At 42.1% G+C, this 239,128-nt stretch overlaps 5 protein-coding genes across 20 annotated transcripts; 3 read left to right on the top strand and 2 right to left on the bottom strand.

Moving 5' to 3' along the window:
• The first annotated feature begins 10,057 nt into the window (after window positions 1-10,057).
• On the top strand, window positions 10,058-30,896 carry rpn2 (ribophorin II). Of its 4 annotated transcripts, none has more exons than XM_069179371.1 (18): window positions 10,058-10,157; window positions 10,734-10,918; window positions 11,189-11,284; window positions 11,642-11,817; window positions 12,819-12,894; window positions 14,279-14,413; window positions 15,470-15,646; window positions 16,779-16,897; window positions 18,376-18,481; window positions 21,893-21,984; window positions 22,207-22,321; window positions 22,557-22,751; window positions 24,064-24,150; window positions 24,781-24,876; window positions 25,430-25,505; window positions 27,432-27,561; window positions 28,489-28,582; window positions 29,803-30,896. In XM_069179371.1, the coding sequence occupies exons 1-17, from the start codon at window positions 10,145-10,147 to the stop codon at window positions 28,538-28,540; spliced, it is 1,926 nt and encodes a 641-aa protein (XP_069035472.1). In that variant the 5' UTR covers window positions 10,058-10,144; the 3' UTR covers window positions 28,541-28,582; window positions 29,803-30,896. The 4 variants fall into 4 exon arrangements, with proteins under 4 accessions (XP_069035472.1, XP_069035470.1, XP_069035473.1 ...); XM_069179369.1 differs by having other exon boundaries at window positions 10,059-10,157; window positions 11,186-11,284; XM_069179370.1 differs by lacking the exon at window positions 10,058-10,157 and adding an exon at window positions 10,187-10,315 and having other exon boundaries at window positions 11,186-11,284.
• A 212-nt stretch (window positions 30,897-31,108) lies between these two features.
• Window positions 31,109-38,828, bottom strand: ghrh (growth hormone releasing hormone). Of its 3 annotated transcripts, none has more exons than XM_069179374.1 (7): window positions 38,781-38,828; window positions 36,413-36,747; window positions 35,440-35,573; window positions 32,358-32,465; window positions 32,063-32,162; window positions 31,864-31,986; window positions 31,109-31,382 (listed from the first exon to the last, which is right to left on the bottom strand). In XM_069179374.1, the coding sequence occupies exons 3-7, from the start codon at window positions 35,520-35,522 to the stop codon at window positions 31,308-31,310; spliced, it is 489 nt and encodes a 162-aa protein (XP_069035475.1). In that variant the 5' UTR covers window positions 35,523-35,573; window positions 36,413-36,747; window positions 38,781-38,828; the 3' UTR covers window positions 31,109-31,307. The 3 variants fall into 3 exon arrangements, with proteins under 3 accessions (XP_069035475.1, XP_015220195.1, XP_069035474.1); XM_015364709.2 differs by having other exon boundaries at window positions 32,063-32,167; window positions 35,440-35,533; XM_069179373.1 differs by having other exon boundaries at window positions 35,440-35,533.
• A 58-nt stretch (window positions 38,829-38,886) lies between these two features.
• On the top strand, window positions 38,887-51,124 carry cdk5rap1 (CDK5 regulatory subunit associated protein 1). Of its 7 annotated transcripts, none has more exons than XM_015364705.2 (13): window positions 38,887-39,762; window positions 40,276-40,379; window positions 40,947-40,981; window positions 41,205-41,305; window positions 42,071-42,281; window positions 43,267-43,387; window positions 44,390-44,620; window positions 45,776-45,873; window positions 46,735-46,790; window positions 47,493-47,623; window positions 48,515-48,664; window positions 49,887-49,955; window positions 50,757-50,928. In XM_015364705.2, exons 1-13 carry the CDS (start codon window positions 39,474-39,476, stop codon window positions 50,838-50,840), a joined length of 1,680 nt encoding a protein of 559 aa, XP_015220191.2. In that variant the 5' UTR covers window positions 38,887-39,473; the 3' UTR covers window positions 50,841-50,928. The 7 variants fall into 7 exon arrangements, with proteins under 7 accessions (XP_015220191.2, XP_006639507.3, XP_069035545.1 ...); XM_006639444.3 differs by having other exon boundaries at window positions 49,815-49,955; XM_069179444.1 differs by lacking the exon at window positions 47,493-47,623 and having other exon boundaries at window positions 50,757-51,124.
• A 4,159-nt stretch (window positions 51,125-55,283) lies between these two features.
• Window positions 55,284-83,740, bottom strand: LOC102686441 (bactericidal permeability-increasing protein). 4 transcript variants are annotated; one of them, XM_069179420.1, is made up of 17 exons: window positions 74,020-74,165; window positions 73,136-73,336; window positions 71,145-71,262; window positions 68,888-69,002; window positions 68,362-68,493; window positions 66,824-66,979; window positions 65,703-65,766; window positions 65,391-65,451; window positions 65,009-65,100; window positions 64,161-64,337; window positions 61,842-61,901; window positions 61,277-61,444; window positions 60,451-60,518; window positions 59,951-59,993; window positions 56,941-57,004; window positions 56,362-56,438; window positions 55,284-55,433 (listed from the first exon to the last, which is right to left on the bottom strand). In XM_069179420.1, the coding sequence occupies exons 3-17, from the start codon at window positions 71,245-71,247 to the stop codon at window positions 55,392-55,394; spliced, it is 1,422 nt and encodes a 473-aa protein (XP_069035521.1). In that variant the 5' UTR covers window positions 71,248-71,262; window positions 73,136-73,336; window positions 74,020-74,165; the 3' UTR covers window positions 55,284-55,391. The 4 variants fall into 4 exon arrangements, with proteins under 4 accessions (XP_069035521.1, XP_069035522.1, XP_015220187.2 ...); XM_069179421.1 differs by having other exon boundaries at window positions 73,136-73,274; XM_015364701.2 differs by lacking the exons at window positions 73,136-73,336; window positions 74,020-74,165 and adding an exon at window positions 83,648-83,740.
• Window positions 83,741-84,938: 1,198 nt separating this feature from the next.
• Window positions 84,939-230,401, top strand: prex1 (phosphatidylinositol-3,4,5-trisphosphate-dependent Rac exchange factor 1). Of its 2 annotated transcripts, none has more exons than XM_069179353.1 (40): window positions 84,939-85,612; window positions 122,355-122,420; window positions 131,884-132,006; window positions 139,486-139,590; window positions 142,071-142,172; window positions 144,515-144,676; window positions 149,504-149,637; window positions 150,379-150,494; window positions 153,922-154,071; window positions 161,377-161,524; window positions 171,281-171,381; window positions 174,058-174,161; window positions 175,448-175,497; window positions 177,391-177,466; window positions 179,377-179,449; window positions 181,349-181,491; window positions 188,554-188,646; window positions 192,456-192,604; window positions 194,421-194,506; window positions 198,548-198,687; window positions 199,446-199,563; window positions 201,664-201,845; window positions 202,384-202,545; window positions 204,121-204,331; window positions 206,627-206,909; window positions 207,289-207,495; window positions 211,631-211,719; window positions 212,969-213,051; window positions 213,622-213,712; window positions 213,991-214,119; window positions 214,547-214,588; window positions 216,300-216,517; window positions 217,744-217,846; window positions 219,568-219,711; window positions 220,286-220,400; window positions 220,622-220,688; window positions 221,442-221,620; window positions 222,183-222,285; window positions 224,537-224,604; window positions 225,573-230,401. In XM_069179353.1, the coding sequence occupies exons 1-40, from the start codon at window positions 85,472-85,474 to the stop codon at window positions 225,613-225,615; spliced, it is 4,899 nt and encodes a 1,632-aa protein (XP_069035454.1). In that variant the 5' UTR covers window positions 84,939-85,471; the 3' UTR covers window positions 225,616-230,401. The 2 variants fall into 2 exon arrangements, with proteins under 2 accessions (XP_069035454.1, XP_069035453.1); XM_069179352.1 differs by having other exon boundaries at window positions 150,376-150,494.
• The last annotated feature ends 8,727 nt before the right edge of the window (window positions 230,402-239,128 follow it).

Raw genomic sequence — 239,128 nt, 5'->3', positions numbered from 1 at the left:
TTGATTTCTGCAGTTCTGCTACCTGTGTGAAATTTGCATGTTCTCCCTGTGTTTATAATGGTTTCCTCTGGGTGTTCGGTCTTCCTACACAGTCCAAAGTCATGCTGGTGGCTTAATTGGCTCCCTGGATAGGGTCTGAGTTACAAGACCCTGAATCGGATAAGTGGCTATTGAAAGTAATGTGATGAAATACTGACAAATATAAACCAGGCTACATGGATTGATCTTTTTTTAAAAAAATGGAATTAGCCTTGTATTGATTTAGCTAAATTATTAAAAGCATGTCATTAAGAAGAGAGTTTGCTCCTATACAAAGGCTGTAGACATGTCTTTAGTCTAATGAATTGTACAATTTGCAGTCCTTGATTTCTGGAGTGCTGCAGAATGAAACGATTTTTAGTCTTCTTCCAATCACTGCCCTCTGCTGGTAGATAAACTACATGAACATGCTGACTGTTCATCAGCTTTTAAATCGTCTCCTTGTATTCTAGTTTTATATATATAATTTAATAATTTGAATATTGAAATAACATTTGAAAATATCTGTAAAACGTATGACAAACTTACATTTAAGAATCATGCAAACAACCTCCATCCTGGAACAGAATACTGTAGATTTGAAGACGTTCAAGAAGGGAGCTGCGTCAGCATGCGTAGGCTGCAAAGGAACAAGTAAAGATGTATTGCATGCTGAAAGAAAAGAGGCACAAAGGTTTGGCTGTGGAGCCTTCTTCAGGTGTGCGTTTTTAGGTGTGATGGAGAGAGGAAAAACAGCTCCTGAAAAAGGATCCATTTTGGTTGCAGAAACTCTCTCTGTGATCTTCCCATTATAGTCTAAAACTGTGTTCTTCACACTGTCAGGCTTCAGTTTCATTCAGTGGTGTCCCAGGCAGTTCAGTCAGATCCTTCTCCCCACTGTAAGAAGACCTCTGTGAGCAGCAGCCTGGCTGGGAGTTCTTTCAGTTGGGACACCACGTGCTCTGAAGCTCCTGACATTGTGAGTCTTGGTTCCCTTCAACAGTACAGGAGTGTCAGATAGAGACTTGTCCAAGTTCAGAGCCTCCTCATGCATTGGGCAATTCTTCACACTAGCAGAGTGTGACTCTGAAAAGACTTCTTGTCCATGCAATGTTTTAGACGCTGAGAACAGAGGGCAATTTCACCCTGCAGGTAGGTTTCTCTAAGCACATATCGTGCAGACAGAGAACTGTGCTCTGAATCCCTCTATGATGTTAAAGATAAAATGCGGTAAAACTTAAATTTTAAGGTAAAGTGTTTTATATCAGAGCAACTTTGTTCTTCCACTGTATCTCCACAGGAATGTGAACTATCCACCTTCCTATACATTCTGTCTTCTTCAAGACTTAGACACTGGTAAGATAAGATCACTTTATTGGCCATATACAATTTCTTGCATTAGGAATTTGTCTTTTCACAAACCCCAGCTTGCTCTCCATGAGGCACACAGGCAGGGAGAGAGAAGCTTGGGGTTAGAGCACAGGGTCAGCCATTTATATGGCATCCCTGGAGCAGTTTGGGTTAAGGGCCTTGCTCAGGGGCCCAACAGAGTAGGATTCCTCTACCAACCAGGGGATTTGAACCAGCAACCTTCCAGCCACAGACCCTTAACCACAGTACCACTGCTCCACCCACTACTGGTCATGTAGTGGATTATATTGTTGAATGGTGTAACAGCTCCTTCTTTCAACTTAATACCTCTAAAACCAAGGACTACTGTTGTAATGGTTGAGAGAGAGATATTGTGCTACACATTAGGAGTGTTGTAAAGAAATTTAAGATATTAAGTGTATCCATAGGAAACATGAAGCTTCCAGATGACAAACAGCGATCAGTGTTGTGGATTTGCTGGGTGGAGTAAAGATGGGTATATGAAGTCTAAGTCTAACTGTCTAAGCAGTTATGCTCTTTAGACCTCAGAGTCTAGGACATTTCATTATTTCATAAGACAAAACATTTTCGCCACACGTATGTACACAAACTAATAGAAAGCATTAGACTGAATTAGACTTGAAAGTTCCGACTAAAAGGTTTGGTATAGACTCGGAGATCTTTCCACAGCCGCGAAGTAAAAGTGCAAAAGATTCCGAATTCAGTTCTGGGAACTGACAAAGGCCCAGGTTCCAAAGAGTGCAAACAAAGTGCAGGTGTGTAGAGAGATACAGCACCAGGTTACTGATGCAGCTAGGCGCTAAACCATCCAGGCTCTTAAAGGCAAGCAAGAGTATTTTGAATTTCATTTTGAAATTCACAAGGAGCCAGTGCAAGAAAGCTAAACGAAGAATCACTTGAAATAAGACTCCAAGAATCTTGAGTATCTGACTAGTTCTCCAGAATCAATCTGACGTGAGTTCTTGCTTGAGTGCAATAATATCCACCTGCTGTACTGTACTCTGATGACTGCAACTTATTGTGGAAGCCCTACAAGTTTTCATTGGCCTCACTCAGAAGGTAAGGCAGCGACTGCCAATCATGAGAGGAAGATCTTTATGAAAGGATGTAGGGGAAAAGAGAGCTCGGAAAGCATTTCTGAGTACATTTTCCTGTTGATGTAGGTGGAGAACTCCCAAGGCAGGCAAAGGATGAGGGTAAGGGTGATCACAGAGAAACTCTGAAAACAAGAAATGTGTCCCCCAGCAGGTAACATCTGGAGGACATGTCAACTGACTTGGAAATCTGCAGCATAAATCTGAGGTTAGAAACATAAAGCATCACAAACACCAGAGGTGTCATGATTATAGTCCCCCCCTCCTTAAGGGTGCTCCAGCCCTTTCACTTGAGACTTATTCTGTGCACCTGATCCCTTTTCCCAGCCCAACTTTAAAAGCCAGGCGCTGACGCTCATCCTGGCTCTGCATCTGGTTTCCGCACCGTGTGAGTCCGGGACCTGGAAGCGCCTGGTCCTGTTAAGGTTTTAACCTCTTTTCCTGTTCCTAGTCCGCCTGTTCCGTCCCGGTTCGTGTTTTTAATTCTTTGTTTGGATGGATCACCTGGCTATGGACTTACTCTTGTGTTTTTGGATTCCCTCTATGGATTACTCTTTTGGATTGTTTGCCTTGGCCACACCTCCCCCGTGCACCAGTGCACTTTGGACACGCCCCCCTGTTTTCAGCCCCGTATTCCTGCATGACGTTTTCCCAGTGTTTCCCACTTCTTCGGATTGTGTCGTCCGCATAGGGTCCGGAAAGAACTGTTCGTTACAAGAGGCAGATGAACTGAACTGTCCAAATAGAAAACTGGACAAAAAAGAAAGGGAACACAAGATTTAAATGATCAAAAATAATGTTTAGAAAGTGCTAAAAGTGGCACCGTCCTTACATTTCCTTCTAAACAAGAACATCCGTCTAAAACATTCTGAACCAAATTACGTCTTATTTTAACCTTGTCTATAACATTAACTTCATTTTCTTTTCAGTTGCTATTCTTAAAGTAATGTCCAGTTAATGTGTAAGTCTTTTTTTTCTGTTTCCTGGGTATGTGAATGTGACAGAGTTGCTAAGCTTCCTATCTTTAAGTTATACAACTTATAGTAGACATCTGTATTACGTTAGTGCATCTTCAAGATTTTTAGAAGAACTGTAGATCTGGAGCCAATAGAAGAAAAGTTAAATGCGGTCATTGTTTTTTTCTTTGAATCCAACATGCATCTAGGAATTACTTGGCATTGATTTAGAGAAAGCTCTTCCCAGTGTCAGATGGCTATAGATATATCCTGACACAACAGGTTACTTTTCTGAGTGGGATAAAGGTCAAACATAAACTTGAAAGGAAGATGCCAAAAATGATTGAGCCACGATTTGCGGACAGATCTGTAATTGCAAAATTTCCAATACAAGAAAAAAGACAGGAAAGGTGTTGATATGGAAACTCATTTAACAGTCACTGCTCATCACGATAATCAGCAGTCAATACTCACAACAGGGGATTGTGGCAGGCTGGCCCAAGAAGAGACTACAATAACAGATGACTTACTAAAGGGCTTTCAGTTCTAATAAAGAGGCTCACTGGGTGTTATTTTGTTAATGAATTTAATTACTGGTGAAGGGGTTGAAAATCACGTTCTCACATGGGTTGAATTAATAGATGTTGCTACGAAAGGGCATGAACAGGCATGTTTTGTGGAAGAACTAGATTGAAAAGTCTATCTGTGAGAAAATTTGGAAGCTGCCTGCACCCTCAAGTGCACTGTTTGGGTGTCCAAGGGTCCCACCCCACTAAATGGGGCTGTATATCAAGTCTCCCAAGAGTGACAAAGGGGAAACCAAAAGCAGTTCCCCTCTTCAGTGAACTAGTCAAGACCCCAAGACCCTCCTGGTGTCCCTGAAAGGGAGTTGCCTTCTGGAGGTAAGATCACAAACGCACAAGTGTCTGGATTCTGGAAAAGTGTCTGGAAAAAGATGTCAACATGTTAAGTGGTTTATGCATAAATCTTGGATGAGCTAAATCACATGACTTTATAATGGATAATGCAGCTACTTTTTTCAAAAATCATGTGACTGGCAGATCTGAGTTACGTTTGGCTTCACACTACGAACAGCGATTGTACTGGGTATGGCTGACACTCCCTCCATTAAAATCTTGACAGAAATTGGAATTGAATAAAAGGGGAACATTTTATAATGTTGACCTCATGAAAAATAATTCTTGATTAGATTTTAGGCCCATGAGCTTTAATAGTGTAGAGACCTTTTCATTGATATGTAATGAAATGTATTGAAATATACAGATAAATCTAATTCTTAGCTAATTCTATATAGTTAAGTTGCCTACAGTTACAAATTGTATAATATTACAATATCAGCTCTATTTGGAACTTGTCACATCTGATGCATAATTAGCTGCACTATTCCATAGGTTCTGAAAATCCGGTTCATCTACCATTTGGTCTTTGGAGCTACTCTAAGTGCATAAATTCCAACGGGCAAACAAAGAGTTAATCTTTCCAATTTACCAAGATCATATTTTGGCTACAACTAAAAAGCAGTTAAATTATTTTAAGCGAAAATTCTTTTACAATTAGAAAAGTCACCGATTAGACATCTTGGGGGGATAAATGAAATGGAAAATGGGAAATTACTAGTATTTTAGGTACTTAATTTCAGAAACCTAACCTTAGGACAGGTCAGAAAAATGTGAGTGAAGTAAATTGGATAAGAAGCTTCAGACATACTTGCATTGCATATTAAAGTGAGTTTTAAATGACTACTTAATTGTAAGCAGTGAAGTTATTTAGATGTAGCACTGATTATTAAGGCAGAATGATTAAGCTTATGAAGAGGAAATTACTTTGGTTTCAATATACTAAGTGTAAAGCAAAGAGAAAATTCAAGGTGTATTTAACACCTGGATCAATTTGTTCTGAAAATGCAAACCTTCTTAAATAACTTAAAACTATAAAAATAGTAAGAACCAATTTTTAGATTGTAAAAACTACAGAACTAATTCTTGCCTAAACTGTTACAAGCACTTCAAGACACCTGACTTTAGAATGGGCTTAATTTACCAAATCTTTCCTTCCTGAATACAGCTGGAAGGTCTTCTCCAGTACCAGGAGATTCTTTCCACTGAATGGCCTGTCTTGCTTGAATGGGACCTGAGCATCATAAGGCTCCAGCACTAAAAGTCTACCAACCCTGCAACTGAATTGTCTCTTCTGTGTGAACGCGCAGGTGGAGTTATCAGTAGCTTAATTGATGTGCTGTTGCTGTCTGCTCTGAAGTGGTGCAATTGGTGCTACTCAAAATGCTTTACAGGTAATAGGGACACCCCTCCACCACCACCACCAGTGTGCAGCCCCACCTGGATGATGCAATAGCACCCATAGTGCACCAGAACTGTCACCACACACCAGCTATCAGTGGTAATGAAGCCAGTTCAGAGATAGGGATTATTAGGAGGTCATGATTGGTAAGGGCAAATGGGAAATTTGGCCAGGACGCCGGGGTTACACCCCTACTCTTTTTGAGAAATGCCCTGGGATTTTTAATGACCACAGAGAGTCAGGACCTCAGTTTTATGTCTCATTCAAAGGACGGCGCCTTTTTACAGTATAGTGTCCCTGTCACTATACTGGGGCATTAGGACCCACACAGACCACAGGGTGAGCGCTCCCTGCTGGCCCCACTAACACCTCTTCCAGCAGCAACCTTAGTTTTTCCCAGGAGTCTCCCATCCAGGTACTGACCAGGCTCACACTGCTGAGCTCCAGTGGGGCTGCCGGCTGTGAGCTGCAGGGTGATACGGCTGCTGGCAAAGTTCCACCATGTGGAAGCCTCCACCTTAGCTCTCTCTCAAGCCAAGCAGGAGATGTGGATGAACTTGAAAAGTGTGGAGACATCTTTTGGGAATGGAAGCAAGCAGCATGAGCTTTATCGTCATGTGTACAGATTGTAGCAATTAAAAGATTGAGGTGATTTAAGAACCATAAGTTACATTTTTAATAAGGAGTCTTTAGAAGAGACCCTCTATTAACCTCTTGGTGCTTGAAGACAGAAATAAAGGTCAGAAGAAAATTAATCTAGAAAAACTCCTTATTCCATGTAAGATCCTCCCCTTATTATCTTATGTCAGCAGCATGGAAATCAGTTCAGGGTTTTCATGTCACATTATATGCAGGGACAATGTTTTAATAAGTGTTTTTCAGAATGGAATGTATGGTACTATACACCTCAAATTGTATCTGTAACTGAACAAGCTGAACAAGCTCATCAGGAGAGCAAGCTCTGTCATTGGGTCTGACCTGGACCCCTTGGAGGTAGTGGTTGAGAGGAGAATGGTGTCCAAACTAGAGGCCATCATGGACAACATCTTCCATCCCCTCTATGACAGGCTTGTAGAAATGAAGAACACGTTCAGCAATAGACTGATTCATCCACGGTGCAACAGGGAGCGCTACAGGAGGTCATTCTTGCCTTCTGCCATAAGACTGTACAACACATCCACCTTGCATCTGGGCAGAGGCAACATTGACAGTGACCTGTTTCTGGACTGAACGCATCTACACATCTACTGCTACATCTGTTCTCTTCTTTTCTTTTCCCGTTTACAACCGTTTTTTGTGCAATATATGCCAGGGACCTGTGCAATACGTTTATATTTATATTTATATCTATATTTATATTCATATGTGTGATACGATTTTTCTGTGTACTGTTCTGTTCTAGTTTGTTCTTTGTGTGTCCGGACTGTGAGTAACTCTTGTAGTCCTCCCCTCACTGTACTGATTGTATTGTATGTATTGTACTATTATTATTATTGTATCATTCGTTACACTGTGGCTGTGTTGTCTGTGTAAAGCTGCTGTTGCACTGCAATTTCCCTCACGGGATCAATAATGTATCTATCTAACTGGTATTAAAGTTTGGTCCCCAGTCCCGGAGGGCCAGTGTGGGTGTAGGTTTTTTGTCACCCTGCAACTCACAACTTGCAGCCAGCTGGAGCTAAGCAGCTGTGACTGTGGTCTGGTCAGTACCTGAATGGGAGACCTGGAAGTGGTGTTAGTGGGGCCAGCAGGGGGCGCTCACCCTGTGGTCTGTGTGGGTCCTAATGACCGAGTATGGTGACGGGGACACTATACTGTAAAAAGGCACCGTCCTTCGCATGAGACGTAAAACCGAAGTCCTAACTCTTTGTAGTCATTAAAAAATCCCAGGGTGTTTCTTGAAAAGAGTAGGGGTGTAACCCTGGCGTTCTGGCCAAATAGATAGATAGATATATACTTTATTGATCCCGTGAGGGAAATTGCAGTGCAACAGCAGCTTTACACAGACAACACAGCCACAGTGTCGTACCACACATATGAAAATAAATATAGATCTAAATATAGATATAAATATAAATGTATTGCACGGGTCCCTGGCATATATTGCACAAAAAACGGTTGTAAATGGGAAAAGAAAAGAAAGAGAACAGATGTGGCAGTAGATGTGTAGATGCGTTCAGTCCAGAAACAGGTCACTGTCAATGTTGCCCCTGCCCAGACGCTAGGTGGATGCGTTGTACAGTCTTATGGCAGAAGGCAAGAATGACCTCCTGTAGCGCTCCCTGTTGCACAGTGGATGAATCAGTCTATTGCTGAACGTGTTCTTCATTTCTACAAGCCTGTCATATAGGGGATGGGAGATGTTGTCCATGATGGCCTCTAGTTTGGACACCATTCTCCTCTCAGCCACTACCTCCAAGGGGTCCAGGTCAGACCCAATGACAGAGCTGGCTCTCCTGATGAGCTTGTTCAGCCTTTTAGAATCCACTGCTCTAATCCCAGGGCCCCAGTATACCACTGCGTAGAAAATGGCGCTCGCTACCACCGACTCATAGAACATATGTAGCATCTTACTACATACATTGAAGGACCTGAGCCTCCTCAAGAAGTAAAGTCGGCTCTGTCCCTTCTTATAGATGGCCTCGATGTTCTTAGACCATTCCAGTCTATTGTCGATGTGCACTCCCAGGTACTTGTACGAGTCCACCATCTCCACGCCACTCCCATGGATGTAGACAGGAGTAGGTTTGACCTTTTTCCTCCTGAAATCTACCACCAGTTCCTTTGTCTTTGTTACATTCAGTTCCAAGAGGTTCACCCCACACCACTCCACAAAGCTGCTGACCAGTCCTCTGTACTCCTCCTCCTGCTCACCCTTGATACATCCCACAATTGCAGAGTCATCTGAGAACTTCTGCAGGTGGCATGACTTTGAGTTGTACTTAAAGTCCGAAGTATAGAGGGTGAAGAGGAATGGAGAAAGAACTGTCCCTTGAGGTGCCCCTGTGTTACTCACTACCTGTTCAGACACACAGTTCTGAAGTCTCACAGACTGTGGTCTGCCTGTCAGGTAGTCAGTGATCCACGAGGTCATGGAGGCATCGACTTGCATATCCTCCAGCTTCCTCCTTAGAAGTAAGGGCTGGATGGTATTCAAGGCACTGGAGAAGTCGCACCCTCCACACCAACACTGGGCTGGTAGGCGAACTGTAGGGTGTCCAGTGATGAGCTGACCAGGGGTCTCAGGTGGGATAAGACCAGCCTCTCCAGTGTCTTCATGACGTGAGAAGTCAGTGCAACTGGTCTGTAGTCGTTGAGGACAGAGGGGCGCCCTTTCTTTGGTACCGGGACCAGGCATGATGTCTTCCAGAGCACCAGGACTCTCTCCAAGCGCAGGCTCAGGTTGAACAGTCAGGTTGAAGTGTGGTGAAGGCTAAATTTCCCATTAGCCTTCACCGCACTTGGCCTTCTTATAATTCCCATCTCTGAACTGGCTTCATCACTCTGTTCTCCTCCCCACTGAGAACTGGTGTGTGGGGAGCGTACTGGTGCACTATAGCTGCCGTCACACCATCCAGGTGGGGCTGCACACTGGTGATGGTGGAGGGAACCCCATTATCTGTAAAAAACTTTGAGTGGAGTGTCCAGAAAAGCGCTATATAAGTGTAAACATTTATTATTATTATAATTATTATTTTAAAGGTCTCTTTGAAGCAGCAGCATCTACAGAGCTATGAAAAGTTGATAATTTGGTCAAATTAAACCACTGACAATTTGATTTTCGTCCTTAAAAGCTGAAATGGACTGAACCCGCAGCTGGATGGGAACAGAATTGCACTCAACTGCACTACAGTAAGGCGGAAGTGCAGCTGGTGGGAGTTGACTGAAAGCGGCGGCGGACCAATCACAAACAGACACACTTCTCTATAGGATCTGCCCGCTTCTCTCCAACGAAAATGCAAAATGTCAACACTTTATCTTTATTCAGTAATCCAGTTTTGTCGAAAATGTCATCGAAGTCAGAAAAACTAATTGTATTCGTTCCGGGTCTTAAAACAGCGTGCAGTCCTATCAATGAATCACACACATACAAATATCGTAGTCAAGACCATTTTAGAAATAGAGTACACGAAAAAGCCATATTATAACATTCTTTGCTATGAGAGGTTCGCAGTTTCCTTAAAACAAGAGCGTGTTTTTAGTTTCAATTCTGAATAATTATATATAGTTATTCGATTATATACAGGGTTTTTGTCGGTACACTCTTTCACCCTTTTGCCCTGTGTCCCCTCCTCAGTGTCGGTGGTACAGTCCGCCAGTCCCGGAAGCAGTCCTGCGGGTTTTGGTGACGCTGCACTCGGCGACATGGCGCAGTCCGGTAAGTGAGCGAGAGAGGTTCTTAACGTGGAAAAAAATAGAATAAAATACAGTGCTAAAGAGCTATCAGTTCAGTGTGTTTATTATTGCCTTTTTGTGCTAGAAAAATCTTCATTCATCGCACTTTGTAATCCGAAAACGACTGCATGGCGCGCACAGGTGGGCACGTCTGCAAAGCGAGCGAGGCGTGTAGCTGTTGTCAAAGTACAGTGAAAACGATGTCCTCTTATAAAATATGGGTATACTTAAAAATGAAATTTTTTATTCTGATGACTAAGTTGCTGAAGCAAAAGGAAAGTCTTGTAAAACCTACTATTTTACAGTACCCTGGTGATCAGTATAGTGTAGTAGGATTTAATATGTGATTGCTTTATTTATTGGTACATTTTGGCAGATGCTTTCCATGTTCCTGTAAGATTACAATAAGGCAGCAGCATTGGTGCTCAGTGTCTGTTAGTGCACAGTGCAGCTCCAGGGCTGTAGGTCGGAGGAGTGTTTGTCCAGTTTTGGGCTGGGGACTCTTTCCGCCTTGCGCAGAGCTGTGATTTGAGGTCTCGTCTTGGTGATTGCTGTGCAGGTTTAATCAGCCTGGTTCTCTTCGCTCTGGTGCTCGGCGCTCAGAGCCTGAGACCCTCCTATCACCTGTCCGCGGGCGATGCGACTCGACTGCAAGCCTTCCTGGACCAGCCCCTGACGGACCTGGAGTCCGCCTACTTCTCCATCGTGGGGCTGCAGAAACTGGGAGCCGGAGTGTCTGATGAGGTGAACGATGTGAAGTCCTTCTCTTGCTGTTGTTTCTGTGCGTGTCCGTTTACTCCTCAGCCCCTGGTGTAGATTGTCTCGGTGCGTGCCCAGATCACTCTGTCTCCTCTGGGTCTGTTGTCTGTATGTCTGCCCCTTCCTCTCGAGAATCCTGTCAAAATCCTGTCTGTGTGTGTGCCCTGTTCTCTATCTGCCCCGGGGGTAGTCCTGTCTGTCTGTGTGTGCCCTGTTGATGTCTAATTTCTGTTCCCGCCCCCCATATCTCAGCAGGGTGCATGCCAGTTCCTGAAGTCCCAGCTTGACCCTACCAGTATCGACTCCCTCTTCTTCGCTGCTGAGGCAAGTCAGGCCCTTTCTGGATGTGAGGTAAGTCAGTCTCCTGTTGTACACCTGGTATTAGTGCTCAGCATTGTTCTAATTCTTTAAACTTCTCAGATAACATTGCTTTCTTATTGTAGCTATCTATATACCGAAGATCTTTGCCATAGTTAGAACAACATAATTTAGATTGCACTCCCATTAAATGTTAAATACAGTATTGAAGCATATGGAATAAAGGAGAAAAATGTGAAATCATGTGCTTTACCTAGTTGGTTTACATGACCTTGAAGTGTTTCTCAATTTTTAATTCAGCTAGTGCATCTAAAATTGTTTAATGGACAACGGATGCTCAGATATGGCTAGGCACAGGGGGTGTTGAAGGTGTCGGTGTGCTCTGCCTAGATCCCGGTGTCCAATGAAACGCGAGACCTCCTCCTGGCAGCGGTGAGCGAGGACTCTTCCGTTGCGCAGATCTACCGCTCGGTGAGCGCCCTGAGCTCGCTGGGCCTGCCCCTCGCCTCACAGGAAGTAATCAGCGCACTGACGGCCCGGATCACCAAGGAGGACAACGTCCTGGCGTATGTCTCCGAGCCCTCCCTGGCCTTAATTCGCCTCAAACAAACCCGGTTGATCGCACGCACGATCGGCGTGCTTCTCTGCACTCTGTATCAGACTCCACTTTTTCCTTATCATTGACTTTGTCTTCGTCATTAATTGCATTCGCTCATCTGTATGCAGGCGGCTTCTTTAAGCTGAACACTGTTAGTCTATGTAGTCATAGGATCCTTTCAAGGTAAAAACAACTGCTTCTTTAATAATAATTGCTTACACTTATATAGCAATTTTCTGGACACTACACTCAAAACGCTTTACAGGTAATGGGGACTCTCCTCCACCACCAACACCAGTGGGCAGCCCCACCTGGACGATGTGACGGCAGTCATAGTGCGCCAGAACGCTCACCACACATCAGCTATCAGTGGGGAGGAGAGCAGAGTAATGAAGCCAATTCATAAATGGGGATTATTAGGAAGCCATGATTGGTAAGGGCCAATGGGAATTTTGGCCAGAACTCCGGGGTTACACCCCTACTCTTTTCACTATACTGGGGCATTAGGACCCACATGGACTGCAGGGTGAGAACCCCTGCTGTCCTCACTAACACCTCTTCCAGTAGCAGAAGCCTTAGTTTTTCCCAGGAGGTCTCCCATCCAGGTACTGACCAGGCTCACACCTGCTTAGCTATAGTGTTATTATTTTGTTATAGGCACAGTACATGCAGATTGTGTCATTCCTTGAAGGTTCTGTACCTGGACACTAGATGGTGCTGAGGGTATAAGTTCAGCAATAAGTGCCTTAAGATAAAATTCAGAATACTCTAAAATTGAAGTGTTGTATTGGAAGTTCATCTAAAATAAGTCTGTCAGTTAAAATGAGAAATATTAAATAAGGTCTTTTCAGTTTTGATTGTGTATGCTATTAAGTCCACTTACCACCTCTAGTGATTTGAGCTTTTAAAGCCATGGCCGTCATGTGATTTGAGGTTGTCTGAGAGCTGTGTCCTCTCTGCCTTGCGCAGGATCACCCTGGCACTGCTGACGGCCTCACGCCTGTCCCAGCAGGCCGAGCTGACTGGCATCCTGGAGGAGATCGAGGTTGGTGGGAGCGGACTGGGGGAGGGTCACCTTTCTGCCACGTGGACCTTATAGAGCACAAGACGGGCAGCTTCAGCCAAGCACTGAAAGGGCTGGGGTTGTCTTTCCTTTTAGCTAGGTTGGCCGTTTCTCAGACAAGCGAACGGCAGCCCTGATCTTTGAGGGCACACAGGTGTCTTGTTTTCTTTTCAACTGTGGTCTGTAGTATATAAAACTGAAGCAAACTGCATGCTTCTGATTTGCCAATAGCTGGTCTGAACAGCTCTTAGCAGGTGGTAAAACTGTCTAGAGTTTTATATTTGAGAAACAACACCCTGCAGTGTGATTGCATCCTATAACTTTGCCTTTCTCTTTACAGGCTGTGAGCTTTAGCAAGTACTCAATCGTGGGTAGTTTTTAACTAATTTACAAAAGCTCTGGAACATAGTTGGTTATGTAATTGTCATATTTCTATGTAATTCAAGTAGGATGCAAAGGAACAAGTAAAGGTTTATTCCATGCTGAAAAGAGAAGAAAGGAAACACAATGTTATTTCTATCTAATATAAGTAACTATTTTTAAGGAGAATTATAGATTCCAGGATCAGAAAGTTTCATTGCACCAGGCAGCAAATACTGTTAAACCTCTCAGTAAAACTGACAGTGATTTTGCTGTTGGGTCTGTTAAATGTCAGTTCACTCTAAATAGTCATTTACAGTGAGAAACATGATTTCAACTTGAAGCAGAGTAGTGGTACTGCTCTCAAATGCAGCAATGCTGCCAATTTACAAATTTGCGCTGACATTTTCTTTTACCATTACATAAATAACATCACATCACTTTATTAGCCACGTACAATTTCTTGCATTAGGAATTTGTCTTTTTCGCATTCCCCAGCTTGCTCTCCATGAGACACACAGATATGGAGAGAAGCTTGGGGTCAGAGCGCAGGGTCAGCCATTGTACAGCGCCCCTGGAGCAGCTGGGGTGAAGGGCTTTGCTCAGGAGCCCAACGGAGTAGGAGTCCTCTGCCAGCCGCGGGATAAAACCTTTCATCCCTGACCAGCATCATTCATAAAACGATTATAATTTCTCATGAAAAATAATCCTAAATCGTGGAAGGGAAGAGCCAAGCTGGCATAAGTGGAGAAGAACTTAAAGAAATCTGTTAGTTTTATAGAGTCGGTGAGGCAGCTGCATGACAGCAAGTGACACAGGGAAAAGACCTTCAGCTGGCAGTTCATTTGGAGAGCAAGCACTGATTAAAAAAGCAGAGCTCTTGCTTTGATTCTTGTTGCATGCAGGCACATTTGTGTAAAATGTGTGCCTGGTTCAGTGTGCACAAGTTAGCCTGGTGTGTTGTGTATGCAAGGGGCCTGACAGTCCTGTCCTGCCCCCCCGACAGGACCTGGCTGCACGGTTGGATGACCTGGGAGGTGTGTACCTGCAGTTTGAGGAGGGGCTGGAGGTCACCGCTCTGTTTGTGACGGCAGCCTACGCCCTCTCTGACCATGTTGGCGTGGAGCCCCCCCTGAAAGAGGTACACTGCTCGCTCTTGTGCCGTGCCGAAGAGAGATGCACACCTGAATAGAACTGGAAATGTGTGGTCAAAGTATTGATTAACACTGGCATAGAGAGTTTGTATTTGTTCGACAGAACTTCCCCAGGCCCAGGAATTCTCCAACGATGGGAATACACTGTTACCATTTTTTAACTGTTGATTTCCTTTGTGTCTATGAGATCCAGCTAATGGAGAGAGCTATGAATCTCTATGAATCTTTGACAGACATGATTAAAAGAGGATGTGACTGGCTTTGTAGTGGGCCAGAGGTCAAATGGCTCCTTTTACGCATTTTCTTAAGCCTGTCTGGGAACACTACTTGATAGTGTAATAATTTCTTACACATATATAGTGCTTTTATGGACACTCCACTCAAAATGCTTTACAGGTAATGGGGACTCCCCTCCACCACCACCATTATGGAGGACAGATTGATGAAGCCAGTTCATAAATGGGGATTATTAGGAGGCCATGATTGGTAAAGGCCAGGGGGAAATTTGGCCGGGACATAGTGGGCTGCTTGTTTGCATGCCCAGGTTTTAGCTGTTTAAAAGAAAATGCAAAATCATGTGAATAGAGTGCACCAAGATTACAATTCCCAGCCTCTCTCACTCTCACTCTCACCTATGATCTGAACCTCACAGTGCCTTCTTCCTTTCTTTCTTACCAAAAACCCAAACACGCATTGAAAATCTACCTCTACCATACATGTCAAAAGCTCACTCCCCATAATTTCTATCCCTTTATTTTATTCTGTTGATGCATATTTTTGCACATAACCTGTTACCTTTTTGTTGTTTTGCACATTGCCTGTTGTTGTTTTTTTGCACATTGCCTGTTATCTCTGTCTTTCTTTGCTACACAATTGTATTGTTGTTGTTTTTTTCTCTCTTTGTACTACTTATGTCCGAGAGCTAGCTAAATAGCATTTCGTTATACCATATACCATGTATATGAGTGTAATGACAATAAACTTGAACAGTGTGCCCAGTGTAGGCAGGTGTTAACCTGTGTGCTGGCTCTGGCCCTCAACAGGATCAGGTCATTCAGCTGGTGAACTCCATCTTCAGTAAGAAGTCCTGGGGCTCGCTGGCCGAGGCCTTCAGTGTGGCCAGCGCGGCCGCTGCCTTCTCCAACAACCGCTACCACGTTCCGGTGATCGTCAGCACGGAGGGCCCAGCCAGCGTCTCCTACAGGCAGCCCGTTCTGCAGGTACCTCCCCCGTGTGCGCAGGCAGCTTCCCTTTCACTCCCTTCAGGACAGCCAACCTTGTCCCTCACTGTCGGCCCCTGGAGTGGTGTCACAGCGCAGTGTGTCCTCGTAGCCACACGTAGGCGTCTTCCTGGAGGTGAAGCCCGAAACAGTGACGCAGCTCAATCTCACCCCTTTGTTGCCTTATTGAATGTGTGACGCCAGCTGGCGTTGATTGTCAGAGCATTGGCGAATTGTCTGTCTCCAGAGGGAAGGGGACAGATTTTCTAAAGGAAAATGTAGTGACAGAAGTTATTGAGGTCCCAAATGTTATAATAATAATACTTGCTTACACTTATATAGCGCTTTTCTGGACACTCCACTCAAAGTGCTTTACAGGTAATGGGGACTCCCCTCCACCACCACCAATGTGCAGCCCCACCTGGATGATGCGATGGCAGCCACAGTGCGCCAGAATGCTCCCCACACACCAGCTATCAGTGGGGAGGAGAGCAGAGTAATGAAGTCAATTCATAGATGGGGATTATTAGGAGGCCAATGGGAAATTTGGCCAGGACGCCGGGGTTACACCCCTACTCTTTACGAGAAATGCCCTTTATTTTTAATGACCACAGAGAGTCAGGACCTCGGTTTTACATCTCATCCGAAGGATGGAGCCTGTTTACAGTATAGTGTCCCCATCACTATACTGGGGCTTTAGTACCCACGTGGACTGCAGGGTGAGCGCCCCCTGCTGGCCCCACTAACACCTCTTCCAGCGGCAACCTTAGATTTTCCCAGGAGGTCTCCCCCATCCAGGTAGTGACCAGGCTCACACTGCTGAGCTCCAGTGGGTTGCCAGTTGTGAGTTGCAGGGTGATATGACTGCTATGTTCTCCACTTGGAAGTGATCCATCATATTGCTAAGTATACCTGCCATGGGTGTAGTCAGTAGATATACATCATAGAAGCCCCTTTAAGACTTTGGAAAGAGATTAATCTGGAATTGCAAGAAAAGTAAGGTTTCAGCAAGAGGGATAAAAAGGAGTGGTTTGGAAGTGCCGCTGCCAGAGCTCCCGTTCACCGTGGGCGGTGGATTTTCTGGCCGCAGCTGTCTGGGCTGCTGCGCTGACGCTCTCTCTGTGCCGCTCAGCTCCAGGTGACCAACGTGCTCTCCCAGCCCCTGAGCTCCGCCGGCGTGCAGCTGGAGTCGGCTCGCTCCGTGTCCACCAAGAGCGTCGTCCTCAGCCAGGCGCCCTTCACGCTCCGAGAGTAGGTGAACACTGCCCATCACTCAGTACCAGGCTCCACTGTGCTAGAACCGGGGGAAGCAGCCTCCTTTGGTCAGTGATGCTCCCGAAGGCCCCTGTAGTGTCCTCGTTTGGGTGTAGTGTGCCCATTCTGAAAAGTGCCATCAGCAGTGGGGCTGAACTTGAACTTGAACTTTATTGCCATATGTAGCCGGTACATATACTGGTACAATGGAATTCTTACTTACAGAAAGTCTCTTAATTGTTAAAGAAGTGCAGACATCAAGACAATGTACAAGTAGAAAGTTTGAATGTAAACAGTGCAGACATGCAAACAATGACTGCAGATGTGCAATAAATAAGTCATAATGAAGCTGTTCTTATTCCATAGCTCTGTGATCACTGAGTGTGTTGTGAGGAAAATATTTTTCTTCGTGCTTTGTGGCAACTTCATATAAACCTTTCTAGATATTTAGCTAGTTTCATTTAATGTCTGTCTTTATAAACCAATATAGCATGCGTGTTTTACTGAGTTTTTTTTAATAAAGTTAATTGTCTTCTGAAACTCTTTAACGTACTGTGGCTGACCGATATCCTTTCCTTCAAGTGTATTACCATGGTGGATTTGGCTTGTCGATGGATGTGTGCAGTTTTCTTGAGGCACAGGAGTAGCAGTGTGGAGTAGTAATAATAATTATAATTGCTTACACTTATATAGCGCTTTTCTGGACACTAGACTCAAAGCGCTTTACACCACCACCAATGTGCAGCATCCACCTGGATGATGCGTCGGCAGCCATAGTGCGCCAGAACGCTCACCACACATCAGCTATCAGTGGGGAGGAGAGCAGAGTAATGAAGCAAATTCATAGATGGGGATTATTAGGAGGCCATGATTGGTAAGGGCAAATGGGAAATTTGGCCAGGACGCCGGGGTTACACCCCTAGTCTTTTCGAGAAACGCCCTGGGATTTTTAATGACCACAGAGAGTCAGGACCTCGGTTTTCCGTCTCATCCGAAGGACGGTGCCTGTTTACACCTCTTCCGGCAGCAACCGTAGTTTTTCCCAGGAGGTCTCCCCCATCCAGGTACTTACCAGGCTCACACCTGCTTAGCTTCAGTGGGTTGCCAGTTGTGAGTTGCAGGGTGATATGGCTGCTGACTGTTAAAGTAGTAGCAGGCTGTCAGGATTAGCAGGCTAGGGTTTTGGACTTGTAACTGAAAGGTTACGGGTTAAAATCCCAGATGAGACACTGCTGTTATTTCCCTGAGCTAGTTGCCTTACACAAATTACTCCAGTAATTAATCTGTTGTAGAAAAGGGCGCAAATGTAAGTTATTTTGGATAAAAGTGTAAGCCAAATAAGTAAAATGAATAGTGGAGTAGGGCCTTAAAAGTTAAATAAGCTACAGGTTGTATGAGGAAGAGCTTTTACGGTCTGTTTCTGGCCAGCAGCTGTGGTGAAGATGACTCTTTTTACCTTTCTTTCTCTGTTCCAGTGAGCGGTTTGAGCTGAACTTCATGGACAGCCAGCCTGCCAGTGGCTACTACGAGTTTGCTGTAGCTGTGACTGGAGACAGCCGCTTTGTAGCCAACCATGTGGAGGTGAGCCTGGGTTTGCAGTCTGCCTGCGAGTGCACACCAAAACCTTTACTGATCCCGCACAGAGGGGGAGTCTTGTGCTTGTGCTTGGTGTGGCACTGTGCGTGTCGACTCTATTTTCATAGTCTCATTCTGGAATAGACGAAGAATGTAACTGTCAGCTATTGAAAAAGAATTCAAAATTCACAAGGTGAATTTGAAATGCAGCGTTATGAAGTTCAAAGTGATCCACACTGGTATTTGGAACATGCTCTATGTGTTGCTTGTGTGATTCAGCTACACATGAAAAGAAACTGGGTGTTGGATGTGGGTTTTTACATCTTCATCTAGGAGCAATTGTGGTGAAACAATGCCCAATGACAGCCAGGATAAAAAAGGGTGAAATTATATCCAGGGAAGTTATGTTTAAGCTTTACAATGCTCTCGTGTGATAAATTATGTTCCAATTTAGTCCCGAGACCAGAGAAGAGCAGCGAGCGATTCCTGGTTCTAGGTCATAATCAGACACAGACAGTTTAAGGGCGATAAACATCTTAGATCCAAAATAAAGGAGATTAAGAGATTTAGTCCAGGTATGTAAAAAATTAAGGGTTATAGAAAAGATTAACCTGGGGCTATTTCGTATTCAATATTGGAACAAAGGTCACAGCTGGAAATTAAAAGGGCATTCATTTTGGACGGAGAGTAGGAAACTCTTCTTTGCACAAAGAGTTGTGGGTATCTGGAACTGGCATCCTAGTTTGGTAGCTCAAACTGGGGGTACTTGTAAGAGACAACTAGGTGAAATTTTAGTTTCTCTTAACTACTGATTTGCCCAGCAAGCATTATCAAGGAGTATAGACTGAATGTCGTCCTCTAGTTTGTGGACTTTCTCGTGCCGGCTGTGTATCACTCAGACAGCACTTGCGAGGTTTGGAGAAATGACTGCGTTTGCTCGATTACAGAAGGATCCGTACTTTCGGGGTTCTAAGGGATTTGCTTTGGGGAGTGACTTGAATTTGCGTTTGACCCGCAGTGTCCTGTGTTGAGATGCTGCTGGCGTGTAATTGCAGATCTCAGGCTCTTTAGCTGAGGGGTGAAGTGAAGTAATTACTCTGCTTCGCTGTTTGGTAGGTTAATGGACTTAGACTCCGGGGGGAAATGACTGTTTGACTGTGTTAAAAATAAAAAGCAGCTGAAGTGATTCATTGTATGAATTTTGTGTGGGAGGGGGGTTAGAAATAAACTGGAGGGCTGCCGCACGGTTTGAATCCTGACAGGATGAGAGGTGAACTTTCTCCCCACTCAACCTCCAATGTCAGATCTGGCTCATTAGATCTTGCGGTTAATGGTGACGGCTCTCTTGCGGGCTGTGTGTTAGGACTCTCAAATGGCCTCAGACCAATTATTGTTACGGGTGGAGCAGAATTTTAAAGCCTGTAAATGGCAAGTCCGACAACTTAATGACTTTCTCCTTCTTTCCTTTTCCTCCCTCGCTTTCCCCTGTCTTTGTATCTTCTCCTCTTGCTCTTTTTCCTCGTCTCCTTCCGAGTTGAACTGGCTTACTGTTCAGCTGCTGTCACTGTTGGTGCGCAGATGCGGGATGTTTGTGCTGTGCTCTGAGGAGTAGTCACGGTAACACTGGATACTTATGTTCTCTGTGGTGGAGCAGTTTTGCTTGGCGAAGATTGAGCTTTAGCCTGTCGGCAGCCCATTCTGATCCAGGTTTGCTCGCTGCGGCCGGGCTTAGTGACGGTGAAGGCGAGTGACAGACCTGAGCCTGTCAGGTGGAGGTGAGAAGCGATGGGCACTGTGGGCTGGTTTTGGAAATTTCCATCCTGGTGGGTGAGGTGTGAGATCAGCTGCTGCTGTCTGAGCAGGCTGTCACTGTACAGGGGGTTGGTACTTATCTCATGAGAAACATGGGATTAGTGCTGATCCTTTGTTTTCAGTTTGAGCCCACTGAGAGCTGCTACAGTACTTTCTGTGGTACCCTGGGAAGATCTGCTAACTACAGCTGTCTCAATGCCTTTTTTCAGCTTGTCTGCCAATACAAAGAAGCCAAGACCTCAGAATTAAAAGCAGAATTAAATGTGTAGGTCTAATCCTGGGGAATGGTACCCTGCAAACTTCGTCTTGCACTAGTAGGGTTACAACAGTTTGTCATTGTGCTGGAATACAAGTGCTGGTTTTGCACACACTGTTAAGTCATAAGTCAGTATTCATGAGCACAGCTACAATTTTGTAGAGGAAGGCCAAATGTTAAAAAATTAACATTTATCATGTAAATGTTTTTGTATGTCAAGTACAGTCTGCTTTAGGAACTAAAGCTAAATAGACCTAAACACTTAAATAGCTAATCGTATTGTACTAGACATAAAAATGTGATGTGGCATTTAGCACTTAAGATCTCAAATCTTGAGCGTGAGCCAGTAATTTCACACACTGGCCAGATGCATGTCTATCAGAGGTGTCAGTCTAACTAAGACATCCATGGGAGTCCACTGAGAGCTGCTATAGGACACCCAAATTATACACATTTACAAAGATTGTGTACAAACCCTAATGTTTTGAGATAAACAAAAGTGCAATTTGATAAGTACTAGTTTTCTTGAAACTGTACATTATAGACGCAGTAGCTGATGAGCTTCTATTTAAGCAGCATCAAGACTTGAATATACAGGGCACACACATGCGCATGGAGCAATGCTTCCATATTGATTTCTTCATTGATTTTGTGAAAGAACACCTTGGAGCTGGATCTGTACAATTTGCTTGCTTCTCTTTTTCTGAAATTCGGGAAACAAGGAAGTTAGTTGCATCTGGGAATATCATAATCTGTCCTGACTTTTAACTCACTAAAACACAAACTATATAGGTCAAAATAATACACTAGCTATTCGAATATTTAAAAGAATATTGATAAAATCAATAGACAACCTGAAGTACTGTGATACATACAGAACGCCCTACTGAACTGATGTTCCGACACTCTGTAGCACTCTGTAGCACTCTGTACAAAGCTTTGTGTCATCACATGAGCACAATTGTCTTCTGAAAACAATATAAGATATTCTGTCCCTAGTTTCTGGCAATGAGTTGTTGATGAGCTTTGCTAATGGTGATGACTTCCTCTAAACACGTGAAAATGGGTGAAAAAGACAGCTTGTTGCAAAGAAAAGTGCTGCAGTTAATCAGTCGTGGAGAAGTGATTTGAAGATATTTTTTCCAATCGAAAAATAAAAGTTCAGTGTCAACTTTGTTCACTTTTTGTGAAAGCTTACCACTGGGGCGTATGTTGGAAGAGCGCAACACTTCTTTTTAACACAGGAACCAGGCACAGCTGGCCTTTGAGCTTCTGAAGCGTGATGCTACAAAAGGCTTAAAGCTGACTATCAGCAGTTATGTACTGACGGCTTTATTTCTGTTCTCCAGCTGAAGGTCAAAGTCTCCACTGAGGTGGGCATAACCAATATGGATCTGTCGGTGGTGGACAAGGACCAGAGCATTGGACCAAAGACAACCAGGTCAGCCGACGAGCAGTGTCACGCTGTGTGCAAAAGCTGTTCCCTTCAGTTATTGTCAGCAGTTAACTTACATCCTTTCCGGGATACTCATACTTGTCTGGTAGAGGGAGGACCGTTTTGGGGAGTTTAGATTCCCATGAGTGGTAAATGGAGTTCGATTATGCACAATGTGAACGAGCTGGTCTCTGGCCAGATACTCAAAATCTGGTATCTTTTCCCCAGGGTGGAGTATCCCTCAAAGGCGAAGGGCGCTTTCACTGCAGACAGCCACCAGAACTTTGCGCTGTCCTTCCAGCTCGTGGATGTTAACACCGGTGTGGAGCTGACCCCTCACCAGGTACAGGACATTCATGGGGATCATAGGCCATAATTTACACAGCCTTTTGAAGACGCAGCTCATTGAAGTTATATTGGAGTTGCTTTTCCACTTGACAATTCAACTCAGTCTGTAGGCATACGGGATGTGGGATTGAACTGTTTGTGGTGCATGTGTGACAGTCCTGGCCTTGGTGCTGTGCACACCACTCCTTGCTTCAATGTCCTGTATCTGCTGTTGGCTTTCTCCACTGTAGACCTTTGTGCGGCTCCATAACCAGAAAACGGGCCAGGAGGTGGTGTTTGTTGCTGAGCCTGACAGCAAGAATGTGTACAAGTTCGAGCTGGACACGGCTGAGAGGAAGTCTGAGTTTGACTCCATATCCGGCACCTATGCGCTGTACCTGATTGTGGGTGATGCCACCCTGGAGAACCCAGTCCTCTGGCATGTGGTAAGTTCACTGATGCGTTCAGGTTCCTATCCCCAAAGCTACTCAAAGCTGCTCATCTTTCTCTGTTCACATTGCACTTGTGAACTTTATTTTTAATGATTTTGATACATATTTCAGTAGGTTTTGATGAAAATGACTGTTTTATGTGAACAGTGTTTCATTAACTTTAAAGTTTCACCAGTCCAGTGGAATAAAGACCTATCTGCAGGAGCAGCCCTCTAGAGCTCATTTGTTTTTTAGTAGGTAATTCATCTGGGAATACCATCCAGCTGTTTTTTTTAGACTAGTCTGTTTCACTTTCAGGAGTGTCCTGAAAACGTGAATCTGTTGGGTAGAAAGCTCTTTATAAATTATTTTAGGAAATGCTAGAATCAAATGATGTTATAAAAAAAGAATGAGAGATTCCCATTGAAGCGCCATGATCTTTTCATCTGCAATAAAGAGAGCCAGGCAGTCCTAAAAAGAATACCGTCTAACACTCTTGTCTAAACTAAACGCACCGGAGAAGAATCTGGTCTCCAAAGCTAAAGTGTCTGTTGGGCAGAGCCAGCAGACTAGCCTATGAGCTGAGGAGCATGAATACAGCTTGTGTGAACAACGTCATTTAATATTCACACTTTCTAGTTACACAGGATATCAGCTTGGACGGAACAGGGTATTGTTTATCATGGAAATGTAGAATAAACAATATTAGTTTGTAAAGAAAATACTCAACATTTATTTCATATACTGCCCAAAGAATTGTGCAGCAGAAGTTTTTCTAGAGGTGAATACTTTTACAGTTCCCATTGTTTTTAAACCTGCTTCTTCCTTCTCACGGCACTGGATTTTTTAAACATTCTTTTTTTTTAAAAAGCACATTATTTGTCAGGTCAGCTGTCACTTTAAATGAAATGAACTTAGAGAGTTTAGGCCAGTGAGATCTTACTTCCCAGTGATGTGATGTCTATGATATATAATGCATATAATGAGATATATTGCTATAAATACAGTAGAACAGAAGGTTTAAATCATAAATATTCTGTAGTCTTTTCTGTTTCTGTTGTTAACCTAAAGCTAAGTCTAGTTTTGAAACCAGTTGCTGAATAGTTGACATTGACTGCCCACACTTACACACCAGTCTGAGCTCCTGGCTGCTGTATTGAATGCAATTGCAGTGCAGGCTAATAGCAGGTTAGTCAAATTCATCCACCATCCGTCTTTGTAAAAGGATTTGTTTAAGCTATAAAAGGGTTCTGTGATGGGAATCAAGACTTGACTCTGGCAGTTGTACATCGTGACCTGATTGCTCTGCCTGCCTCTGGCTACCTAGGCTGACGTTGTGCTGAAGTTCCTGGATGAAGAGGCTCCCTCTGTAATCCAGTCCAAAAACCTCTACACTCCCAAACCAGAGATTAAGGTAAGAACGTTCCCAAGCCCTCTGCAGCCTCGACAGGGCCACATCTCATTCCTGAGCTTTTACCACATACAGCTACATACGTGCAGAATGAATTAGTCCAAGGGTTTTTCCAGCAATAAGATATTTGAGAGGTTTTGCTCCTAAAAACCTCGGAGCGAAGCGGTGGCTCTGTGACTAAGGATCTGTGCCTGTGGCTGGAAGGTTGCTGGTTCAAATCCAGCGGCTGGCAGAGGAATCCTACTCCATTGGGCCCCTGAGCAAGGTCCTTAACCCCAGCTGCTCCAGGGGTGCCGTATAAATGCCTGACCTGCGCTCTGACCCCAAGCTGGGGTATGCGAAAAGACAATGTTTGTTTTATATTGTTCCTAAAGTCTTGGGGAACAACACCTTCACATCGATCAGATATTATATGAGAAGCAGAGCTGTGAGGCTGCTCTTGTGCTCTCGGCTGATTGCTTTGTGCTGAGCTGAGCAGCACAGGCACCACGTTCTGCTGGGCATGGGAGGCTGTTAGAGGCACAAGGCGTTTGGAGTGAGAGGTGAAACAAACTTACTAGAGATCTGAAGGCCAGCTTTTTTCAAATTTGAGCCTCGAATACTGAACTTTGCGTCGACACTTCTGTTTTTCAGCATTTGTTTCGGGAGCCAGAGAAGAAGCCACCGACTGTTGTATCCAACGCCTTCACAGCCCTGGTCCTCTCGCCACTCCTTCTGCTCCTCATCCTGGTGAGTACCGGTCTGTAGAGAGCTTGAGAGCTCCAGCGCTCTGCTCCCTTTTCTGCACTTTCTGAGCTGGACTCTCCATTCAAGATGCAGCTGTTACAGTCATCGGTGTGAATGGCCGGCTGGTTGCAGCCTTAAAATCCTTGTTTAAAGTTTAAAAGCAAGAAGTTTAAAATACACTCTTTGAGTCTGTTGCAGGAAAATGGCGAAAAGTTGAAATGTGAATCATTTAGTTTAAAAAAAAAACTTGTCAAATTTAGTCTTTTCCCATATTTCAAGGGTTCAGTTTACTTCACAGATGCCGGGTTGGTAGAATGATTCACACATCATGTGGCTTTAGTGAAAGCCTGTTTTTTTTTTTTTTCCCCTGTGCAATTTATTTTTCTGAGTTTAATGGATCTCTAACAGCAGCCAAGTGAGTTCTTCTTCTGCCCCGTGGATGGAGTGTGAGTGAAATGTAATCTGAACAGGGCCCCTGGGAGGAGAGCATGAAGCCGGGGACGCGGCCCGTGTGAGCAGGGTAGCAAATTGTCTGCTTCTCTTCCCCCTGTTCTAGTGGTTCAAGCTTGGGGCGAACATTTCGAACCTCAGCTTCTCCCCCAGCTGCATCCTGTTCCACCTGGGACACGCCGGTGAGTGCTGCCGCGGGGCTGTGGCGTTCACGCTGAAAGGGCTGGGAACTTAAATGCAGAAGCTGTGTAAGAGTCAGCTCCACTAGTTTCCATTAAGGCACATTTCTGGTTTTTATTCTGATACTTAAACAACTTGTTTACATTCTTTCCCACGGTGCCTTTAATATAATGAATCCGAACCAGATACGTCAAGTCTTCTGGCCATTCCTGCATTCTTATTAACGTCTTCAAGTTAGTTCCCTATGTGTTCAAAGGCCTCCTGAATACTGATGTACATTTTGAACTTGTTTTGGCTTTGGTTAAGACAAACCCACTTTCACGAGAGCTGCAATCTGTTATTGCTCATGATCTTTTGATTTTGTGTTTTTTGGAATTATTTCTTGTCACTGACAGAACACGTGAAATATTTGTTTTTGTAATGACTTCTTTCCCTCTTGATTAAGTGAAAGGATGAAAGACTGGGAATAAAATGTTATGGCAACTAAGATACAGATCAGAGTTACCCAGGAGGTTGCGAGGAATAGATTGTTACTATGTTAGTATTTGTTCAGCACCAATAGATAGCTCTGTAGTGAGCTGAACATCACTGCAAGGTAGGAGATCCACCCTCGTAAATAAAAGCACTTCTACATATGTAGAAACAGCTTAGAATGCAGTCCTAAAAACCGTCTGCTTCACTTGTTCATTTATTCATTGCAGCTTTTGTCTGTCCCAGTGTGAGCTAGTAATTAAAGGTAACACATTCACATTCCCATCGCTCACTGATAAATGCTCACACAGAGTAATTACGTATAAACAATCACCGTCAGGCATTCAAATTAATCTCGTTCGTGTTTTATAAGATATCATTTAGTAACTTATTCTTGAATCAAATCGTACTGTGCAAGAGTTTAGTAATAACCTTTTTTTACCTCTTTTCATGAATAATTCACCTCTTGACTGTATGTCATAACAAACCACAGTCCAGCTCACAAAATTGCTCATGCAGAAACATGTCTTTGTGGAAAACTAACAATATTGAAAAGCGTTTATAGAACTGGAGAATGACTGGATTGTGTTGCTCTTCAGGGTACTGTGATAGTAAAGATTCGATGAAGAGGCCTGTAGCAGTGTTGTTGCAGACAGAGTGAAAATAACTGAACCTTAAAAATATTTATTTATTTTACTTACTAATTACTTGATCCTTTTCTGTTACTTTTGTAGTGCAGTACTTTAGGTCACAGCTTGAACATCACATCCTGTTAGTTCTCCTGTTGATACTGGATTTTTTGTTGTAGTATTTATTTTGTCTGTGTGTGAAATAGTACAATAGTAGTGGTGAAAAATGCAGAAATACAGAATCAGACTTAACAGAAATGTGGAATGAGTGAATCAGTCTGTTATGTTTTGTTTGAGTTTGAAACAAGGACTGTAGTAAGTGTCCTCTGATACCTATATCATAGGGTATGCTTATACCAGAATTTGATACAATAAATACACTTTAAGTGGAAAACTAAATGTGACGTATAAGGGAATATCTTCATATTACATATTACACTTTCCACAAACTGAAAATTGATGAGGTAACTTCATCTAAACTCCTCTTTGTTTAAATGTGGGATTATGTACTTAGACATTTCCCTCAAGTATATTACATTCATAAGAATTTGTGTTTGTAACACTGAAAAGGTGGGATCATGAATCTGGATTTAGCCTTCATCCACGAAGCTTATAACGCAAGCCTGTCCTTGTGTCACATTCGGATACGCTGTAGCAGTGGACCCAAGTATTAGAAGTCTTATTACAGGGATGTCGTTAATTTATTTTCTCGATAAATTGTTTCAGCTTCAGTTACAGCAACAGCAAAAGATAAGTCTTGCAGAGGAAACAGATTACTCTCTGTGTAAGTGCCGATCTTGACTATGAAGGGCGCTCTGTGTGTTTCAGCCATGCTGGGCCTGATGTACGTCTACTGGACTCAGCTCAACATGTTCCAGACTCTGAAGTACCTGGCGGTCCTTGGCAGCCTCACCTTCCTGGCTGGCAACCGGATGTTGGCACAGAAGGCCGTGAAGAGGTGAGTTATGAGCCTGCTGTTGCTCACCATGATGTGCTGCCATTTTCCTCGCTGTTGTCACTGTCGCCTTTCTTACGGCAAGGATTTTCTTTTGTGGGCGTCCTTCTCCTAATGAGACGAATGAACTACAAAAAGAGGGATTTCATGCTTCGATGATAATTGCATCAGAGGTGTGTGCTGAGAGATGCTTGGAGGCTGTGTGTAGGAGGGTGTTAAGTTTTTTTTTTTTAATGTGACATTGTGCCATAAGGAGCTTGGAATCCAGCCACAGGCTCCTTTCCAAGCTACAGCCTTGGACAGCACTTCTTGAGAACTACCACGTGACCTGGTCCTCATGGCTTCAGATCAGTTGGCTTCTTTGCCTTTGCCTCGCTGACGCATCCGTCTGTGCCAAACAGTGGCAGTTATCCTGACGGGGGGGGTCTTGAAGCAGGTAAGGTGAGGCTGCACGTCTTCCAGGGAGAGGCGCAACGCCGTGCACCTCTGCCATCCTTGAGCCCCTGAGTACGGCCAGCTGAGACGCCACAGTTCACCGCTGCAGCAGAGAACAGCGGAGAAGGAAGAAGTTGCAGTTAAATCGTTTCTTCGTTGCCTTACTGAAGCCTCTCGTACAGAGGCTTGCTGTAGAGAATGTACTTGAGGGTGCAGGATATCACCCTTTCTTTTAGTAGACTTGCTTCTCTGAACAGCATTAGTCAGGATTGTATTCTTTAGGTTATTTTGAATGCATTCCCTGATATAAGCAGCAACGTAACCTGAAAAAACAGGGATCCATTTCTGTGGGGGGATTCTGCATTTGTGGGGGACACTGGTTGGCTTTGATTTTGTCAGTCTGTTTCCCCAGCATTTCTCCTTCCTCTAGTGCTATGCTCTCCTTAACCCTTTTTGCCTGCCTGTCTCTCTCTTCTTTCTCTCCTCCTCTTTCAGGATTGCTGCAGAGCAGAGTAGTAGATTGGCAAAGTATAGGAGCCTGCGGTAACAAGGCCATTGCTAATAACAAAGTGCAGTCTTCCAGGCTGAAGTAAGGGCTGACTTTGCCATCGGTGCATCATCACGCCCCGTCCTCTGCATTCCGCATGGCTTGCTCTGTGTGCTCCTCCAAACTCCTGCAAACCAACAGCATAGCTCACGGCACAGATCTGCCTCATACCACCTCATTGCCAGCTCAGTCTCACACATCCTCAGCTCTCCCACCTTTCCCTTTCATCATGCTTTCCTCCTGTTCTTCTGCCGAGAGACCCAGTGAACAATTTCTAATGCACACACATGCTGTCGTCTTTTCTGTTATAAATTGGTAAACCTGCTCGTACTTGGTCTAGAGAAACATGAGCTCTGAAATGATCTAGTCACTTGTGTCCAAGGGTTGAATTTTATGGAAACTGAATTTTACAGTTTATAGGATAGACTCTTAGGTTTACTGTACTAGTCTCAGGTTTGCCAGCTGTTATTGAAACTACATTAAATATCAGTTACAGCTGAGAAACAGTGAATAAATGTACAGGGCTGTGTGCAATCTGTAAATAACTTGGTTATTATAACTGTTTCTAACCCAGCTGCCATCCTGCCTGCCTGCCAGTGTTTCCTGTCTGTCCATACAATGTTGTCGTGATATTAACTTGTCAGATTGCATTGCTGAATGTTTTACCCGAAGGGATCCTACTCAGGGTTTATAAACAACCTGGAAACCTACAAACTTAATTTTAAGGCATAACGCAAAACTCATAGATTTCTATGACAAAATACTCATGACTGTATCAGGTCACTGCCTACACAATCTGTATTCAGTATTAATAACACTATAAACTCTCTTTAATATACTACGTTTTGATGCTACTTTCTTCAGACTTCATTTTACGTAGTGCCTTTCAAGACAACTTGGAAATAAAGCAAAACCCTCGTGAAACTTTACAGGAGCTGGGGATGAGACAGTAGAGATGACGAGTTTAAACAGTGTCACAATCCACTGAAAAAATTTGAAAAGCTCCAGAGGAGAATTCCTGCAAGGTTGTGGGATTGCGTTCTCAACAGTTTGTGCTTTCCAGTCTCTGGTGTGTATAAGGGTTCAAGAGTGCATGAGCAAAGATCACTCTGCCAGTGCTTTACTTTTAGAAAAAGAGCTGCGGACGTTCATGTGCACTCTGGTGTTGTAGACAGGACAAGCATGCAGAAAGCGCACCTGGGCAAACTAAGACTTCAGCAATATGTGAGTTTGAGAAATGTCTTTTTTTTTTTTTCTTGCAGAACCGGGAATCTACAATAACACAAGCTTGAAGACTGAAGATTTTTTTTTGTTTCAAAAACTACAAAAAAGAGAGAAATGATTTTGCTGTTCAAGTTTCTGTGGGACTGTTATTTTTTGCAGATTGGAGATGATGAGGGAGTACTTGACTACGTTATGGTGTGGGAGTGGGTTTAGAGTTTGGATCATCTGCAGCTCTGCTGTGTGGGGTTAGTAGCTCTGCACAAGATGGAGTCAAGGTAGACAAGTACCCCATCTGTCCAAATTGTCCTCTATTATTGCTGTTTTATAATGCCACCCCCTCTTATTGCCAGATTCAATCCCTGTCCACACCTTGGTGCTGTACAGAAGGAGATGTGTACTTGAGAGATGACCATTGGAATGGTTTTTGTTTCTTTTGTACTTTTTGTACTGTAGAGATCACAGGTGAGCACCAAGGTACTCCAGATGTTTCTTTGGGCTAAAACATCTGAACTTTGTTAATCGGCCAGTTTTCATTCTGCAGTGCAACATGGTATTTTGGAGTCCAGACAGTACGGACTGCAGATTCAAGGTAAAATATGTATTTGCTCATACCACGATTGTAAGCGTCGTGAAGAACTTTGGACCTCTTTGAGGTACTTCAGTATACTTTGCATTTCACAAGTCACACTGTTGTTTAACTTGTAACACCTATGTAATAATGTTTTAGGGTTTGAAGTCAGGTTTTCTGAGCGATTTGTTTCGTGCCATTAATACATTCCTTTTGTACACATGTTGCTCACCTGTGTCAGCATTTGCATCACCTTTTCTGCTGCAGTCGTACACTGTGTCATCGCTAAACGTTCACTTATGGATTGCACATGTGGTCACCGTGGACAGTGACTGGGGAGGCTGGTTGATGTATTTTTTTCTTGATGTTAAGCAACAGTGGGCCATGTGTGACAGGTGTGCCGAGCAGCTCGAAGGTGTGGGTGTGATGTGCTGAATGGCCTTCTCCGGCCCCCTCGAACCTCAAGCCTGCTAGGAACAAGACAGCACGGGGCTGAGACACTTGATCTCAGCCAGTGGAGATTTTTGTACTTAAGAGGGAATAAAAAAACCAACGGGGGTACAATTCTTTTGAGTTTTGTTTCAAACATTACAATAGCCATATTCCTCTTGTTTACTGCTTGTTTACAGTCACCGGTGAATGTGCATTGCAGACCTGTGGTCCACTTTATCTTCTTACGTCTCACTGATACTTCGGTACCTGTCCTGTTACATTTGACAAGCGACTTGGAGGCTACAGAGTTCATGGTTAAAAAGTGTGCAAACAGAATATGCTTTGTCAAAAGTTTATTTACAACATAATGTATGAGGCTTTATTTTCAGGGTAACAGAAGGGATTTTGAATCACTATGGCGTGCTCCTCTTGGCAGTTGAGTAAATTTCATTTAACGTTTGTGAAGCATACTGTCTCTCTAAGCTGAGTGAAGGCAGGTTGTTCCCAAATGCGATGCTGCTTTTTAATTTTCTGTTGAGTGATTTAAAAACGAAGGAGCTGCTGTGTGGTCCTGACAGGTCTTCTTGGTGTCCTCAGTGCCCCGTCCGGCCATGAATTCTGCAGAGACATACAGTGTCAGCATTGCTCTTCGACAGAGAGTGGCTTGCTATCTGGGGACGGAGACGTGTCTGTCATTGATTTCTTTGTTTCAAACATCCTTCGAAACCTGCATTGATTTTAAATTGTGGAAGCAAAATCCTTGACTCATCTTTCAGGAAATCAGGTTTGATTGAGGCTTCAACATTGACAGCAGCAACACCTATTTCAGGCAGAATAAAAAGGTTCTGTTAAAGTGACCTTACAACTGGTAAGGCTGAAACTGCCCTTTTTAATAAGGGGATGGTCTGGGGGGGAAAAAATCCATTTATAAAAGCTTTCACAGAAGTTGAGGAAATCAAAGTACCTATGGAAATCTAGTTTTCCTGAATTACTACATCGATCGATTAAAACATCTCTCACGGTTATAAAATGTAAAGCATACACAGAATATGAAATTGGGTCTGATTGATCTCTAGAACAGTCGAAGTGGAGATGTTACCTGGGGCCGACCACACCCAGCTGCCTCCTGTAGTGTTGAATGGCAGTAAGGTCCTGCTGGTAGGTGTCTGTAAAAACGCTCGTCTGCCGTTTGGCTGCGTTCTCCACCTCTGCTCCCCACTGGCTTCGAACACAAGCGAGACACCCATGTGAGCCATTTATCGGAAAAGTCCAAACGAGGCGCATTATTTCACACTTACCTCAGCCGTTTTCCCATGATGGTCTGAAGAAACCTCCTGGCAGATAACTGTCCCAAAACTTTCCTGTAGCTGTTTGTGAAAATGGCATCCGCGTGCCTCCCTGTTCTGAGACAGACAGACAGAGTGCCGCAGATGTTAATGTGCTTCAAGCTGAAGCTCAGTTGCAGCCAGTATACACATTGAGCCTCCAATTACAGTTTTCCCACATTCAGTATAACAATCTATTTCTGTTAACCAGTTACAAGTTGGTTTCGCATGCTTTGTCATGCAGGATAAGGCTCAGGAGTCTGCTGACCGCTTTTCTGCGCCATCCCTCTGCTGGGCAGTGCCAGTGGGCAGCCGGCTGCCGTTTTCACCAGAGGAGCTCGTCGGGATGGAAGAGCTGGTGCTCTTCTGGCCAAATCTGAAACAGACACCAAATGTGCGCAATTGTCATTCTTTCAGGTTATGTTACGTCACAAATCTAATAAGGACAAGTTTAAGGATTTAAAGGGGAACTGCAACGCTATTTTTCTATTTCGGCATTGAGTGCATTTCAAACCACAATGAAACTAAAATGTAAACAGTAACGTGTAACAAACCCCCAATTTAAATCACAACAGACTAAATTTCCTGGCATGCGCATGTGAACTTCTGGGGAGGTGATGAGGCCCTATTACATTGTAAACACACTTGTGAATATGTCTCTGTTAATCCAATAGAAAGATTGCTCTCGACTTTGTGATGGTTTTGCTGACAAATACTCCTTTAAAACTAGAAAATACTACTGAATTGGCTTCCGTTTTCCTCCCCACTGATACCTGGTATGTGGTGAGTGTACTGGCGTCACATCATCCAGGTGTGGCTGCACACTGGAGGTGGTGGAGGGGAGTCCCCGCTACCTGTAAAGTGCTTGAGTGGACTATCCAGAAACACGATGTATAAGTGTAAGGAATTATTACTATTTGTTAACTCTGCATGCAGATCAGGTTCAAACATTTCTGTGCTGAAATGTCTGCTGCACAACCTGTACTCATTGGCTCATACATCATGTTATATGGACCACTTCATGTTGCAATGCGGACGGACTCTCACCTGGGGCGAGACCAGCGGTTTCTCAAAATTCTCGATTTTCTGCTTCATTAGGAATTAGGATTTAATACTGATTTAATAACCAATCTAAAAAAATTGGAACTGTTAGGGGTTAAGGAATGTTAAGGATTTAAAGATGGGTATTACAACTTGGTTCACAACGCAGAAGGACAGGTGCTGTGACCTTCTGGCACTTTCTCTGCAGCTGAACTGATCAAATCCAAAACGCTGTAGTCTGTGGTCTCCGTCAGTGCAAAATGGCTGAACTGTACTACTGCCACCCAAGCTAATGAACGTAAGCAACCAACTGGTTGAAACTGCTCAAATTTACATGGATTAACTATAGTAGTTCCCTTATCTGCTCAACAGAGGAGATGCTCCTGTGCCCTTGAGCTTCTATTGCTGTACACCTCGGAACAACAGAGTGCTGTTGACCTTGATGAAGCCTCTTCACAAAATAACACACAAAGCTACGCTTATGCTGACGTGGCTAGAAAATGGCTCTCAAAAGTTGGAACAACTGGACAATGGAAACAGTTCACACCCCGGTGAACAAAGAGACAATAGACATAGTTTATATCCGGGCAGCATTAGCATCACAAAACGCGAGAGCTACCGCCGACATACTGAGTAAAGCCCAGCATTCGTCCAGTGATGACTCGGTACTCTTGTGAGATGACACCTTTGTCTCTCATGCACCTGGTACTTGTTGCCATGTCTGTCAGAGTGCTCTTAGAACAATTTAGGCTTCAAGGCTTTTCTATAATATTAAATGGAAAAGGACAGTTGTTGCAGTTATTGTTGCTAACCAGAATTCATCATAGCCTAGTAACGAAACAAGTAATAGGTTTATTCCATGCTGGAAAAAAGAAAGAAAACACAACATTTCGGCCTTGGAGCCTTCTTCAGGTGTGCAGAAGGCTCCACAGCCGAAACATTGTGTTTTCTTTCTTTTTTTCAGTATGGAATAAACCTATTACTTGTTCCTTTGCAGCCTACGCATGCTGACGCAGCTACCCACCTGAACTACTATAGCCTAGTAACACTGCACTGAAATACATCTAGGAGATCCATTTGTGTCTCGTCTTCATAAAAGTAACTTTAAATTTACATTCCAAGAAACATGTGCAATATAATCAAGATTAGATGTGAAAACCAGATTGGAACACATTTTCTCTAAATACTGATGCAGACCTGCTCCAACTAGTGCACTGCATAAAGCCCAGAATTATGGTTTGGACCATAAAATAGCCTTAAGGGCAATTTACGTTTTTCAATAAAGTAGCAAAACTAGCATCAGAGCAATCACCTACAGCTTTCTTATTAAGAAGCTCCACTTTCGATTAGTGAGAGAAGGCTGTAATTGCAGTCACAGGCTGAGTAGAGGAGCAGGGGAAACGTTTTCTAACTACTCATCCCTCTCCTGAGGATTCCCAACCACACAAAGGTTTCACTTCAGCTGCCTTTTTCAGTTAAAAGATATCTGTGGAGTAGGAGGGAGGTCACAGAAAATGTTACTGATCCTATTTTAGGAAAAAATGTATCGGGGGGAATGTAAACCCAACAGGACTTTCTAATGGAAAGCAAGTGTAATTACTTGCTAGAACGGAGTAAACTATTAACCATTTCACAGAATATCGCTTACTGCCCACTACCAGTCAGTCCCTGAACTGGATTGCAAAATGTATTCATAAATTATATCTCAAAGGTCTGAATCTCTGTTTTCGCCTTCTTTATTGATCATCCATCCAGAAAGTCCTGGCTTTATCCAATTCTGGGTTGTGGAGGAGCCAGAGCCTGTCCCAGCATGCAATTTGTGCAATGTGGGTTATAGGAAGTCATTTCAGTGCAGGGCGCACACAGACACAGACTGCACTCACCCTGGGACTATTCTCAGAATCCTGTTAGCCTATTAGTAAGTCTTTGGCCTGTGGGAGGAAACCCATGTGATCATGGGAGAACACACCAACTCCAAGCAGATAGCACCCCAGGAATTGGACCCAGGGCCCCAATCATGAGAGGTAGCTGTGCTCACCACTGTGCCACCATGCGTTGGTCTTCCTTTATTAAACATCAAAAAAGTAAAATATTAAATTATGAAGTGTCATCCAACAGAACAGTTGGAATTTTGACTGCAGTACTGTCCTATTGAACTAGTATTGGCTTATTTCATGCCTACCCTACACTAATTAACCTCAGATCAATACATTGCATTGTGTATTTGGACAGTGCAGCACTTTCCCAAACATTTTCATGGCTCACACACAAGCACACGATACCCCACCCCACTGTCACTCAGGACTGACCTCAGGCCAGGATACAGGCAGGAAGAACCAGCTGCTTGCATGGCCAGGCAGCAGAGTACCAGCAGTGTGCTTCTCTCCACCATCGTGGGCTCTTCTGTGGAGAACACAGAGGAGCACAGGCACCTGACGTGACACTGAAACAAAGGTCAGAAAAGACTCGAGTCCTGCCTGTGCTGCTCAGAGTCAGAACTCCAAATGTGGAACAGGTTTCTTTCTTTCTTGGTTGTTTTTGTCTTGGATCATTGAAGCAAATTAGAATTTTGGGGATTGAAGTATTGAGCATTATTAAGGTGTTGTACATCTAGCAAATAGGACAAATTTGCTCACTCTTTCTACAGTTGCTACCTTTGGTTTCTGCGCTAAAAAAACAGTAAATGGATCATTAAGGTAAATGTGTCTTGCCTGTGTATACTGATCTCCCCTGTTTGCACAGATGAATAAGAGTCTTACTCTTTAAAGCTCATTTAAAGTTACAGCACGTAGTGCAAAATGCACATTACAATAAAGTATAACAAATTCAGCTTTTGATCTTTAAATATTTTACATACTGTTAGATAGAGACCCTGACAGATCTACCAGTTAGCTTTCTGTCAACAGGTGAAGACAGATTGAGTCAGAGCATTATTCTTTCCACAAAAAAGACTGCGAGCCTGACAGTATGATGAGAAAATGGACTTTTAAGTGAGATTTTTTGCATTTTGATCCATATTTACCCTTTCAAGACAAATAAAAACGAACAGCTAGCTTCTTTGAAATCTTTTTTTTTTTACAGAAGAGCAGAAACACTGATGCGAAACTGAATCATAATTTCCATTATATATCAAACGTATCAAGTATATATTCCGTACTTTTCAGCAATATACAAATCCTGAATTACGAGAAAAAGAGGAATAGATTTAGCCAAAATAACTGGGACTGCAAACAAAGAATCAACATGAAAACACATTTAAAATCTGTTTCTGATGTTACATACCGTGGTAGAAGTTGATGTAGTGAACTGCTCTCAGCTTGCTCTGTGCTGTCCCGTGTTGAGGAAAGATCACTCTGTTGCACTTTGTGATGTGAAGCTTCTTTTCATCCTCTCCAGCCTCCGAGCCAGGAGGGGCTCAAGGTAACACTGACAGTGGTCTGAGTTTGGGACTGGAGCTCCAGCTGCATTTAACTGGAGGGATCTGACATCTCCCTCTCCACTGCCTTTTTACACCATCCAGTGAAGACACAGCAGGGTGACATCACAGCTACCTTATTCATTCCATTACCGGTACCCTCCCACCGTGGAGAACTTCTGAACCCATGTCATACTCATAGCTGGGAGATGTTAAGAAAGAACATAGTGCATTTACATGATGCAATACATTACAAGTTCCTTTTTTTCTGACATACATTATTGGGTTTCATCGGTAAAGGATTCCAATAAAAAAACAATTTAAGAATACAATAATATTTACAAAAAAAGGAAGATATTTTCAGCTCAGTGAGCCTGGTCAGTACCTGGATGGAGACCTCCTGGGAAAAAACTAAGGCTGCTGCCGGGAGAGGCGTTAGTGGGGCCAGTAGGTGGCGCTCACCCTGTGGTCCATGTGGGTCCTAATGCCCCAGTAATGTGACGGGGACACTATACTGTAAACAAGCACCATCCTGTGGATGAGACGTAAAACCGAGATCCTGACTCTCTGTGGTCATTAAAAATCCCAGGGCGTCTCTCGAAAAGAGTAGGGGTGTAACCTCGGCTGTCCTAGCCAAATTTTCCATTGGCCTTTACCAATCATGGCCTCCTAATAATCCCCATCTATGAACTGGCTTCATCACTCTGTTCTCCTCCCTACTAATAGCTGGTGTGTGGTGAGAGTACTGGCACATTATGGCTGCCGTCACATCATCCAGGTGGATGCTGCACAGTGGTGGAGGGAAGTCCCCATTACCTGTAAAGCACTTTGAGTGGAGTGTCCAGAAAAACGCTATAGAGGAATTCATCTTATCTAGCCTGCTTAGCAGTTAATTACTTTTTGATCCAAGGATCTTGTCCAGCCATTTCTTGAAGGTATCAGCTTCAACAACATGACTTGCCGACTGCCATTATTCTTGTGTAAAGATGTGTCTCTTCCTCTCAGTTTTAAATACGCTTCCACGTAGTTTTTACTTCTTTTCACTATCTTATGGTGTTTCACTGTTTATTCTGAGGAACTTCAGCTGAATCATGTTGCCTCTGTTCACTGTGACCACAACTGTAAACAAAATTCTAAAATGAGGTCTTGCTAGTATATTATACAATTTCAACATGACATTCAACAATTCGGACTTTATATTCTAACATTTTGTTTGCTTTTTTTATTGCTTCTCTGTATTATCTAGAATATGCAGATAATGTGTCAACATAAACACTTTTTCATAAGTAGCCTCATTGTCGACTATTTCACAGAGAGTCCTCTCACATTTGTTAATATTTTATTCCAGTTTTGCAAGCACTGAATATTTAACAATGTATGTTTTATTTGCCATGGTAAAATGAAGCTGACATTGCCTTGGTGGTGTCGTTTTGTTTGGATATATGTCGAATTGGCCTGGAAGATTCATTTCCAGTGAACAACATTCTATTTAAAAAGCACCTTGTCATGTATTGCATTTCAAAAGCACTAACTGAACATTACATTAGAACACAGATTCCAAACAAAACTCAACTCAAAAGGTAGAAAAAATTCAAACAATAAGTTTTCTAAGCTTAAGCAAAAAAAGTGGAGTTTCAAATATTTCTACACTCAAGAGTTTTATATGGACATAAACCTACTCAACGTATTGCTTATATGGTCACAGAAGTCTCAGTTCATGATCTGGTTTGAGGCACGCACAGCCCGTCCATGTAGTGCAAGAACAGGGAGTATCACGTTTGAAAAGGCCCCTTAAATACTCGGGAGCAGGTTTTCATAATGCTTTGCAGGTTAACAATAAGATATTAAGTCCTGCACATTAAAAGTACAATCTTGAAAAATAGGTCGTATTTTATAGTACAGTAAATCAGTGCAGAGATTACAACACAGGAGTAAGAATGACAAACTGATCTAGGGCACATGCTATTTATACCATCAGACAATCCTAGAGGGGGGAAAAAAGGTATGCACAAGTTATTTGTCAAACCAAGCATATAGCTGGAGCAGTATTGTTTCAATAAAAAAGGGACCTAACTGGATTCCAAATATGAAGATTAAAGCTTAAAACAGGAAAGTTATTCTTCTTGGTAAAACAAAATCAATTACAATTTGATACTGAACAAAAATATTCACTTTTATGTTTGAAATGGAGTGTTTAAAAGGACAACAGTAAGGTAACTTAAGAGTGTACAATACCTAGCCTCGCACCACCGAGCGCTTCACCGGAACGTTGTGCGAGGGGGGGCAGTTACAGACAGGCACCTAAAATCATCGCTATTGTTTCCGCGGGGACTTCTGAAGAGTCGGACTTGTTCTTCAGAGTTAGCCAATGTGGGGAAGAAGGGTGTTTGTGATTAACTAAATAAACCGAGGCAATGTTATCACTAGAAGAAGACTTACCATTAGTTTGTGTTTAGCTTTAAGAATAAAAATATGCCGTTTGTGACCTGCAATGACTGACGATCTTGTAACCTTTGGATTAAAGAATATGTTAACTGTCTTATAATTTAGCTGCAGCTGAACGACGTATTATCATAATGATAAGACACCATTAATGTAATGTGTTGGTGATAGTCATTGATTGAAGAAAAATGTCTAAACGTTTTTGATTGAATTGTACTATTAAACTTTTTTTTCTGGGTACTGAAAAATACTACACCTTAGAATATCCAACAGATACTGAAAGAGTACTGTATAGAGAACGAATACTGAAAGAGTAAATCTTCGTTTACACTTGGTACCCAATACTGTAGCGGGGTATTTTATTTGTAGTGTGATGGTACTGGCAGTGCCTCGTTTTAATTTTTCATGTCGCTGAGCATGTTACTTTTGTCAAAAAAACGAGAAGGTTTTTTGGGGGGGGCATTATCCTGTCTTGAACAGTAAGACATGACCATTATCGCTTTTTTAAGACCGCTGTTGCTCCGGGGGCATCGCCGCCTTGCAGAACTGCCCCCCCAGCACAACTATTGTATAAAAACCCCCCTCTCAGTTACGGTAGAAGGACAGGACACCAGTGCCCGGGAATTTAGAAACAGATTGGCGACCGGTCCTGGATTTCCTGATTTCCTGAAACGTGCCTCTGCTGAGAAGAAGGATCCCCAGCTCCCGCAGGCAGATGTGGAGGACACGCACAGTTATTTTCCTGAAGCCTCTCTCAGTGGGGATGGCAGGAAAGGTGAGTGTCTTGACGACAAAGCAAGAAGGGCAAGTTTATGGAATGCAATTCCAGCCTCAACGTAAAAGAGGAATCGCAGAGTTCTGGGATTTTAATTTTACTTCTGTGATATTTCCACTTTGATCTGCTTCTCCAAAACGGAAACGTTTGTGTCATTCACAATAGGAGTGTTGCATTTTATTCACGTTCTCTTTGTCTTTTAAGTCCTTTTTACAATGCAAGTCTGAATGTAATATCTTTTGAGCAGGGAGCCGCATCAGCCAGCGCAGGCCCCAAAGGAATAGGTGAAGGTTTACTCCATTGTGAAAGGCAAAGAATAAAAACACAATTTCTTGGCTGTTCGAGAGAGGAAAAACTGAAGTATTTTTCCAAAATTCCCCCCCCAAAATTTTTCCTCTCTCGCTCACACCTGTAATTATTGTAATTTCTATGAGTGTCTTAGTTCTGTTCATTTTTCCCCTGCCTGCTTTCTGGTCTGTCATTCCATTCGTCCTGACTGATGGGCTTTCCCAGTTTACTTCGAGACCTACGGTTGTCAGATGAATGTCAGCGACACTGAGATTGCCTGGTCCATTCTGCAGCGAAGAGGGTATCTACGCACCAAAGACCCGTCTCAGGTAAATGCTGTAGCGTGGCTGTCATACCTGGATAACATCTCTGTTGGGTCGATATCAAATCAGTTTCGTCACAAAATAGATTCCTACTTCCAGATAGAATCCAACAGAGAGTCCTCAGTCTCCAGCCTGCAGTAAACTGGTGTGGTACCATCTCTTGGCTGCAGTGACTGTGGACATTCCTCTCCACTGCATCTTGACCACTCATGCAAGATTAGAAGGGGGCTCATGCCTGTTTGTCATGTATCTGATTTACCTCCACAGGTGTGCGGGGATAAAGGAGAATGAGATCAAAGAAATTGTTTTAGGCACAAATGCCAAGGATCAGGGAACACAAGGAATTTTATGTATGAAACGTGGAATTCCCTGATTCTGACATCATGGGATTACTGTAAACTCCCTAATGTTGTTGTCCCTTCTCCTTATTTACTGCATAGGAAAACTGGTGTAATGTAAGGTATTGTAAAGCCGTAATACTCATGGGATCGCATTAAAAAACCTTTCTTTCTGTAGGTTTACTTTAAACCTCCGATTCTTTTGGCTTTTTCTAATAACCTTGTTCTTTTACAGGCTGATGTGATCTTACTCGTCACATGCTCTGTCAGGTACTGTGAAGACATTTGCCTTTAGAATTTATACAATATATTGGTTGAAATGAATAAGACTGGATCTGGATCCCAATTTTTCACAGGATTGTAATCGGTATATTAAATTCCTACAGTTGTAGCCCTGCTTGTTTTTATGTCTGGATTTAAAGTTTCAGAATGCGCTTGCCAGTGTGTTTCAGCCCCAGTGAAGTTCTCTGTGGTCCCTGCTTGGTGTTTTCAGGGAAAAAGCTGAACAGACCATCTGGAACAAACTGAGGCAGCTCGCCACTCTCAAACAGAAGCGACCCAAAACACAAAGTCCTCTCAAACTTGGTGTTTTAGGTGAGTGGCTGTTACACCTGTAAGAGCGAGAGCTACGATACTTTTGTGCATATTACAGGCTACAGCGTTTACCTTTTAAACCAAATACGAGGGTTGCAATAGTCACTAGAGCCTGGTGCAGATTGGGTGACCCAGCCTTAACACATGCATTGGTACACTGACACATCTGCTCCTTATCCTGTATCATACAGACTCTATGTGAGGCAATCTTCTATTTCTAAACTAGAACTTCTGTACATTCAAGGATTGCTTTCTTACATTCGCTTGCAGATCGACCTGAACTTTCCTCTAATCCTGCAGACGATGCAGTGATTCCCACATTAGTTGTAGGCTTCCCCCCACCCCCCTAAAAAATGTCATGAAATCTTGAGTGGTATCCATCATCCATTATGACAGTGAAAAATGAGTTGAAATTTCAGAATGTCCTTAAAGTTGTCCTCCCAAATCTGTTTTGACAAAATGTTGGAGGGCTCACCTTGAATTGCTTGTCTGAGGTTCTTGACTGAACTGCTGACTGAATGTTGCTTTTATTTACTGGGCAGGGCTGAGAGCTCTCAGAAATAAGCCACCCAAGGTGGTTTTAGATCAGTCCTGAGACTCTTGAAGCTTTTCAAGCTCTGATTTGCAGCTGTTTGTCCCCCTCTGTCCAAGATTCCTCCTGCGTTGTGTAATCCGTCTGGGGGGCGACTTTCTGAAACCCTCCCCGTGCTGTCTCCCCACTTGTGCGGGGTGTCACTCATGGTGGGAGGGGCTGTCTGTGCCCAGGGTGCATGGCGGAGAGGCTGAAGACGGAGCTGCTGGAGCGCGAGAAGCTCGTGGATGTCCTGGCGGGGCCTGATGCCTACCGCGACCTGCCCCGCCTGCTGTCCGTGGCCCACGGCGGCCTGCGGGCCAGCAACGTCCTCCTGTCGCTGGAAGAGACCTACGCTGACGTCATGCCTGTCCACCGCACCCCCCAGGGTCACAGCGCCTTTGTGTGAGTCGGGCAGCACCGGCAGCCATGCCTGTGTCTGAGCTCCACTTAAACCGCTCGTGTTTTCCTTCTGTGGGAGACACTAGGCGCTCTGCAATGTTGTCTGCTTTGAATTGGAATACTTGTCTACTTATAATAATTGTACTACTGTACTGTAGGTTATCCTAATGGAATTTATATACTGTAATCCTTATACTTATATAGCGCTTTTCTGGACACTCCATTCAAAACACTTAACAGGTAACGGGGATCCCACTCCACCACCTCCAGTGTGCAGCCCCACCTAGATGATGAGCCATAGTGCACCAGTATGCTCGCCACACACCAGCTATTAGTGGGGAGGAGAGCAGAGTGATGAGGCCAGTTCAGAGATGGGGATTATTAGGAGGCCATGATTGGTAAAGGCCAGGTGGAAATTTGGCCAGGATGCCGGGGTTACACCCCTGTTTTTTTTGAGAAACATCCTGGAATTTTTAATAACCACAGAGAGTCAGGACCTCAGTTTTACATCTCATCCAAAGGAGAGCGCCTTTTTACAGTATAGTTCCCCCTTCCCTATACTGGAGCATAAGGACCCACATGGACCACAGGGTGAGCGCCCCCTGCTGGTCTCACTAACACCTCTTCCAGCAGCAACCTTCGTTTTTCCCAGGAGGTCTCCCCCATCCAGGTACTGACCAGGATCACACCTGCTGAGCTTCAGTGGGGCTGCCAGTTGTGAGTTGCAGGCTGCTGGCCTACAGGTTGTGAGTGGAATTCTAAATAAAAAGTCTGAGGATACATAATGTAGGTTTACTTTTCAGATATTTTTAGTGTATCTGTTTTCCAAGTGTCATCCAAATAATGACCTAAATTCAGCTTTGAACAGAGATGAAGGGTGTTTCTTTTCTGCGACAAACCCTGGTCTCCAGTGAGAAGGAAGTGCTCGCTGTGGGGGGAGACTGGTTCTTCCCGTTAATCCCAGCGGCTCGTGTCTTTCTTCCCCCAGCTCCGTCATGCGCGGCTGTGACAACATGTGCAGCTACTGCATCGTCCCTTTCACGCGGGGCCGGGAGAGGAGCCGGCCCATCGCCTCCATCCTGGAGGAGGTGCGGCTGCTCTTGGACCAGGTGAGCTCCGGTGGCGCTGCCCGGGGCCGGGGGGGGGGGGCGGTCTAAGCGCTTTGGGTGCTGTGCCCGTCGGGCAGGGATGTGATCAGACACTGCGCTGTTGGCAGGACAGCCTTCTGCAGCCAGAGGGCGCTCCTTCTCTGTCCTGTCCCTAGTTTCCGGTCTGCTGTCCTTCCTGTCCCTCTCTTTCCCTTGGGCTATATATTTCCGGGTCTTGCACTCTGTCCTCGCTCAGCATTGAGGTTCGGATGTCCTGAGACCCGCCTAGCACCAGGGCGCCCCACGTCCGCTCCCTGAGGGCATAGGTTTCTATACGGCATTCCTGAACTCTTTGCACTAATGAGCCCGGGCCTTTTTCCCGTCTCGCCGCTACTCATATGGGTCTGTTTCCGCTCTCCTGCTCCCCACGGTTAGTCCCTTTGGACGTCTGTGACAGTAGGAAGCCTGAGTGCTGGACAATCCTGCGATCAGTTTGTGAGCCAGTGGCCTTGCACAGGACCTGGACCAGAAGCCCTGCACTGGATGACGGACCTATAGCCACCTCCGAGGCCTCCTCTAGTTTCTCTCAGTCCTGGGGTGTTCCTGCAATTCGCGTTTGTTCGGTGTCGGGTCGTTTTAATCTCGGTCTTATTTCCAAAACGTTATGAAGGACAGTTTTTATTCTGCATTGAGAAGCCTGGTGCTTCTTTGTGCTTCGTCTGACATTTCTGGCAATGCTGATAATGTGTGGTAGTGATGTGGAGAATAAGAATAGAAAGAAAAACTGTGATTTGCATGATTTTACATGGTGTTATGTTGTGAAACGTGGCTATAAGAAAGCCGTTTGCCTTGATAATCAAAGAGGGGGTGTTTTGAGAACTAAGCAAATGTAGATTTGTTTTGCGTCGTATGGAATGCATTCAGACTCCGCTCTGTAGTTCTGCACGTTGTCCGGTGGACGATCTTTAGTTCTTCAGCAGGAGAAGGTCCCGCCGTGCCCTGACTGGCTCTGTGCTCTCCCAGGGGGTGAGGGAGGTGACTCTGCTCGGCCAGAACGTGAACAGCTACAGGGACACGTCGGTGCAGCAGCTCAGCGGCGTCGAGCCCACGAGGCGGAGCCGCGGTTTCAGCGCGCTGTACCGGGACAGGCAGGGGGGCCTGCGCTTCGCCGACCTGCTGGACAGGGTCTCCCTGGTGGACCCCGAGATGAGGGTCCGCTTCACCTCCCCGCACCCCAAGGACTTTCCTGACGAGGTGCAGAATCACTTTGCACTGCCGCACAGAGCAGAGCTGATATCGTATAATATATATAATAAATATATATAATATAATATAGATATATATTATAATCATGTTTAGTGGTTTACCACTATTTAACCAAGAATACCCATTGGAGTGCAGAGCAGCTCTCTGCATAATTAGCATTTAACATCACTTTATTAGCCCTGTACAATTTCTTGCATTAGGAATTCGTCTTTTTGCAGACCCCAGCTTGCTCTCCATGAGACACACAGAGAGGGAGAGAAGCTTGGGGTCAGAGCGCAGGGGCAGCCAATTATACAGCACCCCTGGAGCAGCTGGGGTGAAGGGCCTTGCTCAGGGGCCCAACAGAGTAGGATTCTTCAGCCGGCCGCGGGATATGAACCAGCAACCTTCCAGCCACAGGTGCAGATCCTTAGCCACAGAGCCACCGCTCCACCTAATATATATAAGCATAATAAGTATATATATATAGGGCACACTGCAATTAGACCTGTTGTAAAAGCACAAAAATGAACAGAAATCGAGCCAAAGGATTTACTGCTTCACTACAGCATTCTTTGCTTTGTTAATACAGTTTCTGATCCATTTCCAATCTCAATAGGTTTAGTATCTTCTTGTTTGTTAATTTTTGTTAAAAAACATTGCATCAGTTCACACATGATGAAACGCCAGTTCATCATGTGTGAACTGGCGTTTCAAAAGAAAGTGCATAGTGACACCCAGTGGGGACCTCCAGTTATCTGTACCGATTATAGCATTTTGGACTTACAAGCACAGGAGCAGGCTAAGTGTCTCTGAATCAGCGTTGTTAATGCCACATTATCAGAGACATGCACTTGTTCTTTTTTGATACATTCTAGAGGCCATGAAAAGACACAGGATGTGCTGTATTATTCCTGTAAGATTGAGTTTTTTTCACAGGTCAGTCGTAGGTAAACCCTGCATTTAACAAGTATTAATTTAATTGCGTACTTAGAGCAATCAGAGATGCATTCATATTTTAATTTACTTGTCCTTTAGCAGCTGGCATTTCTAAATCATTTTGTTTCGCCGTTGGATATTCACTGACAAAGTGGGTCAGGCATAGGTGATCTCGATCACAGATACAGGTCAGCCTGATGTGCGGGTCGTCATGCTGTCCTGCAGGTCCTCCAGCTCATCCAGGAGAGGGGCAACATCTGCAAGCAGATCCACCTGCCAGCCCAGAGTGGCAGCAGCAGAGTCCTGCAGGCCATGCGGCGAGGGTGAGAGGCGAGCCGTGTGCCTTTAGAGCAGCGCACTGAGGAAGGGGAAGAGCAGGTGACATGAAGAGCCACACACAGGGCAGCAGGCTCAGGGCATGAGGGCCATAGTATCTGCTGCTTTTTGTCAAACTCTGAGCCCTTTGTTGCATTACAGGGCTGGGCTGAAATATCTCTTATACTAGGTATTGGGGTGTGGGTATTTGTAAGAGACTTATAAAACCTTGAGGAGTCCCACTGTGAGGAGTGTGAGTAATAATAATAATAATAATAATAATAATAATAGCTTACACTTATATAGTGCTTTTCTCGACACTCCATTCAAAGTGCTTTACAGGTTATGGGGATCCCCTCCACCACCACCAGTGTGCAGCATCCACCTGGATGATGCTCCAGTATGCTCACCACACACCAGCTATCAGTGGGGAGGAGAACAGTGTGATGAAGCCAGTTCAGAGATGGGGATTATTAGGAGGCTGTGATTGGTAAAGGCCTTTGAAGTTTGGCCAGGACCCAGGGGAGTAAGGAGCTGGGAAATATATTATTAGCAAAAATTTCTTGCAGTAGTAAAGGAAATGTTCGATAATAGGAACTGAAACCAGTTATACCCTCCTCCAAAATTGCGCAGCAGCTGGCTTAATCTGTAACTTGTCAAATTTTCACCACCGAGTTCCTGTTTAACTTGTGCTGAAATACTTGAACTTTATGCTCACTTTCATTTCATTTGTGATCACGTTTGTAGTGCACAGTCTGAGCTGGGTCGGCTTCTAGTGACTTTAGTTTTCTGCCCTGTCAGGCTCTGCTCATTCAGCCAACTATTAAGGTGGGTTGTCCAGTTTGTGTGTTTCTGTTTTCCATTTACAGCTACACCAGAGAGGCGTATCTGGAGCTGGTGGCTCACATACGTGGAATAATTCCAGGTATGAATCTCAGGTACTGCTGGCTTTTCACGTGCCCCAAGCTCAAGCCCGTGATCATAGAGCTCAGCCCACATTTGGGTCTACCTTTACTGTTTAAGCCACTTGGAACGCTCCAGCTCAGGTATTTGGACTCTCACAAAGCATGCGAGTTGTAACCACAGTTCGGATAATTGCAAATATACTGTATAGCACCAGTTAATAAAAAGAGGGATGTAGTTGGACCAGGAAACTGAAAGACCAACTAGTCTTACTTTTAGTTTAGTATTATCATTTCCAACTGCAGGATACTTACATGATGATATTTGTTTTTAAACAGCCAAAGTTTGTTTAGAAAGATCTTGATATCATCATGTGCAGACAAGGTCAAGGCGTGAAATCTCTTCAGTCTAGAACGAAGGAGATGGAGAGCCAGGAGATCAAAGTGTATTTATTTAGGCTGGAGAGGCGGAAAAGCTTCTTCATGCGTAGAATTGTGGGTGTCTGGGATAGGCTATCCAGACAGGTGGCTGATACTGAGACTCTGAGCTCTTTCAAGAAACAGCCAGACACTTTGATACTAAATTACCAAATGAGACTGAATGGCGTCTTTTTGTTGGCCCTCTGCTGTTGGGATGAAAGGTGGTGATATACTGTAGGTGAGGGGGTTGGTCCTGGAACTGTCTCGGTTGCCCCAGTGTTGAGCTCATCCCTGCGGTGTTTCAGAGGTGAGTCTGAGCAGCGACTTCATTGCTGGATTCTGCGGGGAGACTGAGGAAGATCACCAGCAGACCGTGTCCCTCCTGCGAGACGTGCGGTACAATATGGGTTTCCTCTTTGCCTACAGCATGAGACAGGTGAGAGCTGGGGCCTTCTGTCAGTGAGGCTTCTTTCTGGCCCAGCTACCATACAGAGACACACTGCACATAAAGGACCTTTCGCTGTGTGTCAGCACATGCTGTAGAGCATGGCTAAAGGGGACAGAATGGCTTTCTCTCGTTTGTGAACTTTCTCAGGTTTGTCAGTGCAGGAACTTCGGCAAGTTTATATTTTGTACTCTAAATCAAGAAATCCTAAGTTGCTTACGAAGTCCAGTACTTAATAGGTAACTTCCAGGAGGTTTAGTAACCCAAAGTAGTTAATAGCTTAAACTTAACCCCATTATTGGGTCAGTTAGGGGTTCAGTTTTGTTACAGGACACAGTTGGGCTGAAATACTAGCAGGTGTGGGGGGTCCCCAGGCCCAGAGTGTGGTGGGAACCCCTACTCCAGTGCCAAGTGATGTCCTGGATGTTGTAGCTTAAAGTTATTTTATTAATTCAGTTTTTTGCTTCCTTTTACTTCATTACTCTTTGTTTTGAGGTTAAATGGGTTGTCATTTTACATCTAATTTAAACCTGAAAGTCTGTGGATGTTAGACCTTGAATTTTAAAATCAAGCTCAAAGGCAGTGTCTTCCTCTGTACCTAAACATACTCCACTGTGACCCTCTGCTTAGCAGATACTGTCCCATCTAGATGTCAGAAGACACGGTAACAAATTTGTTTCCGAGTTGTTTTTATAATCTCGCTGGTACACCTGTCCCTTTCACTTTTCACTTCTCCTGATAAAGAGCTGCATTTCTTCGGATCGTGGCCGGTACGTCGGCAGTAAAGGGTTTGATTGGTACTTCCAATGGTCTGAACAGGTCTCCATAGGCACAGGCTGGTGTTAATACACGACTGTCGGCTGCTTCCTGTCTCTCTTGCAGAAAACCCATGCCTCCCGTCGGCTCCAGGACGACGTCCCATTGGAGGTAAAACAGCGCCGCCTAGAGGAGCTTATCACAGTATTCAGGGAGGAGGCCTCAAAAGTGAATGCTGGACTCATCGGGAGCGCACAGCTCGTCCTGGTGGAAGGGGTGGGTACTGCAGGCATCTCACTCATGGCTCCACATGTACGGCTATAATAATAATAATAATAATTGCTTACACTTATATAGCGCTTTTCTGGACACTCCACTCAAAGCGCTTTACAGGTAACGGGGACTCTCCTCCACCACCACCAGTGTGCAGCCCCACCTGGATGATGCAACGGCAGCCATAGTGCGCCAGAACGCTCCCCACACATCAGCTACTGGTGGGGAGGAGAGCAGAGTAATGAAGCCAATTCATAGATGGGGATTATTAGGAGGCCATGATTGGTAAGGACCAATGGGAAATTTGGCCAGGACGCCGGGGTTACACCCCTACTCTTTTCGAGAAATGCCCTGGGATTTTTAATGACCACAGAGAGTCAGGACCTCGGTTTTACATCTCATCCGAAGGACGGCGCCTGTTTACAGTATAGTGTTCCCGTCACTATACATATATATATTAGGAACCTAATATATATATTAGGACCCACATGGACCACAGGGTGAGCACCCCCTGCTGGCCCCACTAACACCTCTTCCAGCAGCAACCTTAGTTTTTCCCAGGAGGTCTCCCATCCAGGTACTTACCAGGCTCACACCTGCTTAGCTTCAGTGGGTTGCCAGTTGTGAGTTGCAGGGTGATATGGCTGTGTAAATAAAACAGTATTTATAAAACAGTGATGGACCAGTTGAGGATCTGTGCCTTTTCCATGGCAGCCTAGGATTCCTCTTGTCCTTAATTTTCCGTCAGTCATGACTGTCGTTTGCAGACTAATTGGGCACAAGTTTTCAAGTGATACACTTTAGATTGGTGCTACAAAACAGACTGGTTTTTCTAAACGAATATCAATCTTTTGTGTTTTTGAGGTTTGGATGAAAAGGAGAAACATGTTTTCTTAATCTGAGAAACTACAATTGTTGGCAAACCTAACTGCCCAGTGCTGAAAGTGTAAATACATAAGAACTCCCGCTGCCCTTTGCAACATAATATCTGGTCTGAAAAACACAATAAGTACATTTGACACTGAGATCCTGCTTGATCCTCTCTAACGTGTAGAATAGTTGGACTTTTCTCTGCTGGTAGACATGAGGCAGGTGTTAAGAAAGATCTAGCGTGTGTTGCCACGCCAGGGGCTTGACGGCTGTGTGCCTGCAGGAGAGTAAGAGGTCTGCGACAGAGCTGTGTGGGCGGAATGAGGGCAATCTGAAGGTGATTTTCCCTCGGCAGGAAGTTCCCACAAACCCCTCCTCCACCTGCACTGCAGCCATCAGTCCAGGAGACTATGTGCTAGTCAAGGTACAGTACTGCGTGTTCATTTCTAGCAGCATGCATGACCTGCTTCAGCCATTCTGTATACAAGACTTTTCAAGTTACCTTTATCATACATGTAGATATGATTGTATGCATTTTAATCTATTATCCTAGTAATAATCATAATTATTTGCATGTATGTAGTACTTCCCATCCCAAAGAATTTCGAATTACATGATGGAGGAGATCCATATCACTGCCTCTATATGGGTGATGCACAGCAGTTATTCTGTACCAGCAGCCCCACCACATGTCAGATAATCTGTGGAATTGAAGATTTGCTTCACTTGAATTGTTGCAGATTAATTCAGGGGCATCTTCGAGGAGACAAAGTGGAATTTAGCCAAGACATCTAGCTAACGCCACATCTCCTACTCTTACGGACAGTGCACTGGAAACTTTAATGAGATAATGGCATTAATAGTTGATAAGGCATTTGGTTTGGGGTCGCAGTGTCCCCTGTTACTGCACAAAAATGCTGGTCCAGCTGAAGAGTGCCACCTACTGATCCAGCAGCGCCGCTGACAGCAGCCGCCTGGTTTTCATTAGAAGACTCGGTTTCTATTCATAAGCAGGTCCAGTCATGCTGAATATCGGAAAACTGATGAGGACATCCTTTCAACTGTAGGATTACCAATTCTGAATGTCATCACTAAAAATTCCTTTTCCAAGTACTTTCTGGTTTTACTTACATTTTTAAACATCCCTGAATTGTGCCTCAATTGTTTCCATAAATTCCCATTATATGGTTTCACACAGTCTAATTGACATTATTTTTTTCTTCAGATTACATCTGCGAGCTCCCAGAGCCTGAGAGGCATTCCTCTGTGCCACTCCACTCTGAGCTCCACAGGGACTGCTGTGCATTAAGTCTGTGGAATACAGCTGTGTGCCGACCAGGAGCAGGGAGTCTCTCGCACAGCTGTGTGCCGACCAGGAGCAGGGAGTCTCTCGCACAGCTGTGTGCCGACCAGGAGCAGGGAGTCTCTCGCACAGCTGTGTGCCGACCAGGAGCAGGGAGTCTCTCGCACAGCTGTGTGCCGACCAGGAGCAGGGACATTCCCACACAGCTTATTTTCTGTCCCATCTTTCTTATTATTTGTAAAATAAACAGTTTTATTTAAATGTGAATAAAATTGCTGTTTTATCTAAAATCTTAAGTGTCAGTATTAATATGCAAAGTTTTATTAATTATTTTCTAATTGTAGTTAGGATCTATGTTGGATACGAAAGTCGGGATGAAATAAAGTAATGAGTTTTTGGAAGAATGCAAAAGAGAGCACTACATTCCATCAGATTCACATTTTTATTCTTCCTTTGCATGTCTGAAGGATATTACTTCATCTACTGCAATAATAGGTTTAGTGCATTGCAAATATCATTATATTAATGTTCCAAAAATGCAACTTTGTGCTTTTAATTCACAAATTTTCAGTTTTGTGTTAATTCTTAAGGATTTACAGGCCATTTCCACTGAAATGCAAGGTTGTTTGGTAAATCTATGTTAATGATCTATCTAAACATTAATGATAGCAGTTCATCCAAATAATAAGAGAACACTGAGTCCTTAAAATGTGTTGATTATTATTTCTGATACAACTTACTTTCTTTAATTCCCAGTAGAGATGAAAACAAAAGCCTCTTTGTGTTAATTGAAACACTATTAACTAGATAGAAATTAACACACGTGCTGCAATGATCAACCCCACTGTGATTTCATCAGTGTGTGGTAAGGAGAGTGCTACTACATAATCACTAAAAACAATTGTTTAAAGAATTTTTAACACAAATACATTTAAACAGATGCAATTCAAATTGATACTAAGTCTGATTTATAGTCTGACAACACGGTGATCCACTGAGATCAAACTGTATAGTGAACATTTGTCCCAACTGGTACATAACACTACAGTATAAATCATACAATACACGTAATTCTTAACTATTTTTCATCAAATAGACATAAAACAAAAAACTGTTGGTAAGAATTTGAGCACTTGCAAGGAGTACACTGACTGAAGTACTCATTTTAGATTATTGTTAAAGATCATTTTAGGTTTTCCCTGAGGAGCTTCATTCTAAACTTTACTGTTGCAAAAAAAACCCAACTTTATAGTGATTTTTTAGTGTTTAATCAGTATACTTGCGCTTGATTTATTGTGACACAGTGAGGGGAACCAATAGAGCAGGTATATTCCTAGCAGACCGCTAAGAAAAAATGGTGATGAGAACGGTGGGGAAACTACAAGATCCAGAATCCTCAGCTATCAGAAGAGGAAATGAGTTCCAGGTGGACCAATGAGCACCATTATAAAAGTCCACCACGCAGAGGCTAAGGACAGACTTGTGCATAACAACAGAAGAAGTGGGGGGGACTGTGAAAGCTGAAGTGGTGAGGTCATAATTATGTTTTTTGGGAGCTTAACCTGTAGTTTCCTCACTGGGAAAGACAATGACTTTAACAAGTTTTTTTTTTCCTGAAACTAGACTCTTTTATCCTAGATGGGAATTCTTCCTTTAGCTTTCTCTGAAGGGAGCAAGGCTGTTCTTTTACTGTTTTAGCCTGTCTTTGTACTCCAACTAAAAGTACTGGAGACATCCATTTTTTCCACATCAGTCTGGTTTTGGAATTCTTGTGTTTAGGTGGGGTGTATATAACAGGACATCTCCCATGCACTGAGTGGACGAGTGTGGCCCATTTGGTGGTGGATGCAGTTAGATTCAGCATTGGGGAAAACAATCCAAAGTCTCTTGTTCTGGACAGTTGGGATTTGCAACAACCTTCTGTTTCATGCCCAGCCAGTTTTTGAAGATGGAAGGTGGGAGCATACCTATGGATTTTTGATTGGGTTGCAAAGAGGGTGAAATAGCTGTTATTTGGTTGCTGGCTGATTAAATCGGTCTCAATCCCTTGCTTGTAATGTAACCTCAATCACACCTATGTTTGATGATAGACCTCTAAAAATCAGGTGAGTGCTTAATCGCTATTGTATCTTGTATGTTTTCCCTACTGGCATTCAGTGGACCAAACTAATTTGCTGATTCTGCTTGGTCTTCATAGTCTTGCTTTTCTAATGGATTAAGCTCCTTTTTCAACTACTCTTGACACCTTAGCTCAGTAGTTTCCCAATCCTGGTCCCAGTGACCCATTATACCGGTTGGTTTTTGATTGCTAGTTTTTTTTTATAACTGAATAGTTTAAAACATATTTTTCATAGTAAATTAGTCACTTTGTCAGGTTGTGCAATCTTCAGATTACATTGTTTTTGGCTGAATTATTTTAATACAAATCCTGAAGCTCACCCTTTACCAAACGGGTGTTCTCATGGACAAGGTGTGAAGCCAGAAAAGCACATTATGCAATCTAAAGAACATGAGTGATTACAAACGAAAGGAGAACCTCTGTCATATATTGTCCACCTAGTATATAGTAGCTAATTAAACCCATGGTCACATCTTAAGCAAGGTCTCGGATTCAGTAACATGGTTGGGCAACTTGCTCTGTATTCCCAGAAAGCTTTTTGTGCAGGTAAGTGCCTTCTGTCCTCTTTTTTTTTTTCCTCAAATGTTTAAACACACAGTTCTTTAAACAGTATTGCCTATTGTTACTGGTTCTGCCTTACAAACTGAAATAAAGCTTGCTTCCTTTTTTGCAGAAGTGGTCCCAAAACCCAAATCCAGTCAGGAGCATGTTGCTCACAGGCGCAGTCCTGAATCTTCCACGGAGCTCTTCACCAGTCACAGTTAGAGATCACCTTAAAAGGAGGTAAGAGACCCTGGGCTGCCAGACCTGGCTTACTGATGAGTTCAGCAACGAATGGTACATTCACATCAGGTGTGAAAAAATGGGTATCCATCTTGACACTCACTACACTCAGTAGTGCAGTTAGTCCTGCAAATGTCAAATCTTGATGTTATTTTTGGGGGGATATACAGTATACTCAGAGTAAATCAATTAAACACATTGGGTCATGATTTGGTGGAGTTTCTCCAGGATTCTATGTGCTAAAAGGTGTCTTCAAGTTTTTGAATGATGCTATACAAAATATTCTGTGAGGCATGCTCATGTTAAACCCAGGTAATGCTCCATAGTCTTATGAGCTGTTACATCTGGTATGCAGATTTGTATAACCAGAAGGTTTACACTCTCCAGAACAAAGCTTTTAAGCACTTTACATTTCTTTTCATGTATAATATCAGGGTCTACTAATTCTGGTAGTAAAATTACTTTTCATTTGGTTTGATCTCATGAACCTGATTACATAGTTTGGTGCTCTATACTTATACAATCAGCTTTTAAAATACTGATTTAGAGGATCCTATACTTGCTTCCTTCGCTGGCTAAAATGAAGGCACTCCTAGCCTTAAATGCTATAAATGCTTGATTCTCAGATTCTTGCTGCATTAAAGGCTCTTCTCTCTCTGATCTTTGCTTCTTAAGTGATTTGTAGCCTTGAAAACCCTTGTTCATTTAGCAACCATAGCAACAAACCAGATGGCAAGTGTTCAGGTGTTACAAAAGTAAAGAAAATAAGGAAGTCGTTCACCTGCCTCTAAAAGATGTAGCAGTAGAAAGCACTGAAAAAGGAGAGTTGTTGAAAGAGCTTTGGATTGGCTTGACCTTAACTGTGAAAACTGTGTCAAGGTTGGATTAAATTGGCTCAGCTGTAAAAAATATTTGAAAAGGGTTTTGAATACTCAGGTCAGGCCGCTGTTTTGTTGACTTGGGGGGGGGGGGGGGGGGCATTTGTGTCACAGATGTAATGATTTAGAGTGGCGCAGTGGTGAGGTCCAAACTCATACTGGTAGGTTAATAGGCCTCTGAGATCACTGGCCCCGGTATGAGTGTGTGTGTTTGTGTCCGCGAGTGCCCTGCGATGAACTGGTGCCCTATCCAGGGTGTACCCTGCCTTGTGGGACTGGCATGTGTGAATTGGATAAAAAAAGTTAGAAAATAGATGGAGGAAGTGGTCAGTCTGTCCCAGCGCACCTGACGAGTATGACACTGCTAGGCCACCAGCTCTTTGAAGACCAACTGTTCCAAAGGAAAGTTCCAGATGCTCCGGTCACCTTGGACTACAGCCTGTGTTGATGTGGCATTACACAAACAAATCGGACATTCTGGTTGTAAAAAAGTTTTTTTTTTATTTATTTATAAACCCTTAGATGAATCTGTAATTGTTAGTGAGTCCATTCCCCAGACAAGTAAGCACTTTGGCTCATCACTATGCATTATTTGATTAGTTATACAATCAACCACCAGATTTGTCACCTCTCAGTTCTGATACTTGCAGTAACAGGAAGTCATATGAGTTCTCATTATTTTTTTTTAATCGGTAAAAAATTATTAATCTTTCAGCAAGGCCGTGCGCGAGGAGGGCTGGCAGCGGGTAGCGGATCAGAGGTATAACGCCGTTGTACTCAGGGGGAGAACTGGACGTCTGTGCCAATCAGCAGGTAGTCCTGGAGGAGAAAGCAGGAAATACAGACACTGAGGGATCTGTCAGGCTCACAACCCTTTAGACAGCTGGCTTTGACAAAGTGAATTCGTGAATAATCTAGTCTGCCTCTGCTCCAGTCAGGAGGTGTATGGTGAACTGGCATGTTCTGCCGTTTTCTAAGCTGTTCAGTCAAAATGAGCAGTGACCCCCTACAAAAAAACTTCCTCAAACAGCTGATATCTCAATTGATCGTTCTGTGGCAGGTCCTCTAAGGAGCTGTTGTGTACATGAGAAACATTGGCTGACAGAAACAAAAAAGTGCCCTCCTGGAACCATTGATGGTGATTCTAGGTCATTTACATGATCATTTATGGTTTATGCATGTGACTGACCCTGGGTATTAGCTCTTCTTTAATTTGTGAAGCCCTTTAAAATGAGCTGCAGAAGAGTGGCTACATTCTTACAAGTTAGTGCGCAGGTTTCACCGCTTCTCAATTTTTCACATTTCCAGAAAATATTCCCCCCCCCCTACAGTCCTTCTTTTATAGCAACTGTTGCATGAAAGAGTATTACAAGGTCATAATCAGAGTGTCTGTCACATGACTGTCATTCCAGTAAATGTCTCTGACAGTGGCAACTGGAGGTGAAGAACAAGAATGGATTTAGGTGTGGATGTTCAGTAATCAGTTATCAAATACCTTACGCCTACTCAGAAATGAGCTACATCACCATGAGAATAAAAAAAGCATAGAAAAATAAATTGAAGAACTAGGCTTCAAGAATTAGTTATCAGAAATGTGCAACATCAGCATGAGATTGAAAGATAAGCAAAGAAAAAGTAATTAATTGAAGAACAAGACACCACTACCAACTTTAATATGCAAAAGAGCACATAGTGCAATATACTTAAACCTATTTATACAGACTGAGATCCAAAAAAGGGATTTTACCTTTTGGATTTGTAGCTGAGTGTTCACAAGATTCATCTTCTCAATGGTTGGAAGAGGAAAGCCTTGTTGCAGAAGCTCTGTGGAGACAAAGTTTAATTTTGGACCTGATTGGCGAAAGACAATGCTAGTATGCTGTCAGGTTGGAAACAACAGATCAGTATCTTGTCAGTGCTCAATCAAATGCACCAGACTGTCCTAGGGAGAACAATCTAAGTAGATTTAATTAAAAATTAGCTGCACTTCAATAAGATTAGTTTCATGACATTCAAAGTAAGATTTTTTTAAATATGATTCACCTAATAAAAGAATGTGAAAATACCACCAAAAATTAATAAAAATTGACTAATATACTTAGTCTTTTGCAAATCAAAATAAAATGGGAAAATTCTTATTCCACCTGAATGAAATTAAATTTTTAATCTGAAGTACCTTTGTCCTCATTATTTTGTATGTTTAGGAAAATAGAATAGAAGCAGCTGGCAAGAAACATTCAATGAAGCACAATACAGAATTGGATATTTAATTTCAATTTTGGTTACAGAACAAGAGAAAGGAGAACAGCAGACCTAGTGCTCTTACCGTTCACTTTAGGCAAAACAGCCACTTTCAAAACCAGCTGAAAAATGTTACTGAGAGATTGGACCTGAGAAATGATTGAATGGACATGATCAGTTCAGCATAGCAAAATAATCCATTAAGAACACCTCCGAGTGCAACAATCACTGATAAAGAGTACACAGTGTGACTGTTCCAAATATCGTGTGACTTTAAACTGTAAAAAAAAAAACAACTCGTCAAAGACATTGTCTTGGCAAGTCAATCGAATTCTATACAATATGTACCCCCCTCTCCCCAAAATTATATCACCAAAACTTAAGGATTCATAGCAACTAAATACAGAAAGCAATAAAACAGCACTGAAATGGAACAAGATGTATAAAGTCTATACAAAAGTTATATCATAATGTATAATATTTTCTGTCTTATTCTTATATTCCTTTTTGATCATTTCTTTCTACAGTTCAACCTATATTCACTTCATAGAAATTCTGTACCTGAGAGTTCAGTAGAAAGACCAAATCCAATTTTACCAAGAGTCACTGGCTCACGAGGATGCAAATAAAAACCTAGAGACCCTGGTTATTGACTCGGCAGAATTTATTTGATTCTCCTTCTCGGATCGCAACGTCTTAATTAAACCGGTCAAGTGGAGAAGAGGTCAGTCCTGCTGTGTTTTCCTGCTGTCAATCGGGTGCCTTGAGAACTGCAGGAAAACTGCACTCGTGAACCCCGATCACATTCCACTGATATCGGCCCTCTCTTCCCCACTGCCGTGGGCTTCGAGTGGGGGGTTCTGATTTCTCCCTCCGTACAGCCATCTGCAGACTCCTGATCCAAGTGCAGTATAGACAGACCTCTGTCTTTGGCACTGGAGTCTGTAAACATTTAATTAACAAATAGCCTTCGGTACATAGCTGTCGGGTTTCGCAGAATAATGCAGAGGATTTCTTCACTGGTCACTTTAACATTGTTGTAACAGATTCTGCATTCACGCACTTATTTCTGATGAGGTTATGCCCGCCTCTCAGTTATTGCCGAAATGTTAAAAAACGGCAGTTGTTTGTTTCTCTGCAAAAAGTGAATTTAGGACAAACCCGGGTCTGGTTGGTAATTAACCGAAGTCGGGTTGGGTCCAGCAGGTCACTAAAGAGACCCCATTCTGCCTATCAGTGGCCACAAACATGCACTGCAGATTTCTACACTGAGACACATAAGTCTGAGCATCATAAGTCGATGAGCCTGTACTACAAAATCCTCAACACCCATCTGCCGAAACTCTGTCAGTTCCGTGTCACGGGTTTCAAATGTGGCTTTCAATCTCTGAACACGGATGGTGTCATCTTTTGAGAAATCTTTAAGATGCTGGAAAAAAAATGGAACATTGAGTGTCAGTGTTCCAAAAACAAATGACAGGTTTTCCAAAAAATGCCTTCAGTGTTTCAAAATAGGTTGGGCCTGCACCCTGCAGATGGACGTTTTGTTTGTTTATGATGCAGTGTTAGTTAGAATCATTAGTTGGACAACCAACTTGTCATCATCCAGTCCTGGGTAGTTTTGACCTTTTTCTGACAAGAAGATCTTAAGTGCATCAAATCTGTGCACAGAGCATGCCAACACCTTTCCACGAGTGAGCCAGCAAACGTAGCTGTGAAGTGGAATGTGCTCATACTGTGTTCACTGTCCTCATTCGGAATCTCTTCAAGCAGAGCTTGAAACTGCCTGTGCATTAAGATCCATCAATGACAAAGTTCACCATCTTCACCACTGAGGTCATCGCATTAAGCTCAGTGTTAAGAATCTGGGCACAAAGATTCTCTTGGTGATTACTGCAATGGAAATTTACTGTTGGGTGGCCAATTTGATCATCAGTAATCTTGATACATTTTACAACCGTAGCAAGGAACAATTGATTGTCAGTTTTCCCAATATCAATTCTTTTTTTCCTTAAAATGAGGAAATGAATGTCTCAATTACTGTAGATTTTCCCCTGTTGTTGTGCAGTGCTTGGGTTTTAGGCAGTATATCTCTTCTCCAACTTTGAGTCCCAGTATCTGGTCATTATGATCCACACACTCAACAAGTGAAACACTAAATACTATTACATCTTGTAACGTATGTCTGCTGTTTGCTTGTTTTCTGTTGTTTTGCTTATATGCCTCTCCTCTGATCTGGCAAACGCAGGTTCTTTAAGTCTTTCTTCATGGAGAAGATCGACCAACACCTCTTTTATATACTCCCTATCTATGAATGGCTTTCCACGATTTGCAACACGTTGTGCAATTTTGTAGCTTCCCTCTATGGCCTGACATTTGCTGACACGACATGATCAAAAAGTAGAAGCACAAGTAAAGTTCCTGACTTCCTTTAAATACTTCACTATGGCCCGTTTCCCTGACTCAGCTTTGTCCACTTCGTCCTTGAATAGATTTTTCAAGCTTTGTCTCAAAATGCTGTTGAACATGCGTTTGACAACTCTCTCACAACACGGAGCACCACCAGCACTGTCTTGATGTTGAACAAAAGTGTTTTATTCTTTCCAAGATGGCTGAAAGGAGCAAACATCTAATTTTGCTTTGCTAGGGACTAGCAAAATTCCTTGTCCAAAATATTTACCCCTGCACTTTCCTTTTCCTTTCTCCTTTTCACCATGTTTTCTCCCAGATGCTTCTCTCACTGAAAGTAATGTAATAAATCTACCAGTCTCTCCATACCAAAGAGCATTCTTTGGGTAGCATAGTTTAGACATTGACAAGTCATGCGTAGTTTCTATATATTTTTTTCCAGCTTAGTTTCTTCGACTGCAATGTGGGTGCCACTCCGAATCAGTTTATGTGCCATACCTGGCATGAGTGCTGTGCATTGCCAACTCCTTTTATATTTATTTTGTAAAAAATGCCTTTTAAAATAAATGCCAACGGGAAATGCTGTTCTGACTCCTGCAGCCTTACAGATACAACATGTATTTTACACCATTTCTATAGTGATCTACTGTCTTACTTTGACCAGAACATGTAAATAAGTGTCTTACCTGAAATGGACCCACGTAGCTTGTGACCAAGGACAGCTTAAAACTGCAGGAAATGATGGTAGTTTGTTATAATTCATTGTCTTTCACATCAATGTGATATCTAATAATTTCTCTTTATTTAATTCAGGGTCACTGGGGATCTGGAATCTATCCCAGCAAGCAACAGGCACAAGGCAGTAGACACCCTGAGCAGCACATCTGTCCATCACCGGGCAGACACACACAGATTCGCACACTCGCACAAGGGCCGATTTTCCCAGAAGGCAGTTAACCTACCAGTATGTCTTTGTATGTGGGAGGAAACCAGAGCAACCTGAGCAAATCCATGTGCACATGGAGAGAACATATAAACTCCACACAGACAGCACCCAAGGTCATGCTAACCACACAGGCACCATGCCACCCTGATATCTAATCAGTCTTTCTGTTTTCTCTGAAGCCTATTATTTATTTTATATGATATTTGTATGCTTATACGAAGCAAAAGCAAGGCTGCTTACCTGTTAAGAGACAGCGAACCGGCCACTTTTACCCCAGAAACATAGACGTTTCCACTCACACTGGCATCCTGAAAGCAAGACCAGCATTAGTTCCCAGATGAAATACCAGACCCACTCGGATACAGAGCTTGAACTAGTTTACAAGTCGCCCCACTACGAAATTTCCTTTAGAGCCTACATCAGGCAAAGGACAAGCTGATATATAATTATAATAATTATTATAATTGCTTACACTTATATAGCGCTTATCTGGACACTCAAAGTGCTTTACAGGTAATGGGGACTCCACTCCACCACCACACATGTGCAGCCCCCTCCTGGATGATGCAGCCATAGTGCGCCAGAACGCTCACCACGCATCAGCTATCAGTGGGGAGGAGAGCAGAGTAATGAAGCCAATTCAGAGATGGGGATTATTAGGAGGCCATGATTGGTAAGGGACAATGGGAAATTTGGCCAGGACGCCCGGGTTACACCCCTACTCTTTTCAAGAAATGCCCTGGGATTTTTAACCCAGACCACAGAGAGTCAGGACCTCAGTTTTACGTCTCATCTGAAGGACGGCGCCTGTTACAGTATAGTGTCCCCGTCACTACACTGGGGCATTAGGACCCACACTGACTGCAGGGTGAGCGCCCCCTGCTGGCCCCACTAACACTTCTTCCAGCAGCAACCTTAGTTTTTCCCAGGAGGTCTCCCATCCAAGTATTGACCAGGCTCACACCTGCTTAGGTTCAGTGGGTTGTCAATGAAAAGTTTGGTGAATCAGGTCTTTGAGCTCAGTGCCTGTATAAGTCAAGAGTGACAGCTGTGAAAATGGACTCACCACACTGAGGATGAAGAGAGGCGTGAGAGTGGAGTTGGGCTGGATGGCGTATGCGGTGATGCTGCCGACGGCCTGCAGTGTCATGTTGTTGGTCTGGAAGGTGACAAATGGCTGCTTGGTGGACTTTACCAGCAGCTCTATCTGTAGGCCAGAGTAGCGCTTGGCAATCTGAAAGTCAGAGGGAGTTACAGATCCCAGTGCTTAAAGAAACTGAATAGAAACATTCTGTGGTGGATTGGTAGATCCATAAGCTTTTAGCTAATGCCTGTAAAAAAAATTGCACTTTACAGACCTGTATTTAGAAAAAGAGCAACAACAGCTGTTAATGTGTAGCTGATAAAATAACATATTGTAAGAACGTTAAAGCAAAGCTGATCATGCAGTATTATCAATGTATTAGAGGTTTCTGTTTCACTACCGTGCATCTGTATTTAAGATGATTTCATTTTTTGTAGACATTAAAGTCCCTTTAATTATCTTGACACCAACCATCCACTGTACACGAAAATTAAAAACTGTACTGAAGTGCTGTGAACTGTTGGAAGATAAAGAGAAACTGGACAACCTCAGGAATGAAGGCCCCAAAGGTTTTGGTGTTCAGTCTCAGGGGTGAGGATTTTGGAATCTGTGAATAAAACAAAGTTAGTTCGTTTTCTTAATCAGTTATCAATTAACAGAAGGGAGTCCTATTTTCTAAGAAATCATAGATGTTTACAGTAATGTAAAGTATGGAAAAATTTAAAGGTTTAAGTGTTTTTAATGAAAACAGTGAAGTGAGTTAAGAATAGGTGCAACAATGGTGGAACATACAAATATTAAACAAAAAAACGACAAATATGCAAGTCATCTACACAAATTCAGTATCCTCGAACAAACTCACTTGGAAAACTCACTTATATGCACTTCCTTACTGACCCCTTTTCTGTTCCTTCACACACATACCTATGTTTTTTATCAAAACCCGTTTAACTAATTATTTAAAATTAAACATTGACTTAAGTGCTAAGTGCAGAGTTCTGTACTGATGTTTGTGAGGATTGACGACAACCCAGTCACTTTCACCCCTTCCTCACCTTATTTCTTTGAAAGCTACATATATATAGTACAGAAAATCCTCCTTTTGCATTTCATCTCGCATTTCTCTCCTGCACCCCATCTCCACCTTTAGAGATACCCCTTAGTTGACTTCTCAGTCTGAATGGACTCTGGACATGGCCCCTAGCTGAGCAGGACAAATCTCACTATCCCTGAGCGCTCAGTATACATCTAATACTTGGGTGTTGTAATTCCTTTTTAATTTGCTGCTTACTAATGTTTTATAAAGGCTACAGACGCTGGAGGAAATAATTTAACTCAACTTACTGCACATTTACGACCATATTCACAAACTCAAATTCAATCAGTTCTAGAAAATGGCAAACAACTATGAAGATTTCCAAGCGTGGTAGTGTCTCAGAGAGCATGTGGCAGATAAATAGCGAAAGTGGGCTCGGGTGCCAAACCAATTTCATTGGAAATGCAGACAAATTTGATTGAATCCACTGGCCATTTGCCTGTTTTCTCCTAGATCGATAGAGTTTGCAGCTGTAATCTATCTGTGAGTGTCAGTCGGAAATTAGAATAGTCTACTTGTTTTATGCGAAGGGGGCATCTTTGTGTGTTGATTCAGAGGCCTGAAGTGTGTGATATAAATAAAACGTGGACATATTCTTTCAGATTTCACCTAGTTCAATGTTGAAATGTATTTGTTGAAATTATTGAAAGGCTGAATGCTTTGTTTCACCCACTCTACCACTCTGAGCAGTTCCTATGCCTGGTGTTAGCAATCAGATTGCATGATGTGTGGTATGGAAAATCAACACTGGTGTTGTTGCTTACAGCTGGAGAGTGAGCTAATATACAGAAAGCGGGGGAAGATTTTTAGGCACTGTAGGTACAATGTTTCCTATAACATGCAGGTGTGGTGTTCACAAATGTTTATGGAAAATGTAGGTCGTATCTGAAGAGGAAAATGTACTCTTTAGCTTTGCTGCAAACTCCACCCCTGATGCAGAGTAGAGTGGCACATTATAGGGATTGATCACTCCTGTCAGAATAATATTTTATATGAATCATCAGTTAAATCATGTCCTAAAGCAAATGGAATTTGTTCCGGTTGAGCAAATCAAGTTACTTCAGGATCTGTTGGGATGATCGATTGAAGTTGGTAACCATTGTGGAACAGACTTTTGAACAACAGCTAGATCACAGGACCAAACAGAAGCATGACAAAAGAATGCGATATCTTTGGTGGCCTCATCCTGACAGCCGTCATTACCCTGCAAAATTTCCCAGAGTAGTTTAGGGTATTTCTCCTGAACATTTAATTTTCATACCAAAGCAACTTTGTTTAATATACTCCATACGTGTTTTGATTATTTTTCCTATTATTTGTATGGATCTTGGGCCATATGCTGGCACAGTGGTTAGCACTGCTGCCTCTCAGAGACCCTCAATTCAATTCTGGACTGGGGTACTATCTGTGTGGAGTTTGTATGGTCTCTCTGCATTCACATGGGTTTCCTCCAGGTGCTCCAGTTTCCTCCCACAGTCCAAAGACATACTGGTAGGTTAATTGTCTTCTGGGAAAACCAACCCTGGTGTGAGTGTGTGTCTGCCCTGAGATGGACTGTCGTCCTGTCCAGGGTGTATCCTGCCTTGTGCCTGTTGGTTGCTGGGATAGGCTCCAGCACCCCTGTGACCCTGTGTGGGATGAAGCCGTTAAAAAAAATGGAGGGATGTACTGTTCTTTGTCACACGTTACTGTGCTTTTACCCAGTGAGGTAGGGACTACGGTTAGCTGAGGTTTGTGCTGTTTCAATGTTTGCGAAGGCGGGAGACAGACCATGTCGTCCGTGACGTTGATGCTGAGCACACCCGTCGTGCTGTAGACGAAGCCAGCGCTGTTGGGCGTGAACTGGGACACTCCAAAGTACAGCATGCTGTTGGCCTGGGCGGGCAGGGAGAAGCCCGGAGCAGGAAAAGGAGGCTCCTGGTGTTTCCCAATATTATAGAACTCACCCTGCAGAGGGAGGCCGAAAAGGAGAGCTCGTGTTAATTTTAGCTTTCCAACTACAGAGTTATATATCCCTTTGAAATATTTGTCTCTGAAGACTTCACCATGTTGGCTGAAGAGATGATGCTGCATTCATTTTAGGGCAACCATAAACTTTTATTACACTTGCTTTCACACAAATCAATATATTTTTAAAAAAGTGTATCACCTGAGTAGCCAATTAGCTATAGATTAAGGTCTAGGGTGTAGAAGAGAGTTTCAAAGTCTCAGAAGAGTTTGGTAATGGTTGCCAAGCTTTAAAAGATGTTATGTTGGACCCTCTAAGTGTGTATCTAAATTTCTTCAGCTTAAGAAACTGCATCACATTTCTGATCCCTTGAACAAACTATGTTGGGTCAGTTTCCTTCCAATTGAAGAGGGTCCATGCAAAGGCGGGTTGTAAAAGCTTGGCTGTCAGATTGTATTTTTGAGATAGTGAGGGTCTCAGGTGGCACAACACTGCACCAACTATTTATATCTTTTATATTGTTAATGTGTATTATACGTAATTTAAGCATCACATATTCTTGTTGGCTTAAAAATACTTATCAAAAAGGTTTAGATAGCCACAAGGTTGATATTAATATGGTACATTAAGTATGTAGTATGTATACAGCTTTAACATCTGTCTTGCTTACCTTTAAGTTCAGATCAATATAGTCTTTCGTTATAACAGGGGATGAGACCATGGAGTATTCAATCTCGGCATACTGATCCACCTTGGCCAACACTGGAAGATGTATGGACAGTAAACCCACTAATTACACCATATAACTGTATATGAGACAGCAAACATTTACGTCTGTGGGACATTAATGATTGTGAATATTTATTGTATCAGTCTAGCTTTATATTCCACACTGGCCAGAAAAATACACAGTTTTGAAAAGGAGTGGGATATGAATGCTTTCTTATTAAATTCAAGCAAAAACTTTTATAAGAGTAAAGTTCTCTTATAACAATGCACTGAGGCATTGTTCCAGGAGAGTATGTGTGAGGTGATCTTCAATGCCTGCCTACCATTCAGAGTTTTCAGGTGAGGATTAATCCCAGCTATGGCATCAGTAACCAAGGGACAGAGCTGAAATGACACCATGAAGCTGGAGGTTAGTGAATGTCATAGGGACTACACAGAGGAAAGCTCTCTCACTGACTGTTCGTTAACATCTTTACACATCTGCTTGATCCAAACCTCTCATGCTGCCCTAGTTCAAAGCTACCGACTATATGCAGTCTTATTGATTGCCCTGAGTGCTCCATCACACCTGTGACAGCTCGTAGTGCTGGATGGAAATGCATATCTAATGGTTTCGTGTCTGTTGCAATACTCACTTTATCCTGAAGAGCATTTCGCAGGGCTTTGTCGATAAACGAACTGAAAAGGTTGTAGAGCCAGCTTTAAAGACAAAGTAGAAGATGTTGTTAATGTTGTTAAACAGATTGTGCTGAAATCTTAAGATGTTTTGCTGTTGTTGTATCGCTAGTCATTTATAATCTGCTTCACATTCACTGGTTAGTTGGTCTTAAGGGGGACCTGCAATGCTATTTTCATATTTCGGGGTTAGAAGAATCAGCATTGATGAGTGCACTTCAAATGGCAATGAAAGTTGTACACAGTAACTTGTAAAACCTCCAATTTACTTCACAAAATAGATTACATTTCCAGGTATGTGCAGCGCCATGTTGTGCGATTCAGAATGAGGCAATAAAACGTCCAGAAATGTGTGCAGCCCTATTACACTGTAAACAAACAAGCTTGTGAACACATTTCTTTTAATCCAATAGAAATATTGATTTAGATTTAGAGATGGTTTTGCCGACAAAAACTACTTACTTGTTAACCCTACATGCAGATCACATTGGAACATTTATGTGCTGAAATATCTGCTGCACAACCTGTACTTATTCGCTCGTACGTCACGTTACAGTCTTATGAGTTGGTCTGATATTATCCTTATCCTTCTTCCTCTGTCAGAAGACTTAGCCAGTTGTATTTACAGCATTTACCCCAGCATGCCTATGTGTTGTAACCTTCGAGTACCAATGCAGTTTCTCTCTGGCATAAGAGACAATGGTTGGTCAACTTGTAGATTAGCATCGTGGCAGTTTACTGGGCTGTAATCACCCCAAGACCAGCTTGGAGGGTGAGGACTAGTTAAACTACCTCTGTAGCAACAACAGTCTAATTAACATGTCCTGAGAATGAGTTTTGCCACAACAACGTAAGTTATTGACTTGTAGTATGTAAAAGCAATGAAACAGATAAAGACCAAGAAAAGAAATGGTTAAAATGATGGAAAAGACAACTTTCAAGCCTGGGATTTCTCCAATTGAATGGACTGAGCTAGTCTGTCTCTAAACGTTGTGTTAATTGTATGCGCTTTGGCAAGCCTGAAATTCTTCAGTTGTGCCAAATGAAGCCCCTTGAACGGACAGGCCCCTGAGGGAATTACCTGGCTCCTCCGTGAAACTTGATTTTGGCACTCCCTACACTGGCAGAGCAGCTGGTGCAGCTCACTGTGGGCCGGCCAGTCTCATCGCTGCCTACTGCCATGACGGCGGAGATTGTCAGCTCGCTCACCGACAGGTCGAAGGAGCCGTGGTCCTTTCTGTGTGGCCAGAGAGCAAACACCTGAGACATGTCCCTTGGAGCATCACGCTGCTCTCAGAGACACTCGTGTCCAATATCAAAAGTGGGCCTGAAACAGTTCTGCTTGTGTGTTAATTTAGTGTATTTGGGGGAGTTTTCACTCATATCAGTGGTGGAATTAATTTAGTGTATTTGGTGAAATATTTACTCATATCTGTGGTGGAGCACTTCTACAATAATAATTCTCAATATTTTATGAAACAAATACAAATATTCCATGGAGAAAACAAATGTTATTGATATAAACAGTATATAATCACTCTATCAATAATTCAGATAAAAACTTAATACTGCAGCTGACTAGACTATAGTAGTTCTTTATCCTACTCTGCTCTTTAGTATGCATTATTATATCATTATTAAATCAATTATTTTACCCCTGATTCAGAGTATAGTGGCACATTATGCAGACTACTTTAGAAGTGCTATGAATTATTATATTTGTAGATGATCTTCTTAAGTGACTTGTCCCATGCAACTTCTGGTCATCTGGTATTTTGGGACTTGGTGTAAGAATATATCATTATACCCATTATTTGATTATTTTTAAGACAAATCTTCCAGATCTAATCATGTAATCATAATAGCATTTACAGAACAAAGCAACTCTTGTCATTTGTAATTAATCTCATTCCAGAAAACACAGGGGTCACATTTCCCTTCATCTCTAACACGTCAATCAAATACTTTTTTCAAACTGACCATATGTGATGGTGCACTACAGAGCATGTAGGTTTCATTGCGGATCGCAAAGACACATCTCCCTTGTCTTTTGACCTTTCATTATTTTAACCAGCAGGCAATTTGTGCCAAAGGAACTGGAATTTGACATGTAATGATACCTGTCATTAGAATTGTTAATTTAAGTTCCGGTCACTGAAGGTTCAAGATAATTCAGGATGAACTGTCATCTGAGGGCTATGATTTCTGTTGCACACTGAAGTTCAAACGGATAAACAAAGGAGGAATCCTGTGTTGATTTATTTCATTTTGTCAGAAATCAAAGATTTAATGGAATCAAGAAATGAGGATACCACGTATTTGACTGATGTTGCTTGTTTTTTTTCCTGGATTGAGTGCTTTTAACAGACGCTATTAAATTCCCTTAACTGTGAATTGCAACTTAAAGAAGGGATAATCACTGATATAATCACTGCAGCAAAAGTTTTAAAGTCCAACTTTGATTTTAAAAGTACTACAAAAAGGAGGAAAGAGTAGTGCTAAGACAGTGTTGTCTCTTGTAAAACTGTAATTAGATTGTGCTCGTAGTTATGGAAACCAAATTATGCAACATGTTGTTTATTTAAAAGATTAATCCCAGACCTGGAATGTTAAACCTACATGAACTTTAAGTATTTCACTCTCCAGTTCCCATCGATGCTGATGTAGGCATTGCCAATGGACAGGCTGAGCCCACTGCCTGGTGCCAACACAAGCGATGACTGAGGTAGGCCAAGACTCACTACTTGCATCCTGGAAGTACAAGAAAATCAACTGTGAGGTAAAAGCAAGCAATACTTCTCTGGGCCAAGTAAACTTCACTTTTCCCACATTGAGTATTACTTTAGAATAAACTCTAACAACTTTAGACTTCTGGATGATTGTGTTGGATTGGGTTTGGGGACGTCATTTCTTATAGATGGTCACTTTTCCACTACTTCAAATATCAGGACCAAAGGGTTTCCTTTCAACTTGAACATCCGGCAAAACGTAGCACTTGACAAAAAAAAATATAGTAGGTGCATTTCAAGAAACTTACACACAGAAATGTTCCCTCACGCTTTGGAATTAATTAATATAAGACACTGACTGAAAGCGTAGTCAGCTTTTCTGTCTCCCGGAATTGAAATCAGAGCCTGACACTCACCCTGACAGACTGTACTCTACACTGCCAACTGGTGACACTGACTCCTTCCCTGATATGTCAGGAATATGAACAGATTTCAATTTCTGCTGCAGGACTGCTATTCCAATCTGACGGCCTGAGGAGAGAACAGGTGTTTAGTGTGGAGACAGTTTGGAGAATATTGGATATATAGAGTACCGTACAGTACGTGCTCTTCGGAAGGGCTGTCGTAATATCGGCCTTCCACAAGAGGCTGTCAAAAGGACTTCATTATTTGTAAATAGACTCATCGGGTGTCAATTAATTCATTAATTGAACTAATTGAGCCAAGTTAAAACACTACATTTACACTACATTTAGAATTCTAAGTGATGATGTAATGGATTGAGTGGAAAGGTCATATAAGGGTATAAAATAGGAAGGGAAAGAAGCCGAAGTTGTGCTTAAACAGGATGGACGCAAGTAACTGTTTTTTCTCCATTTTTGTTCTGAAAAGGATTTTTTGAGGTGCTTTCCTTTTGAAGAGAGATTGTGGGCCTTTGTGGGACAGATTGATTTTATCGTTTTCCTCAGTTATTATATTAGTGAGGATTCTTTTGCATTTTCTCTTTCCAAGAGAGCATCCCCTGGCAAGTCCTGACAGGACTTATCGTTGGGAGAGTGTTATTTAAGCCAAGAGCTCACTTATTGAAAGATTCCAGATATACCCACTCCCCTTGGGATATCACAACATATATTCAAATTGTTTGTTCTAGACTGAAGAGAATTATTTCCTTTGACCTATCTGTAAATAACAGTTCCCCCAAACTGGGAATAACGATATATTTATATTTTTCTTATTTGAAGTTTACTTCTGTCTATTTACTTAGACAATGCTTTTCTTTCAATGTTATGGTCACCAAAATTAAACAGTATTCTACATGAGATCTTACCAATGCATTCTAAAACTTATTCAACATTCTTGCTATACAGCATATCCAAGCGTTACTTTATTGCTTCTTCATCTTATCTCTTATCTTATTATTTTGGGGAGAACATAAACAGAAACATCCAGATACCATTCATGCATATCTTCCTGCAGCTCAGAATCACCCAGGCGTTTCAGCTAAAATCTAAAAATACGTTTTTTGGCATAATGTGTTTCCCCCCATGAGGAAAAGTCTCAAGAGACTGAAGACACGTGTATATGTTTTATGACAGTTATAGAGTTCAAATGTTATGATGGTTCTGGAATCTAGAGAATCTGTGTGTGAGGGTTAATGCTCTGAACTGCTCTGTGATATTACTGAGGGTGTGTGAGACCACAACCATCTTAAAGAGGTGACAAAGCAAATTCCACAGAAAACTGGTGATGGGTTATTAATTTTTCAAAATGAATAAAGGATTCAAGGAAAAACATGAATATTTTTCACTATAATTCTCCCCTTTTGAGTAAATGTGAGAGAATTTTAAGTTTTTCGACATTTTATCCACCAGGGAATGCAATTTAACATTTATTAGTGTGACATCTATCTATCTATACAAATTCCAAAGATAATTTGAGTTGGTTTCATTTGAAATTCCGTTCGATGATGTATACTGGAAAGCAGGAAAGATCCCACTCTTTGACCGCTTTTTTCTGTGAGAGTTCAATGAAATCTTCCAAAGATATTAATGGAATCCCTATTGGTCAGAAAAAAATAACATTTCATCAACATATGAAGACATCTTGAGAAGTCTCTTCCTTCGTTTAAACTAATTTTTGATGGCAGGTAAAGGGGAAAGAGAACGTCTTCACTCTGTCCTCCTCCCCACTGAGAGCTGGTGTGTGGGGAGCGTACTGGCGCATCATCCAGTTGGGGGCTACACAGTGGTGGTAATGGAAGGGGGTGAGCGCTTTGAGTGAAGTGTTCAGAAAAGAGGCATATAAGTGGAGGGAAATCTACTCAGATTCAATACTCAGATGTTTCAGATGTTCAGAACAAACAGAGATATTTAATTAAAAGGCTGTTCCAAGGAGATAAATTTGGAAGTAAAAGGCATACTCCACACTCACATATACTGTACTTTCCTTAAAATCACAGTGCAGAAAGTGACTGGGGGGCATGTCTAATTTCCCCCAGAGTGAGAGTGATTTTATTTTTGAAAAAATGATGACAGACAGCCCATTGCTACTAACAATTTGACTCAGACATGGGCTTCAGTTCATGGCCAGTTCTAAATTATACATGAGCTTGTGTCGCTGTTCTGGGCTTGACATTTCCCGGCTGGCGGGCAAGTTGTAGAGCTGTACACCTACCATATTCCAGTCCCTTCTGTGTGAGTCTCACAGTGATGCCTGGGTTTGTGCACAGGGACAAAGGGCTGAGGACGAGAAGATGAAGCAGCCACAACACAGCCATAGTGTCTTCAGCAGCCTGGAAGACGAAAGCAGGCCACACGAGTTACGCTGCAGGACACATCAATTATTATAATAACTACAAATAATTAATATCTTTCCTGAACAATCTTTTAGTCTGAGATACAATGAAGGATCAAGCACTATTACATTCTTTGTCCACTTCTGAGAGTAATAAACTATTTTTATTCACATTTTATGTAGGTAAAGACAAAGAAAGCATCCTCCACACACAATATATTAGTACACACTGAAGTTTTGACATGTAAAATAATGGACTGGTTAAAATAATTGATTTTACTTCATATGGAATTCAGAAATTTGAGAAAGATGCTCCTCTAAAAATCCATTAAAAACTGAAGAAGTGGTCTGTATTATCACACATTCAGCTCAATAGTTTTAGAATGCAAATATTCCACTTTTCATAACACCCCAGTAAAAGACTCACACAAATGTTTGCATCTGTAACGAAGACACATCTTTTTTATGAGATTCTCTTTTACTGACCTTTCTTTTTATCCAGAAAAAAATCTTATACTGACAAAGGGACTGTTTCAATTTCATGTATAACCTGAGCTGCGTTTTGAAGTTATGAAATAATAACAGGTACAGGCAGGTACAGAGAGATTAGGCGTTAAAGTGGTGAATGTAAAAAATATTTGAGACTCCTCTGAAAAGAACCTTGGGCTACAATACAAAAACAATATTATGTAATGGGGTAGGAAGTTACACTTATGAAATAATAATAACAAATCAGTATTTGATGTCAGTCCCTGACAACAGCTTGTTATGAGAGTAAATTATATGGACTAATAATAATTAACCCTATCTTTTCAGATCCCCTTACATCTGAGATGATATCTATGAGCTCTCTGATTATTATTATTATTATTATTATTATTATTATTATTATTATTATTATTATTATTTTGTGTTCTATTTATCCTGACCTGTGGCCCACGTTGTTATGTGTCCTATCCCCATTGTCATCTCACAGGGTAGGGTGTTTTGGTGGAAAGTGCAAATATTTGCATACCACAAACAACTGGAATTTACTGAAATACAGCAACTGAAATTTCAACACCACAACCCAGAGTGCAAAATAGCTCACCGAAAAAACTCTAGAAAAGGTTTTTTTGGTGTATTTTGTTTCTTTCTTGGGTTCATTTTTTCGCTCTAAAAACTTCTTTGCTTTGATCTACTTACTTTGTGTGGCAAAATAAGACCTTTGAGAACTTGTAGGTTTTGAGAAGGTCGTATTAAATGCTATTCCCCCAGATCCCTAAACATCCATTCTGTGTATGTATATGAAGATTTATTTTGCTGTCATTTATTCATAGAGCTAAATTGTTCATCACTGCTCCTAGAAAAGGTTTCTGGGGTTCAGTTAATTAATAGCTGTGGCCTCGTTAACAATTCATTCAGTTACATTTATAGCTTCTCCCATGGCCTGTGACTCTGAGCCATGACTGTGCCTGAAGCTTGAACTGAAGAGCAGTACATGACACAGGCCTCACCCCCTGTTTCTGAGTCACAACATGCTGCTTCAGTGAGCACTGGTAAAGAGCACAAAAAAGGCAGTGGAGAACACTTCCTTTTCACAGGAACAACCGGGTGAAAATTCACATTAAATGCTAAAAAACCCAAGGGAAATAGATTTAAAACCAGTGAAAGGACGGTGTCTCTCCTCTTTGGAAAATGATAATACTGCCATGTGAGATATTATAAATAAGAGGCTTTGGGTGTTTTATATTAGATTATTTTGTGCAAAAGGGTACAACATTCAGCACGAAAATGAAGCGTGTGACGTTACTCATTAAGGAAAAATGTGTACACGACACTTCAGTTCAGTCTACAGTCACCCTCCGGCCAATAGTGCTTCCTTCTTTTACCTGCTGTACAATCTGTTCTTGAGCAATAACCAACAAATAGGAAGTCAAACTGTTCCATACACCACATCTATTTGAATTTGGGGAGGTTGGGGTTGATTGCAGTTCTCCTCTCTGTTACCGACTTCTTCCCCCACAGCACCTGCAACAGCCCGTAACCCACTCTTCACTTGCTGTAACACAGGCCCCTGACAAACACAGAAACTGGGGAACAGTGGGAGGAGTCATGTGATGTTTTCTTGCATGGAAGACAGTGGCCTGTGTTGCTAAATGACTTGAATCTCTGTTTGCCAATCAGCATTGAAACTCCAAGAACCTCAAGTTAAAGGAAGTTCAAGCAATGTAGGATTTGTTAAAAGCACTCATCCAGAAAATGAATTTGGTTTTATTATGAATGCATTAATGTCCCTAAATAAAGACAAGGTATGATGGTATAAGGCATAAAGCTACAAGACATAAAGCTGTAACTAGATCAATTTATCAAAAAAGCTCAACATAAATCCAATTACTACACTAGATTCAGGTATTGCAAAGTATGCATGATTAATTCTCACTGTTTTGCACATAGGTAACCGCAACCTCGACTGTCAAACTGGAGTAGAAAATACATTTTGCATATTAAAACAAAATACAAAAATTAACAAGCAGCTAAGGTGAAACAAAGTGGAATAAAGCACAAAAATGCTTTCACCAAATAATCGCAAGGCACTTCCTTGTCATAACAGCTTCGGAAAACTAAAAGCGACTGATCTGTAAAGAAGATCTGAACTGTAACCAGCCTTTAGACTCTCCAGCTACAGCTGTTCCCTGTATCTGTGTCTCTCTGATCGCCACCCGAGCCCTCGCTCAGGTTCTTTTAAGACAGAACAGGCATTTTCTCCAGTTACCTTGTTCGGTTCTGTCAGTGCAGGGCTTCTCCTTCCTCTTGCAGAGGCAAATCAACCACTTGTTCCAGGGGAGTGAAATGTGGTGAGAGAGACAGGCTGCCTTTAACATACTGTTCTGAACCAGGAAGAGGGCAGCTCTGTAGTGAATTGTCACTAAACCACATTCCAGCTGTGCACGTTTGCTTCCCGAGAGCCAGGAACACTCGTGCTTGTAGATATCGAAAGCATTTACGCAGTGCTATTAAAGACAGTTCCAGATCTGTCATAAAATACATTTTTATTACTGTACACAGGATTGCACATGAATTAAAGAAAGCTTGGAGAGGTGTCGGCCATTATGACTCTGTCATGGCACCTGACCAAGAAAGGAACTAAGCCTAGTGGGTCGATGCCCGGCAGCTGTCTGGAATTTCCAGCTCAATGTGATCAATTAATTTACTAAATTGATCAAACTCACTCCTTACAAGTCAGTGTTTAAGGGTGAACTAGAAGACCTGCAGGTTTGTGGCTCTCCAGGCCCAAGGTTGGTCACCCCTGTGAAATACCTGTTACCCATCCCATTCCAGCTCAGATGAATCCACGTCAGATGACTCTACTTACTTCTGTTCACTGTCCCAGAGGGGAAATGTGCTTTGCAGGCAAGTAAAAGAAATAACACACTACACAACATGAGCCCCTTTACAAATAAGAGACATGAACGTAGGATGAGAAAGAAAAAATATAAATAAAGTAAAACATACAATCTATTGTCTACAATAAGCGACTTAATAAGATATGGTAGCATTTTGTCCTCACACACAATAGCTAGAACAGCTTGACAGAAAAGCAAAAGATTGAAGTAGGGAGCTATGTCAGCATGCATAGGCTGCAAAGGAGCAAGTAAAGGTTTATTCCACGCTGAAAAGAGAAGAAAAGAAACACAGCTGAAGAAGGCTCCACAGGCAGAGGTTGTTTCTTTTTTTCATTTTTCAGCGTGGAATAAACCTTTACTTGTTCCAGAAAAGCAGCAATATACTCTAACTCCTATGACAGAATGTTGGGCAGGATTGTAGAGGGAATCCACTATATTTCTGGCCAAGAGATTTGAGAAGCCTCTATCTACTAAAGTTTGTAGTTTCCTCTGCCCTGCTTCCAGGAGAAAACTGCAGCTCCAGGTAGACAGGAAGAAGGGGAATTAACTTGTTTCCAGTGAGATGAGGCTCAGCTGTTCGTGATTAGTTGACCTCTCAAGGTATAAAAGGGCATGGCAAGCACAGCTCCTGTTGTTCCATTGAAGGGTCTGTAAGATACTGAAGTCTTGTCTTCTGTATAGGAAAAATGAGAGAAGTCTCCTTGGGAATGCTATGGTGTACTGTGGTCGTTAATAAAAGATGAGACAGCAAAGGCTGAATTCAAGCTATTCGATAGCCTGAGAGTGTGTATGTGTAGGTAGGGTAGAGATGGTACATACTAAATCAGTCAGAGCTTTGCACATATGGAGGGCAGCATAAAGAGATGATTGGAAACAGACTACTTACTGTCTACAAAACTCCAAATGCCTGGCTAAGACATTTTATTTTAGCTAGACAGAGAAACAATCAGCCAACAACCACCCAGAAATGTTACAAGAAGATTTCCAAGAGGACTGCAGTTACTCCAACATGGATGCTGTGAGACCCAGCACAATGAAAGAGACCGTCTCTGAGGTGTGGTAAGTCCTCAGACTTCACATATACAGCGATGCAAAACATGGCCTGTAATGAAAGCAGTGGGAAAGGACACTGTGAAAGTGTGCCAGACTGATAATGCAGTGGGTGAAATTCAAGTGAGATCAAGCTGTCACTAAGAAACTGATATATTCCTGAGACCCATAACTATTAATGAGTTGGTTGAGAATACTGTCTCCTGGAAGACCACATTGAAACACCAGAAAAAGACAGACTTTTCTGCACCAGGTCAGATGTGGCTTCTCCAGTCCACAAGGGAGAACTATTGACAGAGACACTCACCTAAATACCTGCAGGACTTTAAGGTGGGAGCAGCAAATTAACAGAGTGAGGTCATTAGGGTAAAATGAACCTCCACACCCACTCAAAGGTTTGGGTGGTCTACATCATCCTTCTATAGTTAAAAATAATTTTCTTTGTTCAGCTTTGGGAACTAAGTCAACAGTTACCATACTATTAAGATGCTGATTTGTGGGGGAAAAATCTATTCAGAAAATGTAGTGCTAGTTATAAATGTAGAGTGCCATCTAGTGGTGAGGAGTGCTGGTGGTTAATAAACATTGAAAGAGTCTTCCACCACTTAAAAGGATCTGCAGCAATGGAAGATACTGTATGTGCTCAGAATGTCCACAGGCTTTTATTTAAAAAGGGCCTTTCCAAACCCAAGGATGGTGTGCATAGTGATACAGGGGAAAAAGAAAAACATAACAAAAGTAAATGTAACGAGCACATACAGAGTAAACTAATGCAATGAGACATAGGCTCTCGTAAAAAGATAAGTGTTAAGTCTAGATCAGAAGAGAGAATTTGTCTCTGAGGAAGGACATTCCCTAACAATGGAGCAGTGATGGAAAAGACCAAGATTTAGTCCCGGGTACAGTGTGGAAAGGACCAGCCTCAACTCAAAGGAGCCTATGGGAAGGATTGTTAACATGAAGGAGTCCAGAGATGAAAGGTGTAGCCAAATTTAGAGCCTTAAAAGTCAGTATCAAGATCTTATATTGAATGTGACTTCATGGGCAGGCGACAAAGAGAATATAAGTCTAGGAGTGATACTGCCAGGATCTAGTGTGAACTACAGTCTAGCAGCAGAGATTCGGACATATTGCAGCTTATTAGCTGCATACAGTAGAGCTACATGTCCCTCACCGGGGGTCACCTAATTCTTTTACTGGAGCGGTGCCTAATCATTCCACTAAAATAATTTTGCAGTGCTACACCTGTTCCTCAAGGCATGTTTGCAATTGTTACCTGAGCTTCATCTTGAGAGAACTTGCATAAAGATATAATGTTAACTCTGTCAAACTAGTTGATACATTAGTAATATTAAATGTCTCTTGGAAAGGTGGCTATCACTCTAAATGACAAGAAGCCAGTTTTTCATAGTCTGTGACTAGCCTTTGCCTCAATCGCAATGAAATTCTACTTCAGCGCATCCAAAGTTGTGCTACACCATAATATCGAATTATATTTATGGAATGCTGTATAGCCAGGCACCACAGTGACACAGTGGTTAACTTTTTTCCCTTCCAGGGCTGGGACCCTGGGTTCAGTTCCTGGGCTGCTGTCTGTGTGGAGTTTGTATGTTCTCCCCATGTTCACATGGGTTTTCCTTTGTTGGTAGGTTAATTGGCTTAAGGCAAACTGGCCCTGGTGCGAGTGTGTCCACGCCTGTCCCTGCAATGGAGTGGCGTATTGCCCAGGGTGTATCCTGCCTCATGCCCATTGCCCGATAGGGTAGGCTTAAGCTTTCCTGTCACACTGTATTGGATACAGCAGTTTGGAAATGGATGGATGGAACATTGTACAACTGTATGTCTTCTACAGATGGAGAGTCTAACTGTAATAAACCAAAGTCATTTATCTAAAGGCCATCTCTCCCCTCTTCTTTTGCACAGCACACAGCAGTTATTCAACAGCTAGCAGAGCTTGTTTCTAATTTGCTTCAAAACTGGTGCTGCACAACCCTATTCCAGGTCTTGGGCGGCTACATGATTGATTTCAGAGTTGATACTGCTCTGCTTTTCCCTGCAACAGGTTTTGGTGATTTAGAAGATAAGCAATCTAGAGCTAACACATACGCTCAGCGGATGTGTTTCCTCTGACATGCTTCATTCTTTTCATTGTATTGATTTGAAGACTAAAAGTAAGAATTTCTCCTCACACTCCTCTTCACAGGACATCTTCACAGTTATCATGGGCGTTGGAGGAGTTTGTGTAGCCTTTTCAATGGCTTTCTGCAGCCTTTCAAAAAAGAGAAACTGGCAGGTGTTTCACAAAATCATGTGACGAACTTTCTCGCTTGTGGTTTTTGTTTTCACAACCAGACTGCTGTCTCACTTTGACACTGACCTCAGCTGGCATTTGAAATGTCAAAACCAATCATTTAAGGACGGAGAGACTCATTTCTTGACTCATGTATTCTTCTGGCTGCTTTCCTATTTCCAAAATACAACCCAAGCATGGGTGGGTGTTTTTCACCTACAAAAATATAAAACAGACAGGCTCCAGAGGGGCACTAGGAAATCTGATTTAATAAGTACTTATAATGAATGAGAAATTGGGAAGTTTACCCATCCCTAAACACTGGAATAGAAGAAATTCTATGATCTATTCTATGTCTTCCTGAAGCCCTTCTGTTGATTCATGAAAGGTCAAAATTAAGGGCTACCTCACAGGCTCCCCCAAGACAAAAGCTCTCACACCTCCGATCATACATTGTGGAGGAGAATCATGAAGTGCCATTAATCTGAACGATTTGGCCTGTGAATACGGCCCAGCTGGCTTCTCTCCTGCTTTTAGTGTTAAATTAATATTTAGGTAGTCAGGATCTCCAGCCTAGGCTCAAAGCACTTACACATTAAAACAGGTATAAACAGTGGTAAATCTCAAAACATGAGCCAAGGAAAAGTATATTGTTGGTGTTGAGGACGTTAATATTATTGAAACGTGCTTGGACAGTTGGCTGCAACACGTGATTGTTGTGGTCAATCCATAACTCAATTGGCTGTAATTGTTTTGAAGTATAACATTACTTCATAATCTGCGACACCATTTGGTATAAAGCGGTTTGGCAAATGACATAACACGAATGATATTACTTCATAATGCAGTGTGACAGAAACCACCTGTCAGTGAGTCCAAGAGTGCTGTCAAAAGGGGGCAAAAAATAAAAGTCAGACAATGAAAGGTGCAAAAATATAAAGATACTAAAAGTTCTCCGGTGGAAGAAATACAAAGAAAACATTCAACCAAAAAGTATTTCTCAAAAAGAATACTCTACTAGCAGCTTCAATAATTAGGCCTACATCCAACCTGTGAAACAGCACAAGGATATGTACTGTACAACAAAGACCAGACTTCACCATGGTGCTACACCATTACTGGCGGGTTAAATAGACTTTATGTCCACATCCCTCCTGATAGACAGGCGAGCCTCCATTTCAACCAGAGGTGAGTCAGGAATCCAGAACAAGTAAGGCAATAAAATAAACTAACAATTGTTTACAGTAATAAGAAGAATACAATAATGGTATAAGTCAAGTGTTCTCAAAACATAAAAATAAAGGGTGAGTCCATCTCAGAGGTCATGTAATGAGTGTGCAATAGCCTCTTGGTCACAGGAAGTATGGTATGGTGTAAAACGCCAATGCGATTTCCTGCATTAAAAGATTTGTTTTTGGAATTATTTCTTCCTTTCACCATCACCTTTCACTAACTTGCTGTGTCGGTGGTTTTCTAACTCAGGAGATGCCCTTAAACTGAAACGCAGCCAAACTGCCTGCCTGCCCGCGCTGTCACTGGGGAACTACCTGCCAAGCTGAAACGCCAGGGTTATTTTGTGAATGAAGAAGACAAAAACAGGGAACTCGCGAAAGACTGGACAAACAGAAGTTGCACGTTCTTTCCTGTTAGTTGGTCAATCTTGGTGCTACGAAACCTTTTCAGCACTTTTTTTACTTTTCTCTTCACGGAAAGGTTTCCGATGCTAGGGCAGAATCATTCTGTTGCAAAAGCTGTTCTGTCAGCTGATGACATGTTACCGCTCACTCTACAAATTGCTTGACATGCACGCCATGTGGGTTAACTCTCAACTGAAGTCGCCGTTCTTCGGGCTACATTTTCACTTTTTTCGGTATTGAACAGATGAGAAGTTAGATCAGTCCGTCTCAAGCAGACTTTCAGAACACTCAATTCAGCATCGCCTTTAGTCATCTGTGGAACCAGACTGGGTTTTTTTTCTCCAGCTCAGCCCAAAAGGGCCTCGCCTGTTTCATGTTGAAACGCGGTGAAATGTTTGCTTTTTAAGGCAGAGGAGCTGTTAGAAGTCTGGCACTTGGGCTGAGGCAAAGTTTCAGTTGACAAGAGCGCGTTAAAACGTTCTTGTGCCTCATTCACCCCGATGAACAACAGGATGTCGTCTGTAAGAAATACGTTAAGGGCAGGGCTACACGCTGAATGATAATGCTCACTGAGGTGTGAGAGATACACAGTGCTCTGCAGTGTTATATACAGCAGGACCCTTGAAATCATATAAAACAGTGGGACTGATGCTCTACTCTGTGGTTACCCATTATATGTGAACTATGATTTAATCAAAAATAATTTTATATTTATAAAGCACTGTATTATTTATAGTAAAACATATAATATCCTCAACCTCCTGAGAAAGACAATCCAGGACTTCTTTTCCTCAAAGATGTTTCAATGTTCTGAAACTCTGGCTAGGACCAGACTCTAGAATATCTACAGGGTTAGATTTGACAACACATGTTGTGTAAAATAACTGTCTATGATACTGTACAGGTTCAAGCCTTGAACTTCTTTGTGTTTATTTATAAATCTGTGATTTTACATATTGTTAGATGTGGGTGGAATGTTTTAAAGCAGTGATTCTCAAAGCAGTAGACACGGGTATACTCCAGAACCAGGATTTTTATCCCAGTTAAGCCTTTAACTTTAACTGATCTGCTTGCTTGTTTAAGCATTATTTCTGCACTCAGGGCTTGCTGAGTAACTGCTGTCTTTTCTGATTTTATGCTGCAGCCCAATTCTAAATCACAAGCTAAATGGTTTTAATTTTTCTATCAGAGAGTTTTTTTTTAATTTGCTTTAAGCTCCTATAAAAACATAAACATATTACCTCCCTACTAGTGAGCGGGTTTGAGGACTGCCCTCACAGCACAGTGGCACATGGTTAGCACTGTTTTCAAATCCAGACTTGGGGTGCTGTCTGTGTGGAGCTTGCATGTTCCCTCATGTGTGTGCATGGATTTCGAGGTGCTCTGGTCTCCTCCCTCAATCCAGAGACATACTGCAATATTAATCGGATTCTGGGAAAATTGGCCCTGGTGTGACAGTCCCTGTTTCCTGTCCGGGGTGTAACCCCGGGTTGTACCCCACCAGCAGCCATATCACCCTGCAACTCACAACTGGCAGCCCACTGAAGCTCAGCAGGTGTGAGCCTGGTCAGTACCTGGATGGGAGACCTCCTGGGAAAAACTACGGTTGCTGCTGGAAGAGGTGTTAGTGGGGCCAGCAGGGGGCGCTCACCCTGCGGTCTATGTGGGTCCTAATGCCCCAGTATAGTGACGGGGACACTATACTGAAAACAGTGCCGTCCTTTGGATGAGACGTAAAACCGAGCTCCTGACTCTCTGTGTTCATTAAAAATCCCAGGGCATTTCTTGAAAAGAGTAGGGGTGTAACCCCGGCGTCCTGGCCAAATTTCCCATCGGCCTTTATCAATCATGGCCTCCTAATAATCCCCATCTATGATTTGGCTACATTACTCTCTGCTCTCCTCCCCACTGAGAGCTGATGTGTGATGAGTGTTCTGGTGCACTATGGCTGCTGTCGCATCATCCAGGTGGGGCTGCACACTGGTGGTGGTGGAGGGGAGTCCCCATTACCTGTAAAGTGCTTTGAGTGGAGTGTCCAGAAAAGCGCTATATAAGTGTAAGCAATTATTATAATTATTATTAATTGTCAGGATAGAATTGATGAAACAGTTAGAAAATGGCTGGACCGACATAAGAAAGGTTATAAATGAGTGGAATGTAATTTGTCTGGTTGTAAGAAGCTCAGTGCTCTGGGGTTCTAATCCAAATGCTGCTTGAAAAAAGTCAGGATATCATCTTCCACAACATGACTGGATAGCTTGTTCACTCACAGGCCTGTGTTTGAAAAATGATTGTTTTAAATACTCTTCCAAATACTTTCCACTTCTGGACTGTTACATTGTTGGTTCTGAAATTCAGTAGTGTGACCTTCATTGCTTTTTAATTGAGTTGAATAAACCTTTATTGCCCCAAAGGGAATTTGTCTTACACATCAAGAGCTCGTAACATATATGACAATAATACAATACACACTCAATGTAACAACATTGCTCAGTCTGAACTCAATCCAGCACCATAAGATTCAGAACAGACAATTAGCTGATAAAGTGCCTAAAACAATATTATTTTGATAATGTGAATGAGGTCTCCTCATCGTCTTCTCAATTCAACCCCCAAAACATTTCGTTCTTTTATCCTGTCAATGTATCCTGTAGAACAGTAGTCTTGCCTGAGCAGATTCCAGAACAGCAATCTGTTTTTTAAAAAGTTGACCACAATTGTACACAGATACTAAATCAAGTTGAACTAGTGTTTTTTTTTGTTTTACACATCATACCTTGATTTCAAGTCTGCATTTTAACTATATATCCTAACATCTCCACTACTACTGTAACAAGCTTGTTCAATAAAGCCTCCCATCTCTGGCCAACCTGGCTGTCCCCTTGAAACTCACTGCCCTTTGATACTCCTAGTTAAGTTGTAATTACAGTTTCCACCTTTCTATATAGAATAGGAGTCTGACTTATTTGGCTGTAATTTCAGTTTTCTCACTTTTTTTAGAGATGGGAGTTACATTATCATAATTAGCCTAGAGTGACTGTTGGAAGAATTTAGATGAACTATGGACATTTCTTTTTTCTTTAAGCTCGAATAATAGAGAACACCAGCAAGCCTTGAAGATTTAAGTGTTTTCTTTTATCGGTAACATTTCTACCTAGACTATGCTAATACTCTAATCGTGAACATTGTCCTTGTCCATCTCGACACAAGTTGTCAGGTTTCCCGAGCCGAACAAAACTTGTATCTTTCTCTTCATCTTCTCCTTTAACTGTGCTCAAGCCGTTTTGTACTTTGAGTAGATCCTGTTTGTTTCAAATCTTTACATTTTCTAAAGCGTCTCCTCCTATATCTTTAATTGGTTTATTGAAAACCTTTTCGGCCACTATTCTCTATCCTTAACGTAGCTTCAAGCGGAATATCTTGACTCAGTCTTTATTGCTTCCAAATCTCTCCCATATCCATTGACCTCTTTTCGAACATCTTATTCCTTTCGAACCTGTGTCCCTAAAAGCGTAGACCATTATTTTGAACGTTGTAGATGTTAAAAAACTTGAGGAATAACAGCACACTAGGATTAGAAGTGTATGATGTTTGATTATTTCGCTATAGTGAGATTTGTCTTAACCCTCCGAGCCGGGGGACGTATTAGACCCCAATACAGACTGAGGAGTGGCCGAGGCGTATTTGCAAAGGTATGGGGTGGGTGAGGGATGTGAGAGACGAAATGCAAAGAGAACGCGATTTATCCAGCTTTGAGAAGAGACGGCAGGAATGATTCTGATTAGGAACAGCAGCGACACAAGTGACTTGGTTGTCATTCCTTAATAACTTCACTTCTATATTACGGTCTTTGACTTCTAGTGTTTCATGACCATCCCCCTATGTTTGCGCTCAATACTTTCCCTTTCTGTTGCAGTGTGTTGAAAACGTTCTAATTATGCAATTGCTCTGAGGGTGTAAAGGACATAGGAAGCGAGAGGCGCTGTAAACGCAACCGTTTCTGTTGGTTCATTTACTCACTTGCTTTTTCAACGTCTCATTATAAGTTGTCGTTGCTGCCGAACTCCGTAAATGTTCCGAAGAGCTGTTTTAATCACTAATGCTGCGGGGCCATTTCCGTTTGTTTCCGCGTTTAGCCAGCAGGGGTCAGTGAATCTCTGTTATGCGCGTCAGGATGTTTCTGCCGGCGAGGAATGTGAGCTCACGTTTGTAAATACTCGGATGCCTGAAACACGGTAAAGCGTACAAGTTTAGTCATCCGAGTTTCTGTACAGTTGTGTACCACTACAATGAAAAAACATGAGCTATTAATGATTTATTTTTCATTCTGAAGGATAATTAGTTTAATCTAAACAGGTTTCTAGTTTATTAATTCATAACACAAACCCAGGCATCAGTGAAGTCCGGTTTTACGGAAATCCAGTTGGGAATTATCCTCAAAAGGTACCATTTGCAATACGAGAAGTCAGGAATACTGCTTTATTAAACGAAAAACAAAATTATATATAAACGGAAGCGTTTAAAATATTAGAATCGGGGGTATAGTTAAGAAAATACAATAATAAGATTCCAAATTTTCAACACTAATTGTAATTAACATAGGGAAGGGCTAAGTGTGTATGCTCGACCATTTTCGGCACTGCTTTGTGTACGGAGGTAGAAGACACCAGAGGCATGTAGTTTTCCGTCTCTCTTGTCTTTCCTTACAACAGGGTAACCTGAGAGCAACATGTTTGTTGTGCTTTGCAGGCAATAATAGCTGTCCCGTGTTCTGCCACAAACTTGTTACTGCGGCTGCTGGACAGAAAGAAAAATGAGTAAACGTATTTCTTCATCAGTTCGGAGAAACAGCCGTCCTGTAAACAAAATGCATGTACGTGAATTACCCTGAATAACACCGCCGTTCATGGTACTTGAATATTGTGAATCTTGAGCTGGCGGGTGCAATTTATGTGTATATTCAAGGGACGATCAATAAATATGAAAGTAACTAAATGTGCGTATATTTAATATTATTAATATGTTCTGCTCAATAATTGACCAGTCGTCGTTCCTCTGTTAAAATCTGTCATATTTAGTTTTTTTAGACTCGATATTGATGTATCGTTTTGGGTAATTAAATTTCCAAAGAATGTTTTTTGCCCATGCGGTTTCACTATATGACAAGTCCTGTAAAAGGAAAAATCATCGCAAAACAGCGCAATCAACATATGAATAACGCTTACTGGAAGGAGGGGGAGTTTTGAGATGATGCCTTGCGCACTTAGGTACGGTCGGAGTGTTGTATGGGTGCATTTCGAGATTGCTGCTGACTGCGAGAGGAGCTCTGAGCATCCAGCACTGAGCTGACTCTACTGACTGAACACTTTTTTCAAGTTAAAGCTACAAGCTGCAACCTTGGTCCTCCAATTCTCGGACCTCCCATGTGTCTACCTGCCATTCTGGAATGAAACACAAGTCCTGTCCATTTAAAAGGGGCTCCTTTTCTACCGCAGAACAACTTTTTGAGCTGGGAACTTTAGGGTACCTCAGTGTGGTCTGGGGGCATCAAACAGCGCACGCCGCTGGCACTTGCTGTTAATGGAAAATGGTTCCTGCGATGGTATAACCGCGCAGGTTGCCAAGTGGTGGCTTGTCTTGCTGTTTTATTTAGTAGACAAGAAGTTTATGAGCCATTCCCTCAGTAAACCAATACCGCTGCCTACAGAAAGGACCACACGGTAAAGCTGTGATGCTTTAGCGGAACACGCTGGTGAAATACCGTCTATATGCGGATTTTTGTGGAGTGAACCTCACATTTTAAAGGCTTGAATCTATATCCGACATTACAGGAATTAAAAGAAAATGGATGCGGAGGGGCATTCGGAGAACAATTTACCGACCAACAAGGATTCGGACCGTCAGCTCCGATTAAGACTGTGCGTTTTAAATGAGATTTTGAACACCGAGAGGGACTACGTCAGGACATTGCTTTTTCTGCAATCTGTAAGTTTTTTTGTTGTTGTTTATTTCTTTCCGTATGTGGTTGTGAAATTCACTCGCAGCTTAAGACCAGAAGGATGCCAACTTTGTTACACAGTAGAATTTGCACATTGTATCAATGACGTATTTTTCCAATAGTTTACATTACCAGCCCCACTAGTCTGTGTTTGAATTTGGTTACATCGTTGCATTGCAAAGGCATAAAACAATTGTTGTCGACACTATCAAAGAATTTAAGATTTTCTGAAATCGAGACAAGCCATTAAAACGACAAGTCTCTGTGCATTGCATGCTTGGTATAAAGTAGTCCGGGAAAAAAAAAAACTTGTTTCCTCGTTTTAAATTCATGCTCTCTCAAATGAGGTTTGCAGTGGAAATAGTGGGGGAAAATACGGTAAAGTGGTGTGAATACAACCGTTTGTGCCTTCTGTAAAGGTGTCAGGCTGCTGGGAGCTGTCCCCCACTCTCCTCACACTGTCTAGTGAAAATGATCGGTATCTCCTTGTTTCTGAATCTGAAATCTGTGCTCTTCAATTGACATCAAGTGGCTCTTCCTACCCATTGCAACTGAAAAATTGTAGAAATGTATATAATAGTATAGAATAACTTGCAACTTGTTAAAGTAAGCAGGAGGTATCGGCTTTGCCAAAACAAACTGATTTTTGTATTTTTGGGTATTACTCAGGTATGTCTCATAAGGGACCTTATGAATACCTTTTTAATAAGCATCTCCCCGTTTATTTGAATCCAAATACAACTCCTCTTAAGAAGGACTCCTCAGACATCGGTTGATGTGCGCATGAAGTGCGTTGAGACTTTTGTACTTGGGTACATTGTTACTGCCTCTGCAGGCGGTCCGCATCTCAGGGCTAGCGGTGATACACCGCTTTTGTGTGCAGAAGACCACTTCTATGCTAATTACTTGTCCTCGTGCTCCTATGATGAATGTGCGATTGTGTTTTATTGCCCATGGGGGTAAATCATGGGCAGGAAGGGGGTTGATAAAGATTGTTCATTCCTTTCCAACGGCGGGCACGGTGACGACAAGAATCCCGTCTGTTCTTTTATCTGTTACCCAAGCCATAGGTGGCCGAACCACTCATTCTTTGACGAAGATACCGTTCTAAGTAGCTGATTACATTTAAGCCCCTAAAAAGTGGGAGAGTCGTTTATTTTCACACGTGTGTGTGCAGACGGACAATCGGGAGAGAAAGTGAAGGTTGTACTGTCTTTCCAACATTGCTAAGCACGGACACGGTGTTAAAGAACGGTATTTATATAGAGAATTCTGTTTGCTAGTATATGCACGCTCTTTTTTTCTTAAGAGAGTAGAAGAAATGTTAAAACACGTGGTCTATATCTCACTCATCGATATCCATGCTGCATTTGTCCAAAGATTTGAAAGCGTATAAAAAACAGGACCTGGATGACATTAATGACTTGGGTAGTGATTTAAGAACAGTGTAGAACTATAGCTACAGCAAAAAACAACAACTTCATATTGAAAACGTATAGAAAACAGTCCTTGTCATTCTTACTTTAAAGCAGCGTTTAAAGAGAGGAAGTGCACGATCAGACGGTAGCTGTATAAACAGAGCCTAGGCTGTACTGTCATTTACAGAAAGCGATGAAAGGAAGTTGGAAAATCAATCTAATTTTCCTGCGAGAGACAGGGTATTAAATCCCGTGGACTCCTCCAGTCGCTCACGTTCCTCATCTTCAGCTGCATCAATAAAATTCATTTTTTGTTACCCAATAAATATCATAGTCAGTCAGAGGGGCTTTCTTTAGCAGAAAAAAAGAACTGACAAGCTAATACAGAACGAGAGAGTTGATTAGAGACTGAAAGTGGTAAACGGGGAGTTCAATGTGTTCCAGAATGACTCTGATTGACTGAAATGCAGAGCACATCAGAAGGTGGGTAATATGCATGCCGTAGTAATTGTCAGATTTTGAGGTCTGCTCCCTGCACAACAGTTAACTGAAAACGATCCGTCTGTGCCTCTGCAGACAAACAATAGCCAGGGGGTATTGATAACGAGGTGTCTACAGTCTCCTATTGTGTCTCCCGGCCAAGGAGAGCTGTGCAAAAACTGCTCAATCTCAGTGTTTCCAGGGAGGTGCTGTTCCTCTCTTAATAATCCCCTCCCCCATGACATCACAAGGAATCCCTTAATTCAATCCACATTCCCCGAGGAGCCAGCCAGCCAGCGAGGAGAGAAGCAGCAGGACACAGCTGCCCTGGTCCATCATTAACCCCTTCACTGCTGGGCGGTTTTTCCCGCTGTCTTTCTTTTGCCCCTGTTTTTGAGAGCCGTGAGTGTCTGTCAGCTTTGTACAAGTTTGAAGAAAGCAGTTGACCCTTTTTGAAGTGGTGTCTTCCGGGGCACCACGAAAAATGTCCCGTTATTAGCGATTTTCTTTTTCCCCTTTCGTATTTTTTCGTAAGATTTAAAAGCAAAAGGGAATGTCTTATCGATTAACAGTGATGCCAACACACGTCATAATTTTATACAGTGACATTTAGTGAGGAAGACGAGACACCTTTTTACACATACAGTAAGAACTGGGAGGGAACGTTTTATACAGTGACATTTAGTGAGGAAGACGAGACACCTATTTTACACATACAGTAAGAACTGGGAGGGAAAGTTTTCTTTCTGCTCTGTTGAATCTGTTGGATTCTGTGATTTTGATGTAGATTAATTTAGAGTACAGGCTACCGGTACCAGTCATGAAATCTGCAGCTGGTCTTGTTCAGGACATAATGTATACATCTTAAATAGCTAACTGCGGAAGTGCGTTTATTACCGAGAAGAGGAGGCATGCCTTTACCCGAAGAGTTGTAGGAGAATGGAACAAGCTTCCAAGCCATGTTTTTGTGTCAGATACCCTGGCTTCTTTCAAGAAGTAGTTGGATCAGATCCTTGGGTCAATCTAAGTGCTTTGAGAAGCCACCTTTAAAGGTGCTTTATAAAATAAAGCTTTATTATTAACTGCCAAATGGGGTTTAATGGCCTCTTTCAGGTTTGTAACCTTTCTTATGCTCCAACTGACGCAAATTATTTCAGCGCCAGGTGTCACTGACTTGTATCATTTTTCAGATTGCACTTTCTTTTTCTTTCACGTTCTTAATACGAACAATCTTTCCTGCCGCAATCCAGTTGCTGAGGGTGTGGTCTCAGTGAAAGCTTTGTCATTAAAGGGCTCATTTGGTTTAGATAAGGCGTCTGGCTGGAGGCTAGAAAGTAAGCCATATGGTTTGGGTAAAGATAGCCCTGTGTATCCACACATCACAGAAGGAGAGGTAGTGGGGAGGAGGGAGGCAGGGGCCAGGTTGCTGGGGGAATTGAATCAGTCCTTGTAAAGTGTGACATCTTTTCCTCATCAACAGCTCCTTTTGTTTGTCCTGCTGCTGCTCCGGGGTGTAGAAACATGCTCCCATGCAGAGCAGGTAAACAGGCCAGAGATCACCGCAATGTCCTCCTTGACTTCTATTGATTGTTCTGGAGAGAGATGGCCCATTCACCCAGCTGGGAGCTCTAAACACACTCCCAGGTACACAAAGGCTCCCCATACATATTTGAAAAAGCCTATACAGTTGTTCAGACGTTTGTGGAGGTGAAGGCAATGGAATTGCGAAGTGCTAAAATGGTTTAGATGTGTCGATGGAATTTCTTCTACAGTCTCTTTTGAGCCCCATGCTTTGTTTCTCAGAAGCTGGGCTCCCTGTTTTGATTTTGAAGACTGGACATCATTGATGGCCAAAGAGCCCCACTATTGTACTCATGATGAAGTGCAGATTGCCGAGTGTGAGGGGGAGGGACGGGGGACTCTTGAATCCTGAAAGGAATTTCTTTTTTTTAAAACCAAAAACACTGACTTTAAAGTACGGAAGATGACACCTAATATTGGTGTCTTTGTGCAGGAAAAAAAAAATATGAGGCTTTGAAATAGGGGGAAATCGTTGCTATTTTACACTAGGCTGGCATACGGGTGCGAATAAGACATTAAAACTGTCCCAAAAAATGTGGGCTCCTGTAGCAGCCAAGATTGTGGTCTGACCCGTGTATTCCAAAAACATTTCAAAATCTTATAACCCGCTGCACTGATTGAATTGAAGATGAGAAGATTTCATTGACAACCACAGCTTTCTAAAATTGTCACATAAAAAAAGCTACAACAGTAGAATTTACTCCTGCAACAGCTCATATACCATTTTGAGAAATGCAGCCCTTCACATACCAATTGACTTCTCTATAACGTCTTGGTAAATTCCAGACTTTACGGCCACGATTCGTCTCAGGACGAATGTGTACAAGAAAGGGGTTCCCGCACAACTTTATTTCTGCTTTGGCAAGTATCCTATCTAGTGAGCATATTGCTAATACCTGATGCATTGCCGTGCCAACTAGCTGCATGATCGCCATTTCGTTTTCACAATTCACTTTGTCTGTATTGGGCTCTGCTACACTGAGCTGCGAGAATGGAGCTGTAATTCTTATGTGCACCTTAAAAGGTGCTTTGATACTATTCTCACCCACAGCAGGTCTACAGCAGTCTGTGGCCTCTTAAACTCTTGCTTAAGTACTGATTGGGCAGTTAATTCCAAACCTGGTAGGTCTCCTTCTCATTTTGTCTGGTTTAGTCACAGCTCACCCACTGCTAAAGTAGGCGGATAAGGACTTGGTTTCCTTATTGATTGCAGTTTTATAGTTGATCTTTTTAGCATGGGTGGTCCATATATTGTGCAGCAGTTTGTAAGGTGAATACCAGCTGACTGGAAGGGTTAATTAAATTACTCGCTGGGGTGAATTGCGCTAACATCGCAGAGTGATTTAAAAGCTGAACCCCACAGTGTGCTCCAAACCTCATGAACTGGTTTGTCTGTCCTTGCCCTTGAAAATGTATTGCTTCTGTCATCAGAGTGTATTTGGAATAAGAGGTGGGTGACCTTGTGTGTGTAAATCTGTTTCCATGTCAAGAGATACAGCTGACTATCCACGTGTGCCCCTGTTTGGTGTGACATAGCAGATTGTCCCATCGCCACGTAAACTGTGAAGGTTGTGAAAGTTGTTCTTTCTATACCTACCAATTCCAAAGTCGCCAGCTCATGTTCCATTGTATAAACCAAAGAAATCCCTGGTCATAGAAAACAACCATACAAGGACATGTTATACGTTAAAGTTTTGATTGATTCTGGAGGCCAATGAGCTGATTCTTAGAGGCTGCAGAGAGGAGTACTGGCTATAGCCCTGGGCTTGTAACTTGGAGGTTGCTGGCCTAAATCATGGGTAGGTACTGCTGACCAAGAATCTTCACGAATCTTCACTCAGACTGCTCCAGCAAGCTACTCAGTGTGTTTACAAATGTAGGTCACTGTGGACAAAATAATGAATCAAATTAACAAGAAGTTTTGACAGCTTGCAAATACGGAGTTGGAGTTTTCAGTTCTGCCTTGAAGGTTGCTTTTTCTGCCTGTGATTCACCTGAGGCAATCTGATCATTTCTGGCAGGTACACGGTGCCTGTGCGGTGAATTTTGCATCAATTCAAAAACAGATTTTCTTCTGCAGCTTATCTCATTTTCACTTGACTTCTTGTTTAAAACCTAGCCAGTGCCTAAATGCCATATATCTATTTTAAAAGGCATTGCAGAGTTGTTGTTGTTTTTTTTTTTCATTCATGTGCGGACAATTTGAATTAGGAAAATAAGTCAAATGTATAGGTCCTGTCTAATCTGTCCATACAGTTGAGCTTTAATGTGGGCTGTCAGTGAACGGACCTCTGTCAATGTCTTCGCCTAACCCTTATCCCTTGGTTGACTAGCAGTGGTGATGCTTCTATCAGGGCTAGTGAAGGAAGTTGACCTAAGAGTTACAGATAAGCTGTAGTTCAAAAATAATGAATGGAAATTGTGACTCCTTTCCTAAAAGCATTCATTTAACACCCAAAAACCTAAGTGAGAATCAGTGAGCTTTAGTAGTTTTGTCAGCTCTGAGCTAATTCTTTGGACAGTACATTGCTAGGTTGCTCTGGTCCACTCTAAGACAACAAGCATTTTTTGTTTGTCTTTGAGGTGTTTTTCTTGTCTTTCATGTACATGGTTTATTCATTACTTAGAGGGGTTTGTAATTGTCTCCAAATCGATGGATTTGGATGATCAGAAGCTGCAGGGCCCAAATGAACTACTGTGGCCCATTAGAAACAGCTGGAAATCCCTTCCATGTTTCTGTAAAACAGCATAATCACCACCATTCTTTGACTGGGTGCCGAAGCGTATAATTAGCCCTCCGTGAAAATGATTCCTTTTGGGGTGAAATGCAGGCCCACCATTCAGAATGTCAGGAATGGTGCAAAAGCCCACTTGTCACTTGCTGTAGGTTTTTGGTTTTGAAATCCGTTCTTCTGAATCAGACACTTGACAAGTTTCAAGTTTGCGTGCTGTCTGATATGGTCAGGTTTGGTTTCCCTTATTTAAATGCTTGATTAGCCGTGCAAATTTGAATTGTGTTAGCCTGTTGCATTTCGGTATTTTGCCGCTGCGCTAAAATCGGATTTTCAGGAAAGAAAACACATGGCAACAGAATTACACAATTTCAGTGTTTTCCATCACTTTAGATCTATGGGGACCCAAGCTGCAGCTTTCCAAGGTTTTAGGCAGCTGCATCTGTAACTGGATCAATCAAATATGTCCCATTTCTCCAGGATGGGTTTCTGCTTCGTCTTATCTGCCGTGAAAGCTTCGGAAATGCTTCTTTCCAGGGGTGCCAGCTGCTGTGGCCTCCAGGGACACAGCTGTACTCCTGAGGAAAGCTGTGCAAACGGGCGGGTCAAACTGCTGAGAGGAGCAAATGGACAAGAGAAGTCTGATTGAGTTTCTTGCTAACTGCCAACCCCCCCCCATGCTGGGGTATAAGTGGCCTGAGGCAACTTCCCCTGTACATTGGCATTCAATTTTATTGTCTAGGTTTATAAATAGCTTGGGCTTTGCTAACTGCGTCACACTCCCAGACTCAATTTAACACTCAGTGCTTCCTTCCCCAATAATGAACTGGCATGTCATTACCAATAATTCAATTACCCTGAGCGTAACAGTTAAAATGACTGATTGCGCTGGCCACCAGGAGAATCAACAGATCTGTGCTTGTTGGCTGTTAATTAATAACATGGTAAATGCGTATAGGAGATATCCCTACTCACACAGCCTTTAGTCAGGATTCCATAGTTGGGACAATTGTAGGCGAATGGTATTGGCGTCAGTCCTGACTGACTAATATTAGTCTATAGTAGTTCAGGTGGGGAGCTGCGTCAGCATGCGTAGGCTGCAAAGGAACAAGTAATAGGTTTATTCCATGCTGAAAAAAAGGCAGAAGAAGAAAAAAAGGTGAAGAAGGCTTCACGGTCGAAACGTGTTTTCTTTCTCCTTGTTTTCAGCATGGAAAAAAACCTATGACTTGTAATATTAGTCTAGTAACTTATTAGATTGTTCAGTAGAAAAAAAAACCCACTGGTAATTCCTCTTTGAGTTTATAATGTATCTGCGGGTATAGGGAGCCAGCACATCCAATAATGGTGTGGTAGAAGGCTGACAGTGTGCCAGGGATGAGCAGAGACCGTGACAGATGTAAAATGCTGAATTTGTGTGAGTGTGCTGTCAAGACCATGACCTTGTTTTTCCGCTTTAATAAACTGGAAACCACTGGAAAAGTCCTGGGCAATTTTTGTGTACAGCCCTGCTTTTGGAACGTGCAATCTCATATTACAATCGAATGTCAGGGAAAAGGCAAATGTAAAACTTAGGTACCTTCCAAAAGTGCTGAGTTAAACTGAGATTCAGCAGTATCACATGCGATAGACTGGTACTTTCTTTTAACAAGGTGGACAGGGTGGGGTTGATGCTGGCTTCTGTTTGTGCAGTACGCTCTTTGTTCAGTATATAAACCACTATATTTATTTATCATTTTTAAACAGCCAAAAAAGCAATTTTCAGAACAAAGGAGGTCCTGCCCATCTAGCTTATTTTAAGTGAATTGATCCAGGGATCTTGTCCAGCTGTTTCATGAAAGAAGCTAGGTTATTAGCAGGGCTGCATAGCTCGACCCATACTCCCACAACCCTTTGTGTAAAGTCCTGCCTCCTGTTTTCAGTTTGAAATGCAGTTCCCTGTGTACACTGCAGAGGGCTGAAGGCTGATTAAGTTCAAAGGGACTGCACTGGCTTAGAGCTTTCTTCTTTTCCTTCTCTCTCACCTGAGCTGCAGGCGTGTTTTAGACAGCTGTGATGGAACATGGAACCCCTGTTCTGAAGTCCTTTAAGGATGAAATAGAAACCAAAACTTGAGGTTTTTGGTACAAATCGAACAGACAAATAGCTTTGACTGTGAGGATTTTCTTTCTTAAGAACCCTATGAAGACTGACTGACTGCTGGCTGGGTGAGCCTGGGTTCCGGGTGACTTTTGCAGTAAAAATATGCTAATTTGTTCTTACAGGAGAGGAGGAGGCAAAAAGTGACTGACAGACTATCGTGATTCTTTTTGGATGTGCTTTGTCAGAACACTGTACACACTGAGACAACCATCCTCCCTGCAGTGCATGTGGGGGGAGTGGTGGCTCTGTGTCTAAAGATCTGCGCCTGTGGCTGGAAGGCTGCCGGTTCAAATCCCGTGGCCGGCAGAGGAATCCTACTCCGTTGGGCTCCTGAGCAAGGCCCTTAACCCCAGCTGCTCCAGGGGTGCTGTACAATGGCTGACCCTGCCCTCTGACCCCAAGCTTCTCTCCCTGTCTGTGTGTCTCATGGAGAGCAAGCTGGGGTGTGCAAAGATGAATTCCTAATGCAAGAAATTGTATATGGCCAATAAAGTGATCTTAATCTTAATGTGTTCTTGGGTCATATGGAAATTTGTTAGGGTATATCTGCATGGGATTTTTTTTATTCCTGTAATGGCTTTATTATGCTTATAGCATGCATTTACTTCACCTTGCAAATGGATTACCATTATTCCACTTTGATTTATTACAGTGATCTGTTATTTTGCCATGTTTTGCTAAAGCGGACCTTTATAAGATAAAGGGGGGCATTAACATTTGTTCTGCTATGTAGCACATACAGCATTTCTCATCTGACTATGTTAAACTAACCAATCCTTCTATTGATGCTTGGATTGTCTGCCTAAGTTCTGCACTTTACTATAAACAGAGCAGACAAATGTTATAAGCGTTTTGAAAATAAGGGGCATTTATAGACGGATATATGGATATTTAGCAGTTTTTTGGGTTGAAATTAAAGTGTTTATAATGTGCTTCACAGTCCCTGTCCAGCAATCCTTTGATAATAGTGTTACTGAAACAGCACTAAAAGCACCTATAGAGGAAATATCTCTGCTGTGCTATATTTTGGCAGCTTGGTTTTGCAGAAAGCAAGGAATTCCCTAGTCCTGCAAAGGCTGTTTGTAACAGCAGTTGTCAGTTCATGAAGGCAGATGTCAGAATCAGATTTCTTCAGGGTGTGCCATAAAAGTTAAAGGGCGCAAGAGTGAGACTTTTTGATTCTCTTCCCATTTTCAGGGATGGTCTTGTCTCTGGGAAAAGTCAGTGTGAAAAACCAGCAGGAGGCCCAGTCTTCAATCACACACATGGGGCGTCTCTGCAAAACGAGCCACTGGCCCTGGGCCTTAATTATTCTGTAGAGCGTTGTCTTTTTCTACTGATGCAACATAACAATATAATTTATTCAATGGAAAGCTGCTTCATTGTTTTGGAGAGTAACATGGTGAGCTCTTACTGGGTTTTCTCAGTTACACTTTAATCAAGTCCCAGTGATTAAAGTGTAATGCCCCCACTGCAGACAGTCTGGCGTGTGAAGAAAGTCAGTCAGTTTTGACATTTCTTAAAGGTCATTAGGAAGCCAGATCTCATGTCACTCTTTGAGGGGTTCTGCACCAGTATCTGTTCATCTGTGAAAGAATGGGGCTCATTTCATGCTAGTATTAACCGCTTGTGCTGCAGAAAGGATCTTGCTTTTATTCTGCAAAAAAAGAAAAAGAAAATCAAGGGTAAATTCATGTGAAGGACCAGTCAGTGGCTGTCAGTGAGAAATTAGCGACCGCTTGAACTTTGCTGTAATGGAGCTTTAACAGAACAAAAGCGCTCTTTCCAGAGTTGCCTGAACCACTGCTGTGGACTGTTAACAGATAAAATAACCTACAATATGAAGTGACCGTGTTAAGAAGTTAACCCTCTCCCCTGTTTCCCTGTGCAAATTGCTGGAATTATCGCTGTTTGTTGTGGGGATTGCTGGGATGGCTGAAGCATGAGCTAGAACTTCTTCTGTCAAGAGATATAGGACTAATCTGGATGGGTCAAGACCAAATCTGCTTCTGTTCTGTCTGATTCTATATGTTGTCCCTGAAATATAGGCATGGTACTGTTCTTCCTGGGGGCAGCGTAATTTAGTGAGTCTCTGGTTTCATAAGTGAGAGTTGCAGGTTCGAGTCCCTCCTTGCTTGAGACTGTTGCTCCAATCCACTCAGCTCCTTTAATGGAGCCCGGCTTTGCAGGGGGAGGACGTTCTGTGTCCCATCCAGGGGATGGGGAGGGAAGGGAGTGACATACTTAGTGTTACAACCTAACATCTATAGTTAACATTCCAGAAACCAGGATGAGCACCTGTCTGATAAGCTCAGATATGGAATGAACTTGTCATCTGTCCATTTTCCATTTCCTAACCGCTTCTTCCAGTATAGGATTACGGGGGTACCGGAGCCTATCCTGACAAGCACCGGGCGTAAGGTGAGATACATATGCACCCTGGATGGGATGCCAGTCCATGACAGTGCACACGCAAACACGCACACACTCACACCTGGGCCAATTTTCCCAGAAGCCAATTCACCTACCAACATGTCTTTGGACTGTGGGCGGATACCGGTACGCCTAGAGGAAACCCATGCAAACACGGGGAGAACATACAAACTCCACACAGCCAGCGCCCCAGATCTGGAGTTGAACCCAGGGCCCCAGTGCTGCAAAACTGCAATGCTAACCACTGTGACACCATGCTGTCTGAATGATCATTTTTTTCTCAGATCACTGCCTCTCACAGCAGGCTACTACAGAGTTCTTATCAAGTCTGTAGACCGATGGGCCTGGAGCCTGGAGTGTTTCCGAGGCAGGGTTTGGAATGTTGTCTAAATGTCATGAAACTTTGGGGTGCTTCTGTGTGGATGCGATATTCAGCACTCTACTGTACTGAAAATACTTGACAACCATTGTTCTCCACCAAATGGAAAATCACGGAGCATTACTGCTGATAGTTTCTTAGTGCTTGGCTAAACTATGTACGCCTGAGTAACTGCTGCCAGCAGATAATGGCAATAAAACCAAGATCAATAAATAACCTCTTTGGAAGACAATGCATTTTTTCCTCCTAGTGATTTTATGGTTTGAAAAGTAAAAAAACTCTCCGTAGCATGAAGACCTTGCAGTGAATAAAGTCTCTTAGCAGCTCCTCTCCTATACAGAGGTGCAGTGGAAATATTAGTTGCAGAAACCGTGGAGCTGACAAGCGTCAGTCCTTGAACTCTGAATGGTATTTAAAGGGGGTTTTGTGTAGTCTAAATCAGGACACATAATGATACCTTTTGCAATGGCCCAGGCGAGGTGATGGTTTAGGGCTAATTCTGTCCGCAAAACGGAGCGAGTGGAAACTTTGATTAGAAGGAAGCTTCTGTTTTTTTTTCTGTCATATGAAAGACTGGCCTTTCTGCAGTACACTAGTGATTGCAGTTTAAATAGCATTTCAGGACGGGCTGGGTTTACCCCGAGCCTGTGTTTAAGACTTATTATACGCTCCTCAGCATGGCACAAGGGGTGAGCTGGCACGGGCAGGCTGCCTGTAGAGGATGGCACGTTTGGAATTTCTGCCGCTCAGGGTCTGGTTACTCTGTGCTTTTAAAACATTTAGAACCAGCGAAGCAACAACAACAACAAAAAAAGGACCTAGCTTACATTCGAAAGGGGCCGTAAAATGCGAATTGATGGTGTCATCCTTTTCGGTTCATAAAGTACATTTCAAGCCTTTTCATGAGTGTTTATAGATCTCCATAAAAGCATAAGAGCCTCTCATTCAAGGCCGTGGAAGCTCTGCGCCACAGACATCTATCATAATCTGATTACTGGCTTTTATTTTCTGGTGAAGGATTGTATGGTGTTGCCTTCATGTTCCATTAATGACCAGAGGCTCTGAAGCTTGGATGTTGTCCCTGTGGTGGCATGGTCTGAGTGTTCCAGCCCCGTTAGTGAACCTGAATGCACTTTGCGACATTCTGCGAGGGCGTTGGTTTTGGTGAGGCTGCTCTAGATCTTTCTCAGCCTTTCCAACAAGCTCTCTGAGAATTCAAGGGTGAAGATGCTGTAGCCCTGTACCCAGCTGGGTGCTGCGGGGGTCACAGAGGCACAGTGCCAGGGCCTGTTTGCAGAGTAAAGTGATTCGTCTCCGGTTTGCACTTCTCTTGTTGCTGGGGTGTAATCAGTCCAAATCGATTCATTTATGATGAAGAAAATACCCACGTATGCTTAAATCTGTAGTGACCCAATGGCAGGACTATGTTTTCATGACTGCTCAAGCCCTGGCAATGTCAGTATAAATGTCGTCCTGCTGTTTGACTTGCTCGGTACCTCCTGGGACCACGTCCTGCTGCACAGGGAGAGGGGGGTGGGGTGGGATGGACTCTGTATTTATAGCTGAAAGAGCCTTGGGGAAGTGGAAGCAAAAAAGCAGAAACAACCACGCTTGTCTACAGCATATTTTATTTATTTGGTTGTATATGGCCTATTGTTGCATAGTTTTTGTGAAGGTAAATCGTCAAACCTTCAGATGGGCCTTCTTGAGTCAGTGCTGGAGCAGTCCCATGTATAAATTCAGTGCTCTATAAATTAATATAAATGATGTAATATTTAAAAAAAATATCTGTACAATCCAGAAAATAACAGAGATCAATACAATAATTCAAAAGAGGAGTCTTTAACTGGGGAGGGGGCTGATCTTTGTTCACTCAAGAGGTTTCAGTAGTGGAAACTACTCCATAGCTTGTGTGACCGAATCTCAAATCTCGAGGCTCAGTGCGATTGTAAAGAATTGCCTGCTCTTGTAAATTCTGTAGCCATGGTTTGCAAAGATGCAGTGTGGCATTGTGGTGGTGAGCCACACAGATCAGCAAGCTAGGGCACTTCTTCCAGCACCTGCATATAATAACAGAAAGGTGAGAGACTGTCAGAGACTGAAGGGTTGGGATCCTCAGAGAAGATGAGTTTCAAGCCAGTCTAATTGCATGCCTTGAAGCTTATTTAATACCACTGCTGTAGGCAGCGAGATCCGCCATTAATCTTGACTGCATCGCATGTAGGATAGCACAAAAAACAAAACCGCTGGAATATGTTGAGAGTCAGGGGCCGAAAGGGCTGTACGTATTGAGTTTTAAAGAATCTGTACTCACAGCTCTTACCTTATCTTCAGTACTTCTTATTCTGTCATATTACAGTACTTCCCCTATCTGGACGACCTTATTTTACAGCATTAAAGCAAAATTGTAATAGAATTCTGTTTCTGGGCATTAAAGTTGTAAACTGTCAATGCAGGAAGTGTATTTTTAGTAAATGACAGAATCAAGCTGTATTTCAGCGGTTCAGAGCATTTGCGTGCCAAACATATTTGATACTGTGACACCGCAGGGCAAGTGAAACAAGCTCTGATGTCCTAACCTACTAAACCCTTTACTTAAATTCACTTCCATTAACAGATTTGCACAGCATTTGGATTTATTTCATGCATGAAGTGGTCTTATCTGATTTCATGATACGTATATATAAAGCAGACATCAAAATCTTCAAGCATGTGATTTTAGCTGTCCCATGTTACAGAACAGTCAACAACAGCATATGTTATACTATAGGCAGTTCAAATGAAGAAGGTTCAAGACTTGTTTCTTCTTACTGGGCATCACTTAAACCAGTATAAATTCTAGATCGATGTTCCAAGCTTGAGCGATGAATGATGGAAGTGCTGAGATCTTAACATGAGGTGTCACAAAGCTGCACATCCGAGTGTGAATCAATGCTTTGCACTACCAGCACAAATGAAATGCTAATGAGTTCAAGTGAAGTGCAGTGAAGGCCAGGAATATGAACACCTCTCGACTGGTTTCCCCTGGCTTATGCTTCTGTAGAGATTCTTATCTCTCCACCACACAGCACCTACAAATAAAATAGATACTTCGTTGCCATTGGCATAGCTCAGAGAACTGGAAATATATGTAAGTGAAGTCTATGGTTTATGTTCTGATTTAGAATCGGTGCAGCAGTCTTTCGTAGAGCTCAGTATAACTTGAATGGGATTTCAATGAGACTGTCTTTTCATAGCTGGGAACGGTATTTAGAATTTTTAGTATTCAGCTGGGAAGATTAAAACATGCTCCAAGTCTCCATTTGTATGGAGCCCCTTTTAGATATGATGAAGTTAACACATCTCTGTATGTAAATACATGTGTGCTTGTATTTGTGTTTGTCTACGTTGCTGTTTTGGATGTTTTCTCTCTTCAGCTACATGTTACATGCGTGACACGCTGTTCTGTTTTTAAACACCACATTGTGCCTTGCTAGTGGGACAAAGTCGGTCTTATTTTTGTGTTTTTTTGCCTTTTCCATTCATAAACTGGAAATCGGTGACGTTCCAGGTGTAAAAACACAAATTTCTGTGTACGTCTAATGCTCTCTGCTATGTTACTTAACCCCCATCCCTCTCAGAGGCAGCAGCTCTTCAGAAAGCTCTTCTCTTGACTTCTGATCACAGCTGCAGTTAGGTTCCTCACAGGAGAAACGCAGTAGGCCTGTAGAGGCAAGGAGCCTTTTTTTACAGCTCTCCATCTTAAATCTTCCACGATTTATCAGCTTCTTTCTCAGCAGTGAGCATCGAATATCAAAACGAAATCTCAAGATATGTTATAGCTTTTATACTGTGTGACTGTCCTGATCTGAGTCACAGGTCGATAGAATTTGTCAGCTCCGTGAGCAATGTAGCTCTGATTATTGCTCCCACATTGTGATTTAAGGGACACAAAACTATACGTTCTTGTACTTTGCATGTTGTCAGTTGCTACCAAACAGTGTATTTAACTTACAGCTTGTCACTGTATCTTGAAATAAGTTCTTTTTTTACATAGTGCGTAGGCAGTTCAGAGTGCTTTAAATTTCTACTCTTTATCAATGTTGGGAACTTTCCCTTGCTGAACTATTACATTTGGTATTTCAATGTCTGCGAGTTTTCTTGAACTCTGATTCTGATACTGGGGCGTGTGGCAGTGTTGATTTTTTAGACTGAGTGGAACCAATGGTTATCATTGTGATTGGACAATAGAAATCCAATTCCAACAACTCTCGCTTAGCACTTTAAGATAAAGACCATGATGTGGGCATTGAGCAGTTCTCCTCTCAGAAACCTGTCTACTTAGAATTGGTTGCTAATTACCACCCTATCGAATCCACTTCAGAATTAATGATAGCCATCTAGATCCATTTATGTAATCCAGAACTCTTATGACAAGATCATACATTTGAACAAAATGTTTATTAGGCATGTGATAGTGGTCCTGTTCCAAAGGTGTAGGCAGGGCATTTGAAAGCACCAGCCCTTAAAAGAAGCCACATATTGATTTTTGATACTGAGCTAATGTAGAATGCGAGACTTAAAAGTGTCTGTTGGTAAGTATTGTGGAGCCTGAAAATGGATTTATTGCCTGATGTATTATGGCCTGTATCGACTAGAAGGCATCATGCTGACCCAAGTACATTTAAAAAATGCTTGATTTCTGATGGGCAATGCAGGGAAATTAAGCAGTGTTTTTGTCTGAGGGTGGAGAGGGTATATTTTCCCGACTGCGCAAATCCACAGATATGAAAATGTCTTTTTGGTCAATGTGGACAGAATTTACACTTCAAATAATGTTATGTGAAAACCAGGTGTTTCTTGAAGGAAATCCCTTAGCTTCAAACACACAGCTGTATGTTCTGTTACAGACACCTATATTTCTGTGTAGGAGAAATACCTCCTATTTGCAATGACAAGTGCATTTCCTATTAAATTCCAGTGTATTACACTTGTATGAATTTAGCAGACTGACTGAGAAACTGATAATCTGATCCAGCAAAATATCTTAAAGCCTCAAACTAACAAAGGTGACCCGCAACACTTCAATGTGGTCATCTGTTTGACTGGGAGGTAAGTTGAGCAGTGAACATGAGAAGAAATGGGATCTTGATGCAGTAATAGCTGAATTCACCTTTTGAAATACAATAACGCTGTGTGATACAGGTGAATCAGGTTGGCAGTATAGAAAACATTGCATTTAATTTACCGTTGTGTAGCGTTAAAAAAAAAACACTTTCAAGCTGATTTGCTGTTAAATCAATCCTGCTTTCAAGCAGCTGTGGTTTTTATCCCCAAGACACCAGCACAGGTTAATCTGCATCTTTAAAGGCAATTCCAGATTCCCGGACAGTCCATATAACTTCCCTGGTGGCCCAGCCCCGCAGGACTTACTCCAGAAAAAAGTTGAATAGGGCAAAAGGCTTAGTGCGCTCCATACCGATTAGTTCATCTTAGATATCATAATAGCTTTTTGAAGAAGTAGTTTTCTTTTTTTCAACATGAGCTCAGTTCCAGCTTGCCGATGTCTCCCGTTCAGGTGTTGTGTACCTTTCTGCACTTGGTGCGGAGACAGGGCAGTTCCTGCCTAGGTTTTTTGAACATTTTCTGCCCCACTGACCTTGGGAATTATCTGAAGGTGTAAAGCCATATTGTAAGGGGCAGTATGTAGTTTGCAGAGCACGTTTCTTTTTTTAGAGTTGCAGCGTAGTTTGTTCACATGTTAACATTATTTGACCACTTAAAATCCAACAGCAGATTTCCGATTTTCCTATTTCCTCAGGGAGCTCAAGCTAGGAGGCGAGGGTGACGAATGTGCTGTTATTCTCGGTGGAGTGACTAGGCTGAACATTTTCCTTGACCCACAGTCACAGCAGCCTCAAATAAATTACCGCGGTCCGGCTCATTCTATCTCTCCGCTTCCTCGTTTGAAGAACATGTCCAAACGGATTTGTTTCTTTGTCCAAAGTTTTGTTTTGTTTTGTTTTGAATTCCTTAAGACACTGTGCTTAATTTGAGAAAAGTCTGCTTATTTGAAAGAGAAGCAGAAGACCTGAGTGAGGTTCAGCGTATCAGAGGATGAGGGAATAGGATGTAGTTTAAATCTGCTATAATTGTTAATTGCTCAAGTAGGTCAGCTTTAACAGATGCCTTTAACTCCACTGGAGAATAATAACATCATTTTTCTTACTCCATCCTGCTAAAAGAAAGGAGTCGGTTTTCACCTATATGTGCCTTGCCAAGCTGTTAGCCTCTCTTCAAATTTATGTTGCTGCTGGTAATGCTGGGTTTTGAATTTCCTTTATTTCAAGATTGAAATACGAGGCAGGCATGACCCCAGAGCCAAAATAAAACTTAAATGAATTTGTGATGGAACCATGAGCTGTAGTTATCTGCAGTCACGCTGGGTTCCTGACAGCGGTAGACAGAAAGTGTGCTTCGTAACTGCTCCTCAAGCAGCGGTGTTTTGTAAATTGAAAGCTAAACATCACCGTAGCGTGCATGAATCCATGTTTTTATTCTGCCATTGTCCCATTTTGCCACACATATGCACTCAAACACAAAGACAGTGATGTATTGTGAAGAAATCGGATGGCAGGAAGTTGCACGTGGAAATGAATTACTTATCCGTCGAGCATTTCTGACTGTGGACAGACTGTGGTCAGAAACCTTCCAGGGTCAGCAGCGCTGTTATGCAAGTCAGATGTTGGTTTTCTGTCAGTAGGGGAGTTGAACTGGAGCGCGACGGTCAGGCTCTTTGGTGTGTTAGCCAGGGCTCTTGAGAGTTTTCATACCCCATAGCCTTTGAGCTACGGGCAGGTTTCACAATTCAATCCAGATGGCTATCAGAGTCTGTTCCCAGATCTTATCTGCACTGCCACATGCTCCACATGCTCTGTTGTAGTGCCTCTTTCTGAGGAAGATAGAATTTCAAAAGGAGTCTTAGTAATTCAACTCGTAAAGACATATATTTAAAGCAGGTGGGGGGTGACCGTGAATTACTGAGATTAAAAGTTACGGTGGAAAATGTGCCATTCTTTTAAACCAAAGCACTCGTTACTGGGCTAAATATAGCCACCAGCTCCCAAATGATCACAAACTGAAACTTTAAAGAGTACATTTAAATGCGAAGCACATCACCCAGTGTGACATGGAATTTTTCCTCCCCATCCAGTTAAGAAACCTCCTCACCATTCCCTAAAAATGCGTTGTTTTTTTTTTAAATCTGACATTGCTGTATAGGGGATGGTTGACATATTCCATGCAGGGAGTTAGATGCAACAGGCATTTATTGTATGCTCATATTTATATCTATGACTTAATACGCCAGTTCATATATATATATTTATTTAAGCATTAGTGAGGTGACTGTTTTGAAGCCTAGCTAATCTCTAAAGAGATTTAGAAATCAGTGTTTCTCCTTACAAGATTAGATTTTTTTCTTTAAACACCTGCTGTGTACACACAGGAATATGATTGTATCTCCTCTTTCTCTTAGCACGGACTGGATGTGCTTTTATTTTGAATCACTAATGTGGCATGTTAGTGTCGTATTGTCCATCAGGTTACAGAATCAAACACATGACAAGCAACATAGCGCCTTTAAAGTTACCAGGTTCTGCCATTTCTTCACCCAGAACATCTCGTGTGCAGCTCATTTTAGAATAAGGGCATTTAAACTCATATAGAAACCTACAGTGACTTCCTCGTGTATGGTTAGCTGGCCCATGCTTTGAGTAAAATTCATTAAAATAACGTGGATTCATTATTTAGCGGTGTATGTGATAAACATAATTGATCAAAAGTGAATTCCACTCACCAAGTAAATTTGTATTCTTTAATACTCTCTGCCACCTTTTCATTAAATGCAATTATTTTTGCATGATACAAAGTCAGCACTTTCACAAAGGAAGTTCAATTATGTCAAAGGCAAAACAGATTGGTTTGGTCTTCTCAGTGCTGTGGAAGTGTGAAGTGACTAAGGGCTTCAGATTCAGCTCTGGCTGGTAAAACACACAGGGTCAAATTAACCTCAGGCTTTCATTATTTTTTTTTCTTATTTCTCTAAAGATATTAAAAAGAACGGTTCCTCTTAGAGTTACATAACTCGAGGTTTGGGGCATTTGGGTAAAGAAACAGGTCGGCTAAAATAAATGAATAATATCTCAATGCCACGTCCACATAGGTACCTGGCAGTCGGCTTTGGATTAAGATTAACTTCAAGCTAAAATTGAAAATGACCTGTGAAATTCTAGGTTTTGGAACAAAGGCTAAATCCTGTTACCTTCACTGTGAAATCACAATGATTCCCTACCTACATCAAAGATGTGAGGAACTGCACCTCAGAAAAATGAACCCTTTGCCAAAATGTTACTTGAGACTTTGTCTGCTTCTGGAACATTTGAAAGAGAAATCTGTGACTTTGTCCATGACAAGCCAGTTAGGAAGAATTTCTAGCATGGTGTAACAAGGGAATGCTACCGTTTCGCAAATATTACACAACGTTTTCATGAAAATCCCCACTGCCACCATTTTTCTAAAATATTGCAGCAACGTGTTAATCCTGGAAAGTGTTGTGCTGGGGTTTCTATAATTTTACCCGCCTGAACAGGGAGAAGCTGTTGTGGTTTTCAGGTGTCATAAGAAGGGCTACGAGCTGAGCTGGGCTGGCAATTCAGAAGCGAATATTGACTCATTTTATCCGGGGGGGGGAGGAAATATGTTGATCTCAAGAATGAAGGCAGGGGTTGGGTTTTCTTTCTGCTCCTGTGCTCTTGCCCGCTTCGGAGCTCTGTGAACAGCCCCACAATCCCCGTGAGCTCGCAAATTAAAAGCGGAAGTCGGGAGACAAGGGAGAGCCTGAAAGGAGACATTGTTGCAGCTCTAGTGCTTTTGAAGGGGGCTCTTGGTGGAGGGAAAAAAAGGGGGGAAGATCTCAGAGGAAGGGGAAAGAGAAAGAAAGATGCCTGATAGGAGACTGGCTGGCCTGCGGGAAAGAACAAAATACAGGCTGACCCTCCCCAACCCCCTCAGATATTTGCTGCCAGCGAGAGTGGGGGATGGGGGGGGCACTCTGAGGGCGCCCAGGGTCTCGGTCATTCAGGCTCATTGTCGTGCTACTGGGCCTTTGTCTTGCTCCGCTGGGCCCGGCGACAAAGACAGGGCGTTTATTCAATTTCACGCCACGTAGACGAAAAGGGCTCCCTCTCTCACCCTGTGGTAGCCCTTCCTCGCCGAGCCAAACTCTCACCACACAGCATAAAGGGGTTATTGGCTGCGAGTTCCTCTTTTCCTGTTTTTGTTGGAGGTTGAAGCTTTGGGAACTACCACTGACTGTAGGGCTTTAATTTTCCTGGAGGGGGCTGGAGGGGGACTTAGATAAAGCACACTGAGTTTCTTGGCCGTGAAGTCCGAGGTGCAAACATACAGCCTTTCCTCCTAAAGACTCGGTTATTATAGACTCCGCGGAACTGTAGAATCTGGTGGGAACTGCTGCTTATGTGGGGATTGCTATGAAAATTGGGAGAGTAGTCTGGAGATGCAGCACATCTTTATAAACATCCTTTTTCACCATCTTGGCCTCAGGTTCTTGGTTCTCATTCTGCATGTACCAGGATTTGAATTTGTGGCTTCTGTCGAGCACTATCCAGTTGTTCAATGGTCATTCACCCTCTCTCTGTTATGTAATTCTGCACAAGTTATTCATGCTGTAGAGAGCTGGAGTGAGAGTGTGGAAAAGGCAGTGATAACGCAATGGAAATAGGCATGTAGTTTAATAGTGAAAGCTCCGTAACTCAATTCAACCCCGGCCCCCTGAACGTTTTAATAAACTCATTTTCCCCCCTCATTTTAAACAAAGAAACATTATGCTCAATTATGGGAAACCGCTTCATGCTACATGTCCAGAACTCCTCGTGGTGCTTATTTCTAATTTCATAGGTCCGTGTCAGGTCTGTGGGTGTTTTTTTTGTAGCAGTATGGTTTGCATTATGGAGCAAATAACACACTTCGGAGCTAATTGTCAAAGGCTGTATCGCAGAGGAATTGTTTCAGAGCTGTCTGGCTTCCTGGCAGCGTATACGGGTACTGCATTATTAATGTGTATCCAGGAAAGAATGAGATGACAACAATGTTGCAGTTAAATAAGTAACATAAGAAATGTTATCTAGGTTACAAGAGGACCAAGTTGCCCATCTAACCCATTTGTTGGTTAGTAGCTAGTTGATCCAATAGTCTTATCCTGATGTTTCCTGAAAGTAGCCAGAGAACCAGCTTCTGTAAGTTGACTGGGCAGCTTGCTCCACACTCCCCCAATCCTTAGGGTAAAGAAGTACCTGTTCTGTTCTCAGATTTAAAACCGCTCCCAGTGTAACTTCAAACCTTCCTCTTCCCTAATCGTCTGAGGGTCGGAGAAGCCTCGCAACGATTATTGTGTGTTTGCACAGTGTTGTCAAGGAGACCCTTCGATCCAGGTGGCAGGGTTCTCTCTTCTCCCGTTGACAGCAGAGGGTTGTTGAGGGTTGTGATTCATTTACAGGGAATGGAAGCAAGTGGCCGGGGTTCTCCGACCTTGTCCTCTCCGAGGTCAAGATGCACACCCTGGCTTTGATTCCACAGTGTCCGCAAAGATTTTGCCTCCTGTTCTGTACGAATCAGAAGCACAGAGGAAGGAGTCAGCCCTCAGAGAGTGGAGCTGCCAGTGTAACTTGGGAGCTGAGAACAGCTCTTCACTGCTAGCGCTCAAGCCCTTTGAAATGTTGTACATTTGAGTTGCACTTTTACCCTCTTTTGCAGCTGGAGCTCTTTAGCAGAAACATTTGCATGTGATGCAGAAAAGACATCGCTGTTGCTGGCAGCTACTCCGTTTTCAAGAAGTCTGGAAAGACTTGAGAAAAGAACATGCTGATGTGTGGGGTTTCACAGTTTTACTTATTTGCAAGCAGCTAGACGTCTCGCTGATGGACAGATGAAGGCTGCAGTCATTAATGTAGCAAAAATGCCTTTCTCAGGTGAAATGTCTTTTAGGTGCAGGATATTGAAAGACATTTCAAGTTAATAACTCCAGACTTATTTGGAATTAACTTCTGAATTTCCCTGCGACTGTGAATTGAAAGAAGCAGTTAGAAAATGGATGGGTCGATTTAATTATTAAAAATTAATGTTCATTAGTTTGAATATATTATTAAATATACAGTGTTACATTTATGTTGATGCTATAAATATATTCTATACATTATGCAATGTTATGGGTGAGTACATCTAAATCTGAATTATTTGATTGAATATTTTCATTTAAAAAATATTTTTTAAAATTAATAATATTGCCTTTTTTAATTTAGTTCCCTTCCAGGTAAAGGGATTTGAGCAGGCACCTCATAAGAGTCACGATTCATTCGTTTTGATATTAAGCAACTTCTCAGCCTTGAGTAGCTGATACAATTCAAAGTAAGCATCGTACCGAAATTTACTTTTTAATACCATTAGATAGCATTTAATAAAAATGTGAACTATTCAAGAGCTATGAAAGGATTATGGGCTAATGAAGTTAAAGCTTTGGCCTTGTCAGTACTCCATCATTACTGAAAGTGGACTCTTACATCGGCAGATGCAAGACACTAATTCCATTTTTTTGGCTGTTTTTCATTTCCTTTGTGCTCACTCTTACAAAATTGCTATAAACTGCTACAGCAGGAAGTAGATCTGCTGTCACCTGTGTAGGCGAGCTGGTTATATCTGTTTCATCGAGGTTTTTAAATGGAGCGCTTATTAGAATTAACAGATATGGTTTCCTCTGCGTTTCTTGCCCTTTTTGTTTGCATAGTCGCCATCACTCTAAGCAAAAAGAAATGCGTAACACGTTTCCTGAAAATGAAATGAAATAACGGATGAAGGCAGATGTTGCTGGGAAAAAGAAGCAGAATCCAATTTATATCTTTGATGAGACGAAGCAAAGGCGAAGAAACTTCAATGAGAGGCCCTCGTCATGTGTCCCTAAGTTTATAAATTAAACATTTCCAGGCACAGTTTTGCAAACCTCCATTACACTGAGTCTAAGTTCAAGTTGGAGGGGAGGGTGGCGATAATGCGTCTGGAATGAAACTAGGTGGCTGCAGTGAAAAATAAATGCCAGGCTGCTTCTGAAGCAGTCAGCACTCGTGACAAACGGTTTTATTTCTGCGTAAGCAGACTAGTGGCTGACACAGACCTACTGGGCTAAAGGCATGCAAAGGACTGGGGATTTTACATCAGAGGCTGATAACGTTGGCCTGTGAGCAAAGGCATGCCGATCCTTTTGTCTCCATCATTTCAGTTCTGCTTTTCATGGATTCAGTCCCTTTGCTTGCGAGTTTCGTAATGTAACCACACACCAGCATGTGATTGCTGAATGTGCCTTAAACTGTTTTGTTTTTTTTTTTACGTAGGCAGACTTCCTTTTTTTAAAAAAAGAATCTGCTCTGAAGCTATCCAGTCTAAAGTTTTCCCATTGCAATGGCTTCGCGCTGTAAAAACACACTCGTTCGTCAAATTGTAAGAATTCAAGTTGGTACTATTGCTTTGAGGCGTTTGTTCGCAAACAAGGCGAGGTGCATGCTTTATAATAAACCTTGATTTGTATAGATTTTTTACTGCTTTAGTAATTTCAAGGCACTTTCATTTACTGATGGTCAGTTAATTAATAGGTTGAAATAGAGAGAACTTGTTCACTTTCTTCTTTTCTCATTTAGGCTGCCTACTGGACCAGATCACAAAGAACTTCACAATTTATTTATATTTTTCTACTTTAATGTCTAGATTTTCTAACGTTGGTCCAGGGATGCAGTCATATTGCTTAGTTTGAAGACATCTAAATGCTGAGACCTTTAATGTGCTGATCAAAAGATTTGAATGGATTGTATCCTTAATCAGATGAGCACTCAGAAACACTCTGATCAGTGTAATCTCAAGGGCAATCTCGGATTTTCACATTGCTTTCCGGACATAAATGTGATCAATATCATTGCGTGATACTGATTACCTTTTTTGCTTGATTAAGGTTGTGGGTAGTATTTAAACAACTGGCTATTCCAATATACTGAAGATGTTGAGATCTTGTCTTTCTTTTGTGAATCTTGTTTCCAGTTTATGTACTTGTTTGGTCGATTCAAAATAAGACTACTTCATGTTAGTTTTCATATCTACATCTTGACCAAATTGCAAACAGGGACATTTAGTACTCTGTGTGTGGTGATTGCCTGAGCAAATCATGAGGTCTGGGCCTTTTCATTTACAACCAATTCAGCTAGGACCATCATAAACCCTCCATAAACCTTGTGGGGCCCCTGGCAAGTAACAAACTAATTTATACAGTGTGTGAATGGTTTTCAAAATGTATACACAAATGTGTGCTTTTTTTGTCAATACTTAATAGTAAACTTGAAAAGGTTTGGAAATTTGCTATCTACTAAATGGTGCCAACATAAAGTATAACTCCCCCTTTTAAGATTATGATTCTTTTCTGTGTACTGCTCCTCACCAACAATTGTGCAGAGAGCTGCTCTGCACTCCAATGGGTATTCTTGGTTAAATAGTGGTAAACAGAGTCATTTGAACTTCCATTACTTTGACAGTGTGCTTCTGTGAGGCCCTACACAGACTGCATCTAGAGAAAGAAGACAGCCAGGCTACTTAAAATCAGATTCTCAGCATGTGTGGGGTGAGAGTCTGCAATGGGAGTGTTTGATAACGGAGACGGACCAGGAGACCAGCGGAATGAAATATAGACCGGCATGTCTGAAAGCATCTGCATATGGCTCTGATTTTGCAGTGGCTCGGCCCTGCAATGCTTTTGCAGAATTTGGGCCTTGTGTCTTATATCGGCAGCACCCAAAGTGCACAGCAGTAAGGGGTCCTATCTGCAGCTGCTGCATTTCAAAGGGCTTGAAGCCTGTGTTTTCTCCTGAGTGGCAAGAAGTCAGTTTCATCCCTTTTTTGTTTTCTGAGAAAAAAGAGGAATTTCTCTGCACTTCTCTTGCAAGGAGGTCAGTGTGCGAAACCACCTCTCTAGCACACTGACTCGTCACATCTCTTAACTAATGCTTGGCTTTCACAGTGCATGCACACTGACACTCATAGTGCTACCCTTTGCAGGCTATGGCTGTCAGGGTTTGCGGTGTCATCTTGCTAAAAAATTACAGAGCATTTGAATGTGGTAAACCTATCTTATCACAGGTTTGTAATATGGCTACAGTAAGCATCTGCTGTATATTATAAAAAGTAAAGAGAGGAGCACTCCTGCTTTTAAAATAACTCATCCATTATAAGAAAGCCACTTACTCCCGTTAAGGAATAGGGGAACCTGGCACACATTCTGGAGGTACGCAGCACTGGGACTATACCCCAGATGGCATGCCAGTCCATTGCAGGACACACACAAGCACCTTAGAGATGCAGAGAACATGCAGACTCCACATAGAAGGTGTCACAGGTCGGAGTTGAGCCCAGGACCCAAGAGCATGGTGGCAGACGTGCCAACTACACTGCCTCTAAGCTGCTGCCTTTTAAAGCCACCCTTAGACACAACATTGTTCATAACATTTAGGACATTTCTTGAATGAAATAAACACAGGCTGCCTCTTTCACAGTTTGCAGCTGTTTCCTGTTAAAAACGCAGCTTGTGAATATGAAGGCAGTTTCTCTTCCACTCAGAGATTCTAAAATACATCCTGAGAGGCATGCAAATTAAGGAAATTGATTGATCGAATCAACTGAAGTGAAAACATACTTTTTGCTGACCTACACTGAAGAGTTGGTATAGAAAACGGAGAAAAGAAACTCACAGGGCAGAATGGACTTTGTGTTAGTGTAGGGTGGTTTGCTTTCATTTGTTGAGTAACGTTTTGTATTCGGCTTGTGTTTTAGATGTATATGATAAAATATTAACACTTAATGCATCAACGTTAAGGATTTGTTAGTACAAATCAAATACATGTTTTATACGTATTACTACTGAATACTAATATAAACTTAATGTGACTTTATTGACAGTCCATTATATACAAATAAAGTGTTGCTGGCATTTTACAGTTTTTAACTGTCACATCCAATTTCACATTGTTTATCATCTGTGGGATCTCATTCCTGGTCTGTGGCCTTATCCTCCTTCCCATCATTAGTCACACTTATCCATGGACAAGCATGGCTAAGGAGTTTCACACTCTCCAGTGACGGAAGCAGGCTGTCTGTTAATCTGACATGGATTAACTATACAAGGCTCATTTACGCCCCTCAGAGAAGAGTTTCCAGCCTTTAAAGCCCCGCTTACTAATTTGCAGGCTGTAAAAAGGTCAGCTTCATTGTACAGTTTTGTACCTTAGGACATCATTAGTTATTAAGGAAAGATCAGGGGTCGCAGAGAATCATTTTGCGCACCAATAAATTTTATCACCCAAAGGTGGAAAATCTGTCGTGCTTGAAATGCCAGAACTAATGAGGTTAGTGAATTCAGATAAAGACCTTTGAACATGTCACATGAATGTGAGGGTCCCGTGCAAAATGTATATTGATACTGTTTCTTGATTTTTCTGTTAGGAATAGGGATTACACAGTGTTGTTTTTCTGACGTCATGATGCAGTTTTCATTTTTGAGTTTGGTTTAATTTAGCCTTTATCAGGACTCCTCTCTAGCAGAATCTGGAAGCGAAGGCTTGAGAAAGTGAAAATGAAGGACCGAGATCAATTAAGGATTTTCACATCTGTCCCTGTGGTGCTGTAGTGCTTTAGATCCATATCTGACTTGTTAATTGGATTAACTACTGCACATAAATTCATAGTTGACAGCAGGGGGTTCCTGTTACAGTAGTCCAAAGACAACACTCAGTTGAGCATAAGGACAATCTGAGATTTTCACTTTGCTATCTGGTCATAATCGCGTCACTTTGCTCACTACAAGTAAACCACATTGTGTCCACAAAGTTCTGTTTTGCTCCCAGTGTAGCAGACCAGCGAACAAGTGGTTGGGGAGATGTGTGTGGCCCTAATATCCCCCCTGTCACCAGAATTCAAGCCCCGCTTTTCACTTTGAAACCTCTGAACTCTGCCGCAATGCAGAATTGTCTGGAAAGCCAGTGTTTTTACGATCTCTGACCATCCTGGGAACAGTCCCCAGTGCTTCCGAGCCAAAGTCAACAATCACATAGGCTGGATACTTGGAGCAGCCTTTGTGTACATCCTTTGTGGTTAAATTGTTTGGGAAAAAATATTCCTTCAAGGATGAAGTCGGTCGTAGTGTGATAAAATAAGTGTAGATGGGGAGGGAGGACTATTAAAGAAACATTTCTGCATTTGCAATTTTGATTACATGGTGAATGAATTATTTTTATGAACCTGTATTTTGGAAGTGGAAAGGATTAAGTTGTTTTTAAACACTTGTCTTAATATTAGGTTATACCATCAGTCCAAGATTGACTGGGATTCCTCTACCTGTAGTGGACAAATAGCTGAGCCAGGGTGTCCATGTTATCTGACTTGTGGCTTGTGTAAAACTGCAGTGAACCCACTGTTAACACTGGTTGGCTGGGATTTTCTTGGTTTTTCTGTCAAAACAGTGACTCCTGTGACTTCCCAGTCACCAGTTACCTTCAAGTTTGCAGTGACGTCAGTGAGAGACACCCTGCCTGTGTGAACTCTTCCGCGGCTCTTGTAGCTTCTCACACACTGAAGGTGATGGATGGGCAGGTCGAGGCAATTGGAGATTTTACATTGGATGGGCATAAATTAAAAACACTTCATAAAACCAGTCTGTTTGAGGTTGTTTCTCCATTGCATGTTTATTATTTGGAAAACGTAGTTTTGCAAATTTACAGATTTTATGAAGCCGCATTTGTAAAATTAAATAAACCACGAGCACTAAGGTTAGACCTCAAAGACCCTGGTCTTATACATAAGTTCAATTATTTTGTCTTAAATCTTTTCTTTTCCGAACTCGAGCTGACAGGTTCACCGTGAAATCATTGATATGTTGGACGGGCCAGATTTCTTCTTTCCTGAGTAATGTGTACTGTCTACAATTCAGTGACTTGCAGTCGTCTGTGAACGTTTGACCATGAACCTCGCAGTTCTTGCAGCACAACGTCCTGCACTTGGACAATCCTTCCTGTTTCACATCTAAAAAGGCTTCTGAAGGAGCTAGTGCAGAGAAGTGTTGTTCCTCAATGCACGCTTGCTGAATTCTGAACTGCTTGAACATGCACTGGAGTCTCGAGTGCTGTCAGAGTGCAGAAGGAAATGTGGTTCTAAAGCCTGACTGCTTTACAGACAATTTTCACTTCTCTTATTCACAAATCATTCTTCTTTGCAGCTGCTTTAAAAACTGGTAAAATAATTGACTGTTTTGTGAGCTCTTGTGCAGCTCTTACGGTGTAATAAAACATTTTTATTCCTATTTAAAATGATGCCTTAATGCTTTGATAAGTTAGTCAGAGTTCCTTTTAACTTATGCTTTTATACAATTATTGATGAACACAAACTGGTGTATAAATGTATATTCTATAAAAGAAACTGAAGTTAATCTGAATTCTTGAATGCACATGGGTCTGAAGAAAAATGTGATTACCGCAACTCAAGGTAAACTGTACTTGCCAAAATGACCTTCACAGCAGTATATGTATATATTTAGTGATTTTTTTTGTAAATGTTGAGCCATTTCCTAAAACTGGCTATTAATGAGGAAGTAATCCTTTAACAAATAAAGTTCTGGTGCGTTCAATTAACAGCAACTACTAGAAATGCTGAAAAACATTCCTGCATATTAAGATGGGACAATTATACAGCTCTTAAAGCAGAGAGAGATTTAGATGTCCAGTCCTCTGAATTTATTTGAAGACCAGTGTAATTTACACCGGAAAAAAATAAACTAGAGGTATATCAGGTTTTCGGATCTAGGCTGTGCTTCTGCAGTCAAGGTGGAAACACCATAACGCGTTCAAAAGCTTGCCATAAAGGGCTTTTTAATTGAAGACTTTAACCCTTCTTGTGTATAAAGGAGTAAGCTGTTCATTCGGTACAGGGAGTTGCAGAACGGGGTTTGTTTTGGAGTGGTGAACTAATATACTTCAGTGTGGCCCGTTTCCTTCATGCTGTTCACCCACAAGCAATCAGTCATGAGTGATTTATTATCACAGTGGACTACCAGGTGTGTATCAGGTGAAAACACTAGACCTTTACATCACTTATAAAGAACAAATAAAAACTCCCTTATAGGACATTCTTGGCACACTTGCTGCAGTTAGTCTTATATTGCATTGAGAGACTTACAACACATGAGTGGCAGTGGCCTTAAATGTTGCATCACAGAGTGTTGTTTCAGTTCTTAACACATTCTGAGCACAAAATGTATCTGAATCGGACATAATCCACCACAGTCATCACTGAAGCTGAATAATTCCAGTAAAAAATAGAATATATTATTTCGCTTTAACGCAAAGAGCTTGATAATACAAATTCAATACGCTCTTACAAGTAACAATGGAATCTGAAAGAAAACCATTTTGCAGTTCTTAGTTTATCTGATTATTGCCTGATAGAGCAACAACATTTCTTCCACTTTGCTTTATCGTCACAGGTAAAATTCACAAACCATTTTAAAAAGTGATGAGTGACTTAAAACTAAAAACATAAAGAATTATTCTTAATGTTTTTTTGCAGTTGATTACTGAAAACGTACACTTCAGTAAAGTTCAGTTATCTGTAAAATATCTTCAAGCTTGGTTAGAAGTATCAACAATTGTGCTGTTAAATAATTACTTGCAATAATTCACTGGGCCCTCCAGGATTTGGTTAGTATGTTGCTGATTAGAAATTTCTATAAGGGAACCAGGGTTGCTCTGTGCCTCTGTCCTGGGGTGCTATCTATGTGGAGTTTGTATGTTCTGCCTGTATTCTTGTGGGTTTGTCCTTGGAATCAGAAAATGGATGCATAAGGGACCAAGCTGAAGTGAATCAATGTAAATGTAGCGTGCTTTGGAGTCCGTCTTGTATATCTTACAAATAGAGAGTGTGAATGTGAAATCATTCTAGAAGCTGTCTTGCTGTATGTTAGTGTCACTAAAGGGGGCAAACTAGCACCATTTTTTTTTGCCGCTGTTGAAACAATATATTGGATTCTGCCTGGAAAGTACAACGGAACAGTTACCATTGAAGCAAATAAACGACCATCAAGTATTTCTTAATTCTGTGTGCTTGGCTACCTTGGCAGGTGCAGTGTGGGGCTGAGCACTCAGCTGCTTCTCGATGCAAATGAGATTCCGTAGCTGTTGGTGTTAATTGATGAACGGGGCTGTAAATTTGCATTCATAAACGCATGGCTGCAAAGTTCTCCTATTTTTGTTTCCATTGCTTGGTTTATTCAACATGTGATACTATTGAGATACTGCAGAGAGTTGTAGTAGCCAGGCATTGCAGTATATGGAGAGAATGTGCAAATTGCTTTTAATTATTTCCATTTTGTGGCCATGTAGGTTGCATGTTCTATGATTTGTATAACTTACCTAAATATTTTCTTATATTTATCATCTTTTATCGATTTTCCTTGTCTGTTACTGAATGCTTGCACTTTCTAAGCACTGAAAGGTACTTCTGTGTTATCTGTGGAGCTGGTGTTTTTTGTGACTGCGCTGTTACAGTCACCAGTCATTTGTGTCTCCCTAGAGGTAAATTCAGCATACGTTGCTGTGACATTTCTATAATGCATGCGCAGCACGTGCTGTGAGGAAGAAAATAATTTTGAGATATTCTAGAGGAATTTATTTTAGCAAATAATGAATCTAATGAATAGAATGCCATTTACTATTTTCTATTGACCATTTACTCCAATGTTGTCGCTTACCAATGAGAGATTCAATTTTTACCCATCACAGAGCATTCTAAGACTACCAAAGTAAATAACATATTATAAGGATTCGTCTCTCCTGAGAAAGCACTCAATTTATTTAAATAAAAACAAAATCTTCTTTCACAGAAGCTCAGACACTTAACTGGCAAATTGCAAACACAATGATAATGCATGTGCTCCACAAAACACAATTAAAATAGATAATGGGCTGCATTATAATATGGAAAAGGCATGGATGGCATTATATGTTGATGAAACAGTGGCAAGATAGAGAACAAGGATAGAGGAATTCCTGCAGTTATGTGGCGAAGGGAACGACGCAATGTGCTTGCGGGGTTTATGTGCTACAAACACAAAGGGAGGGGCAGCCATGTGACGTTCACTCAGAACCTGAACGAGCAGGAAAGGGAATGGAATTTCAGCTGCTGCCTGCCAGTGCTGTTGGGAACTCCTGTTGATGTCATGATAGAGGAATGAGGCTTTCAGGGCACTCCAACACAATTACCAGCTTTTACTCTTCAATAACCATAAAGCCTGCAAAATATGTGGACTTGCTGACCTTGCCTGCCAGCATTCCTGTGTCACTTGCGGGCTTTGCCGTTTGGCAGCAGTGAGATGGCAATGCAGCTGGAAAAGTTTACACATGTTGGGGAAGGATTCCATGCCACTATACCTGCATCCAGCATTGAGACAATCCAGTATTCTCATGACAGAGGTGATTTTGTAGATCACCCCCTTACCCAAAATGCTAACGAAGGAAGTCGGGCTGTTCTGAAAGAGCTCAGTTAATAAAAAGGGGAGTGAGGTCAGTGTGCACGATCCCCGTTCTACTCACACGGAACCTGCTTGTGTGCTTCAGCCTGGTCAAGGTGTTTAACCAGCCCGATCAGCCAGCCTGACCTTGAGCAAAGCCTCAGTCTTGCTCTTCGTTGACATATTTCTACTTGTCTTCTACACTCAGTGATTCGCAGTGACAGTGTTCGTGCTGCACGGCGGCGGTCAGCTTTAACTGAGATTGAAATATCCTTGAAGAAAAATTCCCCATTGTAATTGTTCACCTGACTGTTGCATTGATTTATGGAATATAACCCCGAACTGAAAATGTTATATCTCAACGTTCTGTGGGTGCATGTTGTATAGCCAGTGCAAGTTTTCGAAACACCCCCCTTTCTAAGCTAGCACTTTCTGTGGGGCCTCACCTTTCAACTAATGAAGTGAGGGAGCATCCTTTTAGCAGAGAAAATGCCCTTTCCCCTGGTTTGACACCCCTCCGCATTTGAAGAGTGTCATTGCTTGTCCCATAAAGCAAACAGCTCAGCCTCCTCTTATCCCAGCAAGCACTGCTGTCTCCTCGCCATACGGGCACGCTTCCAAACCAGTTCGACCAGCGCAACGTCAGTCACGAAGAGCGCCATCCCACCCCTGTGTGTGAAAGTCACGAGTGGGCCACGGGGGATGGCACTGAGTAGCAGCAGCAAAGTCCTTTCCCTCCCTCCCGGAGCTTTGGGAAATGTGGTTTCTGCCTGCAGGTAAAGGTTGCTAGTTTCCACTGACGTAACCCGGTAAAGGTCACACTTGTTTAATGAAAGAAGACTCGATCTGACCCGTGTACTGTCTCCCTCCTCCAGGGAGCATTATTGGCCACCAAGAAGCATGTTCATATTTTTTTAAACACACACTCTGGGGGGGGCCTGGTAAATTTTGTGACTTTGTGGTCTACGTAGTTGTCTTTTGGCAACGGTGATTGTTTGACTTCAGGTTAGTGTTTGGTCTGTGTGTGATGTAGAAATAATAACAACATCATAATCCTTATGATGTTAATAATATTTTAATTATAATATGATTACACTAATAATATAATTAATGATAAAATTCATAATAGTGTTGTCTGAATATTAGCACAGGGGATCAAATGTTTCCCATCCTTCTGGGGGATTCTAATATTCTTCTGCGTGGATAGTGTCTAAAGAACCCCAGGGGTACCCAGAGCTTTGGTGGAGAACTACTGTTATGTAGAGTCTGAGTGCTGTGGAAATGTCTGGGTGACTGAAAGCCCACTTTGTGGGGCCTCACTGACATCTGTCTGACACATTTCCAGTCAGGTGGGGTTTTGCTTGTTTGGTGGTGACTGAGGAATCGAGAGGAATACCCCCCTGCACTGTCTGAGCTGAAGACTTATCTGCTGGTTACTGTATTTTATAAAATGCTATGTGTAGTTATAACAGTATTTTTTTGTAATGTACTTTTAAATCCAGTTAATTATCTTGTATTATCCTCCTATTATTTAGAAGCCCTAAATGCTAAATAGTTCACCCTGGATTATAATGGCAAGCATTATTATTAGTGTCATTAATCTGAGTATTAGAAATACTATTATGCAGCGGACATATGTATGAACTGCTGGTCCTCTTCGGCTGTCACACATTTGGTAGTGTAACGTGTGCGAGGAAGACAATCTGTTAACTCCGCTGTCAGAGGCGAGAGCGCTGTGTGAAACTGATCCCGGAACCCACAACACTGACTGAAGCCTGACAGCCTTTCCCGTTGGCAAATGTAGGCTATATGGATTTAAGTCAATAATGTGTTATTTAAGAAATCTGGTATGAAGGGTGAGGAGCAGGAAATAGGAATTGTTTTTGGCCTGTCCTTAAGATTTCTCGCAAAGAGGGCGTTAAGATTCATTGCGAAAAGAAAAAGTATTCTTTTTGGTGTGACCCAATCTGCTAAACCTTAAAAAAAGGAAAGGATACAAGAATACCTCAAAAGAAAAATGGAGCAAAAAAAAACCCCCGAAAAAATAAAATGTTTGTATTTTCCTCCCAATTCTCAAAATCCCTGAGGTGTGCCTGTCAAGAGCAGGCAGCGTGGAAGAAGATACTTTTTTTCCCTAGCTGTTAGGATGGTGTCAGTCTTTCACGCTGTGCAGCCGGTGGAGCAGCGGGGTTTGGGACTCGGGGAGGGGGTGAAGGAAGAGCTCGGAATCACTAATACTCCTTCAAAGACTGCTGAGGGTGAGACAGGCACTAGCTGGTGACGAGCCCGCCGCCTGCCTTCTGGTCCGCCTCGCCGCTCGCTGTGGCTCCGCCGGCAGACGGGGAGGTGTGAACCTGCGCCCCCGAGCTGGCCAGCGTCACTTCATTAGCGTGCCTGAGGGCGCTGTTTGTTTCTCCGGCGGTGGGGCTCGGGTAACTCATTAGCGAACGGAATCAGATTTTAATTGCGTTTAGCATGTTCACGAGAGTCACATTGACGTGGGGGGATTTCAGTCCCGGTCTCCAACGCGTTTGCATCATTAGGTAGCTGGCGAGTGTTTCTGAACATTTGACGAGGTTGGTCGATTCTGTTTATTTTTTTTTCTTCTGAAAAGTAAAAGGCGAGAACTGGGGAAAAAAAATAATCCTGAACAATCCCCACTGCCCATTCAGGCATGCAAAAAAAAGGTCTGGATGGAAAGGTTTTACTTTAATATTTATAGAATTGATTATTTGCTGGGGTCAACAAACATCTCACTCATCCAAATGACACTTTCCCATTCAACGTTCCCCAAGAAACCACATAAATAATAAAAATTGCCTTCACTTCATCAAACATCCTGGAGTCTCGGCCATTGATTTCTGAATCTGAATTTTGGTGATACAGTTCTGTATGCTGTGTAATGAAATCCAACTCCTGGGGAGCTTCCATTTAAATTGTATTTATATTACTTTCTTAAATACACATAGTCATGAAGACAGTTAATGGATGGTCAAGAATTTAACAAAATACTGCACAGGGACTTTTTTTAATTTGAGAAGGGTTTGTTTTGCTCCGTGCAGCCTGGTGTGCTTTCCGGCATTTTCCTAAAGATAGCTCCGGCCTCTTTAATTCAGGTCCCTTGAATGGCACCAGGAAGCAGGGTGAAATCACAGCTCCACAACCTCTGTAGTCCTGACTCAGACCATTGTGTCTTTCTTCATAGGCCTTGCCACCTCCCGTTGAGCGCAGGCGAGAGAGAGAAAGAACTGGGACACAAGATAGTTCTGTACAGATTTGGTTGTAAAAAAGAGATTTTTAAAGGATATTGTTTGTGTAACTTGTGGCCTTCTGTTAGAACTCCCAGTACTGTGCCTTTTGTACACACAAAGCAGTGGGTTTGTTGGAGTATTATTGGGTTCCTAAACTACGTCTTGTTAGGCTGTGTGTTATGTGCAGGCCAGCAGCTGACTGGTTCCAGAGGGGGAGCAAATATAATCACAGAAGCACTGAGGACCCTGTTCTTCGAAAAGAAGCTTTGATTTTTGCTCCACATCCAATTAATTTGTCAACTCCTCAAAGGGTATTTCACACTACCTTTGATGTCTTCAAATTTTTAAGAGAGAGAGGGGGCCACTGAAGGTCTTCATTAGTCACACATTTTACTATCTCTGCATTAAACGTGTGACTAAACCTCTGCTCTGAGTTTTCTGGCCCAAGCCTCTTGCGCTCCGACTGCAGTTGGTCAAAATAGGGACCTCCGAGATGACGATCTGCAAAACCGTATTGTTTTTCCCATTAAAGTGACAGAACCCCAGGAAGTGGAGCCGAAGCTCAAGACTTTGCTTTTGCTTCTGCTATGCCCCTTCCACCTTGATGAGGTCCAGATGTTATTGTCTTCCTTAATGAGGAGCTGAAACGTCTGCTGGGAGGTTCAGAGGCAGCTATTAGGAGCAGAATAAACAATTACCCCCCACAGCTGTTAAGCTGTTGGCACCTTTTAGACCTTGGATGATAATAGGTTTGAGTTAGTTACAGAAAATGAAGAGGTTAGCTGTTGACAAGAACTTGCATAAAGACGGTTAATGGGAGCAGGGAGTAACAGTTCTCCCATGAGCGTTCTTATTGCTAGCTATCCTTTATGCCTAAAATTTGGAATGTCGTTGTTGTTTAATGAACATGGACTTTGCTGATAATATTAATGTATAAAAGGAAAAAAAGCTATAAAATCACCCTCTCCTCCCAAAAAAGCAATTATCGTGGCTTAAAATAATCTTTTTGATTAAGTGTTTAAGACAGTATTCAGAGCAAAACCATTGTTTCACAGCAATGCTCTCAATACTGTCTTAGATATTTAATCATTGTATAATGCATGAGGCTATTTATAATTAACATCGAGGGATTAGCCCAGAAAGCCAAAGTAAAAGCTTTGTTTTAAATCTCCCTCAGGGTTTTTTCTGTCATTCAAAACCGCGTTCTGAAACTGACCATCTAAAAAGCCCCTGGAAAGACCTGCAGTTTGTCTGCCTTAAAATGTGCAAGTCGTCAGATGTGAAGAGTATTACGAATGTTCCTTGACTGGCATTGAAAATGTGTCATCTGTTAAATGTGTAAAAATACTTTTTGTAGTCTTTTTCCTTTGCTGGAATAAGAATTGTAAAGAGATGTTCGGGAATGAGCAGCAATGTGCTTCCTTTCAAGGCAAATGGCCTTTCAGCACGTCCTGTAGGAATGGCAAGAGCTGAGGGCTGAAACACACATGTGCTCAATGTGCTTGACACATGCAGTTTTCCAGCTGTACAGGTAATGGGGAGAGTCACACATTGTTTCCTTCCACTGTTCTATTGCACTGTGACCTCTAGGATCACCTCTGCGACTGATCCCGAAACAGTACACAAAGCGCTTCCTGCCTGTAATGTAACTTCATCACCTTTTCCTCTTTTTCAGGCCTTTCTGCATAGGATTCAACAGACACCTCATGATCAGCTGTGCTTATCTGAAGAAAATGTTAAGGTAAGAAAAAAATGCTTATATTTACTCTCTTGTTTTATTCCCAGCTTGTAGAAAGTGTAACTTCAGCTTGCACTTAAATAAGAGCATAAAAGAGGCTGCAGGTGAGTTTGTTGAGCCTCACTCTTCTGGCCAGGAGGTTGTTAATGATCCAAGAATCCGTCATCGCTCGAGCAAGGCAGCTCCCAAAACAGGACTCGGCCGTTTCTCTCATCAACACGCAGTCCACAGCTTTAATAGGCATCAACATTCTCAGTTTTGAAATGATCTGTCCTTTATTTACATTGATGCCTCCTTGAGCTCCAGTCTGTGCTGAATTTAAATAACAGGCTGGCGTTGACTTTGTCTGCTCCTCTTAAAGTTTCAGAAACATCAGTCAGATCCAGCTGAATCCTTCAGCAGTTGATGTCTTAGGGCTACCAGCTGAAATTCTGCCGAGATTGTATCACCATAGAATATCTAGGGGAATGCAAGGGAGGTAGGGGAATTGATAAAACTCCAATTATTTTTTTCTGCAAATTTGCACCACAAATTTGTGTAAAGGTGGGGAGAGGGCTAAACATTTCCTTTTGTTCCGGGTGAGTCAGTCACTTTCACTTCTTATAACAGGAGTGTTGAGTGAGTTTGGATTTTCCGAGCAGTTTTTCTTGATGTACATACATTTCTTGATGTGTTCAGGCTTCTAAATACTAAAGAGCAAATTTCAACTGAATGATCAAAGATTATGGAGAACAAGTTGACAAAATCAACCAAAATTGACAAATTGACACCCAAAGAAGGCTCCACAGCCGAAAAGTTGAGTTTCTTTTCTTTTCCGCCTGGAATAAACCTGTACGTGTTCCTTGACAAAATCATTACCTCAAAATGGCAACAGAGTTTTATTTCTCTTTAAAGAATTTCTCTTTAATTGCGTTTATGTGACAATGTTTGTTTGTCTTCTGTCCTGTTTAAATTTGTACTGTATATTGTAGTGGCGAGGCTTAATAATAAGGCAGAATTAAGTGTTTCTGAGCTTTCCCAAATTAGGCCTCATTTCTCTGTTCATCTCTGTGGTGCAGCCACAGAGAAACCATTCATGCAAGGTGATTTAAGGTCCAAGGACAGCTCCCAAAGGGGGATGCATTTAGCTAAGCCTGGCTATCATGATCAATGGTCATCCATTGGTGCCTATCTGTCTAGGGAGTGCGAGTTGGACATCTGGACTGCATTACTAAGTGTCAGGACTAAGTGACTCATATCTCACCTTGATCAACCAATCAGGGACTGGTAGGGCCGAGTAACCCACGTGGGACTCTGATGCCCATGGAACTTTCAGCCAATCAATGAGCTGAAGTTCCTCCAGGTAAAAACAGGCAACACAGAGAGCCTGGGAGATTCAACAAGATTCAGATTCAGATTCAACAAGATTCAACAGGAGAATTCCAGGGCAGGACGGCCCAGGAGCAGAAGGCTCCCAAGGGCAGGACATTCTCACAGCGCGCCTCCTGACCATCCTGAGACTCAGCCTGGACAACCACGGAACGGCCAGTGTGTCCGAGTGCCAGAACTTTCCTTTGTTCTAAGAGTCTAGAGTGGAGGTTGCCAGAGAGTAACCAGCAGCAGGCCTCGTGAACAGGTCGGAACTGTGGACAGCTGATTTGCTATTCAGAACTAGCTCTTCATCATAAACGAACTGGTCCTCTTCCTGACTTGCTGGGACCCACAGTCATCTTTTCTCCTGTGCACAAACTTTGCTAGTTAAAGGCAATACTAACTAGCCGGTCAGTGAGCATCAGCAGCGCACCGTCGCAAGCCGCACAGCACAGCCTGGCACGGAGCCAGAGAGCGCGGATTGGACAGCAACAGCCTGCAACTGTTTCTTTGTGCCCGCAGGAGATCTGAATCCCCAGAGATTGGATGAGTATTCAACTTCAATGCATTACAGCTCGAGAATTCAATTGTTATCCCAACCAGTTGATATCAATTTAATTCCTAAGAGTTATGTACTTGTTTGAGTATCTAATGTAGAAGTTGTAACCAAGTTCACTTTACGAAACGGTCTTAATGAATGATATACTGAACGTATTTCCTCTTGATATGTGTAACACTTTGTAACTGATTGAATATATATCTTTTGTATTCTGATAACCCTCTCGATAAGATCTGTTAGGTTTATATGCATATTCTATGTATTAATAAATGTATCCTCGTGTATTAGTACCTGTGTGTGTGCGTTGTTTGAGTTATATCGCATGGTTGGATTCTAAAGCCATCAAAAGAATCAACTTTGTGATTTACTGCTACAATTAATAATTGTCTCAGTAAATGCCCAAACCCTACAGAACTGGTGCCTTCAGAGAGCCACTATGATTACATATTTGGCGTCCCTGAACCGGTTTTCTCTACATTTATTTTGGCGTCCCTGGCACGGGCGTGGCAAGACTGAAATGAGTCAACCAAGCGGAATAATTCAATATAAAACGCCGCGGGTTTCATACACGACAATACAGTGTGCTGAAAGCAGAAAGAAAAAAAGTTCCCCTTGCTCTTTAAGCAGTGCTTGATTGTTTTGTGATCTTTTGCGATCTACCGGGTTGATTGCATACTTGATCTTGTGGTTTTCTGTGGTAAAACTGTAATTTCGTACTTAAAAGTAATACTCTTTAAGTTTAACGATGGTTGCTAAAAGGTCTGAATTCGAGTCGCTATTAAGCACTCTCTCTAGCAGCGACAAGTCTGACCACGATCTCTTCCATATCTCCGTCAGCGGAGAAGCTAGGAGAATAAATCTCCATTCTCTGAGAGAGCTAGCGAAGGACATAGAGAGATTTGACCCCGCAGTGTCAGAGAATAATATCGAGAGTTATATTCAAGACCTCAGGTATAACCTGCAGTACCTGCCAAACGCCACAGAACAGGAGAAAGTGTTTCTGGTCAGGAAAACTACCAGCAGAGCTGTACATGAGTGGATGGCTAGGCAGATGAAAGAAGTCTGTAATGACTTTGAGCAGCTATGTCAAGCACTTATCGAAGAATACAGTGCGTTTATTGACCCGACTGTCGCGATAGCCGCCGCTCTTAACATTAAGCACGAGAGAGCAGAGTCCCCTCGCAAATATTACGAGAGACTTAGACGAACTTATTTTGGAGGGCGAAATGACGAGGGTTGCGAAGAGAACACACATTTCAAGGGTTTATTCATTGCGAATCTCCACCCATCAGTCAGAAAGATGATCTTAATGCATATAGATGCACAGACCATGAAAATGACTGATATTAAGAGATTCGTGCAGAAAGCCTGGGAGTATGATGTCCAAAGTCGCTCTGAGCAAAAAGCTGTTAAAGCGACTGTGTTCGCCGTCAGAGCCAGCAGGGTTAATTCCCCCCTGCTCGAAGGAGCACAGGCTCCTGAGCTGGCTAAGCCCCGTTCCAAAGCACTCACACAGGACCGCACCCAGCGTCCTAAGTGCCATGAGAACACCTGGGGAGGGAAAGGGCTAGAAAAGGCTGAACAAAAGGATTCAGTAGCCGCCCGTCTGGCCAGGCTTGAACAAGCTTTATTAGGACAGGGACAAGCGCTCCCCAAGGCTGCCGGAAGCGTGAATGAGCTGATACTCTCCACTGGAGGAGGTGGAGACCCGCCCCCTCTCCCTCCCTCAGTCTATCTGATTGAGCGGAAGGGTTCCTGCCTGGATGAATTCAGCCACTCCCAAGTGAGTGCTGACTCCACCCCTGAAGTCACAGAGCAGGCAGTAAAACGCAGAGGAAAAGCAAGAAGCTTTTACCTCAAGGCTGCCATGGGAGATGTCTTACCCAGTGAGACACTGATTGACACTGAGGTTGAAAGGTGTTTGATGTCACACGGCAAGCTCAAACGGGTAGAAAAAGAAAAGGGCATGCGACTCAGAGAGGAACCTTTGGTGGATCACCAGAAAGGCAAAGTGTGGAAAAAGGTCAAGGCTCCTAAGTCTTCTGTACAGAAGGAAAGGGGGGCCAAGAGGCAGACTGTGCTCACACAGAGCCCACCGAACACAGAAGCCCATGCGGAGATTCCTTCTGTTCCCTCTGGACAAGAAATAAAAATATTTCCTTGTTCCCCAGATATACAGGGAAGTCGTGTCCCGGCTGAGGTCACAACAGCCTCCCTGCCACAGGAGCGGTGCTCCGAGCAGCCGCCTGATCCACCAGGTAAAGCACACCCCTTCTACATCCCTAAAGAGGAGCAGATCTCCCCACATGGCGATGAGAAGGAGCTTTCCCTGTGCACCCTGGCACCCAAGAGGGTTCAGGAACACCACCCCGCAGTGGTGGAAGGGATCCAGATGGCAGGAGACCAGGTTGGTGATGTAGCCCTCACCCTTGGCCCTGAGAGGTCCTCTATTAGTGAGGATCTGCTTGAGCAGCTGTCGCAGGGCCACCGCCAGGTGCCCCTGGTGCAACATTCACAGGTTAGACAGGAGGTCCAGCTGGACGCTGAGACTACTGCGCTGTGGACACACCTGATCCCAGATGCCGATTCCCTCTGCTGTGACCCAGGGAACCTGCAGTCAGGTAATATTATTTCTCACAACTACCAGGTAGTGAGTGAGACTGACCTGATTGTTCCTGCCTCAACGGCAGGGTTGCCAACACACCCAGTCCCCAGGAAGGGACAGGGAATGAAAGCCGAGCCAGTTTTCTTACAGCCACCTGCTCAGTCTGTCAGTCTGAGTCTGACCAACACTGGTTCACCCAGACTGGAGCTGGATGGTAAAGTCACCCGCCTGCCAGTGCAGGACATCGCAAAGAGAGGTGTCAGAATCCCCGCCTGCACTGACATGGGCCTGGTGAGTGATAGTGAGTTCAAAGACAGTGAACTAGCTATCCCAGTGCTGGGGCAGCTCCCTGAACCCCTAGCGAGGGAAGGGGGGAGCGAGCAGGTGTCCTACACCCACGCCCAGCGAACGATTGTAAACATGCCAATAGAGGGATTCCTCAATCAGGAAGTGTGCAGGGTGGACCTGAACAGTGAGAATGGGGTAACAATCCCAGATCACTCAGGTGCTCCAGATGACCACTCAGCCGAGGGTCAGGCATGCTCCACCGCTGCACCGCCCCCTGCAGGGTTCCTAGAGCACAGGCATGAACAAATCGAAAAAGCAGATGCCCTGGAAAAGGAGGAGCAGCATCAGCCGCTGCGTCAGATCTCCCCAGATTTCCAGGAGGTTGGTGCCCAAGATGCCACATGGCATACTGAGAAAGACACCATGTACATGCTGCGCCAGCTTAGAAAGGCAACAGTCACTCAGAAGGAGATGACTGGGATCAGCCAGCAGAAAAGACTTTTGGGAGGACTGATTGCTGCCACCACTGTTGTGCATTTGCTATTTCTGGTAGGTTTGTGTGCTACTGGCACTCTCACCCTGACTGCCCCAAGAAGGCAGGGGTCAGAGATGCCAGAGGGTAGTGACAGACTGTATCGACAGCAGCAAAAGTTGGAAAGCTTAGGGAAAACCCTACAGGCAATTTCCTATGCAACAGGGTTAAATCTTATTCCCCAACCAGTGGACATGATTGTTGGTGTTATACAGTGGGTTTATGCTTGTGTGCAACAGGCCAGAATGTTGACACAAGACCTGTTAAGGGAGTTTAGTGCCACTGTAGCCAGTCTAACCACGGCACAAATCCCAACCCACTTGATTCCACTCTTCTCAGTAGAGGAGTATGTGACATTAACCCCATCGCTCATAGCTCACCCAGAAGGCAATCCAAGATTGAATTCGGTTCCAAATCTTGAGATGGGTATGGCTACCAAAGCTATCCATTGGCTGTGTCTAAACGATTCACCAATGAAGGGGGTAAAGCTACTAATGGGCAGAGGGAGGTTAATGAACCCCATGAAGAGCAGGTGGGAAGTAAATGGCTGGTCAGCACACCACATTTAACAGACACTGTGACTTGTGACAGGTATGATACAGCTACCACAATGCAACTACCTAACCAATAGTTTTCCTGTAAGTTCCCGAGGAGGCCATAGTACAGCATGGTAACTTAACACTGTACGGTCTGGAACCAGACAACATAAGACCAAACTTGAGGTCATGGATGCCTTCAGGTGCCACACTATTGAATTGGATAGAAATCCAAGAAACAGTAAGCCCTGAAGAGGTACAGGTAGTTGAGTTTGCTTTAATGGAACAAACCTCCAAATCACCCTAGCAGATACCCAACACAGGTGTTGTGGTTTATCGGGGGGCTGGGAACAGGAACTGGTGTTATTGTAACACTACTGCCAGGTAGCTGGATCATGACTGACAGTGTACTCTGAATGATGTAGTCTCACATCAAGATGTACTCTGGGTAGCATGAATGAGTCAAAGGTAGCATGTCAAAAGAAAGGAAGTGACTTCTCCCCAAATATCTACCACAGAGGTATCAGATATTGACAGTGAACTTCCTGATGTGTAATTCCTAGACTGAGATAGTGTCTCCTACCGTGTTTATACATACTCCAGATGTTATTCATCCTGTTTGTATCCAATGCTGGTTCCGGTATGAATTCTCGAGGAGTAATGTGGACATTTAAGGTTAATGTTCTAATGGCAAGGGACATCACTTAACTCTGTTTTGTTTTGAAGGCAACAACGCCTCAGGACCTCGTGACCTTCAAAAAGGGGGGATATGTAGTGGCGAGGCTTAATAATAAGGCAGAATTAAGTGTTTCTGAGCTTTCCCAAATTAGGCCTCATTTCTCTGTTCATCTCTGTGGTGCAGCCACAGAGAAACCATTCATGCAAGGTGATTTAAGGTCCAAGGACAGCTCCCAAAGGGGGATGCATTTAGCTAAGCCTGGCTATCATGATCAATGGTCATCCATTGGTGCCTATCTGTCTAGGGAGTGCGAGTTGGACATCTGGACTGCATTACTAAGTGTCAGGACTAAGTGACTCATATCTCACCTTGATCAACCAATCAGGGACTGGTAGGGCCGAGTAACCCACGTGGGACTCTGATGCCCATGGAACTTTCAGCCAATCAATGAGCTGAAGTTCCTCCAGGTAAAAACAGGCAACACAGAGAGCCTGGGAGATTCAACAAGATTCAGATTCAGATTCAACAAGATTCAACAGGAGAATTCCAGGGCAGGACGGCCCAGGAGCAGAAGGCTCCCAAGGGCAGGACATTCTCACAGCGCGCCTCCTGACCATCCTGAGACTCAGCCTGGACAACCACGGAACGGCCAGTGTGTCCGAGTGCCAGAACTTTCCTTTGTTCTAAGAGTCTAGAGTGGAGGTTGCCAGAGAGTAACCAGCAGCAGGCCTCGTGAACAGGTCGGAACTGTGGACAGCTGATTTGCTATTCAGAACTAGCTCTTCATCATAAACGAACTGGTCCTCTTCCTGACTTGCTGGGACCCACAGTCATCTTTTCTCCTGTGCACAAACTTTGCTAGTTAAAGGCAATACTAACTAGCCGGTCAGTGAGCATCAGCAGCGCACCGTCGCAAGCCGCACAGCACAGCCTGGCACGGAGCCAGAGAGCGCGGATTGGACAGCAACAGCCTGCAACTGTTTCTTTGTGCCCGCAGGAGATCTGAATCCCCAGAGATTGGATGAGTATTCAACTTCAATGCATTACAGCTCGAGAATTCAATTGTTATCCCAACCAGTTGATATCAATTTAATTCCTAAGAGTTATGTACTTGTTTGAGTATCTAATGTAGAAGTTGTAACCAAGTTCACTTTACGAAACGGTCTTAATGAATGATATACTGAACGTATTTCCTCTTGATATGTGTAACACTTTGTAACTGATTGAATATATATCTTTTGTATTCTGATAACCCTCTCGATAAGATCTGTTAGGTTTATATGCATATTCTATGTATTAATAAATGTATCCTCGTGTATTAGTACCTGTGTGTGTGCGTTGTTTGAGTTATATCGCATGGTTGGATTCTAAAGCCATCAAAAGAATCAACTTTGTGATTTACTGCTACAATTAATAATTGTCTCAGTAAATGCCCAAACCCTACAGAACTGGTGCCTTCAGAGAGCCACTATGATTACATATTTGGCGTCCCTGAACCGGTTTTCTCTACAATATGTTGTATGTATGTCTCATCAGTTGTCTTTTTTGTTGTACAGAAAGCAAATTCCACCAACTATTGTTGTGTGGCAATAAAGAATAATGAATGAAATGGATGAATGAATTTAATGTTTATGGCATGTGCAAGGATTGTCTTATACCAAAACAGAAGCATTCAAATATCTTGGACATCTTCATGGACAGTACACCAAAGGAAAACACACCAGCGTACTGATTTCCAGATTATTGTCTGTAAAAGATAAAGCAGTGTTATATGTTCTAACTCAATCCAGATGGGATGGAATGTTGTCCTAAGTTTTCTGGGCGGAACAGATGACCTCATTGCTGGTTATAATACGTCAGACACAAGATCCTTCAGTTTAGCAGTGCCTACGTATTCTTCTAAAGAGTCATTTGTATCAAAGAGATGAAATAGTGTTTGCATAGTGAACAGCATATTTGTTTTGTATATACAGCTGAGGTTTGGCTGTTCTTTCGCATGTGGAGAAGAACTGTATCATCACAGAATGTTGCAGGCACACACATGTAGAGACAGCCAGTGGCAAGCATTTCATATTAGGCGCTTACAAGATTTGATGTTTTATTTAACCCTAAATCATTGAAACAGTTCACATCTTCATGAATCATACGGTCAATTTGCTTTTCAGCAGGAAGTCAACTTAGCTATAAAATGTATTCTAAACATTGGGCATGAGCTATTAGCTAAATACCACACTGTAGACAACCAGAGAAAAAAGGCACAGCAGAAAAAACATACTGGAGGGCAAATTGTGGCTTGTGTTCAGGTCAGTCGTCTCGTGCCATTAACCACACCGTGCGGCCTTGAAAGACGTAATGTAATTCCAGTTGTGGGGGAATCAAAGCCAGTAGCTGCAGGCTGAAGTAGTCATACCTGCTCATAAACTACAGATTGCTAGATTTTATGTGAGACGTTCGTCTGCTGTATGCTGTTGCTATCCTTGTCAACCGGAAGCACTCTCACATGAGGCCTGACGAGTTTCAGAGGCTAAACTGAGACGGCTTCCCCCCAGTGAAGCAAGCAGAGGTTCTTTTTAAAACTGTACTGCAGTACACTAGAGAGGACACTGATGTACAGTTATGTATGGAGAAAGGGGGACAATACTGCGCAGTTGAAGAGAACTATGGGCTGCCTTTAAACCGCAGCAGCATCAATATTAATGAGATGGTATGGGATTTATGGCACGGTATCTCAGGGAGAGACCAGATGGGGAAACAGTCCAATCATTGTACCATGTTACTGGGAGCTTTGAGCTTTTTTTAAGAAACCGGAAAAGCTGAGTTCCATTGGTGTGAGCTGCCATGAAATGTTTTTTTTTAATGAAAGAAATAGCATCTCACAAGCAGCCTGTTTTTCTCTCTCTCACCCTTATCATACAAGATTCTGTTTTCCAACATCGAGGACATTCTGGAAGTTCACAAAGAGGTCTTGGCAGCCCTGGAGTCCAGTTTACAGCCAGAACCACAGCCACAGCATGAACTGGGCCAAGTTTTCCTCAAGTTTGTGAGTATAACGTCTTCATACAGCCCCTGTGAAAGCAACTTAACCCTTCCCTATACCCTGGGGTGTTTTTCAGCCAAATGTGGGCATACTGTTGATTTCCATAATGCCCCACCCCCCCACTGCCTCCATCACACCCAAAACCCTTGTTAGTTTTACCATGGCAATGTGTGAGCTTCTCCATGCACAACTATCTGCACTGTCATGTGGGAAGAGGGCATCCTCATCGACTGTCAGCACACAACATGACAAGAATAAATCAAAATGCTGAAAACGAACACGACAAGAAGGTTTTCACGAGTGCAAGTCATTTCCTGAAGTGACAAATACTTTTTTCGTTCAGAAGCCAGAATTTTGATTCATCCTAATTTCCTCTCAAACCAGAAATGGCATTTTTCAGTAGCAGTTTTGAGAATGACAGGAATATTTGATCAAATGTGACTTTCTAAAATGCTCTTTCTCAGACAAAAGTCTCTGACAAAAGATAAGAACGGAGTTGTGACTGGTCAGAGTTACGTTCATAATCTCTAACATTTAAGTCGTAAACTGTGGTTTTTGCATCTGTTCAGTCCAGTAAAGGAAGTGGGTTGACATTTAGAAAAACAATAAGGGGGCCATATTCATTAACTGCGAATATCATGGTGTGCTTGGTAATGCCTGCATATTTGAATTGCTAATAAACGTCATTTCACTGTGCAGAAGAAAGAAATGACTATTAGTATTTAAATTCATGGAGATGAAACAGTAAATTAAACAATTATTTTACATTAAAGATTTGCTGGTATGTTGAATGTGTGTAGGCCACTGGTCTAAATATTCACTTAAAATATAATGTCGCAGGTTGCATGATGTTTATAGTGTTGTCCCTTTAAGGCTGATATTTATTTTAGAAGATCTATAGTAAATAATGTGATCGTAATGCTTGGCGTTGCTAGGTGACAAGATTCTAGAAGCAGGAAGAGTTCAGGCTCCAGTTACGTAGGCATAGGAGAGATGGGAGGGAGTGTGGATTTATCTTTGTTTTAATGCAACAAGACACAGTTGAGGGAAAAGTAAAATTCCCTTTTCCCCTCATGTTTTTGGATTTGATTTTACCATAGCCCTAAAAGACAATAATTCCGCATAATTATACATTACATAAAAGACAAGTGGACATCCTAAAATAATACTCACAAAAATGACTGATAATTCAGGATAATTGTTTATTTCCCATCTCCAGCAGTGCCTGGGAGGATTAGGCTGAAAGTGTCCACTGGATTCTTAATCCACTGCACAACCCTGACGTCTGCAGCCAGGGATGGTCTCTGCTTCACTGGACATTGCTGGGATCAGGGTTTTTTTAGTGAGGTGGCCAGTGAGCAAATATAAACCAGCACAAAGGTGCTTGGGAAGGGGGGCGTGTCCTCCATGTGTCTTTCATCTTCATTTCCTATGCTTCTGGTCATGTGAACCGGTGTCTGTCCATGTGAGGGCAGGCTGGGGTGGGTGGCTTTCTACATCTGCCTTCCCACCAGTACTGGCATCCCAATAGCAAAAGGCCCATGATTGTGTCCCAATTTCCAGCACAGGAGCGCCAAGCACAGAGAAGAACAGGCAGGCATTCTGCAGCATGTGTCTTGAGCTCCTGTGAGGGAAAGCTAGCTGGGTTAGTCTGTGAGTGATCTCCAACCATCGGTTTGTCTCAGTGGTGGGACTGATGGTGTCTACGGTGGAGCATGAAAGTTACGGCCTCTTTTTAATGCCCACCAGATTGCAAGCAATGGCTTCCTTTGCAAAACCAGCTCGGCTGGTGTGTTAGCAGGAGAAGTTTAATGAACAAGGGCAAACATAGAGACACAAAGGGCAGTCCAGACAGGATCGCATGAAGACAGACAGATAAGAGGCCCTTGGTTAAAAGGAAGCAAGGTAAATACTTGGTGAAAGAGGAGGATAACTTTTTCACTCTGTCATCTGGCCCTGAAATTGGTATGGGAATCTTTTGCAGATGATCTGCCTACTAATGCCTTACAGATTGAATCTGCAGCTGCTTATACTTAGCAGGCAGAATTCTGCAAACCTCCAATTCTGTGGCCTTTTCATGTATAATGGGGGAACTCCCCCAGTAAAAAGTTTTTCTCACAGTATAATTTTTGAATGCATCACTGTTTCTGGGCACAATTACAAATCATTCAGTTCTGTATTTAAAAATAGCCCCAGGGTTAATGGAATCAGGTGGAAGCTCCATATAAGATAAGATCACTTTATTAGCCATATACAATTTCTTGCATTAGGAGTTTGTCTTTTCACATACCTTAGCTTGCTCTCCATGAAACACACAGGCACACATACAGGGAGAGAGAAGCTTGGGGCCAGCCATTTATACCCTGGACACCCCTGGGCACCCCTGGGCACCCCTGGAGCAGTTAGGGCTAAGGGCCTTGCTCAGGGGCCCAATGGAGTAGGATTCCTCTGCCAGCTGCAGGAATTGAACCGACAACCTTCAACATCCACAGGCTCAGATCCTTAGATCAGTGCCACTGCTCCGTCCCTCATGTGTCACTGGTAGCGTTACTGCTGCTTCTTATCCTGCTAGATAGGTTTTGAAAGAAACCAAAACAGAATTTACTGATTAGTTTGAACTTTTAGTGGCTCAAAGACGAGTCCTTAAAGAACTGATGTCTGTGACCCATATACACATATACTGTATGTCACAGTAAGGTGTTTGTCCATCCATCTTTATCTAATGGAGGATCACAGCGGAGCCGGAGCTTATCCCAATACATTTCAGTAAATTCAGTTCGCACCCTTATAAATACATGTACTTTATTAATGTCTACTTTAAAATCCAATAGAGAATAAAGATTTATACATTTTCTCTCCATTAATTCATACTGGTCAATACATTATGACCAAGTCCATAATCCTTTTGGGTTTCAGAATGTACATACTGTAGTTTTTCAACTGTAGTTGAATTCTGATCTGAGAAGTTGACACATGAGGTTGTTGCTGTTAGAGGAACTGGTGGACCTGCAAATGGTGCCTATAGACCAGAATGTCTAGTCCACCAGCCCAGTATGATGAACAGGGACACTTCTCTGTTGGAGGTGCAGTCCTTTAGCTAAGATGATAAACTTAGCCCATGACTACATGATCATTTATGTCCCTACTGTTCATGAGAGTAGGGAATGTTCCCCACATATCCTGAGATTGTCTGTATTTACCAGTGACAGAAATAGTTGTAAATGTCACACTGAAAGTAGAAAGATGACCACCTCTGGGTGTGTGAAAGAAGCTAAAATGTTCTTTTGTTCTATTTCTCTAGTGTGTAATGAACCTCAACTTGTTCCTTTGCTACTCACATATTGGCCCAGCTCCGCAATCAAACCTCTATGTGTAACAATACTTTGTGGGTTGGCTTCCCACTGTTGTTAACCTTTCTGAATGCCAATATGTATCATTTCACCAGAGAGCTCAGATAAAATGAGAAACAGGCTTGGTGAGGGAGGCTCTGCTCTAGTCTAAAAAATATATGCCTTGTGACTTGTGTGTGCCCCAGTTAAAGCGTATAATGTACATATGCTGGTCAGTTCAGCGCAGTCTAACCCAGACAGTGTGGCATATGGCAGAATAGCTTTGCCATATTGTTCCCTTATTTGTTACACCATGCAGTATTGATTCCACTGGGAGAGCAACAGCAGGGTTTGACTCCCAGGAATCCTGATATGGCGCATTGACCTTGTGATGCAATCCCACTGTTCACAGCGCGCCCCGGTCCGCTCCATAGCCCTGCCTTACTCTCTGTTGATTGGCCCGTCAGCCGACGCCTGTTCTCATATTGTTTGGAGCGGGTCAGTGTCTGATTACATCTTCATCTGCTGGGGAAACAGGATCAGAGGGCTGTCTGGGAACAGTTCCACACTCCAAAGCTATCACAACCTGCAATCTGTGGCCAGGTGCTCCAATCTGAGTGATGACACCCCTTCTGGATTAATTGTATCCGTCTGTTGTCTCTGCCCCTTGACCCATCCTTTGAGAAAATTCCCAGTGGAGCTGATGCTTTATACTTAATTGACTCTTTAATATAATTCCAGAGATGATCTATTTTCTATCAGGAGAAGGAGTCTGGGCTTAATTCACCACATTCCTAATAGAGTGGCCTCCGGTTTCTTTTGTTGTAGACTTAAGTAGCTGCTTATAAATACTTCACACGTTTGTTTGCTTTCTGTCCTCCAACACATCGCGGTCGTTTGCCTTTACTTCGTACGGATTTAAGTTATATGCATCTTTTTTATAAGATAAAATCTAAAGATTTTCTCTTCATCTGACATAGGGGGAAAACATTCATGGACACCAGAGCAATGAAATATGAATTAGTTTCAATTAATGATGTTAGCAGTTGCTGAAAGCTAAAGTCATTATGTTGCTCAGTGATTTGCATTTATTAATTTGGGATTTTAAAAAGGACGAAATATATAAAAAATAGATGTTCTAGTTGAGTTTAGGAATTATATTATGGTGTTTACATAGGGGAAGATGCGTTTACTTGCTTCCTTTGATAATTTTAAGCTGTTGCCATGTACATTTTGCTTTTATTTATGGCTTTTTTTTGTGAAGTTCTAAGTATGATTATTTTTAGAGTTTTACTTGGCTTGTTGAAGAACGTTTCCAACCCCTTAGGATTTTTCAATAATTGCATTCTTTTTCAACTTTCCAAAATGCTACCACTTTTCATGTAAAGACTTGAATGCCCCCAAAGTGAACTTGGTTCGCGTGTTTTAAGGAGACATTACATGCAGAACATTAATATCAGTCCTGTTTGTAAAAATAGCCTGACCTATACCACCAGTCCCAGTAGTATATAGGCTTTATTGTGGAGAATATAAGTATGCTTTTTGTGAGCTACAGTACTACTCCAATTTATTTGAAAATAGCTGCAAAGTATCTGAGTTAAGCAACTCAAGAGCATGTGGAAGCAAACATTTGTTGAAAAGCACAAACACATTCTTTGTGCTATTTTCGGCATAATTTCAAGGTTTCTGTTTCGTCAGTCCTTCAGGACATTTTATAGCAATTTCTCAAAAAAACAAATGCCCCGTTCAGGTGAATTTGTTAAGTTCAGGTTAAAGGGATATCTTGCTGTCAAAACCATGTCTAAAATCTGTGACTTACTTGGGAAACCACACACTGAATTTTGGCTCAATATCCATGCTGTGGCGGCAGATATATTTCAGTCCATCTTTTGACTTGCAATGTCTGTCTGGGTGGATTATGCAAGTAAAGAGCGCCTTTCATCTCAGCCTGAGATTTTTCTCCAAGAAGAAATAAAAAAGCCTTTTCATCTCTTTCCTCAGCCACCTTCATTTCCTGATCTTCTTAGCTTGCCTTTCTTCTGAAACGTAAAGCATAATTTCCTTACCTTTCAAAGGTTACAAAATATGGAAAGTGTGGTTGGAATCACACAGAAGTAGGCAGCTTTGCTAACGTCATATCTCTGTGTTTTAAGTCCTACACTTAGTTTTTCACTGCTGCCCGTTAGTACAACATCTGAAGCCTGAAACTGTTGGTCTTTGTAACAAAGTCACAAGCACTGAAGAGTGCCATTGTCCTAAATAAAATACCTTATATCTTCCCCCACACACAAATGAATGATGTCTAATAAAGACAATCTGCAAACACTGTGGAAATATTCTAACGACCTGCAATTCAAATTGTGCGTTTTCATTACTTTGTATCTCTTAATAAATAGTAAAAATGTAGCAGAAAAAATGTAGCAAAACAGGTCAATACTGAAAATACTGAAAACACTTGATGCAAAAATGTCTTAATTGTGGAAAAGTGATCAATTTTAGTTAAACCAGTCATAACTAAAGGTCATAATAAAACAGCAAAAATGTACGTTTGAATTGACTGTTATGCTAAATCAAGAAGTGTTTTTTACAGAGAGTTTTTTACAAAAATGATTGCGCATGTGTGTGTATATTTAGAGCTGTAATTATCTTAAGTATGATAACTGTTATAGCTGAGATGGTTATTATGGTGGTGTCATACCCTACATTAAGTTATAAAGCTTCATTTTATCATACAGACAGGGCTGGATATATCAGTGTTGGATTCATATGGATCTGCACTTGGGAAAAGTATTTTCTTATCTGTTAATTTAAACAGCTTGATCTGGTGCTCTTTTAATTTTTAATGGACCTTGGTTTAGGACATATGTCAGGACAGATGTTCCAGCAGAAAGATAAAGCAGGAAGTGCTTTATCTTTCACATGTGAAAGCTCTTCCTCGTGAAATGCTTCTTATCCTTGGACAGTGTTTATTACAGAAACACAGAGAAATATTTTGCTATTGTGTGAACGTGAGATAATGGAATATTGCACTGAACCTAATGTAACTGATTCTTTGATACTTTCCAGTGCCAAATGTCTAACGCATTTGATACACTGTAGTGTATCGCGTGATACAGATGAATGGATATTAGTCTATTCAATTATTCTACAGTTTAGTTTGCTAAATATCATTCTGGTAAAATCTGATTCAGAACAGATTCAAACATGTGCTACCTGACATGTATGCTCTGAAACATTTTTAATTTATTATCTCTCTCTTGATGGCTGTTAATTTTCATTTTAGATTAAAATTGCATTCAGAATGTAAAATATAGAATCTTTCAGGAATTAGCAAGGTATAGTTATTGTTTTTTCTTCAGAAAAATGAATTATAGAATTCACACTCCTTGACAACAAATCTGATTTTAAGAGACATTAAATGAGAGCATTTTTTTTGGAAAATACATCAAGCACCGACCATAGCTACTATTTCTTCCAGTCCTGGGATCCGAGGTCACCCATTATCGTTCTTTTCATCACCACTTTACAGTTTACCCATCTTTTTGTTTTCTCTGAACAGCATAATGCCCAGTTATTGTAAAGTGCTTCACAGTGATTCCTTGCATTCATCTCAATAATCTAGTATTGATTGTTCACAGGGTTTAGCTTCACTTTGCTCTAAAGTACGGTCTTGCAGGATTTCAGATCTGTTTTGCCACAATATAAAGTGTGATGGCTCTGTGAGTTGTTCCCTATTTTCAGATGTCCCACAGCAGAATCTTATATATTTCATATCTGTCGAGGGTCCAGAAATCTGATATAATCAATATGTTTCACTTCTGCACTGAGAATCTGTGTCTAACTTTGATTTGGCTACTTCTTCTTCTAAAGAGAGGTCTGTGGTGGAGGTTAATTGGTTTGCAATTAATTCTGAAAACGTGGACTTACCATTTGTGTCCTATAGTCTAATTTAGCCTTTTCTTAAGGAGAAAATACATTTGATAACCCATAACTAGAAGTCCAGTCTATATAAACATCTTTCATCTAATCATGCTATTTATTTGAACTTTGTGTTTAAGCTGTGTTTCTTTAGAGTGGTTTCTTGAGAAGTGACACACAGACTGAAGAGTGTCACAAAGACCTGACAGTGACCTTAATCTCCTTCTTGTTACAGAAAGACCGCTTTTGTGTCTATGAAGAGTACTGCAGTAACCATGAAAAAGCCTTACGGCTCCTAATGGAGCTCAATAAGGTTCCAGAAGTCAGAACCTTCCTGCTGGTAAGTTTTTTTTTTCCATTTCAGTCTTATTTTATTCACTCTTTTTTTCAGTCGACGTTTTCGTTTTGTTTCCCACTGTCATGTTGGGGGAAAAAGCCGATGCACTCTAAGAGACCCAGTTTGGCCGTGATTAGATTATTCAGTTATCGTGCCGGCAGGGGTGAGGGTGGTATTGACTGGGGCGATTTAGCACCTTGAGCTGAAGCTTGGCTGTCTGAATCCTTGGGGTGTGGAAAGAAATCAAGGAAACCCATTCAGTTCTTCACAGCGGAGAGAAATTCTTCACTCCTCAGGCTTTGTTTATTGGTGCTGATCAAATGCAGTAAGCACGTTTCCTCTGTGTCATAGTCTGCGTAACACGGAAGATAACGTGCGCTGGAATATACACAAATTAAGAGCCTTGGATTTTGGTTTAGATGATATGCTTCAAAAATGATGAAACCTGAAAAATAAAGTGGTCCATTCTTTCACATCAACTAGACATCTGCAGTAATAAAACTGAAATCTGGAGAGTGTATGAAGAGGTCCTATGGTCTTTTGAAGGACTTCAGATATTTCTGTAATGGATATTCATGATACCTGGACAGCTTTTCAATAGGTCTGTTCATCATAATAGGCTGTCTTCTTGGGATGTGCCGGGGGCTTCCACAAGTGAAGATTTTGAAATTGGCCTATGTGCACTTCCTGGCAAAATGTTGTGTGAATGAAAAATTGTTCTTCCGTGCTGCTTCTCTGTCTCGACGATCGCAACTTCAGAATTGACATTAACTCTTCCATCAGATGGACATCATTTCATGATTTTCCTTACAATTGAGAGTGGAATATGGCAATGCAGTGCTGAACTAGGTGTTCTTTGATGTGGCTGGATTCTTGCTCAGGAATTATGTGTTCAAGTGGGTGCTTGCTGCTTTTCGGGCAACAACAGCAAGAGACTTGTGAGGTGCAGCTCCTTTTTCGACACCAGGTTTACTGTCTTTGCAGGGTATGGAGGAGTCTAGTGTGTGTGTTGCACATTTCACATTACATCCATGTGAACACTACAAGTGCATCATGGCAAAGTGCTGCAGTAACATGCAGTGTATTTCTAAAAATATTAGAACCCCTTTTTGGTCTCTGTCAGCTGCAATTTGTGGACAACTGCAAAAGTAATATTTTTGTGTCTGTAAAATGTTTGGGTTAATATTGAGATGTTTTCCAGATTGTACCGCTTTGGCAGTTTTACTACCCCAAGTAAAATAAACTCATGCAGATCTTGCAGTACTGAAACCTCAGTACTCGATAGCAATAGCTTTAATTTAGAGGCCTTGCCCAGAACTATAAGGTGTCAGGTATTAAAATACCTGAAATCATTTTGACATTTTCACATGCTGTGGCTCAGTTTTTTTTAAAGAAATTAAAACACTCCAGTCTTTACACTTTCTCTCATTAATGAACGAACACGACAGAACCATTGTCGTAGCTTAAGAGTCCCCAGCCCTGCGTGTTTGGTATTAAAATGCGATGGCTAGTTCATCTTAAATGTGGCAGGAAATGCTATATTAAGCTATCTGCAGCTTCACTTGATGTACTTATGTTTTTGTTCAAAAGGTATATCCAGTTTAGAAAAACAAGAAGTGGTTAAATATTGACCGACATGAATGCCATGTTGAAATTCATGATCTCAAACAGGAAATCCAGAGCTCTGACTTCCATCAGAAGGCTTTAAATGAGCTGACAGACACTATAGGTCTGAATGCAGATATATTTCTCCCTTTTCTGCTACAGCTGTATAACTGCTAGTATTTAGCAGTTAAGATGTGATATTTAATCAGATTTCAATCAAATGAATAATTGTTCTTCAAACCGTTTGGGGGGAAAACAGAAAAACGCTTACAGTTCACTTTTACTTTAGGTACAGTTTATGTTTGCATTGAGGCATTATCTGAACTCAGTCTACAAACATGAAATAAGTAATATCAATGTTTTTTTCAGTGATGTATTACTGATGTAACACATTATGATATATTACTGATGTATTGCATTTCTGGGTGCAATTTGAAGATAAAATTCCAATTTTTTGTGAAGATAGTTCAAGATTGACAAATGCAAGCAAGATGCTGTCTTGCATAATATAAGAGAAAGAAATGAAAAGAGATACTGTGTCCAGATCTTTTCTATGGACATTCAGTTCTACAGAGCCCCCCCTTTCCCTATCAGTCCCATCAGGCAAGATCAGATGTGGATTCCCTACTAGACTGAAGGGCTTTTTGTCCCTCATGTCCTTGACGGCCTCCAACTGTGTGTGTAAACACTAGTTCATTATGGAAATGGTCATCACGCAATGCACTGGCATACACATGTGTGAGATGTGCCTGTCAAAGGAGCTGTCATAAATTACTGAAACAAAAGCAACTCCAGCAGACTGGATTACCCAACCAAGGACGCATCCAAGCTGGACAGTTAAGGCCGTCTGAGGTGCTAAATGTTTTCTTTCTTTCCAGCACTGCATGCTGTTGGGGGGGAAGAAGACGACTGATATCCCACTGGAAGGATACCTGCTGACACCCATCCAGAGAATCTGCAAATACCCTCTCCTGTTGAAGGCAAGGCCATAAGAACACCGGTTACAACGTCTTGCACATTTGGTGGTCACTGGTAGTTTATCAATCCAGCAATCGTTGTACAGGAATTCCAGGGATCTAACTTCAACAACATCCCCATAACCTGTTTCGTAAGGCTTCCTGAGCTCACTACTAAAAACACACCCTCTTCATTTCCGGTCCTAGTTCGTCCTGTGGCTGTTCTTTTGATTGGCTTTGTCTGTAACTTTCAGTTTAAATGCTTTTTATTATGTTGTCCTGTAGTCTCCTATGTTCTAGAGGTAGGAGCTGTCCCTGTCTCTGCTCAGGCTGTCCCACCGTCTGCCTGTTCTTGAGGTTGTCCACTCTCCTGGTTTACCCACCCCACTTAACAAAACCCTGACAGACACTGCGACTGCAATACACAGACCTCCATAGCTGAGTGCCATTGTAAAGACTAAAATTTCCATAAATGTTTGCTCAACAGAAGAATAAAAAGGTGGAAAGTCTGAAGTTTTCCCCTGAGTTGTTCTGTTCTGCAAAAATTCCCAGAAGTTTGCAATTGCGATTTTCACACAAAGAACGAGCTTTGCTCCAGTGACAAGGAGCTGTCTGTATCTTCATTGTCAGAAATGTGCAACATTGCACTGCGTGAAGGTACGTCGCCTTCTTCCTGCCTCTTGAAGTGTATTTAAAAGGGGTTTTCTTTTCTCTGTTCCTTTTTCGTTTTCTGTTTCCCAATCTCTGTGTGGAAGAGACAGCACAATGTTTCAAAGTGAAACCTGAAAACCTGCAAATCTAGTATCTGGTTGTTTTACACCCTGAGCTGGAATTAATTCAGTGGTTAAGATTGTTTTGTCTGCAACAGTGAGGATAACAAACTACAAACACCAGTAGAACTGCTTGTTGCTAATCATCATATTAATCAAAAGCAAACGCCGCGGTTCAGTATAGTGAGGATAAAGATGACTCTGAGAGACTTTCATGTTTACTTAGGCTTGAAACTCAAACATGTTGAGCTGCTAAAGATGAAACCCTCCCATTTGGAAGGCGTTTTTTGGGACAGGACAGGAAGTTGACGTTACACACCGCTGACCGTCCCTGTGCCAGATAGTTAGGTCTGTGACCAGCCATTGTCAACGTCCATTCTTTCCACACACATTTCCAGCTTTATTTATCATAACACAGTAGTGACAGATAAATAAGAGAATAAGAGTCTTCTTTCCGGTTTACATCAGACACCCCATTAATGTTCACAACCCATCTCTAAACCTAACAAGCATTTTAAGATTAAACATAGCAGAAAAAAAGTTATAATTAGGGTTAGCTACCTTCATTCACTGTGAGGCAACACCTGGACTAAGAAAAGCACTGGGACAGCCCAGGAGCTCAGTATTGGAATACTTTTAACCAGATTTAACCAGTCCTTCACCTCGGTTTAAAGTGAAATTCTGACTCAAAAGCTTAGTTTGCATTCAAGTAAAGGCTTTTAGAGGCCTGCGACCTGAGGCCTGAGTTTTAAAAATGTCATCTGTTCCGCTCAATTTTTTGTCTGCCTTGATTATTCCATCTCTCACCTTGACAACACATCCGCGATACTCAAAAGTTTGTTGAAATTTTCTTGTGGTGGACCTCATTTTTTTTTAACTGGTTGCAAAAATGTGAGGACGTTCAAAGTTATCAATACATATTTCTTCAGCGGCTTTGATTTCTCCCTTTTCTTCTTTAATCAAAACACTATTTGTATTCTAAAAACAAACTAGCTTATGTTTCAGTTGCCAAAACTGATAGTCAGAGGTGCAATACAGAAGCCATTTGCTACTCTTCAAGACCTTGACTGTGAGAGAGATATGATTTCAGAATATTATCAAGAAAACTCCGGAAATGGACTAGTATTACGAGGTGTTTTAAGATTTGGCATCACTCACTGTAACATTCCTCAGACTCTTTAAACTTCCTGATCTAAAACAGAAGAAAAGTCCATACAGATCAGAATGGTGTAAGGGCAGACAACAAACTCACTGTCATTGTGTGCCTGTTCTCTTGTATGTTGTCATTCAGAATCTTGGCTTTCCTGTTTGTGTGCCCATGGTTATGGGGATTTCTGGTCTCAGCCTATTGAACTAGATCCCAAACTTTACTGCTGTTTGGATACTTATCCCTGTACTTTGTATTACATGAGTTTTGCCCATCTCTTCCACCCTTTAGTCACAAATCAACTCTTAATATCGTGAACAAGGAGATTTTTGTATAAAACCAGAGTAGGGGGCTTGGGATGGAGGCGTTCAGATGGCCGTTTCGAAACGGACCGCCCCGCTCCAGAGTTCCTCTCAGCCCCCCCTGCGCTTGTCCGCTTGCCCCCTCAGGAGCTGCTGAAGAGGACCCCGAAGAGTCACGCAGATCACCCGGCGGTGGAGCAGGCGCTGCAGGCCATGAAGACGGTCTGCTCTGACATCAACGAGACCAAGAGACAGATGGAAAAGCTGGAAGCTTTGGAGCAGCTCCAGTCGCACATCGAGGGATGGGAGGTGAGTGGTTCATTATTGCCAGTCTGTGACCGTCTTGTGAGATGACACTGCTGTTGTGGTTTTACAGCAAACCTAGACTGCCCCAAAACGTGCTCAGTTCTGTTATGCATCCATGTGGGTCCTCATGCCCCAGTATAGCATTCAGGCGCACTATGGCTGCCGTTGCATCATCCACGTGGATGCTGCACATTGGTTGTGGCAGAGGGGATCCTCATTACCTGAATGCGCTTTGAGTGGAGTGTCCAGAAAAGCGCTATAAAAGTGTAAGCAATTATAATTATTATTATTATGCAGATTAGGGACTCCCAATATTTAGAATGTGTGGATTACATTCATCCTCCCATTTTGTTTTCGAAATTTAAGTTTTTTCTAGTTATAAGAGCAATGCTAGCTTAGCGACTGATACTGATTAAATGTTTTGCTGTCACTAAGATTGTTTAATTGACAGAAGTAATCTTGCTTTTTGAAGGGTGGCAAACAGCATTTAAGGAAGAGAGAGTGCGCTGTTCTGTTGAGACGTTTTTAGCGGACACGTTCGGATGAATAAGGAAATGAAAATGCTTATAAAAAAGGAAGTGTTCTGGTTTTTCACTGCTTATTCATGTGCTGTTGTGTGCTCAGTCCAAGAAATAATGTTGAAAAACATATTAAACCTGACATTCAGGTTTATTGTATCCTAATGTCATTTTTAGGTTTGTTATTTAATGTAAGTAGTTACAACATCATAAATAAGGTAAAAAGCCCTTACAATAAGTCAGTATCAAAACTATTTATATTGTTCTCCATAGTTCTTACCAACACATACAGTATAAATATAACTTGTTATAAATGATTAATTCAAGTAAGTGATTAATGTATTCCGTCTCAAAATGTTATTAGTGGGAAGGAAGTGAGGATTAAAGTCTAATGAGTAAATACTAATGACAAGGACAATGACTGAAATTCCTCTACCTTGTGTAGTTCAATGTCAAAACAGCAAGTACTGGCAGGCAGTGATGTCTGGAGGTATATCCTCTCACACCTTTTGTTAAAAATCTGTGCTGTATACTGTATATTTAAAGTATTCAAGCAGGAAGAGTAAAACAATGTGTGCAATTGCAAAGAGAGCCAGGCATTCCCCTGTCACTCAGGGTAATTCTGCTAGCTACTTCAGGACCCCTGGCTTCATTTTAGAAAGAACAACTGATCGCGATTTAAAGATGATAAAAGTTTGACTTGCAGTATGTGTCATTAAAGGAACTTGGCCTTTTCAAAGTTCAGGCAAAGTTCTCTACCTCTTTTTTTTGCTACATTTAATACACTGGTGGCTATTTCCAGCAGCACATTAAAGACTTAAAATTACAGATGTGTGAAGATGTGTGTAGATTATGCATTTACTTAAAATGATAGCCTGCTCTTTTCTCCTCTAACTACAGCCACTGTTACTCAAGGCTTTACGCCGATATTAGCATTAGCAAAAAAAAAATAAAAACAGCTATTGAACACTTGAGAAATCAGAATAATTTTTATTAACGCGGTATACTGTCATCCCACCACACCGCACCTTGATTATAAAAAAAATGGTCTTGCTATATCTTTCACTTAGCCATCATTGATTTTGTTAAATAATTGGAGAAACTTACGTCAGAAACTGAGAGACAGGAATAAACAAGTGAATTGATTCAAATAATAGGTCACAATATTCCATCTCCCGTTCATTAAAACCACTGATTACGTACGCACGGAAGAGTCTCTCTCACTAATGCAACACAAATGGCCAATTCCAGTTTTGTGCTCCTCTGTAATGAATTGACTTGTTCGGAGACACAAACAGGGAGAAATCATTATTTCTGCATTGATTGACCTGTGCAGTTACATGAGGTATGGGTGCTCTGTAAAAGTGGACAAAAAGTACTGAACAGTTATTAAATTATTGTAATGTAGAGCTCCTTCTGGATGGTGATTAATACAGTTTTATTGGCGAACACTTGGTGCTTATTTGCTCTTTTGAACAAATTCATTCCAAATGGCCGCCAACATCCAGAGTTTCCGTCCCCCAGGAGATAACCGTTTTGAATGGCTTCATTGTCCCCTGCATTGTCCATGAGGACTCATCTCAGCATTTTCAGCCACACTCCATAGATGCCATTTTGCTGAATCTGGGCTCTAAATAATCTGTGCATGTTGAGTGGTCAAGGCTTGAGGCAGGGCAGTTGACTGTTGGAAAATGATCCCAAACATTAATGTAACTTCTGAAAATACGAAAGCAAGCAATTTAAGGATTATCCCACAATCTAATCGCTGGAGTGATTAGATTACTGTCTTTTTCCTCTTGCCAATACCCTATTTAAAGACATATTTTAGCATGATCATTTTTTTTTTGTGTTGGCTAAAGTATTTGAAGAAGCTGCCAGTGTTTGGAGCAAGTTGTGTATTCTCATGTGATATTTTCGCTCTGAAAGCAAGGATTAATCAGAAACGATGGCTGTGCAAAGCACCATGGGTTGGTACAAGTCAGGAAAAACAAGGTGGCACAGGAAAAGAAATTCATGCATAAAGGAACAAGCCAGAGCCTGTGACACTGCCGAAAAACCAAGAAACCTGTGATTGCACTGGGCTGGACATAGTAGGAAGAGCAAATCAGTGTGGATAAGTGGATCAGTGTTGGGCCCAGGAAATTCTGAATGGTAACTCATGGACTCAGACCAGCAGCAAGGCTACTCACAACATTGGATCATGGAGGGAAATTGTCTAAGGGTGTAACAGGGGTGGAAAGAGTAGCAGACCGAACTCTATGGACAGAGTCTGGGTAGGCCAATATCCAGAAGCAGATGGTTCCAGTGCTCTGCTACTGCTGCTGTTAGCTGAACTAAAATATCATGTGTATGAGCTTCTGATACAAGCTCATACATGTGATATTTTAGTTCATTTAGGAAATTGCCTTTCATGGTTTAAGATGGTGTATTATCATTTGTCCCTTTATTGTGTTGTATAAACATTTTCTTTAATGTTGATGTTCCATCTCAAACCTTCTGTGTTTCCCAATACTACTCTTATGCTCATTAATTTAGAAAAATAATGAGTTAAAGATGGGTGTATTTAAGGTGAAGCTTTATGGGCTTGCAGGTTTTCTGCAGTAACACACTTCAGAGGACAGGCAGGCAGTAGGTGAATCCAGAAGTGTGTGGATTTCGGTTTCAGATCTTGGTGTCTTTTTTACAGTATAGTGCCCCCATCACTACACTGGGGCATTAGGACCCACACAGACCACAGGGTGAGCGCCTCCTACTGGTCTCACTAACACCACTTCCAACAGCAAACTTAGTTTTTCCCAGGAGGTTTCTCATCCAGTACTGGCCAGGCTCATAACTGCTGAGCCTCAGTAGTTTGCCAGTTGTGAGTTTCAGAGTGATATAGCTGCTGGCAGATTTCCCAATATGCAATATGAATTATAAATTATGCAGCAGTTTAAAAGGAAACATCTTTTGGAATGGGATCAATGTTTTCTGGAAAATAAATCCCATGCAAAATACTGAATGTTAATAATGCAGAGCTAAAATAGATTGGAGAATACCACTGAATGTGCTTTCACTAAAGACTTTAGATTTTCCTTGTTAAGACAGCCAGGATGTACAGAAAAAAAAAGAATCTGAGACCAGGATAATATAACCCAATAACTGACGCAATTATGTTTTTAATTCGTCTTCAAACCTTGCAGATTGCATGTTTTTTTCTTTTCAGGTTTTATCCGAAACAGATGAACTCAAAGTCAATTAGTTTGTAATGCAGATTTATTACTTTGATATTTAAATAAGGAAATAAATGATGAAGCACATTTTCATTCTGTATAGAATTTATCTTGTTTCTCCAGTTTGGACCAGTTTTCTTTTTATTGAGCTGATACACTGAATTGTCACACGATAATGAAAAGCTTACCTCTCGTATAAAAGTTTAGTATTGCTTTAAGGAAGATGAAAGGAAATAGAATGTCTTTTCAAGTGTCCACGTTAGGAAGGAAGACTCGTTAAAAAAGTTTTCCCTTTTCTTAATATAAATCTGTGTATATATTGGCATTGAAGTGTGACATTGTAGAGCCCTAATGGGTTTTAAAACTTCTCATCTAATCTCCTCCTGAAGTGGGCTGTGAAAAAGCCCGACTGAACCCAATACTTCTGAAAGGTCACAGGGCTGTTCATCTGAAATTGATCCAGCAGCTCTTTTGAAAGCCCTCAGTTTAAGAAAAAAATGAGATGTTTTTGTCTTCCCTGTGTGCTAATTGGGCTGCTGCGTTAGCAATAATAAAAGCCCCTTACGTAAATAAAAATGTTAAAATATCACAGTAATAAGGTCCCGAAAGCAGGGATGTGTATGAGTAAACTGTAAGCATCTTAAATGTATTTTTGTACTCAGATTAAAACACCCCCCACATACACCTCCAAATGTAACTGTAAAGGCTTTGAATCACTGTGCTCATGAGTAATAAGGTCAGAAAGTGCACAGGCTCATGTTGAAGTGTTTTAAGAGGTGCTTCCTAACTTTCTAAACCTGTTTTAAAAGTAAAACTTTTTGGCACGAGCTGAAAAATACATATCAGTCAGAAAAAATCAGAAGCCAGAACAAGCAAAAGGAATACATGTTCACTGACCTCACTGGTTCATTCTCCTTTTTTTAAGCCTTCACAGAGAAGAAGGGAGCCCATATACATTTTGTGATCTGTGCGTCACAGAGCAAGCAAGAACTGCAAAAAAAAAAGCAGTTTCAATCAAGCTGTGAAAAGGCTGAACATATACAGATTCTAACCTAGTAATTTGAGTTTCATTTAGAATATTTATCCCTCTGTTTTTACAGGGCACCAATCTGACTGACATTTGTACAGAGTTGCTTCTCTACGGCAGTTTACTTAAGATATCAGCTGGGAACATCCAAGAGAGAGTCTTCTTCCTGTTTGATAACCTCCTGGTGTACTGCAAGCGGAAATCCAGGTATGCAATTCCTTTTTTTGCCTCACAACTGAAGCACAGGTATCCTTTAAGACACAGGTAACATTTGTGTCACAGCTGCCTGACTCGATGCCAGGACAAAATCCATTAAGAGGTGATACTTGAATGGATTTTCCTGCAATCCCTTCATGTCAGATCTGTGCAGAAGCCATAGGGGTTACCATGCACTTGCTCCTCAGTGTGTGGGAACTGTGTGTGTGTTGGGGCTACAGCAGCATGATAATGGAATAGACTTCCTTCCTCTAAGGGAAACAGATGACAGGTGGAGGCCTGCTCCTTCGAAATGCTCACAAGGCAGCACATGTTAGCTGTAATTCAGAAAGAGCCGCTGCCTTCTGATGGAAATTAATCTCTTCTAACAGAGCAAACTGCAATCAGTGCAGTCAGTGGACCTAAGAAAGGTAGATGTCCTTTATTCATGCAAAATCAACATCCTCCTTGCTTGAAAGAATAATTTGATTTAAGGGCACATTTTTCAGATCCCGATTTAGTTGTTTTGTTGTGTGGGCTAATCAGATGTTTTTTCGTGCAGCTGTATTTGTGCAGCTCTATTGGAAAGCTTTAGTCTAAGTAAAATGAACTAAGCAAATTCAATTTTTCCTCATGCATCACAGCCAATACACAGATTGGCCACCTAGACTGCTTACAGGTGGGGGCTCAGCTAGTGTGCAGGAGGGCCCTGTGTGTGCTCTGGTGCCGATGATCTCTGCTGTTTTTTAGCAGAGTGGCGGGGAAGAAATCTACAAAAAGGACCAAGTCGATCAATGGCCCCCTGTATGTCTTCAGGGGCAGGATCAACACTGAGGTGATGGAGGTGGAGAACGTCGAGGATGGAACAGGTGGGTGTCGGCAGTTAGGAGACATTGCGTGTTATTAAAAAGGGACAAAGTCAAAGCCTCCTACTCTCTCTCCATGTGCCGGGGCTCGTGAGTGGCTGAAGGCTTAATTAAGAAAAAAGATTTACTGTATCTGCACGTGGCGGGTTGTAAGGATGCCAGCATGGAGGATTCTCATTTATTCTGACAAATTAATTGGCTAAAGCCAATGAAAATGGAGATACTTGTGTAGGTTGTGTGTAATACAGGAAATCAGGAACACATTGTATGAATTTGGCAGCACCTGTTGTGCAACCTAATATATAGGTATTGATGATGCTGAAAAAGCAGGTGGAGGTTCCTAGGCTCTGGAGTTGCATCCTTTTTGCCTTTTAATAGTGCGGTATTGTTGCCCAACACTTCTGTTCTTGGTACCCTCATATCTTTAATGAAAACACCAAAGAAACAAGCAGCCTAAGTGACAAAAACAACTTTTTTAGAATTATCTGTACTATTCTTGAGCCCTAGCAGTAATGTATTTTTGCCTGCAAGAATGTGTGAACCATGTGCAGCTGTTTTCTTCTGTTTTGCCTTTGGCACTGCGTGTGTGTGTGTGTGGTGTTAAGCATGTTTTGAGAGGATGTGGTGTCTTCTGCTCTCATCGCCCTGTTTGCTCTGTCACACCAGCCCCAGCACATGGGGGGTAGGTGGGGGGAGGGGCTCAAACCGCAGAGAACAACACCCCAGAAAGCTGGCTGTGTTGCGAAAACAGAGCGATGCGATAAGCCGCTCGTGCTTTTGGGGGGAGCTCATTCTGTCATATGCCACAGATTTGTGATTTCACCTTCAAAACCAGGCTCAGCGTTCGACTACTGTGCCTTGGCTGCCAGCTGCTTTGTGTGCATCTAGATAAACAGTTTTTTTGGTGTTTCCTGAACTCACTTTAAAAACAGAGACGGTAGCTCTGTAACTTGGGTTATGTATAAGTGTAGCTATCAATATTTAGACATAAAACCTTTATCGGTTTTTATATTGTAAAAATACTATATATATATTCGATATAAAAGTGGGTGCTTTACGTCATGGTGAAGGCCTGCACTTTTTCTGATTGTCTGATGCATTTTCACATCTTCCTGATCACCACAGCAGACAGAAGGTTTGTAGTAAAAAAGCTTTTCATTCATTCAAAGTATCATGTCCATCTCAAAATTAGTTTAATTTATTTTTTGCATCTGGAAAGAGCAAGAAAAATAATCTTTCATGGTCATGGCTTAGATGCTGTTACAGAGCTGGCCACTTCTCTGACTTATTTATATAATTATAATAGTACTGGTAAGCGACTATTGGGGTTGAACCTCAGAGGACTTTTGGCTAAACTAGTGTTCAAACACAGGCTTCCCCAGGGACAATTTGACTTTTTCACTGTAGTTCAGTTTTGGCTCTTGGATTCTTACATGTAGCTGAAATGCTACTGTATTCCTGCAGCGTAGTGCGCATATCCATTGTCAGTTGCCATGGATGCTGTGTGGCTTGCTTAGGGAGAATTCCATGGAAATTCGGGAAAAAAAAGAACCTTTGATTAGAGACAATAGCAACATAGTGCAGTGGTCACCTCTGCTTTTCAAGTGCTCATTAGTGTACTTTTGTTCCATTTGAATCTAGCAAGATAGAGACCTAAGTTGCTAAAGAGAAATTTAAAAAACATTGGCATGGGTTAGAAGATGATAAGTGTTGGCTGTAAAGCATATAGACGTATGCATTTCCTTTGTTTGATAGACTACAATATATGCCCATAGTCTGATAATATAAGATTAAGTGTTTGCAATGACAACAAGAAGGGAAAAAAATTACTTTTAAACAGTATTTTTAGACTAGGCTTCAAAGCATGCAACGTGTGACCATGATTGCCAGATTTTATTTTTGATGGTGTTGCAGAGCAGCAAAATGCTCTGTCACCCACAGACATGCAGTGGGAATACATGGTAAACCAGAATCACCTGAGCAAAGGGCTCACAGAGAAGAGCAAGCATTCATAGACTGATGCACATTGAATAGATACTGGAGAGCCAGGCCAAGTTGTATCTTCAGCTTAGGCAGAGGGATTTTGAAATTAGCTTCCCAGGAATCAAGTGTAAAGACTCCAGGACAGGACTTATATGATCACCACAAGAAAAAAACACTTTATAACTTGTGGATATTATGAAGTTCTGGGTAATATTATGAGTATTATGGATTTTAAGATGTTAATGGGGTGTTCCTCATCAACCGTCTCTTGTATTTTCCAGATTTATGGGGTAGTGTTCCCCATAAACAGAATCATCCCTTAGTACTGTTTGAAGTGACCCCAACACTGTTAATCACATGCAATTTTTATGTTGTTGTTTTTGCTTTAACGGTTTTTCTTCCACAATTAATATTATGGTAATTGTTTTGTTATTGTGCATCCAGCAACACTCTACAATTTGCATTAGATATACTGGATGTAAAGACTTTTATAATAACTATATAATATAAAAATATTCTAATCTTCTTCTGGAATGTGAATATTTTTTAAAATATAATTACAAGGTTGCAACTGTGTTGTTCGTAATAAAATAAGAGACTCTTAGGAAACACAGTGGGATTAGGTCAGCTGGTCGAAATATTACTTATTACTCATTTCTATATCGTCTCATATTAATTAAATTAAAACTGTCAGAGTCAAAGGAGAACCCCCCGACCCCTCTCATTGCCAAGTTATTTCAGACAAATGTGATTTATGGGAACCTTTGTGTCCCAAGGGAATTCTGAGCTTGAATTTATTTTATCGTCCTCCCATTACACATGCTCTTCAGAGTCTAATTATTCATGTGATTAAGTTCATCTCGCATTAACACTTGTGTTATATTTAAATATTATTCCCCTGAGGCTCTTCTGAATTTTCCAAATGAACACAATTCGTATTTCTGCACCGCGAGAAACTTCTTTTCAGACTTTGAATGAACACCAAATAACTCTTGTCTTGCTACTTCTTCAGAAAGGTTATTGACCGTGCAAGGCCAGTCGTAACAGGTCATGAACATATGGACGTAGGGCAGTGAATTAAGTAGAGGTGTATCCTATAAGCAGAGACTGGCTTCTGTCTACACTTTTAGATAAGACTGTTACAACTAAATGGAGTTCGTAAATCGCCTGGGATGAAGACAAGCCACAGTTATTCCCAGTCCAGGCTCAGGCTGATGGTTCTTAGTCCTATTCCTGTGTCTGCTGATATTTGTTCCAAATGGGCCCTTAGCCACTAGTGCCTGTAACTGATCTGCATGCACGTTTTCTGCTAGTCCTGGCAGAAAAGGACTGCTCCTACGTCTGGGCCCCATTTCCTCCGACCCTTCGCCACGCTGGAAATGAGCTGTTTGCTCGCAGAATTTCATTCCTTGCCTCTCGTTTGTTTTCGTGTTGTTTATTTTTGCAGCCGACTACCACAGCAATAACTACACGGTGACGAACGGCTGGAAAGTCCACAACACGGCGAAGAACAAGTGGTTCGTCTGCATGGCCAAGAACGCCGAGGAGAAACAGAAATGGCTGGATGCCATCCTGAAGGAGCGAGAGCAGAGAGAGAGTGAGTCGCAGAACCGAATGTTATCTGTTTTGGGTATGGGCTTTGTTTTATGTAGTTGGCCGACCACCTCCCAGTATCTGACTATCTCCAGTGCTCAGCAGATAACCAGAGCAGATGTTTGTGGACCAGGGAGCTAAGATCCTCTCAGTGCCATCCGAGGCTTGTCCAGGAGGAACGTGTGCCATTTGCAACAGGAGGTGGTGTTGTGACAGTAGAATTCATGGCCTTTCTTCAGCCTCCACTGCCTTTCCTCTCTTCCCAGGGTTAATGTTCACGCGCTTCTGGCTAGACATCTGCTGTCTAGCACAGCCTTCTTTCTTTGGGTGATTTTGGCAGCACAGGTCCTAATTAAAACAGGTTTTCTCTGGTGTGCGCCGCTAAAGACCCCTCTATAAACCGAGACTCCCGCCAACCAGCAAGGACCTGGCATCCAGCACTGGCAGTCTGCTTGTAAAAACCCCCTCAAACTAATATGTTAACTTGCCATGGATGAAACACAGGACTTCTGTAAGGGAGTGCAAGTCATTTTGCATCCGATAGAGAAGTCCTTTTTTAATTATCTTGTACCCAGCAGTGGGAATGGGGCACCTTAGTTTAATGGGGAGGCCTTTGGACCTACAATGACAGGTTGTGGGTTCGAGTCCCTGCTGCAGACACTGCTGTTGTAGCTTGAGTGAGGTTCATGACCCTAACTGCTCCAGTCTGCCCCGCTGTGGAAGTGTGGGGGCAATATTGTGTGTGTGTGGGGGGGATCTCTGCATCTCTTTGTGGGTGTCACATGCTCTTTAGTCCACTTACTCCTACGGAAACCAGGTTAGGATCTGGCCTGTCCTGGTACAGCAGATAGAGGTTAGGTCCAGACCAAAGTACCAAATATTGTATTATATAAATATACCCTCACAAATGCTGATTAAGAATAGAAGCCTTGAAACATTTTGACCCATTTGGAAAATTGAGTGACACCCTAAACTGCCTTTTAGGGAATTTGAACAAAGTTATTTTTAGATGGAGTTTGTTTTGTACTTGGGTCACGCAGGGTGTCTGGTCGAAGCCTGTTTCACAGCTGTAGGAAGTATCAATTGTTTTGCTCTTTAGCCACTCAAGGGTGGAGGAAGAACTGAGGACACTTATCAGAGGTCTCGATCTCTGACAGACCTTATTTCCTGAAAACAAATTGTTCACCCCAGTCTTGAAATATAGAAGCAATGGCAGGATGCCTGACAAACCACCACCTATCAAAAGATAACGAATGCTGAGCGTATTCTCTAAATTTCAACCGCAGTCATGGCCGCCAGTCATTTTTACCAGATTTCTAAATATCTGTTAATATTTCGCCACCTGACTTTGACCTCGTCTATTTTCAGTGCTCACAAAGCATAATAAAAAAATCATGGTAACACAGACATTGACCTGTTATAAATTACTGCAGTCCATTATTGATATATTGGTTGATATTCATGTACTTATCTATACATGTATGTACTGTTAACAGGCCAATGTTTTCTAGCCTTAGCCAGTTTTCCTAGCAGTGGAGCTCAGGAACTCAGGAACCAAAGTGGTTTCTTAAGGAATCCCAGCATGATAGCATCCAGTGTGTGCAATACATTTGGGGGACGATTCGGGTGGGGAAGATTAGACAGATTCCTGAATGTGCACTTACTGTTCAGAACAGGAATTCTGGTGTGCCTGTTCTGTTCTTTTCTGCATATTAATTATGAACAGAACAAGGCATGAGGACTTAATGAGCTCAGCGTTTCGCCATGAATTGCCACAGCTAGGCAGCTTCTGAGCCAGAAGAAGCAATATCTTCTGAAATGTGCTGCTTGTTTCATCACACACAGAACCCTATCCAAGCATTCTTTCCTGTCAGTAATAGAGTGCAAAGGGTCACTACAAAATAGCTGGCAGAGTTTAATGCTCTGAGCCATGGTATCAGCTCATTCATATGAGCCCTGAAAAACATATTCTCGGTCCTGTCTCAGAAATTCCAATTGCCTGTCTTCTCAAGCTTTGAGCAATCACCAGAGGCTCTCCAAAGCGTGTGTTGCACAACGCAAAGGCTACTGTGCAAGCAGGGAGATACAGGAGACTGAGGAAAGGAGTAACAAAGTTCAGCACCATGCCTGAAGCGTGTGATTTCTGGGAGCTTCAATACTGACCCCACACTCTGCACCTTCTATTTTCCTCAGCAATAAGACACTTCAGTAGCATTTTTTTTTTCTCAGAACTAGAGCAAGGCGATTTCCTAATCCACCTGGGTAAGGCAGATAGATTTAGATATTATTTTAAAAGCTGCCTTGTTTAAAGGTATGAAATCAGTTCTGGACTTTATCTCCACTTGACTCTTTTTGCTGTTTTCAAAGGAAGTGCTCAGGGCAAGATAAGAATCCCAGGAGTTATTCAAGACATATAACCCAGCACAATGGTCCAGTAGCTGTTGTAAACAAATGTCATAGGGGGTTGAAACTCACTATATTACATTGAAAATACACAGTCATTCTCTTGTAGGCCCCAGTTCTTAAACAGCAGGGACAATACATGGGATGGAAATTGCACATGTGAAGCGTTTATTTGCTTCGTTGTGACATTCCCTTGAAAGGTTCTCTAGGGTCGTCGGTGTTTCCAGTGTCTCAGAGCTGTGCATCTTAAAGAAAAGAGAATGGAGCTAAATATGCTGCTGTCAATCAAATTCCTTGACAATACTTTCTTTGTAAATGAAAGCAGTAAATGTCAAATACAGATTTGGAACTAATACGGGCAGCGAATGGAAGCTTCTTCACTATGAGAGGCTATAGTAGAACGGTAATACTAACTGCACCAGTACTATGGAGTAGTTGCGTTAGTATGTTGTAGGTGTTGTAGTTGATATATTAGTTATGGTAGAAGTAGTCACTGTATTTTCAAAAGTAGTAATCGTTATACGGGTGGTAGCTGCAGGAACACTACAGAACTAACTCAGTGCAGTTGGCCTTATATTTCCAAACAACAGATGCCATAGGAGTCATTTTCTTTTTAGTTAAGTCTACTTAAATCCTATGAGTGGAAACATCATTGATGGATTAATTCATCTGCATTTCTCTTACTCTTCCAGTATTTATGTTTTGTGGGACTTGGAAGATTTTTCTTTGTTTATCTGCATGATACCCATGTGTTGGCTGACTAAGTCACATCATATAAATGTGGTGACAACACAGAATTCTTGTTGCGGGGCAAATATTTAGACTTTTGGGGATGTTGGTGAAACATGCTTCACAATGGACAGAGCAGTGGCACTGTGGCTCAGGATCTGCACCTGTTGGCTGGAAGGTTGGCGGTTCAGATCCCGTGGTCGGCAGAGGAATCCTACTCCGTTGGGCCCCTGAGCAAGGCCCTCAACCCCAGCTGCTCCAGGGGCGCTGTACAATGGCTGATCCTGCGCTCTGACCCCAGGCTTCTTTCTGTGTCTGTGTCTCATGGAGAACAAGCTGGGGTATGCGAAAAGATGAATTCCTAATGCGAGAAATTGTATATGGCTATCTTATCTTACAATGTTGCCTCAACCAAAGTCTTTAATTAATACAGTACTGATATAATATTGAAACTTCTTTTTTTGAAACATCTCGATAAAACATCCCAAAAAACATATCCTAAAAGCAGGAACCCAGATGCCTGTTTGTACCCTGGCTGCAACATCCTGTTAGTGGATGGGCTACAGCCCTTTTCAAGGTTTGACCACTTGAACAAACAGCAAACATTCACGTCATTGTTGATCAATCAGTCAGTCCAGTAATTCAGTTTTAAGTCTCCCGGATCCCGTTTCCCACGTGCTGAAAAACAGCAACCCGGGAGCCGACTGGTGGAGTAATGCAATGATTGTGGGCCTCAAGCTTGTGTCATGTCACAGACCTGGGACTGTAAAAGGACTGATCAGGATTCCCCAAACGATGGCGCACAATTAACAGGCTGGGATTAGTCTCAAACCAACAGTCACCTTGAGGTCTCCTGGGGCTTGCAGGCACTCCTTCTCCGATTTGCTCTGAACCTCTGGTATGGGCCCGTGCTGCCTGTGATGGTTTAAAGGAGCAGTGTCTTAAAGGGGGGCTCCTACATACTTATGCTCCCCTGTGTGGGGTTACTGGGCTGACAAACTGATATGGGGAAGACATGCAGTTGACTATTTTAAATCTAGGAAGTCTAGCAGAATAATTGGATTTGCAAATTAAAAATAAGAATACAAATATATTGCACAACGTGGTTATCATAGATGATATTGTGGGGAAAAGCTATTATTGCACAGGCTCTTGTGGATGGACACACTAGGCTCCAGTGTATAAAAATCGGCTGCTTCGACAGAGGCCGTCAGAATCCAGCAGCTGGCTGGGCTGGGCTGGAACCTGATGAGCTCTCCAAGCAGCTGGGCTTGGCTGCAAGACCTCATTTGGAATCTCTTTTCTTCAAAGCCCCTCTTTGTTCCTTGTGCTCCAGCTGCTGTGTGCCATAATCCGGCCTGCCCTTTTATTATGAAGCAGTTCAGAACCCAGTCCACTCTGCTCGTAACAGTAACACTGCATATTTCCTCTTGGAATGCAAGAGAAAAACAATCCACTGAAATGTAGCTGCTCATTCCACTAGAGTACAGTCTGTACTTTGCAGAAGGGTGAGACAGGCATTTTCTCCTAAACAGAAAGGTTTTAAGATTTACGGTCCTCATGTGATCCAACTTCCTAAATTTATTATGAAGTGCATTAATTGCCAGATTTATAAAAATGGTAATACTCAGTGTTATATTTCTTTATTACATACTGTAGTTCAGAGATTGATTGCTTGATTTATTTTTTTAAGGTTAACTGGATTTATCTTATGACTGAAAATAGTTGCTGTTAATGTAGGTCAGACAATAAGGACTTTCTACTTTCTGAATTAGTAAATCAGCCATGTGCCCAGGAACCAGAACTGACTAGGTGTCCATGTTCTCTGTCATACACACAGATGTATGTAAAATCAAATCACTATTCCTGATAAATATTCACACAACAACAAAAACTTAGGTCATTGGACTGTGTAAATTGTGTACTGATTTGTAACACTTTGGATTAATTGCTCCTAATTACTCATGATTTGCAGTGCACTGAGCTCGTAGGAGCTTTTTACACACAAGACGGATGGAATTCTTACTTCGTAGGGCAGCCTTATTTTATTATTTTCCTGAAGAAAATGTCAGTTTTTCCAACCAGAACAAAAAAGTTTATTTCCCCGGGGCATAATTCTTTTCTTTGTTTAGATTGGCATCAGGCAGGATCACTGTGCTTTTATGCCAGGTTTGGAAGGAGTCATGTGAATCGGTATCAGCTCTGTGCAAGAAGCTAGATTGAAATCTTCCCTCTAATTTGTCTTTCTTTATTCTTTCTCATTGTGCACTGTGACTGCAGGGTTTCCAAAACACCAGTATGCGTGCCAGCTAACAATACTGTAAACACCTTTATAATGCAGTCTTTTTACCATATCTTTTTAAATGTGCTTTGCCAGTCCTTTCTTTCCTTGACCATGTTGAAATAGGCTGGTCTCATCTATGTTTTACTATCTGCTTTAGGCAACTCTTGGTTCATTAACAATTTTCATAAGTAGGCTGTGAAGCAAAGATTTTCAGGGATATCAGTGCTACCTACTGTATCCAGGAATGTAAGCCAAGGAGATAGCTATAAGTTGAAGGCATTTGTAAATATGAAATAGTGAGCAGAATTAAAGTTTTCCTTTCTTTGACCGGATTGAAAAAACATGTCTTTTTCCTCAGGTACCTGCAGGCAGAACACATCTGATGTATAATTTCAAAACAAAGCAGTTACATGAAATCTCAGATTTCAGATGCAAATTCCATCCTCTGCCAGTTACAGCGCAAGGTCAATGCTTACAAAGTGCACCAACCCTGAGAAGACAGACTGACTTTCGAAAGTGTGTCCACTAACCACATCCACCCCTGTGCAGATATCTTCTTAGAAGTCTTCTTTTAATGTAAAACTAAAACATACATCATTAATATACTATGATGTGATAACGGTAATTATCTACATGTATATGTTTGGTAGCATAGTGGCACAATGTCACCACACATCAGCTCTCAGTGGGGAGGAGAACAGAGTGATGAAGCCAATTCATAGATGGGGATTGTTAGGAGGCCAATGGGAAATTTGGCCAGGACACTGAGGTTACATCCCTATTATTTTTGATTGATTGATTTTTGATTATTATGATTTTAAATTATCACAGAGTGTCAGGATCTCTCACCCTGCACTCCAGGTGGGTCCTAATGCCCCAGTATAGTGACCGGGACACTATACTGTAAATTAGTGCCGTCATTCGGATGAGATGTAAAACCGAGGTCCTGACTCTCTGTGGTCATTAAAAATCCCAGGGTGTTTCTCGAAAAGAGTAGGGGTGTAACCCCCGCGTCCTGGCCAAATTTCCCATTGGCCCTTACCAATCATGGCCTCCTAATAATCCCCCTCTATGAATTGGCTACATTACTTTGTTCTCCTCCCCCCCCCTCCCCTCTCTGACGGCAGGCGGAGCAACGCGCCGGTTGGAGTATTCTCGGTCACAATGGCAACGTCAGCTCAAAGATTTGGTTCAAACCACCAAATGGAGACAGGCATGCCGACAAGTGGACCCTGCTGATGCGGGATCAACGCTAGTAAAGAGAGAGAGATTCAGAACCTCGGTTTCACAGCTCATCCAAATTATAGCACATTTTTTTTGATGGGTTAATTGACTTTTAGGATAATTATCCCTGGTGTGAGTGTGTGCATGTTTGTGTCTGTGTCTCTGCCCTGAGATAGACTGGTCCCGTCCAGGGTGTATCCTGCTTCCATTGTTTGCCAGGATAGGCTCTGGTTCCCCTCCGACCCCGAATTAGGAAAAGCTGTTAGAAAATGGATGTCTAGATAATTTTAAGCAATGTGTTTCCGGTGTTACATTACCAACAAGAAAATGAGCATGTTTTTGAAAATCTGTTGGGATAGAAATAATGCAATGGAGAAAAAATGTGTACTGCTGAAATGGGTTTAGTTTATCTCTCTGTTTCCTTGCTGCTTCTTTTGGCCTGTTAACTGCATTCTGAAAGTAAGTATCCAACCGGTAAAACAAGTTAATGAAGTCAATGTGTGGAAAGCAGTGCCATTGCACTCTTTATTCTTAAATGTTTTTGACTGAGTGGTAAATTATTACTACCGTTACACATTATTTGTGCAGGAAAAATGTATCTGCTGTTGCATTCAGAACCCCGGCACCTCAGATCTGCAGTGTGTGATGGTTGTGCTCTGCATTTTGCAGGCCTGAAGTTAGGCATGGAGCGCGATGCCTATGTCATGATCTCCGAGAAGGGGGAGAAGCTCTATCACATGTTGATGACCAAGAGCAAGCACATGATCAAGGACCGGCGCAGGAAACTCAGCATCGTCCCCAAGTGCTTCCTGGGAAAGTAAGTGGACGCGATACGTGAGTTCGGCTCTTGATTCCGATCCGTTGGCGTGCTTGCGCTGTGTGCGCAGGTGGGTCACGAGCTGGGTTCCCTTCCCCACCAGACAGGAACAGAAGGAATGGAAATCTGGGCGCTGGTGGCGTCTGCCCCCTGCCCAGATCCCTTGAGCAAGCATCCGACCTGGAGGGAAATATTTGCTAATTGGTTTTTGTTATCACTTTGCCAGTTTGGAGTGAATGTTTTCCCAATTGTGTATTTTTCTTGATTTCTTGACATTTCGTGAAATGGTGTAAACTACAGTTGTGGTTGTTTCAGATGAACACATCACCATTGAAATGCATTTAGATGCATGTCTCTGGTTTCCACCCCCTTGGCCAAATGGGTCTCCTGTTTGTACCAATGAATCCCCGATTAGGGGTCTGGTCCTCTGATGGAGGAGGGTGGAGGGTGCTGAGATGTGATCACTAGAGTGGAAGGCGAAAATGTATTAACACTGATGCAGCGTCACAGGGACTTTTATTACCCTTGAAGTTCTGTGATGAGCCCCATCTAGTCAAATGTCTCATTTTCACTGAGTCATTTGGTTTTGTGTTTTCCTCTTGTGAGTTCAAGCATTTTCACAGTGACCGGATTGGTGGAGCCTGGAGATCCCTTTCAGTTTAAAGTTAAGCGAAAAAGGATTTGACCTTTATCAAAGTTTTGCAATGACAGGAAGTGGTTTCACGCTGACTGCCAGTGCTCTCGCTTCTGGGTAGTGGGCTGGCACAAGGCAGTGCCCGGAGCTCACAAATTACCATCACAGAGCTGCCCAGAGCCGGTGGCACAGGTGGCAGGGTCTTTAATTCGCAGGGCAGGCGATCTGAGTCATCATATCTCCAGGAAGTGCCAGACCAATCGTTAGAGGATTTTTTAGAAAGATGCAAAGAAGTCTTTTTCTCCTTGGAAAACGTTACTTAGCTGGCCGAAGAAACGATATTAGTGTGAGGCACAATAAGAATCTTACAGTGAAGTGGAGAAATTTAAATCTATATACACGCCTGCTTAAAATAGCTAAATAATTCACTGAAGTAGCCTAATCCTGAGGGGAAACTGACATTTAGAAATATTTCCCTCTGCTGCCTTATTAAGTGGTCTACTCTGTAAGGATTGACTAATTATTAAAAATGAGGCTCTAATTGAGATAGCTCTTGCTGTAAGGAGATTGCAGTAGGATCATATAATATTTAGCCCCTAGGTATCCAGGTTTGTAAGTGTTGTCTTCTGTTAACCATTTCCTTACCTATGATGCTTGTGGTATCCTGACGCAGTTAAATCCACCGGCTATGAATGGTGTTCCCAAGGACCGTGCCAAGCATTGTCCCAGATCCGATCTTACTCGATGAGGCTTGATTAGGAAGACACTGGCCTCAAGCTGTTGGAGTGACATTTCTTTTTCTCCACTCTCACTGCAGTGGGTGAACAATGCTGAGTGTGTGTGAAGGGGTGCTAATGCCCTTTCCATTGTGCACCGGCTTCAGAACTGAACCGAAAAATTCCAGGCTGCAATTAAAACCTGTTTTTGGAGCGGAATGAGTAGGAGACCCAGAAAAGCCCCGTGCTGGGTGATGTGTAAAAGAGAACGATTCCTCAAGAAATGCACTCATTAGTCTTAATGGGCAGTTCATTAAGGATTCTATGAATGCCAGTAGTTTAGAAGGGCTTTCATATGTTTTCATAACACATAACAGAATTAATGTGCACTCTTTAAACCAAGTGAACTGAATTTATGACCGCATATAAAGTATCCCATAGCCTACAGGCAGAGTCCTGTAATGTAATTTCTGTGTTTTATGTAGAACAAATTGTCTTTCTGTTTCTTAATTTGAAAATACATTGTACTGCTTGGTGTTTTGTTTTTGGCTTCGGGCCATTTAATGCGCATTTGAGCTCTCTTGACCAGTTATGACCATTTGTATTCAAATATATATATATATTCCTAAAGATACCTTCTTGAAGAGAGTATTTTCTGTGTTAAGGATTCCCACCCGAAGGACTGATTAGACACAGGAGAGCAGTGTCATGTGTCCCCAGGGGGCTGGGAGAGTTTAGAGAGATGGAGTTTTACAACTCTTCTGACCAGGAGCTCTCTTCCTGTTAAAGCAATCTGATTAGTTTCCTCTCGGCTGGGCTAACAAGGTGAATGAATAAGAGTTACGTAACATCAATTTAAAGACACTGATTTCTAGCCAAGGGTAAGCTACCTAATTAGTTTTATTCCTATTCAGTGCTTTAACACACAAGAGTGCCTTATAGGTTCAGTAACAGATCTCTTTTGTTTTTGATTTGTTGTGCTGATTTGTGGCTTTACCACAGTAAAGCAATAGGATATTTTTTAAATGTTCCCATAGTTTTGGTGAAAATACGCTCTGAATTTACTGTGTTTTTCCATGGTTGTCCTATTCATGCTTTACCAGAATTTCTGGCTGTGCTACACATTATTGCACCTTCGATAAGGTGGTCTGCATTGGGCTAAACTGCATATGTACCACAACAAATTGGGAAAGTTTAATTGAAATAACCTAGTCTTGCTTTGATATGGGTCACTTTCATAAGTGTTAATTTGTCCTCTAAATGTGTTTGCAAAATCCTAGAGTTGATCTTTGTGTTTCTTGTCTCTGTTTTCCATTTTAAAGAAGGATCACACCATCCTACTGCTTACTGATTTTGTGTCCGTTTTCGATGTGGTTTTTGATAAACCTGTCTTGTGTTCATTGATTTAATGATTAAACTAAAACATCTGAATGGCATTTGAAGCTGCTTGCCATAGTTTAAAATCGTTGGACTAGTTTTACTGAGGTCGAGCTTGGATTTCCACAACTACAGCCAGTTTTAAAGTTTGAAAAGCAGGTGAATGTACCCCATTGTTGCACAAGAGTGTGTTTCCTTTACAGAGGGACAGTAAGTAATCAGGCTAAACTACATTGCATTTGAGCTCTGATTGCCAATTCCACTCCATTAAAGGGAAACTGAAGTCCCAATTTATCAGACCAGTTAATGAATCTCTGTTACAGAATTCATTGACTTTATAGAAGAAAATCACAAATGCCAAATTAAGCACATTATCGTGCACTTTGAGAAACTACTGTAAGTTGCATGTTGTCGCAAACTTGCATTTGAGTTCCCACGTATTGCAATGTGAAGCAGCCCTTCCTGCTCACTAGTCACTGTAGTGACTGTAATGTGATGTGCAAGTGAATAAGTATAGGTTGTGCAGCAGACATTTCACTGCATACATTTTCCAATGTGATCTGCGAGCTGACAAGTAGTATTTGTTAGCAAAACCGTCTCGAAATCAAGAGATGTATTCACATGCCTGCCTATAATGTAATAGGGCTGCTTCACTTCCACCAGAACTTTTGTTGCCTTGTTCTGAATTGCAGCTGGAAATGTAATCTATTTTGTGATGTAAATTGGAGGTTTTATAAGTTAATGAGTACATTTTACTTATTTCGCGGTTTGGAATGCACTCATCAATGCCTGTTCTTTCTAACCCCAAAATCTGAAAAAAAGCATTGCGATTTCCCTTCATATTTACAACAGCAGAAAAAAGTCTTTCACAGCAGATATTGGCAATTTGTACTTTTCTTTGGGCATTTCATAAGGTTGGAAGGTTCCTGTGCAATAGAAATGCAAATCCTTCATCTCCATGCAGATCTCTCTCAGGGACTATGTTTTGGATGTACAAGAAACACAGGCTTCTGAAAAGCAATTAGGCACAGAAAAGTTGGTACACAGCCATACCACCTCTGAGTCTGAAGCTTTGTTGGAAGTGAAATCTGGACTCGTTCGTTGCCTCCTTGTTCACGGTTCTGCTGAAAGGATGTTTCCTCTGCTTAGTGCTTGTCTGTCAAGTTTTTCAGCCATATTTCTGTCACATTCTCAAACAGGCTGTGAATGAGCAGCATTATATGGCTGCTTCGTGTACAGTATGATGTACAAGCAAAGAAAACCCCACACTCACCCACATGGGGTTGGAATTGGAATCCTTTCTTAGGATTTTCTTTTTGAACTTAAAAAAGCTGCATAAAAATGACACATTCATTTTATCTGGCTGCTGTGAAGAAGATGGGGACTGTTATCTTGTTCTGACCAGCTCATATCATACAAAGAACCTGAGGCTCGTGTGTTAACGTCAGTGTTGTTAGCTGTCGGTGAGTTTTCTTGTCTGCCTATGTACATCCTGGTAACTGTTTAAAAAGTGGGCAACTCTTCTAAGTAAGAGAAGTAGGAATGCGTCTTCCTTTTACAGCTGTGTTTATTACCAAGTCAGGAACTGGATGCACACAGATCCAGTGTTACCCCCGTGTTCAGCTTTGGTTAGCACGGGTCATTAATTCTGCTATAGAAGTAAGGCCCCAGTGGTTTGTTCTCATTGGCTTCTCATGTGTACATGATTAGCACTGAACTTCCTTTGCAAATGTTTAGTCTGGTCTGCCAAGATGGTACAGCTTGGTGAAGCATACAGTGGTAAAGTCATGCATGGCACAATCAGTGGTGATCTGTTTCATGGCATAACAAAGGCGTGACATGGAATGTCTATAGCCACAGTTTCACTTATAGACCTGCTTTTCACCGGGGTCACAGATAGAGTCCTCTTTGAGGCCCTGTTCCATGTATTTTGTTGAAAAAAATATTGATGACTTGTATAAACAGCAAATTAATTCCTTGATTGGGCCCCTCCTGAGAGGGCTCCAACACAATTACCCAGACATTTACATAATGTGGCTTGGCTGCATGTGTTGTGCAAGTCTTTTCATCTTCTGCCAATGGTAATTAGTACTAATTGTTTTTACCAGTTATGCTCATAATTCATAATAGGAGCCAGATACATACAGGTAATGCTGCACAGCAACATCATGGACAGTAAATAAAAAGGCAAAACATAGTTCCAAATCTTAATCTGGATAAAATACAAGGAAAGGAAAACCAGAAAGATCATAAGGACAAGTCTCTTGCAAACTGTGTGCTTTTTCAAAACATCATTGACATACTCAAAAAATGGTGGTGTTTTTTTTTCTATTTCCTTTTTATTCATAGATTCGAAACTAAATCAAAGCTTTTTGGGGATTTCTATCTATTTTTCTTCTCAAATCAAGAAATGAATTAGCAGGTCTTCCGAGGATGCTGTGCCTGTAGACTGACAATATCATCGTGGTGGCAGCACATGTTTGAAGTGGTTTTTGTTTTTACAAAATCGTACTTCATACTGCATGGAATAATCCGGGCTGCCAACAAGCCCTTAAACCGCTATTACTCGGCCTGTTGGGAATGAGACAGTGAGAAACAGCAGGATGGAAGAAATTCTCTTCTTGCACATGGGATTTTAAACCAGGGGACTTTCAAGACAAAGTATTTGGCAAGTTGCTAATCTCTTAAACAAAATGGAATTGAAAAAAATTCTAAAAATCTCTTGCCCCTCGTGGATTAAACACTTGTGAAATCCTGTGTGTCATGCAGACCCAGCATCTTGTTTTCTGCTGTTTTCATTGTGGCAGTAATGCTGAGGGGGAGTCAGCTCACAGACTGACAATTCAGCATAAATCACAAAGCCACCTTGTTCAGTAGCTGTGAAACTGTCAAGGGGCTTGCTTTTCAAGTCCTCTGTAATTTGTGGAGCTTCTGCTAAGAAGACCTGGGTTTGATTGAAGATTAGATTACAGAACGGTGATAGGAGTAGGGTTAGGGACTGTGTTTTTATGACCGGGGGGAGTATTCATGAATATCTAATTCATGAGAATCTAGACACTTTTTTTATCTGAGCATTTTGTAGATCTGTGGACTTTCCTGTGGCACATGGTGTATCATCAGTTTTATTGTTGGCATGATCCAAATTAGATTTAAGTTTTATAAAATGTTGTGTGACTGTAGCTGTGCTTTACATTAAATATTAAAGACAAGCTGTGTCTAAACTTCTTTCTGTTTACTAATCACACACTATAAACTAGGTTTGTGACAGGGTGACTAGGCTGAAGTGGATCCTTATAGCAGACAAACAGCTCAGGTATCAGGAATGGGATTTGTGACTGACTGGTAACTTGAGGTTTTCATTGAAGTCAAGTACTAAAAACACTGTTACAGCACATCAACATTCAAACATTTTAGAAAGTGAGTGTACATTAAACATTTACTATAAATTTTGGTTATGTGTGTTATGGATGTCTTTCTAGCCGGATCTTATCCCAACAAGGCACAAGGCGGGTTACACCCTGGATGTGATGCCAGTGCCTCACAGGGTGCACATAGACACAGACACAGACACTCACTCACAGCAGGGCCAATTTTCCCAGGTGCCAATTAACCTACCATTACGTCTTTTTCGACTGTGGGAGGACACCGGTGACAAATCTAAATATTCACGTATACAAATAAATGAGCAAGATAAAAATCTGTTTCTGAAACCACTGCAAGTTGTAAAATTAAATCAGAATTTTGAGGTGAATAAGGTAGGTTACTCTTTTCCTCTTTATTAATTTACTTTTGTGCTTCTTTTTGTAGTTTTTGATATGCTTAATGGAATTAGGGGGATCAAAAATCTTGTGCTTTTTAAAATTAAGTTGAAAAAAAACCTAAAATACTGAGCAATCAAAGCAAGTGGGTGTGTGGAAGTTTCATTATGAATTTGTTTTGAAATTGAGGTGATACATTTTGAAAAAATGTGTTTGAAGAAAGGTGTTCTGCTCTGGGTGTGGTGCATGTGCGGGTCTTGACAGCAGTTCCGTTTGTTTTTTCAGTTACTGTTTCTCCTCACTTTGTTTAAAGCACAGCTCTTGCAAATGTACTGTCCGGGAAATCAACCAAAACTGTTTCTTCAGAACATTCTTGTGGGCTCGTCCAGCTGCTGTCATGCAGCTGGGGGGTTTACATGAGCTCTCAGCAGTGCTAATGGGTCAGAGGTGGAAACCATGGGGCTGCCAGCTAGCTCATTTCTAGTGGTCTGGTGGTTCTAGTGAGTCCCTTCAAAAAAATGATTTTCCTCTTCACTCACTCTGCCCTGTCCTGTCCTGAAAGCTGTGTCACCCTGCGCTCGCACTGTCCTGAGAGCTGTGTCACCCTGCACTCACACTGTCCTGAGAGCTGTGTCACCCTGCACTCACACTGTCCTGAGAGCTGTGTCACCCTGCACTCACACTGTCCTGAGAGCTGTGTCGCTGTGCGCTCGAACTGTCCTGTCCTGAGAGCTGTATCACCCTGCGCTCACACTGTCCTGAGAGCTGTGTCACTGTGCGCTCACACTGTCCTGAGAGCTGTGTCACTGTGCGCTCACACTGTCCTGAGAGCTGTGTCGCCCTGCACTCACACTGTCCTGAGAGCTGTGTCACTGTGCGCTCACACTGTCCTGAGAGCTGTGTCACCCTGCGCTCACACTGTCCTGAGAGCTGTGTCACTGTGCACTCACACTGTCCTGAGAGCTGTGTCGCCCTGCACTCACACTGTCCTGAGAGCTGTGTCACTGTGCGCTCACACTGTCCTGAGAGCTGTGTCACCCTGCGCTCACACTGTCCTGAGAGCTGTGTCGCCCTGCACTCACACTGTCCTGAGAGCTGTCACTGTGCGCTCACACTGTCCTGAGAGCTGTCACTGTGCGCTCACACTGTCCTGAGAGCTGTGTCGCCCTGCACTCACACTGTCCTGATAGCTGTGTCACTGTGCACTCACACTGTCCTGAGAGCTGTGTCGCCCTGCGCTCACACTGTCCTGAGAGCTGTGTCACTGTGCCCTCACACTGTCCTGAGAGCTGTGTCACTGTGCACTCACACTGTCCTGATAGCTGTGTCACCCTGCGCTCGCACTGTCCTGAGAGCTGTGTCACTGTGCGCTCACACTGTCCTGAGAGCTGTGTCACTGTGCGCTCACACTGTCCTGAGAGCTGTGTCACTGTGCGCTCACACTGTCCTGAGAGCTGTCACTGTGCGCTCACACTGTCCTGAGAGCTGTGTCACTGTGCGCTCACACTGTCCTGAGAGCTGTGTCACTGTGCGCTCACACTGTCCTGAGAGCTGTGTCACTGTGCGCTCACACTGTCCTGAGAGCTGTCACTGTGCGCTCACACTGTCCTGAGAGCTGTGTCACTGTGCACTCACACTGTCCTGAGAGCTGTGTCGCCCTGCACTCACACTGTCCTGAGAGCTGTGTCACCCTGCGCTCACACTGTCCTGAGAGCTGTGTCACCCTGCGCTCACACTGTCCTGAGAGCTGTGTCACCCTGCGCTCACACTGTCCTGAGAGCTGTGTCACTGTGCCCTCACACTGTCCTGAGAGCTGTGTCACCCTGCGCTCACACTGTCCTGAGAGCTGTGTCACCCTGCGCTCACACTGTCCTGAGAGCTGTGTCACCCTGCGCTCACACTGTCCTGAGAGCTGTGTCACCCTGCGCTCACACTGTCCTGAGAGCTGTGTCACTGTGCACTCACACTGTCCTGAGAGCTGTGTCGCCCTGCACTCACACTGTCCTGAGAGCTGTGTCACTGTGCGCTCACACTGTCCTGAGAGCTGTGTCACCCTGCGCTCACACTGTCCTGAGAGCTGTGTCGCCCTGCACTCACACTGTCCTGAGAGCTGTCACTGTGCGCTCACACTGTCCTGAGAGCTGTCACTGTGCGCTCACACTGTCCTGAGAGCTGTGTCGCCCTGCACTCATACTGTCCTGATAGCTGTGTCACTGTGCACTAACACTGTCCTGAGAGCTGTGTCGCCCTGCGCTCACACTGTCCTGAGAGCTGTGTCACTGTGCCCTCACACTGTCCTGAGAGCTGTGTCACTGTGCACTCACACTGTCCTGATAGCTGTGTCACCCTGCGCTCGCACTGTCCTGAGAGCTGTGTCACTGTGCGCTCACACTGTCCTGAGAGCTGTGTCACTGTGCCCTCACACTGTCCTGAGAGCTGTCACTGTGCGCTCACACTGTCCTGAGAGCTGTGTCACTGTGCGCTCACACTGTCCTGAGAGCTGTGTCACTGTGCGCTCACACTGTCCTGAGAGCTGTGTCACTGTGCGCTCACACTGTCCTGAGAGCTGTCACTGTGCGCTCACACTGTCCTGAGAGCTGTGTCACTGTGCACTCACACTGTCCTGAGAGCTGTGTCGCCCTGCACTCACACTGTCCTGAGAGCTGTGTCACCCTGCGCTCACACTGTCCTGAGAGCTGTGTCACCCTGCACTCACACTGTCCTGAGAGCTGTGTCACCCTGCGCTCACACTGTCCTGGGAGCTGTGTCACTGTGCCCTCACACTGTCCTGAGAGCTGTGTCACTGTGCCCTCACACTGTCCTGAGAGCTGTGTCACCCTGCGCTCACACTGTCCTGAGAGCTGTGTCACCCTGCGCTCACACTGTCCTGAGAGCTGTGTCACCGTGCGCTCACACTGTCCTGAGAGCTGTGTCACCCTGCACTCACACTGTCCTGAGAGCTGTGTCACTGTGCGCTCACACTGTCCTGAGAGCTGTGTCACTGTGCGCTCGAACTGTCCTGTCCTGAGAGCTTTGTCACCCTGCGCTCGCACTGTCCTGAGAGCTGTGTCACTGTGCGCTCACACTGTCCTGAGAGCTGTCACTGTGCGCTCACACTGTCCTGAGAGCTGTCACTGTGCGCTCACACTGTCCTGAGAGCTGTGTCACTGTGCGCTCACACTGTCCTGAGAGCTGTGTCACCCTGCGCTCACACTGTCCTGAGAGCTGTGTCACTGTGCGCTCACAATGCCTTGTTCCATTCCTTTCACAGTGAGTTTGTGTCCTGGCTGATTGAGACCGGAGAGATCAATAAACCAGATGAGGGGGTCAACCTTGGTCAGGCCCTGCTGGAGAATGGCATCATCCATCACGGTGAATGAGCGCAACTTCTTTCTTCTTTATTATTTTATGAGTAGTATTTCATAGTCGACTATCACTTTTCACTGGCGATGTCACGATCCCATCCCCGAGTCATCTAAAAGGATGTTCACTATCGTAAACTTCTCTCTTCTTTCTATTACTTGGGAATTTCCTTTTTCAGACTGCACTGAGTACAGGATAAAAAAACATATCACTTATCAGAACAAACAAAAAAATCAAAGGGTATAAAAAAATTACAAAACACATTTGTAGCAGGTGTGCTGACATTTAATTAAGCAGGCATGACTTCAGTACAATACTGTAGTTGATTAGACTGTCCACAGGGTTGTTCCACAGGTGACCCCTTCCAGAGCCTTGTACTGTGGGCGTCCACTACAAGGAATTATACTTTCAACACAAGCTGTTCTTGCAAGCTACTGTTTTCTCCAATACAAGCTGTGCATCTGTAGAAGGTGCAAGAAGTCACAGCACAGTTCAGCACAGGTTTGAAATGAGTTTGAATTTGTTATGAAAAAGGCTCTTTTCCAGAGAACAGCAAAGAAGGCACACTCAAATGTATTCTCCCTCTGGTGCTCCCAATCCAAGCATTTTTACAGGAAATTTTATGTACAGCACTGAGTACAGCTCTGGTCACCTCTGTTATTACCACGAATGGGTGTTCAGAAGTGACCGTTGCATATGTAGTAGAACTATACAAATTATTTCTACACATGGCACAATGGCTATTTCTGATAAGGTCACTTACTTCTGAAATAGCACATACTCGTCAGGTCAGGCTCTACACATCTGTCACCCATGCTCTGCAGCAGGTTGCAGATGTTGTCTTGTGGGATTCGGTCCCATTCCTCATGTAGAGCCTGGACTAGCACTTGCATATTCACTGGTCCCTTAGCCCCAGAGGCCAGCAGCTACATCACCCTGCAACTCACAACTGGCAACCCACTGACGCTCAGCAGTGTGAACCTGTTCAGTACCTGGATGGGGGACTTCCTGGGAAAGCTAAGGCTGCTGCTGGAAGAGGTGTTAGTGGGGCCAGCAGGGGGCACTCACCCTGCAGTCTGTGTGGGTCCTAATGCCCCAGGATAGCAACAGTGACATTATACTACAAAAAGGACACCTTCCTTCAGACGAGATGTAAAACCGACCTGACTCTCTGTGGTCATTAAAAATCCCAGGGCGTTTCTAGAAAAGAGTAGGGCTGTTTCCCCAGTGTGCTTGCCAAATTTTCCCATTGGCCTTTACCAAATGTGGCTTCCTAATAATCCCCATCTGTAAAATTGGCTTCGTCACTCTGTTCTCCTCCCCACTGAATGCTGGTATGTGGTGAACGTACTGGTGCACTATGGCTGCCGTCGCCAAAGGGAGCCCTTTTACCTGTAAACTGCTTTGATTGTAGTGTCCAGAAAAGCACTATTTACGTATAAGGATATTATTAATATAGAAGTCAATCATAGTCCAAGCTGAGCCCACAAGTCTGTCAGGTGTGGCATTCTTGGCGTAACTATCCCATTCCCATCTCACAAGAAAGCCATTATTACTTGAGTAGCATGGGAACGTGTGCTGTTCTGCTTATATCCTAGCCAGATGAGATCACAGGGAGGGCAGCAAATGAGCTCCTAAGACGTGTTCAGTGTAGCTCCATGCATTCAGGTTGCTATGCAGTTACGAGACACACCTGCCCAGAACATCACACACAAGGCCTACCCATCAATCTATGAATCATGGTTTCCCGTATCATGATGGATGATGTTTGGCCATCACATCATGCTGGTTAGAATTTGCAGGTTGCGAGCACCACAAAATAATGAGTGAGCGCACAAATGTAGTTCTAGTGTTTGCTTGACATTTCATAGCTGAAATTACTTCATGACCTGGGCCCAGTCTGCTCTCGCACTACTGAGGTGATACAGTGCTTGTGCAGCAGTCAGAGTTACTTGAGTGTATCACGGTCAGACATGAATGGTGAATCAATAAAAGTGACACTAGAAACACACTTTCATGGAGCAAAAGTTTTCTTTGAGTTTAAATGACAACACAGACGGCTGCCGCTGTTGAGTTAAAAATGTTGATAAGGAATACGGCGAGCGGTGAGTCCTGAGCTCCAGATTGTCTCTCCTGATGGATGTGCCACCAGTTTTATTTTTGATTGTTGGAAGAAATGAGCTTATAGAGTGAGAGATTTAGACAGCAGATGACCAGCGCAAGATAAGGGAAAACGTAATCTTGTTTAATATGTCACCACGCATTCTTAGACACTGATATTGACCTCTTATCAGTGCTGGCATCATTTATGATTTAGGAGGTGTTTAAGACTTTGGATTCCAGATGATTATATTATATATGCGAGTATATATTATATATAATTATATTAAACCGTGCTGTTCTTGCCAAGTCAGAAACTTTCTAAAATAGTGTTATTCGGCTGTGACAAAAGGAATCTGGTGAGTGTCTCTCTCATCCATTTTCCAGCATGCTGAGTGCGGAGGAATTATTTATTTTCCTTTCCTACTCTCACTTCATCTAATATCCTAAGCCACTCGTTTTTATTGCTTGTAGTCGCATTAAAATAAATATCCACGATGCAGTCGGTGAACATTGTGCTTTTTGATGTTTTGCTCAAGCCTGTTTCTCGCTGAGAATTAATTTCACCTCTCATTGCCTCTGCAGTGTCTGACAAGCATCAGTTCAAGAATGAGCAGGTCCTCTATAGGTTCCGCTATGATGATGGCACCTACAAAGCCAGAAGTGAGATGGAAGACATAGTGTCAAAGGTAACCCCACTTGAGCCGCTTTTAATGAATAACTTTCAGCTAGAGAGTAGAGAAAAAGTGATTCTGTCTGGGCAGTTCCAGTCCTGAAAAAGTCTGTAACAGAGAGTTGACACCATATGTCATCATTGCTATAATAAGTGAATGACATTGTGGATTTTGTGGAGTCATTACATTTCTTTCTGTGAATGAGACTGGCTAAGGCACAATGAGTTATTTGGGCATTAATGTTGCCAATGGGAACCTGCACCTTAGTCTTTTCCTTCAGGATCGGTGGGAGTCTAATTGGTAATTAACGAAGACCCTTAGTTTAGGATCACTCCAAATTACCATGCTCGTTAAAACATTGTTCTTATTGTTTGAAGCAGTGGTACTCTGTCCTGGTCCTGAAGGATCCCTGTAGCTTCTCATTGGTGAGCTCTTCATCATTGAGGGGATGTCAGTTCTCAAGTCCAATTGCCTGAATTCTACCCAGCTGAACCAGGGTACATGTGAAACCCATCCATTGGTTCCATGATAATACTACATAGTACCTTCTACTTAAAAGCTATAACCTGTAACTCTCTATTCATGAGGCATTTGGACTGCTGGGTCAAAATTTCACTTCTGTGTGGAGTTTGCATGTTCTCACCTGGTGGATTTTTTTGGGTTCTCACCCTCCCTCATTCTTGTGTAATGCTGGCTAAGTTAATTGGTGTCTGAGAAGTGTCCCTGTGTAGGTGTGTGTGCACCCTGTGGCGGGCTAGGGTCCTTTCGAAGATGTGCTATTGTCTTGCACCCTGTGCTGCTGAGGATGGGGTTTGAGTTGCTCTTATCCATTCTACAAACAAGCATCTCTTTGATAATGAATGGATTTTTATTGACATTGTGTAATAATGCCTTTTATTAATGATGTAAGCCCTTATGCTTGCCAAAACAGCTAATTTTTTAAAGTCTTTGTCAACATTTGCATCAGTATGTCTTTAGTCCAGAGCTTTCTGCATGACTGTCCCTTAAGCACATTCATTCTGCTTAACAGTCTGAATAATATAATATGGATAATGAGAAGTAAAGGTGTCATTAGGCCTGGACCATTAAAATAATCCTTTGCTTTTAAAATTGCCACTCAGAATCCCTGGACCTCTATTAGATGTAAAATTATTACACCTGGCTAATTTAGAATGTTTCTGGCATGAAAAAGAGGATTTGTTCCGGCTGAGTGCTACTTGTATTAAGATTCAATGATGTGTTAGTGGAAATTTGAACAGACACTTACTTTTCTGTGATGTTTTGTGGTTTTTTTTCCACAGGGGGTGAGACTGTACTGTCGGCTACACAGCTTATTCACTCCTGTCGTGAAGTAAGTTTGCCCTCTCGCCCTTTTTTTTATCCTGACTCTTTGCGCCCACTTTTCGACTACTTCTGTGCTCTAAAGGAAAGTCTGAGAAAATCTTGGCACACGTTCCCCCAGTAAAATGAGCACAATTTGAAAAACGTTCTGTGTACAGGCTGACAAGGGCTTCTTGTTCCTCTGTCCCATAGCTGCCAGCCAGTAAACCACTGTTTATTTTTGCTTATCCCCCGCCCTCTTCACGGGCTGTATTTCCAGCTCTGCGATCTGTCCAGCGCTCCGTTAATAAGGAGAATTTAAAAACCAGCTGATTCAGCTGGTGTGGAATTGTCTCCGGTGTCTCCAAGGAAAATCTCGCCTGACTGGTCGTATTAAACATCTCTGTCTCCGAGAGACAGGCGCATCAGTCATTAGTCTTCCCCGGAGACATTGATTCCCTCAACCTAAACAACAGTGGCAAAGTAGCTGAGCAGAGAGCTGATGTTTGAGTTCCCATCACATTCTTTTATTGCTCGAGCCTGAACCCTTTTGTGCATCCCTTGACCAGTCTGGTGAAAACGTGAGAAATCTGACTTGCCTCGAGGTAAAATTCTCCATCGTTGAGGTGTAAATGCCAGCTGTGCTGAACCGCAGTTCAGTTTGTGACTGAAGCAAGATTTTATACACAGAACATTAGCACCTTGTCTGAAGGAACAGGTGTGCCTTTTAGATTTTAAACCCGGCTCTTGATTGTTTCCTAGCTCGGTAAGCTGGTTCATCACTTCACCTGAGCTGTGAGACTTCAGAAATGTTTTTTTTAATATATTGTGATAACGTTTTGAACTCGGATTTCTGCAACCCATGATACCAATCTCGATAGTGGGTCACTCACGCCTCACTGATGTGTGTAGAAAGAAAAATAGACGTTGATCGGACAGCGTGAGCACACCTAATGCAGTGCTCTGGGACTCATGAACTCCAATCAGTGGGAGTGAATGTGAAGTTTGCATGTGGGTGTTTCTAGGGTGGGTGTGGGGTTGGGTAATTGTGTTAATTGTGTTTAAAACAAAACCAAGAAATGCCAGTGGTCACTTCACTACTGTGGCATTTGCAGAGCACTTAGCAGTACAACAGCTTGTTATCAATAACATGGCATTCTTGAACAACATCAGATAAAGGATCGTGCACATTTGTGTCAGGAAATGTGGTTATTTCCACTTATAGTTCTCTGGGGCTGTTCAATTACAAAGGCATACAAACAAAGGCTTCTTGCTATTTAAAGCTAAATGTTAAATAGATTGTTTTGAATCGCCTGCTGTGCGTGAAAGAGCTTAAGAATTTCACAGGATGGAGCCCAGTTCCAGTCAGGTTAAAAAGCAGCTGTGTGAATGTGCATATTAAGTCTGAAAGCAGTTTATTTATATGCAGACTGAGCAGATGCATTAAAATATTTCATGAGATCATTGTTAAGCTCATAGCACTTGCAGTCTTTCCTGTTGTCCTTAAATATGTAAATATTTGATTCCAGTAATAAGCTTTATTTTTATTTTGAACATATGTTGTTTGTAATTAATCAAAGCATCCCTTTAGCTGATTACAAGAATTCTTCACATTCTTCACATCACTTTTCTGAAAAAAAAAGTCAGCATTTCATTCAATATTTTTTTTAAATCAACATTCCAACCCCACCCTCTCCACTCCCTGGAAAAAAAGAGTTATTGATTAAACAGAAATTCAAAAGTTTAAGCCCCAAGCAGGGCTCAAGTATTAAGCATGTGAATTAAATAATACTATACCAAATAAAAATAATGTGCTTTGCTGCTCTTTACTCAGCTTTTTCTGTTATATTCTGCTGTCAATATTGATAATGACATTATTAACATCTAACATTGCTGTTTGTGTTTTTCCCTTTTGGAAATGCAGGGACAGAGACTACCATTTAAAAACATTCAAGTCTGTCGTTCCTGCCAGTAAACTGGTTGACTGGCTGATAGCTCAGGTAAGAAAACTGATCTTAATGTGTGACATTGCCATGACAGAATAAAATGAACATCTGTGCCATATACATCATATATAACACAGCTGTGTGTGCGCATCTCAGACTACGACCAGATATTTAGTGACCAAGCTGTGCCAGGGTGGTAAATGAATCTCTAAAGACACCCCCCCACACATCCTCTATCCAATCTCTTATATGCCCAATGGAGAAAACGCATCGTGTGTTTTAGCACACTGTACTAATTTATATGTCTTGGAGATGGGTTTCCAAAGGCGGGTGACATTTTTTGGTATCCTCCTGCGTTCTGTGTTTTGAAATGTATGGCCTACAAAAACATGTCTAAATGAATTTGTTTTAGAGTCCTGCTCTTCAACCCCCCCTTCCCAGCATTGCCTTTGTGGGCTTCTGCACATTATTATTTCATTATCAGTGAGCTGATATTTTGCTAAAGGTACGTAATGAGTATAAAAAAACCCCAGGTACTGCTAATGTCTGGGAATCCTTTTGGAATGTGGAACGAGCAGCAGATGAAGGAGCAGTCACTAGACAGGGAACTGGGGTAGCAGCTTGTTCACAAGGATTTTGTTTTCTCAGGAAATCCCTCTCCGCTGCAGCCCAGAGCTCTTTTTGTTCTTCTGGGGGTAAAGCAAGAATATGACAGGATCTGGGTGTCAGCTCACCTGTTTGTTTTACTTGTATTGTTAGTATTTTTTCTCTTTATTTGCTTGGTAAATGTCATTCCTAGCCAGATGATGAGTTTGCTTCTAAAGTATTTAAAAGCAAATTTTATGGCTTTTTTTCCCCCTGTGGTTGTCCACTGATGTGATATTATGAGGCTGTGTACTAGATGTGAGTTAGTTGCTTTCCATGGCTGTTTTATTCAGGCCTTTTTATTCTCCATCAATTACATTATTGACATCATTTAAAATTTTTATGAGCTTTCCCTTTAAACTGGGCGGCATTTCTTCCGTCTTAAAAGTATTCCACTGGAACTCCACTGGAGTTCACTGTGATGGAATAATTCCCATAAAAATATGCCAGTGAACAGGGTTCAGATTACTGCTCATGTATATATGCACTTTCTGTCTTCAGTTACTACTGCTCATTTAAGAATCCCACTGTCTCATGTCAAGATCTTATCACTACTTTAATCACTTTAAAGGAAGGTTACAAGCTGGGTGTTTTCTCGCTGTGGCAGAATGAGAAAGAAAACGAGGCATAGGCGGTAGAAATGATTAGAAAATAGCAGCTGTCTGAATAAATTCAGAGGGATGCTGTCATATTTACAAGCTGCACCACGGAAAGAGCCCACTGCTGTAAGTCTGTCTTTCACTGTGGAGTGCAAACAATGCAAAGGAAAAGAATTCCAGAAATGTGGCTAATCTCCCTTGTGCAAGCAGCGACTGGCAGAAAGGCATCAGCAAGAACCAAGAAGCACAGGCGATAAAACTGTTTGCCCACTGATTGCCTTCCTCTCCGAAGTTCCCGTTTATTTAAAATCAGTCTCAACGAGACAGCCTCAAAAGGGATAAGAAATAGGTGTGTTCTGTTTTTTTTTTGTTCTTAAACCACCACACCAAGAGAGCTGGGCAGCGTATCAAAAGAATCTGTCATTGCTCTTTGTGCTTTAGATAACACGTATTGCCTGCCTTCGATGGGCCAGTCTCCACTCTGGGGGAATGTACCTTTCTTCTGTTTTGTTTTTGGTACCAACAGACCTTGAACATTTCTTCTTTTTCATTTCATGCCAGCTACCTCCCCCCTTTCCTGAGTAGGGAGGCAGCTAATTTTAGACAGACGTTCGGCTGGGTGCTTTTTTCTTCTTCTTGTTTGGCTATGTGTAATTTTGTGTGTGGGATGCGCCTTTCAATTAACTGTTTCGCTGAGTGAGGTGTCCTCTGGCTATGCAGGGAGACTGGTCCACCAGGGAGGATGCGGTCACGCTGGGCGTTGGGCTGTGCAACAATGGCTTCATGCATCATGGTAAGATAAGGGAAAAAAAAACACAGCAGCATACTGGAAATAAATTCTTTCCTGAGAGGCTGTTTTGGCCGTACAAAGTACAGCATGTGCAGAGTTCTCCCAAACAGCTGTTTCGCATACTTTTTGTCCTTTCATATTTAAAATACGCAACTTTGGCAAAGAGAACTGCAAACACAGAACAGAGTCTAACACAGCAGTCGCTCCTATCTTGTATTTCTGTATGCGGTAGAGTCTTTACTAAATGCAGTGCTAATATTTATAGCATGGACATAACCTTACTGTGGGAAAACTGAAAACTTCCCCTATTTTGGGGGTGCTTTAATGTGGCATAGCTAACACCCACCAGATATACATAGATAAGAACATGCCTCTTCCTTGAGAATTTGATATTTGTGTGTGCATTTAATACTTTTTTTTGGGATTGGACTTCACCTGGTCTTTATGCAGCAACAGTTTTTGACATGTAACAAATTTACATGCTTGTCAATGGGTGTTTTTTAAACTTTCTAGCAATCTGCTGGAAAATAACAAACTGAGGTGTTTGATCTGTTATGTACAAATTCCCAGCTCGTATTTTTCCAATACTGTCAAGCGGCGAAAGAGGAGGGGAGTTTGGGGAAGGCTACTGGCTTGGCTGTGATCCATGTTCGCTGATGTGAAACAGATTTTGATCACAGTTCTTGTAGGCCCCCTCAATCCGTTCGTTATGGCTTTTCTTCGACAGCACAATTACAACAGCTTTCTGAAGCAGCTGGATGTCTATGCTTCTATTCTTCTGGTGTCTTGTAGTTCAAACCCTCTTTATGGCTTTGCTCTATACCCAGTTCTGACTTCTTCCCTGTTATCAGTTCTGTATACAGTATCCACTGACTAGCAAGTCCAGTAGCAAAAAAAAAAAGATGAATGTGTGGCATGAAAGCAGAATAAAAGCACAGTGCTCCTGTAAAATGCCCTCACATGGACAGGATTGTGCAGTGAAGCAGACATTCCCAAACCTCCTGCACTTTCAGCCCCTGGGAAGCTGACAAAAAACAGTGAAGGCATCCAAAAAGATAAATAGGCACTGATACTGGTCACAATCATTGTAATATGGGGTACAGTTAAGATGTGAAATAAAGGGCCGAGCGATTAAGAGACATTTTTCAGTCTGCGCAGTAGCAATGAGAAAGCACACTCAGTGATGTGTAAAATAGCAAGAACACAAAACTCTTCCCATTCAAGTCTTACAATGCCCATGCCTGCAAAACTGTGTTCATGGGAATCTCGAGCCTAGACTGTCAAGCACTGTGCAGGAATTTTCCACACCATGGGGACTGTTTAATTGGGCTATAAGGGAGACTCAACACTGTTAAATGAATATGTTGAACATTTCCCACTAAACATTAGTAATGGCTGAAGTATAAACGGCTTAAATGGAAATATTTGGTTGAGGTTAACATGGTAGTAAGTTTACCATACCTGAGCATTAACTGCTGCAAACATCCCTCTCCCTTTAAAAGTAAACCGTTCCCTGTACTGTATATACAGTATAAACACTAGCACATGACTTCATCAGTTTTTACCATTTCCTGTTTGTCTAGCATTTGAGGGATTCTGATCAAGCTGAGCAGTGTGCCAGTCTTTTCTGTGTTGTGGTTTCCACATTCTAACAGCAGATGATGTTTGCTAATTGTTCTGAAGCAGCTGTTTCTGAAGGCAAACCCCCCCCCCCACACACACACACACACAATAATACCCATTACAATCTTTTAACAGACTGTAAATTGAAATCATTTGTGTTCGTGGCATCCTTTCCTGTCAGGATATGAAAATAGAAACAGTGTTTTATTCGTGCATAGTGCAGTCCTGCACTCTAATCCTGTTTAATATTCCTATTTCCTTACTCTCTCTCTCTGCCAGTGCTGGAGAAAAGCGAATTCAAAGACGAATCGCAATTTTTCCGCTTTTACGCTGATGAAGAAATGGAAGGGACCAGTTCCAAAAGCAAACAGCTGCGGAATGACTTCAAGCTCATCGAAAACATCGTAGCCAAGTCTTTGCTGGTAAGGAGCTTCAGCACATTGCTGTCCTTTCAGGCAAAGGTCAGATCTGATACTCAGACCCTACAGTATGTAAGAAAAAAATATTCACGATAGAGGGTGTGCTTGCTCTCTGCGGAATTCCTCACTTATTTTCTTTTTTAACGTTCGTCCTAATTGCAAAGGCCCTTCCTTGATCTTAGTCTTTCTTAGTTTTGCCTCTATGTTTCCAGAGGTTGCTGCACTAACAATTTACAAGAAGGATGTTGAGGCGAATCTGATGTAAAACCATTTAAGTGACCTTATTCTAACTTTGTTTGTTTAGTATTTTCCCCTGTGTCTACGGTGTATGATGTTGTTTATTCCGTGGAGTCTAGACAGGGCCGAGAGACTGTCCTTTTGCCTGTTAGCATAGTCAAAGCCCCTCTATGTAACCAGGCAGCATGCCATGCCACCTTGGAGTTCAAGCTCTGAGCAGAGGTGGGTCTGGATAGCATCTAACAGGAAAGAAATTGCAGGGAAAATAAATATTGACTCAATTAGAGGAGCGGGGATGTCAACCCACCCATGAATCTGTTTCCATCAAATTGTAAAAGGGATCTGCAATGGCTGGAAATCGCAAAATGCTGAAGAAGGGTGAAGAAGTGGCTGGATTGTGTAATAAAATGGATTTGCCCATCAATACCTGGAAAGTTGTCCGGGACCATAGGGAGGATAATGCTGTAAAATTAGATTGTCGTGATCTTTTGTGAATTCAGGTGCTAAATAAAGCTTGTGACTGGGAACAATCCACGTACAGCTCAATGAACAGAGTGAAGAAGGTCCCTCCAGGTGGTGTGGGTGCAGGGGATCTCTCTCTGTGGAACTGTAGCAGGGGCTGAGGTTGGGAGACAGGTGTAGTCTAGTGTTTGGCTTTTTGCTTTGCGGGTGACGTGTGTTTTATTGTTTAGTTTAATGGACCCCAGAGCGCTACACAACAAATCCAGCACAGTTTTCTGATGTCTGTGATAAGGGTCTTGAATTGGCAGTATAAATAGTGTTCACACACCCCTCCATGTTCTGCAGTAAGGGGAATGTCATGTGTAGTTACCTTTAAGGCGGCACCTCTAATAATAATGGTAGTCTTAAAATATATCAGCGTCAGTCATAGCTGATATGACCATAGAAAATGTTTTTTCCAGGTAGGTAGCTAAATCCAAACATTTATCTCATACTGCCCTGCTGCTGCTGAAGGACTCTGAAATAATGAATTACATCTGAGCTCTTGTTTTGGATTTGTAACAAGGTGATGACAGAAATGTTAAATGAACTGTCTCTGGTGGCAAAGACAGTAGGAACATGGATATGACAGAGCAGATGGAATTTCACGTTTGGGCCAATAGAGTTCATCCGGAATGGGGAACTGTGCCTCTCTTCCCTGCCTGCAAGCCTGCGATTGTACATAATCAGTCAAACTTTTGTACAGCCAGAAGTAATGCTAAAAATGTTCCTCTTGAAATGAAGAGGATGCTGTTATTCAAGATGAACAGCTGCTCCAAATTTAAACAACTTTTAAAAATATGCACTGCCAAATTGAAAGGATCAACTCTCAGAAAATGGGGCTCTTTTCCTGACAGCACTTTATATGGAACTCTCACCTGCGGTAGAAATGTTAATCTTCTCCTGGCCACCAGAAGTGGCAATATAAATATTCATAGATAATGTTAATACTTCTTTCAGGAATGGATTTATGGTTCGGCTGTTTTTGGCTTTTATGTTTTGGGCTTGAAGTTGTTTTTTTGTTGTGATGGAGGCTATGGCTTATTTTGGAAAATAGGACACAACTTGAAGCACCCTTGAAGGGTAGAAGTCATTATCTGAAAAGCATTGCTCACATTGTTGTCTTGAATTCAGATTTGTACAGCTGCCATGATAGTTTAAAATGGCACTTTCTGACGATTCTGGTAAAACTAGCTTATCTTATAAGTAATTTTGAACATGTGTTAGACTATGTCGGTGCAAACGGGAAAATAAAACTCATTCTCATCCCATGTTATCTTAACTAGAAGAAAAAAAAAGGTTTTGCCATTGAAATGTTTCACTGCTCCCTTGTGAGTGAGAGAACATTTTACTTTTCTGCATAAAGGTGATTCAGGAGGAATCACACAAATTTGCTGTCATAGCCTGTTCTTATTCTTTCCTTTTTAATGCTGCATCAAAATGGGTTGAAGCAATTTTGCTTTAAGAGCGTCTGATAATATCGGTAAACAAAACCTGTCGGCAAACCAGAAAGACAGTCTCACTGCAGAAGTGTTCATCTATGCCGGACGTGAAGGTGGTTATGCGTCAAATTGATAAATCAGAGTAAAGTTTCCAGTGATAAGATTACATTAAACTGGCTGCCAGTAAGATTGCTTCATTTTACAGGCCTATCTGGAAAAAAAAAATCAAGAGTACAGAGAGAAAATAACAGATCAGTATTGCTATCTTAATGTTTTGATTTGGGCCATCTGGGAGATCAGATCATCCTCAATAATTTCAATTTTGTTGTTTGAATGGTAATTTTAAAACTCCACTTGATCTCAGCTTGATTGTGTCAGAAATGCCTTGGTTTAGTGAGATTTCAAGATGGCATGGAGTCAAATTCACTTCGCTTGATTTATGTTGGTCCTGACAAAAGTGTCTTCCTGACCCTCCCAAGTTCAATGGAAATCCAACGCAACTCCCACATTTAGCAGAGTAATGATAACTTTGCAGTGTCCAGGTCTGTAGTTATCAAACTGTACCGGGAGGAACAAGATCTCACTGGTGCCTTTAGTCTCTGATGCAATATTTTTAACTAAAACCAGGAAAAATGCCCTTTCATTCAATGTTTTATGGCCCTATTGTTTCTTCAAAATATACATTCCCTGCTACGCCTCCTATTAGTATTCTGGGACACTCTGCAGTGCTTATCTGTTAATTAAGGCAGTCTGCTTCTCACAAATGCCCATGGAAAGACCATAAACATAAAAAAGGAAAGGTTGTAACAAGATTAATGACTGCTGTGATAAAGGACTTGTGCCCAAGACTAAATTATCTAGTGTTTTGAGTGAGTGTTTCAAGAGGAAGGCTGTTGTTGTGAGTCAGAGAACTCACATTCATCCTGAGTTGAATTGCCTGCGGTTTGTACAGCTAATCTTATTTAAATTACACTCCTAACATGTGTTCGTTCTGCTAGGTGAAGTTCTTCTGATTCAATGAGAAATTAATTCATTCAGTGCTTCAATTTGGGAGTCACGCTGATATCATATCATATCCAGTCTTCAGAGGTAGAGAACTTGAAGGGTTTATGGCACTGTAGTCTTCTGAGTCATGCCGGCATAGGAAGAAAATCTTTTTAATGAAGTGACAGCTGCTATTTAGAGACTTTAATAGGTATTTTATCAGAAAAAGATAGACATGACCGAATAAGTTCCCTGACACGGAAGAACAGAGGGTTCTTTTTTTAGTTAATGCACTCATCCAGTCATGAATCAGACGGGACGAGTATGAATATAGGGATCAGTTCTTTTACCTGGGGTATGTCTGCTCAAATCCAAGCTGTGCCACTCTTCTACAGACAAGACAACAATTATTTGTGCAAGTGGGCAATGGATAGCAGTACTGAGGCACTGGGGATGGCAGGTTTCTGTCTCACCATGTAGGAGCCACCAGTTTGCCACAGTCCCTACTGTTGTCTGTTGTCCAGCAGACACTAGAACAGCACAGTTTCTTGTTCTAGACAGCGCTGAAAGAAAATACATAGACAACACTGGTTTGTTGTAATTCTTACATCGCTCTCGAAATGTCTTGATAGGAAGCTGCAATTCCAGTTTGCGAAAGAATCTGGAATTCTACCACACCAAATATATTTTTTATTGTTGTTTAACTGGTATTGGTTGCTGTCTTCAGAAGTGGTTCAGTAATCAAATACTCAGTAACACACACATTCAGTGTGCACAGGATAGGCACTATTTACTGGTTACTGCTCTGAAACATTGCTTCAGATTTGCTTGCCATAATCAAGTAAAATGATAAATGATTGAATTCATTTCTACATAATAAGCACTATTTGGCCTTTGAACTCGTTGTACCACCATGGAAAAAAAAACCTCACAGAAGAACTGTCTGTGTGCTGGTAGGAGAAGCTGTGTGAACTTTCAGCTCGTTTGGCTCCTTCTCTTTCTCACGAACACAAATGCTAGACAAAAGTCTATTTTTTCTTTTTGCAGGGGTGGGAAGGGGAGGAGCAATGATCTGGAATTGTATTACGTTTGTTTCTTCGTAGTTAAAAACAAAGATAATAAGTGTCTAAAAAACACAAAGGAATATAAGTGCCAAAGACAGCAACATCATTTGGCCTATCTTTAACAGGAATGGCACAGCAAAGAAGTATATTGTTTTCACAGATATTCAATTTAATACTACTAAACCCTGTCAGGAACCTTCAATTGACCACACTTGATCTTAAAGCTAGTTAGCTCATCCTAACCATCGATTTATTGATTTATTTTCTAACAAGTCGCTGGTATTGTTTTACTGAATTAATAATCTTGATTGTGTCAGGGATCTGCTGAAGTGTATCATACCTATATTTTACAGAAAAAATAAATAGCTTTTCATTGCAGATGGTTTCATATGGGTATGTATTGTCTGATTTAAAGAGAAGGAGATATCATTAAAAATCCCAGGTCTTTTCTCAAAAATAGTAGGGGTGTTACCCTGGTGTCCTGGAAGAATGCCCCCTGTCTTTTGCCTATCATGGCTTCCTAACGAATTGACTTAATCACTGAGATATTAGTATAAGGCTTTATTACTATTATTATTATTTTATTATTATTATTATTATTCATAACAAGTGCCCATCATTACTGAAAACACGAAGGATGGACTGGCTATTCTGCTCTGACAAAATTATATTCTGTTTGAAATGTAATTCCATCTTGCTTTGCTGCAAAAGGTGCAAAGTGACCTGTGGACAACCTTTTTGTTCTGTTTTCTTGTACCCAGCAGCTAAACGTTTACATCATTCTCTCTTTTCCAAGTGGTCAATGAAACTGAGCTTCTCGTTGTGATATTTTAAAATTGAACCAAACAAAAATGAAAGAGGATTCTTTTCAGGAATTAAAGGATGGAGAGAAAATATTATATTGGTTGATTTTAACTGTTTGACAAGGAAAGCATTGGTTAATTGTTCGGTTCAACCGTGCACTTTTCAACCACACCGGAGAGGAGAGAAGTCTCGGCATTGTCATGTAATTATCAGACAGTCAACACCAAAGTCTCCTTGGTTCCAAGTTGGTCAGTTCTCGGCTTAATAACACATTCAGGATGTGGCATTTAACTGCAGGTGCTCAAAGAAAGGGAGGAAAGAAAACAAAAACAGCATTGTGTTCAAAATCTGCAGTGCATTAGGAGGATTTAAAATGGGCCTGAATTTAGCCAGGAAAGACGATGCACATTGTTTTGTGATGAAAGGTGGATTAACGCCATCCAGCTACTAATTAATTAGCTCCTTTCTTCAACAGCCACGGCAATGATCCATCTAAAACTGCTGTAATCATTGCTGTAGGTCCTGTGGTGGCTGTTTTACTGATCTTGGTTTCCGGATTTTTCTGTGACCGACAGGGCTCTGATAACCCATCTTATCTGAGCACCACAGGAGGAGGAAGACAGCTGGTGGTTACTGGCAACACTGGCATTGTCAATGAGAGCATCCTTTTGTGATCCTGTTCAGTTAAGATTAAATTAGAAAAGAAAGAAATCGGTATTGTCATGGTTAATGGAGGTAACGGATGTCTCATGGGGTTCACCAAACCCCTTTGATTTGAGGTAAAATGTTGGAATAAGGATCTAAATAAAACAGCTTTGCTTGTCTCCAGGTCTGAAAGATGGATACCTGGAGATGTATATGTTTCTGAATCTCCCTCTCAAAATTTGAAGCAGATGGGCACTGTATTGTAATGATATTTATTTGAATTCATATTGAATTCATATCGGAGGACTTTATTTTAAAGAGTTATTCTCTTTATTTTTTTACTCATTGTGTGATGCAGTTAGGGGTTCAGGTGATAAGTGATGAAAAGGTACAGTATCATATCAGTGCACTTTTAATAAGTTTAAGGAAATCATATTTAACAAGCCAGGGAATGACACTGCATTAAATTGAAGGATGCTTATTTTAAATGAACAGAGGCTTCTAATTCTTCTTTTTACATATACATATAAATAAAATGAAAGATACTTTGTGTATATGATACCTACGTGTCTCTCACTCAAGCAAATTCATAGTATGAAAGTAATTATCAATCCCTAAAAAGAGCAGTAGTACATTTCCTGATTTCTAATGAGCACTAGGTCACTCTGAGGAAGTACAATGTTTTTCTGGTCTGAAGTGCTATTGTGTACTACAGCTCCTAAAATAGTGACAAGTAAGTCTGTTTTCCCATAAACCATAAGTGCTGTTTGTGAAATGTATAAACCAAATATAGTCCATTCTATTTTTGACACATTTAGGTGAATATGCTGTACAGATTTCAAATGGCATTTAGCATCCATGTTTCTTTCTAAAAACAGCTGCAAAAATTCATATAAACTGTATATATCTGTATATGTATATAGGGGCGGAGCTGTGGCTCTGTGGCTAAGGATCTGCACCTGTGGCTGGAAGGTTGCCAGTTCAAATCTTGCAGCCGGCAGAGGAATCCTACTCTGTTGGGTCCCTGAGCAAGGCCCTTAACCCCAACTGCTCCAGGGGCGCTGTACAATGGCTGACCCTGGGCTCTGACCCCCAGCTTCTCTCCCTGTCTGTGTATCTCATGGAGAGCAAGCTGGGGTATGTGAAAAGATTAATTCCTAATGCAAGAAATTATATAGGGCTAATAAAGTGATGTTATGTTATGTTATAAACCAAACTGTAGAAAAAATGAATCTGGGAATGTTATTACACTAATTTTCGCCATTGGGGAATCCATCAGTGTTTTGAAGCCTTTGCATTGTTAGCCAGCGGCAGACAGGCGGTCAGTCTGGACGGCCTGAGTAAGGATGGAGTTTGGAGGGTAAATCCTTCTTTCCTCTTTCCACCAGATCCACCCCCAGGAGGAAGACTACGGCTTTGAGATAGAGGAGAAGAACAAGGCGATAGTGGTAAAGGCTGTCCGCAGGGGCTCTCATGCTGAGGTGGGTATCAGACTCGGCTGGTCCTCAGGAATGTTTGGCCTAAATGTCTTGAAATGTGGTGTGTTTGATGAGGGGCTGTCAAGGTCACTCTGCTTTCTACTCATCGGTTGTTCAAGCTGTGGCAAGACAGCATCAGAAGAGGCCTGTAGCCCTACCTGAAGCCACATGAAGGCAGAAACAATGATTCAGGCTCTGTAATCCCCACACAGAGTACTGTTGCGCTGGAAGAAAGATTGTCAGTTGTTTACCCAGAGTGGATGATGGTGGTTATGAAGGCCTAACAGCCCTGGAGAACACCAGTTGAGTGTAGGAGAGAGGTGAGAGGGGCAGGGCAAACTGGAGGGAAAATTCACTCTTAGAGTGACACCGTCCAGAGTCCAGTTCCAGAGGTAAGCAACAATGGAGAAAGGAGAGAGAAGGCTCACAAAGAAGAAGTGCAAGGTAAATAGGTCAGAAGAATACTTAAGAAGACTCATTAGGGGAGAAGACAGATATTCTATCACCTTTTTCTCTCTCCTATCACCATGTGGAGAGGAAGGTACAGTATGAGCTGGGGGTCTTACACTTGAGGCAGTTACTCAGAAGAGGCACTAAGGGATGGTGGACCGGTACACAGTGAGACTCTCGGCGCATGACGGAGCTTCTCGGAACTGTTAATGAAAGTCTAGCCTCATGTTGCTTACAATGCCCCATGCAAATTGGAGTAATTGGGCTACTGCGAGTTGCATCGTTTTCACATTCACAGAGAGAAACTCTTTGGGAAGCTGACAAGTCTTACAATGTTTTTTGCATGAGAGATTTTAGAAAATGAGAGGAATCCTGGTCAGCTATGTTGTTTTGCTTTTACCCTCACCGCTGTGTTTGAGTGGAATTTCCAGGGTACGACAACCAGTTATTTATTATTTCCAAGGTTCTCTTGGAATGGACCCTCTTAATGGGTCACCTATTGCAGCACTTAGTTATCTTTATATCCATGATTCTTGACTCACATGACTGAGCAGACAAGTGAGTGTGCAGGAACCACAGTGACACTTGAGGAGTCAAGGTCTTCTGGGAAGTGTAGTTCAGTTGCCCTCATCGAGTGCTACAAGATCTGCAGGACTATGATCTTTAAGACCCTAATTTAAATAACTGCCTTTTTAAGGAAATGAAAAGAGGTTATGATACATTTTATATCACCCATGAAAGATATTATGTTTTGTTAGAGGGCTTTCTCTGTGTAGAGAGGAATTGTAGCTTTTTAAGGGAATACTTAACTCCTCTGGGCCAGCTGTGAAGTGCCTAATTATAACTCAGGTGTCAGAAACCCTTCTAGAATGACTTCTTCCCAGACAGGTTGATACACAATCAAGCTATAATTAAAAATGCACTGGTTTGTTAGCTTGCCCTGTCAAGTTCTGATTGCTCTACGTGTTTAGCATCTCCCTGGATTTTCCTGAGATGCGCTGAGGGTAATAAGACATGCCATTTCAAATTCGCCTGGAGCCTGAGGCGTGAAACCGTGATGTCAGTTTCACTCTCGTGGAAGCAGAGAGAGAGAGAGAGCTGTGTCAGAGCACCGGAGATCTTTTCTATGCAGGTGTCTCTCACACGATCCCCTGGACCCGTTCAACAAAACCCACACTGTCCTACTGAGACAAGTTCTGTCTTTTAAAGGGACTGCTGAATGGAAGCCCTGGTTGAAAGGCCATGAAGCTTAAAGAAGAACAGAGCAGAATACTAAATGGCTCCCTCAGAAAGCCACAAGTTGTTTTCTAAGGGCCATCCTCTAGGCAGCTAAAGCGACATACAGCAACAACAGATAAGCATGAAAGGAGGAAAGGAGTGAGATGCTGAGGCCGGATAAAGCAAAACAAGGCATTCATTATCTTTTCTTCAGGTCAAGATACTCCATCTCCCCAAGCCAGGCACTTTATCATGATGCCACAGTTTGTGCCTTAGCGTACACAAAGAGCTATAGTCCTTTGCCAGCTTTTCATAAAATGATCATGTGAAATGTCATGACATTAAGGTCTGTGATGTCCCAAAATCCTAAAGACTTAGTGTTTAGTGTAGCAGCTCTAGGCTTTTAGTCTCATTTAAATGGAGATGCTTAGTAGAATTGAGCAACACAATTCAAAATTGCAGTGCAAATCAATAGGTACTCCACCAAGGATGAATCTGGAATTTCTGGGCAGACCTACAAATACATTTTTCTGTTTGGAGGGCTTCATGAAATTGTGGACTTATACCAGAACAGCAGGTATAGTTCCTTTTCTACTGGCACAATGAGCTTATTGATTATCACAAGCTAACAACAACCACAGCACATCCGCGCCAGGAGAAGGAAGGTCAGACAGTGAACCTCGGCAGCTTTCCTGCTGGTCTGTTCATGCAGCCTCAGGTTCATCAGGGATTCTAATCTCATCACCGACAGAGGAGAATATTGTAGGCTTGAAATTTGAAACTGTTCAATCTGCTCATCCCTTTTTGTGGTCTCCTAGGCTTTGTTGATTGGTACTCCTGTGCTCTTTCCGGCATTGCAAATAACTATCCAACTCAGGGCTCTCTTGGTTAATGACTATATCTGTTATCCAGGAACAGACAAGCATATAAACTTGAGCTGGAGGCGTTTGATTTTTCTACAGACGAAGGAGCTGCATTAACACCCAAACTGTTTTTTGTAAAGACGCAAAACCTGTAATTCAAGCGCACATGTAACACATGTCTTCTGTCTGCAACAGTGAACATGGCAATTTTGTCCACAAGTGATGAAACCCGCTACTTTCTTTTATTTAGCTGTCTTGTTTTATCACCTCAACCATCACTCAAACATCTCCCAACCTGTCTCACACCTCAGCTTCTGCTGTTTCGCGACTGTTTTGAAGACAGGGCGAGAATAGGGTAGAATAAGAATAAGGACCTCCGAGTCAAGCAGTGAATGTAGTGTTTTGACAGTATATTGTGCAGAAATTCAGTTTGTCTCACTTTTACTTTATGAATCAACCCCCCAGACTTTGTTGCTTAGAAATTGAATTTTATAACTATTCTCAAGGGTTTAAAAATTTAAAACAATTAGGATTTGCTTTCTGTTTTTTATCCCTTGTGAATATTGGATGACAGTTTAGAGTGGGGCAGTCAGAGGGAATGTTCAGGGTGCTGTACTGTGATTGTATTGTGATGGAATCTGCTCCAGCTACAGACTGATGGAGGGAAATGTATGGAGCTTAATAACTAAATTGTAAAGCAGATGGTAGCAAATTGCACCGACTCCCAAGCAAGTCATCTGTCATGTCATGCGTGTCCTAGCAACTTTGACAAGTAACTGTATATTAAGTGTGATCTATAAATACAGCATGCTCTTGATTCCATCTGTCCACATATTTTACACACTTATCTTAATATTGCTCTGACAGAGACTGAATGGCCTTTTTCACATAACCGTTCATTATTAATCGCTGTTGCAGTGGCCTTTCCTCAGCTTTGACTAATTTACAAGGATGAAGTGGAATTTGTGGCTCAATGTAGATCAACATTTCTGGAGGGCCACTGTCAGCGTCACACGGCTTGGAAAATTTGGCAATGTTTTACACAAGCATGTGAAACGGATTTGAAATATGCAACCAATCCTTAAGACATGCATAGTGGGGATAAACTATGTAAAATGTTTAAAGGCATGAAACGGCATTCAGATGTTTTCAGAAGATGGTCAGATTTACTGTACATGGCGCTTCAGCAAACATGTAAATGTTTTACAGTGCCTTGCAGCATGTAGATTTCTCTCACTGCTTTTCACTGTTCTTAACCGCTGCTCATCGCCCCGTGTTCAGACTGCAGGTCTGCAGGTGGGCAGGAAGATTCTCACCATCAACGAGGACTTGGTGTTCCTGAGGCCCTTCCAGGAGGTGGAGACCATGATAAACCAGTCCTTCTGCATCCGGCGCTCCCTCAGGCTGCTGGTGGCTGCGAAGGCAAAAGAGTGAGTCTCAGAGGGAGGGGGGGGCACCTTTCAGCGGCAGGCCCGCTCACAGGCCCCGACCGAGAGAACAAAAGATCACAGCGTGGCAACCCCACACGCACTCTTCCCAACAGCATGTAGAGTCCTACAGAAGTCAAGGACTTGACTTGACATTTAGGTGAACGTTCAAATGTTAGAGCTGTAGTGGCTGCCGTTCGGTCCCAGGCCAGATTGAGCTGGTAACTGGTGCTTTTTCATTTGCTGCAATGGAAGCTGACCGCAGGCCGACACCATAACGCAGGCAGGAAGGAGGACCGTCGTGTGATTTAAACTGAGGTTCTCAACCTACATGATACTCGTCTGGGTTCTAGAGAATGACAGCAAAATAAGCGACTCTAGTTAAACAAAGAAAACCAGACTTCTGTCACATGACACCCGTTTCCGCTGTGTTTCTGGTTAGCAGACTTCCACTTTAATCTGTTTTAGGTCTGAGCCCACACATCTCTTTTATATGACCCTCGTTTTTGTTATTATTTTGTAACAATGGTCCGGATCAGCTAGAGGTCTCCAAATAATATGTCCATCTGCTCCGTGCGGAACCTGTATCTGAAATGTCTGGTCTTTTACCACAGATAGATAGCAGACGGGATAAGAAAAAGCTTTGTATATACAGTACAGGTACATATGTACTGGGTATTCAATTTTTGTTCCAAACGATTTCCAGATGAATTAGTTTAACAAATAACTTGCTTAATTGATCACAGTTAATATGCTACTCTTCAGGAGCAAGGCTGGAGACCCCTGATATACATACAATGCATATCGAAAGTCTACACAACCTTTTTAAAGTAACACCTTTCGTAGCCTAAGAGCCTAAATCAAGACGCATTAAATCAGATTTTATTTGACCTTTATTTACACTTTGTAACACACAACCTCCAAGTGAAAACAATGCTTAACAATTCTTGAAAATAATTACAAATGAAAACCTAGAAAAATGGCACTGTATATGACCTGTAATACCACCAATACAGCACTGGAAATAATTATAGAAACAGTGAGTATATAATGCAAAGTACAGATGAAATGTGCTTTTATAATCATTTATAATAATGCTGTGTTGTCTTGGCATGGAACAATTTGACTTTCCCTGACAACCAATAAAATATCTAAAAATATAGACGATAATAGGATTGCACAGTCTGAAACATCCTACCATCTGAAGTTTTACTCAGCACTGTATGTGAGACTCTGAGACATAGACATTGTTCATTAATATTTGTATCTGTCAAACTAAAAGGGATCAAAATGTACAGTTTTCTTAGATAAAAGCCGCTTTTATCCAGCGGTAATTATTTAAAACATGGGTCCACCAAGGTACAGACATGTTCTATGTGGTATTTATTTCTAATTGCTGTTTGCAGAAGTGACAGCTATACCAAGAAAACATTAGCTCAGTTCCTGTTCAGCTATTTTATATATTTATTCAGCATGTGGGAGTCATGTGTAGTTTGCATGTGGTCACTTCTGAGAAAGCTTTAAAAAGTATACCACATTGTGACCCTGTGTCTGTCAGTTTTAATATACAGCTGATTTAATACAGTATCTCATCCTAATCTGAGGGACTCATCCACTCAGCCAGTGATTCAGGGTAGAATAAGTGTAGTGTTTTAACCCACAATTTGGAGGGAGCCGAAGCAGGAACAAATGTCATCTGGCTGTGTAAAACCAGGGAGAGAAATGCCTGGTGTGTGCTTTATGTTAACTGTTACACTTAAGGTTTCTGCAATCTCTGCTTCTCCTTAGATGTCTAAGTTTTTTATGGATTGTTTTTTAGGATCGTCAAAATCTCAGACTGCCCAGATGCCCTTTCCTTTAAAATCCGAGGGGCCTGTCCGCCGCACGTCCATGCTGTGAGGAAAGGTACAGATCCTACTTTTCCCCTGGAAAATCATGTACACAGAGGGAGGGAGTTAACTTTAGTTACAACTGTATGATGTTATGGTTGTGCAATTTTATTTTTCACATTTAAACATCTGATCTTCCTTCCTCGTTCTGTAGACTTCCAGATATTGCAAACTGGTCCTCTTCTCGTCCAAGAAAAGATTCTCGTCCATGAAAAACAGGCGGCACTGTACATATTATGAGGGGGTGACTGAGTCACGGGTGTGTGTTTGAGAGATGGAAATGTTACAGCAATGTATTTTCTTCTGCCTCAGGGCTGGCTCTGCAGATATGATTATTTTCGTAATGTGGAATCCTCAGTGGACCTTTGGGGAATCAGACAGCATAGTGAGCAGAACGTGTCTCTCTGCAGCCTTTTAAGTACCTGAGCCTTTTCCTATCAGGGCATTTTGTTCTGAAGCCTACAGGGAAACATTATTTTCAAAAAGCTGCAGCAGCATCTATGCATGTTCCTATTTGCTGATTTGCCACTTCCCGATGTTATTTTCTGTAAGGTTTGCTTTAGGGCAAAGAGATCTCAGGGGACGGCTGAGACCATAATGGTTTTCATCACAGGAAAGTGATCAGAAAAACATGAATTTCATGGAAATTCAGGAGGATCAGTGGGTCAGCTATAGTGTTTGCAAATTGGTAAAGCAGCGTTGTAGCAGCATTAACTTGATATGGTGATGCGTTGAGTGGTGCAATGAAGAAACATGCCTGCAGGACATACTGTATAGTATGCATCCCACGTTTGTTTGCTGTAGATTAACTGGAACCATACTTCAGTTAAGTTTTATGATGGACCTGAGCTCTTTATTGGCTGTCTGGGGAGGAGGGTGGCACGGGACCCAGCAGTGCGTCCGCAGCTGCTGTTGGTTGGTGCCCTTGGCTGCGTCTGTGATTCCCTTGCTGAGGTACAGGCGTGGCACAGGCGTGGCACAGGCGTGGCGGAGCCCGTGGGTGATCTGGAGCAAGCTGGGCCTCGCTGCCTCTCACGCTGCTTTCAAAAAAGAATGTTGCTTTCAACATCGAAGCATTCAGCTCTTTGACGTCCGTGCGCCACTGTAAGTTATGATGTGCCTTTGAAGTCTGGGAGTCAAGCAGGGTGTTGCTCAGTAGCATCTGCTTGTTTTATTACCAGATACTGAACTCCTGCTCTCGCATGATTACCTACACCTTCTGAAACAGTCCTGAACTAATGCACTCCAGAAGACAGCCCGGGTGGATACCTGTTTTTTACAGAAATTATTTGCTAGGTGTGAATGGAGGGCTTCCTTGAGCTACATTAGTAGCATCAGTGGGTTTGGCTTCAGAGTGGAGTTGTCTTGGTTTTATCTGCTGTGGCAAAGTTTGTAATCCCCTTTCGATAACGTGGGCAATTCAGGAGGTTTCAGTTACAAATAAAACGTGATTACACGGTAGGGAAAATAGATCTGAAACTATTAGTAATACAAGAGCCAGCTTTTAGTCAGCCAGAGCTTTTCAAATTACTTGAGCTTTCGATGTCAGTCTAGTCAGGTCATATCGGAATCCTCTGATAAGGCACAGTAAAAATTTTTTTTCTTTCTCTTTGTGATTCAATACATATAAAAATCATTCTGCTTTCTCTTTAGATCGGGTGTTAGGAAAATTAGTCCATTTTTGAGTGTTGTGGGTCTTTGCAGCCTGTGAACAACATTGAAGTTTGCATTAGTAAAGCCAGTGTAATATTTTACAGGCAGAACCTCAGGCAGCATCATGCACAGCAACGGACTGTGATTTATCAAATAACATCTGTATGGATTGGTAAATCTATTTAGTGGTGCATGGGTGACAGTGTGCTTTTAATTTTGAAACCTGGAAAGGATGATTGATTTCTTATCAAATCCATATGCCACTTGTCTTTAAATGTTTTATCTGGTTTGAAGAAATTTCTTTACTACAAAAAGGGCCCAGATGAGATTTATGGGCATACTTCACATGAACTTGCAAAAGCTGTTTCCAAATGTGTAGAACAGCTGGAGTACAAAAATACCTGATAGCCGTTTCTTAAGCCCACTGGATCCGAGACCACATCTGAAAGGTACACAGAGAAACCATCCGAAGATATGCTGAAGGTTTCACCCATTCTGTGGCCTTGGAAATGTGTTTCAGGGGTGTGTTCCCTTTGATGAAATGTTGTTTCTGAGGGAAGTCTTTGAAGAGCCTGTTTCCATTTGATCATCTGCTCTTTCACTTAGAAGGAGTGATATTGAGTTACTCAGTGTTTTAGATCTAATTGGCCAAAGCAGAAAAACAAACAAACAAATGAACACAAAACAATTAATGTGGCTAAAAGTAGCCACTTTAAAGTTTATCACCCAGAAGATTAAAGCCACATATTTTGAGTTTGAGGATACTGAACTGAAGGAGTGCTTCCAGCCTCTGTCCTAACCTTTAACCCCTTCTAAAGGAGTAGTTGAGAAAGTGAGTCAGATTGTCTGAGCAGTGCTTAGACGGTTGGAAAGATTTTATTGTTTCCTTTTCCTGAAAGACCATTTAAAAAGGGTCCAGGTATTAATCCCAACCATTGAAAATACACACAAATAACCAGATTATTATTATAGGTCAGGTGGGTAGCTGCGTCAGCATGGGTAGGCTGCAAAGGAACAAGTAATAGGTTTATTCCATGCTGAAAAAAAGAAGAAAGAAAACACAACGTTTTGGCCGTACACCTGAAGAAGGCTCCACGGCCAAAACGTTGTGTTTTCTTTCTTCTTTTTTTCAGCATGGAATAAACCTATTACAGATTATTATTATTATCATCATCAAACACATCAATTTATTATGAAGACATGCATGGCTTTAAGTTCTGGGATTCAGCTAATAAACAGCACTCTCTTAACATACAACGATCAACATTGCTCAGCATTGCTCCTTTGAATCTCAGGTTTTGTTTACATGAGCCTTTGATGAAGAGAGACCTGCTTCTCAAGTACTTGAAGCTGCTTGTAGCCCACAGACATAGAACAAGCTACTTCCACTTAGATTAAACTTCAGTGACCCAGGCCTCACTGGGACAAGTGGATTAAAAATGAATGGATAGCTGCTTTCTATTTAACACCTACGAGCTTCTGATAAAAATAATGATTGCATTTTTTTTAAATATGCTTAAATGAATGAAATCCTTATCTGAAAAATGTTTGAAATTATTATGTGTTTTAGGGCTTATGTGCCACATCTGAAGCCAGCCCCTAATAGGGGGGTTTAGATAAGGATGTTTGTGCTCTTACTAGGGACCTTCCTGTCAGATTTTGTTTTTAGAAGATACAATCTGTGGACTTTCAACAGGCGCCTCAACTCCAAAAGTCACAGTATTCAAAAATAGCAAATGGGATTTCATGCGATTTTTGATCCTTTCCGTTTTTTAATCATGTACCGTTGTTTTGGAGCTGCAGCAAAATGATGAAAGCCATCACAAACAATGCATGGGAATTTGTGACATCCACAGTAAGCGATGACACATATGTCAAGTAAATTACTCGATATCTTCAAGTATGTGAATGTCAGGGGAGATCAGACTTAAACCAGTGAAGATAAAGTTTTTAAAATGTCATTTAAATGAAAATTTAGTTAATTCTGCTTTGGTGAAATCAAAACTTTGGTGATAGATCAGGGGTCGTTTATTACTTCTTTATAATAGCAGGGTTCAAATCCTCTACTATGAACAAAAAAACATTGCAAACAAGAATTGCTGGTTTAGCATGACTAGTTGTTAGGAGGGCTTTGTTGATTAGCTCTTGATGGATCTCTGGTATGTAAGCAAAAATTGCCTCTTTATTTCAGTATTCAGCACACGTTCCTCACCCTCTTATGTTCGTTCTTAGTTTTTTTTTATTTAGCCCTAGTGAATCATTTTTTCAGGTAATAAATAAATCTGAAAATAGGGGTTTGTGTGAAATACCCTCCCTCTGTCGCCAGGTTTTTTGGTTTTGTTGCTTTTGTTATTTTATTTTTACAGCCACTGTACTAATCAGATGTGTAATTTTTCTGTCGCAGGTTCGAGCGCCGCTGCAGCAGGCCTCCAGCCTGGACAGTGCATTCTCAAGGTCAACGGCAGCAACGTCAACAACGACAGCTACCTGCAGGTTCTGGAGCACTTTTCAGCTCATCAGGCCAACCAGGAGCAGCAGGAGCTGGTGAGACTTTCGCATTCGCTTCCACCTGAGGCATTACAGTGACCTCACTGGCTCCTGGCTCCAGGGGGCTGGCCCTTTTTTGTACAGGAGAGCCTGCTGGCTCACCAGGCTAGAGCTCTTCCCATTGCCTGCAGTGTTCAGCAGACTGAGCCTTCTTCCAGAGTGGAACGCTGGTCCATTGTCATGCAGCTGTCCAATTATCCAGAGCAGTGGAGCAAAGTAACTTGTTCAAGTGATGCAATGCAGTGGTGTAGGACACAAGTCCAACAAATGAGCTGAGTGACCTCCTCTTTTTTGTAACCTTCCCTATGTTCCTAAGAGCCCTAAGATGAAGAATCTAGAGCTCTGACCTCCGATACTACATGTTTCCCATATTGGGATGTGTGGATCAGGTAGTTGAACTGAAATGGTGACAGTGACAGCATCAGCATCAACCCTTTGCACCAAATTCACACATCCGCTTCCTTTAGGATGCTCTTGCATCCTGTTGGGAATGGAGAGACAGTTATTTCAGAAACCCTGCTGCCTCTTGAAAGTCATTGTTTGTTTGGAGATGTGATCCACATTAAATAAAAATGCCCCGTATTTCTTATACATGTACAGTAACATCACCAAGATCCTTACGTCATCTGACAGAGTTTGCTCGTTGAATTGCCCTGTTGGATTTAGAGTCTACCGTTATTCGTCTGCTTACATTGTAAGAGAAGTTGCCATATCTTGTCAGTACTAACTATGCCCTCTGTGAACTGTTGTCTCAGGGCCTGACTCAGTGGGTGTACAGAACATTTGAAGACGCAGAAGAAGAGAGATCCTTAAGACCAAACATATCTGAGATTGGAGCTGATATTGAGGGAGATGACAGCATGCAAGGGGCAGGTATGTAGCTGCACATGGCTCTTGTCAGTTAATGTATAAGATTAATGACAAGACTAATGATCTTCATCAGCCACCACTCCTTTAATGTGACCTGAGATCAAACTGGTGAGGAGCAGAGAGTTAAATTCAGTGATACATGGCAGAAGGTGAATAACATTACTACTTAGGACAATTGCCTTTTAAACAGCGAGCTTTTAAAAATCTTAAACATCCTCTGCAAACAACTTCACAGTTAAAGGGAAACAATTAATTGCTTTGACTAGAAGGGTAGTGAATGTGGCACAGAAATACCTTGTTGCAAACTAAATGTCTCTTGAGCAATATGGGTCATCGGCAAAGTCTTCCAGCAACAGTTTTGGTTGAGGGAATGATTGCAAAATTAAAGTGCAGTTAAAATTGATTCAGCAAGTGAGGATTGGAAGACCTCTGCTGGCTTTTCTTATTGTTGACTGAAATGTCTCCCAGAATTTCAGAGAGCTCATTCATCAGCCGTTTAAGGCTTCTTAAGCTATTAGCACCAGGACCACTGCTGGGAGGCTTTGAAAGGCCTAATGGAATGTGTATTCCCCAGAGCAGACGGGGGAGTGGAGGACATATGCAAAGACAAAACATTTCTGCAAGGGGGGAAAGCTGGACCTGTAAAACATGATCTCTTCACAGAACTGTTTTGTGCTCTAATGAGCTCTAAAGGACACATTGAAGTCAGTGTAACATGAAAAGAAGGGCTACATCCTTTTCAGAGCAGAGAAGTGAGGGATCAAAAGGCTGTTGAAAAGAGGGCAGCTGGGCGTCAACAGAGGTCAAATTTTCACAAAATTAGGAATTTTAAGAAAGGAGAAAATCTGTATTTTCTGTTTGTCCAGGAATATGGGTTTTTGGTCTGATCCCTGTATTGTAGAAGAGGTGGGAACATGAATGAATGGAAATTGTTCCCTTTTATTGCATTGCCATGAGAGTACAAATTGAATCAGACACTCGGGTGATTGACCGTCAGAGCTTCTGAAGTCAAATCACAAATTTAGATTATGTCTAAAATAAAACATCGAACAAAGACTTAACTGAACATTAATTAATCAGAAGTGCAATTCTGCAGTTCTTTACTTATATGTCACTAAATGTAAAAGCCAATGTTTTGCTTTTACTTAGCTATAAACTTGTGTACCACTATTCCGATGGATAGGCTATGGTACAAATTCAAACGTTTCATCGGCTGTTGTGCTTTCCTATCTGCCTTCAAGAGTTTTGGTAAGAGATAAATATAAATCACTTTTCTCAAGTGCACAACCTTCAGAATGAAATCACAAGGATGCAGCTTTATTTTCTACAAGCAGGCTAGAAGTTAGTGGTCAGAGATACTGAATGGTCTTAGCCTGATCTGTTTTTAGCCATCGTCTAAGTGTTCCAGACAAGAAGGACTGTGAAATAGAAATCCAATGAGAAATCCCTTGATCTTTTGGGAGAATCCCCACCCACCCCAAAACTGAATTTCTTTCTTCTTTTAAAATCTGATAACATTATTATTTCTGCACCCCAACTCCAAATACCTTTCTTGCAAGTTATTCCTGGATGAGTGTGTCCTTTGTCAAACCCCCCACCCCCAAAAAAACATGTTTATGGGATACAGTTAATCAGCTGGATGATCTGAAAAGCAAAATCGGTAAAGCCCTTGTGTGCACAGAGCCATTGGCCATGAGTTCACGTTTTGCGTGGAAGCTCAAGTGTGACTCACTCTCCACTGTGTTGCTTCATAAAGGAATTTTCAGTCTGGAAAAAAGAATAGTCTCATTTAGATATCTGTTCTTCAGATCCCTTCCATAAGCTTCCTGGGTTTCAGCATTATGAGATATGTGTCAGAATAAATAAAGGTTTTTTAATCACCAGTAGATGTGCCCGCTCAGAGGGCAGATTGAATTGAATCAAGTGTTGAGCCTTCCGATTGGTTAACGAGAGGAACACGAATGAGGTGTGTTAGACTTCAAACCAGCGCACCAGGGAAACACAGAAGGAAGACCTGGAGCTTCCAGGAGGCTGTCTTGCTTTTGTTGAGGTTGGTGTTCTCTGCCTCCCCATCACCTGTCGGTTTGCTGCCCTGTTGTCCAGACCTGCTGAGGGGGTCGGGGAAGCTGGCCTCCGCGGGCGACGCCCCCCTCGTCAGCCTGACAGTGGACAATGTGCAGCTGGAGCACGGCGTGGTCTACGAGTACACCAGCACCGCCGGCATCAAGAGCCACATCCTGGAGAAGATGGTGGAGCCCAAGGGCTGCTTCTGCCTCACTGCCAAGGTAGAGCCAGCCTCTGGCAGTCCCCAGCTCAAACTGTTTCCATCGCGTATTGAGTGGAATCATGGCACAGCTTGCCAGAGCAAAATAAAGCTATTAGTAACTTATCCTAACACATGTTTAGTTAAAATACATGCATAAATGAATAGCCAGGAGACAACGAACAGAGAAAAGACTGAGCTGAACTGATTATGTATGTACAAGAAGGATATTGCCTTTCCAGGACACAGTGTTATCCAATGTTTCTTAGCTATTTGATATAATCTGCCAAGAGAGCAAACCTCAACAGCATCTAAGACTTTGACTTTGTTTCCTGTTGCTGTTGGAATCTAATTATTGAGAAAAAACCTGCCTAGGAAACGAAAAGATATACTGAAGGCAGAGGGCTGGAAATGTCTGCTAGTAGTATGAATGATTCTTGGGACTCCGTTCCTGATGCTTTCTAAAGCGTGTCTGTGGAAAGATGCTCACTGTTAGAAAGTTTGACAACAGTAGGGCATTAACTGACTGTGTCCCTTTGCAAACACTTGGGATCTTTTAGATTCTGGAGGCGTTTGCCAGCGACGACAGCACCTTCGTGAAGAACTGCAGCCGGCTGATCTCCCTGAGTGACAAGGTGGTGTCCATGCCCCAGTACGAGTTCAGGAGCATCTGCGACACCAAGCTGGAGAGCATCCGCCGCCGAATCCTCAGCTACCAGCAGGTAACCCAGCCTTGTTCAGATACACACGAGGACAGGGCCATAAAACAGGCTGCAGCTGCCAAACAGCGCTGCTACGAGTACGGTAGCTGCATACGGAGCCACGTCTTCATTCTCTGAACCTTCCCTGGAACCTGAAGAGAGCAGATCTTTAGCCCATTCTTTTGAAGTGGAAAAATGAATTATGTCACCAGGCTATTTTCTAGACTCACGAACACTGTTTATTTGTACATTTAAGCAGCCAATTTATCCTACACATGCAAAGCAAGTTCTGTCATTGTTACTGGTCTGATGGAGTGGCCAGGGCTCTGGATTCATAGCTATGAGTTCAAATCCCAGGTGGGACACAGCTGTTGTGCCCTTGAGTGAGGTGCTCTGGTCAGCTTGTTTCATGGAAATGTTCAGCAGGTAGAAGTGTAGCTGGGTTTAGAGAGAAGTGTCAGCCAAACAAATGAATTAGAATGCAACAGACAATTAAATTGAGAAACCCTCTAGCAGACAAGCAGTTTGATTTGAATCAAAGGTAGCACTGCCACATTCTTGTGTCCAACTTCTGTTTAGCAGAAATTTGGTTCTTTTTTTAGAATCATATATAGCCATAACTTTTACAAAACAGAAAGTTTCTATGTGACTCATTTTAAAGTGAGCCCTTTTCTTCCTAAAGGGCATTTATTATTGGCATCTGTCAGCAGAAATATAATGAGTGCTTCTTTCAAATTGCCACCAAATCCAAACGAAATTAAATGTCCAGTGTGTATTTAACAGGCATTATCAATTTATGATTTTATGTATAATGCTATCCCATTCTGTTCATGATATAGTTTCAACATTACAAACTATAACCAGTTACTGATCTGGAAAAAGAATGTGCTGGCTTTTGTAAAGCAGACTGTGCTAGCATATTCGAAAGGAGCTGCCTATGTTATTAAATCCTCATTCTTAAAAAACGCAAGTGGAAGTTTCACTTGTTGCCCTATTTGGTAAAAACACAGATATTCCCAGTTATCATATCAGATAGGTGTAGAGGTATTACATTGAGTTATCACAAACATAAGGGCTTTTACTAAGTGGCTGAATGAAATAATTTACTAATGAATTAAATGACCTAACCAATAATAGGAATTGTTGCCCTAATACATGTGCATAAGCTTTAATTTGTTCATGAAGATCATCAGATTGTTTATAAGCAAGTCTGGGTCTTCACACAATTGGCTGTGTGGTGGCATCACCTATTGGATAAGTCTATGCAGGCAGGTTGCAGGTTCGAGTTCCTGCTACAGACACTGCTGTTGTACCTTGAGTGAGGGACTTTTCCCCAGTTGCTCCAGTCCGCCTAGCTGTATAAGTGGGGACCATTGCAGTACCCTGTCCCAAAGGGAGAGTCGCTTGGTCTCTAGTCTGAAACCAGGATGAGCCACTGTGGCTCTGGTATGGACTTCGGTCACTGGGCCTGTGCAATTTCACAAGTTGGCATGCATGCACTAGAGTATTATGATAACAGAAGGCCAACTCAGGGTTGGTGTCTTGACTTGTCTTTCTGAATACATCTCCGGTGTTTTCCCCCTTCTTGCTGCTCAGTTTGCCCAGGAACTGAAGAACAGAGCGTGGCCCATGTTCAAGCAAGCGACCAACACACCGCACCAGTTGGGGTGCATGGACTTCTGCCCGACCAACTGCCACATCAACCTGATGCAGGTCTCCTACCCCAAGAGCACCACCTCGGCAGGGAGGGCATTCAGCATCCGATTCGGGCGCAAGAATTCATTCTTTGGACTAGATCCGGATCAAGGTACAGTGAATTGCAGTGCTGCCCGCACGTTGCATAAATCTTCTGCTGGGCTGATTTTGAAGAAGGCCTGAAGACAGCTAGAAAACAAAACTTCCATTGTTTTTAGAACTTTAGTTCAAGAAATATTCAGTCCTTCCTAGAACAAATGTCTATATGTCCAATCTCTAAGATGGACTTAGACGAAACAATGTGAAGAGGAGCTGAGACTGAGACTCCAAATAGGGTCATTTCTAGACATATACTGTATAGAAGATGTGCAGTGGTGCCTGTTAGCCTGCTTTTAGTACAAAAATGCACTGACTATGCAGAAAAGGCTTTAGGGTTTTCACTGGATTTATGGAATAAACACATAACTGACTTTAAAAGTCCATTTAGTTTTCATCATCCTATCATCACAGGGGTGCGACTGTGGTGACTGGATGTCATTACCATCTACTTCATTAAACAATTACAATATTCAGCTGTTTCTGCAGTAATTAACGCATTTTGTCTATACTTCAGATAAAGGGATAATTCTATCTAATTACTCCCAGCAAAGCGTGCGTGTGATTTAGAAGTAGTAAGCTAGCAATTAAATCTCATGACTTTGCTTTTCGTCTTTCTTTAAATTTTTTGATGTGGGAGACATCTGCAAAGTATAGTACACTGACCGGCACTATTTTTGTAACGAAACAAGTGGCTTGTGACTTACTAAATCATTGAAGCATCTAGTTCCCCATGTTGCAGGGCTGAAATTAACTTGTGAGGAGAAGCAGAGACAGGTATGTCATGTTCAAATGGCTTCAGAGGAAAACAAGATCCTTTTCACTGTTGAGATGGTTTGTTGTTTGCCAATGTACAGACTGCAACAGAAACACACAGTGCTTAAAATTCACAGCAGGGCTTTTCTTGCTGTTTTGGAGAAAAGTCTGCTTTGGCAAAAAGCACGTTTTCTGTAGTTCTCATACAGCCGTGCTGATCTTATCGCTTATCAGGAATATTTTTAGTGTGGGTGATATGTGGTGGGAGAAAGCAAAAGACTACATTAAAATCCCCACAAAAAAAAAAAAGATTTCTCAACAGCTCTCAGTTGTGTTTATCTAGTGGATAAAGCACCTTGTTGTGCCTGTCTCAAGCTTTTCAATGCAATATTAAAGTTATAGAATTTCGTTCTGCATTGCAATATATTTTTCAAAGGAAAAAAAAAAGACAAATGTAGTATTTAATTCACCAGTCTTAAAACTCTCAAAAAGGGGTGTAAATCCCCTCTCGGCAGGTGCTGAAGAATTTCACCTGGCCTTTGTGTTTTTATGAATGGGGAACAACCTGGGGTCGTGTTACTGGAGGAGTGCTCTGTCTCCTCCGCTGTGGAGAAGGAGAGAAGAAAAAGACCACAAACTGGATTTCTTATGGTTACAAAAGAAAGGCCATTTATTTAAACATCTGGTTGGCAGCTTTGTCCAGTGAAAATGTTTAGCATGTTTTAGGTGTGCTGTCTGTTTATATGGTGGTGTACTTAGCCGCATATGCTTCTTAATCAGGCCTTATTTTACAGCTGTCTCAGAACACATTGAAAGGCTTGAGCTGCAAAATGATTCTTAAATACACTATGGTGCATTTGAGGAATTGTATACAGATTTAATTTTTTGTGGTCTTATAGACTGTATCGACAGCTGTCGAGGGAAAAGGGAGAACTTTCATCTTTTGGTTTCTTTTCCTTGTGGTACATAAAGCTACTAACTGTAGTACTCTTGATAGGGAAGGAAGATCACTGTTGTGAGTTCTGCTTTGTGCTTAACGGTACCAGAATATGTGGTGCTTTGGCGAAGTCTTTTTATTCTCTGCTGAGTTCGGTGAAATTCATCATAGGCTTGGCCTCCATGAGAGTGATATGGCCTCCAGGGCTCGAGGCGTTTAAAATAACACTTTGGCCAGCATCAACAACTCATGAGGTTACTCCATTTTTTCTGGACAGCAACTAGAGCTAGACAGCTTGGTGAGGACGTTGTGATAGGTGGCGAGCTGTGAGGCAGCCTTTATTCCCACCCGTCCGATCGGCACATAGCAGACATGACTGGAAAAACTCAGTCATGGAGTCTGCAGAAGCTCACTGGTGTGTCCCACGTAAAAAAGCATTAGCATTCACCAAGGAACTTTCCCCATCCAGACCCGCTGCTGTAGGTAATCGATAGTTGCTGTCTGTGTGGGAGCTGCCCAGTCTGTAGGTAATCGATAGTTGCTGTCTGTGTGGGAGCTGCCCAGTCTGTTCTGCTGATGGAGCGGTGAGATCAGGCCTCGTCTCTTTCGGTGTTTCAGCGAACCTCAACCCCATGTCTCACACGCAACACTGCGTCACTACCATGGCGGCCCCCTCCTGGAACTGCCAGAGCCTGGAGAACGGGGTCCCCGACGGCTCCACGGAGGTGGATGGCAGCCTGCTGGACACCAGCCTGGACAGCTCATCCAGTCAGGAGGAGGGCGGCCTGAGCTTCCTCCTCAAACAGGAAGACATGGAAATCCAGGACGCCTACATCCAGCTCTTCAACCGGATGGACATTGCCGTGAAGGAAATGAAACAATACGTGGCTCAGATCGATGTGTAGGTATTTCCAGCTGCGTGAGGGCGGGGGAGAGCTGGGCTATAAGTCGGCAGGGAGAGGAGTAAGACTCATTACAGTTATTTGAACCGCTCACTGTTTTATGAGCTGCTTAAGAGCTTGAGCTGAAGAAAAGCTCTTACCGTAATGATAATCCCCTCCTCAGTCTAAACTGCCAAACATTGTAATTGCTGCACCCTGAAGGTATTTTCAGCGGCGGGTTGTGGAGATGGTAGTCGTTTTTCTCTTCAGTCAATTCGCAGGAGCGCATTTGAAGGATGTGTTTTATAACCGTAAAACCGGATCACTCCAGTAACTGTCTGTTCAGGTCTGTCAGCCTCCCATGGGACCTCTGTGTTTGACAATTTGGTTTTCTCCCAGCCTCCTGTCTTCTATAACTGAGCCCACGCAGCCTGAAGGATGCGGTCCCCCAGCTTCAGAGGAAACCCCCCCGACATCCCTGGAGCCCGAAGAGGGGGACCTGGACAAGACCGAGCATGGGGGCATCAAGAGGGTCTGCTTCAAAGTGTCAGAAGATGACCAGGAAGACTCAGGACATGACACCATGAGTTACAGGGACTCCTACAGGTGAGGCGCTGGCATGGGTCAGAGCAGAGCAAGTGATAATGGTGACCAGCCTGGAAGCTGTCATGAAGTCTAGGCTTTAGCTTCATTGAAGGGAGTGGTGATACTATCATGAAACAATGTAGAGAACACGAGAAAAGTCACAAACACGAGACAGCCATTCCGCCTGTGCTGCTCACGTGGTGATTAGTAGTTTATCACAGGCTTCATCTCAGACATTTCAGAGAATCGGCTTCAAAAGCATGGCTGGACATTTGCTCCACACCCTGCAACTCTTTGTGTAACGAAGTATTGAGTGTCTTTTAAATGTGCACACTCTCAGTTTGTTTTCGTCATTGTGGATCCTTGTTATGTGAAGGATGTAAAGGAAGAAAAGACTGTCTTCTTCTTTAACTAGACTCCTACAGTTACGGTAGACATTTGTCCCCCCTCCCACAATATGCTATATATGAGTAACAGACACCACCAGCATTATCACCATAATAAGATAGTTCAACACCCAAGGGTGTTTTTGCAAAACTTGCTGTGGAACTCAGAGGAGGTGTTTCAGCTGAGTGCGCAAAAGTTAGATTCAAGGATTTTTTTCTTCTGCCTTGATTACTACAGTTAAACACCAGCTTCTCAAAACCACAAAACATTCCTTTCTGCAGTGCCAGATCTCTGCCGTTGTCTAATTTTGGTCCACCTGTGTCAAGGGTTCGTGCATTGCAATTCGAATTCGGTTTTATATTCAACTTTTTGTTATAAAATGTGATCTGGTTAATTGTAAGGGTTTTTTTAAGAAAACCATGACGGCATGCTTTTAGGTACAACATGTATGCAGTGAACAGTGAATTTCTTGGTAAGCGTGATGATTTAAAAGTGCAATTTGTCAGAAGACACATGAGACTGTAGATGGACAATCTCTCCTCACTGCTGCCAAACTTGACTGGGGGGGTCAGGGGTTCATATGTGTCATCTATAATGATAGGAAAAATTGTTTAATACTACTGTTACACCATTCTGTTTGCCGCTTTTAATCGTAATTGTGAAAAATATAGTAAACGTAAGACTTATGGTACATAGACTTATTAATAAATACCATTTGCATGCATCATTGCTTGTAGGACATAGAAATGTCACATACTGAGTAACTATCCCTCTAATTTCAACTGTTGTGTACTGGACAATGGGCTGAGAGTCTGTCTTTCAGGGGAATTCATGCTAACCTCAGCGCTAGGGTTTATCCTCACTGATCTGTGGGCTTTGTGGCTGTTGGAATTGTCTCTAGACCCAGCCAACAGTGGGTTCCATTTTTGACTGGGGTATAACCAAGTTTGGAATCCGCTCTTGGAAAAGAAGACACAAATCCAATCTCTCCTGGGGTTAAGTACATCTAACACGAGGCGATAAAGGCCCGTTTTCACATTGAATATTTAAGTATTTCCTATTCTGCAGCTCTTCCTTAATTTTCAATGGAGCAGCCGGCATTGAGAAATGAATGGTGATATTGCACTGAGTGATTACATTTCCCATATTTGGCTATCGTATCATATGGATCCAGAGAGCTGCTTATTAAATTCCATGCCTTTGTGTGTTAGTACATTACACTAAGAAACACTCCTGCAGTGAAGAGAGTTATTGTTGAGTCTTCTTGTTAAGCTAAGAACTAGAACCGCAGCACATACTGTATGTATTTATTACACCCTGTTTCCCTGTTGCAGTGTACTCAATGAAATAGTATTAGTGATGATAACTTATTTTATAAAGTACAGATTTTTGACAATCAGTTAACCTACCTGCTGCTGGTGGTGTAGTAGAAACACGGAACAGATAGTTTTCACTGGAGAATCCCAGACCGCAGGTGACCCCTGTTTCGTGAACAGCTGGGTTTGCCTTCCCGTTGAACTACATATTGTGTACATATGCAGGCATGCATGCTATGTAAGAATGCCAACCATTTTCTCTGCAGAAGGGAGTGAAATCATAAACTGCAGCCATTTCAGAGGAGAAGGTATAAGTGGAAGTGTAATTCCATAGTTAGGTCTTGCAACTAAAAAAGGATTAAAAGTCCACCGAAGGTTGAAGTGACAGAGCACGGTTTTCCCAAGCAGAGCATTTTGCTCCTGTGACAGGATCGTCTTTGTGGGCATGTGGCTGAGTGGCCTGTTCTTTCTCCCTGTCTTCTCCTTTTTTCTTCTCCAAATGTGCACATTAAGTGCGTGGCCTGTAACAGTGTGGGTAGTGTTTGTGTTCGTATCCCTGGGGTAAAATTCCTGTGGCCCAGCTTTTAACGCATGACATGTCAATGTGGTTTGAATCTGTGCCCTAGGTTGGCCTCCCTACAGTTAGACAGCCCCTGGAGGTGCATCCCAGGCTGTGAACCAGCCTGACACACCAGAAGACACTGCAGGGGTCATTACACTGTAATTGAAGTTAATGTACCGGTTGGTAGTATAATCACTGTCCTGTCTCAAAAAATCATTTCAGAAATGACCCATTACATTTTAGAGAATCCATTTCTTGGTTTATTGCAAATTTTGTTATATCCTTGCACACGCTGTGTACAGGTAGTTTCCTAAAAAATCAGAACAGAAGAATTTCTCTTTTAGGAGACATTAGTCCCTGCTTGCTAGTCTTTGCTAGAGAGTTTGGGATACCCTATATACATTTGAACTTGCTGAAAGCAGGTTAAGGTTTTCAAAATATCTAAGAGTGTTCTCAAACCGAAATGGTTTGTGAAGTGAATGGTGGGACAGAGTACATTGTGTTCAATTGGTAGCCAGTTCAGCTGTAACCACTCTAGAAACACATGTAACTGCTCCCTAATAGTAAAACTGGGAAGAAAATAAATTTTGTTTAGCCTATAATTTACTCAGCTACTGCTGCGGTCCAGGGACCCAGACATCATCATAAAACGTCTGTCATCTATCCAGAAAATGCTGGGGGCAATACATGCGCTATATAAAACTCTGGTTACTGTTTGACAGGAACAGGCGATTAAAGTACTGTAAAGACCACTTTCTTGTGCCACAGGATTGTGCTCTGTCATCTCAAGATATAGCACAAAATATATTTATTTTTAAGTGATTTGGGTCACTTATTATTGACAATCATATAATGATACCCTAAAAAAAAGTGTATTTTGTGAAATTTTAGGATTGCTTTTGGGCATGTCTTAAGTAAAGCTCCTCTCAAACAACCTACTGACCGTGCTGGTGTGGCTAATTGCTCAGCCCAGTGCAATTTAAGGTTTACGGCCAACACAAAATAATGAGAATGAGATGTTAAGCAAAGGGAGGTTCTGTAAACTGTAACACATTGTATACAGAGCCAAGAATAGTACTGGGAAAGTCTTTGGCCTCTGTGGGTGGCTACATAGAAGACAAAGACATTTATATTGTTCCACCCAGCAATGCCCATTACACTTTATTTTTTTTTTAGATTTGTCTTGCTTTTTATGAACAGTTGTTTTTCTTTCAGAGTTTATTCTTGGCAAAATTACATGCTGCAGTTTATGTAATCTGTTTTGATTAGACTGTCAAGGCAGGCTATGTTTCTAGAATGATTCCAGGATTTGGGAATTGTTTTTCCTAAATACAGTGGCGTGACGGAGGCAAACAATGGAAAATTCACTGTTGCTTCGTTGGTAGCTTCAGAGATATGTTAGACATTTATGTTCGGAACTCAGCTTACCTCATTTAATACCCTTCTGAAAAAACGACATTATCAATAATTATCTTTGTCTTCGTAAATGAAGTCAGAGACAAACATTTGTGTGTGTGTGTAAATTGTTTGATTGTTCAAGGAACGTTAACTTCTCAATGAGATTTTGATTTCAGCAGTGTGTGCACTGACTCTGACGCACACATACCCTGGGGTTGTACGTAGATTATTGCTGGACTCACTTTTGTATTGTAGAATGTGAAGGCATTGCACTGCACAAAACAGGCCCAGCAGTGCTGCTGACATTTCGTATTTTCTGAAAGCACATTTCTCTAAACTCACTGAAGATTGATTGAAAAGCTCACCTTTGATATGGATTTTCCTTTGGTTGGAATTAAGAAGTGGGGCTGCAGACTACTCCCAGTGTGGGAGAGCAGGGCTGAGCTGGGTCACCCGAGACACGTCTTTAGACTCCTGTCTGTGTGTGTTTCAGCGAGTGCAACAGTAACCGGGACTCCGTTCTTTCATACACAAGCGTCCGGAGTAACAGCTCCTACCTGGGCAGCGATGAGATGGGATCAGGTAAGGATTCGAAATCCACAGGCGGGACGGTTGCCTTTGCATGGGCTGTGACTGTTTTCCCTTGCATGAGTGACTGCAAGGCTGTGCTTGGCGAAGCTTTCTGGTGTTTTCTTCTTGAAACGCATCGCCGTCTCCATCCTAGAGGGAACTGCACGCCGCCATCTATCGTGGTTCTCCAGGTGATGGACAGGACAAAAAGCACCATGTCAGCTTCCAGACCTTTCAGTTTGGAGGGGCTACATAGAGGGCTAGAGACGTCAAGATGAGTGGTTAATACACACTCCCAGCATGCGTTTTCAAGACGTTTTCCTGGGAGGCAGTTTTGACTAGCATTTAGGCTGCTGCTCTCATGACTGCTAGGTCATAATAATAATAATAATTATAATAATTGCTTACACTTATATAGCGCTTTTCTGGACACTCCACTTAAAGTGCTTTACAGGTAATGGGGACTCCCCTCCACCCCCACCAGTGTGCAGCTCCACCTGGATGATGCGACGGCAGCCATAGTGCGCCAGAACGCTCACCACACATCAGCTATCAGTGGGGAGGAGAGCAGAGTAATGAAGCCAATTCATAGAGAGGGATTATTAAGAGGCCATGATTGGTGAGGGCCAATGGGAAATTTGGCCAGGACGCCGGGGTTACACCCCTACCTAGGTCATGGGCTTAGTCCACACTGTGGTGACAACTGTTGTATCTTTGAGCAGAATACTTTCTCCTAGTTCCTCCAGGCAATACTGTGTGTGGGTACCAGTGTTTGCTGCAATGGCCTGGTGTGTGATCAGGCAAGGATAGTCTCCCTAGCAGGGCTCTTAACCTGCCAGTGTTCTGCACTTACTGCAGTAACATGCATAACAAATATATCAACTACAGCAATTGAAAATACACAAATGGGGCCAATATCCAATGCTCAATACTGTTCAAATAAATGACATTAATACTTCATTGGTACTGACAGGAATGACTGAGAGACTTACAGAATGATATAAGATTGGTGCAGAGATAAAAATATTTGAAAGTAGTTTTTTGTCCAATTTGTTGGTTAATGTTTAAGATTTTTCTTGGAGAAACGATTTACAGGAAAGTATCTTCTGAAAGCAGGACATACTTCATATGGGAAAGAATATGCACACCACTGAACCTATGTAAGGGTCAAAACTGTGTTTTGGTGCGTGTTTTTCACAGCATCTCCTCTTTAAGAGTTGGACTAGGTGAATCAGCGTGTATTTCTGTTAACTGTGTGCAGGTGACGAGCTTCCTTGTGATATGAGGATCTCGTTGGACAAGCAGGACAAGCTGCATGGATGTCTTGAACACCTCTTTAATCAGGTATAGTATTGTCTTTTTTCTCTGTATGATCACCTTACTTTCTGGTTTGATGAAGGCTCGTGGGATGTCCTGTAGATGAGGTTTTTATTGCTTGAACTGTACTGTAAGAATGTCTGGCACCTTGCTTGAAGAGGCTCAGATGACACGCTATTCATTCTCAGACTCCCAACCAAGCAATGTCACTTAAAAATAGTCCAAGACGGCCAGATTCTGCTACGAGTGCAGCTTCTTTGTAATCCGTTTGATAACATTTTGTACAGATGATTCTGATCAAAAAAGGTTCAACATCTTTACTGAATTATCTCCCTCCTCTGCCTGCGATTGCCTGCAGCCTTACACATTGCCGTGGGATTCAGAATTAGAGAATGTTTCGCTCCCCTATCCCCCCTTACCAGTGTTTTGTGACCTTTAACCTTGTTAAAGGTTTACCAGCTAGGACAGCAAGCTTTAGAGTCCTATTCCATTACACAAAATGAATTATCTCCGAACGAAGACATGGTCTCTGGGGATGTGCTGACTGCTTTGTGCTTTTGTGCTGACTGCTAGGATCCACTTTGTATCCTTGTGCAGGTTGATTCCATTAACAACTTACTGAAAGGACCAGTAATGACAAAGGCCAGCGAGGAAACCAAGCACTTTCCAATGGACTACAGTCAGCCAGGTAGCCAACTCTATGCTGTTATGAAGCGCAATACAAAACTCTCGACATCTCAGTTCTGGTGGTGAAATGAGTTTGCTTTTATTATTTTACCTGTGATGTACACACCTGAAAGCTGCACTGATTAAACACAAAATTGACCACTAGTCATTAATCACTTGTGGTATCTCTAATCCTATTACATTGCTCCAATGCCTAGTCTACACTTGCTCCAGGGCACATACTTTACAGTACGGCGCAAACAGAGTGGAATCACAGCATTTCTCCTTGTCCCCCTTCAGAATTCCGTCACACGGAGGACTGGACCTCGTGCTGCCGCAGTGTGATCCACAAGAACATCCAGGAGGACCCCTGGAACCTGCCCAGCTCCATCAGATCCCTGGTGGATAATTTGCAGAGATTTGTGGAAGGTCAGTGAAGTGAAGTGAAGTGAAAGCAAGCGTGCCTTTGCTGGGCATCAGCCTGCAGGGGTTTATAAACCAAAGGGATTCTTTTAGCGAGATGCAGGGTGCCATCTGAAAGTCCTGTACAAGCAAACAGTGTGGACAATATGCAGTAAGTAGTGTTTCAGCGATTTGTTTAGGGAAGGTCTAAAAATAAAATACATGTTTTCAACTAATATGTAAATCGATTTGCTGACATGATTGCATGCTTACACCCGAAGAAGGCTCCACAGCCGAAACGTTGTGTTTTCTTTCTTCTCTTTTCAGCATGGAATAAACCTATTACTTGTTCCTAAAATGTAAATCTACTACTTTGATCCAAATAACTTGATTTATAGATGGATTGGTTTTCCTTTGGAACGCAGGATCATATCTTTTGAATTTTTATCCACAGATGGGAAGAATCAGCTCCTCCTGGCTTTGCTGAAATGCACAGGTACTGAAATAAACACACTTTCTCAATCTGTGTGATGTGGTGTATGTACTCTACTCTTCATCCTCCTATTATTTGTTTTTTACTAGACTGCTGCTCATCTGAAATGCATGTTATGCTTCTCTCTTTTTATCATGTTATTCAAATCATGACCAGTAGATAAACTAATGCTACAGACCAATTATAGTTTACTGGCTGAATGCAGGTGCAGATTATTGTATTATCTCTCTAACTGCCAGGCTTAAGACAGAAAAGGGACTGTATTAAAAACAAAAGCATAGCTAAATTGCTCAACACACTTTAAGACAATTTGGTAAGAAGGTATATATTCAGGCTCACATCAGAAGAAATTCTGCAGTGCCTGCAGATTCAGTGCTGTCGACATTGCTGAGATGGTGGGGTGAGCTCTTGAAAGAACGTCTGGTTTATTTTAATCTACGTTCCAGCTATCAATAGATCTCACTGTAATTTGGTGTGACTACGTTTATTTGTGCGGCATGCTGCCTGTCGTCGTATTTACAAAATGAGAGACTGCTGAGGGATTTCGTAAATGGGACATATGGAAACTATAAATATATTGCTTGAGACTTGTATCCAACCAGGGCTTTGATTTCATGGCTGGTTTTCTGCCAGATGGAGTCCTCCAAACCACATGACCAACACATTACTAGTGAGTTGGGATTTGCTGTTAGTCTTGCCATTGATCTACAAAAGCTTCTGTAATCTTCCTCTGGGTAGGGTTGTGGTTTTTGCAGGGCTGAATGTTGCAGCTGGTTAGCTGCAGGAACTCCTAGTACAAACCTAGCAGGATAACCTAGAGGACTACAAGGTCACGATATCTTTGCATAATGTACAGACTTCTTTTAGAAACTCCTGTCATCAGTCCATTATCATGTATAAAAGATGTATAGCTCATTGTCGTTAGATGAAAGCTCAACTTCAAGACTCTGAGGGATTCCAAGAATGTTAAATCCTTATCTTGGCCTCCTTGGGACTATGATCACGCCCCTTCATAGAAGAATCCTAAAGCAGGGCTCTCCAAACCTGATCCAGCAGTTTTTAAGGGAACCTTCAAAGTGTCAATTTCTAAAGGACTGGAACAATGTAAGAAAGATCATTCAAACAGGTGGCATGTTCCATTAAGCCATTTAGAGATTGTTTAGAATAAAAACAATAATATCTTTCATCTCTTCATTGAAACATTATTTACTTCATTGATCCATTGCTTCACCAAGTATCCTGATCTTGAAATAACAGGTGATTTAGAGTGACCTATACAAGTATTTCAATAGGGGCTCTCCACTACCAGTGCTGGAAACCCCTAACCAAGAACTTGCAATTTCCCAAATGGTAGTTGATGGTGGGTTCCATTGTGTAAAATTAAAACAAATGACTAAAAAATGTGTTCAGAAAGTATATTTGGTATGTGGTAAGTACATACGAAAGGTTCCAAATGAGAAGAGGTCATTCAGGCTTTTTGGTAGTTAGTAGATTATTGATCCAAAGATCTTATTCAGCCTGTTCTTGAAGGAAGACAAAGTATCGGTTTCACCCATGCTGCTGGGTAGCTATTTGGTGAGGGGGTTAAAGTTTTGATTACACGTGGTCCTAAATACTTCAGAAGCTGTCATGAACTATGTCAGCAGCAGACTGAATCCTGGTTTAACTGGGGAACAGGGCCCTGTGCTCACATGCTTCTTTTGTGTCTTCACAGACACCAGCCTGCAGCTGCGCAGGGACGTGATATTCTGCCAGAGTGTGGTGGGGGCGATCTGCACCTTGTCTGAGCAGCTGCTGGCCGCACTCAACTTCCGCTACAACAACAGCGGAGAGTACGAGGAGGAAAGCAAGGAAGTGAGCAAGAAGTGGCTGGAGCAGATCGCCACCATCGGAGTGCTCTTGAACTTCCAGTCCATGCTGTCTCCTCGCGTGGTAAGAGCACAGGTCGCCAGGGGCAGAAAACGTGTGACCTACTCTCCCCAAACCATGCCAAGAGATTAATCATTATTGATTTATTACTGTACCTGGTCTTAACAGAGCTGATTCTAAAGTAAAACATAAAATAATACACTTATATAGTGCTTTTCTGAACACTCCACTCAAAAGCACTTCACAGATAACAGGGACTCCCCTCCACCAGTGTGCAGCCCCACCTGGATGATGGGACGGCAACCAGCTTGCTCCAGTTCACTAACCACACACTCTGGGAGGAGAACAGAGTGATGAAACCAGTTCATAGACGGGGATTGGAATTTTTAATGAGCATGGAGAGTCAGGACCTTAATTTTGCATCTCCTCCTGAAGACATTAGGCCTTTGTTACAGTATAGTGTAGCCATCTCTATACTTGGGCATTAGGACCAAAACTACAGGGTGAGCGCCCCCTACTGTCCCCACTTCCAGCAGCAACCTTAGTTTTCCCAGGAGGTCTCTTATCCAGGTACTGGCCAGGCTCACACCTGCTGAGCTTCAGTGGTTTGTCAGTTGTGAGTTGCAGAGTGATAGCTGCTGGCATAAAGTAGAGTGTTAAAGGAGACAAAACCTTATTATTTCTGCTGATCCAGCCAGATAAAGTCGAGATATTTACCAAACAGATTTGCTCAGAATCACGACAGAACCCAGAGGAGCTTGGTTTTGGGAGAGAATGTTGAAAACCTTTTGTTTTATTTTCAGCATGTGCTAAATCTTAAAAAAGAGCTTTTCCATGATTTTTCTTGGAACACTGTGGGGATAGATTGATTGATAGATTCATCCCCAGCTTGAAAAAACCCTGAATTGTACAGTTTTCATATGAAGTTTGCTACTTGCTTTATGGAACTTTCACAGCAGTCAATGAACAATGAACAGTCATAAAACTGCACACTTTCCAGTGCTTTATTAACTTTCCTGTGCATTGCTCCTAATAAATGTCTAATGACCGTTTTTACGCAAATGTACATGTTACCATTAAATTGTTAGTTAGAAATAAGAGGCTGCTAGTGATTTTACATTCTTAGTATTTCGGTGAGATAAAGTGATAACATAACTGATGTACTGCTTATATATGCAAGCAAGGGCACAATCTCCTGTTCCCAATCATATTTTCCACATGCGTGTTCTGACGGAAACCTGTGCATCAGTGTCATTTCTATCTTTTTCGCCTGGTCTGTGTACTGGCAGAAGGAGGAGCGCACCATGCTTGAGGACACCAAGGCTGCCCTCCTGGACTTGGATAAAGTGACCGTTAACTTCCGGCAGCTTGAGGACGAATGCCTTGTTGCAAGTAAGATGTTTAAACTGTACCAGTTAACATGATAACAGTATGGGATGAGTAGCAAAGAAGTAGGCCCAGGTAGCCAGTAGTTTCTAAAGATTTTGGATGATTTTACTAAGCAGTAAAGATTTTTGATGATTTTACAGGTTTATAATACAGTATTTGATCAAGTAGCACCAGCACTTGAATGTCTTTTTTGGTGATAATTGCAGTAAAAGACCTGAGGTTCAGTTAAAGTGTTACTTTGGCTTTTGTACCTCTGTGTATGTAAACAGAGTGGTGCTTGTTTTCTGGTTTAGATTGCCATGCCTGGTGAATTTAAACCACACACCTCTGCTCCTGTTCTGTACCCAGGGGGGTTGATGGTTCACTCTCAGTATAGCGTGTGAGGAGAGCAAACAGAAGCAAGACATCTCTGAAGGGATGAGATCTATGCGTCAGACCTACCTTTCGAGGGCTCTGCAGTCAGAAAGATGAAATATTGCAAAAATGCGGCTTACTTTCAGTTAAAAGCGATATCTAGTTTTTAAAGACTTTTGTGTTTTGTTTTTTGAAGAAAAGCATGTTTTTTTTTTTGGTTTCCAGTTGAAATAATCTTGCCCAGGCAATGACCAAAGCTGGAAAATATACAACCACTATGAACTTGACCGGCAAAATAATCGGAATTATAGAGTCATAATTCAGTTTGTCTGCATTAACTGAAGAAATGGGATTTATTACTCTAGTGGCTAATCTATACATCGTCTCCATGGAGTTTGTGCACCACAGAGAAGAAAGAAATTGTCATTGTCTCAATTTGAAGATCTGCATACTTATAAACTAAAAGAAAGGTGTATACTCGGTTTCATGTGTCTATTTTGTGTATTGTTCTGGGAAAGTAGCAAGTGACAGTTTCTCCCAGGTAAACAAAGACATTTTTGGGAGAATAATGTCACTCAGACAGATGCAGAATTGCTGACCAATATTCCTCTCATCTCCATGGCTGCGCCAACTTTGTGTGCTTATTCCAACAGCCTGCCTCTGTAGCAGATCCAACAGACATGACAGATGCCAAGTATACTAAAATTTTAGGCATCTCATGTGAATGTGAATTATGCAGCAGACCATCTGTATTTCTGTCTGTGTTGTGGCTGGTGTTTTGAGTGAAAAAGCTAACTGATTGTGAATGCACAGTTTACGACAGACGTGTGCTGGCGTCTCCCAGCTTCCCCTTTTATTATTCTTTTGTGAGTCATGCATCTGGGACTAATAGAAATACACCATTTCTCTTAACCCTGAGCTATGCCGTTGTACTGTTAGTCCATGGTAGTTTCACCCTCAGGGAGTGACCCCAGGCGCGACTATCAATAAAAGAGACTCTGACCTGCTCTGTGGTACAGAGAAACACAACAGTCTCAGAACATCCACAGTCAGATAGCAGAACAGCTTGTGATGATGCTTGTCCTTTTAGAACATCTGTGTTCATCCAGGGGCATCACTGGCTATGGAAAGCAGTAAAGCAAATGGCATTTGGTATTGAGTGACCAGATTGAGTCAGACCAGCCTGAGTGAGATGGTGATTCTCTGCTCAAGAAGCACAAGGAAAATCAAACAGCCTAAATGATAAATCACAGCTCTGGCCAGTTTTCCCTTTTATGCCAGCTGTATAACCTGCTCTTGCACACCGGTCTGTGCTTTGCTCGCTACACCTGTTTGTTCATCATCTCTGAGGATGTGCTGTGTTTCCTCAGACACGTCCGTGTTTTATCAAGTGGAGGGCAGCAGGCAGGCGCTGAAGATCACTTTGTACCTGGACAGCTGCCACTTCTCAGAGCTGCCCATCAGGCTGCAGAATGGAGGCAGTCTGAAGCTCCACACTGTGCTGTTTACGCGGGGTGAGTCTGACCATGGGGTGTCTTCTCATCCTGCACCTCCCACTGCTGTGCCCTGGTGGTCGATACTGGGAGGATCCCTCCTTGCAGGTCCATATTTTATGAATGGAGGTCTCCCATACCACAGTCGAGGATCTGTTAGCAAAACTGGGTTTGTTTTCTAGACCAGCTATTTTCAGAAAATATCCTGTGTTGCTAAAAGTAAATACAAATAAAAATAAGAAAATACATTCTTTTGATGCCTTAATGCTGTTCCCAATACTGAGAGATGCAGGTGGTCAGCTCAACAGTGTGTGAGAGTCCCCACCAAGTGGTTATTTTCAGTAATAACATGTCGTTCAATAGGTTTTGTATTTAAAAAAAAACTCAGTGCATATATTGTAACCTTTCCTCAAAACAACCTGCATGAAACCCAGTTCATGTCAAATGATGGATTTAAAATCAAGAAATCTGGTTGATGAAGTAGTTATATCGTTTCTTTTATTTCTAAATCTCATTTGAGATAAGAAGGACGTTTTATGCAGCGATGAAAAGGATCCTCTCATTCCTGTGTCCTCTCTTTCCTCTCCGTCTGTAGCTTTGGAGAAACCAGAGTGTACCGCGCAGCAGGACAGCGCATCCATCGAAGACTTTCAGCAGCAGATTAATGCAGTCTCTCTGGAAAAAGTCAAATGCTATTACCGCAGACTCAGGTATCTGTACAATAGCGGACACACACCACTGCTTCAGATGAGAAAAGTGTTCCATTAGGTTTTTTCACTACTTCTAAATATGTCTGCTAGGTCTACGTTACTGTAAAAGGTTAAGCGTTTACAAAAACATGGGTTTTATACTTTTTTGTTAAACACTGAGTGTAATTTGTTTTTTCTTCAGCCCTGTATTAAACCAATCTGTGAATATCTTTGCATTACAGGGCCTTTTACCTGGAGAAATCCAACTTGCCTACAGACTCTAACACCACTGCCGTGAAGATAGACCAGGTATGCTTACCATCTGTTACGGCAGATATCTGAGAGATTTCAGAATCTCCACAGCTAGGACTGGCTGGTGAAAATGTGTTACACTGTTCCTAGGACGATTTTGATAGGGGATTCAAAAATTAAATAATAAGTAAAATTCTCCTCAAAGAAGATAAGATTGTAGATCTATTTTTTAAATTCTGCAGGTTGTCACAGGGGGCGCCAGAGGACAGGGGATGATCTTAAATTTGAGTACACCACCATTTTACAATTGATAAAAACTGAGAAAAGGGACCCCTGGGCTTTCTGCCCCATGTCTGCCTGTGGAACGTCTGCACAGCCATGCTGCAAATGGAGTTCAGAACTGACAATCGCATTTGTTCCACCTCTTTACAAACAGATGGTTAAAACGTGATCTATAAGACTCTGGGTTGGCCACCTCTGTCCCAAAGTCTAGATTGAACAGGTGTTTCTTCGGAGAGGAAGTGTTTGCTCTCAGATGTTTCCCCGTGAGCAAACTGCTTTTATTTTACTGTGAGCACTGTTAAAAGTGAGCAGCCTGACATAAAAAAAGCAGGTGTTCCTCAGAGGAAAGCGTGTCACGAGCTGTCTTGATCTGTTTTCTTTTCTCCTTCGTAGAAGGCAGATGGTTCCACAGGTATTGCGAAGTTGCTTTCTAAGAAAAGAAAACCATTGGGCCACACTCTTTCGGAGCGAGTCCGGAGCCCGGTGTGGTTTCTTTCTCCCTGACTGTCTGGTCTGCTCCTCCTTCAGCTACTGCGGCCCCTCAATGCCCTGGACGAGCTGTGTAGACTCATGCAGTCCTACGTGAACGCGAAGCCTGCCGGCGGCGGCACTTTCCCCACTGGAGTCAGTCTGCTGCCCATTTCCTCCGAGCTCTGCAACCGGCTGGGCGCCTGCCACATCGCCATCTGCGCCACGGGGATGCAGAGGTAACCGACACGGACCCTCGCACCCGCGCCGCCCGGGCCCACCGGGGCACGTCTGTCGCTCTGGCAGCAGCTCGAGTTTCATCGGGGGCTGCTGCCCTTGCCATAATTTCCTTGTAGTTCACCCAAAGCGGTACGTCCGTCTCTTGTGAGATTCCTCTCATGCTGGAAACTGAAAAGTCAAACTTGTCTGTCTGTTCACCAGCCAGACAGGAACAAGCAGTTTTGGGGGAGTTTTTCGAGACAGTAATTGATTTTTAGGAGTTAATTGCCAAGGCCTCCGAGTTTGTGGAGAGATCGATCCTTTGTATGCACAGCAATTGTCTTATTCCGTGCGACAGCTGAGTAGGAAATAGATTTCAAAATTAAGCCTGCATGTGATTTCTGCATTGTGCTATTGCTGTGACATTTGAGAGTGCACGCAGGGCTGTCTTTTTCTGTGAAGTAGCTGTCTGACAGCAGCGTCGATTGCTGTGCGGTGAGCTGCCCTGAGCATGTGCTGCTCCAGAGAAGCCGAGCGTGCAGTGCAGGTTGTTACAGGCTGTGTTCCACCTCCTCTTGGCAGGTGCACTCTGAGCGTGTCCCTGGAACAGGCCGTGATCCTGGCAAGAAACCACGGATTGCCACCCCGATGTATCATGCAAGCAACTGATATCATGCGGAAACAGGTACGGTTCCTATACAGCTCGATTTGCAATTCAGTCACAACAGAAAAGCACACTAAACTGCCCATTAAACCTGCATGACTTGAGTCTCAATCAAAAGAATGAATGCACTAAAACACACACACAAACTATATGAACCAGTAGGCTTATGGACCATTCTAGCTCATTTGGTAACTAGTAGCTCATTGATCTACTAATCCAGCCATTGGATGATCTTATCCAACCAATTCTTAAAATAAGACCGTGTCGGTTTCAACAACATGGCTGAGTGCCATACTTCCACAACTCTTTGGTTAAAGGGATGTGCTGCCCATTTTCAATTTTAAGCGCACTTTGGGGGTGTTCATACGTACTGTATGTCATCTGGTTTGTGTTTTCATGGTCATTCAGGAGAAATCCACCGGTTTGATTTAGGCACGGCTTTAAAAGGCAAAGCCTGGGAGGGTTTTGGATTCTTGTATCAGCCTCCCTCATAGTCTTCTCTGTTCAAATGTAAGAAGTCTTCTGTTCATTTCTCGTCAGTATAAAACATCCTCTTAATCACTGGAATGTATCTGGCTGCTCATCTCTGAACAGATTCCAGAGAAGCAATATCTTTTCTATAACGCAGTACTTAAATTGTACAAAATACACCCATACGTCTTTTTACAAATGTAATTCGTCCCCAGAGACCCTTTCATATAGCGCAAATTTGTAAATTGAAAAACCTATTTCCATGATTTCTAATGGTGAAATAAGATTACGATTGATTCCGGACTTTTTGTCAACAAAAAATGACCAGAGAAACGATAAGTAAATTCACCAACTGTGGTTTGTGTTTTTAGTAATAAAAACCACTGCATATCTACTGTACAGTAGTTAGACATCATTAAGCATGCCTATGTACAGTACTGTACAGACTTTACATCTGTGATAAAGTCTAAACCCCAAATATCTTATGAAAGTAAGCGCACACGATAGCGAACATTGTACAAAGACGCAGTGAATTGTGTCACGTCTCTCCTGCCACTCCACAGCCTCTGTGCGGCCTCTCACCCTCTCACCCTCTCACATAGGCTGGTTAGTGGAATGTGATGAACAACGAGTCACACTAAATCCTACTCTTCACTCTTCACTCATTTCGTGGAGGTTTCAAAATGTTTCTCTGTATGGCTTCTTTGTGGTTTCAAAGTTGGATTTTGTTATTCTAAATGTGGTTAGCAATTCGTAGTGTCTTCGTAGTAATCCACCGTAGTAAGGTGGATGCTGCACATTGGTGGGGGTGGTGGAGAGGATCCCCATTACCTGTAAAGTGCTTTGTGTGGAGTGTCCATAAAAGCGCTATATAAGTGAAGCAATTATTATTATTATTATTATTATTATTATTATTATTATTATTATTAAAGAATCTTCATAAAATGAGTTATGGGTGTATTATAAATCATCCCTTATTAGTGCATTGGATGATTTTAACACAATGCCACTTGATTTTAATCCATCACTTTTAAGTATGCTTCCTGGCATTGTCTGGGGTTCAATATAATATATTAGTAGCCTCTTCTAGCTCAGTGTTTCCTATTGTGTATTTATACAGTAGTTTGTTTTTGTAACCTGCATGCAAACCCCTGCACTTTTCCATAGTACATATCATCTGCCAGGTGTTTGGCCAGTGTTTGATGTAATTTACTGCTTCTACAGTGGTGGCCAATTCTCCTTATTTGATATAATCTACAAACGTGTTAAATGTACTCACTATATTAGACCACTGATATTACTGATATAAGAAGTGCTGAAGTCCTAGTACAGATCCATGTTCTTTTATATGAATATAATGCAAAAATGACTTGAATATCATTTTAAGTCATTATCTCTAATGATATCTAATATTTTAAAATGTGTAAATTCATGTTTCTGTATTTATTTGTTTGGCCGTTTTAGCTAAAATATTCCTCTTGCTTTCCTATATCTCTCTCCTCCGTCTCTGTCTGCTTCTTCTTGAGAATTGTCAAGGCCATGTAATGTTCATTTCAAAGTAAGCATGACTCACGGTTTTCATACAACAGTACACACATGTTTTTGTGATTAGAGTTTTAACAACCGGTGATTAATCACTTTAAACTGAGAGCACAAACAGGCTCTGACAAAAAGAAACAAAAGGAGAACTGTACTCCGTAAAATTTAAAACTGTGTTGTCTGAGTGGATACCTAAAGAGCCATTGTTCATTTTTAAAATCTGACGTATTTCAATATAAACGGAATAAATTTGTCTGAACAGGGAACAAGAGTGGAAATATCTGCAAAAAACATGAAGGTGATGGATCAAATGCCTCCTACTGCTCCAAGGTATCTAAGCAATTATATTTTACTAAGTGCATGTTGATATTCATTTTGACAACATCTAGGATTGAAAAGTGGTGTTTAAAATGCAAAGAACATATTTGCTCCAGCCTCTCATGCCAGTTCTGGAGCTGAGTAATAGTCCACCTGAAATCACCATGCTTAGGTGAAAGCCAGCGATGAGGAATAGATGGAGTTTTGTATTTCTGTCACCTAATAAGTTTTGAAACTGTTTCTGACCCCGTTGGAAGAGAGACAGCTGGGGCTATAATTCTTGCTGATGTGCGTTTGAGTTGAGCTCTCTTCATTATCGACAGTGTGTGTGCTGGGAAGGGGTGACAAACATGCCTCAATTGTAACACTCACTGGGCAGCGCTTGACAGCATTCTCCTCAGGTTTGTGTGGGAGTTTGCTGGCTGTTCTGGTGTTCTTCCCAAAGACACTCTGGGTTAGTGTTGATTGGCTTCTCTGAAGGGTCCCAGTCTCTCTGTGCCCCTTGAAAAAATGCCACGAGTTTTGAGCCTCATCAATATGAGCAGTCTCGCACCCGGCGCCTTTTGGAGAGGCCCTGCATTAGCACCACCCGCCCCAGCTTGAGTGCGCATTTGAAGATGGGTGGATTATAATAAATGACAAGTCTTGGAAGTCACCAATGTGATTTCTTACTTGCTGTGCTTCAGCCTCAACTACATAGGTAGTGTAGGTATAGGAGGGTCTGACAACAGCAGTTTAGCCTCTGGATAAATCCCATTTGTTAAAAGAAAAATGAGAGAGTCTGTTGTCTTCCAGTTAAAAAGAGATAGAGTTCATTTAATTAGTTAACCTTCATGCTAATAACTAATTTATCTAGCTTGGGTATGCTTAAATTTCCTACATTTTGACCAAGCAGAAAACTTGGACCCACAGGTAGAGAAATGAATACATTTTAAATGAAAACACTTCCAACATTTCATTCATTACTTTTCTTCACACAGGCTTTTCAGGCTATGCTTGCCACCGGAGGATGGAGACCTATGAAGGGATTTTATTATTTCGCTTTTAATTCTATTTTTCCAAACCTTGCTCAGAATGTTCCCCTTTTTCGGACACCCACGCCGTTTTCGGATAATTCCCGCTTCTTTCGCCGGCCTGCCTGTGCCAGCACCTGCTGATACACCTGTGGGCTGGTGCCTTCTGGGATACAGCCCTCCTGCCCAATCGGAAGGAATGCTCAAGCATTTTGGCTTCAAGCAAGCAGCTTTGCCGGCAGCAGGACAACAGCCTGACCACTCCCGCTGCATCAAGCCTAGACTCTGCCCAATCCTCAAACAATCAAAGCTCTGGGATTTTTCCTGCTGGAAGCAGCCCTTTCTGGAACATTTGGAGGATGTTTTAGCACGATCAAAGACTACCAGTTTGGCGGGATATTCCACAGTACATTGTGAAGTGTTTGGAGACCTCAGACAGCCTCGATTGTGAGGGAACATCTTTAAAATAGATGAAAAAAACAAATACTTCAGAATTTCATCTTAGCATTTACTTGCTATGAACATGAATGCCTCCTCCTTGCCATGTTTCATTTAAATTACTGTCTGCATGCTAGCTTCAGAGCAAGAAACAGCTCACTGGTAGTCATACAATAGATAAGAGATAACGTTTTGGCCTGACAAGCTTCAAGTCGTATACTTGTGATACGTTAATGAGTCCTGGGAACTTTTGGGGGAGAGGGCCTCTTTTGAATATGCCTAGCATGAGTGACTCGGAAGTCATGTCAATACGGTCACCTTGCCATAGCTATGGAAACAGTTGCTAGGGCGGGGCATTTTTGTTTGCAAGGTTTAATTCAAGGAGAAGAAAAAATAAAAATGTGATAAACATGAACATTGAGAAACATTCCAGGATAAAACAAGTATACCACCTCATTTCCTGTCTTCTTTATTTGTGTCTTATACAGTATATTAACTGACAGGAAGAGACCAAACAAATTTCGAGTCATCTCAGTCATTTCAAGATCTTGGAATTTTTTGTTTTCTAAGTTTCAGACACAGGGCCAGTCTTTTCCAGTGTAAGTAAATGTCAAAATTGTTCAAGCACAACAGCACTCTCAGCTGCTTGTTTGGTTTGAGTATCAGTTGTTTTTTTTTTGCTATGTTAATATAATTTAAATACCTATTTTCATAATATGTTGTAACCTCAGAGAATGCATAACAAACTCAGATCTTGTTAAATTTTCAGTAAATGTAATTTAGGAGGAGTAAAACAAGAATATGTGGAAAAGGGGAATATGGAGTATAAAATATTTAATGTGTTATGTTTTAATAATCTTACATTCTTGTACATATTTATAACCAGAGATTTTATTTGTGTCAATGGGACCAACATATATAGTATATATATATGCTCTTAAAGCAGGTGAAGGACAGCATTGTTCTTAGTCTCTTCTTATAAAGCATTAAAGTGTATGTAATAAGATGTTTTGTGCAAAAAAATATTTTTAATTAACTTGTACATTTGAAAATGTATGAATAGCAAGACAAAATTCTTAGATGTAGCTCATTCAGGTGTATTAACGAAAAGCGTTTTCGTTGTAAATCATATGTCAGGATGTGTGCCTTTGTTTAGTGAAAGGCTTTTTAAAAAATTATGTTGATAGTGTTTAAGATGCTGGACACTGCCTGTTAAAAGGGCTTTAATTTCTCTCCTTTATTCTGGATAACAGGAATTTACAGTATACAGCCCCTCTTCCCTCTCAGAATTTGTATTTTATTATTTGAAATCAGTTCCTGTGACGTATGTCTCTGTGAGTGTTGTTCATTTGGAATTATTTTTAGCGAAAAGAGATCACCCCAGCTCCAATCACAAAGCCTCCTGATCACCTGCGTGGTGACTTTAAGAATCTGCATGGGGGGTGAAAAGCTAAGATTTTCAAAAGTGTGACATAGTGAGGAAGAGCAGTTCTTACAGAGCCGCGCTTCATGTAGTAAAACAATTGTGATTGATGCAATTGTGAAGAATTTTGAGTATTTTTTGAGTTAATACTTAAACCTGAGTATTATTTCCCACAACTCAGTAGAGAAGTTTTAAGAGTGAACTGCAGACAGTGATGATTTCATTGTATGTTTCCCCTATTAACTCAGTTATATGATTCTATATTATGTATCTTTGTGTTCTAAATGCAGTATATTTTTGATTCCTGTATCAATGCGTTTTTATTGTCTTTTGGTCTGCTTTATGTTTACATCTGTTGTTTTACAGAATTGTGTTCATTATTCACTATAACAAAGCCAATTGTTCCAGAGTCTAACAAGTATTACGTTAGATAATAAATGATACGCTGATACATTTAATATGTCATACCCAACAGGCTAGATGGGCAAGAATCTTGTTTGAGATTTTTCTTATACTCTTAAACCTGAAATTTGAGAAAAGGCAGAGCATCTTGTATTATGTATCATTATTATCAGTATTAGTCTCAGCTTTCTGTCACTTGAGATCTTTTTGCACATTAAAAATGTCTAAACTGCGAATAAACTATTTTGGAAAATATCACAGGTTGTTGAAAACATTTTAAGAATCTTGCAATAACCAACTATCTGCTATTGACAAAGGCAAATTAAAAATGTTCTGAATTGCTACTTTTGTGTTTTTACAAAAAATGATAAAGTAGGTGAAAGTGCCTGCTTCAGGAATCCCTGTTGGGATTGATTAATGGCCATTATGGTGTTACTTTGTTTTCTTGATTCTTAACTTATTTTTATTTCTGTTTATCTGGACAGCATTTTTTTCTAAAAAGATGTACAAGACTATATTTCCATTCCAGTGTTAATGTGTAATGTGTTTCCATTCCATGGAAACACCAAAACAATACCATCACCTAGAAGGAGTGATTTCTAGTGTTCTTGTTATAGATTTTATTCATATTTCATCATGTGTGTTTACACATTTCAGTGTGTTTTACAAAAATGACACTTAAAAACATTTTTCATTTTAGTTAAAAGTTTTGTCAATTCAAATTTTATTTCCTTCAAAATTAATACAGCAGTTGAAAGGTGCAAGTGGATAATGTAGCAAACTGCATCATGCAGCCTTAATTGTAGTGCAATTAAATTTTATGTTGCCTTTATCATTCTATGACACTCATATGCAACAGATATAATGGAAAAGAACAGATGTATTGGATATACCCTCCTACACAGTTCAAAATATTGTTTAAAGCTGTCCATAACATTAATTGTCAAAGGTGCTAGGACAGTTATTAGTTTTTAAAGGAAATGGGCCATGTTCCTTGTGATTATGCAAGACAGAGGTACTTCATAGGACTGTGGTCACCTGAGTTGCACCTGACTTCTGATTAAGAATCAACTGTTTGGTGGTTGTGCAAACACCATCCTGATGCAGTAGTGGTACAGTAGGTGCTTATTTAATCATGACATCAATAATCTTATTTTTACGTCCGTTCTGTTATCTTAAGCATCAGTGGTGTTTTGTATTCAGTTTGTACTGTAAATGTTTTGGAGAAATTACTGTCTCGTTAACAATGACCTCCACTGACATGTTTTGATTTGTACTGACTGACAATCAATCACTTTTTTGGTTTTATATGTAATATATGTGGCTTTACCCTTTATTTTCTGTTCATGAGCATGGTATTGTTCTAATAGCTTGAACTGTCTAAAAAAGGCCTTTATCAGGATGTTACTGCTCTCACTGCCTTAGAAATACCGCAATGGAAGAGTTATGGTGCATCACAGGTATTTTGCTGTTGATTGTAGCTTATTGGTTCCTTTAATAAAACCCAGTCACATCTACTTTTGCAAAATCAGTTTATGTAGGAAATTAAAGCAAAACAGAGTTATCATAAAGGTTTTTTTTTTCTGGATAGAAAAATAGGATAACTATTGAATGAGGAAAAAAACCCATGAAGTGTGAAAATAATTAAACCAGTTGAAATTATGTTTGTACTTACAAACTGGCAGATTGCAAAGAAAGCTATTTTCTTCACAAGCTAAAATGTTTGTTTGCAAAATTTGTAATACAGGTAGTGATGGGATGATTCTGTAGTGAAAGATACATTTCTTTTACTGTTGGCCGTTGTTGGGTTTCTGTAGCATAAATGCAAATCCTTGAATTTATATAGCTCTTTTCATCACTGAAGATCTCAAAACACTTGACATATTTGGCAGGGAACCTATTTCATCCAGTGAAATGCAACCCCACCTTGGTAGCCCACACCAGCCACACAACAGCTGAATTAAGTAACTTCTCAATTGGGTACAAGTCTCTATGGTTGTTCTTCTGACTAATATGTTCTCATCCTTTTAATCAACACTTGTGACCCAATGTCTGAACTTCTGTTGTATATGGCACCTCAGTTTCAGCGATTCTGGAATTGTGATCCTTGTTAACTCGGTATGTTCCTGATGAGGATACTTTTTCTTTGAGTTCAGGATTAATGTCAGTTCCTTCCATTTATTTTCAGGACATTAAATGAACTGTATACAGGAATGGGACTTTATATGATGTTATTTACTGTAACTAAGAAATACTGGCAACTTGCTTTTAAGACATCAATAACATTGAGGGTTATTAGGATGCCCTCATTTAAAGGGTTTGTCCAGTACTCATAATATGAATCTATTTTTTCCTCTAATAATGCATTATTGTACATACTGTATGTTGTTTTATGATTTATGTTTGTAACTGTATGTGGTCTTCAAAGAAAGTTGTACAGAAAGAATTTTTAATTTTTTTTTCAGCTTGTTACAAATGTTGTTATAGATTTAACCTTTATTTGCTAGCTAATAAAATGTATTTACAGAAGAAATGATTTTGTGGATTTCAATGAGGATTGGGTTCTAGCCCAGTGAATGTCAATACCTGGTCCTGGGGGGGGGGGAGCTATATCTGCTGTTTTTTTTATATCTGTGCCTGTAACTGACCTGTTCCCTTGACTTTCTACACTCAAGCACTGATTTGAAAACCAAAACTACCCTAAAATGTATGATTTCCAATGTCAGCTCTCAGAACGTCATGCAGTGCACTGCTTCATTTCTGCTGAGCTCTTGAGGACGAGTTGGTGATGAACAGAACAGATCCGGTGACAAGGGTATCAGACACCTCCACTAGGTATATTTGTTTCCTTTTGTTTACGTCGAATTTGTTTGATCTCCGTCATGCCTCTCTTCCTACCTGACTGGGCACAGCAGTCCGAAGCAGTGTGGTGAAGCCAGATGTGGGCAGGCTGCTGAGAGCAGGCAGGCTGTGGTAGCAAACAGACAGACAGCCACTGTCCAAAGCTGAAGTCCAGAGTGAAGCAAGGTTCAAAGCCGGGAAGACGCAAGGCACAGGCCCAAATGGGAAATCCACCAGTGTACTCATAGTAAACAGGCCACGTTCGTAGCTGGAATAAGCACAAAGGAGAATCTGAAGCAAAGTCGAGACAGGCTGAGTCACAACACCGGAGAACATAGGCTCAGCACAACCCAGAGATGTGGTCAAAAGCGCAAGTGTAGAGTGTAGAAGCAAAACACAAGTGGAACTAAACACAGAGACTAAAGATGAAACTCTAAACCAGAGCGGGGATGTGACATCGGGACCGGACTGGATCCCTCAGATCGTGTCAACATGACTACCTTTTTGGCAGCCTGAGTAGGATCCGTACCGTGGGGTGGCCATGGTGTTTCTAGTGCATTGTCTAGCGCTCCTACAGTGTGGAACTGACCGTTTTAGCTCACGTCCATGAAACGCATAAATGATCACAAGTTGAAAGCCCAAAACCCACGGAACTATTCATATGAATAAGGGTGTTACCCCAGTGTCCTGGCTTAATTCCACTTCTTGCAGAGCCTAGCCTCCTTAGGCAGTGGGGCAGCTGGAGAATAATGGCTGTTTAACCGGGTGTGTGGAACTTCCCCTTATATATGGAAAATAGTTTGGGATAGAAATCATTTGATAATTTTCTTTCAATTAATATTATTAATCAATAAGGCCTTCATTGCCTGCTTGCCACAGGGAACTTTCTGGATGCAACAGGCACAAAGAGTAAAATACAGAAGCTGTACCTGCAGCTTTAAAATGAGAAGAGAAGATTTGTTCTTGACTTCCATTTACAGCTTGTATTTTGCAAAACTCAGCTGGCGGTGCCTCATCTAATTAAATTAAGAGACAGAACTCTCTAGGCCTCGTTTGTGCTGAAGAGTCTCAATGCTAGGCGATAACATTGTTGCCTACTCTTGTAATCCCGGGTGAAACAGCCATGGTTGCCATAGTAACAATCACCATCCCCAGTTTTTGTTTCCCAAGTATCATTTAACGATAACGGAAAGGGTTTTTTCCCATGACTATTATAAGAAATATTTTTGTATGGTAAAGAAGCCAGGGTACCATTTTATGACAGTTTCTGACTACTTTTTAAATGAAACATTTTGTGTGCTCTACCATTTTTACTATTAGAGCACTTTGACTCTTTGTGCAGCATTACGTCCTGTGCAAATTGCTCCCCTACAAACCTACTCTCCAACCATTGTTGGCTGTATTGTGGAGTCCTTGACACGTCTCCTTTTCAAATGACACTATAAATGCAGTGTTATTCCTATTTTAATATCAGACAAGAAAATTTATTTTTCAACACATGGGAGTCCTGACCTCTACCATGTACTTTGTGATAAGAAAACATGTGGCACAAAGAAAGCCAAGAATACTTTCTCCAAAGTTGTACAAAGTGACTTATTAATATTCCAACTACTCTCACATAGCTACTTCTGATACCATTTTAACAGTGTTTTTTTTTTTTTTTAGTTTTTGTCATTTAGCATGGTTATTAATCAGACTCCTTTCTTTTAGGGAAAAGGGGAATTCAGACTATTTGCATAGCTAACTGGGGTTTTTAGTGGAACAAAGAGTCCAGATGACAGCTTTTTAAATTCTCAGCTGATTTAGTGCTTTGCAGAGAGGTTCTACAAGTAGGTCTTGAGTAGATTCCATCCAAAGAATACTGTTCAGCTGTTTCATGTTTGGACAACTTCCTATTCAGACCTGCCTTTGAACACCTCGGCGGCCTCCTCCTTGTATTGACAAGGTGGAACAGCTCTAAACAAAATGTTGACCATGAGTGTAATAGCAGACGAACAGGGTTGCCACAGGCTGACATTGTTCTAGGCAAGAAGAGCAGACTCTTGGCTTGCTTTCTGGGCCTCACTGAAGAAACCTGCGGTTGCCATGGAGCTGAAAACACTGGAGATGAAAACAAACAGCCTTCCCAGATGGAGATGCTGCGAAAGACTGCCTTAAATAAACATGTAAAAACTGCACCAGACAAAGCTAGACGGAATTTCCCTTCACCAAGCTGCCTACTCTATGAAATAGCCACTTCCTCCCTTCCCCGGTTTTCTGTTTTGTCACATTTTGACAATAATGTTCTTAAATAAATTCTCCCTTTTGAATTTCCTTTTATAAGTTAGAAAAAATTTGTCCGAGTACCTGCCCATCTCATTTTCTTGATTCAAGCAATGAGGCTTGTTGAACCACACAAAGTGACAAATCACATTATACATTTTTGTTTTCAATCCTAAACTTCATTGGGAGGGAAGTTGTGGGAGAGAATTAATTACTTTCCGCTACAAAGAATGTAGATTAGAATATTTAATATTTATTTAATAGATTTAAGATTTAGAATGTTAGATGACTTAAGGCATTAATATACTTCAAATCTTATGTATTTTTCACAATTATTTTTTTCAAAACATATGCAGGATTGTCTTAAATCCGGCGCCCTCCAAGAGAAGGATGTTCCCAGGTAAATTATTGCACATTCGATAGTTCCACAATTTCAATGACAGTCTATCTGATCAGACCTCAGCTATTGTGTGTGCCACGCAAGCTATTCAGTCATGGTTATCCTAGTTAATCTTCATGAAAAACCTATCTTTTCTACATAGTTGATATGGGAAACTTAGTCCACAGGTAATAGATCAGTGAAGTATTAACCACAATAGTATCAACTCGATCATGAGTTGTAATCGCAGAATGAGAGTTTTCTTCCACATCCAAGAAAAAGTACTGTACATTTCAGTCAGTCAGTTTCTTTGCATGGTATCAGGGAAATCTTCTTTGTTCCTAATGGAGTTTATAACAAAAGTTTGGGAGGGATGACAACAACTAAGCTCAATCAGACTCAGCCATCAGTAATTGGCAATGACTCCTGACAATCCATTGCTCTCCCAAATGCTATAAATACCTACGAGATCCCTCTCTCTCTCTCGTGCATGTCTCTAGCATCCCACCTCCACTCCATCTACACCCCTGCAGCTGCCCCTTGGTCACCCTGCATTGGGGTCCTGGTCTCCTTGTCCTCTGGCTGGAAGGCCAGCCCTCAGCCAAATGGGTTAAGCCACAATTTCACTCCATGCCGCTTTCATCTTGGATGTTTGTCATTCCTCGTGAATTTTAAATGACGGCTCATATTTAACAGAGATGTTTCCCATATAATGACAACCCACATTTCTTTTGATTTGTGAAGAGCTGAGGTTTGGAATGAGGAAAGCACTTTCTACATTCAGACAAGACTGCCAAACAGACATTATAAAAGCTCTTTGTTTCAGTTATGCTGGAGAGATCTTTATCTTGAAGTGAGCATTCTTGCTATTCAATCCTGAGTTTTTGCCAAAGCATGCTGGCAAGTTGAGTACTTCCTTGCAGTTATGGATTGATGCCCATTATCCTAAGAGTGCTGAGCTTATTTCTTCTGGGACCTGAGTGTGGATCTGGATCTGACTACATTCTTCCACTCAGAACCACTCAGGTTTATCTGGCTGGTACTGTATTTGATATACTGTAAGAAGTAACCAATTAACCAATTACAGTACAGTCTCGATTATCCGACCTTTGATTATCCGACATTCCGTTTTTTCCAACATAGTGACCAACATGCTATATACTGTACATATATACTATGTACTGTATGTGTGCACATGCATAAACCTGCATTGGAATTCGGTGTGGGGCGAGTTACAGCTGGTGACTGGAAGAGGGAAAGAAATGAGATAGAAAAGTGGTGCTCTGATCGGCGTCGATTGAAGGACTGAGGGACAGAAAAACAATGAAGAAATGTGAAGATGAAAAGGTCAGTGCAGCTTTGTTGTTGTGGTTGACACAGCAAAGGGATAAGGGCATGCCTATCACAGGTCCGATACCTCAAGAGAAAGCTCTGATTTACAGTAGATGAATAAACCAGATTTCATACTTATATTGCACTTCCATTAATCTATGATTTGTCTACTCAGTTTCCACATTTTCAATTATTTGACATACTATCGGTCCCATTTAGGTTGGCTAATTGGGACTCTACTATAATACAGTAACTGATTGCATTTTTATAATGCATTCATCCCATAGTGCTTTAGGTATTTGAGTGGAGATGATCATCCACTAGTGATGTGCTCCTCCATTTGGGTGAGCTTTCCTGCACCAGCAGCCCCATATACATAGCAGATCAGATAGAGAAGAGAGATGTTACTTCTGCCATTGAATAAATAGGGATTTAGATCAGATTGAGTGAGCCCAAAGTAAATATCAGCCAATACACCAACGTTCCTCCCAGGACACCCTCACTCTGTGGAACAGTACTATGTGAAGTTTAATAAGGAAGTGGTGATTAAACATTTAACCTTTTAACATTCATCATTTAAAGAACACCTACTGTACGGTTCCCTGCTTCAATATTGGGGAACTGGCTTAGAAGCTATGGTTCAGAAATATATGTGCCACCTATTTTTCTACTATCATTACTCCCAATAACTACCTTAGAGGTGTCCCATCCCAGGATGCACCAGGTCCTCTCTTGACTACCTTTTCGAGATCATGCTACAAGGAGGTAACACTGTAGAACTGCAGGTCAACAAATTCAGTGTAAATTGTGTTAAAGTTGATCTTTAGTATTAATGAAGAAGACTTGACTGTCTAATAGTACACACCTCTAGACAGGGATGTAAGCTTTCTCCTGTTACTGTGAACTCTTAAGGATGCATTAGACCACAAAATTAGTAAATTGTTCTGAAAATGTTAAGGACAAACTGACAAAAGGTCTTTTTTCATGATTGATCCTATTTAGTTCTTCCCCGCACTAGTCTTGAGTCAAACTCAGAGCTTGGCAATGAATGAAGGCTGTTCCATGTTGCTGTAAATAATGAGCATTGTCTACCTTTACTCATTTCTTAATGGCTACATTTTCTTTTGGCCATTTGGGTTTTACTAACAGAGCCCACAAGAGATTTATCTCCAAACATGCAAAAAATAAAAGAGCCCTTGATAGAGAAAAACACATTTCTAGGCACAGCCCAAAAAATCTGATGAAGTTTTATTTTTTTCTTCTCCTCCCCCTTGACACAAAGGCAGCAATAAGTCCTACCAGCTACCAGGCCTGGGAGTCGGTGTAACGGAAGAGTTCTTTCAGGGCCCTATGCAGATGACACGATCCGGGGTGGAGTGAGGAAAACACAGGGAAAAAGGCATGCAGGAGTCGGGAATGGAAACTGGGGGCGTGTCCAAAGTGCACATGCGCAGGTGTCCAGGGGGGTGAGTCAAATGGAAAATCCAAGACGAAGGCAAAAGGTCCGAAGCCGGGGCGATCCAAACGAGACTGACGATTAAAAACCAGAGCCAGTTTGGTACCGGCAGGGGGAACGGAAACAGTAACAGAAACTTAAAACCATAACGGAGCCAGGCGCATCCAGGTCCCGGGCTTGCATGATGCGGGAACCAATGCAGAGCCCCAAACAGAGTGGGCGTCTGGCTTTTAAGGTGGGCTGGAAGGAGGATGGAACAGGGAGCAGGTGCACAAAATCAAGTCCGAAGTGGAAGAGCCAGAGCGCCCTTAAGGGGGGGGGGACTAGAATCGTGACAGTCTGCTGGTTATCTGGGAAGCTCCTCCGCCTAAACTGAGGCTCACCTGGTCTGATTGAGTAAATAGCACTTAGTGGGAGTGAAATTACACACAGGGGAAAGAAGCTGTCAGCACAGGCTCTGCGTGACATGAGGTTTAATCTCTGAGTTAAATCTCAGGTGTATAAGGTTTATAAGAACAGCTAGTAGGAAGCGGAGTGAGAGTGAGAGAGAGAGTGAGCTGATTTATGGGAGTGAGGAAATGAGAGAGTAAGGGATGCTTCAGACAATATCCTGTAGTGTAGGCTATACTGGGGGGTTTCACAGACAGACAGGCTGTGTGGTAACTACGAAGGGGATTGTTGTTAACTAACCAAAACTCTTTGAAATGCGTGAGAGACAGTATACAGCTATCTCAACAGTCCTGAAGGTACTAAAGTAGAAGCAAAACTAAAAATAATAATCTTTACACTTTTTATAGTGCTTTTCTGGACACTCCACTCAAAGCACTTTGCAGGTAATGGGGACTACCCTCTATCACCACCAATGTGCAGCCCCCGCCTTTTTATAGTATAGTGTCCCCATCTCTAGACTGAGGCATTAGAACACAGACTGCAGGGTGGTCCCACTAACACCCCATCCAGCTGCAACCTTAGCTTTCCCAGAAGCTCACACCTGCTTAGCTTCAGTGGGTTGCCAGTTGTGAGTTGCAGGGTGATACAGCTGCTGGCAATAGTGTAAAAACTATTTGGAAACTAGGGTAGTTTACTTGCCAGTAGTTTGATTGCCAGGCTTCAAAGGCTGTGGTCGATTTGTTGCTGACTGGGTCAGCCAGCTAAACTAGGGCTGAAGGGAGGTGTTCGCCCATGGAGGAGTGGGGCAATTCTTAGCAAAGTACCAGCCTACCTTCTCTCCACAGCTGAGAGACAGGATTCTTGATAATAAAGGTTGTGTCCCTAGTGCTGCCTGGACCTTACCATCAGCACAGAAGTGTTGTCTCAGAGTGAGTGAGACGTAAGAGGGAACCACACAACAGCTGTTGCTGTGTCAGGGGCGCTGGTGTTTGTCACAGAGAGGTGTCCCTGGCCAAACAGGATCAGCTGGGATGGAGTGAGCAGGAGAGTTACTGGTTATTGAAGATCTGTTAAGTGAAGAGTTAGTGAGAAGATCTGTTGAGTATAATGAGTCATGGGTAGAGTGGTGCAAATGGAGAGTGAAGCGTATGTAGGAGAATCTGGGCATCATGCAGAGAATACAGATGCCCTAATGCCTGGTGATTAATGAAGACAGAAACTGAAGAGTTAGTGCGACGAACAGGGTGCATGAAATGAGATCTGGGTAGATATGAGTGGTGTTAATGACCAGAGGAAGGAAGTAGACTGTGCAGTATTCCCAGAGAGGGGAATACTGAGATAAAACTAGGATACCAGAGCAGGACCAAACAAACAAAATGGTGAAACATCCTTTTTCCCTACATGCACAACCAAGAGTGACACTACTAACAACCACCACCAAAACCACATATATGTTTATAGTTTCTTAAAAACTAATTCAAAAAAATATTGAGTCAAGGATAAATGATTAGACCTGGTGTATTAAAATAGATGGTCAGACAGAATGGATGGCATGGTGACACAGTGGTTAGCACTGTCGCCTTGCAGCACTAGGTCCCTTGGTTCAGTTCTGGATCTGGGGTGCTATCAGTGTGGAGTTTGCAAGTCCTTCTCTTGTTCAGGTGGGTTTCCTCTGGGTGCTCTGGATTCCTCCCACAGGCCAAAGACATATTGGTAGGTTGAGTGGCTTTTGGGAAAACCAGCCCTGTTGTGAGTGTGTGCGTGTCTGTGTTTGTGTTTGTGTATTTGTCTGCCCTGGTTGTTCCATCCAGATTGTATGCTGACTCGCACCCTTTGCTTGCCAGGATAGGCTCCGGCACCCCCACAACCCGGTGTTGCAAGAAGTTGTTAGAAAATGGCTGGATGGATGGTAGATTGACTCCCCTCCAGACCACCAGAGGGCACTATGGAAGTGGGCTGGTCACTGCTTCCTAAACTATATATTAGGCCCTGACCTTGAGTGGGGTTTTGGCCTAAAGTGTAGGTGAGTGATATTTTTTGCTGCAGACTTAATGACCCAAACAAAGCAATGTTTCTTCCTTCTTTTTTCCCCTTCGCCTAATGGGGACTGAGCTGGCTGAAATGGAACATCTTGTTGGAAATGGAACCACCTGTTACAGGTAGGAGTATTTTATTAAAAATCCTGCTTTCTGTGTGCATTGGTCTGCAGAGAAAAGCTGTGTGTAGGTCAATAAGAAGACCTAATAATGATGGCTCCTCTTCCAAAAAAGCAGGCCTTGGGCCTCTCATCTCTTAGATAATTGGAGTCTCTCATACACGTTTACAAGGTCAGCACTCTGCTCAGTCTAAATTGCCAGAATAAATTCTTAACATTAAGTAATCATTCTAAGACTAGATATTCTGTTGCAGTTACTGAGTGCTGTGATTCCCAAGTATGGACTGTGCAAAGCAAGGTCTAAGGCAGTGTAATCTACAGTACTCCTGAAAGGTTTTCTCAGCTACAGGAGTCCAAATCCTGTTTTGTTTTTGCCAGCTTGACTAAAGGGACCTGCTTTTTGTGAGAAAAGAGAGATACATCTTTCATACCAACCTATTACACC

This window comes from Lepisosteus oculatus, chromosome 16 (genome assembly GCF_040954835.1).
Source record: "Lepisosteus oculatus isolate fLepOcu1 chromosome 16, fLepOcu1.hap2, whole genome shotgun sequence".
Classification (NCBI taxonomy): Eukaryota; Metazoa; Chordata; class Actinopteri; order Semionotiformes; family Lepisosteidae; genus Lepisosteus; species Lepisosteus oculatus.
The sequence above is the reverse complement of the archived record's forward strand: the minus strand, read 5'-3'. Positions and strand labels throughout refer to the sequence as shown.

Coding starts and splice junctions, on each gene's coding strand:
- prex1 (XM_069179352.1), top strand. CDS start 85,472: ATGGATGCGGAGGGGCATTCGGAGAACAATTTACCGACCAACAAGGAT. Junction 149,638..150,375: donor TACTGCAAGCGGAAATCCAG/GTATGCAATTCC, acceptor GCTGTTTTTTAG/CAGAGTGGCGGGGAAGAAAT. Junction 177,467..179,376: donor TTGACTGGCTGATAGCTCAG/GTAAGAAAACTG, acceptor CTGGCTATGCAG/GGAGACTGGTCCACCAGGGA.
- ghrh (XM_069179374.1), bottom strand. CDS start 35,522: ATGGTGGAGAGAAGCACACTGCTGGTACTCTGCTGCCTGGCCATGCAA. Junction 32,466..35,439: donor TGCCTGTATCCTGGCCTGAG/GTCAGTCCTGAG, acceptor TGTCTGTTTCAG/ATTTGGCCAGAAGAGCACCA. Junction 32,163..32,357: donor AGGGATGGCGCAGAAAAGCG/GTCAGCAGACTC, acceptor GTCTCAGAACAG/GGAGGCACGCGGATGCCATT.
- LOC102686441 (XM_015364701.2), bottom strand. CDS start 71,247: ATGGCTGTGTTGTGGCTGCTTCATCTTCTCGTCCTCAGCCCTTTGTCC. Junction 65,101..65,390: donor TCACCTGAAAACTCTGAATG/GTAGGCAGGCAT, acceptor TACATCTTCCAG/TGTTGGCCAAGGTGGATCAG. Junction 60,519..61,276: donor CTCTCTTCATCCTCAGTGTG/GTGAGTCCATTT, acceptor TCTTGCTTTCAG/GATGCCAGTGTGAGTGGAAA.
- cdk5rap1 (XM_069179444.1), top strand. CDS start 39,474: ATGACCATTATCGCTTTTTTAAGACCGCTGTTGCTCCGGGGGCATCGC. Junction 44,621..45,775: donor CCAAGGACTTTCCTGACGAG/GTGCAGAATCAC, acceptor GCTGTCCTGCAG/GTCCTCCAGCTCATCCAGGA. Junction 48,665..49,886: donor AGCTCGTCCTGGTGGAAGGG/GTGGGTACTGCA, acceptor TTCCCTCGGCAG/GAAGTTCCCACAAACCCCTC.
- rpn2 (XM_069179369.1), top strand. Junction 12,895..14,278: donor GCATCCTGGAGGAGATCGAG/GTTGGTGGGAGC, acceptor CCCCCCCGACAG/GACCTGGCTGCACGGTTGGA. Junction 25,506..27,431: donor GTTCCACCTGGGACACGCCG/GTGAGTGCTGCC, acceptor TGTGTGTTTCAG/CCATGCTGGGCCTGATGTAC.